This window comes from Mustela nivalis, assembly GCF_964662115.1.
Source record: "Mustela nivalis genome assembly, chromosome: 3".
Lineage (NCBI taxonomy): Eukaryota > Metazoa > Chordata > Mammalia > Carnivora > Mustelidae > Mustela > Mustela nivalis.
In genome coordinates this window covers 43,112,359-43,400,716 of record NC_139022.1, presented here as the reverse complement: position 1 = coordinate 43,400,716, position 288,358 = coordinate 43,112,359, and the positions used below count along the sequence as shown (strand labels likewise).

Genomic DNA, 288,358 nt, shown 5'->3' with positions numbered 1-288,358 from the left:
ACCCAGTAAATGTGTGGAGATGGGAAGGAGTACATAGTGTGGGTCATGGACAATGATGACCTGGGCTTCCCCGGAATGGGTGACTTCTGAACACTGGACTGGCATGAAAGGTAGCATGTAGACGCGAACCAGTGACACTTGACCAATCATATAGGACACCGTGTGGCTTTCTGCCAAAGATGTATTGCAAATTGAATCTCTGTTGAAATACGTGTTCTGATAATTCAGTCTCCTTCCCAGATGTCTTATCAAGCAGACTTGGGAACTGTCAGTTGCATACTCTCTGTTTGGAGGAGGTGGAGGAGCTCAAGCCCGTCGAGCACACTAACTTGCCACCAGAGGAGGCATGGCTCTTAACCCTAGCAGGATCGCTGCCACGGGGATCACATTCATGTTCATTTTCCTTTCCCAGGACTTAATTGCAAGTCACAGATGACTTCCATGACTTTACCTTTGGCTTTTTGTAGGTATTCGTAGATGACAGTGGGCAGAGCTGCTGGTGCTAACAAGCAGCTTCTCTCAAAGGTCTGGGTCTGTCCACTGCTACTGTTCTTTCTGTCACTGCTGTCATCACAGCCAAGGTGCCAGCAATCAGTGCTGGCCAAGGCTTGTTCCTCTGCCTGGAGATTCTTTCGAGAGGGGTCTTGGGGTCTTAGAAGCAAGGATTCCAGAAAAAGTCTCACTCCTTATACTATTTCTTAAAAACCAAGAGGGTTTTGCTCCTGGGTAGTATGGAGAACACATCCAAGATGGCGCCATGTCGCCGCAGTCAAATCACACCCTTCTGGCAAATGTCTTCATTGTCCAATTACTCTGAATCTTTTTCCAAATTGAAATGAAGGCAGAACGTTAAAGATGCCTAATGACAAGGGTTCATTTCACTTCGAATGGAAACAGCAGATACACTGCTAGCCAGGATTCTCCTGGCCACTGAGAGCATGCGCTCTCTGGCTCCTTTGCAACCTCTGCTCTTGCTCTGCCTCAGGCTACAGCAGGTGTTTTTAGGATGCTGTGGGAAAGGTGGACTCCAGACTATATTTGGAAAACCTATTACCACCAGTCTAGATCTCAAAAACAAAAATAACAAAAAGTCAATAAGGAAGGGAGCTCTTGGGAGAGGGCAACATACCTACAGGGTACTGTTATTTTAAAGTGTTGGCCTCTGTGTCGTCCAGCTCCTATCTATCCTGTCCCTAGCTCACTTGGCTCCTACCACAAGCCAAAGTGTCAGCCAGCCTGGGTGTCAGCCATCATTACTCCCTGGGTGTCAGTCATCTTGGCTTAGTTGAGTTCCAGACCTGATGTCGTCCCTCTTGCCATGTGCTGGTGACTGAAATGTCCTTTTTCCTTCCTGCCCCAGCCCCAACTCCTCATGTGTAAGTAACTCAGTTTCACACTTATGTGCCATTATTTCCTTAGTGAAGCCTTCCCTGAACCCCCAGTTCAGGTAAAGTTTCCCAGTTATAAACTCCTGTAGGACCATTTACGTCTTGTTCAGAGCACTTGCCTCATTTGAAACTTATTTTAAATTTACTTGTGTTTTCTCATCCGGTTAATATGATCCAGAAGGGCAGAGCTGCCCTTTTTCCCTTAACGGTTGTACCCTCAATACCTGGCACGTAGCAGCTTCTCAATAAACACATGACAGAATGAGTAAATGGACACATGCATGAATGATTTCATGGATTTTTTCTGAGAAAGATCATGAAATACTCACTATGATTAGACCTTCTAGATACTACTCCTTTATACTTGCCACAACCAATTACCAATGCCCAAAAAAATAGGAAGGCTACCTGGATTTGTTCTGGAAAACTGAGTTTTGCTTTTTTGCTCAGGATGTATTATAGAAATTCTTCTGGGATGAGGTTTATAAAATGCCTTCTTGAGACATTCTTGGAACAACAGTGAGAGAGGGCTTCTGGCCTCTGGGAACTATGCATTTAGCTGCTGACAATGGACACTTTCCTTTACTCCTTACCCCCACCCTCCATCTAAATTTTATAATATTGAAAGATGCAATCCAACATTTAAATGCCAAGCAACGGAAGTTATGGAAAGCACTCGATGGATAAATTCCATCAACTAATGGAATTAAATGTCTTAATTAAGTGGATTTTCAGAGTGTGAGGGAAAACACCCTTGCCTGTGCATTTAGGATACACTCAGACAACTCAAGGGGATTTACACATGGGAGATGATCCAAGGAAGATTCAAGCTGATAGCGCACAACTCCACGTATCTCAAATGAACACAGAATATTCTTGCAACCTTCATGTAAGACTTCTGCAGACCAAAAAAAAAAAAAACAAAAAAAAAGGACTCCTTCCTCTGCATCTCCCTTTTTTAGTATTCAAGAGCCTCTTTGAAGAGCTCTATCCATGAGTAGTCAAAGCAATTTCAGCCCTGGCACGGTCTCGCTGAGCCATGTGGCCTACTCTAACGCATCATTGCCACTGTCAGGGACTCTGAGAAATGAGCCTCCTGAAACCTAGATCTCCCCTTGCCTGAATAATTTGGCAGTACTAGTCCCAGGGTGCCCCAAAGCTGGTATGGTTCCCTCGGTCTTCCATGCTGGCACATAAGCACTTGGGACTTCAAGAAAACTCTTCCAATCATTAGCTGCTCTGGGAAAATGAATAAAAAAACTGGGTCAGAATCTCCTTAAAGGCAGTAGGAGTAGGGGCATAGAGGTTAAGTTCAAAATTTTGAGCTTGGCTTTGACTAAATGCTCATCTCCAATGTAGCCTTGGCACCCTTATACGACCAACTCAACGCTCTGCCTTGGTCAGGCGCGCGTACTGTAGGTAAGCTGCTATCTTCTTTCTTCTTTTGTTCTCTCTGGCTACTATTCATTCCTTGCACAAGCAAGTGCTTATGCTAATAGCAAGATATAACCCAACCTTAAAAAGGGTGCAGTGATCAGTATCCATCATCTTTCCAAGTGCCTTGTCACTACATCAATTAATACAATTGAGCAAAAAATGTCACGGCCGGGTGGAAAAACCTTTTCACAGCCTTTCAGGGGGAAGTTTACTTCCAGCTTTTTCCCCTTGCATTAGTTCCTGTCATCTACAAAACAACAGAACCCAGTGGTGTCAATTATATTTGATTGACTGAGTAAAGCACACACACAAATAAGCGAAAACAATGGACACAAAAATCTATATATGACTCCCCTTGTCAGAGAGAATGCTTGTCTTCTCCATTTTCATGCGGCACGGTGTCCTGCTGCTCCTGGCTTAAATGTTTCCTTCAGCCCCCAAACTATCACCAATTAAGTTAGCAGGGTCTTCAAAGGTGTCAAACGACTCCCTAGGCAATCGGCTCTAACTGCTGTTCAATAAATGAGGTCTAATTTATCAGTTTAACTTCACTTCTAAAAACCTAATGCTTCACAGTGCTGGGCGCCATCCACCTACGGGCTCTGCCACCACCAGCCGTGTGGGCAGAAGTTATGGCGCGTCTCCTCACGACGGCACGTTTCGTTGGGTGCGTATTTTTCCCCCTTTTCCTAAGGTCACTGTGCCCTCTCCAACTTTGCACCTTTTTACACACACCACTTTATACACATGCACATGCAAAATCCCCACGGGCCAACATAAAACCCCGACTCTGGTTTATCTTTGGTGGCAGCACATTTAATAATGGGTGAGGAGAAACAGAGCCCTTTTTTTTATGCTATGCCTTTGTGTTGTCGCTACTTGGAGAGATGCACATTTTTAAAGACTCCAGGAGGTTAACTTTGGCAGCAGAACAGGAAATTAATGCAAAGGCTCTTGTTCTTAAATAAACTGAACAGGTATAGATGTGGCAAAAGGACTATGTAAGTAGAAAATCTTATCAATAAATGGGCCAGAAATTTTAATTAAATGCTCATGAGTGAAAATCATTCAAAACCATCAATGAGACCAAAAAAAAAAAAAAAAAAAGCCGTAATTTAAAGCTCAAACATACTAACCACATTAGAATGGCTCATTATTAATTTATCTCAGTATCAAAGACAATGAGCAAGACAGATTAATGTACATTTCTTGATGGATATGGAAAGAGACTTAAACAGAGACTTTAAGGTTATATACTCAACTGAGCCTGGGTGGCTCAGTTGGTTAAGTGTCTGCCTTCAGCTCAGGTCATGACCCCAGAGTCCTGGGATCGAGTCCCGCATCGGGCTCCCTGCTCCATGGGGAGTCTGCTCCCTCTGACCTTCTCCCCTCTCATGCTCTCTCTCACTGTCTCTCTCTCAAATAAATAAATAAAATCTTAAAAAAAAAAAGGTTATATACTTAACCTTATATGGGTACATGTATATATCCATCTTTATAGAGGGCAGTGTGTGTGTATCTACCTTTATATAGGTGTATGTGTATATATCCTTACATATGTGCATGTGTGTGTGCATATATATATCTTTACATACTTGCATACATTCCTTACATAGATCCTTATATAGTGGTGCATGTATATCCTTATATAGGTGGGTACCTATATATGTTATTATATAGGTGCATATATATCCTTAAATGTGTGCATATATCCTATATACGTGTGTATGTATGTCCTTATATGTATATCTTTATATACCTATGTGTATATACATATATCTATATAAATCTTTTTAAGAATATGGGTTTATTTGTGGAGTAAAGCTATATAAAAAATTGGGGCTGGGGTCAACAGGCAGTACCATGTATTATATTGGGGAAGTATGACTGAGTATACAGCAACTGCGGAGATGCTTTCATTTTAATGGGAAGACATGGTATTTGCAAATATTCGTAAATCTGCAGCTCTATCCCAGGGAAGGGGTAACTGGAATTTGGATAAAAATGACATTTTTAAGCAAATTTATATCATTCTGGAGTCTTGGCATTTTTCCATGATCCAAAAGTATTTCTTAAAGACACCACCCATGGTATACACGGCGGGGGGGGGGGCAAATTTTTATAATTAATAGGCTTTCTTTGCCTCATCTGTGAGCACATTAATTTTTCCTCGAATCTACCTGAGGAATCCATCTGCCTAGAAGAAGATTAAGATTTGGCTACAAAAAGAAAGCCAGTAGAGGCAATATATTCTTCATCTCCCGACATGCACAAGATTTTCTAACAGGAAGAATAACTATATCAACCAGTTTGGGCTGGTAGTTTGTAGATTTTTTTGTTTGTTTCTCCTTTAGCATATCAGCAACCAGGAGGTTCCAGCTCACAGAGTTCTCCCATGGCATAGACCAGATTCCTACCTCCCAGGACTTTATGGCAGTATACACAGAAGACAAGGAAGAGCTCCTCTCTCTCCATCCCCCTTCCTCTTTCTCTTGCCCCTTCTTCACTCCTGGTTAGAGAAATGGTCAAAGCAAGGAAATTGGAGAAGATAGCAAGCAAACACTTGGAGCAGGACAGGGGGCAGTGTGGGAGATAAGAATAAAACAGCGACAGAAGATTAGGCTGGAAGGGGCAGCATGGTGCACTGAAGGTCCTTAGCCGTCCCACATTTAGTTTCCTCAAGCCATCCTCACCTTCCAATGGCAGTCCCATGCCAGTCCCAGGCCTGACATACAGAGGTCTCTGGCAGCTCCAGCCTATGAAGATTCCCATCCCCACTTACCACCTCCAGCGCCTCATGCTGCTCTAGTCAACATCACATAGCATGGGGCTTGGCTGCTGGTCATTTGCTTTACCTATGGTAGACCCGAATCTCTAGCTAGCTTGTTGAGTTACTGACGAACACAGTTTGGTTTGACTCTAGACTCTGCCCCATGTTAGCTGGGAAATGGTAAACCTGGTTCCTCACCTCAACATTGGGGTACTACTCCTCCCATAGTGATGTTTTGAGAATCAGGGGAATCAATTTATGTAATAGACTTACCCAGGAACTGATACTTTTCCCTGCTCAGAAATATTTGATGGCCTCTCATCAACTCAGAGGAAAAGAAGTCCAAAAACAAACATGCAAGATCTGGTCCCTGCCTACCACTCCAGCACCATCTGCCTGCTTCTCCTCACAAATCTGAACTCCAAGCATATTTAGTGTCCCATAGGTCTGTGAATATGACGTGCTTATGTTATGCTTCCATTTCTTTATTGTCCTATTTCCTCTGTCTAGAAAATCCTTTAAGAAAATCCTCTATGCCAGGTGCTTGGGTGGCTCAGTCAGTTAAGCGTCTGCCTCTGGTGATCCCACCATTCTGGGATTGAGTCCTACATTGAACCCTGCATCGGGCTCTCTCCTCAGCAGAGAGCCCACATCTCCCTCTCCCTCTGCTCATGCACGTGTGTGTGCTCTCTCTCTCTCAAAAAAAAAAAAAAAAATCTTAAGGAAGGGAAAATCCTCTATGAAATTGCAGCCTTCCCAAGAGAGAAGAGACTCTCCTTGTTGGGAGCACGCCTGTAGTCCCTTAATTCTTCATAGAACTCAATCACATTACAATTAGTTTCATGCCTTGTTCGGGTAGGTAGTAATCTCTTCGAGGGCAGAGATAGTATCTTCCTCATCTCTCTTCTACTGAGGACACTATATCTGGCACATAGATTTTCATTAAATGTTTGAGAAATGGTCCTTCCCCACAGCTAGAGTAACCAGAGCATAGCAAGTTCTCAGTAAGTATTTGATGGACAGGCAGGTAATCCTTTTTATTAAACTTGTAACTGAGCTCTGTAATCAAGAGGGACGTAACTGGAACTTTTTTTTTTTTTTAATCAGACACTTATCAGCTCAAATTTCAATTTCTTAGTATTTACCCTCTATCAGTATTTCAAATATTTCAAGGATGTGTACTTTACCTCTCCATAGATCAAATAGCAATATTTGAATAAATTCTTATCGGAGACTGTTAATGAACCAAATAGGTTATTCCTTTGGAATTGTGATGGCATGTCAACATTAATAATATTTTGGTTGGTGCCAGTTTTCTGCATCCTCTGTGTAAGGATAAACTGACTATTGGTTGGCATTGGACTATGAACGGCTAAGCACAAGGACACAGCTGTTACCCATTATTACACCTGTATCCAGGGACTTGAGATCATATCTTCCGTTTCATGAAAGGGAGTGCAGCTAACAGATCGAATCTTAAGCAAATGGCTGTCCTCAGAAATGTTCTGCACATTTAATAGCATGTTCCTGCTACAAGGTCAGTAAAACCCAGCTAGAGATGATCCTGTTGGAAACAGGCTAGAGGAGGACCATGTTGACATTAGAAATTTTTGTGGGCAAACAGTAGGGTGTAAGGGAACAGTTAAGCTTTAAGGTCAAGCCTCCATTCTTCCTATGGTAGAAGAAATGGGCAGGCCCAAGGTTGGAGGGATTTAGAACTGCAGAGATGGTCAGGCAAAGACGCTAGCCCAGAGGAGCATGGTTTGGGCTTGACTTACAAAAAGTGACTGGGTGCCTATCAGAGATAAAGCAGAGCTTCCCCAACTTTAATGTGCCTGCAAATACCGTGCAGATCTTGTTAAAACATAGCCTGTGATTCAGTACTGGATGAGGCCTGAGAACGTGTACCTCTAACAGGGACCCTAAAATGCAGATGATGTCAATGTTCTTTCAAGCGACAAGATAATAAAACCCCCACTGTGGCTTGGGAAAAGCGGATTTACCCAATCTGCCTTAATTCAAAAGGCAAAGCGAGGATCAAAAAGTCAGAAGAACCGCTAAGAATCCTCAAAGACTCTCATGGCGGTTCTCCACTTGTTCAGGGAACTGGAATCTTCTTCTTTTTTTATTTTTTATTTTTTTCATGGCTAGAGAAGGGGGTGGCCAAGGAGAGAACTAGCAGCAGGTTCTTTCTGGTTTAGTTACCAGTAGGATGTGCTATATAAGGAGCTTTAACAAAATAACAGATTCTCCTAGAACAGGAATCAAAATATGTGGGGAGAATATGCATACTTATACAGCCTCATGGGCAACTCTGACCATCAGGAAGCCCTACCTAAGTAGGGACATCTGGAGGTGATGCCTTGTTCCCCATGCTGGGAAAGAAGGGTCGGGGCAAAGGAGTAAAGGGCAGCCTGGTGTTGTCGTACTTCTAAATTCAACTTGTGCCTACTACCATTTAACGCCTGCAAATAATTATTGCAACGCTTGGTTTTTATTGGATTTTAAGACTGAGTAGCGCCTGTTTGTTTCCATTAGTTGTTGTTTAACCTAAGTGTCAGCATGTGCATACTATAACTTCACCCAGATCTTATTTGGAGCTCTAGCCAAATGCCACTGGAAGCTTCTCATTTACAGCTTTGGGGAAGATGCTGCAAACTTAGAACTTACCACACATCAGGACTCTTTAAGGAGGAAACAATGGATCCAAAGACGTCTGCGCAGAATACATCGAGTGTGTGGTTTGTTTCTTATCTGTGATTCCCAGGGAGTCTGGAGGCTGATTTCCTGGGTCATAATTGAAGCCTAATTGAATTAAAAAAAAAAAAAAAAAAAGCCCATCACTCTGTGGAGCAGCTCATGCGAATCGAGGCTAAGTTGGGATCCAGGAGGCATTTTCTCAGGGCTTCTCCTTATGAAGCCATTACTCAATTTTTCACATTAAAAGACATCCCCTAGACAGTCTCAGCTGAGACAGGAGAAGACGAAGAAAAATGACACCACATTTCTCGAAGAAAACAAAACCCAATTCCAAATGCTGCCCATCAGCTCAAGCCATTCATCTTCTCTGCACTTTCCTGTCATCCGACTTTATTGCCATCGAAAATCCACCAGGCAGGGATATACCTCTTGAGTGATCTGGCCAGCACTGGTGATCCAACTGCTGACCAGTGATTCTAGGCACTCAGCCTCTTAATGAAACCGAAGAGGAGGGAAGATCCAAAGAACCGGCAAATTAGGAGAAAGGTCACCAGGTGCTTATTGAAGCAAACAGGAAGAGTAGGTGGAGCAGGAAAAAGAAGAGAAGTTGAGTTGCTCAAAGATGGAAATATTTACATTTCTATGCCAAGATGCCATGTGTTTTGGGTATGACATTTTACTGCGTGGGTTGCAAGTCAGCTGAAAACTCAGACCAAAAGAACGTACAAAACCCTTACTTGTCAATCCAATAAATTGAAGGGAATGTCTACTCTGCGCCTCATCTTTAAAATGAGAACTCTGAGGGTAGTCTCAAGGATGAAGCCAGGGGTGGAGAGCACTTAGCATGGTGCCTGGCTCAGAGTAGAACAGCTAGGATCGAAGCCATTCGGAGGGACTGCTTCGATGCACACAAATAATGAGCAGAGATGAATTTAAATGGCAAACTTTCTCAGTATTAGAAAGTTTAATTATGCACAATTCAGATATATTCATCCATTTTTAGGATCTAGGAGGCTAAACTGTAAACGTGTAGACAAGTATTCTCAATTCGTATTTTGAGCACAAGTTATTTTGTGGAGTTCTGGCTCCAAATGCCTTGTGTCCTCTCATATCAATACCCTGTGCATTACACAGGTTAGTAAACTAAGACGAAATACATAGTGGGATACAAGCAGATAAAGAGGTATGTGTGAGAGGACCGGGGACCATTAAGAAGGGGCGTCTTATTCAAGTATTTCTTAGAAGAGAGAAAACTTAAGCTGAGTAAAGTCTTGACAGGAAGATCAAAAACAAAAAAAACTTACAGGCTGAAGAATCAGAATATGGAAAATTCAGAAACATAAAAATGCATGATGCATTCCAAGGAGCAAAGTAATTGAGCATGGCCAGGGAGAGGCTGCCTGTGGATAATACTGGAGAAGGTGGGCGGCAGTGAAATCGTGCCACGGCGGGATTTCTGAACCAAGCCATGGTGCTTGCTGCCTTTACGTCTCGGGAAGGACCCTGTCAGCTTTCTATTTCAGTAATAGTATCACCTGGTCGCATAGAGGCGGCTGATAGCAGTCTCCAGGATGAGAACTGAGTCATGTATCTGTGAACTGCCGTCCATTTGTATTGTGGCTTAACAGAATATAATCAGAGGGAGTGCTTCTACATTGATTCTTTAGCAATGTAGTCGAAGACTTCCACATCATCTGTGAGAATTCAGCTGGAGACAAAGACATAGCGTCTGGGTGGGAGATGGCAGAAAGTCACACCCTATAGACTCTTTTCTCTGAGATGCAGGTGGGGCGGTCGTTTGTTAGTGAGGCAGGTGGAGTTTGGGTTCTAATTTCAGGATTTAAAAGCTGGATTAGGTCAGTGAATTAATCACACCTGGAAAATTATACCATCCACGGTAACAGAATTATGGAGGATTTCAGTGCCCATTATCATCAGGGTTATTCTTGGGTCCTCTGAGGACAGCCTGAACCCTAACACCTTTAGCGGGACCCTTAGAATTCCCTAATCCTGAAGTGGAATACACAACACTAAACATGCCTAGGGCCAGCTTTAGCAATAAGCTGATCATTTGAAATCACTGATATTGACAGACGTTAACTTCAAAACTTGCAGCTCTGGGCACCTGGAGTGGGCTCCGTAGGTTAAACAGCTGCCTTCGGCTCAGGTCATGATGTCAGGGTCCTGGGATGGAGCCCCGCATCGGGCTCCCTGCTCAGCCAGGAGTCTGCTTCTCCCTCTCCCTCTGCCCTTCCCCTTGTGCGTGCTTATGCACATACACATTCTCTCTCAACTAAATCTTTTTTTTTTTTTTTTTTTTTTTTTTTTTTATCTGACAGAGATCACAAGTAGGCAGAGAGGCAAGCAGAGAGAGAGAGGAGGAAGCAGGCTCCCTGCAGAGCAGAGAGCCCGATGTGGGGCTCGATCCCAGGACCCTGGGATCATGACCTGAGCCGAAGGCAGAGGCTTAACCCACTGAGTCACCCAGGTGCCCCTCAACTAAATCTTTTAAAAACCTGGCAGTTTTATATGGTTCTATCTAATCGTGTTGTATACCTATCAAGGGCCTCAATATTTTGAAAAATGATTGGAGGCAAATTCACGCTGAGAGGTAGCGGCAGCCCCTCTCGTCAGCTTGGAGAGCTGGGAGTTTCTGTCCAAGGCCCCTATTCTGAGACGGGAGGAGATGTGTCCACTGACACATTTTCTCCTGCACTAGATGCTCATCAGATTCTTCTGAGCTCTTTGCAGCTAAGCTTCAACTTATGGAATTCCACGTTCACCTCCATATCGTCCAGTTTTAGCAAGAATCCTGCTACGTCAAGGTAGGTAGAATCTCATGCCTTTGATACCTGATCACCTTGGTTATTGGACAAGGTTTCTCATTCCCCAACATGCCCCCCGTGGATGGGTGATCAACCTCGCCTACCTTCAGCATGAATCCTGTTTGGTCAATTTCATCAGAATCTCTTCTTTCCTCTTCTGTTTCCTTAATGCTTTCCCACCTGCTGACCCCCATCCTGTTCCTTGACTATAAAGTCTCACTTTTCCTTGTTGTATTTGGAGTTGAGCCCAATCTTTCTACCCTACTGCAAGACCACATTGCAGTAATCCCAAAATCCATCCTGATAATCTCTCTATATAGTCTGCATTCCTGCTCTTTAATGAGTATCACGAATATTCTTCAACACTGGTAATCACAGAGAAAAGCAACCCAGCCCAGCCAGCAGCAGCTGCCAATCCCACAATCCCCTGTGAGAATGACATGCTCTGGGTTAACTGCTTTCTGCTGTTGACTCTTACTGACCCTCCTCCATGTGGGATGCAGAACCAGCCAGGGTTCATGGTCCCCCTGCCTGCCCTCAGCTGGACCCTCTCAGGCTTGGGTGCCAAGCATGAATTTCTGTTAAAGTTGGGACCAAATGCATTCTGCCTCTTATCTCTCTTCCACAACTGACTACATGCCTCTCAGGTCATCTTTTGTCTTCCCAGACTCTCAACATCTCACGTTTCTGCCCTTCCCTCCATGTACCCACATCCCTCCCCTCCCCTCTCTCCCAGACCCTTCCAGGGAGCTGTGGGGAACTCCCTTTCAGACGAGTCATCTTGCAAGTGGAGAGACAAGTCAGGACACCTTAGAGACAAGGCCAGGATACCTTAGTTTGAAACAACCTTACTGTGGCTGTAGATCCAAGCTGGGTTTCCCAGTTCAGCTTGATTAGAAATTTTTCTGATATTTGAGGTCTATTTCTCCTAAGATTTCATTCTTAAGTAATCTCTACACCTAATCTGGGGCTCAAACTCAATACCCCGAGATCAAGAGTCACACGCTCTACCAAGTGAGCCAGCTGGGATCCCCTGAGGTCTATTTCTGAGTCTGGTTCCTCTGGTAGAAGAAGAGCTAAACCTAGTACCTCCATGACACCAACACAAAGGGTCAGCCCACTGGGCATGGCCTCACCTCCTGCCATGTTCTGTCCTAAAATCCCCTGACTTCCCTTCTTGCTCTGTTTCAAGTCCATGGTACATCATTCTCTTAATTCTCAGTTAAGGAAAGATTGAATCTAGGAATTCTATTTCTCCCTCATTTGAGAAAGAGAAAAATGGCAGACAGACAATCAGAGACATACATGGGAGCTGAAAAGTCCCTGCTTTCTTCTAGAGCATCCCAGTTTTAGATATTATTCTCCATCTTCACATCATCTCCTAGACAATAGGTGGTTTCACAATTTCCTGAGGTTAAACACCAGGCGCTGCAGCCAAGCCCGACTTTCTCCCTTCTCAATGGTCTCTCCACTTCCAAACAGTTTGTGGCTAAGGTAGGGATCACCTTCCAGAATGATGAGAAAAGTAGGAGCGCAACTTAAATTGGTTTTGGGCCCAAAGGTCTCAACATCTAGAGATCCTAACTAAACTTCTCTGTGGTTGAAAATTGTGTTCATTGCAAATAACTGCCAAGACATATCAACTTTTCAAATGACAAATTCTAGGAAGACTATGGATTGGTCACAGGGAGTGGATCTGCCCATATTCTGTCCAAAGACATTTCTCTAATGTTATCACAAGGCCAGGATACCTTAAATAGATCCCTTCTACTATTAGTGAAGTATGAAAGAAAGGATTTGCTAGTGGATTAACACTCCTTCCCTAGTTCATGCTTTGTTAGCTCCATAAAAGACTGGGGGCTCTGCTGGGCACAATGCCACATTGAAACCTGCAAATGGAAAGTGGGTCATTTCGTAGTCTGTGTCCCTTCTCTGTCTTCCTTCCAATCTACTGCTGGTCCTGGTACAGAATTTAGATCACTAGAAATCTTATCTGTGGCAGACAACACTAGCTGTTTATAAAAATTCATGCTCTTCTTCCCAACTATAATACCTTTAACAGGCTCTTTGGGAGTTGGGCATGGCCATGTGCTTGAGTGGTAGACAAATGAAAGGAAATGCTGTGTTGTTTCTGGGCCAGGGCTTTCTAAGAAAGCCTGTGTTTCCTCTAGTCTTTGCCCCCTTTCACTGGCTTGATGGGCTGGATGAACTGATGGCAAGGCCATAGCGGTAGGCAAGGCCAAAGAAGGAACTCCCTGGGACACTGTGTGCAGAACTCCTGCATCCAGAAGCACCAGCCTGGATCTTTCCATGAGCAAAAGATACACCTCTGTTCTACTTGTCCCTGTACACGTTCGTCTCTGTGGCCTAGCTTACTCGACCTCATTCCATATTTTCACCACATTCACTTAACTCCTTATAAAGGTTTTAAAGGCCTCTTGTATTTATTCAAGCATATGTTCTCCAGCTTGAAATCAAACACTGGCCCATCTGCATAAGACTTTTCAAGACTCCAGCTCTGGCCATGTCAGTGCTGCCATTTGTGGGCCTCATGCTAGAGTCTGTATGACTGTGCTCATAGTGAAAGCTCAGATTTCACTCTCTGCTTATAGTCCTTGTTTCAAAGGTGTTCACTTACTCCTGAGTCAGTGTTGCTGAACCCTGTTTAGGTTTGTAGTCAACCCGTCCTAAAAGGGAAGACATTTGCTTGACCATGGTGCCTAGTATCTCTTAGGAATATGGCCTCCTCAGCCCAAAGATCAGTGTATGTAAAGCCCTAATTTTTGTCCACTGCCTAATTATCATCTATTATTTCTATCTGACCTGGTGAAATCTGGGGGTTGTAAAGAGAAGGCTGTGAAACCTGAATCAGGGTCTCTTGTATTTAACTCAAAAGGGCATGGAAACTTTTTGCCACATCTTCATGATAACATTAGACCTTTTTGCTTAGAACACTTGCTAGGCTAGTGGATATGTTTCTAACAACAATGAGATCTACAAAGCCCTTGGGAGCTTACATGATTTTACTTAATCTTCACAACAACCCTGGGAGATAGTTGGGGTGGTCTTATGGTTCTGGGATTCCATTTGAAGAAACCAAGGTGTTGAGAAAATGTGCTTTAGGAACTCCGACCATCACACAGGTGGTCCCTGTCCAGTGTCCTTTTTACGATCAAGCGATTCCCCACCTCCAAGGGCACCATTCACATTTCTGTCCTGTGGCCTTGTTTTCCCTGAGATGGGGTGTTGGTACGAGCTGACTTCCAAGGTTCCTTCAGCTAACATCTTTTATGACCCCATTCTGTTCCCTGCTTTCACAGAAAGAAGCTTCGAGGTACCCATGATACCCAAGGCCTGGAGTTTTTCTCTTTGCAAATTCTGTCTTCACAGTGTTGAAAAGTCTTCAAGTTTTATTTCCCAAAGAGTCCCTTCTCATTTCTCTTCTCTCAACATTGATTGCATGCCCTTAAATACATTATGTTTGAAGCTGTGATTTGGCCCTGCAATCAAGCCAGGAACGAAGTTAATCTCAGCCCATTACACTACTAATGCTTATCTTCACCTCAGGATGTTTTCCAAAGTACTTAGAAGTCATTACGCCTTATAGGACCTAGCGGTTTGCTAAGTTGCCACTGTTTAAAATTAGTGTGACCATATAATTTATTACCTTCACTGGGATACTTTTAGTAGGAAAGGAGGCTTTATTAATAATTACACTAGGACAGGTGGCATTGATTGGGACTACCTCAGTCAAATGGGCATGTACCTGAAAAGTTTCTGGAAAGTACCGGAAAAGGTATCCTTTGGTGGGGAGAGGGCTATGCTCTGGACTTACAGTCTAACGCAGGCACAACTATACCCCACCCCCAGCTTATTTTCTACTTTAACACCCAATGCATTTTTTCTTGGGGTGCCTGGGTGGCTCAGTGGTTTAAAGCCTTGCCTTCAGCTCAGGTCATGATCTTAGGGTCCTGGGATTGAGCCCAGCATCGGGCTCTCTGCTTAGTGAGGAGCCTGCTTCCCCCTCTCTCTCTGCCTGCCTCTCTGCCTACTTGTGATCTCTGTCACGTAAGTAAATAAAATCTTAAAAAAAAACAAAGAACACATTTATTTACGTACTTTTAAAGTATCTGAATTCCTCATTCCACTTTTTTGTTCTGTAAGGCAGGATCTGACATCAAATACAACATTCAACACGCAGTAGATTCTGAATAAATGCTTGCTGGATGAAGGAATAAGTAAGCCTGCCACTCAGAGGCATCTGATGATTCAACAAGATCCTCAAATAAGCAAGGTTTTTGCAAAGGAAACCAAAAGCCAGAGACTGGGCTAGAATTCAGATCTAAACAGAGTTGCTTTGTTTTTGTGCTCTCTGGGGGTCAATCCCACCCTTTCCCTGGCTGATGGCATAGGGATAGATTTTGTGCTGGGAAACATTTAAATTTAATGGCATTCAAAAATGTATTAGTAGTGAATGAAAAGGTGTAGTGAAGGTTATTTCCCCCCCCCCTCACATGAAATGGAGCCAAAGAGTGGTTTTCTGGTTGCTCTGGGAGCCCACAGTGGGGCAGAACTTTGGGTCCAGAACAAAGGCTTCAGGGGCCATTCAGGAGCTCATCATTGGCAACAAAATTCTACTAGGTCATTAAATTGGTAATGTTTTAGAGAACTGACTCATGCGAATCAGACTCCGAAAAGAGCAATGAAATGGGCTGGAATGCCAGTCTTTAACTTTTACAAAGAAGACTGGGCCAAGCATCCCAGAAGACTCGTGTCTACTGGTCGGCATAATCTCCCCTGTGGAGCAATGTGAATTCATGCCCAAAGGCTGCTTGGGAATCTAGACGCCAGGTAGGGGGTTTCATGATCTTAATGCTGTTGGAATTGAACTTGGAGAGTGTGGAGTGCTCAGGTTCTTTAGGGATGTAAATAATGTCAGGGCTGAGAGTCACATTAAAGAACTCTGCTCTTTCGAGATTCCCCTTTCTCTATAGAACTGGATAAGCCTGAATGATTATAATTTTAATGGGTGGTATGAAATTGTTTGTCATAATGCACACCATAAACTAGGAGATTTTTATGATTTTAAGTGGGATAAGAAATTAGAAAGCAAGAAAGAAATTAGAAATAAGGGATTCAAGAAGGAAAAAGAAGAGGAGAGGGAAATAACCTGATATTTGCATAGAAAATAGAGTCTGCAAAGTCCTGCATGCTTGATGGAGGAAGATTGTAAATCTGAGCTTGAAATTTCCAGTAGCCAGGATGGAGAAAAAAATGGATCAATTCTTTCTCTCCAGGTTCCATTTATCATCTTCTCATGCCTGACATGTTAGCAAATAACTGGGTGATTAAGTTATATCCTGGTTTCAAAGACTAGATTGGATGGGAAGACTACCTAGTTTTTCCTGGTATAGATTTACGTATCATCTCATTGGGATGATAGTTCTAATATGGATGACCTATGGTATCAAACATAGGTGTTTGTTTCTTAAGCTTATTTCCAAACCCTGTAGGGTATGTCCTACTTGGGAACAGAGAGCTGTGTACTGGTTCCCATATACCACTGAATAATAATCACGAAGACATGGCGTATTTAAAACATGGTGATCAACCAGGTTTTCTAATATGTAGTGAAGGTTATTTTTAGAGCATCTGGGTATGCTAATATGTAAATCACAGGTTTTTTTCTTTTAAAGAAAGCAACACTTTTATCCCCCTGACACATATGGTCTACTATAATTGAGGCAATACCTTGACTCATTCCCCTTTTTGGCATGGCAAGGAAATGAAATTCCTTCCATAATTAGCCAATATCTTACTTTCCTTCTTATAACATCATATGGACCACAATATAGTCTATTTTGCTCTAGACTAGTGATTCTTAACTGGCCCCTCCTCTGTTCTCCAGCATCTTCCAGCCAGATGAAAGTCACTGCTGGGATGCTGGGCCCATGACATAGTCCTCAAGTCACAACCTCATTGGAAATGCCACAGAGAACATTATTTGAGCAAAGATTCAAATTGTTCATTATGAAGTCACTTTAACTTAGCCATGAACTGGAATGTGGTCATGATTTTGTTTTAGTGACCTTGTTGTTAGAGCCATATTTATTTTATTATGATCTAAACTATGTTGGAAAAGAGAATTACCAATAATTTGCATTATCCAAACTTCAAGATACTGAGTTTTATAGTTGTATGTACATACACACACACACACAAAGAACACAAGAAAAGTCCAGCAGTAGAGAACTCTATGGCATGAACATATTTTAAAAACATCAAAATAGGGGCGCCTGGGTGGCTCAGTGGGTTAAGCTGCTGCCTTCGGCTCAGGTCATGATCTCAGAGTCCTGGGATCGAGTCCCGCATCGGGCTCTCTGCTCAGCAGGGAGCCTGCTTCCCTCTCTCTCTCTCTGCCTGCCTCTCCATCTACTTGTGATTTCTCTCTGTCAAATAAATAAATAAAATCTTAAAAAAAAACACATCAAAATAAGTCATGTAGAAGGTGACATATTGCTAACTACCCTAGGCAAGGAAAGATAAGAGTCTTCATGGTGCTTAGGGATTGCATTCAATTAAGCATCCAATAATTCCATCCCTCATTGGAGATAATCAGTGTCTAGAAACTAGATTGATAGATGTTTCTAAAATTTTGGCTATGATTATACAGAAGAAGTTATACTGGAATTAGAGAAAAATCATAAAGAAGTTATTTAGTAAAACATTCACAACATATAAAGATACTTCTTTCCTCATACCTCACTCCAAGATTAGGTCTTACTTATTTATCAGAATTTTTTTTTTTTTAAATTCTAAAACATACCCTACTGGAATCAAAATGTAAAAACATCTTATTTACAAAAAATACAACAAACTCATGGGCCAAAATAGATTTTTACAAGTTTAATATCCCGATTTAGCAAATGATAATACTACAGCTTGGAAAGGATAGAACTTGAAATTCAAATCTTTGAACCCTATACTCTGAACTGTTATATGGCTATAATAAGTACAAGAGTGTGTATGTGTGTGTGGGGGGGTGTAGGTGTGTTTTCCTAGAACTGGGGTCTTTGTCAGATTCTCACAAGGTTTGTAACTTTCAGAAGATTAAGATTTATTATTTTACAAGCTAATTTGGACCTTTGTATATAGCCCCAGGGTTGATAGCATAAGATAAGAGCAGGACAAATATAATTAGAGGGTTAGCTTACTAGTAACAGAGATATACGCATGTTGTATAAAAAAGAAACCCCAGTGCAGACTTAGAAAATAAGACTTAACAGAAAGTCCTTGGTTATAATTTCATTAAGCCCAAACAGGAAATTAGTGAGTTAGAATTAGCTGTAGAACTTCCTAGATTCAGAGAAAAGAACTGTAGGGTTTCTTATACTCTGGAATGTTTCAGTTCATGACAGTGTTCTGCATTACTCTTGTTGAGACTGGGATTTGCAAAACTTTTAGAGCATCTGGGTAGATATTGGGAAAATCAGAACCTCAGAAACCTGACAACTTATTATGTGGTTCAGAGTCTCGTTTCAAAGTGTTTGGAACTCAAAAGTCTGCACATATTTATTGGCCTCTAATTTATGTACCACAGAGTAGGACTAACATTTTCAGATGCATCTCTGTAAGTGAAAAGTTGCAGTGGCTACTGTGTTTGGCAGGAGCAGCATTTTGCCTTGCTGATGCAATAAGCAAGAAGAATTTGGTGACATAGGAATTAGGCCTGAAGTATCTTTGATTTTTAGACTCATATCCCCATCGTAGATGTAAGTGGGATTAATTAGATAAGAACTAAGCATGATTTAGGCATGAGGCACTGGGATACTAATTCCATGATGAGATGAGACCAAGTTGAGACTAGAATTCCATGTGTTGGCCTTTGTATAGGTTCCTTGCCCTCAAGGTTGCCATGTTTATGCTCATAGATACAAGGGGCTCCAAAGAGATTGATATATTACCATTCATGGTAAAGAAAAGCATTGGGTCATCTGCTGGCTGATTATATGGGATCAAGACCTCCACACAGCAATTTGTGGGCCCCTCTGATACTGTATTAATGCCAATCAGTTTTTACAACTGAGACTTCTCTTTCTAGTTCATAGGAATCTGCGAATTTTACCTTGCTTCCCCTGCTGGGCTTCCCTTTGTAGGGAGTGAAAAGTAGAACTTCTAGGAGAATAAGAAAAGCCAAGATCTGCCATGGAAAATTGACTTAAAGAAAAGAGAAGGTAGGGGGAAACCATCACCTGTATACACCTGTATGCATATGTGTTACCTGTGTGTGAATTGTATTGGCTATATAATATATAAACATAGAATTTATTAAATATTGATTTTTCATTAAAAGGGAAGTCAACATTTAGTTTTAGTTTTTCTGAATTCTTCATTGTATATATTTTTTAAATTAAGATTTTACTTTTTAAGTAATCTCTACACCCACCGTGAAGTTCAAACTCAAAGTATCAAGTATCACACATTCTGCCCACTGAGACAACTAGGCACTCTTTCATCATACAGTTTCAATTCCAGCACTTCTGAAGAATTTCTTTGTTCATTATGTATCATAAAGGTAACACTGAAAATGGTATTTAGCAAAATGTGTGCTTTAATCAAACTCATTGTATTATTCAATATATTAACAAGCATATGTAAGAGCTCCACATATACAGAGCAATAAACCAAAAAAAAAAAAAAAAAGTTTTATCTTCAAAATTTTAAACAAACATCACTTCCTTTTGCTTCTGGCTGGAGTCACACATGCCCCAGATGGAAATCATCCTGTTTGTTACACAGCCACAGGGCAGGCCACAAACAGCTATACAAAGAAAAAGATGCTATTTGTAAAGAAATAGGCTTTGTGTTACATTATGAATTGTACATGGGCTACAAAATTTTATGTGATTTTTTTTTTTTAAGGCTCTGTAGTGAAAGAAGGAAAAGAAGACACACTGAGTTTGTGTCCCTTATATACTGTAGATTTATGGAGTAAAATTAGTGAGGAGGCAGTGAAATCATCATGCGTGCTAAGGGGTCTGTTAAAGCTTAGATAACCAAACTCACTTTCCTGTTAGAAGCACATCAAAACAACTACAATTTTCTACAAAAATGAGTAATGCAATAATATCATTTAATGCCTCAGTGGATAACAAGAGGTCTGAATTTAAGGTTATTCTCTATAGTAGATAGATCACCTCCTTCTAAAAAAGCAAAACAGGGGCACCTGGGTGGCTCAGTGGGTTAAAGCCTTTGCTTTCGGCTCGGGTCATGATCCCAGGGTCCTGGGATCGAGCCCTGCACCGGGCTCTCTGCTCAGTGGGGAGCCTGCTTCCCCCTCTCTCTATGCCTGCCTCTCTGCCTGCCTCTCTGCCTACTTGTGATCTCTGTTTGTCAAGTAAATAAATAAAATAAAAATAAAAAATAAAAAAGCAGAACACACAGGAAAGTTTATCATCCTTCTCAGCACACAGACTACCTAAAGACTGAATTCAAGGTCCTTTTGGTGACAAAATACAGAATATGCTTAGATGTAACTTAAACAGGACCTTCCTCCCACCTGGCTGATGATCTTTGATCTTTCTGCTTTTATGGTGACTGCTTTATAAATAGTCACTAACCCTTGGTCTTACATTTACAAAATTGGTTAATGACTAGCCCAGTGCTTTACATTGTTAAAATACTTGAGTCTTCCAAAGTTGCTCATTAAATATGGCAAAGACTTGGGGCTATGGGGTTTCGCAAACAGTTTTAACCCCAGAGAAGTCAAAACACCTGGGCTTACAGGGCACCTGGGTGGCTCAGTGGGTTAAGCTGCTGCCTTCGGCTTAGGTCATGATCTCGGGGTCCCGGGATCGAGTCCCGGGATCGAGTCCCGGGATCGAGTCCCGCATCGGGCTCTCTACTCAGCAGGGAGCCTGCTTCCTCCTCTCTCTCTCTCTCTGCCTGCCTCTGCCTACTTGTGATCTCTCTCTGTCAAAAAAATAAATAAAATTAAAAAAAAAAAAAGACACCTGGGCTTACAATTTTTGTTTTTTACACTCTCTGTCTTAGAGGAACCCCACAGAGTACATCCTCAGGTGATGCTGGCATTTGTGGTAAAAATCTGCCCTCATAACTCTGGCTGACCTCATGGAAGCCCAGAACCAACAGAACAGCTGTTACAAAGGAGTTACACTAGTTTCCTTTTGCTTCTGTGACAAATTACAACTTTGGCAGCTTACAGCGACACAAACTTATTATTTTACAATTCTGGGAGGCTGAAGTCTAAAATGGGTTTCGCTTGGCTAAAAACAAGGTGTAGACAGGGTAGCTATGGCTTCTGAAAGCTCTAGGGAAGGAGGTGTGCCTGCTGCCTTTTCAGTCTTGTAGGAGCTTCCTAATTTCCTGGCTTAGAGGCTCTATAGCTATGTCTTATCCTCAAAGCTAGAAGCCCAGCATCTTTATATCTCTGACTTGTACTGCCTTACCTCTCTCTCATTTTTAAGGACCCATGAGATTACATAGAGCCCACCTGGGAAATCCAGGATAATCTTTCCATCTCAAGACCCTTAATTTAACCATATCTATAAAATCCCTATTTTTTCAAATCTTATTTTAAAACCTCAGAGAAGTTTCATACTTCTTTGAGATTTTTTTTTTTTAGCTTTCAGACATTATTGCTATTGTTTATATGGCAAATGTGATTATTTTTTAAATTGCATTTTCTAAAGGATTATCACTGAATTATAGGAAAGCTATTGCTTTTTTTTTTTTTTTTTGGTATATTATTTCAATATCTAGCCATTTGGATAAACTCTGTAGGTTCTAGATGTTAAATATATTTTCTTAGTCATTTTAGAGAGCCAAAGAATTTCTCTGAATGATGAGAATTTTATCATTAACAACATTTTTTTTATTGTGCTAAGTACAGATAACATGAGATCTACCCTCTTAATTTTTTAAGCCTACGGTACAGTACTGTTAACTATGAAGCATGATATTGTACAGGATATCTCTAGAATTTATTCTTCTTGTATAACTGAAACTGTATCTCTCGAGTAACAATTCTCCAATTCCCCCTTCCCTCAGCTCTTAGAAACCACTGTTCTACTTTCTGCTTTTATGAGTTTGACTATTTCAGAAACCTCATAGAAGCAGAATCATATAGTATTTACCTTTCTGTGACTAGCTTATTCCATTTAGCATAATATGCTCAAGGTTCATCCGTGTCACCACATTTAGTAAGACATTACTTTTTTTCATAGCTGAATAATATTCCATTATATGTATACAACACATTTTCTTTATCCATTATCAGACATTTCCGGGGGGGGGGGGTTCCACATCTTGGCTATTGTGAATTATGTTGCAATGAACATGGGAGTGTGTAGTCCTCTGAGATTCTGATTTTGGTTCTTGTGGATAAATACCCCAAAGTGGGCTGCTGGATCTTATGGTCATTCACTTCTAATTTTTTGAAGAGCCTCCCTGCTGCAGCAGCTGACATTCCCATCAATGGTGGACACAGATTCTAATTTCTCCAAATCTTTGTCAACAATTATCTTTGTCTATTTGTTAATGGCCACTTTCATAGGTATGAGATCATGTTTCACTGTGCTTTTGATTTGCATTTCACTGAAGATTCGTGATGTTGAGCAATTTTTTTTCCCTATATACTTGTTGGACATTTGTATGTCTTCTTTTGAGACATGCCTGTTTAAGTCCTTTGCCCATTTTTCATTTGGGTTTTTTGGGCTTTGTTGTTCTTATTGTTGTTATTGTTACTGAGTTGTAGGAGATACTTATATATTTTGGATATTAATCTCTTACCAGATTCATGGTTTGCAAATATCTCCGACCCCAAGAGTTGTCTTCTTATTCTGTTGATGGTTTCCTATGCAGAGCAGAAGATTTTTAGTCTGATGGAGTCCCACTTGTCTGTTTTTGCTTTTGTCGCAGGCTGTTTGGAATAGGATCTCTCTCCCCCTGGAGCATATTCCTCTCTCCATCCCTTACATTTGTGATGACTTCCTCCAGGCCCTTCTGCTAGAAATAGGTGGTGACATCGAAACTATCAAAGATGCCGTCATCATCCAGCAACTTCTGTGTCTTGGATGAGGTCTTTGTCCTCCTACCTGCTCAGCTACAGCTCTGGACAAGGTACTTCAGCATCTCTTTCCAGCTTCCTTTGCTTCTTCAGAGGAGTTCCATGATGCCCCCTGGTTTTCAGGAATAAGCCCAGCTTGGACCCATGGAAAACTGGTAGTTTCCAGTACCTCACCAGAGCTGAACTTCTAGCCATCTCTGTCTGATTTTTGATTTGTACACCAGAAGGTCTGCTGTGTTTCTGGCCTATGGAGTTATAAATACTGTTTTTGAATCTAGCTGGTGTTAATTTTTTTTTTCTCTTTGTTTTATCTATCCAATGGAGCCGAGAGGTTACATTAAGGTATGACTTTCCTCTCTGCTTCTCTTGGTCAGAGATGGTGCTTCCGGATGCCTCGATGGCTCTCCTGCACATTCTGGATGTTTAGAGGTCCTTGTTTTTTGTTTTCAGAGGAAGACAGGCTCTTATTCTGAATGACTGACTCATTACCACTATTTCTAAATGTACTTCTTTCCACTGTGCTGGGATCTTGCTCTATCAATTACCCTCTGATCTTTGAACTCTTTCTGCGACCTTCCTTTCTGAATGAAAACATGCTAAGGCTTCCTTTTAATAAGAATTAACAAACAACACAAAACAAACAAGAACTATTCTTTTCATTTACTCTGCTACTCCCCTGAAAGATAATGGCTCTTTATTTTCCTTTAGTGTTAAAACATTTTGGAAAAAAGAACATTACACATGAGTTAAGTCTCAGGTTTCCTTCCCATCTCATCATGCTGCTTGCAATCTGGCTTCTGTTTTTACTACTGAAAGCAAATGGCCCCCTCAAAAGTCATTAATAAATCCTTATAGACCAAATGTAGTGGATGTTTTTCAGTTTCCTTCTTTCTCACCTTCCCTGTAGCATACCAGGTTGCTGGCTACTCCTCATGGCTTTTAACTCTTCCCTATTTTATGTGTCTTCCCTCATATTTTGCCTAATCCTTAGTGAATTTCCCCCTTGGCATCTCTGTTTGCTCCCATTTTCACCCTCTTAACAGATGATCTAAAAAATTTCTTGGTAAGCAAGCAGTGCTTCGTATCTTTTTAGAGGAAGTGAGTTGTCTTAGAAAAAGTTCTGGAATTAGAAAGATCCTACTTCTCTGCCATCAAACGATGTTCTTACTGTAAAACATGGATAAGAACACATGTTGGTGGGTTGTTGTCACAATTAAATGAGATACTATGTAAAGTGTTTAGCATATGACACTCACTGGATTGGAGCTCAAAATGTTAGTTTCTTTTTCTCGCCTTCCTTATACAAAGAGGCAGACTTTAAATTGCGTAAGCTCAAAATGTCCAATCCCATATTGTCTACACCCCGTCTCTATCTAGTATTTCCTACTCTCTGTTAGACATCTAAGCTATGCTCCCCAATAATGCTTCAAGCTCAGTATTCCTAGGTGAATTTATCATCCTCCCCCAAATCTTTGTCTTTACCTGAAGTTATGTTTCTGGTAACCAAGGCAGCCTTCTTCTGGTGTGTGATTTGACTTGGCCCCATTGTGTAATTTGGTCCTTAATACCCATAATATATTGTGTACCCAATTATTATTTTTACTTCTGGAAATCATCATCCTCGTTTAGAGCTTTATAGCCCTTTTCAAGGCTACTGCAATAGATTCCTGTCTACTTCATTTCAAGCCCTGTTGCTAGATGCATCTTCTTAAAGCATTGCTTAATGTAAAAATCTCCCTAATGTAAAAATCTTCAGATGTTCCCTATTCTCTCCTAAATAAATCTGAGAAGTCCTTTTAGGTTGGCATTCATGGCTCTTGACAAGTGTGGCCCAACATTGCTTTCAGAGCTAATATTCTCCAATGTCTCACTCAGGGGTTATGTATCCAATTTGCATGTGTGTGTGTGTGTGTGTGTGTGTGTGTGTGTGTGTGTGCACATGTGCTTTGTTTTTAAGCACTGGTCCCACTTTTCCAAAGCTAAATCATAATAAAAGGACCCCACCCCAAATATGAGCTGGTTAAGCTAGGTAGGGATCTTGCTTCAGTCTCAACCGATTTTACCCACATGCTCTTGGTGGCTCCCTGGAGTGACGAACCCTTTGAGTCCTGCCGTAGCCAGTGTACCCCTTCATTTGCCAGAAATGTCTCAAGCTTTTTATCCCCTGATCCATTAATCCAACTATTGCTTTTGCCTTCAAAGAGCTGCTGAAATCATACCCATCGTATGCAACTCATCTGAGCTGTGGAATTTCCCCCAATTATTTTAGTCCAGTGAGATCTTCACCTCTTGACTCCAGCATCCTCTTAATATCCAGCCTAAGAACTTTAGATTCTGCTTCATACTACAGTCATTTATGTTTACATCTGACTTTCTATTGTAGATTGTAATTTCCCTGGGGATAAGTTTTATTCATTTAAAAAGATTTTTTTATAAAGTGAGAGCGTGAGCAGGGTTGGGGGGAGAGGGGTAGAGGAAAAGTGAGAGAGAATCCCAAGCAGTCTCCTTGTCGGTGCTGAGCCCCGTGTGGGGCTCAGTCTCACAACCCCATGACCATGACCTAAGCCAAAATCAAGAGTCCAACAGTCAACTGACTAATTCCTCCAGGTGCCCTACGTAAGTTTAAAATTTTAAAACTCCTTTGATTATCCCTTGCATTCAAAATGGTTTGATGGAGAGGACACTTGAATGAAATATTTGTATAATAAGTTTGTATGTATTGCTTACAGCTTAGAAATTCCTTGAAACTCTAACAATTTACATCTAATAATTAATCATATGTCTAATAATTTAATTTCATATGATTGCTGGAAATATACATGTATGTATATACACACATATATGTATATATACACATGGATATAAAAAGTGTTTGAATAATATCATAAAATATATAAAAATTTCAGAAGAAATTATTCATTTATAACAGGATTCATAATTAGACTTATCTTTAAAAGAAAAAGTTTCACCTGAAAAAATAAGGAATAAAACCCAAAGCAATAGCCTACTACTTCCATAGGTTAATCACTGGCTCCATTTTTGTTCAAGAGCCAGTTGGATCATGCCCCCAAGCGCCTGTAGGAGGTGCTTTTGGTTTGGCGAGTCAGCAGCACTGGGTTCTATATTCAGAGGTCACAGTTGCTCCTAATTATGAAGAGTGTTGATATTTCCTAAGAAGTTCCAGGCAGTTTATGGTATTCTGAGTCTATGTGGTCGCAAAGCCTTCGTCAGAGAAAAAAGCTTAAAGGCTTCTTAACTGCTATTTGAAAAATCACTTTCAGTAATATGTTTAATTACATCTCTACCTTAAGAATTAAATTTTGCTCTTTTTTAAAAAAATGCAATCAATGTTGTACTGCTTTTTCACGCACAACCCATAGTTATTTTAGTATCGTGTAATACAAATAACTTGGCTTGCCACCAAAAAATATCGTTTTGAGGAACCCGAGGTGCTCATCTTTGATTTTCTCATTTTCCCTCCCAATACATAAATGAAAATGAGTTCAAAGTGGCTGCCTGAATTCCCAAAGTCTCTCAGAAAAAAATGAAATCTTCTTTTCCCAGACCACAGTGTGGTGAAATAAATTAGTATAATGATTTATGTTTACTGTTTTAGTCAATTCTGATAGAGATTATAGAGACAAAATGACAAACTGCCTTAGTGGTAAACTTAAATCATGTCACCCAATCTTTAGTTTTTCCTTACCCTAATTGCTCCTCCTGTTCATTTATCTTCCCAGACAATCTTTGGAAGAAATACTAGTTCAATCAGTGCGAGTGCAAACCACTCGAGATAAAAAAGTTTAGTCTAATTTGTCTCACTGCATTGTAATGCCTCTACTAAACAAATCTTGGTTTGAAGGAGACTAAAGAAATCTGAATAATTATGGTGCAAAACGCTCTCTCTTTGCATTTCTAAAGATACCATTTATATACCGGTAGTCTCTCTCCTCTTCCCTCCATACTTCATTTCCCTGTGTCTTTGAAAACACTGACAATTCCCAAATTAGAACCCAGAATTGCGTGCAATATTTTTACTCAGGTGGTTCAGGACCTGTTCAATATAAAATAAAAGGTATAGACTTTTTAAAGGAAAATATCCCTCTGTATTCTACCCACGCTGTAGAAGAATATGTTGAGAAGTGACTTTTAGAGAGAGAGTAAAGAGATTTGTGTTGAAAATGGAGATAAAACCACTAGCTATATAGAAAGGCTTGGAGGCATGTAATCTCTCAGGTGATGAGAACAGGGTTAAGAGTTTCTGTCCTTTGTTTCACCAGCAAAACTTTATTATGGGCGTACTTTGTGCCCCAAACGGCTAGGTAATCCAGAGAAATTGGTTTGTATCAAGTCTCTTTGTGTTTCTGTTGAGGAATTTTTGTTGAAGAGAATGTCATCTACTTCTTAGAAAACCTATCAAACCAGGGCGATTATGATTAAAGTCTTTCAATTTTTTTTCTCCCAACATAGGACAAATCTGACTTCTCTGACTTCTCTGTGGATCCATCAGAGAGAAGATTCAAAATCTGAGCTGTTAAGGCACAATCTGAGCTTGTGCCTTTGTCAACAAGAGTGGGGTAGAACTGTGCAGCAGACCCCGAAGCCCTCTGTCACTCTTGCCTGCTTGAGAAGGAGAAAGACCACTGAAGCCCTTGGTGGTCTGTGGAATCACAGTGTTCACTTGAATGCCCACCACACAAGTGTCTGATATGACATCTCCCGAGTCTCAGATGAGGGTGCCTTTCCAGGCCATGGCTCAGCAGTATCCCTCAGACCCATGAGATGGATTTTCATGCTTATCAGGAAGCGTTAGATTGAAGTGGTTTTAGAAACCATCTCTAAAATGACAGACATGAATATAATGGAGACACTGTGATCTAGAAAAGGTAAGGGATTTTCTTAATATCATATGGGAAAAAAGGTGGAGAGTTTGGATGGGACTAAAATGTTAAAGCAGACTTGACTCTTTGCTGGTTAGAAGAGTCACTTCTATGCCAACGTACTTGGACTTGGGCATCTAAAAAGCCTGCTTTGAGTCTTCTCTTTTAGAAGAGTGGCAGAGTGACTGATTAAACCCTGTGCACAGATCACCATGCTAGGAGCTTTGCAGAGAACACAGAAGACCACTGCCTGACTGCAAGAAGCTCACACGCTGGTGGATGAGATGGGTGGCCAAATGACCTTCTGGAGTGCAAAGCTGAATCAGTCAACAGCATAACACAAGTTATTCGTAGTTCCAGAAATACCGAGAGAAGATACTACTCGGATATAAAACTCCTCTTTATTAGTGGATCTTGACTGTGAAGAGGGAAGAAAAAGAACAGTGTCTATATATGTGGACAACACAGCTGGGTCGAGGTGTTGCAGTTCAAGTGACAGTCAAGTTACCCATGTGTGGTCCTTTTCCAAACTCAAGAGAGAAAATAATGTGCGATGTGTACAGACGAGAAACAAAGAGACCCATAGTTTTCTTGTACTTTATAATTCCAGTGGCCAGTTTAATATACAAGAAATAGTGTTACCATATTTCTCTTCTGCAGGACATTGTTACGAGGAGAGGCATGTACCTGGCAGCCCAGCGGTTATGGAGGGGCTCACATTGATCATGCACTACTGGGTTGCCACACGTGGTCACGGGCACTTTGATGTATTTTATCTCATGTCCTCATCACAGCAGTCCTATAAATCATGGTGACTATCTCCATTTTAGAGATGAGAAAATTGGATTTTAGAGAGGGTAAGTAATGTGCCCAAGATCCCATAGGTAACAAATAGCAGAGCCAGAATGTTAATGAGATCCGAAGACCCTGGTATCCATGCTCTTCCTGATCCCACTGCTAAAGCTTGACACTTTGGAGAACGGAAGAGAAAATGAAGGATTTCAATCCCAGGGTAAGAAGACTTTTCACAAAAGAGGAGAACATTTGGGCAATCAGAGGCCAGAAGAAAGAAGGGACCAAGGAGCAGTGTGGCCTCGGAGGCACATACGTGATGACTGACCCTGCTCCTGTCTTTTTCTTTCTCTGCCAAGACCCTCTATGCTCCCTGAGAATAACGAGAACCGAGGTGGACTGCAACTCTTTCCTTCGGAAGCCCCAGCAGGAGGGAAGAGTGGGTAGGTTTGAGTTAGAAACCACATTTGTGTGCAAGCCGAGGGCTCCGGCGGTAAACATACCATGCAGTCATGCTGGATTGCAAGGAGAAAGGGAGAGAGGAGTGTGGAATCTCTACACGGAGGTAATGCATGTTCCTGATGCCCTTGTTAAAAGAGGGCAATTACGCGTGTTTGCGACTTCGGTAACAAAGTATTTCTATTATAGAAAAACAGTTTCAATATTTAATAGGAGTCGTTGGCCTTCACAGGAAACCCCATCAACAACAACAAAAAGAACAAAGCAACACAAAATCACGAACAAGGAAAGGATCTTAGAGCAAAGTATTTGGTATCAGACAATAGTCATGAAATATTTTGGGGAACCCTCTCTGTTTAAATGTGAAATATTTTTTGTAATTAAGAAATTAAAGAGAAAGATAAGAATAAGAGAATCTTGACTTCTGTATGAGTGAGGACATAACTCACGCCAAGCCTTTGAATTCTTATCACTTTTCCCATGATCCTCATTTATCATGGTCATCTAAGTGCTTATCAGGCCTGCAAGAGGTAAGACATCAAAAAGCACAAGCAATCTCGAGCCCTTGAAGAAACCATGATACTGGGCACGACCCTTCAAAAGGCATCCTCATCTAACACAAGTATGTCAACTCTTTCGCATAGCAAGAGGTTATAATGCTGAAGATTAAAGACTCAATGTTACCAGAAAAACAGGAGAAACTACAATGAAAAAAAAAAAGAAGAATGAGATAAATTTCCTCTTTTTTTTTTTTTTTTTTTTTGAGCTCTTTTCATGATTGTTCTCTGCAATTTGCTTTATACAGAATTGCTTGGCAACAGTTTTTGGAAGGCAAAAGCTTAAGGGAAAAATGGTATTGTTAAAAACATAAAGAATTATTTACTTGTGTCATTTTATCCAGGATCTTACAGCCTATTTGCCTGGCTGCGATGCTAAACTTCAAAGACACCAGAATGAGAAGGGACCAGGGAACTGGCTAGGAGAAAAGGAATGGATGTAGGATTCAACATGGTGTCACTGGACATGTCGTAATAAGATTTTACAGCCTTCAACCAGTCCTGCCATCACAGAAACCAAGAGGGTAAGTACCTGGGATTCTCAGCTTTCATTTTAGGGAGCACCTACCTGAGGCTATCTGTGCATAATACAGATGGACAGTGAATAAACAGTCATTGAGCACATTTGACCACATTTGAGCTGTTGCAACCAAGGGAATGTTCAGGGGCATCCCTCAGGAAGTACAATGGGGTCCACAGATTTATCTCTAGCTTTCGCTCCAAGCAGAGATTATAAAATCTTTGCACCTTCCACTGACCTATGAAGGAACTCTCACCCTGCAGTGAGAGATGGTGGGCACAGTCGTACCCACAGGAACGCGGCAGTTTGGCCTTTGCAGAACACATGGGAAGGAAACTTAGCCTTCTATGGATAAGCCCTGTAGGAGCTGAGGCTATGTCTCCACCAAGTGCACAAGCAAGATAAATAGTACGAAACAATAGGCAGGAAGACAAAACCCTGGATGCAAAGGCAGATCTGGACTGAAAGAGAATGACCCAGAATTATCCACTAGTCATATTAAGCAAAGGTCCCTTGGCAGGCTTTTTAGTGCAGAGGAATAGGACTCTGATATCAGCATCTCTCTCTCTCTCTTTCTTAGAGCATGAGGTTTACAACTAAGACCTGAGAACCCCAAACTTTCTTGGGTGGGACCAGGAACATTTAAAATTGCTTGAAAAATTTGTGAAGGGGCATAAATGTGCATTTCCGCCCCCCCCCCTCAGGAACTGATTATCAGATATGTACACAACGTTTTCATACTTACTGTATACACAGGTATATGCATCGCTCTGATGCATGGTGGATGTGTCCTAACTCAGTAAATCATTCTCAATACATCTTTCTATTGTCTTGGTTTTTTTGTTTTGTTTTGTTTTGTTTTAATTTATTTGACACACAGAGAGATCACAAGTAAGCAGAGCAGCAGGCAGAGAGAGAAGGGGAAGCAGGCTCCCCACTGAGTGATGAGAGAGCCCAATGTGGGGCTTGATCCCAGGACCCTGAGATCATGACCTGAGCCGAGGGCAGAGGCTGAACCCACTGAACCACCCAGGTACCCCCTATTGTCTTAGTTTTCACAGTCTTTCATTCAAAGACTCTTCTAAGTTTTTCCACATTGCTACATGAAGCGGTGCAGATGCTATCTTGTTATGGACACCAGTGGTTTGATTCTGAGTGTTTACAAAGCCAAATAAATAGCTACCTTCCTGAATTGACCAGATGAGGTTTAGTTCCATCTGGACATGAATGATTCCAAACAAAGGTTGCAAACTCAGATGTCTACAGGGGCCAGATGCTTATAGAAGGTCAAGCCATGAGATGATAAAATGCAGTGAAAATTCACCCTTTCTCTTGGGAGACACTGGGAAACCAGGAGCATACATCAGAGGGACCACAACTCAGTTCTGGTGAACAGTTATCATAACGGATCATATGTTCAATATATTGCCAGACCTTCCAGATTTCTAAGAAGGTCTAGAGATCTCATTTTTCACAAAAATGATAGTTACATCAAGAATATCCATACAAATCACTATTAAGATATACAGATCTTTACTTGATGCAAGACTGAGCTATAAATCTTAGTTTTAGGTAACATGGATTAAGTGCCCTAAAGTCTTATCAAAGGTATCTTTAAGATTGATGAAACTCAAAGTATTTCAATGTGAAATGCTAACATGTAAGAGTAGGGAGACAGTTGGAAGCTCATTCCTCTCTGAAGACATAGTTGATCGTATTTTCTGCATGTACAGAGTGTCACTAGGAAGAAGCCCAAGAATGAATGTTCTTCAGGTGTTATGGGGAGATGTGACCTTGATGTGTGTTGTCTGCAGTGGATGTAAGTTGCATTGTCACTAATTCTGAAGAGTGGTGGATATTTGAGAAAGGAAATGTTAATGCATACAATTAGAGAAATGAGGTAGCAAAGTTTAGGCAACACAATGGGCAATGGAAGTTTATGGAGCCCAAGCTGCGGGTCCCTTCCTTCCCTCCTGAGATAAGAAGAGCTGGTCACGAGTCAGAGCAGCAGTGGCCAGGCATCAAGGGCTCGTGATCTGGTGGAGAAGAAAGCCTGGGCTACTTGTTTCAGCAAGACAGGCCTCTACTGAACAGAAGGGTTGAGTTTCTAGTTTTCCCTGGGATACTTACCAGATATACTGGGAGACCAGATATACTGGGAGACTCAGATATACCAAACCTGATTCAGCCATACCCATGAGACACTGACTGATTCTCACAAGCCCAGTAGTTAATGGACAATGTTGGACGAGAGCCCTAAGGGATCACATGAGGTCCACGTTCAGCTCTTGCAAGAAATTCAATGCTTACCAAAAGGGCTGATTTCACACTTAGCTAACTTGTAATCTCTTCGTTTTAGTTCCAGCCATGAGAGTCAAAAGGTGCCTAGTGTGTTCTAAAAGGCTTCTCTTTGGAGAGGGGAAATAGGGCATTATTTTGTATGCATTAGATCTCTATTCTTCATATATACATATATAAATAAATAAATAATATATATTATTTATTATTATAATATATATTTATAGTATATATAATTTCTTTATATTTATTAATTTATATATATACATACAGTTGACACACAATGTTACATTACAATGTTTCCGGTGTACAACTTATGAAGTTCCAGGTGTACAACAGTGATTCAACAACTCTACATGTTATAATTTATTTACTCCATAACTAGAAGCCTGTACCTCCCACTCTTCTTCACCTATCCCCCCCGCCATCCACCTCCCCTCTGACAAGTATCAGTTTGTTCTTTCTATTTATGGTCTGTTTTCACTTTTTTTGGTTTATTTTTTGGATTCCACATATAAGTGAAATCATATGCTATTAATCTTTCTCTGACCTATTTCACGTAGCACAATACCCTCTAGGTCCATCCATGGTTCTGCAAATGACAGTTTTGTTCTTTTTTATAACTGAATAATATTCCATCACCCCCCCCCCCACACACACACACATACCTCACATCCTTATCAATGGAAGCTTGGGTGGCTTTCATATCTTGACTATGGTAAATAATGTTATGGTAAACCCAAGGGTGCTGGTATCTTTTTGGATTAGTATTTTCATTTTCTTTACAGAAACGCCCAGTAGTAGAATTACTGGGTCATATGGTATTTCTATTTTTAATTTCTTGAAGCACCTCTGTACTGTTTTCCACAGTGGCTGCACATCCCCAACAACAGCACATCAGGGATCCTTTCTGTCCACATCCTCGATTAGGCCTCTATTCTTAAGGACACTCCCAGGTGTCCATTGTGAGGGCCAGGCCTAAGAGAAGGATACTCTTTACGATTACTATGGACTCCTATGAAATAATCAAATGCAACTATTTGAAAAGATATTTAAAAGCTCAGCATCAATTTTAACTGCTCTTTTATTAAAGATTTTATTTATTTAATTTGAGAGAAAGAGAGAGAGAAACCGAGGGAGAGCATGCAGTGGGCGGGAAGAGGGAGAAGCAAGCTTCCTGCTGAGCCCGTTGTGAGGCTCAATCCTATGGTCCTAGGATCATGACCTGAGCCAAAGGCAGATGCTTAACCAACTGAGCCACTTAGGCATCCCAATTTTAGCAGCTTTATAAGCAAAACTAGGCTGGAAAATATGCCATTAGTTTATTCTCTATATAATTTAGCTGTTATCACTTCAAACTTCAATGTGAGTTTCAAGTTTTCACACATTTCTTTCTGCCCTATTGAGATGTGAGAGCCAGACAAAATCTTTCTCATAGTTAGGTTCATACTCTTTTACCCCCAATGGCTTTTTGCCTAAAATTTGTAACTTCTTAGGAATCTCAAGTTAGTAGAAAAAGTAAGATAATTTATTTTGTGGCCCTTTAACAGGGAAATGGTTTAGAATGTTTCTTTCTTTCTTTTTTTTTTTTTTAAGATTTTGTTTATTTATTTGATAGAGAGAGATCACAAGTTAGGCAGAGAGGCAGGCAGAGAGAGAGAGGAGGAAGCAGGCTCCCTGCTGAGCAGAGAACCCGATGCGGGGCTTGATCCCAGGACCCTGGGATCATGACCTGAACCGAAGGCAGAGGCTTTAACCCACTGAGCCATCCAGGTACCCCTGGAATGTTTATCTCTTATCAGCCTAAAATTAAGAGAGTTTCTTCATCTTGTCTTGTTATTTAAGGGAACCATTCTTTAGAAAAATTAAAATGTTATGGGGTGTCTAATATTGGTTAAAATCTGACTCGTAATTTCAGCTCAGCTCTAGATTTCAGCTCAGGGCTCCGCGTTTAGCATTCTCTCTTTCTCTCCCTCAAATACATGAATCCATAAATAAAATCTTTAAAAAAAGAAAATTAAGAATTTTAGATCTCCAAAAGTACCATATATCCAGATTAACACAGAACACTTCTTTGAACTCTGGAATACAAAGACCATTATTCATGATATGGAAATTGACCAATTCTAAGAAAATTTTAAATGAAAAAAATCTATATGTAGAAAGAAAAAGTAAACCATTAAAAATTTGCTTATTATTATTAGTCTTAAACTTTCTACAAAAATTGGAGAACTAATCTGACTTTTAGAGTGACTTTTGCGTGGGTGGATGTATGAAATTCTGGAAAGAAGACCTGCTGTGTGAAAGAAAAGTCTAAAGGAAGAGTCTTAGGCATATAGAAGAAGAGTTAAAAGCATGGAAGTCAGAAATCAAGTTGTCTGATTCTAATCCCAGCTCCACCCCTTAGCCTCTGTAAAATGGGAAAAAAATTATAGTACCATCTCATAGGGGTTCTGGGGAGGGGATTAAATAAGATAATACCTGCAAAATACTTAGAACCATGCCTGGCACGTGGTAAGAATTCTTTTTCCCTTTTTTTTTTTTTAAACCTTTACCATTCCAACAAGTGTGTAAAGTGTTACCTTTTTGTGCTTCCAATTTGCATTTTCCTGATTAATCATGTTGAGTGGGTTTCCATGACCTTTATTGCTACCCGTATATTTTCTCTGGTGAATTGGCTATTGCAACACTTTGTCCATTTTTCAATCCAGTGGAGGTATTAAATCTTCTCCCTTCACCATGGCCTATGGGAAGAATAGTCACCCTGCACTGGCAGGGCAGTATCAAGAGATAGGGTAAACACAAAACGTTCGCAGAGTGACTCAGGGTTGCCTCGTCACCGGCCACTAACAGCAATGATGTACAAGATTGCAGAGAAATTGGTGAATTGAATCTTTGTGCTCTTAGGATTTGCTGTTGACTTGTCACTAGAGAAGCTTCTAGAAAAATTTGGTTATGGTGCTGGTATCTGGTCACAAAGATAGTATCCAGTTTGGGGTCTCAGGTGAGAGAAGTGACCTCCAGCCTTACAGACAAGGAGACAGCTCCTTTGACCTCCAGTAGTGTCAGATCTTGGTCACTCTGATTGTCTTTTTGATTATCACAGACCCCAGTTATTCAATCGGAACACTAATGCATGTGTTGTTCTGAAGGTATTTTGTAAACATGCTTCAAGTTGACTGTGAGAGAGTCTCCTAGTTAATCTGGGCGGGCCTGATTCAATCAACTGAAAGATCTCTGAAGGAGAGCCGAGGCTGTCCTGAAACAGAAGAAACTCCCCCTTAGGGTCAGCTGGTGTCAGAGAGTTACCCTTTCTGAGGACCTGCCCTATGGATTTTCATCTTGCCTGGTTAACCTTGACAATTACATAAACCAACTCCTTATAGTAAGTGTCTCTTTCTCTTTTTAAAGATGTTTATTTATTTCCTTATCTGAGAGCGAAAGCGTGAGAGCAAGAGCCCAAGAACGGGGAGCAGCAGGCAGAGGGAGAGGTAGAAGCAGGCTCCCCGCTGCGCAGGGAGCCGGATGCAGGACTCGATCTCACCACGCTGAGATCACAACCTGAGCTGAAATCAAGAGTTGGAGGCTCAGCTGATAGAGCCACCCAGTTGCCCCCTTCTACTGCTTTCCTTTGCTGGTCTGAAACCTATACAATGCATCCACATTCTCTTAGTGATCACTATTATTTTATATCCATATTTATTTGTAATTTTAATAATAAATAAACAAAGTTATTCCATAACTCTTCCAAAAATGCCATAAAGCTTAGCAGGTTTAAGTCAAACAACCCCAAACTAAATACTGTTTCTTTTAGAACTTTAGTTTCACTCTTCTTATATATTCTAAAATTTATTTTGGCTAATTTTTATAGTATAGTATATAATACAGTCATTCTTTTTTTGACCATTCTGTCATGTTAGATGCAAGAGAGTATATGAACCTAAGATGCCAATTTGACCTTGAATTTACTTTTATTTTTTATTATAAATTTTCAACATTTGGTATGATCTTAGCAAATTAAAATCTTCAAGAGATATCTTAAACTGTTTAACCTAGAGATACTCTAAAATTTCACAAAACACAACAAAAACATGAGGAAACGAAACTGTAAGAGTCATTCATTACCTTTTTTATGGGGTCTCTTGTCTCTTTCCATGAATTTCTAGAATCTTGTGCCATCAAATAAGAAAAGAATAATAAGGCATCCACACATGCCTTTAAAATATCTGGAAGCAAGAGGTTAACCTCTAGTGGTATTAGATAAAAATTTAATATAACTTACATACAGAGTTATGGATTATGCAGTGCAAGAGAGCATTTAAGATTCCAAAAAAAAAAAAAAGCCCTAAACTTTTTTTTAGACCTACAAAATTGCTCCTTAATTAAGAGTCAAATTTTTACACTCCTACTAATTAAACCAATGTTGTTATTGAGAAAGATTGTGGCTCTCGATCCCATTGATTCACACAAAGTAATAGCCATTATTACACTGAATCCAAGCCTTCTGGGAAAGCAGAACACAAACACTGAACTTAAATAAGATTCAGAGTTGTTCTAAAAATGCTGTAAGTCAATATTTAATCAATCAGAACAAATGTGTTTTTGTATAAAAATTTAAACACGCAAAATGAACACCTTGAGACACTTTTGGAATACATAAAAGCAAAGAATTTCCAAGTAAACACAGTCTTCGCTTATGAGTAAAGCCCTCCGTTGTTGTGGGCCACAGAATAGCAGCACAGTATAGACAAAGCGTGATAGGGCCATAGATCACAGTAATAACATTTGCAATAAACAATAACAGAACAAAGCAGACATCTATAAGAATCCCACAAGGAATTTACGTTATCCATAATTTTTCTTTACATTTGAGAAACTATGGCAGGAAAGGCCATTACATTCAATGGCACCAATTAATTTCTGCAACTTTTAATGACATCTTTCTGAGTAAAAACCTCACATAATGCCCCGGGCACATGATTGATAGCAGCTTATGTTTGATTTGTACTGGATTCCTGATTTTTTTTAGTATTTTTAAAGAGTCCCTCTGCAGCCAATCAAGCAATCAACATGAAATACTTAGATTCTCTCTTGAAAAGTACAAGAAAAAAGAAAAGACAATGTGGTTTCTTTCCTGGGCCAACAGCTGACTGGTGATGTTATTTAAGTAGTTTTGTGGATGATGGATCATAGAGAATTTTATTCCGACGGAAAATGATAGTCAAAGAAAACCATTTAATGGTTGCTCCATTCAGAGTATCAGAGTATATAACACTACTCTTACATATGGGTTTATAATATAATTCCTCTTTATTGAACTTCCTAAACTTGAGCACAAAGTGCTTCTTTATATCCTAGAAAATATCCAGAGTTTGTAATATCGATGAAAGGATTTAAACTGAACAAATAGGACCATGCAATAACTCACATATATTTTTAGTGGATCCAATCACAGGAAATGAATCCTCGATGGGCACGGGGTTTAGAGGGAGCCTCTTTTTATTAACCATAAAAGCTCCAGTCAAAATTTGGTTGTGTGGTTTTCAAAGAAAACTCACAGCCTAAGATAGCATGTCCATTGGTGGTGTGCTGGTTAAGTGCAAGGTTCCTACCCTCAAGGTAGGTACTACAGAGAAGGGTCTTCTGAATGGAAAACAGAGAAACCTAGAGACAGGCGACAGTGTGTGTGTGGGAGTGACACTCTAAAAAGGAAAAATGGCCCCATGGAGACCAAATTCTGCTCAGAGCCATTTATCCGTGATGACCATGAGGAGAATATGGAGGGTTTAGGAGGGACAGACCATGAATTCATTCCATAAATATTCATTGTCTACTTTAGTCTGATTACTGAGACAAGTTTAGAAGGCCCCCAGGTGGATGGTAGAGTTGAGATTATCAGCTCATTCCCAAATCCTATGTTAACACATACTTTAATACGTCATGGAAATAAACAAGAATAAACAAGAATTAAAGAATAAAAGAAAATAAACAAGAATAACCAAGACATTGGATTTCAAGACTTAGTGGATTAAAATGAAATTTACTAAAACAATTTCCTATTAATTGGTGGTTTAGATATTAATCTAATTTTAATCATAGATTAAATTTGATCAATCAGATTTTAATTGTATCAAAAGATCATAGTTCTTATTCAAGGGCTCTAGTTAACTGATAGCAGACTATGTTCAAAGTGAAAGAAGAATGCCTAAGGTAGTCAGGGAGTGAAATGCACCAGGCTTTAAATTCTTACAACTTTCCTATGATTTTCTATGGTTCCCAGTATGTTCTTTAACTAAAAATTCTAGATAACCCAGAAATCACCCACACTCCATAACCGTTGCTGAGAAATGGGGTTTTGGATGACAGAGAGAGAGGAAAGATGGTAAAATTCCAATTTTACACTATTATCAATATTGTCATAAAACAGTTCTGTGGTTTTATGCTGGAACATGCCATGGGCTACTTCTGATGTGTGCCTTACGTGATCTCTCTTTCAAACCACAGAAAGCTACATATAGTAGAATAATTTCTTTTAAATGAAAGGACTCATCCAATTTTACTCTCTACATTGCTTTGACCTATAAGATTCCTGCCTCTTTACTTCTCAAATGCTATCCCTGTAGATAACTACCAAAGATAATCCTATATTAAGGGCGGGGTCCCAAAACGGGAAGTGACCTCAGAGGTAACAAACTAAAATATCCCCATTTTACAAATCCAGACATTGAAGCTTTAAAAGTACCTGCCCGAGACCACCAACATAAGTGGCAAGGCCAGGACAGAACCTTAGTGTTCACACTCCTAGTAAAATGCAGTAGCACACCCTGATCACTGTTTATAACATAAAAATCAGGGTAGACAACACATTGGACATTGTACTGTGTTCCTCAAAACACTCTGCAAGGCTTGTCAGAGACTGAAATATTGTTTTCCTCCCCTCTCAAGGAGACACAAACTTAACTTGCCCAGAAAGATCAAGGTCACACTTAAAATTATTCCCCTAAGTATAAATACAAGTATTCAGAATAGTCAATATTGGTCAGTGTCCTTCCCCTTAGCAGAGACAGAGTTACGTGTTGCCATGTACCTGTCCTCCCTATGAAGCAAAGTGTGCCCAGTGTATTGGAAAAGTCTATTTCTTATCCTACTAAAGGAAGTAGGAGAAATGGGAAAGGAGCATGGAGAAAACCAATAAGAAAAGCAGCAATGTGGGGAAATAGGACAGGGTAAAGCGAGATATCCAGCTTAGCCCGGGACCACCACTTCACACTCATTAGGGTGGTGATTATAAAATAAGACAGTGGGCTGGTTGGTTGGCTCTATTGGAACAGAGCATGGAGCTCTTGATTTTGGGTTTGTAACTTTGAGCCCCACTTCGGTGAAGAGATTATATAAGAATAAAATATTTTTAAAAAATGCATTCAAAAATAGACAAAATAAGGTAAAACAGGAAATTACAAGAATGGTGAGGATGCTGGGAAACTGGATCGCTTGTGCACTTCAGTAGGAGTACAGAATGGTATAGCGTCTGTGGAAAACTTGATGGTGATTCTCAGAAGTACACAGAGAACTGTGATATGGTCCAGCAATTATGCTTCTCACTATATACCCCAAAGAAGTGGAAGAAGGGACTTGAACAGACATTTGTACACCTGTTCTCACAGTAGCATTATTCACCATAGGCAAAACATAGGGGCAACCCAAATGTCCGTTGATGGATGAATGGATAAAACAAACATGACACATACAGGAAATAGAATATTATTCAGCCTTAAAAAGAAGGAAATTCTTGGGGCATCCAAGTGGCTTATTTGGATGAATATCCCACTATTTTAGCTCAAGTTATGATCACAGGGTCGTGAGAGGGAACCCTGTGTTGGGCTCCATGCTCAGCTGGGAGTCTGCTCGAGATTCCCTCTCACCCTCTGCCCCTTCCCCCTGCACCAACCCTGCCAGGGCTCACACACCCTCTCTCTCTTTTTCTCAAATAAATAAATTTTTAATAGAAAAGAGGAAAGAAGTACAGGGGAAATTTGTGAAAAATGTAAATGACCCTCATACTTCATATCCACTTCAAAAAAATCTCTCTGAAATAATATTCACTATTTTCATCAAAGGCAATTCTTTTCATTTCCAATAGAAGCAACTGTTTTCCAATGATAAGTGGTTATTGAAATAAGTGATGATTCCACTTTCTTTCCCCATCTTCAGCATTTAGAGGCAGGTAAACAAGTGCATTCTTTTTAGCTTAGAAAAGGTATCAAGGATTTCCAAAGTATATATTCTAAGGAGCCAAAATATTTTGTTCCTTGTGCAGCACAATAATCGCTTTATTTGTATTCGAAAAAAACAGTCAAGTCTTTGCTTTTGCAATACTCTTTCTGATCGATCCAAAGGCATCAGAAATGAAATATTTGTTCTTTCTATCCCTTTACAGTTAGTTTTTCTTTAATTACAGGAAACTTTCATTATAAACATGCTCCGTGTTATCAGGAAGCATCGGCTCTTGGTTACTTAGCTTGGCAGCCAAGTTTATTTTAGTCTTTATAGCTGCTACCTTGCAAGGACATTCCAACTTCTCCCACATCCTTTTAGAGCTTGGGTAAGTGTCCAAACTGCAAAGGATCAGTATTTATTCAAAGACAGAGTAGCTTCCCATGAGCACAGATAATATGAAGCAACTAATTTAAGGTATTTAAAGTGGTACTCATTTTTGTTTTGGCAAAATACGTGGACGAATGTGTGCTTAATCATGACCGCGAGAATGTCAGGTTATCATTATTCCTCTAGACTTTAGGAAGCTGTTACTTTGTGCTAGATCATGTATGATGTTGTGATGCAAATGGCCAACACATATGGTTCTCGCTCCCCAGAAACCTACCATTTGTCAGAGGCACTCTATGGATTGACCTTGGGTTAACTTTTTACAGAATTTTGTAGTTGGAATTGTTCAAGAGCAGTTTTGTCCCCTCAATACTGCCAGAAAATGCATCCTTTTGAATGTATCTTCATCTCTTGTAGGGTGAGGATTGCATCACACAACTTAGCATCTACGGTAACATGACTTTAGGATTCCATTGCTGTCAAGAACATAATTTTACTATTTCAAGAGTCTCTTGTCTAAGTAAATAACTGGATTGTTTGTTACAGAAATTTCCCAAAAAGTTCCATCAATTCTTCAACTTTTATAAAGACATCACCTGGAAGTTCCCAGTCCCAAGACTCCTTAAGCTTTTGCTTCAAAATGTTTGTCATTCCTAGCACTCTCAAACTATGATACAATAATCCTTACCTGGTCCTACTCAAGTCCTGGCTTTGAAAAACCAGCCTTGAACCCAGATTTCAAAATTCCAAGGAACTAGAACTTGCCCTTCCCTAAAGTCTATGGTATTTACAGCAGCCAAAACATGAGACAGTGACATCTATCAATGGAAGAATGGAGAAACAAAGTGTGGTATATCCATATAATGAAATACTATTCAGCCATTAAAAAAAATCAGAGTACTGATACATGCTGTAGTGTGCAGAAACCTCAGAAAGATTACACTCAGTGAAAAAAGCCAGACACAACAGGTCTGTATGGTTGTATGGTTCCATTTATATGAACTATCTACATTAGGTGAATCTATAGATAAACCAGGCAGGCAAGTGGTTGCCAGGGATTTGGGGTTGTGGTAAGGGAACCGGTAGCAACTGCTCACCATTAAGGGATTTCCTATGGTGGTGATGCACATATTTTAGAACTAGATAAATGTGATGGTTGCACAGTATTGCAAATTTATGAAATGCTACATAACTGCACACTTAAAAATGGCTGACTTTGTTACATGAATTTCACCTCAAGTAATACAATTTTTTAAATCTATGGAGTCATGTTCTTTCTTAGTTTGATAAGGAACAAACTGTCTTGTACTATTAACAGGTTGTTCTACTGATATTTGGGGAACCAGCATTTGACAGGTGTAATTTAAACCAGAGCCTTGTTTGGGTTTTGAAAATAGATCACAATCCCTTTGGTTGGGGCTATCAATGACTTTCAAAGATGGAATTCAGTTTCCCTTGAGTTAATTCCCCTGTGAGTAAATGGTCCCCCTTTTGCCAGCGTGTTTAATTCTTTTATGTCTCATCTTCTTACACTTCAGTGATCTTTCAGATGTCACTCATTTCAAGGCACTCTGACTTGTAAATTCTAACCCCGTTTGGTTTCTCTGGCATAGTTATTCATTATGACGTTTCAATCCTTAAAAATCTGTAGTATTTGTGTATGTATACATATATGTATACACACACACACACACACACACACACACACACAATTTTTGGTTTGTTTTTGCTTGCTTGCAACCTTCGAAAAAACTATGATTTTTTTTAAAAAGTCCAATTTTTAAGTTGAAAGCACAGAGACTCTCAAGACATCTTAGAGTAAGAGATCTGCATTCAGCTGAATGTGAACAGGACTCAAATGGCAGCTGCTGGGCTCGCGAGGCTCTGTTCCTCTGAATGCAAATGTGAAAGGTGTGAGTGTGTAGGAAATAGTCCCCGTTCCTGTCTTACCTGTCCAGGTTTTTTCTTTTTGTTGTTGTTGTTTGTCTATTTGATATGCTTCTCCTGACTCTTAATCCATTTTTTTCTTCCTGATGACTTCTCAATTTAATCAAAGTGTAACATAGCCAGAAAGCAGTTATCAGCATGAGGATGGGCTTGACTGTTTTGCTGTCCATTTTTTCCCACTCTGCAGAATATACTCCCCTCTAAACATGTTCTAAGTCATGGATAATTCATATAAGCGTGTGTCTTCTTTGTTCAAAGACAACTGTTTCATCCTAAAGCCCCAAATCACTAGATTTATCTTCGACAATTACTGGGCTTTGATCACCCTGGAATTGGTGGTGTCACGCGGTATGTAACTGTCCTTTTCCAGGGCACTTCCCTTATCAGGATACATGTCTGTTGATTTGTGGGAAGCTGGCTGTTTTTCGTTCCTGACAAACTCCAGTGATTAAAATGTAGTGCTTGCTCTTGTTCCCCTGATAAAGGTGACAGCTGCGAAGTTTCCAGTGCCGGTGGATGGCGTCCATGCAGATTGCTTTTTAATGAAAGCAATATATTATCTTACCTAGAGACCCCGAAGCCTTACCTTGTTAATGTATTCTGGCTTGGCACCACATTTATCTATAAATTAGTTGTATTAAACACACTCCTTACTATTTATCCAGCCTTTAAAGAGTTTTTCTAGTGGGAAGATATTGCCCCCTTTCTTCACCTCAACTATTGTTATGCCCAGTGACAACCCCACCCATATTTTTTAAATAGAGTCTGGAATAAAACATTCCCAAGAGGGAAAAGATAGGATTACCACCATACTCAACAACTTGGTAATCCTTCTGCACACTTAGCCATAAAAATTAAAAAGAAAATGGAATTCATTAGAGAACCAGTCTTGTAGGTGAGTCTCCTAAAAATGTGCAGCAATTCTGAAATCAAAGCCCACTAAATACATCAAAAGGATGAAGTCCATTTAAAATTGAGATTGTTGACTAGGATATAATCAATTCAATGTCAATAAGAACAGAATAAAAAAATAACATTGAGACTGCAGACCTTCAAAGGTTGAGATCATAGGAACTCTCCTATCCATATGGAGAAAAAGCAAAAGAAAACCCTGGCACATGTTAAAAGACAAATAATCCTCCAACATACAACTCTTTGTCATCATCAGAGCTCACAGGGGGTATATATAACAGCGTCAGGTCTACTTCGAGTGGTCACAAATCTACGGGAGGCGAATGGCATCTATTGTCCTTTGGATGAGGACTCCACAGTGAGGTGCAAACTCCATGCTGTGGCTTTGGAAATAGTTACAACACCCAGGCCCTGTAATGACCCATGAACTGAAACTGGAAACAAACAACTATTTTGCTGAACGTGTCCTCTCTGACCTAAACCCAATATTAAACTTTTTACAGAACTATAAATCAAATCCATTAAAAACAAAAAAACCCAGTGAACCAGTCTGAACTAAATCCAAACCTACATATTTTCTAAAACAACTGAACTGTAACAAAACTAAAACATCAAAATATTCTCCAACCTGAATCGATATTTCATTTGGTTCAAGTCTCGGAACTATATTTTCTATTTCAAGACAGGATTATTGTTAACTGTTAACCAGCACTTTCAAGAGGAAATAGAGAAGGGGAGTTAAGGCCATACTTAGCACTGATACTGAATAAGTCTGTAGTAAGATGTGTGAGAAACCTCCATTTTATGAATTATTGGGTTAAATACACAATCATTTAAGGAGAAGCCCAGAAAATAATTGCTGAGAAGAAGCCAATGCAATAATCAAATTTTTGAACAATAGAGAAGATATGGAGGAATCAATACAGATCCCTCTTAGAAGGCGGTCAATTCAATGGGGGAGTGAACGGATTCCATGGTGTGGTAGAGGAATCCAAACAAGAATTTACATATTAAGTGCCGCTGACATCAACTTATATTTTAGATTACAGGGAATTATTTTCATTCTTGTTAGAATTTTCCCTATTGACTACTTTTGTTGATTATGAACTGCAGAGAAATAAATAGTGAATGGAAAACAGTTTTAGAATAACCTTTGGTCTGTATGAATAAGAGACTACAAAATTCAAAAGTGAAGTATTTGAGCTTGTAAGGTATTCTAGACAAGTAAAAATACGGATGATTTTCAAAACAAATCTTTGTTTCAGAAAAAATTCTCCAACATCCAAACTTGCATAAATTGTCCTTTTGTGGTATACAAACATGAATGTCCCTAGAAATAAACAGAATGTACTTTCACATTATATTTAACTAGGCTTTGACACATACATACATAAGTATGTGTGTGCGCGCACACACACACACACACACATATTTATCTAGAAAAGTCAAGCTTTTTGTGAATAGAATATCATCAGGAAAATAATCACAGGACAGAGAGCCTGTGCACCAATGATTTTTCCAAGTAAAAGGAAAGCAGGGTCCCCGGTAAGTGTACTAACATATTCAAATTATCTACCACTTAGGGCTGCGGTGAAAAGCTAGAAGGCCGACATCTGCTCAAAATACTCATAAAATATCAAGATGATTCTCTGGAATCATAAGAGAAATCATCTCATTAGAGAAATTTCTGGAAATTTCTCTTCAAGAAATAATCATGAATATGAGAGTTACTCACAAGGATTATCTACAATCACTATGCCATTGAAACTATTAACTAATCACCAAACCCATTTCCTTATTTTCCAAGGCACATGGCTAATGCACATTTCCCAGCCTCCCCTGTAGTCAGAGGTGACCACCTGATTAAGTCCTATCCAATGGAATGTGAACAGAAGTGATATGTGATGTGTGTCACTTCCGGTGTCACTGGGGATTGCTTGAGCTCTTTCTCCTTCCATGTCGACCTTGAAAGCCACATGTTAAGGATGGTGGAGACTTAATAAGGGAGGATACTCATGCCTGAATCATTATCTGAAGGTGATCAGAAACACTGTTTTGGACTGTATGTGAACAAAAAATAAGCAATCAATCAATAAATAAGTGTGAAATCTACAGAGATTTCAGGAGTTTATCTGGAAAAGGATCACCTTAATATACATCTTTTTTAGTAATAGCAAATAATTGGAGACAACCTAAATACCTAACAAAGTTGTAGTGACTATTTTATTTGGTTAACATTGATCATTTTCATTTTCTTCCTTGAATGGTTCTGAATAATCTTCACTTTCTATAACTTATATATAAAACACTTATAATTAATACATAAAATTTATAATATTGATATTATAAAAATCAAATTAAAGGTATGTAGTGATGGTATATGGTACTGAGAGTATCCATAGTGGTAGTTTTAATAGAAGAAGAACATATTTTTATGCTCATAATATGTTGTAAGTAGTTGGGAAAAAGAAAAGAAATTCTTTTTATTTTTTCTCACAGTTTGATTGCATTAAATGGAGAATTTGTGATTTTAAGTGGAAAAATGTTATTGGTTGACTCCTGCATATATATTGTTAAAAGTCTGGGTGTGTGTGTGTGTGTGATATCTAATAGAAATCAAATCAAGATTTGACCAAGCAAATGACCCCGGGATAAATGGAGTCTTAGTATTCCTAAAAATCATATTGAATGGAAGCCTAACTGCTGCGAAACATGTAAGGAATCATTTATGATTAGGTGACTAATACAAGAATAGAAGAGCATATTGAATTTTCTGTTATATTCACTAACTTTTATTTGAGGTATCGATTATGTTCTTACTATCCCTTTTTGTGACTGTCATTATCTATATTACATAATCAGCTTTAACTCATTACTTTTATTAAATCCAGGTGCACGTTGTCCTTTACTCACATAGTATGTGCTATCTTTAAAAAAAAATTTTTTTTTAAATATTTTATGCATTTATTTGAGAGAGAGAAAGAGAGAATGAGCGTGAGCGGGGCAAAGTGGCAGGTGAAAAGAGGCAGAGGGAGAAGCGAACTTCCTGCTGAGCAGGGAGCCTGATGTGGAGCTCAGTCGCAGGACCCTGAGATCATAACCCGAGGGGAAGGCAGACAGTTAACCAACTGAGCCACTCAGGTGTCCCGGTTTTGTATCATTTTCACGTGAGCTGTTCTGTCTCTTCCATCCAAATCCAAGTGAACCAAGCTCACCTGTGACAATCCTTCCATTGCTTCTACCCTCATCCTGATTCTATCCATTGAAAAGCCAGGAACCGAGCTGACCCATTTAGAACCTCTCTCACAAGGCAATTAAGTGTTCAGCCTGAGCCGCCAAGATAGGGTTTTCATTGGCAAGTGGAATGAGAGAGAAAGAGGGCAGACACTATCACTTCATAGATCACTGTCCATCCTATCACAAAAAAGGACAGACCTACATTCTCAAGAGCCATAACTGTGCTTCAAGGCATCTAGTTTTTTTTTTTTTTTTTTAAGATTTTATATATTTGACACACAGAGAGTGAGAGCACACAATAGGGGAGCAGTAGGCAGAGGGAGATGGAGAAGCAGCTCCTCACTGAGCAGGGAGCCTAACGAGGGGCTCAATCCCAGGACCCTGGAATCATGATCTGAACTGAAGGCATACACTTAAACAAATCTAACACCCAGGTGCCTCTAGAATGCGCTATCTTAATTGGCTGGTACATAGCCAGTTTAACCAGAATATCCATGTCTTCTTTGCACTGATAAACCAACATTCAGATTGAAGTTCATTTCATATAGAATGCATGTAGTTAAGAGGGTATCTTCTAATACTTCTGCATATTTCCAGAACTAACAGTTGAGCCATATGCTTATTGAGGGCTGTTGGGTCTAAGATTTGACTTTTACTCTACTTATAAGCTAATAAATCAGGCTGTTATTATTTCAAGGATGCTGGCAGAAGACAAAAGACTCTTGGGTCAGAGACAAAGCACTTTATTATTCACGGTGTAGTTAGCAACAGGAACATCAGCATATTTGCAGGAGTTTCCCTTACTTCCAAGCGTCACCAGGACAATATGATAGACTACACACACAGACGGTTTGTGTTAAGGCCAAGAAGCATTAAGAGCTGGGGAATCTACCTGTCTTATAGCAAGCAGTAAGCAAACCTCCTCTGTGTCTGGGAAGAGATGTAAACTCATCTCCCAGTGTTGCTGCAGAAACAACCCTGAGCAATGATCTGAATGGAAGAGCAGTCAGAGTCTTTTGGTCTTTGCAAAGCAGTTTTTAAAAATTGCCCTGGGGGCACCTGGATGGCTCAGTGGGTTAAGCCACTGCCTTCGGCTCAGGTCATGATCCCAGGGTCCTGGGATTGAGTCCCGCATCGGGCTCTCTGCTCAGCAGGGAGCCTGCTTCCTCCTCTCTCTCTCTCTCTGCCTGCCTCTCTGCCTACTTGTGATCTCTGTCTGTCAAATAAATAAATAAAATCTTAAAAAAAAAATAAAATAAATAAAAATAAAAAAAAATAAAAATTGCCCTGAAATATAGTGTAAGGGAGATAATTATGAAATACTAGTAAATACCACATCCAAATCTAGCTGCCTCTTAAGCTAAGATGACATCACAAATTTTAAAAGCTCTCACTGCATTTTAAAAGAAACTGGAAATAGAATTCACAGATCATGCATTCTGGTGTGTGAAGTGAAGTCCACAAAGAACTGTAATTAGTATAGACATACTCAAAGTAATGGCATTAAATGGAGAGACTGGCAAATAAATGCACATTTATGCCTTAAGTTAAAAATATATTTAAGAAAGGTATGTATAAGCATAACTTGGATATACTATAAGTTCAGTTCCAGATGATTCTAATAAAGTGAACACTGCAATAAAGCAAGTCAAAGACATTTTTTTTGGTTTCCCAGGGCATAGAAAAGCCGTGTTTACACCTGAGTTTATGAAGTGTACAGTAGCATTATGTCTTAAAAAACAATGTAAGTACCTTAATTGAGAAATACTTTAGGGACGCCTGGGTGGCTCAGTTGGTTAAGCGGCTGCCTTCAGTTCAGGTCATGATCCCAGCATCCTGGGATCGAGTCCCACATTGGGCTCCTTGCTGAGCAAGGAGCCTGCTTCTCCCTCTGCCTCTGCCTGCCTCTCTGTCTGCCTGCGCTCACTCTCTCTGACAAATAAATGGATAAAAAGAAAAACACTTTATTGCTAAAAAGAGCTCTCCTCTGTGCGTTTAGTGAATTGTAATCGTTGATCACAGATCACCAAAACAAATACAAGAATCATAAAAAGATTCGAAACATTGTGACAATTACCAAAATGTGGCACGAGACTCAACGGAACCAAATACTGTTGGAAAAAATGGCTCTGGTCGACCTACATGACACGGAGTCATCACAAACCTTCAATCTGTAAAAAACCAAGTGTCTGTGAAGCACAATCAAGTGAAACGCAGTAAAACAAAGTACGCCCACCCAACTATTTTTGACTCAGTCACTTGCTTTAACCTACCTTCTCAATTAGTTATAGTTCCAGCTATTCTACCGCTCTTCCTTTCCAAGAGTTGTTTATTATCAAATGATACCTACTGATGGCCTCCGGCCTCACTAGTGGTAAAGAACTAGACTCTCCCTGGGTGTTTCCAAGAATGTGTCTAAGCGAAGAGTATGATAGTTACACAATGCCCCAAACCCAAAGCCACAATATTCACTTTTCGAAGCGATTTCCTTTTGGAAAACACTTTTCCTCTCTCAGAAAACACGCATCTTTCAGGTTGTGGCAAGTGACGGCAAACCTAACTCCCTTAAAAACTTGTTTCCAGTTTATGAATCACTCACGAGAAGACATTTGTTGATAACCAGACAACTTCCATACGGAAGATCCAATGCAAATTAAAAGGGGAAAAGGGTCTTACCAGCTACGCTCTGTATCCTCATGCAATTATTTATGAGATGTTTTTCCAGAACTTTTTATTTTGGCTGAGCTGCTGTTTTTCCCATGGACAGATGATATCAAGGTTCACACCTATCTTGCATGGGGCTTGAAGCCTAGGACTGAGAAAAGGAGTGTGGAGGGACACATGCAAAAATCTCCAAGCCATAGCCATCAGTATTATTGCATTTTATGAGCACCTCAAGTACGGCAAAGGGGATTTTTATTTTATAAGCCTAGAGGTCTCCTAATGGGGCCGTAGGCCCATAAACGCAGTGACCCATTCACACTAATCACGTTCAGAGCTTTTAAAACTTAATCTAGTGTACTACCGTGAAGTGACTGGCAAATAGCTTACTCTCAATGCTTACGGAAAACAAACTGTTGAAAATGTTGCCACCCAATCTAGGTTTGACAAATTACGGCTATGACTTGTGTTTATGTGATATTAAGAGATACTAGGACAGAACAGAGTTTTCTTCATGAGAAACAAGTTTTGACCATGACCTTGTCCAACAATTACAGAGTTCTGTACAACATATTCAAGTAGATCCCTGGAAACCCTGAGGAGCCCATTTATCCTGTGCATCTGTAACCCCAGTTCTTGCTTTCTGAACGGCTAACCTGCTGGGATGCTTCCTTTCTTCACCCCTGTTTTGGGCTCCGTCCCTGTTGCACCCAGATAAGGTGACTGACAAAAATGACCTCCTGATGCAAGAGAGGCGAATAATTTCCAGATTTAGATTACTAGGGAAAAGAAGGAGATTATCAAAGATCTAAATAATGCAACTGATGGCAACACATCCTAGTAAATCATGCAAACCCAGCTAAATTAGATAGCACTGTCCATATACAATTACACTGTTTGGCTCCCACGACAGCCTTTAAATGTGACATGTTATTTGACATGTTTGCAATTAGAGCTGAGAAAAAAAAAATCAATTTTTTTCTATTCCACTTAAAATAAAAAATGTACTGTTTTCCAATGAAATGCACCTTTTTTAAATTCAAGACAGACAAAAAAAGTAATACCAGAACAAACATATCACAGCTGCATTATGAAGATAGACATTTAAAGTCCAATTTTATTAGATTTTATGAAAGGGCAGAACCTAGAAGTAATTACCAGCATGTTGTATTTACTTTCACATCATTATCCTTATTCACTTGGCCCCTAGACTGGAACAGGCATTGAGGCAGACAGTAACTGGCAGTCCTGGGTGAGCTTCTGAAAAGTCTATGGGAACTGTGTCTTCTAACAACTCAAACAGGGGCATTTTCCTCCTTCCATCAGCCCCTTTGAGACCCGCTAGTGGACCAGAGAAATCTGCCCTTTCTCCCTCCACCTTCTGCTTTCCCTCAAGGTTGGTATCAAACCACTTCGAATAATCCATACATGTTGGATAAGGATATTCAAAGGTGAGATTCTTAACTGAATGAAATGTTTCCAATTTCTTGTTATTCTTCCTTCTCCTTGCCCCTTACTGCTTCTTGTATCCTCTGAAGATCTAGAATTAACATTTGATATTTTTTCTCTTTCTGGGAGACATTTTTGACCTTCAACATACTTTGCCCCATCATTAAGTATCAGATAGGGGGTATAGCTCAGTGGTAGAGCATTTGACTGCATTAAGTATCAGATAAGCAATAATAGTAACAACAATAGGAGAAATAATAGTAACAATAAACTAACATTATTTGTGTAGTTTCCATGCACCAGTCACTGTTGTAAGTGAGTTATAGGAACTATCTCAGCTGATCTTTACAGCGACCCTATAGTTGTTATTACCATCATCAAGAAATATATCTGCCATTATCAATAGATTAAGGGATCCCAGGAATCATTCTGAAGTAAATCATTATAATTCTTGTTAGTTACTTGAACACAAATAGGGGGCTAATGATATTTACATAAACTCTGAGACGAATTTTGGGTCAAACAAATCAAGCATTGTGGTAGGCAGAATAATGCCCTGCTCCGAGATATCCACATCCTAATTCTCAAAACCACTGAAGTTTACCTTATAGGTCAGAAAAGATGCTGCAGGTGTGATTAAAGTAAGACTCTTGAGATAGGAAGGTTATCCTGGATTACAAGAGCCCTGTGAGAGCTGGTGGGACTGTCGGAATAGGAGAGAATGGTTTTGAAAATGGAGGAAGGGGCCATAAGGTAAGGATGCAGGTAACCTAGAAGCTGGAAAAGGCAAAGGAACAGATTCTCCTCTATAGCCTCTGAAAGAAACATGACCTGTTAACACCCTGATCTTAGCCCAGGAAAACTCATTTGGAATGGTGACTGCAGGAAGAGTAAGATAATAAATGTGTTTCTTTCAGTGACTAAATCTATTATCAGTCTTTCTGGCCAGTACCCCACTTTAAATACTATCTACATTTATGTAGATAATGTGGATTCTGTAGGTAGTGTGGACAGCCCCCATTCTAAGTCCTAGCGTTAGCCCATCTGGCATGACCGAAAACCCCAGGCAAACCAAGATACTCCTAATAGACATGGCACTCACGAGAGCCCAGAAATTTCCCCTGAGAACTTGAGGGCAAAGAACACACCTTTTCTTCGGGCAAGGCTAAATTCCTTATAACACACACCCCAAGCTGTGGTTAAAGCATGAGTGGGATTGTTCCCTTTGGAGCAAAAGAAAGGGAAAATGGGCATCTAAGACATAGAAAGCAGCATGAATACAGGTACAAATGTTTGTGGCATTTCTAAAAAATACCATGGACTGGGTGGCTTAAATAATTTTTTTCCTCACATTTCCGGAACCTGGGACATTCAAGCTCAAGGTGCTGGCAAATTCAATTCTCGATGAGGGCCGTTCTCCTGGCTTAAAGACAGCCACCTTTTTGCTCTGCTCTCACATGGTGGAGAAAAAGAGCTCCGTGTCTCTTCCTCCTCCTATGAGGGCACTAAGTCTTTCATGGGGCCCCACCTCAGCTAAACCTAATTACCTCCCAAGGGCCCCACCCCCACCCCATAGTACCACCACACTGGGGGGTAGGGCTTCCACACACGGATTTGGGGAGGGACACAAACTTTCAGACTGTAACACTCAGCATTTTCTTCTATTTAGTTGAGAACGGCCCAAGGGGGTCTTCCCACATGAAGGCACACCATTATCTGTTATTCGCCTTTAACAAGCTTGTTTCTATTCGAAGGGTAATTTGAAGGTTTCTTTCCCTCTCTCTTTCTTCCTTTCTTCCTCTCACTCCCCCTCCCTCCTTCCTTGCTTTTTATTTATTTTAGAGAGGGAGAGTGTGTGTGGTGAGGCGGGGTAGGCAAAGGGAGAGAGAGAATTCTAAGCACACTCCTCACTTGCAGAGCCCCAGGCAGGACTGGATCCCACAACCCTGAGATCATGACGTGAGCTGAAATCAGGAGTCCAGCGCTTAACCAACTGAGCCACCCAGCGGGCCCAAAGGTATCTTTTAATTGACAAAATTATCCTACATGCTTCCTGGGGTAAGGAAGGAATACAGGATTTCAATGCCTAAGAATATGACTTGCCTATCTTTGTGTGATCTTGTGTATATATTCTTTTTAATTTTAACCTGTTAAATGGGAAGAATAATTAATTTTTTTTGAGTCTTTGGAAGATCAAGGAATACTGAGATAGTTATATGCCATCGTACATGCAATGTTTCATTTACAGGACACAAAACACTGCTTTCATTTTCTGGGAGCTTTGTGGCCCTGCAAGATGTGTTTAAAGACTCGTCCATTAGAAAGCACTACTCCCTGAGGAGCCTCTGGGGAAACAAAAAATAGGAAAACCTGGGCCCTATATTCTCAGGGACCTCAAGATCTAGTTAAGGAGATAAGTTACATGGGCACAAAGATGACCCCTGAAATAAGTTGCTAGACCTAGCAGGTAAAAATAGAAGATTTTCAGTTAAATGTGAATTTCTGATAATGAAAAATTTTCTTGAGATAGGTGTATTATAAATGCTGCCTGGGACATACTTGAAAACTCCTTACTAGTCATCTGAAATTCAAATTTCATGCTGTATCCCATAGTTTACTTGGCAATCCCCCTCATCAGCCAAATGTGCAAATGAACTCTCCTGAGAATCAAAGGAGGCTCCGTAGGCTCCCCAGGAAGCAAACTGAGGCAGAGCTGGGAGCACAAAGGTTTCAGGCCCACCGAGGTCTGTGAAGGGACACTCAAGAAGTAAGGCTGGACGGGGAAGCCAACAGACAGTGATGCGGACCTGGCCAAGAATCCTCACCAGGAGCTCTGTATGGAGTGTCCATTAGAGGAGTCCACAGTGGTTAGAAACAGCGAGGCTTTTTGCACCAATGAGTTTCTCATTCTCTTCTCATCTCCCTCTGCGGTGGGAGATGCTCCAAATTCTAGAACGAACATACCACTGCCACCCAACAATGGAGGACCGGTTAAATCCTCTACCTTTGCACATAGCCATTCTACGGTTTCATTCAAAACAGTCACAGAAAATGTTTACCCAAAAATGGGTTAAAACTCAGGTTATGTAATAGGACATAAAGTATGATCTCATTTTGTTAAAGTGTGCATTGGGGTTCACATTTATACACACATAGGCGTGTGCACACACACCCACCCACCCACCCATGGGAGGGAGATGGAAAGAGGAGAGAGAAAGAGAGAGAGAGAAGACGAGAGAGAAACTGATAGGACATGCAGTAAAATATTAACGACAATTACCTCTGAGTGGTGGGACGATGGGAGATGTTCACTGTGCTTGTAGGTGTTAATATTTTCTAAAATTTGTATAATGAGTTAGTGTTATTTTTGCCTTATGGAGGCCAAGTCATTATGCTTTTTGTTTTGTTTTGTTTTCCCCAAAGCCACTAAAACACTTGTTGGTCTTTCCTTCCCTTCTTGCAAGAATTAAATATTTTTTCTACACATCATATTTAAAGCATCGTTGGAAGTTGCCATAGGAAATGATGTCACCCCTTACTTCTTTCTACTGGAGAGAGTGATCTAAGAAGTTTCCCGGGATTCTCCTTTCTAGAACCCTCTATGCCATCAGTGACACCAAACACTACTGATAAGTGCTAGTGGTCATGGGGGAAAGGATTTTTGTTTTTTCCCTCCTACAGAGGAGGGGGAGAAGCAGCAGCTTCCCATACTACCTTCCTCTGTCTTCTTTTTACATTTCACCTCTTCTTCCTTCTGGGGAACAAAGACACCACTTTACTATTAAAATACCTTGTGCTCATCAAGAAAGCTTTTGGATTAAAGAGCTGGATGTGGAGCTGAAGAGGTTTGGCAATTTTTAAAAAATATTTTATGTATTTATTTGACAGACAGAGATCAGAAGTAGGCAGAGAGGCAGACAGAGAAGGCAAGGCGGGGGAAGCAGGCTCCCCACTGAGCAGAGAGCCTGATGCAGGGCTCGATCTTAGGACCCTGAGATCATGACCTGAGCCGAAGGCAGAGGCTTAACCCACTGAGCCACCCAGGTGCCCCAGGTTATGACAATTTTATTTATTGGGGATGTGGGATGGCTGGTTCACAAAATACCAACACTTTTACATTTGCCTTAAAACTACGCTGGTCTTCTTGGTCTGTATAAACTACTGCCTTCAGCAACATTACAGGAAGGAATTATTAAATACTCTTGAGAAGAAAGAGGTCTTATTGACTTTGGATGTTTGGAGTTACTTCTTTGATACTGTCAATCCTATGACTTTTTTTTTTTTCCTCTCAGTTTAGGCACAAGACGTAAGATAAGACCGTGCAAAGAAAGAAGGAAGGAAATGTTTAATTCATTCATGAAGGATATTTTCACTGGAGAGATCAGTAAAAGAAAAACTGAAGATCTTTTAAAAGCCAAAAAAAAAAAAAAAAAAAATCTCCTTGTCTCCTTTTTTCCCTGGGGAAGAGGGGCTAAGTCTTCCTAGGGATCCAAAGAGAAAGTTCTCAATCTACCTACTCCTGATTCTCTACTCTAACCAGTGTTGGTTGAGTAGATTGGAGGAGACCCTGAGAAGGCTTTCTACCAGAGGGAATTACTTGTCTGAGCCTTGGAGGGCAAGGAGGAGGGGGACAGACAAAGGAAAGCATAAGGGACAAGTGTGCAGAAAGGCCCTGATGCAGTGCAGAAGTCCTCAGTGAATTTGGGGAACTGGAAATGGGTTGATACAGCAGGAGGGAAAAGACAGGTTTGCCGGAATGATCGCCGTAAATGCAGAGGTAGAGGGGGGGGCGGATGTCAATGGCCTGACAGCAAATTAAGGCACTGGGGAGCCAGTGAAGGGTTTCCAACAAAAGGCTGCCTTAATCCAATTTGAATTATAGAAAGTGACCCTGAGAGCAGTTCAGGGAATGGGTCTGAGGCTGGGGGGGCGGGGAGCGGGGGCAGAACAAGGAGACACAGGAGCCTAACTTGATGGCCTGAACTGAGGCTGTGGGCATAAAAAGAGATGTGTCCCAGACACATGTAGAAGGCAAAATTGGAAAGACTGGATCATAATTAAGTGGGCTGGGACTAGGGTTCTATGCGATGGGGTGTGGTCCTGAATGCTGGATTGATTCCCAAGGTTCTGGCTCAAATGACTGAGGGATAATGGCGTTGGTCACTAAGGTAAAGGATAAAGGGAAAGCAGATTTGGATGGCAGGGAAGATGATGATTTGGCTTTTGGAAACTCTGAGTTTGTAGTATGTGGTAGATTGTGTTTCCCAGAGATGATCCCAACCTTATCTTTCTTTCACATGCTCTTGCTAAAATGTTACAATGTGACTTTGGTATGCCCACCACCAAGAGATAGAGGCCTATGTTCCTTCTCCCTGCCCTGCTGCCCTCCATACCTTGGTGGGACTTGGTGACTGCCATGACAAATATAGAATATGATAGAGTTGATGCCAGGTGACTTATAAGGCTGTATCATAAAAATTGCACATATGTCTACTTGGCCCTCTCGGGAGGCTTACTCTCAGAACGCAGCTGCCATACTGTGAGGAAGTCCAAACTAGCACAAGGTAGAGACACCCCACGGAGAGGCCATGTGCAGGCTTTCCTGCAAACAGCCCCACTGAGGTTCTAAGCAACAGGTATATCAATGATCACACACGTGAGTGAAGGTATATCCAGATGATTTTAGGTCCAAATGATCAAGTTGTCTGAGCCCTGAATGACCCCAGTTGACTGAGTTGGCACATCACAGATCAGTCATCCCTCTTGCATCCCCTTTGAATTCCTGGCCCAAAGAATCTGTGAGCACAGTATCATGGTTGTTCAATACCACTCCATTTGGGGGTGGTTTGCTACATGGCAATAGTTATGGGGAATTGGAGACACGGGAGATATTGAGAAGAAAATGTCCGGTGCGGATCTGGCTGTGTGTCCTGGAGCTCCCAGTGTAGGTCGAGGCTGGAAAGGCTGAACTGGCCATCACAGGCACAAAGACTATAACTGAAAATACAGATGCAGGTGACCTCCCAAAAAGTGCCATAAGTAAGAAGACAAGAAGGGACGATCTGGAACCTGAGAATGGACTTACAGTTGAGGAGTGTGTCCTGGAGCTTCCTGGTTCATGGCCATAGGTGTAGTCCAGAGTCAGAGTGCTACTGCCACCCTCCAGGGGACAGGGACCCCTGGCAACCTCATAGAGCCACCTCAGCACAGAGGTGATGACAGGTAGGGGACTGTGGAGGCCACTCTCCTCCACAGCCCACACCTGTTGCCACTGCTGGGGGAAAAGAATAATGCTCACTTTCCAAATCCAACACAATGCCTCTCACTGTGTCCAAGAGCACAGGTTTTATCCAAAACCCCAATGCAAAGGAACAGAAAAAAAATGTATCCCAGGCTACTCCTGGTTGAGAGCCTACAAGGGAGGTGAGCTCATGACCTGAGATGAAGGCAGATGCTTAATGGAATGAACCACCCAGGCGCCCCGAGACCCCACTTCTGAAGCCAAGCCAGGCAGTGAAATGGAGCAGCAAGATGGCAGTGGATTTGGGAGTCCAATGATCTTGAGTTCGAATCCCCATTTGGTCACATACCACATTTCCCCAGGCTTCTGTGTCCTCTACTGTCCAACACAGAGGAAAAGGCAAACACTGCAGTGTAGTTGGGAGAACAGAGAGCAGTACGTGTTGGGGGCTGAGCACAGAATGGAACCCAGAGGCAAGTAACCCTTACAATGTTACTTGTAAGGAAGCAAGTGAGTTGTGAGGCAATCCAGCATTGGGCAGGTCCCTGTCCATACTGCGGGGGAGGGTTCCATCCACTTAAGGGATGAAAAGCAATGCACCCGTGAAGCAGAAACTTCCTGAATGGCGTTTTGTCAGATTTTATTCAAGAGCCCTTGGTTTAACACTGCTTCTTCAGAGATATTTAGATAAAAGATGGCCTATATCCCCTTAGAGAATTAGTTTCAACACATACTTTGAAAGGTGGAAGAAAGTGGCCCAAACAAAAATGTATCCCATAAATTGCCGAGAGATCATTTAAAGCAGGGGTTGCGGGATGGGTACCAAACTGGCAAGGTTCAGAGCTAACCCCAACCCCTCCGCACAACGTAAGGCTGTTCTGATCCTAGGTAGGGCTCCTTAGCCCCCTACAGCTTGTGAATGCTCGTCTGTCTCTGATTCCACCTGCTGTATTTATTTCCAGTTGCTAAGTGAGAGTCCAAAAGATGTTACAGTCAAAATACGGCATGTACAATCTAAGAATGCTTAGCATTGTGTAGTGGCAAGATCGCAGCTGGCTTTTGATCCAGGTGACGTTCCTTCTGAGCTGGGTCGCCATAGCCCCATTCCAAACCTCTCTGGGCCTCAGTGGTCCTTATGTAGTAGCAAAAATGGACTCACGCCCTTGCAGGATGGCTGTGAGGATGAAATGAAATCAGTTTGATGACAGCTGCCATTTATTGACATGTACGTGCCAGGCCTTGTGCCTAAGTGTTTTTTTTTTTTTTTTAAGATTTTATTTATTTATTTGACAGATCACAAGTAGGCAGAGAGCAGGGAGAGAGAGAGAGAGAGAATCAGTCTCCCCAAAGAGCAGAGCGCCCAATGCAGGGCTCAATCCTAGGACCCTGAGATCATGACCTGAGCTGAAGGCAGAAGCCTAACCCTTGAGCCACCCAGGTGCCTGTGCTTTATATATATCTACTTCATTTACTCCCCAGGGTGAGCCCAGGAGGCTTGGTTATCACTAGCCTGGAGATAAGGAACCTGAAGTTTAAGGAGATTAAGTAACACAGACGCAAAAATGCTGCCGAGGCAGGATTTGACCCCTGCTGATGGAAGGGCCCAGCATGGGGTCTGGCATTCAGGAAGTCCTCAGGAAAAGGAAAATGGTATTTTTTACTGGTCCAGTGCACTCCCTCATTTGACAGACCCCAAACTGATTCAGAGAGACTTACCAAGAGTGTAGGTAGGGCTAGGGTTATCTTCTGATTAAAATCCAGTGCTTTTTAGGTTTCCCTAAAGCCGTCCTTCCCCATATCAAATCCCATTTTAGGAAGACTGTAAAGTGAAACTTGGAAGGGCAGAGATCAAAGGAAACATGTGCATGCCAACAGCGCTCTCTGCTGGCCTTTCAGGGAACAGCATGGGGACCCACTGGCTGTTGACTAGTAAAAGATTTATTTATGTACCATAACCTTACATCTCAGGGGACTACGTTGTCCTCCCTGCCTTTTTAAATTTAAATTTAAGTTTTTTTATTTTTACATGAACCCGTGTGTCTTTAAGTCTTTTATTTTTCCTAGAAATTCATCCTTGGCCTTTGAAAACTTGTGATTCTGCCCAGAAGGGGCGTGACCCAGGCTTAGGGAGTTCTGTGATTTTCCTCTATGATTCTAGCATGTTCTCACCAACTTCCAGCTGCCCCTTACTGATCACTACTTTTGTGATTACTCTAACCAATGCCGTTAGTTTCGGGTGTGCTGGTGAACGACAGAGTAACAAAAGCATGAACTATGGAAAGATAGGTTTATGGTGGAAGGTTTCTCTCCTCTCAATGCTGCAAAAATCACGTGGGAGAACCAACCTGCTCCCACAACCCTGTATTTGACTCCAGCTTTGGGTCTGCGCTTCTCTGTCCACCAAACTAAAAAATGTTTAGGTATATATTCTGTAATGAAAAAAAAAAAAAAAAAACCAGAATCTTTCAGCATCTAATTCGGGAGATGAAACAGATGGCTTTCAATGACCACTATTTATTCAGTTACTAGTATTTGGAGCAAATGCTGGTGTTTCTAAATGATGAACACATTGACAGCCAAATCCCTGCTCTCACTGAGAGTTTAAGGGGACATAGTAAGTTATTTGCACTGCATGGTGCCTGCCACTCAGAAAGCAATTAATACAGAATGGCTAGGACAAACAAAACGAAACAAAACAAAACCATTATGTTCCCAAAGCCAGCACAAACTCTCTAATCTCCTCAATTCCTTCTAGAGATTGGGCACTGGCAGGCTCTTGGAATGGGAATCTGATTGCTGGGTACTCCATTCCCCGGACCAGTCTCCTGCCTCATCAGCCGGCTGCTCCTGGCATTGGAAACAGTTATTTTCTTCCTTCCTTCCTTCCTCCATTCCTTCATTTAAGTAGGCTCCATGACCAGTGTGGAGATGAATACAGGGTTGAATTCATGGCCCTGAGATGGAGACCTGAACGGAGATCAAGAGTCAGATGCTTAACAACGGACCAAACCGCTGAGGTGCCCCACAAACCTATTTTCTTCCCCTTCAATCCTCCTGTAATTACCCAGAGTTTGCTTTTTGGTCCTTTATTTTCAAGTTAAACATAATTCACCCAAACTTCTTGATAGTTCTCTTCCAGAAAAGAGAGAGAAGATGGGGTTGCAGGGAGGAAAGGAACTCCATTATAGCGCTGACAGAACCTGCTGATACTGGCCTGGATGTCGGTCCTTGTCTTATGCAGGAGGCATTTTCACCAGTGGGGGCCTGGCCAAGTCCCACTGACAAGTCCCACTGACGTATACAACGTGACAAGAGTTTCTGTTACTACCTCAAGGCTGACTGTGTAAGCATTTCACTGAAAGGGGTCATTTGGCAAAGAGCACAGACTAAGACAGTCCTGGGCTCACAGCCACATCCGTCACTCGGTCACTGGGCAGTCTTGGGTGATTTAACTTGAGTTCTTCAACTCTCAATTATTGGTAATGGCAACAGGATCCCTGTCAGCAGCTCTTGCGAGGGTTATAGGAGAAAATGGACGGAGCTGCAGGGCACTGTGTGTGGCAAAAAGTAAGCTTTCAATACTTGGTGATTCAGTAAAAGTTGGCTGAGTTCCTATTGTGCCATCTAGCTGGGGAAGACAGATGTTCAATTTAAGATAATCTGGAATGCTGTTCTGTGAAGAAAAATAAAGCAGCAGAAGGGCTAGACAGTGACTAGGGTGCTTTTTGACGGAGGAAAAGCTTTTTGTTATTTTTTGTTTGTTGTTTGTTTTTTTTTTTTTTTTTTTTTTTTTTTTGAAAGGGAAGGCTTCCCTGGGAAAATGGCATTGGGGAAGAGACATTAAGTGAACTACGAGACCCGAGCCGTGGGGATGATGACCCCAGGAGTAGTGTTCCAAGAAGACCAGTAAGCACCAGGCTCTGAAGCAGGGGTGCACTTGGACTTGGAACAGCAGCAGGCGAGCCTGCTGTCCCCTGTGGGGGGACAAGCTGGAGGAGTACGAGAGGTGGCGGGTAGTCAGCTTCTAGGTGGCAGGTGGGACCTGCAAAGTTACAGGAAGGACCAGTCAATGAGCAGGGATGGTGTTTGGGCCAAAGATCCAGAAGAAGCCACCACAGTTTTCTTTTTTCTTGGCTGCTTCACATTTGGCCATTTTTGCCCTGGGCTTAGTCAAAGGTGGATATCTGTGTATCCAGTCCCAACCTGGAAAATCATTCTCCTTCATGACCATTTTTTGACCTCTCCTTGATTGTGGAGAGTGTGAAGACTCATGAGACCTGGAGCTCGTGGTGTCTGGGTCAGAGAATTTTCTCCATCCTGGGATCCATTCTGTCTTCTTGATTCAGTTCCGGCATTAAGATCATTGTTAATATCAAATGCTTCCTAACAGTAGCTTATTTTATTGGTGGCTCAGGAAGGTTTTAGAATTACATGTTTGAAAAATCCACTGATAAGCATTGAGCAAATTAACCCCGGGTGGTTTGCTCATCCCACAGACATGAAGGTCGCATTTGCTTTTCCCAGGAACAAAAACCCAAAGCTATTGATTGCTTCTTTCCTTCAGGGCACAGAAGTAAATATTTTATTTCCCAACTTGAGAAATATTGCAAGGCAGAGAGTCATCCTGAAAACATAAATCTGTCTATCAAGAATGTGTTTAGTGATACAAAACAGACTCTTGAACTTACAAGAATCAATTTTTATCAGAAATGCATCTTGTTTTGAAGGATATTTAAGTTGAGCCCCTAGGTATGTGGGGCGTGTGTATAAGCATATACATATGCCTACACACACACACACACACACACACACACACACAGCATAACAAATTATGCTGAACCTTATTGACTTGAAACAACAAATCTATCTCGTATAATTGGAGGTCCAGGCATCCAGGCACAGAACATCTGGGTGGCCCCAGCTCATGGTCTCTTACTAAGCAGTAACCAAGCTGTTGGCTGAGGCTTTAGCTATCTTGAGGTTTGACTGGGGAGGGATCAGCTTCCAAACTCATGTACACTCGTGTATATAGCTTCAGTCTGTGGTACACAGCCTCCAAGATGGGTTCCCTGTTACCCGCCCCCCCACCCTGGAATTCTTGCCCTTGTGTGAATTACTCCCTCTTTAGTGTGGGCTGGCCCTTGTGACTTGATGCCAACAAATGGAAAAGTGAGGAGACGTCACTTCTGAGATTAGTATGCTGAAGGACTCTAGCTTTGGTCTCGTGCGCCCTCTACTCTTGAACTTGTTCCCTCTGAGGGAAGCTGGCTGCCATGTTGGTACACACACGTGCATAACAAATTATGCTGAAGTTTATTGACTTGAAACAACAAATCTATCTTGTGTATTTGGAGGTCATGCCATGTTGTGAGCTGCCCTGTGGAGAAGTCCATTTGGTAAGGGACCAGTGTCTTTAACTAGTAGCTAGTGAGGCGCTAAAGCCCTCCCAGGGAGTGTGGAAGCCGATCCATCCCCCATTAAGCCTCAAGATGGCTAAAGCCTCAGCCAACAGCTTGATCTCAGTCTACTAACAAACCATGAACCAGAGACCCCCAGAGGAGCTATGCCTAGATTGAAGACCCACAGAATCTGTAAGATAATGTTTATTGTTTTAAGTCATGAAGCTTTGGGAGAAGTTGTTATTGAGTGACAAGAGAACGGACAGGTAGCTCACACAGAAATTTTTTTTTCTTCTGGCTTTTTCGTGACATCCTGGTTCAAACAAATACTTGAGAAGTATGCTGCTTACTAAGAGCACTAGGTCTGTGTTCTGAATCCAGAAATCTCAGTCAAAAGACTAAGAGTCAAGGAGCTTTTACTACAGAGACCGAAAAGCACGTAAACAGTCAAAGCATTTTATGCCAAACTAGTAGAACAAACACTTTAAAATTCTTTCCATTATTATTAACTCTTCTGAAATACATTAAGACATAATTGAGGAGTGCATTTATTTCAACATGGATTGATCTATCACTTGATCTATCCACTTGGGGGCAGGTGCACAGGGTACAAGATGACACAGCCCCGCCTCCCGTAGCTTGCAGCCAATTTCATAGTTGCCATACCAGATAATCTCCAGTGTTACCACTACCACGTAACAGGCTCCGAGATAGTTCCTGATGTCCTCTAAGAAGTCTATCATTTGGACTAAAACTTGATCAGTTCTGGCACTGGTATTTGCTCTTATAAAAAGCCAGACCAGCAGAGTAAGAAACCACGACTTGGGTCTAGATTATGGATCAGGGGCAAAATAAGGACTGATGTACCATCTCTTTCATTTACCTGGAAAATTCCATCAGAAGTGAAGTAGTTATAAATATTGTTTAAGATTCCAGAGCTAAGTAGTTACGTGGGGCTAAACAGAATGGTTTACTGATGAACAGCTGGACGTAAGACAAAAAATATCCCCAGAAACATTGAGATGGCAGCAAACCAAATAGCTCTGTTTATAGGGGAAAAGGGCCTCAAATAAACACATAAATAAACCTAAAAGAAGAAGCACTGACATAATCATGAGCACTTCTCACATTAAGAGACCTGGAATGCCGCAAATTATATTTACTTCGCTAAATGTGAATGAAATATCGATAAGCCTTATTTAAAGAGTCAGGAAGGAATGAGACTAGAGTAAAACTGGATGCGTTGGCCAGAGTGTCTTTAAAACTTGCTTTCTGAATCATTAAAATCATTTGGAAATCCAGTGACCTAATAACTACGGAAGACCAAAGCTCATAAGTATTTGTTTATCTCTAGTTTCAGCTCCTACTCTGTGATGTATGTACACATACAGGGACTAGTCTCACCATCGAGGATTTGCTCCCAAAGAGAACTCCATCCCTTTCCTGGAGTGTTTACAGCTCTCCATGTGTCCTTCTTCCTCTCCAAACCATGAACGCTCTAAAAGGGCTCTAATTCATTTCTTTAATCCCCAGGTGGCCCCATCGGTGGCCCATAGTAGATGATCAAATCATGGCAGTTGAATCAACGACAAAGTGAAGAAGTTGAAGGAGAACTTAATGGTAGCCTTCATATCCTAATTCTTCACAAGATGACAATCTCACCAGATCTTTACTTCCCCCACAAAGGACCACCATCCACAATGTGAACTGAAGGGGGCTCCCCTGTGCATGAACTCTCAATTTGTGGCCATCACCCTGAATCTCGGATTGCTTTTTCTACACTGTCTCCTTTACCCACTTCTTGTATTTTTTCTGTGCTGGGGTGGAGTTTCCAACAGAGCATTGCCATGACATGATGAGCAGAGACAGAGACAGAGACAGAGGCTTCCCATCCATCCACCACTTGTGGGGGGAGGGGTCAGTGGCTACCCGGAATCATTGTTATCTTTTTGCATGACTTGAGAAAAATCAATCAGAGCCCAATAAACTCAAGAAATAAATACTGATTTAACTTCTCTTATTCAACTTAGTGTGTTCAGAAGATTTTAATTGGTAAAGAACTTTTGTAATACTGTCTTGAGCAGGACATCTTGCCTAAGACAAAAAATGATTCACCATGGGATAATTTACAAGGGAGGGCCTACAAATATCAATGGAGTTGTGGACACATGAGCACTTTCTCAACTTTGGCTCAAAGCACAACCCCATGGCCATGCCTACAGAAATTTTACTACCTTTCCATCCAAAGTCTTAAGGCATACCTTCTGTTTCTTACATGACCTCTGAAGGAGGAAGCCACCAGCTTACAAACTGGAAATCTAAACCACCATAGCTGCTTTCTTAATCTGGGGCAGAGATGGCAAATAAATGTCTCACTCATGGCACATCAGTCATGAAGCTCACTTCTGTTAGGTTTGGGCAGAACTCAGACTCATTTTCAATACAGCTAAGTACAGCTATACCATTTGGTGACATGTCAGAAAATAAGTACTTCCCATCCCCAAGGACACAGGGCCAATGCTAGTTGTGACCATGGAGAGACTGTTCTATAGCTATCTTAGCAATGGGGACCTGCAGATTTGTAGGCAATACTCAGGGAGCTTATCAACTGACCAAGCTCCTGTAGCAGGTGGAACGAAGGCCGAGTGTAGCTTGAATATGGGACGTGTAACCTGAAGTTCTTCAAGAGTATTGAGTGGCTTCTCTTTTCACCTCGATATTGCATTCCGTGTGCTTATAAAGGAGAACACCTGGGAAAGACAGAGCTAAAATCTCAATATTTCTCTTGATTATACATTACCCTTCTCTAACCTCTTGGTCCAGTTATGGTTAGACAACCATTACTCTTCCTCGAAACTCCTTGCTGTCTCATGTACTCCCGACTTATATACACCCCACTCTTAACCGGTGCTACCTTCTCAGCTATGGATCTGCGGAAGTGTTTTCATCATGAAACTTTTTTTTTTTTTTAAAGGTTTATTATTTGTTTATTTGTGAGAGAGAGTGTGGGAGGGGGAGGGAGAGAGGAAGAGGGAGAGAATCTCAAGTAGGACTCTGAGATCATGACCTGAGCCAAAATCAAGAGTCAGAAGCTTAACCCACCGAGCCACCCAGGCGCCCCCATCATGAAGCCTCTCATAATAAGCTTTAGACTCCTACTGAATATATCCCCCAAATATGAAGGCTTAAAATCAAGAAGTAACATGTGAATCAAGAAATACTTTTGGAAATAGTTGAAAATGTACTCAGAGACCTAGTAGTTTTATAGGAGAGATCATATCAAATATGTATTTGAAAAGCCATTCCAGAGCAAAAGAAAAATGGAGAGCTTCTCACCTCATTCTATGAGGTAAGACAAAGTTCCTGCTACCAAAACGAAGACAGCAAAACATGCAAGCAAGCAAACAAGCAAAAATGGGAAAACCAAAACCAACCGTAGATGAGACTGCTTCCTGGTCTACTTGGAGGACTGTGGGGAGGGAAAGGAAACCAGAGCCTGGATGTCATCTCTGACCAACAAGGACAATGAGTTTCTGTTTTATTTATTTATTTTTAAAATTTTATTTATTTGAGAGTGAGGGAGAGCGCAAGAGTGAGCACACGCATGGGGGGAGGGGCAGAGGGAGGGGGCGAAAGAGACTCCCCACTGAGCAGGGAGCCCTATGTGGGGTTCGATCCCAGGACTCTGAAGATCATGACCTGAGCAAAAGGCAGATGCTTGACTGACTGAGCCGCCCAGGCACCCCAATGAGTTACAGTTTAAATGGGGGGCATTGTCTCTGTCAGAAAAGTGATTCAGTTGCTAATACAGAAGACCCCTTCTCCCCAAGAGGAATGAACTCAAGACACCAAATAAATATTTTATATAGCAAGACCTGCATTTATTTCCACTAAGACCAAGTTTTACTTCAGGCTAAGGAGGACTTGTCAAGTTGACCACCAGAAGGTCACATTAGATTTGTGGGTGAGCAGCAAGAACATTAAGCAGGAGGAATCAGGGGCCCTGGTTGGAGTCCTAACTATATCCCTTACTAGCTCTCAGAGCTTTGGGGGGTCATCTGATGGTTGGGATCTCATCTGTTTATCTGTTAGCAGGAGCTGACTCTCATGGAATACTGAGGATCGAAGAAGATAATAGGAAAGGACCTGAGAATTTATAATATACTATTAAAGAGGACTGTCTGGGGAGGGGAAACTTCAAAAGACAGAGATAAAATATACTCTGATTCCATTATTTATTAAGCCACTCATTAGCTTATGGCCTTGGCATGTTATTTAACCCATCCGGGATTCAGTTTCCTCATCAGCAAATAAGGCTATTGTAAGGATTAAGTTAATGCTTTTTATTTATTTTTTTAAAAGTATTCCTTTTAAAAAATATATTTTATTTATTTATTTGAGAGAGAGAGAGAGCTAGGGGGGAGAAGAGCACAGGGAGAGGGAGAAGCAGACTCCCTGCTAAGTGCAGAGCCTGAAGTGGGATTTGATCTCACGACCCTGATCGCTTCTCGGCCTTTTGGCTAAGATCAAGTGTGATCTCACGACCCTGAGATCTTGACCTGAGCTGAAATCAAGAGTCAGACGCTTAACTGACTGAGCCACCGAGGTGCCCCAAGTTGGTGCTTTTTACAGTGCTTAGAAATATAAGTATTTATTAAATATTTGTTAAGTAAAATAAAAATCAGATTCAATGAGGTATTCCAAAAGTTGTTTCCCATAAAACAGTAGCTTATATGATAAACAATGAAACAAGATTTTATACACATTATAGCTCATCATTTTTGACGATTTTGACCCAGATTGTGGCAGTCATTTTAATTTTGGTGTAGTCCCTTACCCTTGCATTTGGTGATAAATGGCTCGCAAAAGCCTGTCTTGCAAAGCCATCCACCCAGCAATGTGGTCGCAGGTCACAAACCACTGGCATAAGGCTTGGATTATAAGATGGACTGCAGAAATTTGGCCTTTATTCTATTCCTGAATATTCATTTGTGCCAAATTTCCAGTGATCTAGGAGTATGCTGTGGGATTTGTGTGTTCTTACGTTGATCAGATAAGATGACAAAGCTTTAGGATTCCTATGTGCTCGAGCTCTTTTGAAATTCACTGTAGCTTCTGCGGTACACCAGGAAGAAGAGGCCTGAAATCCTTCAGTGTCAACCAAACATCTCCCTTCACTTTGAACCTGAAGCCATCTCGCTGAACCACTGCCAAAGCGGTTGTCCTCAACCACCCCTTGGCCTTCAACTTCTCCCATCTTACAATTGTTGCTTTCTCATTCAAGAATTTTCCCATCTCCCAGAATAAAGGCACACATTCTGAAATTGTAATTTTTTGATCACACATTCTGGTTACTGCAGAAATGAAGAATGCACACAGATACATGGTCATGGGCAACTTGAAACGTACCTCAAGATGGTACCAGATGTATCGGTAAGCAGTTGGGAGTTTCACATGGCGAAATTACCATCAGCCAAATCATGCTTATAGGAAATTATTTTGAGCCATATTTAATAATTGTAAATACAGGGGTCTTCACTGGAGACAGTCACTGAAACTTTTCCTTCAGTGTTTTAATCCTGTTCCATCAAGGTGGACCAAACCAGAGTGAAGAATGTGGTCACTCTGATGTCCTTCAAACAGCAGCCATCTACCAAGAAGAGGCTTAGTGCACTGTAGGCTGTCTTTAAGAACGTGGAGGTGCTGGCTGCTAAATGGGTAGTAGGGGAAGTGATCTCATTCCTTTGGCAGGAGCTTTCTAGATCCAAGGTTAACACCTGACCCAACCTGGGCTAGACTCTGTTGGGGGAAAATGGAACTGGGACTCCCGGAACTGGGACTCAGTGGCAGTCAGGACACTGAGTTCAGAGGTCATACTGGGTTGTCTGGGCAGCCCTTTTTCTACCTATACAGAGGAAAAGACAAAACCAATCCACGGAAAAGACGCAAACAGATGGGCAGGGAGAAGGAGACAGGTCTTCTGGCAAGACAGTGAAGAGCATGGGGAGACTGAGGTTGCTTTGGTCCCTCACTGCTCTTCTGCCCTTATTCCTAGGTCTTGCAGAAGGCTGAGATGCTTTCTGCCCTTATGATCTATGAAATATTCTTAAGTCCTTCCAGGAACACGTCTTTTCTCCCCTTTGGCCTATGTTAAGTGGGTTTGTTATTTTCGCCAAATAATCCCTGACTAGGTCAAGCGGGTAGGCAGAACCCAGTGAGGGGAGGAACCAGGGGACCCACTACTGGGTTTCCTGGGTCCTGTTCTCCAAACCTGTCCTCTCAGATGGGCTACCTGGTGGTGTGGCAGAATCGGCCTTCTTTGTAGGTGTGGGTTCTGTACTGAGGAAAGGTAATCGTAGATTTGTCATTAATCAGTAACTACCTAGAGAACATCTTTCTCATGCCCACACACTCCAGAGGCACCAGAGAAGTCTAGATTAATAATGTCAAGTTTCCCCTCTTTTTAGCTCGGTGTTAGGGGACTAAATGTCTTCTTCAATCAGGTCTGCTGTGAATCAAGATAAAATTGTATTTTAACTCCTTCAGTTTTAAAAAATACTCTCCCTTCCCATGGTGTGGCACATATTCTAAGGAGAAGCCTGAAGAAAGTTTAAAATCCAGAAAGTAGACGTCGGTTCTTTAAAAAGTGAGACCAGATGGTATCAATGTAGCTTCTGGATCTGTTCCTTACACGGAATATTCTGGTATTTATGAATCTAACTTCCAGTTTTCAGGCAAACAGTCCTACAGATGAATCCCAATCGAACTCTCCTTTGCCTTGGCGTGTCCATTTTCTTCCTTCAAAAAAAAAAAAAAAAAAAAAATCTGTATCTAGTGTTCCTCTTGCATCTCTGTCAAGAACCCCAGGATCTGACTGTGGAAACTCCAGGGCACCAGGGTCTTGATGGCTCGGGCTGCAGGTGCTGATGCTCGGGGCACAGGGTGGAGGTGGTTCCCCCCACCCCACCCCGGAGCCTCCTTGGGCGCCAAGCTCCTACAGCTGCTCCCTACTGGTTAGAAGCACACCAGGCAAGGGGAGGGTAGACCAGGAAGAGGAAGGGGTGGAGGAAGGGAAAACAGCCACAGTAGAGGAAGAAATGGAACCAAAACACAGAATTCCAGCCCTGGCAGGTCTCCTCCAGCTTCTCTGCACTTGGCCACATGTGGCTAAAGCAGGCAGGCCTGCTGATGTCACGAGCTCTGTCTCCCTCTTGTGACCACTCTTAACCATCTCCTGCCTGCGACAGCTTCTCTAACCATCCCTGCTTTTTTAGAAGCTGGAGCTTGCATGGATTAAAAAATGCTCACTCTTTCCCTCCCGAGACTCGAATGGGAGCTTGGGTTGGGGTGCTGGGTAATGGCGGTGGGGGCGGCGCAGGGGGCAGCTCTGCCACCTGCTAGGAAGCATGGGGCCCATCCCGGAAGCTCTCTACATCTCTTTCCTCATCTGTCGAGTCAGGGTGTGAGCTGCAGGACCCAGAGGCTACAGGGATAACTGAGCAAGACACCCCCATCAGCACTTGCACAGCACCCAGCAGAGGAAGCACACATTGCTCTGACTCTGGGAACCCTGAAACTGGGATGGACGAAGACACACTTGTCTTTGGGAAGCATGGCTTTTCCAGCAAGCCAGAAGCATTTGCAAAGGAGGCATTAGCTATGGTGGTGGGGGCAGGGGTTTTATGTATTAGGAGCCTGTTTCCTTATGGAAATTCCCAGCATTTTCAAATTACATTATAGGTGGTAAAAAAACACATGAAAAACGTCTAAAAAACCCCCAGATCCTGGTCACCAGAAGAATTTAGAAATTTCTGTCTCAGAGCCTGACTCGTGGGGGGTCAAATCCTGATCCCACCACTTTTTAGCCTGTTTGACTTTGGGCAAGCGATTTGGCTTTTCTGAGCCTTAACTTCTTCCTCCCTAAAATGGGAGTAAGATTGCGCCCCACCCCCCACAGTGTTCTTGGGAGGGTTCACTGAGACCATCCGCAGGAAGCATCTAGGATATGTTTGTGCAGAGGAAGCCCCCAACATATGGTACATATTATCAACTTCAGTGCAAGCTGAGCTTTTCACTCTCCAAGGAAGACTGAACCCAGCCTCGAGGGGGAAAGCTTGCTAACTATACAGTAATTTGGGAAGCAATGGATTTAGCAGGAAGGAAGCCTGCATTTCTTCCCCCTCCCCCCCCAAAAAAAGGTGGTATTCAGAATTAATTGCTTGGAGAGCTTGAAAAAATGTCTGAACTTGGGTTCCACCCTCTGAGGTTCTGATGAAACTGGTCTAGGGTGTGGCCTGCCAGTGAGATTTATAAACACTCCCCAGATGATGAAAATATGCACTCAAGGTTGGGAACTCACTACCTTAAAAGTACCTTTTCATATACCTGCATGATGTTAGGTTGTTTTAAAAAATGTTTTATTAATAGAACACTTTTTTTTTCACCTTTATGCAAAATCAGCTATGGTGTACAAGCTAAAAAGCAATTTTACTTTAAAGAATTTGTTTATTTATTTATTTATTTATTTATTTATTTATTTATTTATTGGGGGGCAAGTTGGGGAGGGAGAAGGACAAGCAAACTTTGCACTGAGGGTAGAGCCCAGGTGCTGGGCTCCATCTCAGGACTCTGAGATCATGACCTGAGCTGAAATCAAGGGTTGGACGCTCAACCGACAGAGACACCCAGGTGCCCCTAAAAAACAATTTTTAAGAACAGAGTATTTTTGAAATGAGGTCGGCTTGACTGGCTGTTAAGGATCAGGTGAAACAATGGGAACAGACACAAAAGTCACACCAAGTGTTTTTGGATATTGTGAGGCTCTTTAGGAACGTAAACGTGTCCCTGTTCTCTCTGAAGTCCCCCTCACTGACACAGAGGGCTGAAGTCCACTGCCGTCCCTCAGGGAGCTTAAACTGGGGTCAGTTGTACGCACATGCGCACATGTGAACTTCGGTCAACACCCAACACCGAGGGACACTGTAAACGGAAGGCCTGGGTTGGGGATCAATGGGAAGAAGGTGCCTTTACGTCTGCAGCACAGGACTGAGAGTTCTACATGCTCCAGCCCCAGAGCCACTCTGAGAAGAGCTTAGGGTCAGGCAGCAGCCACCAGCCAGCCCTCAGGGATGAGCGTCTCAGGGGAGTGGCATTTTAGGGTGGCAGGAAAAGTACAGCTTTCCACCTGAGCGCGTGCAGCCGTGTGGAAAGAAACCCACCCTGGGGGGCAGAGGGACACATAACTAGTGAGTCTGGGGGTTGCAATGAGCGGTCGAATGAATTCCAGTTTTGCCAATTACTCTGTGACCCCAGTGTGCTGCTTCACCTCACAAGGCCTCAGTTTTCCCCTCCGTAAAATGGCAACAATTAGAGCACTCACCTCACAAAGGTGTTGGATGGGGGGAGTCATCCACATGATGTGCTTTGAGTGGTATTTAGGACATGCTGAGGGACATATTAAGTGTTAGTATTTTTATGATTTCTATTTCAGCTCTGAAGAAACATTTCTTAAGTCTTCCAAATGGAAATCTAATGAAAACACAGGTGACTGCCATGGGAGGGGGGTGTACCAAAAAAAAAGTGTTTTTAGTTTATGTTTGTGGAGAATTTTTATACCCCTGCTACAAGGACCCTTCCTTAGGGTTGGCAAGAAGACATGTCAGGAGGGCAGCACAGCTGGAACCCAGCTAGGAAGAGAAGGCCGGTCAGGCCAGAGGCAGCTGCTGTCCTCTGAAGTGACAGCCAGGGATGGGAAAACACAGGCAGAGCTGCAAACTTTTCACCTCAGGCAGAACTTCATGTGCTGAAGGAGAATAGCCCAGCTACTCTGGGAAGCAGGGATAGGAATTTGTTTCCACGCTTTGTCGTAGGGGTGACTGAAAATGACTGTCTCTGTTGGAAGTCTTGTAGCCCCTTTCCCACAAAGGTGGGCGTCAGTTACTGACCAGATGGTTGCCAGCTGTTCCCTGAAGCATGAGGCCTATTAAATCTGGAGGCAGAGAGACTCCTCACACTATACTGTCCTTGGGGGCCATTGTGCCCCACCAAAGTTCCAGAGCAACTGCAGAGGTCTTGGGAACTGTGTGAATGTGAGATGGGTTGCAACCCACAAGGAGAATCCCGGGCCCTCATCCTTGGTGGTGACAAACCCACAGACTCTAAGACTTTTCTCAGGTTCCTCTGAAGCGAGTGGGCAGGTCCCCAGTGATCACCAGAGTTCAACAGGCCAGTCAGGTTTTAATCAAAGATGTTGGAGTGACCAATTCCGTACCTACTTAAGCAGTGATTTAAGGGTTAACGAATTCTCCCAAATAGCTACAGTCCAGAGAAGAGTCTAGAAAAGGTGTAAGTCAGATTCAAAAGGTAGCATGATAAAAGAAAAAAACTCTGTGAGGGTCTCTGTGAATGAGGCCCTCATGTAAAGTTTTCTCAGAGAAGGTTTTTCAAGAGGACTCAGAGTTTTTCAAATTAATTAACATTTTACATTCAGCATCCCATGAGTTTCACATCTGCCACTGATTTTCTGACTAATTAGTAAAGCTGTTGGTAGAGGGACTGTTAGATGTTTGCACAGTACAAATTAGGGCATAATTACAAGGCAGGGTGTATGTTAATGAGAAGCAAGGCTGATAAACCAGTGTTTACACCAACGGAAGAGTCTTCCTTCTTGTGGTTCTTTGAGCTCATTTCTGATAGAATCCTGTCTGAGTATAGGTACAAATCCCTTTTGATAGTTAGGTGGGAGTTGTTTGGAACCATATGACTTTCAGAGGAGGACCTGCCCTCAAAATCCCATGGACGATATTGCATTTGTACACTACGTGTTCCCAGATGGTATCTGGTGAGACCTAAGACTTCTTATATTCCTGCCTAGTAGTTACTTTGGAATGTTTCTAGATCTGCATCTTAAAGAGTCTCTTCTCTTTGCGGAGCTCCAGCTTAGCAGGGGCCAAAGAGGTCCCGGTTCTCATGGAGAGCCAAGGAAGGCCAAGCTAACTGTTCCATGGCCCCAGCCTTCTTTCTGCCATTACTGCTCTGCCACTTTGTCTTCACAGTCTTACTCCTGCACTAAAGACAGACTGCTGATTCAAGTCAGAAAAAATAAGGAGCATAAGCCATTCTGCTAATACACAGTAGTTTGACATAGGTGGTAACAGGTGAAATGTAAAGCATTTCACCCGCGCACAAGTAGCTGTCTTACTGAAGAAATAAAACATATGCTGAGAGTCAACCCCAGATAGGATATGAGTGGTTGTCCAAATGAGGCCTCTATGAAGGTTTCTGAGGCCAGAACCTCAGCCTCAGAGGACAGCAGTGGCCCTGGTAAGAACCTTCACCCCACGAATCATGGAGAACTCTTATGGGATCCCTGCTATTCTGTGGTTCCATAGAAGGAAATGTTTTAGAAGGAAACTGCCAAGGCAGAGCCTGTCAAAGGTCATGACTTGGTCCCAGATGATAACACCATGTTGCTGATACAAGCTATTTTCTCCTCTTGGGGAATCCCTGTCCACTGTCAGCTAGACCCTCTTACAGCCATCTGTAACCCCTATAGACATGTCCTGATTCGCTCAGCCTGAGCGCCTTCCCTGTAGCTTCACGGCTTTGGCCATACTCACAGCCAGGATCTTTGATCCAACACCAGTGCGCACGGTCTCAGCAACCACCCTAGGCTACTTACTCACGTCCAGCGGGTCTGCACCAAGTTCGCCTACACCTGGCCAAGCCCTGGGGCTGAGCTGCACATTCAAAGTCCACAGAGGCCCGAGAAGTCCCCCACAGGACTGGAGAGACACTGGCCAGCCAGAAGGCATCTACTCTTTCTACGAAAATAGCTGTCCCTTGGCTTGAGCTGCACAGGAACGTGGACTGAGCATTACCCAATGCTTCTGATCCCTCAAGAGAATGGAGAACACTGCATTTGTACAAGAAAATTGGCCAGTTTTGGAAATGTGAACATATTCAAAACTTTATAAAACTACAAGTCAAACAAAGTAACACACACACACAAAACTCCTACTGCGTTCATTGTACACGTGGCCTCAATAGAATCTGCCTTAGGCTGATGATCTCAGTCTCAGCAAATATCAACAGAAAGTGCCAGCAGAATCCAGAGGTTGGGGATTTACGCAGAAGCTGCAAGAATCATGGAAGACCATGAGAAGGACGGTGACAATTCTGTCATTTTGTACTAAAGATACGGTCTTTGGCACCCTGTTTATTATTCCTTTCTCCCGTTCTAAAGCACCTTTTCCCCTAAATCATGAAATATTTTTAATTTCAAAAATATTCTGTCAATACAGTGCCAGATTAAGTCTCTGTGTCCCTAGAAAGCTGTTCCTGGCAGTTCATGTATCTACTTTATGACATAATATGTTAGGACATAAATAAATCAATCCTTCAGGCAAAATGCAATTTTTACAACTCAGGAGTTTTAACACACAGCATTTAAAGAATCTAGTCGAGTTACATTCTACTTAAAGAACACCTACTCTCTAAAGACATATTTGTAGCCGAATGTTGCCTTCAGGAACTGGAAATACCTCATTTTCACCAAGAGACTGTGTATGAAGTAAGACTTTGCTGACATTTGAAAGACAGTTGTGAAATATTCCTTTTAATATGCCAGTCAAGTGCTCCTTTTGTGGTAACAAGCATCTTTTTCTGCTGTCACGTTTTTAAGAGAGAGAATTGCTTTTAAATTTTATACTGGTCACCTGTTAAAGGGATTTATTTTCCCTGGTCCATTTCTTATATTCTTTCTCATTAAAAAAATTAATTTAATACAAAGCAAAAATCCATTCCCTTTTGTGCACGGTTTTGTGGGTTTTATCAAACACAGATGTTGTGGTATCTCTGGTGCCTGGTTTTGACCCTGGAAATCCAATATAGAGACACTCTTAAACCCAGATTCATCAGTGGCTTCATTTTACTCTTTTGTGCTCAGGGAACTGTTTTAGCTTCTATTACATACCAGGCACTGGGAGTACAAAGGAGCAAAGACATGGCCCCAGCTCTCAAGGAGCTTTCCATTCTGTAGACCAGCCAGGCATGTGAAAGTGACAACACACCATGATGACTACTTCAAAGGACATGTGCCCAGATATGACCCCCCACTTGTTCATTTCACTAATGTAATCAGATGAAGCCATGAGGACCAGATTCTCTGCTGCTGAGGGTGACAGTAGATGATGGAGCAGGGAGCAAGCTCACAGGCCAGCCAGGAGCCTCTAGAGGGGGATGTTCTGCTGGAGAATGACAAGAGCCCTGGGCCCTGCACAAAGCCCCATCTTGCCCTGGGAGCGGAGGGGAAGGGTGCCAAGCAAGACGTGAGACTCTTCTGAAACTCCCTAGGCAATTTTTCCAACATGGCCCAATTCTAGAAAGGGATGAATAAATCTTCATGGAAAGGTATAGAAGTTGCAGAGAGGATTGATTTATGACTGGTTAATGGTGAAGAAAATGCGAGACAGAGCATCTACATTCAACTACAACCCAAGAAAGTTTCTTTTTTTCATGTTCCAAGCAGGCATAGAAAAATGGTAGCCTTGCTGACAAATCCCCTGATCCCTGCATTGGCGGCCCTGGGAATACCATTTATTAGTAGATGGAGGACAGAGAATGGGCCTGGGTATCCAGCTGCCTTGCCTGGCTCCCCAAGTCCTCCAGCTCCAGGAGGTCAGAGTCTGGGCCATGGTAAAGCAGACATTGGCAGGGCTCACTCTCAGACAGCCATGGTGCCTAGGTAAGCTGGCCTAATGGGCTGCCTTGGTTACTCTATCAATCTCAAGGCAAGAAGACCATGTCAGGAGGCAGCCACAGTTGTGGTTCTCTGGACTGGAATGCTTGGTTTTGACCAGATCCATTGGCTCATCTTCTGTATCATCCACCATGGCTGGCTGGTGTTCATCAGCCAACAAAGGGGACAGTTCATTTAAATGATGGGCAATTTGTAAGTTCTTTTCCCTGCTTACTTCTTCTGTCTCCATTACCAATGAGTGGAAATGTCCACCTCAAGGCAGTGTCCTCCCTTCATCCTCTTTGGCTCTCACCCACAGCCTCACAGTCCCATCTGCATTTCTCTGTGTATTCAGATGCCAAGCAAAAAGTCAGTCTTAGAATCAGGGAGATAAGGATTTCTCAGCCTCAGGACTACTAACATTTGGGGCTGGATAAACCTTGTGACAGGGGCTGTCCTGTGCATGGGAGGATATCTAGCACCATCCCTCTGCCCAGGAAATTCCATGAGCTATGTCAACCAAATACATCTCCAGCCATTACCAAACATTCCCTAGGAGGCAAAAGTGCTCCTTGTTGAGAAACGCCAAGAGAGGGCCTGGGCTCTACGTGGTTCTGTTGCTTATGGTTACTTAGCTTCTCTGAGTCCCAATATCCTTGTCCATAAAATATTTCCTATGGTCATTATAAGACTTAGAAAAATGTACAGTTGGTTAATTCCAGTGTGGTAGGTCTTCAAAGGGCAACCATTATTACCGTGTCAGGACTCTGTGAATTTTCCTAGACAATTTTTGTTGTTATAGTAATGTCAGATTTGTGGTGACCAAAGATTTTCAAGAAGTAGAACTGACAGAAACGTCCTTGGCTCTGTCTCTGGCCACGTAAGGAAGCTTGGCTTGGATTGCATCACCTAAAAGTATAGTTTGGGGTCTCTCTCCGGGAAAGCTGGTGTTTTCAACATTCCTATAGAATGGGATCAGCAGCCCCATGAGCTTAGGGATTTTGGCCTTCTTACTGCCCATTTTGGGGTTTGAACAGACCCTTTCACTTCTCATTATGAGCGTGTAGGTCACTGATGGTTTCTGAAGCCAAGGTTTGAATCCCCAGCCTTTGGGATTCAGGGCTTAGACCTGATCCAAACTGATTTAGTAGTAGAGTTTTTAAAGAGTTTATAAAGAGGGAACTAGTTCTTGGAAATTTATAATTCTGAGAAAATGGCCTTTTTAGGATTGCTGATCAGGGTTTATGGAATGTTCCCTCTCTTCCTCTACCACCCCAACACATACATTCTTGGAAATGTGATCTTTTTGTATAATTACATAGAAAAGCATTCTTCAAGAAATTAATCATCTTCTCTAAGTTGATTTTAAGACTACAGAAGGGGAAGAGCATATAAAGAGGACATTTATTTTGCAGTTTATCAAAGTGTGAAGTATCATGTCAGTCCTCCAATATCCTCTCCCCCTTCCTCCCTCTTTTCCTTCTTCCTTCCTTGTTTCCATAAAAATCTTTTGTTTTAGGGCCAGCCATGCATTGATGATATTTACAGACCCAAGACATAGTAACTGAACTGAAGAAGAATGGAAAAATTCTTTTTTTAGTTCTACTGGAATGAGAGGTCAAACTCAAGTAGACTCTAGTACACAGATTGTGGTCAATTATTCTTACTATTTTGGATGAATAAGGGTCTTGGGAACTTAGGATCCAAGGAGCAGTAAGATAGTATCTACACCCAAGAATTAGAGAATCTAATTGGGAGACATTAGATGATAGAATTGTTGAGAGGATTATATTAGAAAATCAACCGAAAAGAGATGAGACCAATCTTACAGAATAAGGAGTCAATAAATTTTAGGAGAAAGAGAAGTGGAAGGCAAGAGTGAGGGAGGGAAGGTGGAAAGGAGGGACGAAGAAAGGGAGTCTGCTTCTCCCTCTCCCTCTGTGCTCTCTCTCAAGCAAATAAATAAAATCTTTTTTAAAAAAATGACTCTACCTTCAGTAGGAAAACCTATTTAAAAAATGATAAAGATAATTCCATGAGGACCGTATCAAATCTTTCATGGTTTGAAAAATCCCAGTTATATCTCTCAACATGTATCTTGCCATTCAAATTGGGTTAGTCCTCATATTCCTTTCAGGGATGGCTCATCCTGTTCTCCAAGGAAGTGAGGGAGGAACTGAGGGAGAGGGAGGGAGGAAGGGAGGGAAGATCTTATAAAAGAGCATATATTAAATGACACATGAGGGGCACAGATAGTTCTTTAGGAATTTAGAGAAGATTCCAGGCCATGGGCTACTCTGAGAAAACTCCTGAATCATGTGGCGAGGCATAGGTCATGTCAAATAGTCAAACAAAACCAGAGCCAACAACAAAATTTCTAAGAGATAAACACTTCTCAAGCAACAATCTACAAAATATGAATTCTTCTGAATTGCTAGACTTTCCTGAGTTTCTTGAAGTAGCAAGGTAATGTAAGACCCTAAAAACCACTGCCTCTTGGTGTCTTAAACCATGTATCCTTACAACATAAGCCTAAGATCTGCCTGTGTCATTGGTGCTCTGTGCCTGACGGAGACACCAAGGCATGCCCAGAAAAGGGGCTCAGCTGCCCTCCTCATAGAAGGGAAGACAGAGAGGCACTCCTTGTTTACCTCCTCTAAGCTGGGGCTTCCATGAGGACCCTATCAAATCTTTCCTTTCTCTCCATGCAGGGTTGTAAGTTCTTGAACTAGCAGCTATATAAGTAGCAATTTCTTAGATGAGTCCTAACTTCACCTCTTTTGGATGCTCATATTCATATCTGAATCCCTTGATATTCCAGGTCCCATATGAGGAAAAACATCTCCAACTCTAAGTCTTCCATTTACCTATTGGCCGGCACTGTTGGATCTTGTCCAAATACGTTTTCAGGATGAAGTGGGATCAAATATTCTTTTCCATTTAGGGCAAGAGAGGGGAAGGCATTTCTAGATCTCATCACATTTGAGAAAATAAGATGATAGTGAAGCTGGACCTGGAAATATGAGGCCCTATGGAAAGTATATCATTTGGTATCCCTTCAGATGGATACAGGCTTTGTGTATCTGTTTAATCTTTATGTAACAGGGGTGAGGAGATACTGGTTTTTTGTTAATAAGAGCCGTACCTCTCTTTCTTAGTGTTCCATTAAGACTTGATTACATGTGAAGTACACAAAATTACTTCTTTTCCTTTTTTTACTTATTCCTAACAGTCTAGGAATTTTCCCATTCTGAACTAATTTCTTGGGAAGCATATTAAATTATCTAAGCTTCAGATAAAAAAAAATTAATCACTTATTCTCAGGGAGCAGCACTCTTGGGCAGCGGTACTGGGCAGGCAGACCTTCAGGAGGAGGGGCTTTGAAAGTTCACTTGAGAAGCTGTCTACTTTGTGGAAAAAACAGGACCTATTTATATTTTACTAGTGTGAACTGCAATCTGGATAGCGACCCATGTTAAGGCGTGCCAGTTTTACTAGTTCATTATGCCCAGTTGGCCCGCCACGGGACACCCACCTCTCTGCTTACTTGTGATCTCTCTCTGTCAAATAAATAAATAAATCTTTAAAAAAAAAAAAGTTACCTTTGGTCCAGTAGGGGCAGGACAAATCGTACCTTTGCCCTTGGACCTTGAGAGCTTGTTTGGAGGTTCTAGCAGGGGAGCGCAGCTACTCGTATACCCTTGACCGAAGAACGGTCCTCTCCTCTATCGGGGAAGGTCGTCCTCTTCGACCGAGCGCGCAGCTTCGGGAGGGACGCACATGGAGCGGTGAGGGAGGAAGGGGACACCCGCCTAGACAGCTAGATCAGCCGAATCAACCCTGGCGATCAATGGGGTGACAGATGTCACAGCCAGATCGCCCTCACATCCACCTTTGCCCTTGGAAAACCACTTGTGATCCCTCTGTTGCCTTCCAGACCCTACACCTGCACATGATCTGTCCTCTTTTTTCTCTGACGTCACCTCCTATCTGCCTCGTTCACTCTCTGGCTCTAGGGAGGATCTTGCTGTTTCTTCAGAGTTTTTTTTTTTTTTTTTTTTTTTTTAAGATTTTATTTATTTATTTGACAGGCAGAGATTACAAGAGGCAGGCAGAGAGAGAGAAGGAGGAAGCAGGCTCCCTGCTGAGCAGAGAGCCCGATGTGGGGCTCGATCCCAGGACCCTGGGATCATGACCTGAGCCGAAGGCAGAGGCTTTAACCCACTGAGCCACCCAGGCGCCCCTCTTCAGAGTTTTTTGGGGCCTGGAATACTGGTCCCAGATTTCCATGGGGTTCATTCTCTTACTTCACCTATGTGTCTATTCAAGTGTCACCAAAATGGGGAGGTTTTTCCTATCCCCTCCTTCTAAGCACACTGCCAGCCTCTCAATCATGATCCTCTAATTTTCTTTTATCATCAGTTTCTGATGTGACAGCACATGTATATTTAGTTTTGTTGACTGTTTTATCCACTAGAATACGAACTCACCTAGGGCAGGATGTTCATCTGTATGACTGTATGCCTAGGACCTATCTCTAGAGTCCAAAGCAGATGAACTGAGGAACAGAGCAAGGAATTAAGATAAGGAATATGGCACGCAGTTACCTAAAGGACTTACAGCCCCACATTAAGGGCAATTCAGAGCCACCAGTTAGAAGGGAAAACAAGGGGCATGGAGGTATTTGAGGGCAAGTCTCAGGCTCCATAGTAGGGGGGGATAGCAATCTATATTTTTGCATAAATAACTAAATGCCTCAAATTACGAGTTGGGATTACAAAATTTCCAGTATCCTCTCTAGTTCTAAAATTGTATGGGTCTATAAAATCCTACAAGCGTCATCAATTTGGTCAAGCCTACATTCTGCATTCCAACCCACCCCTTCCTTTCTGAGTCCACTTTTCACCCCAGTTATTGGGCTCTAGCTATTGAGTTTCCTTGTGCTGCCATTTGCCTTCTAAATCATTCCTCTCCTTGACCACTCTACTGCTCCGCACAGAGATTTGTCTTGTTGCCTTGTCATCCCTTGGGGATTCCTAGAAGATCCTAAACTAGGGGGAATTCTGTCAAGAGCCGACGGACAAGACAGAATGTTTAGCAAAGGGGTAGGCTTGTCCCTTTTTTCTTTTCCACTGGAAAGAATAAGAAAAACATAATAAGGAGTCAGAGTGTTTCAATAGTGGAAACTAGGAGAAATCACGGAAGGTGTGCTCTGTACTTTCCAAAGCGCCCTGTTGGCAAGCGTGTAGAGAAGTTGGAGAGTGAAGAGCTGTCACCAGGGCCCCAGGCAAAGCTGCAGAGAAGGTCAAGCCTACATTCTGCATTCCAACCCACCCCTTCCTTTCTGAGTCCACTTTTCACCCCAGTTATTGGGCTCTAGCTATTGAGTTTCCTTGTGCTGCCATTTGCCTTCTAAATCATTCCTCTCCTTGACCACTCTACTGCTCCGCACAGAGATTTGTCTTGTTGCCTTGTCATCCAGCTAGAGTTCCCATCTCCTGGGTGCTGATAGCAGCCCAAATGATGAAAAACACTTCTAGAACAGTGACCACGAGGCCCACAGAACATCTACAGTTTGAAACAAGTGGTCCAGTGTCGTCTTCTTACATGTTCTTCTAGGACCTGAAATGGAGGGATAAAAACTGTAGTCTCAGACATGTTTTTCTGTGTACACACATACGCACCTGCGTGCACACCACCCTCCCCGCCCAACTCACACACACCCTATTTCTCTGTCAGGTTACCCTGGAGGCTAGGAGACAGCAAACAAAACCTCTCTTTGGTAGAAATCCCAAGTGTGCAGCCTCATGCATGCTTATCTCAATACCCATGGGTTTGTAGGTACAATCTTTGAGACTTTTCTAATCAGACCAGACTAGCAAATAAAGGTTTTCAGACAAAGCAATTTTCTAACCGGGGTCTTATGGCACAGACTGCAGAAAAACGTCCTCTGATTTAACACAACAGTTGAATAGTAAGACTCCCTTAGGGTCACCTTGACATGGAGCCAGAGCAGAGACCCTCATTTTCACTGCGCCATTAAAGGATTTTATCCTTAATCCAGGATCTCAGGGGTAAGTGTGAGTTCCCAATGTCCTGACAAGCAGCTGCTGATGATTCCTGCGCCCATGTAAGTGCCTACCCTGGAGAGTTTTGGGGTTACTGAGGGGTGAGGATCCTATGAAAACACTGAGCTGTTAATTTGTCTTGGAGCCCTCATAATTTGCTGTATAAATGATCAGAATGACATAATTTTGTCCCCTAAGATGGTGAAGTTTGAGAGGGGCTGTTATTAAAAAGTGAGGCCAATGTCCAGTAGGGCCAGCCCGGACACAAGCGGGAAGTAAGTTTATGCGGAGCCTGCAACAGCAACTCAAATCTAGTGCAACTGGGAGCATGAGCAGTGAACATGGGACAGCACTGTATCATTTGTCTTGGATTTAAAGTAGACCTATCGTCAGACTTTGCAGGAATAGGACCCAGGAACCTGCATTTTTTTAATGGATACCGGTGACTGTGAGGCCCAGCTAGCCTTACCGGAGATCACTTCCTCTAGGGGAGTAGACAAGGGCTGGAGGATGTATGTGCTGATCCCTAGAAAATAGGGGAAATCTCTCCAGGAGGTCTGCAAGTGGCAGACTGCCAGATGCAAGAGGTCTTGATCAGCTGTGGGGCAGGAGTGGGACAGTCTTAAGTGGATTTTTTTCTTTTTTAAGATTTTATGTATTTATTTGAGAGAGAGAGCACAAGCAGAGGAGTGGGGCAGAGGGAGAGGGAGAGAAAGAATCTCAAGCAGACCCCGGGCTGAAAGGAGAGTCTGATGTGAGGCTTGATCACAGGACCCTGGGATCATGACCTGAGCCACAGGCAGATGCTTAACTGACTAAGCCACTCAGACATTGCTATATTTTGAAATCAATATGGAATTTCTGAAAATCTAAACTCCTTTCAGACATTTCATTGGGATTGTATAGAAACAACAGGCCAATTTGGGACAACAGATATGTTAGCAATATTGAATTTTTATATCTGTGAACAAAGTTTTTTCCTGTGTTTTTAGGTCTTCAATTTCTCTCAGCAATGTTTTGTAGTTTTCAGTGTAAAAGTCTTACATGCATTTGTTCAATTTTTTCTAAGTAGTATCTTGTTCTTGATGCTATTATAAAATATTTTCAAAATTTTACTTTGCAATTATTCACTGCTAAGACATAGAAATGCAATTTATTTTTGTGTTTTGACCTTGCATACTAAGACCGTGCAAAATTCACTGATTTAAGCTTGAAATCAGGCAACATGATGCCCCAAGCTTTATTTTTCTTTTTCAACATTTCCTTAGCAATTCAGGGTCTCTTCTGGTTCCATACACATTTTAGGATTGTTTGCTCCAGCACTTTGAAAAATGCTGAGGGAATTTCGATCGGGATGGCACTGAAAGTATAGATTGCTCTAGGTGGTACAGACATTTTAACGATGTTTATTCTTCTGATCCAGGAACTTGGAATGCTCTTCCATCTTTTTGTGACTTCTTCAGTTTCTTTCATGAGTGTTCTATAGTTCCTCAAGTACAGATCCTTTACCTCTTTGGTTAGGTTTATTCCCATGTATCTTATGATTCTTGGTGCTATAGTAAATGGAATCAACTCTCCTTTTCTGAATCAATTTCCCTTTCTGTATTTTCATTGTTAGTGTATAAGAAAGAAACTGATTTCTGCACATTGAGTTTGTATCCTGACATATTACTGAATTGCTGTATGAGTTCTAGTAGTTTGGGATGGAATCTTTGGGTTTTCCATATAAAGTATCATGTCATCTGTGAAGAAACAGAGTTTGACTTCTTCTTTGCCAATCTGAACACCTTTTATTTCTCTTTGTTGTCTGATTGCTGTTGCTAGGACTTCTAATACTATGTTGAACAAGAGTGGTGAGAGTGGGCATCCTTGTCATGTTTCTGATCTCAAAGGAAAGGTGGTCAGCTTTTCCCCATTGAGGATGATATTCACTGTGGGTTTTTCATAGATAGATTTTATGAAGTTGAGTAATGTTCCCACTACCCGTATACTCTGAAGACTTTTAATCAGGAACGGATGCTGTATTTTGTCAAATGCTTTTTCTGCATCAGTTGAGAGGACCATGTGGTTCTTCTCTCTTCTCCTGTTGATTTGTTCTATCATGACTTATTTGAGAATGTTGAACCACCCTTGCATCCCAGGGATAAATCCCACCGGTCATGGCGGATAATCTTTTTAATGTACTATTGGATCCTATTAGCTAGGATCTTATTGAGAATCTTGGCATCCATATTCATCAGGGATATTAGTCTGAAATTTTCCTTTTTGATGGGGTCTTTGGGTTTGGGGATAAGGGTAATTCTGGCTTTACTACAAAGCTGTGATCACCAAGACAGCATAGTACTGGCACAAAAACAGACACACAGACCAGTGGAACAGAGAGTCCAGATATGGACCCTCAACTCTATGGTCAAATAATCTTTGACAAAATAGGAAAAAATATCCAATGGAAAAACGACAGTCTCTTCAATAAATGGTGCTGGGAAAACTGGACAGCTATGTATAGAAGAATGAAACTCGACCATTCTATTAAACCATACACAAAGATAAACTCAAAATGGAAGACCTCAATGTGAGGCAGGAAACTATCAAAATCCTAGAGGAGAAAATAGGTAGTAACCTCTTCGACATCAGCCACAGCAACTTCTTTCAAGACATGTCTCCAATAGCAAAGGAAATAAAAGCAAAAATAAACTACTGGGACTTCATCAAGAAAACAGCTTCTGCACAGCAAAGGAAACAGTCCACAAAACAAAGAGGCAACCCACAGAATTGGAGAACATATTTGCAAATGACACTATAGACAAAGGGCTGATATCCAAGATTTATAAAGAATTCCTCAAACTCAACACCCAAAATACAGATAATCACATCAAAAAATGGGCAGAAGATATGAACAGACAATCCTCCAAAGAAGACATACAAATGGCTAATAGACACATGAAAAAATGTTCATCATCATTAGCCATCAGGAAAATTCAAATCAAAACCTCACTGAGATATGACCTTGCACCAGTTAGAATGGCCAAAATTAACAGGACAGGATACAAGTGTTGGAGAGGATGTGGGGAAAGGGGAACCCTCTTCCACTGTTCGTTGGGAATGCAATTTGGTGCAGCCACTTTGGAAAACAGTGTGGAGATTCCTTAAGAAATTAAAAATAGAGCTTCCCTATGACCCTGCAATTGCACTACTGGATATTTACCCCAAAGATACAGATGTAGGGAAAAGAAGGGACATCTGTACCCCAATGTTCATAGCTGCAATGGCCACAATCACCAAACTGTGGAAAGAGCCAAGATGCCCTTCAACAGACAAATTGATAAATAAGATATGGTCCATATATACAATGGAGTATTATGCCTCCATCAGAAAGGATGAATACCCAACTTTTGTATCAACATGGATGGGACTGGAGGAGATTATGCTGAGTGAAGAAAGTCAAGCAGAGAAAGTCAATTATCATGTGGTTTCACTTACTTGTGGAGCATAACAAGTAGAATAACACGAAAGACATGGGGAGATGGAGCGGAGAAGTAAGTTGGGGGAAATCAGAGGGGGAAACAAACCATGAGAAAATGTGAACTCTTAGAAACAAACTGAGGGTTTTGGAGAGGAGGAGGTGAGGGGTTGGGTGAACCTAGTGGTGGGTATTATGGAAGGCTCGTATTGCATGGAGCACTGGGTGTGGTGCATAAACAATGAATCTCAGAACACTGTAAAAATTAAATAAAATTAATTTTTAAAAATTCACTGATTAATTCTAGTAGGTTACTTTGTAGATTCTTTAGGATTTTCTTTGTAAATCATCATGTCATCTCTGAATAATGACAACTTTATTCTTTTCCAAGTTGCAGGCACTTTATTGCTCTTGCTTGCATTAATACACTGGCCAGGAATTCCATTACAATTTAAATTATAGCGATTAGATGGCACATCCTTGCTTTATTCCTCATCTTAATCTCAAGGAAAACCATAAAAATTTTTGCCATTATGTAGAATGTACACTTTTCTAACATGCTTATCTGGTTAAAAATGTTTCTTTTTGTCCTGATGGTTAAAAGTTTTACTCACAAATGGATATTAAGTTTTGTCAAATGCTTCTACTGTATCTGTTAACATAATCATATGCTTTTCTATTTTATTGTCTTATTGTGGTATATCCTATTGAAAGATTTTAAAATTATAAAAAACAACCTTGTGGCCCTGAAATAAACCCCACTTGGTAAGTATGTATTATTCTCTGTAGTGCCAACTTCAGTTTGCTAAATTTTTATTAAAGATTTTTGGCTTCTATTTTCACAAGGAATATTTATCTACAGTTTTTTCTTTTTATGTATTTATCTGGTTTTAAAACCAGGGAAGTAAAATAAATTAGGAAATATTCTCTCCACCTTGATTTTCTGAGTTTCTATGAAATCAGCATCATTTCTGAAATGTGTGATAGAGTTAACCAGTGAAGCTATTTTTATCTGAAGTTTACCTAAAGTTTTAAAAAAATCATTAGTTCAGTTTATATGTTAGATATAGGATTCTATGATATAAATATGGTTATTCAGATTTTCTGTTTCTTATTGTGTCAATTTTGGCAATTTATGTCTTTCAAGAAATGTGTTCATTTTTTGTAAAGTTGTCAAATTTATTGTCAAAGAATTCTTCACAGTATTCTATTATCATTTTAATTGGCCATAGGATCTATAGTGAAAATGACTATTTCATTGCTAATATAGATTTTTAAAAAAATTTTTTCTTGATCAGCCTGGCATTTACCAATTTTACAAATCTTTTCCAATATCTAGATTTTCCCTCCCATAGATTTTTCTCTATGGTTTATTTTTTTTTTCATTGATTTATGGTCTTTTTTAAAATTTCAAATACATTTTTATTGATATAATTATATTTGTATTTTTTATTTTTAAAATATTTATTAGATTTCTGTTCTTATTCATTATTTTACTCCTTCTATTTACCTCGGGTTTAAATGCTTCTCTTTTTATAGCTTCTTAATGTGGAAACTTATATAAATGATTTTAAACTTCTTTTCTAATATAAGCATTAAAATCTAAACGTTTGTCACTTGGCATTGTTGCTGCTGCATTCCACAGATGCTGATATACCGTGTTTTCACTGTTTTTCTTTTCTTTTCTTTTTAAAGATTTTATTTATTTGAGAGTGAGCCAGCACAAGCAGTTGGAGTGGCAGGCAGAAGGAGAAGCAGGCTCCCCACTGCACAGGGAGCCCAATGCAGGGTTCGGTCCCAGGACCCTGAGATCATGACCTGAGCTGACGGCAGACACTTAACCAACTGAGCCACCCAGACACCCCTCACTTTAAAAGGTAAAAATAAAGCTTTTTTTCTCATTCCCTTTGTAGTTTCTTCTTTAAACAGAATATACACACACAAACATATAAGAATAAAAAGAAATGGCATTATATTCTATCTGTAACCTGCTTTCAGACTTAACAGTAAATCAAGAACACCTTTCTGATCATTTTCTGCAATATCATTTTTCATGCAATTTAGTACATTACAGATCTTTGTACAAAATTTATTTAAACTAGGCCTCTATTTTTGGATAACTTAGTTGTTCCCATTTTTTGCAGTTACATATTGTTGTGATAAATATCCTCATATAGTAGCTTTTGTGTAACTAAGAGATTTTTTCATTGTATAGTTTTCTAAAAGTGGCATTGATATATATGGGGATCCACTTTCAAGGCACTTTCCCATTTTGATACTGACTTCTTGGACCTGAGCCTGTATTTTTTGCATGGTTCATTTTTTCCTACAGAGTTGATGTGGTCTGTGGGCTGCATCAGCCCTCAGGCACAGCAATTTGGCATTCACAAAGGTGAAAAATAGTCAACTGCCAACATCCAAGATTGCAGGGGAAAGGTCTTATATCCAGCATCTGGATTTTCAGGTTCTCCTGGTTAAGTGGGAATCTGGCAACACTAAACCAACATTCCTACATGATAAGACTTAGTGGGAAAGGAGTAATTACTTTAGATAGGGCAGTCTCTTTCCATGTTGTCATAGTTCTTAGTCTGTACCTCTTGATTAGGACATGGCTTGACTCTTAGAGGATTTGGGTTCATCACCCCTGATCTGGTAGGACAGAACCTACGAGAAAGCTCACACCAGTCATATGCAGGCAAACCCTGGCTTACCAAACCATGTGACCTTTCCCAGTGCACATGACACCTCCTTGCACTTCATTCTCTAAGAAATTCTAGAGCTCCACCTGGTAACCTATCAGATTTGTCCTTCCGAAACAAAAATCTGTTCTTCGGAGTTAGAGAACAGAGATCGTCTTCTCTGTGCTTTAATACACATGAGTTTTTCTAGGCAAACATTATCTCTAATACTATGCAAATGTAATGTAGCCACATCACGGCTCTCAGATTTTCTGGGTCTTGGTTTACTGAAGATACAGCCCTCCCCTACCAGCAGTTTTTAACTCATGGCAGTTATGTTAGGATCAAATTTTGAATGTGGCATGATTGCCGTCTTTTCCCCTCCCCTAGCCAGCCAAAGAGAATTCTCTAATTACCAGATCAATCTCCCGATTATTTTTCTTCCTACAAAGAGGAATTTTTTTTTTTTTCTGCTACAGGAGAGGTAAAGTTCATATGCATGCTGAAGTGATACAGAAAATAGTGAGGACAGACAGAAAGAGGAGAATGATGTGTTGAGAACAATTTTGGGGAATTGTGAATGGAAGGGCTCTGCACTGGCACCAATGTGAGGGAGACAGGAAGAAGAAGAAAAGAGATTTGAATACATATGGTCTTTGAATCTGGATTCCCTTTATGGTTCCCAGGGAACCTAAAGAAGGGGTTTGAGTTATTGAAATTACTTTTGGTTGTAGGAAGCTGTTTTCTTGACTGCAGTTCTGTTTGGAGACCAAACTGTCTCTGGCCCGGGTTTATAAGGTTACACAGGCTTGTGGATACATATTCCTTGTTCATATCCTTCTTACATTGTGCTATGGTTATATTAATTTGCTCTTTGTGAGACACCAAGTACCGGACACCTGTTTAAACAGATTTAAGATTGTTCCTTCTGGCTGGAAGTTTTGTTGTGTACCCTCTTCAAAAAAAAAAAAAAAAGTCCAAAACAGAGACAACTGAGACATAGATTTCTGTTCTCCTTTTCTGTTTAGATTTCTGATTCTACAGTTTTCCTGAGGTGGGGAGTCCACATTAAAGGTCATAATGCTTCTGGCTCTAGGGTTGGATTTCTTAAACACATCCTCAGGTCAGCTGGAGGGCTAGAGTTTATTACTTTTTAAAAACCAAACCCCTGCCAAGTGAAAGGAGAGAAGGGCATGTTTAGATTAAAGTGCTTGATGTTCAAATTCTGTCGTTTGTTGACATTTTATTGCTCAATGCAGTTTTTTCCTATCCTTCAGGGCATTTTGCTTAATGGTTTCCCAGGAACACTGTGATGAGGCTTCAAAGCAAACCCTAGGTTTTAGCAACAATGCTCTTATTCCAGTTTATGTGAGTCACATGTCCAAAGCCTTGTACACATCTCAAATTTTTCCCATAAACACTCATGCCCAGAAAATATGGGAAACCATGTTAACAAGCCATACTCGATGTCACACACTAATATGCAAACAAACCAGGTTAATTCCAGCGTAATAGATTTTTGTGTCACTGGGAGGCAGAGGGGTATACCTACACTAGATGCTAGCTCTCCTAATGTCCTTCAACAGGATCTGTCACCAAGGGTCTGATAGAGCTGGCTGTTGGGTACAAATCTCAGTAGGAATTGGCTAGGTAGCTGTGATGCCTTCAACATTCAATTATTACAAACACACCAACAAAATGATGTACAACCCCAAGAAGTCTGTCCTTCATGATTATTTATTGCCTGGGTCAAGAGGAATATGAGCCATGTATTACCTTTAAAGTGGTTCTCATCTGACTGACCCCTATATATGCTAGCAAAACATGGCTTCCTGAGGGGATATATTTTAGTACTTTTATGGTTGAAAAATGAACTGCTGATGCTTAGACCTGGCACTTAAAGTGGTGTCTAATTTCTCTCTTCCAATGATCTCCTTCTGGAGCTGATTCTTTCTCCCTCTTTCTCTGTTTGCACTGTATTGGGTGCCTGTCATGGCCAACCAGGTCAGTCTGAATGGGAGCTTTTCTCAGAAGGCAGCCCCACTCAAATGAGTAGAAAGAAGGAGAAGAAGAGATGACTGCCATTCACTTAACTCTGTAAAGTTCCCTAGAGGTATGGTGAGCTCTCTTTCTCTGTACAGTTAAGAAACATAGTGACCCTTCTCACAAGTGCTGGCAGGTGGCCGACCTCTCAGGTCTCTCCTCAGAGTACCATGCTTTTCCTTTCCAGGTGTTTAGTACTAAAAAGCAGAGGAAATGGTGCTCTTACCTTCCAATAAGAAGATTTAATCACAGGTCATGTTGGCAGAGCCACTTCTGTGGTGATGGTTTCTACGGGTACAATCTTCCAGGAACGAACATCAGCCAGACCTGCAACGTTTAAGGAGACTGTGGGGTTTGAACTTGTGTTTTGGAAAATGCTAGTCCATGTCTGAAACTTCATCTGACAGGACTTTCTGCACTATGCATTGTGCAAGAGAAGACATTTGCAGCCCTGGTTTTTAATTTGCTTCTCTTTTGTGGGCAGAGAGACGGACCTCAATGTTATTTTAACTTTGTTTGCTCCGGGCAAGGAGATTTATTTAATTAGGTAGCCAATCCAGAAATTCTGTTGCTGCACATTTTGTGTCATACAGGCTGTGGTGTGTCTGGAAAACAGAAGGGGCATGGGAGAGGAAGCTCAGCCTTTGAAACTTGTCTAGAAGGAGGCTGAAGGATATTCAAATAAAGTATTTTTAAGGGTTCACTGGGCCGAGATGAATTCTAGCAAAATGGCGCTAGAAATCAGAGGTGTGATTTTTCTTAATTGTCATGATGTCAGTGTGGGAAGAAAGCAATGGTTCAGAATTCCCTTGGAAAGTTGCTTTTGTAGATGCAAGCAGAAAGAAGGGCTTTCCATCCTCTCCTGACCACTCTGAAACTTAAGGATAAATGGCTTCTGTTGGAGACTTATCGTGACAATCCAGCAAGGGTTGGGAATATGACATCACAGGATTTTTTTCACAGACGTGTGTGCAAATCCAGATAAACCTGGAAGTCTGCAGCCAGGATGCCAGGCATCTGTTGAGATAAGGAACAAACAGAATGGAGCTTTTCTCCTTGCAGTCTCTATAATTCTCCTCCTCACCAGGTTCTCACGCTCATGCTGTGTGAGGAACTCAGACTCATCAACTCTCAAAATAAGACGCCACCTGGGGCACCTGCCAGACTGACATCAGGGAGAAACAGAGGCTCAAGGTCGCCAGGAGAATGTCATAGGAATTAGGATGCCTGGGTTCAATCACACTTTTCAGTTGTTAGTGTTCAGAGCTGGTACCTAAATAAAGGACGGTGTCACATACCTCTGATTGGCCCCCGCCTGCCTGGGCAAGTTAGAGCTGGTCTGCCTCCCACACCAGGGTCCACAAGGTACCCAGGGATAGGTGAGCACTTTTGAAAAGCATCTAAGGGGTAAGCATATGCTATTCCTGGAAATCCACTGATGGTGGATCAAAGATCATCTTGAGAATAAAGGCTGTATCTATTCACTTCTAAAAAACAAAACAAAACAAAAAACAGCTGAGACTCTATATATCTTGCATGTGGGTTGGGAGAGGCAGCCTCCATCAGTAACATAAGGACCAGCAACTCTGCAAGTCTACCAAATATTTACTCCCTGTACCTGCAGTTTACTGCCTGTAGCAAGTTTATGAAAATTTTAAATATGTTTATGTTTAAAAATACATGTCTTTCAATAGAGGTGAATGCAAGGGAAATAAATCCTATAGAGATAAGTAATTTTAGTAATTTGCTTATGTGTTCTTGGTGCTAATTAACCTACATAGGGAGACAGATGATGTGAAGGAGAAACTGGAGGTGAGGGAAGGGAGTGTGAGTTAGTCACCTGTGAAAACAAGATTAGATTTTTTTAAAAGAGTTTATTTATTTATTTATTTCAGAGAAGGAGAGAGAGAGAGAGAGAGAGAGTGTGTGTGTGTGTGTGTGTGTGTGATCGTGCGAGTGAGCAGGGGGAGAAGCAGAGACTGAAGGGGAGGGAGAATCTTAAGCAAACTCCATGCCCATAACTCAGAGCTTGATCTTAGGACCACACGATCATGACCTGAGCTGAAATCACGAGTCAGACACTGAACCAACTGAGCCACCCAGGTGCCTCTGAAAAACAAGATTCTTTGAGCAACGAGCAATAGAAGTGAAAAGAACCACCAAAAATCACTGGGGAGAGGAGCTTTATGTAAAACAAAAGTTCTCTTCCCCTCTCATAAACTCTAATTTTCTTCAAACTCAGATATCACGCTCTACCTGTGTAGTAGGATGAGTTTTCCTCCATCATATACCACCTCTCTCTGCCCCACTGGCCCCACTCTTTCTCCCACCTAGCCAAGACCTTGTCCTTCTGTCTGGATCTTATGGGGCCTAAAGAACAGAATATGGCTTTTTGTGATGTAACTCAAGTTATGGAAGGAAATCAGGACGTAAGTTACGGGCAACATCCATAGTAGCACCATTCATCTTTGCTATGGGAAGACCTGTTGCCCTACCTACCTCCAACTGTAAGGTCCTAGGCCCCATCCTCACCTCCCCTTGCCTAGTGGGGCAAAGAGAGGAAGATAGCCCATGCTGAGTGCTGCAGCCAAGAGGAAACTGAACTTGGGATGGAGTACAAGGCGAAGTAAAAGGAGGAAGACATAGGAGGAAGGTCAAGGAGTTTGTCCCTTAAGGTCATCTGAGAAGCAGCCACCAAAATGGGATTAGATGTGCAAGAGGTTCCTTGAGGAACATGACTATCTGAAAAATAAAGGGGGAGGGTAAACCTTCAGACTGGGGTGCAGGGCTGACACAGGGGAAGGAAAGAGGGAAGGGCAGAGGGGAATCATACAGGAACTCTCAGAATATGCCATATTGTGGAGAAAATGGTGCCAAGATAAAGGGGTGTCCCAGGCCACCACCATCCCTTAGAAGAGTCCCCCAGCTAATACCCCTGCTGTGTTCATTGTCCAAGAAAACCTGGGGAGAAGTGTGGCCCTGGGGTGAGCACCACAATGAAGTGGGAGGTGCGTCCCATAGAATCTTCTCCTGAAGACAGCTCAGCAAGACTAACTTCACAGCCACAAGGAGGGACCCATGGTGCCGACACAGGCAAGGTCATGGTGAAGGTTCTAAGGGTCTAGGACCATGGCCCTGCATCTGGGCTAGAGCAAGAAGACAAGTGGGATTATACAGAGGACTCACTTCTCAATCTCTGCTCACTTGTTTATGGGTGAGAAAACCCTGCTTGGTCAAGTTCAGGGCAGACTGAACATTATACGAGATTCTCAGAGTTGGACCAGTCCAACTACTACCAATTGTAGGCTACCAGTCCTGTGGATACGTGATGTTGTGTGCAGATCTGGGAGGCTCCTTTTTATAATAGCATTACCTGGGGACTGGGGTAGCCAACCGCTGTACCTGAGTTCATATGTCTGCCTTTATTAAATGCAGACCTTACAGGACACCTGCCTGGCCTCAGCCAAAGTCAAAGGGATTCCTCCCTCCTCTCAACAACACTGTCTCCTAAGCCCCCACCCCCATATTATATCTGTCTTGCACTTTACATATGTGCCTCTATGACTTGTCCCATCCTTGAAAGATAACGCACAATTTGAAGCTAACTATTGTCTTATACTTTGAATCAGTATTCTCTTGCATACATAGTTGTTTTGGGTTTTCACATCAGGTAAATAACGGGAATGAGCAGTCAGTGGGGTAAGTGGGGGAAAAAAAACCCAAAGAAACATATGTATTTCAGCCTATTTACTTTTCAGGATTAGCAGTCACTTATAATAGAAGACTCAGATGTATTTCAACCAAGAAAAAGAATCAATATATGCAATGTTGTCAATTTTTATGATGCTATCTGTCATATATTTTTATTTAAAAAAACAAAGTATGAGGAAATAAGGACAAAGAAAGAAGGTGAAGTTGGCCTGGGTACAGCTACAAAAAAATGAAGCTAAGGATTGCTACTGAGATTGAATACAAACCTTACTCTTGACCTTTTCCTGGCAGGCAAGACAAAAAGGAAAACACAAGTTATATAAGGTTCTTATTAGCTAGTAAAAAGAAGCATGCCAGCTTTTCTGTACAAGCAGATTATTTTTCCCCCCTAGCACTAACTTTAAGAATTTCTTTTATGGTCCCTTATAAAGCCATTGACTTTTAAAATATAAAAGTTATATTTATAAAAATATAAAATATACGATGGTTTCAATTTTATAAAAAAAAAACCAACCTTAAAAAATAATAGAAACTTCTTTTTTCTGTATGGTCATTTCTTATATTGATTTTTGATAAATGTCATAGTTCAGAGATGGCATTTCTTTGGGGATTTAGGATGGAGTTCAGCCTCCAGCAGGGAAATGAAGTTGAAGGATGATGTCTGGGCCTGTACCCTGTAGAAGGGACCCTGGGAATGGTGGGATCCAGTTTGTAATGCCCACGGGCTAAGTAGCAATATGAGATTATTAGCAAACAAATGAAGTTGTATTAAAAGAGAATATTTTATCAAGATCAGAAGCTTTTGCACAGCAAAGGAAACAGTTAACAAAATCAAAAGACAACTGACAGAATGGGAGAAGATATTTGCAAACAACCTATCAGATAAAGGGCTAGTGGCCAAAATCTATAAAGAACTTATCAAACTCAACACCCAAAGAACAAAGAATCCAATCAAGAAATGGGCAGAAGACATGAACAGACATTTCTGCAAAGAAGACAAACAGATGGCCAACAGACACATGAAAAAGTGCTCCATATCACTCAGCATCAGGGAAGTACAAATAAAAACCACAATGAGATACCACCTCACACCAGTCAGAATGGCTAAAATCAACAAGTCAGGAAATGACAGATGCTGGCGAGGATCCTGAGAAAGGGGAACCCTCCTACACTGTTGGTGGGAATGCAAGTTGGTGCAACCACTCTGGAAAACAGCATGGAGGTTCCTCAAAATGCTGAAAATAGAACTACCCTATGACCCAGCAATTGCACTACTAGGTATTTACCCTCAAGATACAAATGTAGTGATCCGAAGGGGCACGTGCACCCGAATGTTTATAGCAGCAATGTCCACAATAGCCAAACTATGGAAAGAACCTAGATGTCCATCAACAGATGAATGGATCAAGAAGATGTGGCATATATACACAATGGAATACTATACAGCCATCAAAAGAAATGAAATCTTGCCATTTGCGACAACATGGATGGAACTAGAGCGTATCATGCTTAGCGAAATAAGTCAAGCAGAGAAAGACAACTATCATATGATCTCCCTGATATGAGGAAGTGGTGATGCAATGTGGGGAGTTAGGGGGGTAGGAGAAGAAACTAGATGGGATCGGGAGGGAGACAAACCATAAGTGACTCTTAATCTCACAAAACAAACTGAGGGTTGCTGGAAAGATGGGGGTTGGGAGAAGGGTGGTGGGGTTATGGACATTGAGGAGGGTATGTGCTATGGTGAGTGCTGTGAAGTGTGTAAACCTGGTGATTCATATACCTGTACCCCTAGGGATAAAAATATATGTTTATAAAATTTTTTTTAAAAATGTAAAAAAAAAAAAAAGAGAGAGAGAATATAACCTTGGCTGTATTCTTTTTTAATTTGGCCCAACAGCTGGGTCCCAACAGTTAGATCTCAATTTGACACTGGGCCTTTATCGTAATAAATTCCATACACGTGCAATGATCTAAAATTGACCCTGCTAAGACCCAAACAAGCGTTCCCAAGGAAAAATCCTCTGGTTTACCCATCCACTGAAGCACGAGACACAATGAAAGGAGCTGCTATTGTATTCTGAGATTCCCCGACACGGACCTAGGCTAATGTGCTCTCAAAGCTCCCCGGGGAGACAAATCTGACTGGAGATTAGAGTGTAGGAAGGTTACTAACAGATGGCTCCCGGGGTCAGTTCCTGAGGAAGACAAGAGGAGGGGAGCGGAGCAGAAGGGAGGCAGAGGAGGGGCGCAAGACAAAGTGGAGGAGGAAGTGAAGTGAAAGCCAGCAGGGACACTGGGCCGGGGGTGCCTTTCTGGAGGTGCCTCTCGTTGGGGGAGGGGCTGGGACCCTCGACCCCACCACTCACTGGATCCAAGCTGTCCTTCTGAGGCGATGTCCTCAGGAGTATTCCCTGAGGAAGCTACCACGTCAGGGCCCTGGGCCAGCCGCCGCCAATGAGGGGGGCTATGTCCCAGACTTTTGAAGGTGGTCCCTCACAACAGATCGGGGATTTTTCTAGGCCCCATGTCCCGAACTAGCAGAACACACTTTACTCCTGAAGCATGACTAAAATAATCTCCCAGACCTCCCGGTCTTTGTGACATGCGGCTTTATTCCCAGAGCCTGGATGGATGCGCTTTCTTCTGTAGGATGAGCCCCCCTGCCCCGTTCGGTTTTCTCTTCGGCCGCTCCAATCCGAGGGCGGCTACAACAAGGGACCTTATCTGACTCACTTCCGGAATTTGGAGGGACGGTCCATAAGCCTGCGCAGCGGCTCATGAGCTGGGTTCTTTCTCTTCTCTTCGAGTCCCTTTGTGGTAGGTCACTTCCGGGTTTCTGGCTGCAGGAGTCACTGCTGTGTCCCAGAGCGGAAAGCACGCGCAGCAAACCAGGAAGGCCAGGCACGCTTCCTCCTCCCTAACACTTCCGGAAGCGCTGTAAGAGCGCTACCGGCTTCCCATTGGCCAGAGCCGAGTCACGTGACTGTACCTAGTTTCCGGGACTCTTAGGAAAGTCTTTTTATCTGAGGACATTTAGCTGGCTGCACTTAATTGGGAACAAAGAGAGAAAGGCTGTTGACTGATAAGACAACCAGCACGGCCGGGCACGAGTCATAGAAATGAAATCCTTCCTCCCTTGCTCCTCATGGGCTGAAGGACGGCATGAAACAGACGCCATAGAAAGAAAACAAATACAGTTATAAAATATTCATGCGACTAGGGGCGCAGCATCATAACAGAGAGCTCTGCTTTCCAGATTTCTCCTGTTGAACTCAGACTCTCCACATTTCATCAAGAGCAATATGCATTCATTACCCCAGATTTATGCTTGCCTTTCTGCCCCTTGGGACAGAGCTGTGCACGTGGTAGTCATTCGCGGTGTGTGTGTTCGTGTGTGTCTGTGTGGGTGTGTTGTGTAAACAAAGGAGCGTCTTTGGCGTACAATATAGCACTGCACTGTGTCCTCACGTCATAAAATCATGAAGTCGTGTGTCCTGGTGGCATATATGGGAAGCCCTGCAGTGGTGGTTGAGGAGTGGTTCTGGGATGGGTTTCAGTCTTTGCTTGGCTGTGCTTTTGTCTTCCTTTTGCCCCTGCCAGATGGGTAGCTTTCCGATGATTTGATTTCATACAACAGACTTTAGAGAACTTTGAAAACAATGGAAAAGCGACCCCCAGTATGGTTTAAAAAGTGCAATGGCCCAATCCTTTCTTGAAAAATTATGATTTCTTCTACCCCTCCCATCCAGAAAAGAAGCCTCAGTTTCTATAATTATATGATTTTGAACTTTCTGCATATGAAATTCTAGTATGGAGTAGGATTTCCATATATACACATTAAACTTATGGATACTGCTTAGCGAAACAGAAGAATGTGACACTGCCAGTGGTATTTCCTGAAAACACCTAATACCCTCTTTATATTTAGACCTAGGTGCAGGGGCTCATCATTCTTCCCCTTTCTTTGAGGAAGGGTTTTTTTCTGTCAAACTGTCTTCTCAAACATTATTCTGATAGACGGTTCACAGCCTCACAAAATTAGAAATAGGGCCCACGGTGAATGTCACATGATTCTGAGTTTCTGATATGCTCCCAGCTGATGCCCATACTAATGTTCTCTGGCCACACCTTCATGATTGGAATTGTGGGGAAAGTTTTTACAAATACTTCTCTCTGGGTTCTACCCAGAGAGTTAGATTTATTATAGGTTTGGTGTGGGCATCAGGTTTTTAAATTTTTTTTTAGCAGGGAGGGAAGGCAAAGGAAGAGGGAAAATCCCAATCAGACTCTGCACTGAACACAGAGCCCAACGTGGGGCTTGACCCCGTGACCAGGAGATCACGCCTGAGCTGAAATTGAGAGTCAGATGCTTAACTGACAGAGCCACCCAGATGTCCCTGGACATCAGTTTTTTAAAAGCTACCCCAGATGATTCTAATGTATAGCAATATTTGAGAACCATAAGCTCTGAACCAATTACTTTTCCCCATGTGTCCATGTGTCCCTTACATATCCTTGTGCGCCCCCACCATGGTTAATACCAACTTCTGGGGGGTTTTATTCCAAGACAGTGCCTAGCATGGGGCCCCATTCTTGGTATGGGCTCAATCAGAGTCTGATGACCACATCAGCATATAGAAAGATGCCGTTCTATTCACATGCTGTGGCAAGAAGGAAGAGAGAATTTACTTTGCATTGTAAATATGGGTTCAGCACACTTCATACTCACTGCAGTTCCTTTGCCAGGCTTCTTCCAAGGAAAGCCCATAAAAGGGGTTTTCCAGATCTTGGGAACCTAGGCAGACAAAGGGGGAAAATGGAGAGCAGAGATGTCAGCAGAGGAAAGAGAGGAAGGGAAGGAAGGACAGAGAGAAAAAGAGGAGGAGGGAGAAGCGATGGAAGAAGAATGGGGAAGAAAGAAGAAGAAACTAAGATGGATATAAGGGTAGCAGAAGTTGAAAAACACTAACAAAAATTGCTGATAGATACTTACTAATCACCATCTCTGAGAGACATCAGAGGTTCTTGTGGAGCTCAAAGAATGTAGGATCTCATTAGGAGACAGGAATCAGGCACTCAAAAAGTTACACTGAACTATGCAATGGAGAATAAAGGGAAATAAAACTGGAGATAACATGGGACTTATAGAGAGACCCATCAACAAATGAGAGTTCCAAGGCAATAGATAGCATGAACTCCATTTTCATGTGGGGAAATGGTATTAACTCCGTTGCTATGGATTCCTTATTCTTACTTGGCTTTATTAGCTTAACTCAGATTATGTACATAGGTGGCTCCTGGAGAGATAACATTTAACCCATTCCATTATCAGGGGGTCTTTTGGGGTATTATTTAAATATTTTGTAGTTATTTCCTCAAGCCTATACCATCCAGTATGTTGCCTGCAAATATTCTGAGAAAAAAATTAATTTCAATATTTACTTGAAGATAGATACCTTTGAGAGTCCTCATCCCACTCCTAACCCCACGATGCCCATCTAGAAGTTTCTTCTTAGAGTTGAGGTCATGGTACTAATGTTTTATGAGACTACGGAATGGGCATTCAATCCATTCAAAGTGGTGAAGGTTTGGTATCTTGTTATCTTTTCTAAGAAACGTTCTTAATTTGATGGGTTGAACTTCGGCAAAATGAGTCCCTTTAGTGACATAAAAGCAGCCAGTCTTTAAAAGACGCTGACAGATGCTGAGAGAGTTTTTTACAGTGGGGCTGAGTTTCCAGCTCTGCTGCATGTAATTAGGCAGGCAGATAGAGCTTCACTCATTTTACTAGCCCAGTGGGAGGGAGAGGGGGCGGGGGGCCCCAAAGTTCCGCTAACTTCAAGGAAACACTCTCTCTTTCTTTAACATGTGTGTCTCCATTTCTGTGAAGAAATAAGTCTGTGTTTCATTTTATAAATTCTGCACACAACTGAGCTTGTGGTAAGGAACACATCATTTCTATTTATTTCAAGCAAGCGTAATTTATCCATTTCATAAAGAACTTGGATGGTAAAGATGGTATACATGTGTGATTTAAGGATCAGCATTTTTAGTGTGCTAACAACATCAATAAACACAGAATGCATTATGTCGGCAGTTTGGCTCATCTGAATCTACTTGATTTTCCTATTTTGCCTTTTTTTTTAATTTAATCTTTGGTCTTCAGGGTTTAATACTCTGGTGTCTGAAGTGCTTGTGTCCATAAACAATTGAATTGCCAGTTTTCTTGGTCAAGGTAGCATCTCTTGTTTTCAAACTCTTGGTTTTCTCTGCTACATTTAATTGGGAACTCTGTGTCTGGCTCATAAAAGTCTCTACAGAATGTTCCCCCCTTCAACTTTTAAGTTTAAAAACCCAGTCTGTCTAAGAACAAAGCTGGGGCTTCTGGGGAACAGAAAGAGAATTCTCTGGGTCCCTTTCCCTTGCAAGCCCCATTCTAGAATGAAATCCAAAACTTGGCTCATGTGTACCAAGCAGAAATCACGAGAATCTTCACATGTGCTGGCCATATATTCTATATTAGAATTGCAAACCTAGGACCCCACAATAAAATGTGAAGAAGCAGAGAGGATCCCTGAGGCCAAGGGGCCAAAATCAGAATAGGGACTCTCATTTGAGGAAAAAAAACACATGAGCAACTCAGAGCTATGAAGGACACTAGGCTATAATGACAAGAACTCAGAGGACCCAAGCAACGACAGAACTATTTGGTTGAATTCCTAGACATGTTGCTCTGTAGGTCGGAAGGAACTCACCTCCTAGATGTGCATGCAGGCCAGTCTTGCCCTTTTCCAGGTTGATTGAGGATGCAGTGTTTCTTCCCCAAGACCCATCCAGAAGTAGAGCCAACACAACTCAGGATCCCTGTGTACTAGTCCAGTGGGAATAATGAGCAAAGCTGGGCCAGAGCCAAGTCTGCTGTTTACAAGTTGTATTACTTTGGACGTAGGACTGAAAGCTTTCTGAACTTTAATTTGCTAAGCTATAAATTGGTTGTAGGAATATAACTATGTAAGTGTGACTGGTACCTAAAAGGTCCTTCTTCTATACCTCATTGCATCTTGTCAAGCCCAAGTTTGTCAGGCCAGGTTTGTTACCCATATATCTAAGATTACCTCCTAACTTAGTACCTTGGCTTCTTGTGTCAACCAAGATACAGAATGGCCCATATCTGATGGCTGGAACACTGCTCGTAACTGTAAATAACATATAGGGCTCCCTGCTACTGGGAAGCACACACTCAACTTCCAGACTAAAATTTGACAGGCCTCTTATGGGCCATGCCAACACTTTGAAAATAAAACTCTTGAAGTTGCAGCAGAAATATATTTTTACATGATAGGACGAAACCATCTGGAACTTACTGCTTACATGGACTGAAAGAGCTGTATCAACAATAGGGTTGTTATAAACTCAGGCTCCACACTGTCTCCTAAAGGGATTAGACAGGTCTCATAATGTGTTCTAGACAGAAAAAGTGACCCAAGCAGGGGCTGAATCCTTAGCTGTCATTAGTATTTTCCCATGTCAACGCTGGGATTTGAGAAGACAGAAGGAATTGACTTACTTTATATACTTGTCTGATCCTTTAGTACTTAATGAAAACTAGAATGTTTTATTTCACCCCTATGGGAAAATAGCTAAAACAGGCAGTTTGTTCCTGAAATAAAATATCAGCAATCAAAATACTCTCAAGGTCCCTTAGAAAGCAGAACATCACAGGCTTATTACAAAATAGGTGCCCCAAGCTTCTAGGTGCTGTTAACATTGTTTTATTTCCTTTATACAAAAAGTAGAAATGACAGGAAAAAAAAAAAAAAACGCCCTTGACAGAAAACAATACCACTGACCTGGTCTCACTGAGGAGCTGAGCCCAAACTGCCCATTTTACTAGGAAAGTTCAGTCAACATTAGCAAACACTCATGCAACTGATGAAAGACAAGATGGGGCCAGTGGCTTGGTGGATGTGCCAATCCAATCTTAAAAAACATACATTGGCCCAATCATGCTTTTAAATGGCATCTCTTGAGAAACAAGTTATATATACAAATATCACCCCAAAATGTGTATTATATAGTCTACCACTATAAATTTAAGGCATCCTGATATTGTTCTTCTGCTGGTGAGGCATTTTTCTCATGATTCTATTTCCACAGTGGATAGTCCAGAAATTTCCAATAGTGTCCAAAGGGCAGCAATGAGAGAGAAGAAAAAAGCGATTTACAAGAAGAGTTCTTTTGACTCTGGCTCAGCATTGTGCTTTATGCTGTAGGATTTCTTCATTTTTCTATTGATGTCATTATGCCTAAGCAGAAGAAAAACCATAAAGGCCAGAATTAGATAAAACTATGGTCAAGTTACAAGACAACACCACTAAAACAACTTACCAAAAATGGAAATTATCCTCATACAAACCACACTGAAGAACACTTTATTCTACTAGGCAAATTATTCTTTTCATATAAACCACTCTTTAAACAATAAAAAACTACAGTCATGTAATAACACACACTTGGCAAACACTTTTTAATTTGGTTCTGGAAGTTATTTCTCAATCATCCTGACTGGAATCCAGGCAAGATTCTAGTCAAGTGAATTTTATAAAATTCATGTCAAAGTCACGTCAAATCAAATAGTAAGTATAGTAATGCTGGTTGAGTGGAAATGAGATGTTTATATTTTATTGACATGGATTCATTGGTGACATCTTTAATGTCCAATAAGCTTGAGTCCTAATTATTCAAAGAAGATGCTTATTTGGTGGTGTGATTACGGCTGGAAGACAATGAGTAGGAAAGTCTAGGGAAAAAAGAAAAAAAGACCAGGAAAAAGTAATGCTGTTCTTCACCCCCACCCCACCCCACCCCCCATATTTGATACCTAGTAAGCCTATGGAAAGAAGTACAAGCTTAAGCCTTGAACAGTCATGCTTTGTAAGTGAATTTCCCTCTAGGTGGACACATTTGTTCACATTCTGGGTATAAAAATCTTCTGAGAGGAGTCACCTTCTGAAGGTGGGTGAGTCTACATATTAATAAATTCCTTCTTGTTGCTACATTAGACAAAAACAAAGTGTTTCCAGTAATGCTACTTGCTAACACGAGGACATATTTGGATGGGGAGCTTCAAGTGGAGTGTTATGGCCTCAAAATCATGCTTGCTTGCAAAGACTGTGTAGACTATTTTCAGTGTTCCAGGAAGTATTTGATCCTCATCAACACCTGAAAGTTCTAATTCTTACTTTATTTATTCCTCTGAATAGAAATTTATTAATTTTTTAAAAAGATTTTACTTTTAAGTAATCTCTACACCCAACGTGGGGCTCGAGCTTACAACCCTGAGATTAAGAGTTGCAAGCTTTACTGACCAAGCCAGCCAAGTGCCCTGAGTAGAACTTTAGAGATTGTCTATGGGCAATAAAGGGAAGAAAGGGAAAGAAAAACTTGATTGGTAAAAAGATGCTCTAAGGACTTCCAATTAAACATGGTGGATTAAACACACACATTCATCACCCCATTCTCACAAAACAACACTAAAAAAGGAAAGTAAAGAAATAAGAAAGGAATAAACCTAAACAAATAAGGGAAGTGAGAGGGGATGATAATACACAAAATACCAACACTATTTCAGAAACAGGAAGGTCGAAGGGCCTGTGGAGCTGATTCAGCTGAGCAGAAGATGCAGAAATCTAAGCCCATGGGCAGGGAACCCAGCAAACTGATCTATGCTGCAAGATGCAGAAACCAAAAGCACCATGTATTTCTGGAAGTGACAGTGGGTGCTGAATGGGTGCTAAAAATGGGAAGATTATTGGGAAAAAATTTTTTAAAAGATTTTATTTATTTGACACAGAGAGAGATCACAAGCAGGCACAGAGAGAGAGGGAGAAGCAGGTTCCCCACTGAGCAGAGAGCCTGATGTGGGGCTCGATCCCAGGACCTGGAGATCATGACCTGAGCCAAAGGCAGAGGCTCAACCCACTGAGCCACCCAGGTACCCCAGATTATTGGAAAAATTTTTGGAAGTAGCAAGTCAGATCCCAGATTATCTCTCTGACCCAGTGTAGCTGGGTAACTGTTTCTTTCCCACTGTGAAAAAGACTGGAGGTTACAATTTGCAAGGTGCGAACCAGACAGAATTCAGCTAAAGGGGGCAGAACCCATGAGATTAAATGAAAGTCTCCCTAAGTGAGAATATGATTCTCAACCCATCTCCTATTAGTCTGACTCATGAATTTTTGGCACTCAGGCTAGGGGCACTAGCAGGAGACTGGAGTTTCCTTAACTTGAGAAATGAACTGGCCAAGAGAACAGACTTACAAATACTAGTAGGGACTTTCCCAACAGAAGAGCCTAGTCCTCACCAGTTGATGTGAAGCAACACTGACCAGTCAACAAGCCTCACCCATTAAGTCAGAACCTCCACTCAGCTTTAGTGAATATAAATGAGTCAGAGATCATTAGATATTTGAGGAAAGTGCTACTATGAAAGACAGAACCAAAATCAACAGAAACGGAAGTCAAAGTGACTAGAGATAACATACGGAGCCAATGAGAGCTTTAAAATCTTTAACAAGGAAAGAAACACTGGGAAAATGTCTGTAATTCATACCATAAAGGGTTAGTCTTTCTAATATGCAATATAGAAAGAGCTGCTATAAGTCAAAAAGAAGAAGGCCGAAATCTCAATAAAATGAAGGATTAAAAATAGTACCTTCATACAGTAAAATCATATCAATGTAAATACCTTTTACTGCAAATACTTACTGCAATACTTTTTACTGCAAAAAGGAGGAAAAGAAAAAAACATATACATTTATATTTGTCTGTAAAATTCACATGTATAATGCTACAATAAGGAAACAAAGAGAAAACCAACAAGGTACTTTTAGAAATTAACACTATTATAGCAAAAATAAAAAATTAGAAGGTTGGAAGGTACAGGTTAGTTCTTTCCTAAAAAAAATAAAAAAGCAAAAGTTCTTTCCTAAAAGAATGACAAAAGACAAAAGTATGGATAAAGATAGAAAACTAGTTAGCAAATCTGAGGATCGATTCAGTGTGCCCAACATTACAATCGTATGATTTCCAGAAAGAGTGAACAGAGAAATTGCAATGGACAAAAATTTCAAAGAAATTGTACAAAAAAATTTCCCAGAACTGAAACATATAGGCTTCCAGACTGAAAAGGCCTGCTGCGTGCCCACATGTCAGGAATGTTAATGGCATCATGACAAAGCATCAATAAATCAAAATACTGGGGATAAAGAGAAAATCACAATAGCTTCCAAGGGATTTGCAATTTGAGAGGAATGGAACTTTGCAACAGGCACACTGGAAGCAAGAGGAAAATGAAATGTGTTAGAGATTCTGAGGAGAAGTGTTTCCTACCTAGAATTCTATACCCAGCCAAATACATCTAACCCAGTATGAGGGCAAATTGAAGATGTTTTCAGACAGGCAAGGTCTCAACAAATTTAGCACCCATTCACCTCCCAAAGAAGGGAAGATGTGTTTACCAAAACATGAGCATAAACCCAAAATGGTAAAAGACGGATTCAGGAAACAGGGCTCTACACAGGAGAGAAGCAGAAGCAATTCCCAGAATAATGTATTGGGGGGCGGGGAACACCAGGAAGACAGCTGTACAGCACTGCTAGATAACAGCAGTCCAGACTGGGGCAGGGGGACAGAGGTTGTCTCCACCAACAGACAAAATGAGAGACACCTAATCTGCCTGAATGTGCTAAAGGGAGGTTTCTGTCTCCCACAAAGTATTTAGAAAGGAATTGTAAACTGAGAAGTCAAAATTATTTTCTGCCCCCCAAATGTAAGGTTATAATTATAATTAGAAAGAAAACACATTATGGCATACTCCTTGGACCTATGTGATTAATATTTATACAGCCATACTAATAAACAACACCAAATATTGACTTAACCCCAAAGAGAGATACAACTGTATTATTAATGGTGGGATGAGGAAGGATGGGTGTGTGTGTGTGTGTGTTTGTGTGTGTTTGGGGGTAGGGGGCAGTGTTAGGTGCTAAAATAGAGCTAGATAAGTTTGGTTATTTGTGGAGAATATAGATTCTTTGAATCCTGGCTCCATAATTCATTATCATCATTACTATACAAGCTAGGGTAAGATCATAATCTCTCTGTGCCTTGGCTTCCAATATGCAAAATTTGATAATAATAGTACCTAATACACTAGGTCATTATGAAGGTTAAAACAGTTATGATGCGTGTGGTGCCTGGAATATTCTTTCGTACCTGTAATTGCTTTATAAGTGTGAGCTATCATTTTATTCTATAGAATTATAGTAGAATGAACAGAGAGAATATCTAAAGTTAAATATCTGAGTGAGCACGTGACTTAACAAGGCAGAATACTAGAAAATACTTGTGAAAGAAAACAAAGTGATTGATTCAGAGGAGTGGGATTACAGAACAGGGTAGATTGGGCAGAGGAGAGCAAATTTTTGTTAGAACGCTAGCATTACTGTCTGTCTTTTTCTGTCTTTCTCTCTCTCTATATATGAATGTGTGTGTGTGTGTATAGATATATGTATATATATATGAACCTATAGCAGCTCAACAAAAACGTAAATGAAAAATCAATAAAAGCTAAAAAGAAGCGTTAGTTTGTAATTTAAGGATGATCTCATCATTTAGACACTACCAGAGTATTTCTACTTTAATATGAGGGGTGTCATGATCAAGAACATTAAAAAAGAACACTTTCTGCAGGACACAACCCAGCATGATAAGAGCCGAGTGTGTATTTGAGACATTTATTTGAATAATATCAGGATAATTCAGGCCTCCCCGAATCCTTCAATTTCCCCCCTAGTCCTGAATTACCAGTATTCAAAGGAACAGAATTGTTTGGGTAATTCTGGCATGAATTATTCAGATAATTAGCTGTTCCTTGATTTCATTTTTGGATATGAAATCACATTCTCAGTGACCAAAATTGGGAAGAAGAAAAGGCTTAAATTTAAATAACAGTTTTGCAAGTAATCTAACTTGCTGATTCATCTAGGCACGGATTCCACATTTCCATAACCCATCGTGACCAGATAGCAATTTACTTAGAGGATTAGTCTAAAAGGGTCTGCGGGTATGCATTACTCTTCCACTGATACCCCAAACAGGGAGACTTTGTTACTTTTGTGATCTCCTTCAGAACTACACTGAGAGCAAATCTCTAAATCCCATCTACTAAAAAATGGGATTCCAGCTAAAGAAGAAACAACTTGCCCTCCAAGTACCCACACGAAAAACTCACTGTAGGCAGGTGGGCCTATAATCGAAGGGCCTAGATATTAGATGGAGGACACCATCTTTCCTTGGGATGACAGGCTCAGTCCTTTTTATTTTGTTTCTGCTTTTACCTCTTCTTTCTTTTCTCTCTCTACTCTTTCTCACCAAATATTTATGAAGTCTCTAGCATGGGCCAGGCACCAAGCTGGACACTGGGGTTACAAATGGGGGATTGTGGGGAGGCTGTCAAGGGTCCCCACCCTCATGAAGCTCCTATGCGTTTCCTGGAGTTTACTGTGTTTTAGCTGTATAGTCTTTTAATTCTTCCTGGGTTCTGATCTCTTTTAGGAAGGCAGCATGTCTCATACTGGCACAATGAAATGCCGGGCTTAGAGGGAAAGACGGTGGTGCCGTTGAGTGCACTGGCAAACCAGGGATGTGGCATTTGGGAAGGTAATGCATCCGCTCGATTCTCAGCGTGGGAAGGAAAATCCCACATGACTGTGGTTGGAGCAGAGATGCTTGGTGAAGGTACTGGAAGTTGTCTGGGTAAAGTCTCTAGCTGGTACTTTAAACCTCAAATGACTTGCTGCTGCTTGGAAACTCCAGCCTTCCTCTGAGCTTATAGACAGGACCTTCTCTTTTAATGTTCGGAGAAACCCCCGTGGTAACAGAGATGGTGTCTATAGGACACTAACAGGACGGTTTCCTCTGTGACATTTCATGGTTCACCCCAGGACCGTGGAGCGGAGGGAGGAAAAGAAGATGGAGGTGGGAGAAGGGAGTCATTTGTTCAATTCTGTGATTGCATTCAAACCAGGATTCACATGCTGAAAGAACGCGTTTCTGGGGGGATGGTTTTGGTTTTGAAGGTCTTCTCTCTGGACCCTCCTACTTGTTCCTGGCTGTTGCACATGTTCATTTCCTGCCTTCCAAGGGCAGTGCTTGAAGACTGAACCTGGGATTTCAATTGCAATAGCTTTTTTCTGTGTCTCAGCTCCTCATATTTGGAGACTAAACTGTAATTGTCTTTCTGTGGCAGAACATGCTTTCTCCTTTTCCCGGTGGATATACGGCATGTATGAAGAAAAACTCCATTTGTGAATCAGGTTCTGGTCAACCTTGGGAACTCTAGTGGCTGTTATTAAGGGCTTGCGAAGTTGTGCTGAGACACTGGGAGGGTCTGATCATTTTAACTATTCCCCACAACAAGAGTATTTCCCTCCACACACAAGATTCTGCTGTGCGACAGCCAAGGGTAATGCAAAACCATGGCCCATGCAAAGGAGAACCTGCTCTTGGGGAAATGTTCAAGACTGGGTTTTCCTCTCTCCTCTAAGTCATAGGGACAAAGCTCTAGTACAAAATATGGGTTTTTTTCCTGTGAAACTAGAATGAACCCTAAAGAGGCAGAGGTGAGGGTGGGAGGGATAAGAGTTGTACAGGGAACACACCGAAGCTGGGGACACATGGGGAAAAAAGGAGGGGAAGGAGACCAAGTGGGTTCTAGGAGGTTCGGGAGTAGAGGAAGTCACCTCAGGGAACTGATATCAGTTCCTGCTGATGGGCTGGCTCTAGGCCCCAGAGCTAGTATTTTAAAAATGAATATCCACTTCAGATCATGGCTTAGAAGTCGAAATTATAATTTTTGAGCAATAATGCCATTGTCTGTAATCACTAAATTCCCTTTTTGTATTAGCCCTTGAACCAACTTTTCTAAACTGTTACATTGAGAAGACTCTGTCTGCTCCTGGGGAGGTTTCTCTAGAACTAAGTCCTGGAAGTATCACACAGCCGTGACCAAGAAATAAGAGACACATCCTTTCAAGAATTCTTAAAAAGCATATGGATTAAAAATAGATACTTTAAGCTAAAAAAATTAAAGACAAGATTAGAATGTGGTTATTTTCTTATATCCAGAGAAATGACAGCAAGGATGCCTTTGTTCAGCAAGATCAGGGGCTAATATTTTTGGTGCCAACTGGATTTTCCCATCATGAGTCTGGAAATGCTCATCAGTGGGGCTGAGGGCACTCACTGTACTTGGGAGACAGCTCTCAGCCAGGGCCTCACCTCTACTTTTCCAATGATTTCCCCATCTTTGCTCACTTTTTTTGTTCAGCATGGTATCCTGACAGTAAGGACATAATGTGTGTTGTGTGCAAGCACTTGCATCTGTGTGTGTGTTGGAGGGGGTGGCACCCTCAACTCTGACCTCTTACTGGGCCTCACAGATGACCACTGCCATACCTCACGTCACATCAGGCCAAATATATGACTCTTGTTGAGGGGTTATTGAACAACCTTGACATCTACGCAAAATATCGGATACTGTAGCTCTTGGCTCTGGATGGATCATTTCCCCAGGTGGCTGATTCCTTGGCAGTAAAACCCACACTCATAATGTTTATCACTTCCTGTCTTCTGAAGCAGTCTGCGCTGGTGTTGGCAGGAGGACAAGGGTTTCAGGCCACAGTGGCACTGTGGTCACGGAGGGCGTGGCTAGGGGTCGCCAGGAGGCTGATGTCCTCTGTCTCTTGGTAGCTGGATGCAAAGCTCATGCCACATGTCCCAGGTCTCACTTAGACTTAAACTCTGGGAAATGAATGTCTTATTGGCGTTTTAAGACAAGTAATTGCAAACATCCCCTTGGGGTTGTGATAATTCAAAACCAACTCGTCCTTGATAGGAAAAAGTAAAGATAAATCTGTTTGTTATAAACAAAGTCATCATCGTCTGTGGAAACACTCTGGGAAAGCTGTCCAGAGTAATGGAGTTGGATCTAATTTTAAAGGGCATTGAAAAGAAATTTAGATTCTGGGCTATCAAGCTGTGACCAATGTAGGAAAATAAATAGCAAACAGAACCCCCACCCAGAGGTGATGTTCTTTCAAATGTGTTTATTGCTCCTATCTTCCCCTTACCAGGAAAAAATAAACATTACTTAGGAACTAAAATGTGACTCTAGTGTATGCCTGCAACTAGGTGCTAGGGCCCCACTCTTTCTCCTGTGCTCATAGGGATAGGGCTATTTGATGGCATTAATTTTTGGAACCAACTCCAACCCAACGACTGCCATTGGTTTCCACAGTTACATAAGCCTGGAGAATCTCCATTACCCAAGAGGAGATGTTTAGTCTTCAAGCAAATTCTCGGGCCAGGATTTGAAGGCATCACTGAGGGAGGAACACGTGGGTTCCTTTCTACAATGTAACTTTCTGTGGGACGTTCCTTCAGTGGGTCCCGTGGACAATATGAAGCAAGTGCTACAGTCAGTTAGGTGTTTTTCATGCCCACGATCTCATGCTAGTGTTAATTTCTCAGAGGAATCTTCATTTCCACTATAGCTATCCACCCTTATTTTGTCTAAAGAGTGACCTTGGCCCCATTCTCTCTGCCTCTGTGTCATTTATGGGGGAATCCGAGAAGCCTCCCCTCTCCAGGGTGAGCCAACAAGGGACTTTTCTCTTTCTGTGGAACACACGAGAACCATGATAAAGTAGAGGTTAATTTATAAAGGAGGGAGGGGAAGGGGTCAGGATGCTTACTTAAATACACTGAATATTTTTATTTTCGGATTTCTGCTTATCACTGAACTCAAATTCTGTTAATATGAAAATCCAGTGACTCTGAGGCGCAAAACTGAGCCGTTAGAAGTACTGTTCCCTAAACTGAGTAGGAAAGGTTTAACCTAGAGTTAGATAGCTCTGTAGCCCCAAAGCCTCACTTGGTGCTCTGACTTTTGTAATTCTATTACAGAAGGTTGTTCAGCTTTGTTCCATGGCTTATAAAAAGACAGGATGAAATATTTCTGGCAGGACAGTCTACCGTGATACTAACTGTCTTGTTTCTAGGTATTGTAGGAACCTTCGAGAGATGAGAGATGTTCTCCTTCTCCCTCCCCCAAGAGTTTGTCAAGTCTTTGTGCTGCCTTTCCTGAGGGTATTGCTGGTGATTTCTGTTTAAGGACAAGAACAGAATCTTCCAGGTACCAGAAGACACACCTGACCTCACCTAGGACTAAGAAGGGCATGGCGGTGGGGAGGTGGGTTGAGAGAAAGAGAAGGTGCCTAATACCAATGTCTGGGAAGGGAATGGACATTTTTTTTTCCCCCTTTCTATTTCCTTCCTACCCCAAGCCCTGGGTTCACAAAACTGGTTGAGATTCCCTGCCCCAGGGTGGCCGGAAGCAGCCCAAACTCTGGCACTGTGTGAGCCTGACCCAAGCTGAATATTGGTGAACAGTAAATACCTAAGCTCCAAGATGCTTCCTTCAATGTACTGAATTAATGAGTCCCCTAGGGGCACTCCCAGAAATGCCAGAGATTTACTTCTCCTTTGGGCTGACCAGAGACCTGGAGCAGATTAAACTTGATTTAAAGGGTCAAAAACAACAACGAAAAAAAGAGTGACATTTCTTGTGCCTTAGTATTCTGAACTAAAATTTATAAATTTATACTTACAATACACACACTCCGATTTGGGTGTGTTTGTCATTCTATAGAAACATGCACATTCATAAAAACGCTGCAGAGGATTTTGGAAGGGTGCTGCAAGGCGTGCCGGGTTTTTCTTTTAACTTAATCATATCAAAGCAAGATTGAATGATTTAAAAGTGATAACCTCCCTTAACATGAATTTGGGGGTTTCTTCTGACAGAAGCCAGTCACCCCGTGCACCAAGTGCAGAAAGTCGCCCTCCACGACTCTCCTTTCACTGCTCCCTTTTCCTGCTTTGTTTGGGAGTGGGAGTTGTGCACATTCCCCGGGAGGTGGGGGGGAAGGGAGGAAAGAAAGTCCGGATGCAGAAGGACTTTGCCCAGTGAAGCGCCCAAGCCTCCGGGGACCTGTGAAGATGAATCTTTTCTGTACACAGTCCATGCATTTTGAAGCGTAAATATTTTGTTTGGAAAAGCCCCGTGGTTTGTCTGGTGGGCACACCCAGACGGGCTGACGGCAGGGCACCGGGGTTCTGAGCGTTATGCGAGAGCAGTTTCAGAATGGCAGGGCCTTGCTTCTCCCAAGCACAGTGATGAAAGGAGCTTTCAGTCTAGCATCAGCAATGAAATAAAACCTCAGCCCTCCTTCACAGCTCCGATTCTGATCAGAGATCGACTCCGTCCACCCGTGACAGGAAATTTAATTTCTATACTTACTGGGTACTTGAATCCATTAAAACAAAGACTGAAAGCCAAAGTCAACCGGGAGACTCAGCATGTTTGTAAGGTGAGTAGCTTCCTCTGCCCTCTGCGGCTGGAATGAAACCCCGCCACAATCGGGCCCTTGGTCCCTTTCTAAAGCCCCATTATAAGACTGGCTGCTTCTGTTGAGGGTTTGTGTTGCGGGGGAAGGAGTTATTTTCTTTGTCGGTATCAGTTCCTGCTAAGGGTGCTCAGGGACCGTGGTTTCAAAGGTCACGCTGCTGGAAGCCAAGGCATGGCCCCAGTGCGCGACGGACCCGCGAGCTAGCACCACGTACCGTGCGCGGTTACGCTGAGGCTCTTCGGTCAGCGTGTTAGAAGAAAGGGTGATGCAGCTGCCGTACATCTCCTGGAGAGGTGCAATTAAACATCATCTGAAACATGCAACAGAGCTCGGCACATGCACATGTCCCAAACAACAGGAGGCATGCAGGAGGCAGATTAGTGGACAGAAGCTTTGTTCACACGTTCAGGAGCACAGGGAGCTGTTGAGGTCATCCGTTCCCTCCCGGTGACAGAACCCATTAGGTGACATGGGAAAGTCTAATGTGAGCAAGGTAAGGCTGGCCAAGTGAAACCCAAAGGGGCTAGGGATTGGAGCACGTGGGCGGCGGGTGGGGGGACTTTTCTAGATGAAATGCATACAACACGGAAGTCCCTTAGGACAAAGACAATTCACGTTGGAATTCAATGTGTAGTTAAAATGGGCGTTCAATTAATGAGAGTGATATTAACAGAAACTCGATTTCAGAATTGCAAAAAGAATCTGGACAGGTCTTAAACCTCAGCGTCAGGAGGTTTCTCCTTATGGCTCATAATCAATTATCCAAGTTGGAACTCTCTAGATTGGAGGGATATTTGGAGTCCTTCCATTCCTTAGAGGTTCACCTTCTGGGATGCCATACCATTTTTGGGGGGATGGCACCGCATGCACAGAGCACAGAGCAACATTTATCGCTAATAAAAATGTTCCTAGCTCTTCACTGGTTTTTAAAGTGCATGCCTTTCTAGGAAATACAATTACAAAACGTAGTTCATGGCATACTCGGCCATGCCTCAGGTACTGAGTGCTTTAGATGGCTCCGGCATTATCCTGATCAACGCTCAGGGGGGTTTGTGTATTCATGTTAAAGGTCATCCCAGAGTTGAGCAGTTAAGTCTTTAGAAATAGAATATCTCTTTACATGCTCTTCCACTGGGTTTGACTAGCGAGTCAGATAAGCAGAGCAAACGCTTCCCGAGGAAGACCAAGTGCCAAGGAAGGGCCTGATTTCACACCACCTGGTGGTCTGATCATGTAGAAATGCCTCCCAGGTTAGGACTCCTAACACTCAGGGGTCACACTATTTTGGGCAACTGGAGGATCAGCATATCATGTCCTGTGGTGTATTTGATCTTTCTCTCTTAGAGCATTTTCTAAAGGAAGAGCCAAGGGCCTAGACTCTAATATGCCATATCTCATTAGAAAATACATGGATGTGGCTTTCCGTGCATCTCTTGGGAATTTTTCTGGGGATTCCCTCATGGTGGCAAGGGTCACCCATCTTAGCATGAGGAACAGCATAGTGAATTCAAAGGCAAAAAAGAGAATAGAACTCACCGCCTTATTCTTTCCTTTGCTAGCAGAGTTCACGGGATTTCCCTTGGCATCTGTTGTCTTCCTGCCAAGTGAGGTTAAGGGCAGCGTGGACGTCTTCAGCTGGTTGGCTGCCTGGTAGTTATTATTATTGTTCTGGTTGCCGCTGAGTGTCTCCATGATAGACCGGAAGGTTCCAAAAGGCCTTTTCAGTTGGTCCCCCGATTCACTACTCATGGAGGCCCTCTGGAGGGTCCTGCCTTTATCTCTCTCCTTTTCTCCATTTAGCTCCAGGCTACTTTGTTCCATCTGTACCACAGGCTCCTCAAAGGTAACTCTGAGTTTCAAGTTCTGGGAGGTCCGGCGCTTGGAAGATGGAGACTTGAGGGCACTCTTGGGGCTCATGGCCATTTTCTGGGCAACAGTGCTGTCAGGGCTAGGGTGAGTCGGGTCTCCAGATGGCTGGCTTGGGGGAGTGGTCCCTGAGCCGGGACATTGGGATTCCAAGTCAGGTTCGCTGCTCTCTGAGGTGGGGGATGGGCTATGGCCATCCAGAGATTTGGAGGCCTTGATGCCAAAAGGAAACCTACGTCCTGATGTCAAGGTGTGTTTCTTTATCATCAGGTGTAAGCTTTCTGCGCTGTCCACACTCTCCATACCTCCCACGATGGGCTGCGGCCGGGGCCTGTCGGCCTTCCTTACAGGTGTGCTCTTGGGGTCCTCAGAGGTATTGGAATCGGTGTCGGACTCACTCAGGGACCGCTGCATCAGCTGCCTCAGCCGAGCTAACTTCAGTTCCCTCTTCTCCACAGGGATCTTCTTGGAGTTTCTAGAGGAAGCCTGGGAATCTTGGAATTCCAAGGACAGCTTTTCCTGGGTGCAGACGCTCTCTGAGATATCCTTTCCCAGTAACTGGCGTAGGATTTTGTCAGAATCTTCGTCTTTTGCTTTGACCCTGGCCCGGCTGGATGCTGACAGGCTTCCGAGAACCTGAATCCCCTCTTGGACTCCAGGTTTGCTTTTGGCTACAGACTCATCATCTGCATCTGGAGATTTCCACTGGGACCTTCTGGAAGCCGGGGAGGATGGTGAACTGAAAGATGATGAAGAACATATGAGGGGATTTCCTCTCACTGATTTCCTTCACTGCCATGAATGACTTACAACAAATCAATAGGACTGGAATAAGGATAATCCCTTAAGGTCCACACAAACCAATCTCCAGAGTGGCAACTACGACCAGAGTATAGTAGTGCCTCATACCTAATGCCATGATGATATATTTATCTACTGCTCTACTGTTTATACATCCATTTGGCACTAATTTCCTCCATTGTTCTCATCTTCAACAACCTTACGAACCTACATATTCATGTTCCCATTTTAAAAGATGAAGAAATAGAGTCTGGAAGAGTACGTGACTTGCTTATAATCAGGGAATGAAGAAATGTCACAGCCAGAGATGAACCCAGGTTTTCTGACTTTAGATCCAGAGCTTTTTTCCCCTGTAAGCTGTCAATTTTATTCCTCTTTATAAAAATAAAATATTGTTGTCTTCTTTAAAGATATCTTTTCTAAAAGTCCAAAAGAAGGCTCAGAGATTAAAGATAACTAAGCACACTAACCACCCATGTTCCTAGTATTACCTGGGTGAAGAAAGGAGTGACTCTGATTTCTGGGCTTCTAGAAGTTGCTGGAGCTGGTTTTGCAATGTGACGCGTTCCATTGTCTGTCTAGGAAAAACAAATGGAGCCGTGTGAGCTCTTGATACATGGCCACTACTATAAATGAGTACTTATAAACTTTTTCGTGATTATTTGCAATAAATTGCAACAAATCCCGAAGCCTCACACATGTGCGTATTTTTCACTTTGCAGTGTAGGTATTTTCCTAAGGATACTATCAAGTACCCAAAAGGAGGCTTTTTATTCAAATTAGAAAAAACTGGAAGTAACCTAAATGCTCATCAACAAGACTAAGTGAATAATTTAGTTATTTCCATAAGGGCAACTACTAAAATTGAGAATATATTTCAGTATCTATGACATAGAAAATGTTTCCCTAATATATGTGTATATATAAAGTACACACACACACAAAGTATAAAAGTATGTACATAAAGTAAAAAAGAAAGTTACAAAATACTGTCGTGTAATACCATTTTTAAGAAATCTCTCTATATAACATATATAAATATATTACTTATAATGTATATGCTTATATATATTATTTACTCTTTCTGAATTGTTTAAATCTTTAAAGTAATTGAATTAATTTAGTGATCAGAAAAGAGCAAAATAAAACAACACAACTATTTCCATATTGGTATTTTCCTACATGAAGAGAAACATGATATGGCAACATGCATTTTATTCTGGAAATAAGAGCATATGAATGAGAACGTGTTTTAAATTTAGGAAAATCAGTTAAAAGCCATAGGTTACAGAAACTGCAATCTGTTTAGAAAGCATACTACTTGAGAACTTGAGAAAAATAAACCCAACTGATTCTGACTCCCAAAGAAGAGCACTATTTACTAAACTCTAGTGTTAGTGTGGTGACCTCCCCACTCCCTGTGAGATGTCTATTACATTCTAATCCCTAGAAGGTGGGACTATGTTACCTTTTGTGGTAAAAGGGAATTAGCGTTGAGACAGAATCAAGATTATTTATAGGCTGACAGGTAAACAGGGAGATTATCCTGGACTATTATTAAGGGTTATCTAATCTAGTCACGAATCTTTAACAGCAAGGAGGAGGTAGAAGATGAGGTCAGAGCCACTCAAAGTGTAAAGACTTGATCTGTGGTTGCTGGCTCTGACCATGAAGGAAGGGGTCATGAGTCAAGGAATGCAGTGGCCTCTAGGGACTGGCAATGACCCTTTGCTGCCAGCCAGCAAAAAAGGGGACCTCGGTCCTACAATCACAAGGAACTGATTCTGCAACCAGACCCATCCTAGAGCCTCCAGAAAGGAATGTGGCCTGTGGACACCTCGATTTTAATCTGGAGACCCATTCTGGTCTTTGGATCTGTAGAGCTGTAAGATGATTTGTGTTGTTTTAAGCCATTAGGTGTATTGTGATTTGTTATGGGAACAGAAAACTAATACAATTAGCATAAAACATGGTAGTCCCTCTCATGAACCAGAACATGGAACTAAATGAATGAGCTGCAAGTGTTTTATGTGGGTTTTTTGTTTTTGTTTTTGAGAAAGAAAGAGTTCAAGCACATACACACAAGCAGGTGAGGTGGGGTAAGGGCAGAGGGAGAGAGAATCTTAAGCAGGTTCCGTGCCCAGTGAAAGCCCAAAAATGGGCTTGATGTCATGACTCTGAAATTATAACCTGAGCCTAAACCAAGAGTTGGACACCACTGAGCCACCCAGGTTCCCCGAGTTCTAAGTGTTCTTAAAATGACTGCTTGACCTTAGATCCAAGCTTGAGAAAGCCCAGTGCTCTCCTTGCCAAGTGTCACTGCACATATTCAACAGCCATTGGCCACCTAAATCTAATTCTGTGAGATCAGACTGGGATGACACCCTTCCAACTCCCCAAGCATCCTGTTTTTCAGACATGGTTAGTCTTAGTCCTAACATTTCATCCCTAAGATAAGAAACATCTATCATTTCAATTTGCCTCATTCATTCTGTGACTCACCTACTTTTCCCTAAAGGTCAGATAATAAATATTTTAGGCTTGTGAGTCATACAGTCTGTGTCAAAACTACTCAACTCTGCTTTTCTAGCATGAGATCAACACTACACAGTAAGTAAATGAATGTGTGTGTGGCTGGGTTCCAATAAAACTTTACTTACAAAAACAGACAGTGGGCTGGATTTGGCCCGTAGTCTACAGTTGGTTAACCCTTAGTCTAAAGAAAGAAAAAAAAACCAAAAGTACCTAAGAACATTCTACTTTCCCCACTTTGCAAGCTGGTATTGCAAGTCAAGTTTTTTAAGAACAATAGCAAGGGGCTAAAGTGGACGGAGCAAGATTATGGTCTACTCTTAGAGGATTTGTTAGGTGTCAAAGTGAATTATGGTATAGTTAAGAAAACTATTTGGGGGCGATTGGGTTGACTGATGGTTGAAATTCCAGGTATGAATGGTAAAAAAAAAAAAGAGGACTCTACTCTCTAGATTCTAAAGAAGCCCTCAGCAAGGACTGCCCAGTTTTAAATACATAATCATGTGAAATATTAATATATAAAAGTTTATGAAACATGAGAACATATATGGACATATGCTATGCTGGGACCATTGTGAACCAAGCCACAGCAGCTGGGAAGTTAAAATGGCAGAAATCTATTGTCTCACAGTTCTAGAGGCTGCAAATCTGAGTCCGAGGGTTTGGCAGTGCTGGTGTCCTTTGAGGGCTGAGATGGAGGCTGTTCCCTGATTCTCTTCTTGTTTCTGATGGTTTGCTGGAGATCTTTGGCTTGTAGATTCATCACTGACAACTGACCTCATGCTCACATGGTGTTCTCCCTGTGTGTGTCTGCCTCCATAGCTAAATTCCTCCCCCTTTTTTTCAAAGATTGATTGATTGATTGATTGATTTGAGAGAGAGTGAGAGAGATCACAGAGTGAGAGGGAGAGGGACAAGCAGACTTGCCGCTGAGCGGAGAGCCTGACATGGGGCTCAATCCTAGAACCCTGAGATCATGATTTGAGTCAAAGGCAGATGCTTCAGTGATTCAGCACCCCCATGCATCCCTAAATTTCCCCTTTGCATGACAATGCCAGTGATACTGGATTTGGGCACACCCTCATGACCTCATTTTAACTTGACTCCTTCTGTAAAGACCCCATCTCCGAATAAGCGGATATTCTGAGGTACGAGGGATTAGAACTCTACCCTATTTTTTCAGGGTCAGGGGGGATGGCATAATTCAACCTGTAATATCTAGGCTTGTACATCAGGATTTCTAACAGAGCTGAAGGTTGTCACTTTTTAAATAGCAATTACATTTATTCACTGCAAAGAGTTAGTAAAGATATTCTGGTAGGAAAAGGCACTCCGGACCATCTCCAACTCAGAATTTTGGACTGGAAAAACTCATGGTTCTCATCCCTCCTCCTGCACTTTTTGGCGCTGATGGGGGTGGGGGAGCCCTGGAGCCTAAAAAGCACAGGCTACGGTGGCCATACTCAGTGGACTTCACTGTTAACTTCTAGTTCTGCCCATCTCACTGAGGCATACAGTAAGTAAAAGACCGGGGTCTGCAGCCTAACCTCTCATATTTTATCTTGTCACTGGCCTAACCGTAACTGTCTGTAGCATTCAGCCTCGGAGACAACGGAAGAGCTGTTATCTATTAGCGTACATGTGCATTTTATTCTGGGCCCATCAACAGAGAGGACAGCCAAGACCCTGACCTTGAAGAGTTCACCAGTAAAGAGTTATAGCTCATGAACAGCTCACAGATTCCACGATACAGGGCTGAGGAGAATGTTTTGAGATCTTTCCTCTGAGTATGAATCTTAGGGGAAAAGAAACAAAACCATTCTATTGGACTGTTGTAAAGTTCCTCTGAATGGATATGTCCATACACTTCCCAGTGGGGAGGGATGTTTCTACAACATTTCTGGAAGGGTATTAGGCAATATCTATGCACAGTTTAAATACAGATGCCCTGTGTTTTAGCAATTCGCGTTCTAGGAACTTAACCTTAGAACTACTTACACATGCACGTAAAAATATATGTACGAGTATGATTGCTATGGAAAGGCAACTTACTGAGTTGTGAGTTTGTATCTGCCCTTCAGTTGCTCTAAGTCCTTGGAGCTCATTTAATGCACCTGTGCAACGGGGCAGAGGACACTTGGAGGGAATCCCTTTAATATTTAATTTAATAATATTTAATTTTAATATTTTATTTAATATTTAATATTTAATTAATTTTTAATTTTTAAACCTTATTTGTATCTAGTAAAATCCTAACCAGCTCATTAAAGTGCATATTCTAGTAGGGGAAGGGTCGGGGTGGGGACAGAGACTTGGCCTCTGGGGCAAGAGGGCGGAAGTAGACAGAGGAAAGTTTGTCCCAGCTTAGAGAAGAGCCAGAGGGTGTAGGGACTTGTCATACTGCTGCATGATCAGAGAAGGCCCCCCACCATCACAGGTCTCTTTTCAAGAGGAAAAAGAGTATTTTTACTTTTGTTTTTAAATTTTTAAAGATTCTGTTTATTTACTCGAGAGAGAGAGAGAGCATGAGAGAGATCATGAGCAGGGGAGAGGGGTAGAGGGAGAAGCGGACTCCTGGGATCATGACCTGAGCTGAAGGCAGACACTTAACTGACTGAGCCACCCAGGTGCCCAATAAAGAATATATTTTAAAATAATTTAAAACACTCACTATTTTGCCTCTAAAGTCTAATTTTTGGGGTGTATTCTCATAATCTGTCTACATGACTTGGAATACCGACTGGCATCGCTGGTGAATCCCTCCTCCTCATTGCAACTGTACTTTGGCTGGTATGTTTGCCAAGGGCTGACCTTAGAGCTCCCAGAAGGTGTCAGCTCCTTGATTCTTTGGACTCCTAGTGACCTGCCTGATGGCTTCTCCTCTGCCCCCCTGTCGTCAGGCGTATCATGACAACCTCCCAGAAATGCTCCCTGACCTCTCTGTAGGCAACAGCTACCAGTTTGATAATCTCATCAAGAACAGAACGGACTCCATCGAGACCAAGACAGAACATCACGCTGACCAAATGCTATTTTACATCCCGAGGACTCATGAATCATGAATTTACTGGTGATGGTTGTTGGATGATTTCCCCCAATATACATTTTTCATTAGAAAACCTGGGAAACTGGCCCATGTCTTTTTTTTTTCCCCCCCTTTCTCTCAGGCTTCTTATGATTTCCTAGAATGTAAAGGACAGAAGTTTGGGGAGGATGCATGTGTGTGCTTAAGTCATGGGGCCATGAGCTGTGCACATGGAGAGAGACTGTCTCATTCAACTCAGAGTCCACACACATGCAACAGACCTACTAATTGCAGCCAGCCTGGGAGGAGCTGGCTGTGAGGGGCAGAGCCGTCTCACTCCCCACTCACAGAGTGTGCTCAGCACTTTCTTCTTGGGGGACCAGCCTATTCCCATTGCATGGATGCTGCCTGGCAGGACTTGGGATGAAAGAGGAAGACAAGTCAGGCAGAAGGCTAGGGATTCTCTAGACAACTGGCATGAGGGCAGCTCACCAGGGCAGCAGGCTCAAATTCAAACCTTAGCCCGGTGAGGACCAGCCCACTCAGTTCACAGGGAAAGGATGGGCCACTTACTCCTTCAGCTGTTTGGTTAGCTTCACCACCTGAGACGCCAGCGACATGCAGGTCTCCACCACCACCAGGTATCGGGAGCACAGCGTGTGCCCATGGCGCTCGGCGCTCTGGGACGGCTTTTCCCCTGCGTGGTTCTGCATGGTGACATTTGCTCCATATTCAACCAATGTCTGTGGGAACATGCAGAGGCATGGGATTGTTAGGAGACCTCCCCAGCAACCTTTTGTACGTACGGATGGGAAGAGAAAGGTGAGTGGAACATTTCCAGCCAGTCCAATACCAGTTACCAGAACCCATGGCAGGGTGTGGAAGGGGGCAAATGGTATCACCGCATACAGAAGAAAGCCTCTGGGGAGCTTGTAGGAGTTGGTATCAGATACCTGCCTCAGAGCCCACACACATGCAACAGACCCCACACACATGCAACAGACCCCGTCCTACCAATGGCACCCAGCCTGGGGGGAGCTGGCTGTGAGGGGCAGAGCCGGCTGCTGTCCTGAGAGGGCTGTCTCCCCAGCAGGCAGTGGCTAGGTAGGCTGATTTGTCCCTTTCAGTGGGTGGGCCCATAAAGTTGGGGACAGCTGTGAGAAGACAGTGGGATGGATTTTGTTTACCTGTTCCTATTTGCTCGGAAAGCTTATGTAGTCTGTCGCTGAGCCCACCCCGCCAGAAATAAAAAAAGAACTGAAGAGAAATGACCTGTAGGGGCTGTGGGGGGAGGAGCCTGCACTCCCACCGTCTGTCTGGCAAGGATATGACCCAGGAATTGAGGAGACATCGTAGAAGGGGGCTTGGGGTGAGCTTGCTATCACCCAACTACGGAAGGAGAGGGCTCTCCAGCAGCAAGAGTAGTGGGTGTGACAGGTGGAGGGGACTGTGTGGGAGGAGGAGGATGTGAAGCCAGGGTGAGAGTTCCCAGGTCAGGTATCAGAGGGGAGGCTCCAGAGAGCTCCCTAAAGACCTCACCCATTATCACACCAGCAGAGAGTCAGCACAGAAGCCTACCACAGAGGACATTAGTGGCCCACCACAGTGAGCCAGAGAAGCCATGACAGCTTTCACAGACAGTGCCATGACCTTTGCCAGGTAAGCAAAGAGGCAGGTAACTTTTCTCCCCACCCTCCTCCTTGTTTCCAACACTGTGCCCAGCAGAGGGAAGGGAAATGGGGCTCAGGTGAGGTGTACCAAGCCAGTCATGCCTCCGTCCTCAGGCTGTGTCCTTTGAACCCTGAGTCTAGTCTGGGTTGGAGAGGAGAACACTTTGATTCCGAAGTAACACCGAGATTTTAAACTGGTTTAGAGTAAATGTTAAGTCATAAGCAAGCAGAAAGCTATGGAATCTGGCCAAGGCATCGTTAAAAGAAGAGAGACTTAATGGACCATGGTTGACATCATTAATTTAAAAAAAATCAAAATTCTTTTCTAGTTATACTGTGGTGACATGAGATGCCACAAAAAGCTGTTATATTATTAATCAGCTACCACAATCTAACAAATCCTTTGACACTATCAAGATGAGACCGACCTCTGGGTTTATATTAGTAAAAGGTACTGTTGCTCCCAAAATTAACACTTGAGATCTTTAAATTCCTAGATTTTGCTCAAACTCAGAAGTCACAAGGGGCTTCATCTCCTTCTGGTTTACAGCCACTCACCATGAAAGTCCAAGTTACTCCTTATGGGAGTGGCACTGCGGATCACTTCAGCCCAGAGCTCCCAGGGCCTCCCCAGAATGTCTCTGTCAACACTCACTCCCTTGACTCTGGCCTCTGCCATCTTCCTCCCAGAGTTTCCTAGACTCGGTCTCTGCCTCCCCTCAAAAGGGCCCTTGGTCACCTCCTGTTCTGCCCTCAGTCTCTCCGTGTCTGTCCTTTTTTTAAAAAATCTCACACCCAGCGGATAGACCCGCTTCCAAGATCATCCAAGTTTCCACAGGCACCGTATCGACTGCCAAAAACATCATTTGTGTTAAGTGGAGAGATGAATGGACCGAAAGCACAGACAGCCTCTCTTCGCATATAAAAGGAAAATAACCGAAATCTCAAACAGAATTAGTGCTATCAGCTGGTTTTCTTTGGCTTTCAGTCACTTATTAGCTGATTAAAAAAAAAAAAAAAGAGTTTAAGACTATTAAATATTAGAGTGTTTTGTTAAATGGAAAAAAATTGAAGTTTTCGGTTATGTTCAATTATTTTTCCTCCACAAAAAGTCACGCTACTTCTTTCATCTTTTGTAGATCCTGGTAACAATTTAAATTTCTCTTTTCTGTCGGCCCTGAGTTCTCATCACTGCTTTTACAACATCGTGCCTTAAATGAAAAGATGCACACGTTGCCAGCATTAGTGGGGAAATTTCCAGAAACGTGGAATATTTCCTATCAACTTCGTTCTCCAAAGGGCAGACGCTCTAGGGAGCGTTCTGCTATTACCTCTGCTTTTTGCTTTTATTAGTCTCTTGCCTTCCATGCCTGCAGCTTTTCCAGATCCTCTCCAGTCTCTTCTACCTTTCTAAGCAACCGGTTCTCACTGCCCGATTTTCTTTTTTGGATACAATCTACTTTGCACATAGTAGGACATCAGTAAACCCCTGTTAAATCAGCACGCTGCGTTGCAATAAAAGAAATACCATATAATAAGGCAACAAGAGATGCTATTTTCTTAGAGTTGCTGTATACACATAGCTTATTCTGAACTGCATGAAATCCATGAGATAAATCAAATTCCAGGCCAAATCTAAACAAACTTCATTTCTGATGTATATAGCCTTTCCTTCCCTCACACGGTCACACTCCTCTTGCTCCTCCTCCTTCTCGTTGGTCACCTTCCCTCTTTGCTCTGTCACTCAGGGCCTTAACATTTTTTGAAGTCAAGGGATCTACCTGGTTTTTATAGTCACACGTGCCTCAAACTCCTGAGGACCCTCAATGGGCTTTCAGCCACATGCTATTACGATGGCAGCACTGGATTTGGCTCGGCTTCGTGCACCAAAGCAGCCCCTGGCAGGCAGGGGCTGAACCTCCTCCACCCTTCCGTGGCTCCCCATCCCTACCCTCTTGCACACACAGACTATGGTAACACCTGTGAGGCAAGTAGGCATAACGGGGGAGGCCACCTGAGGCTGTTGGGTGGAGAGGCTGGCCACCCTGCCTAGCCTGCCCATGGAATGAGGGGAGCAATGGTAATATCTGAGGCCTTCCTGTTTTTAGTTCTGGGGCTTTCTGAAGGCATTCGAGAAGCTCCACCCTACCCCACAGAAAGGGGGAAATCATAGCCCTCCATCTCCAATCTCTTTTGACATACTGCAACACTCAACAGGAAACCCATAGGGCTCTTTAGGTTAATGTTTCTGTGAGTTTCTGGAAAAATGAACCTATCAGTGTAATTCCTTATGATCTACTACAACAGAAAAAGCTGACTTAATCCACACATGTCTTCCAGTAAACAAATATTTCTGTGTTTTAGTTTCATGACTTGATAAACTCATTTGTCTCCTCAAAGCAACCGGCCCATGTACCTGGATGCACCCAAGGAAGCCATGCTGGGAGGCTACGTGGACGGCGCTGTTACCATCTTGGTCCACTTCATCCAGGGAGATGCCCTGTTCTTGCATAAACTGAAGAAGCCAAAGAAGAATTTTTTCCTGCAAACACAAAGACAGTGGCAATTAATGGACTATCATGCAGCAGGTCTGAAATAAACTCAGAGGAAAACAAAACTCTGACGTGGGAAGCTTGCATAGAACCAGGTTTATCTTAATAGCAGAAAATACCATTCCTCCTGAACTGAAAATCCATGCATCTCTCTGACTCAAAGTCCATGAAGGAGGAAAGCCCAGAGAATTTTAAGAGTGGGAAGTTCTGTCAGAACTGGTCTTGGTTTACTTAGTTATTCTTTAGATGTACAGTTGGTTTGTAGAACATTTGAGTACTTGTTCCAAGTGACACGGCTAGACAGGTGGAAAGCGGGAATCTAAGTCTTTCAAGGCCAAGGCAATTTTTGCTCCTTTGTTGTCCTGTCTTTAGGGTCCAGGAATATTATTATAAAACTTCAGGCATAAGAGAACCAGCTTCTCCTTTGAAGTTGATGATGCTTCAACCATGCCTTGGTGATCCTAGACCTCCTGCAGTCAATAGGCTGACAGAGCTTAAGTGACTAACTATGAGATAACCCCACCAAGAGAAAACCTGGACCCTCCTGACTTCTCTGACCAGATGTTGGTGGGGTTTGAAAGGTAAAGTGTTCCCTTATTCCCTGCCAAATGGAGGGCATCCGATGATCTGAACGCAACCTTTCAAGAGCAAAGACATAGTGTGCTCAGCGTGTTTTCAAAATCCGTTTGCGTTCTACCCACTGTGTATTTTGTGGTATTTTCATGTTATGTTTGGCCTCAGGAGAAAGCAGGGGGATGGGATTTCACTGTTTTAAAATAGATGAATTAAGTATAATGTTAAAAAAACACGAGAGTGGTAAAAACAACAGCATGAAGTTCAGTGAGTGGAATTTGACATTTAAAAAGATGATCGTGTGTTTGAAATAGCCTTGAACCTCTCCTTTGCCTTGTAAAGGTTTTTTTCTTTTTTTCCAGTTACTTGCTTGGACTGGTCATGAACTTTTATACTTTTCTGGATTAGATTTGCCTTCACCTTCTGAACATGCCAACTAATCTGCTTAAGGAATGTTGGATAAAAACAGCCAACTCCTTTCATGGTTCGCCCTTTGTGGGGGGAGCCAGGCACTGTTTACAAAGGAGGCGTTGGCAACATCAGGGACAGAACGAACATTCGCACCACACTCTTTCAAGGGGAGTGAGGAGGGAGTAAGACCCCCCAAAGAACAAGAAGGGTAACATGCAGTCAATGCCTATTACCTACCAAGAAGGCACCCAGGGAACACAGGGTGAGTGCAAAAGCAGACCCTGCAGAACATGAAACCCTCAAAGTCCCTGAAGAATGAGGTGGGGCAAAGCCTGGAGGCCTGGGACTGGGACTCTGGATCAGGGTATGCTGATGTGCTTGTCCTCTTCTTCGGAGGCAAACCTGGGAAAGTTGGGGCTGATATTTGGACCAGAGTGGGTGGTGATGTATCCTATGTTCAAGGCAGACAACTTTCTTTTGGTTTCCTAATTGGGAAGGGGAAAATGGTATGACTTTGACTTGGAACCAGATGATTCTACCATGGGATCTTAACTCCTTAAAAGATCTGGGTGAGTGGATGTTTCTTTGGATGAAAAACACAACCTATTGGTTTGAAGCCGATGGAGAAGATCTGGAAACAGCAAGAGGGTGGGTTGCCGTGACCCAACGGGTGACAAGGACAGCCCTGCCATCTCAGTGGGTCGTTTTCAAGCCTGTGGTGACTTGGCTTGCTCTCTGATATTAATCATGGAATCCTAAAATTGCAGAGTAGGGGTGACTTGAGGGAATTATCCAATTCAAACACCCCTGTTTTACAAATCAGAAAGCCAAAGAAGACAAGTATGTGTTCTCTGATGTCCTAGCTAGAAATATTCCATATGTAACTGCTTGCAGGCATATTTTTACCTTTTTCAGACTCAATTCATATCATAGTGAATAAGGCTGTTTCACCTGAAAAGAAAATGACCTTTACTATTATTCACAGTGTGTTGACTTCTAGTCACAAGGTTGTAGAAAATAGAATACTACATTTTGTAAGACTAGGAATTTTCTCTTTGTCAACATATGGAGAAGAATCTAGAGACCCAGACTTTGCAGGGGCTTGAAAATCTGGGCAAATAGGCCAAGGTCTGTGTGAGGCCAAGAGCTGCTTTGGCTTGCGACAGTCCTCCAAGTCAGGTTCAGTCCGGATTGCTCAATAACCTGCCTTCTTTTCTTCTGAAGGCATGAAAAGCTCTTCTGGTAATTAAGGATCTTACCCAACTCATTATGCAACACTTATATAAAGGAAGAACTGTTATTCTACTGTTCCATACAGGCACGTCTTTGCTGAGCCCCTCATAATCAGTTTTGCGTTCCGTAGCGGGCAATTTAATAAGAGAAGTAATCAGCCTGTTCACTGATAAACCTCACAGAAACCAAAGATCTAGAATTCCTGGGTTCTGGTAAGAGCATATGTAGCATCCACTCTCAGATAAATGAGGCTTTCTGCTCTGATTCTGGAGAACGTGCCAGCAGAAATCGACGGTCCTATAATTCAGACAGCGACTTATTTGAGAACTACCTAGAAAGGAGAACAAACAGAACTATCTTCTCCAACTAGGAAGGGCCTTATGAATGCATATATGTATTATATATATTATATGTATTGTATATATTATATATATATTATATATATAATATATATATAATATATATAATATATTATATATATTATATGTATTGTATATATTATATATATAATACATATATGCATATATATATAATACATATATGCAGTGAGGTCTACCTCTCTCCTTAGACATCCAGCACTCTCTTCCTGGGCTTGTGTGTGCACGCACGTGTGTACATCAGGAAGATGCTCAGTGGACAATGTAATTCCTGACTTTCATCTTCCCTTACGTGTTGCTTTCAGAGAACATCTGATGCAGTCACGTGGCGGGAGAAGCCCTTCTGTGTTAGCTCTGTTTAACAGAATGCCTCTCCAGCTTATCATTCTACCCATCGACCCATACACTCACTGATACCTTCAGTGTTCCTCTCTTGACTATAAACTTCCCTCATGTCCTGGTTTCCTCTTCCGGGGGATATTCTGCTCTTTGGGGAACCTGCTTTATTGGTGTTATTTTGTGTGTTCTTAAAGGCATTGCAGTTTGTTTAATGAGACAATTAATATGGGAAAATGAGATTTTCTGGATAAAGTCTAATAAAAACGTAACAGAAAAGGGGGCCCGAGGTTTATTACTGGCATCAATAGTCTCTACAGTTTTCGTTACAACCGTTAAGTCCTAAAGGAGGCAGCTTTTTCTAAAATCGTATATCATAAAATCCAATACACCATCAATGATATGATTCGGTCTGGTTTTTTAGATGGCAAAGTATAGAAAAGTGGCCAGCCATAATTTCATGATGTCCTTTATTATAAGATAAAGGTAGACTCCAGAGATAGTAAAATATGAAGAAAAAAAAGTATATCAAAGTATTTCTTAAATTGGTTAAGGCCTAAATATTTTTTGCCAAATTTCCCTTACGCTTTACTTATGGTGAAGTAAGTAAATTCAACAATCCTGATATCAATAAAAATGGGAAATTGGGAGACATCCAATAATCCTAAAAACCAATATTTATATCTACTACGTGCCAGTAAGGGCAATGTTTCATGTGGTTTTTTTCCACTTAGTCCCCAGAGCTGCCCAGTGAAGAAGGTTCTTTTATCTCCATGTTAGAGATGAGGAAAGTGAGGTGCAGAAAGAGCTTTTCTTCTTTAAAAAAAAAAATAAAAATAGAGGGTATGTGCTTTGGTGAGTGCTGTGAAGTGTGTAAACCTGACGATTCACAGACCTGTACCCCTGGGGATAAAAATATATGTTCATAAAAAATAAAAAATTAAAAAAAATAAAAATAAATGTCTCCAAAGGCCACTGAGCTAATAAGTGGTAGGGTTAGGATTTGAACCCAGACACAGAGCTCCTGTTCTCCATGTCTCCACTTGCTCTCTACTGAATGTGAATGTCCACAACCTGTTGCTCACTGACCTGTGACCCCTGATTCCATGACAGACACACTCAAAGGGTCCCAGGAAGCACGGTTAACAGCCCATCAGTTGGTGGGTTCGCGGAGCTCAGGGCCACTTAAGCTGTTTCAAAGAGCTGACCTTGAAGAGCAGATGGATGCCCAGGCTAATCAAAGATTTTTCTATTTTGCTTTCATCTGCAATCACAGCATTGTCTGAATTGTTTATTTGTTTCCCCCCCATGACGGTGAAATAGTGAAGTTAACAAAATATTATCCTTTTGAATCGTGAAAAAAGAGTAACACATGGCCTGTGGAAATATCCCTCTTGCTAGCCTGCCTATCACTGTTCATGACTATTTGTAGGAACTGCTGACACTCTTCTTTATTCAGAAAGTGTCCAACCTCTCCCCCCACCTCTCTTTCTCTTTTTTTTTGGATCTGTATTAGAGCAAACATTTAAAATGGGACAATGCACACAGTGTAGGCAAAGGTGTTGTCGGTATATGCCAAATGCTACCACGGAGTTGCTTCTGTAGCAGGTTCTCCATATCAAAAGTCACAGGGCAGACTCAGGAGCACAACGATCCCCAGGTTTGACACTGCAAATAATAACAGAGCCCACTGAACCAATGTCCAGCGTGGAACTGGCCGAAGCGCCCCCATTCCCCCCTCGAGCAGCTGAGGAGACAGCCTTGCAGGAAGCGGGGACCAGCCCACTGGAACTTTCGTGTTGAAAGCAAACAGCCCCAGTCACACGGCTGGTGACTCTGACTCGAGACACTTCTGTTCCCATTGTTTCGCCAGCAACGTCTCTCTCAAGGGACAGCAAAGCGGGCGGACTGGCGGACATCCCTGCTTTTTCCCCCGAGTGCCCCCCACAGCTCTCGCCTTGGCGCTCCCTGTGGCGAGCTCTGCTTTGGACACTCAGGCCATGAAGTAATTGCACCCTCTGAGACTTGACGTGTCACGATGAGGAAAATCAATTCGTATCACCCGAAGATCCATCGCTCCAGGAGACCACTAAAAACTGCTGGCTGCCCTGTGGTACTAGAGTGTTTAAGGTAATTTTTACAAGAAAGAGGACACAAATTGGGAGTCAACGAGAGCCTGCTCTTTAAGAATCCATATGAGGGGCAGAGGGCAAAGAAAGTAAACTGAGAGAGGAATTTTGCTCGGCACTATCCTTTCCAGAGGTATTTACTCAAGAAACAAAACCAGGATACACTCGACTGCCTGCCTGACAGAGGAAAAACTTGCATGTGCTGAATCCATTAGAAAACCGTTCGCTAACAGTCTTCCTTGTGAAAATATTAGCCTTGTCCCGGTTCCAAGTTCAGCATCTCGACAGGTTATCTGTTACATAAGTGCCTGCAGTGGCCGCAGGATGGCCGGACGGAAGAGAATTCACAGCTCTGAAGGGCTTCTACGCTTTCCACTTGGGTAGGACTGCTCTCCTAAGGGTGCCGCTGGGCTGGGCTGTTCGCTGCTGGCCTCGAGGTCACGCACAACTCTTATCAGCTTGAAATAACGACCTGGAGCCTGATAACTTGCATGAGGCAAATGTCTGACATGGCTCTTCTACTGGGTCACCCACTTTCGGCTTTGCCTCAAGTCCCTTCTAGCAAGCCACGCCGTCACCCAACAGGTTCCAGAAAGGGCACTTGCTCTGGTTCTGTCCCAAGAGCTTCACAATTATGAGAAACCCACCCTGAGAGCTGACCAGAGAAACTGGCACGCATCAAGGAGCATTTCCTGAGACAAAGAAGGTGGGGGGCCCAACTATTTATACTTAGGGTCTCAGAAAGGCAATGTAATCCTCTCCTGCCTCTTTGGCGAGCTCTACCAAAAGAGCAGGTAGCCTTTCCACTGGTATCGAAAATTCCGTGTGAGGCTTTAGATAAACAAAATGAACTCAGGAACATGAAGTGATTATTCAGACAGTCCACGAATAAAGAACGTTCTGTTATTTAGACTGCAAATGACTTATGAAAATTATCAGTGATGACATTCTTCTGGTCATTCGAAAATTCTAGTCTCCTCTTTGCCAGTATAAGCAAAAAAAAAAAAAAAGGCATCCCTCACAAATGCTTATTAACTGTTATGGTTGTTGGTAGAAAATCATGGCTGGGGCTCATGAGGACAGTACACAGAGAAAAACGGAGTGATTCTTTCAAAATTGTTTGACAAATTTTAAATGTTCTTCATGCCTCTTTCTTCATCTCATAAATTTAGTACCAGATATTCCCTTCTTCGATTGAGCTGTGTGTCACAGTGTGTTGTTAGCTAAAATTGTAAAAAAAAAAAAAAAAAAGCCTTCCTCGGCTAGATCGATGACGCTGTAAACAGGTTATACAAATTACCGACACAGGTGGGCACAAGACAGGCTTCAGCTGAGATGTAATCTTTGCTTACCAGGCCTTGGAACATGTGCAAGTCACTTCAATTTCTTTCTTACTCTCATCTAAAGAACAGGTAAAAACAGTAGGCTCCAACAGGTTTTTTTTTTTTTTTTTTTTTTTTGAAAGAGATCACAAGTGGGCAGAGAGGCAGACAGAGAGATGTTGGGAAGCAGGCTCCCCGCCAAGCAGAAAGCCCGATGTGGGGCTTGATCTCAGGATCCCAGGATCATGACCCGAGCTGAAGGCAGAGGCTTTAACCCACTGAGCCACCCAGGTGCCCCACCAACAGGGTTTTTTTAAGGGAGAAGTCAGATAATGTACACAAAATCCAATGGCCTGGTGCCTGGCCCATACAGGAAATATTATATATTAATAAATATTATTATACATATAATTATACATATCAATGTACATATATTTATATTATATATTAATGTGTATATTATTATACATGTTATATATGTTTACATATGAAGTTACATGGCAGAGAATAAGCCATCACCTGGTTGTAACTGGACCTCCACTAAAGAAGAGACTGTAGTAATACTCTCCAAGGGTATTTTTTGAACTTGAGATTGTCATGCTCGAAAAAGTATAATCTCTTGTTGACAATACCACAATTTACTGCCACTGGGAAAGGTTATGAAGCCAAAGGGGATACGGTTATATGCATGAGAAGCAATTTTCTTTGCCACAAACAAATATGATTAAATCTATTTTAATCCAGTGCTGACTTTATTTATTTATTTATTTTTTAGACTGAGATTGGCATTTTGTAGTGCCAACTTAAAAAAATATGTATAATTGGGGCGCCTGGGTGGCTCAGTGGGTTAGGCCTCTGCCTTCGGCTCAGGTCATGATCCCCGGGGTCCTGGGATCGAGCCCCACGTCGGGGTCTCTGCTCAGCAGGGAGCCTGCTTCCCTTCCTCTCTCTCTGCCTGCCTCTCTGCCTACTTGTGGTCTCTATCAAATAAATAAATAAAAATCTTTAAAAAAAATGTATAATTTATACTTTTCCTTCTCAAAGGAAGTTACTTTTACTTTTTCTTTTTTTTTTTTTTTTAACTCCATACCCTGGACTGTGATCTGTGTACCTCTATTACTCACCCTGGGATTTCCTAGTGTAGGAACTGGTTGTAACTGAGACTCATCTAGTTAGTGTGTTTGTTCAATAGAGAGAGACTTCCTTAATCAACATCTTACTGAAGATTTTCCTTTTACTATTGGGTAAAGAAACTTTACCATTTTCCCTGCTGATAAAAGACAACTATCATATGATCTCCCTGGTATGAGGAAGTGGTGATGCAACATGGGGGCTTAAGGGGGTAGGAGAAGAATAAATGAAACAAGAAGGGATTGGGAGGGAGACAAACCATAAGTGACTCTTAATGTCACAAAACAAACTGAGGGTTGCTGGGGGGAGGGGGGGTTGGGAGAAGGGGGTGGGGTTATGGACATTGGGGAGGGTATGTGCTTTGGTGAGTGCTGTGAAGTGTGTAAACCTGGCAATTCACAGACCTGTACCCCTGGGGATAAAAATATATTATATGTTTATAAAAAAATTAAAAAATTAAAAATTAAAAAAAAGTTAAATGCATTTATTGTAGGAAACTTGTAAAATCCTGAAAAATACAACAAAGAAGACAAGAGCCATTTCTAATTCCACCCCTAGTAATAACTACGATAAATATGATGGGACATAGTTTTTTGGGGGTTTTGGTTTTTTCAAGTCTTATTACCTATTTCTCTTCTTCTCTCTCTCCAGAATTCGAAGTTTGTACCAAATTATGTGAATGGTTTTGTATCAGACAGTTTAGTATCAGTTTAGTATCCCCATGTTTTCCCATAAAATTCCATAATAGGTATGTAGCTTTGTTATTTATCCATTACATTATTGGGAAATATTTAGGTTGTTTAAAACATGTTTTTCATTGAAAAATATTACAAGGAAATGATGGCTTATAAACCTGATCATTAAAAATTCTTCCTACCTGGCCAAAGCAACCCGCATAATGAATAAGGCTTGGGAAATCCTTCGAACAACTCAGCTCTGCAATGGCTTCTGTTTCACTCACCATCCAACGGACACACTCCAGCTGACCATTCTACATTGGAAAAAAGAAGGAAAGAAAGAAATTCAAGGTCACTGAAGTTTGATAAATACCTCATAGATGGTAACTTTGCCAAGGGAAGAAATCACGTGAATTTGGGTTCTCGTATTTGGCTTCATTTATTTGCAGTCTATCAAACTGGTCTGTGCTTTTCTATTTTATCTCTGGTCTGTGCTTTTGGCTCAAAATCCGATGGGGAATTTTTACTGAAATGCATCTTCATAACTCTAATCAGCTAGTTTAAAATGACTTTATTGAGGCATAACTTGCATGCTATAAAATATACTCCACTCTTTTAAAGCATATACTTTGAAGAATTTTGACAAATATATATTCTCTTAAATCTGCTCCTCCAATCAAGATAGAGAACATTCCCATTCCCCCCCTTTCCCCAAATCTTTAGGACACTTCTAGTCTTTGCCCTAGGCAACCAGTGATAGGATTTCCATCACAACAGGAGAGAGTACATAGTCTTCTGTGTCTCACTTGTGTCACCCAGCATTCATGCCTCTGAGATTCATCCAAGCTTCTTCTTGTATGAAAGGTTTGTTCTTTTTTTTTTTTTAATTGCTGGTAAGTATTCCCTTGTATGAATATACCAACATTTGTTTATTCATTTGCTCTTAGAATAGGTTTTTACCTTTCATAATTTGAAAGGTTAGGACTCCAAAATCAAAAAAGAGAAAATAACTTTATTATATTGGCTCAAATGCTATGCTATGTTCACAAAAATCTTTGGTGACTCTATGCCAATACTGGCTTTTTCCTCCTGTGCTGAGATCCCACATTGTACAAACCAGGAAGGCAGCTGTGAAATGTATAACCTAGTCATTAGGACAATGGATTTAAATCCTGAATTCACTACTTAAATTTAAGGCCTTAAATAAGTTGCTTCCCCTCCCTGACACTCAGTTTTCTCATCTGTGAAATGGCAGGAATAGTATTAACTGCTTCATAAAGTAACTGTGAGCAGCAGATGAGACAAAACCTATGAGATAACTCAGCACACAACACTGTTACCTTTTACTAGTGGCACACTCTCCCAGATCCTCCCTACCACACACGAGACATTCAGCTGCCTTCCTGGTTTGCCCACGGTGGGACCTTAGCCCAGAAGAAAAGAGCTACTGTGCCATGGAGTCAGGGAAGCTTATTCTAGATACAAGATATAGCAGGTAATTTACTCATTTTTCATCTATACCTATTTGGATAGTGGAATTTCAAGCAGTCAACTCTCAACCATTCACAGGCAGACACTATTCTTCCACTAGGGGAATCTAGCAAGATCAAATGGGTGGTGAATAGCTTCCAGGTGCTGCCTCAGATCTATCTCCTCCCTCCTTTGCACTCCTTGCTGCCAGGGGAGGTTGGTCTGTATGGGTTGGCTCCCTTGCCTGCTTGAATTTTTAAATTTCTTTTCTTCTGCTTGCTTTGAATATAGTTTGTTATTCTTTTTCAAGTTTCTTAAGGTAGAGGGTTAAGCTACTCACTTCAGAGCTTTCTTTTTTAAAAAAAGATTTATCTATTTATATGTGAGGAAGAGAGTACACAAGTAGGGGGGAGAGGGAGTAGGAGAGGGGAAAGCGGACTCCTTGCTGAGCAGGGAGCCTGACAGGGCGGGGTCGGGGGAGGCTCTACCTCAGAATCCCGGGATCATGATCTGAGCTGGAGGCAGATACTTAACCCATTGAGCCACCCAGGCATCCCTGCTTTTCTTTTTTTAAATACTGGCATTTATGACTATAAAATTTCTCTCTCAGCATTGTTTTAGCTATATCCTTAAATGATAATATATTCCATTTTCTTTCATCTCCAAATATTTTCCAGTTTCCTTTGTAATTTCTTCTTTGATAAATGATTATTTTGGGGTGTGATAATTCCAGAGACTTCTGAGTATTCCTAATTTCCTTCTGTTACTGATTCCTAATTGCATTTCATTATGGTTAAAGGATATACTTTGTATGATTTCATTCTTTTCATATTTATTGAGACCTGTTCTGTGGCCCAACATATGGTCTATTCTGGAGAATGTTCCATCTGTATTAGGGGAGAATATGTATTCTGTTTTTGTTGGGTAGAATGTTCTGTCAGGTATCTGTTAGTTCTAGTTATTCAAAAAGGTAATGTTTAAATAATAAATGTATTAAATAATAATATGCTACTATAAAGGCAGAAGGAAATAGATTGCTACCATGGTTTTGAACACAACATTGCTTGCCATAAACAGAAAGATCAAGAAAACAAAAAAATATATATATCATTAAATTCAAACAGGAGATTTTTGCTGCTGAAGTCTCTGAAACTGGGGTCACTCGCGGGGGTTAAAAAGGAAGACAGTAGGTTATGTCTTTGAAGCTATTTTCTCACCAGACCATTGTGTTATCTTTGAGCTTAATCAGAGGACTGAATGAGAAGTAAAAAGGAAACTAAGGTTATTTCATTACAAGTCTGCTTAGCTCCTAAAACAATGAATTGTTTTGGCCCCATTTTAGAAACACACCATATAGAAATCTTTCTTTCCAGTTATTTTGCTTAACTGTTCCCAAAGGGCACTCAGTAATGCCCTGAACTACCACAGGATCTAGTGTTGGGTTCCCCAGAAAACTCTAAATAAATTCTGCATCTAACTGGTAAGAATTTATTATGTTCCATTTAAGAAGTTTAAGAGGAGGGGATAGGTGTTCTAAAGCCTTCAAAGCCCCTTTTCTCAGGTAATCTTTTTATTTGATATCCTATCTCTGACTCTGCTTTCTGTCAGTCTAGTCACATGATCTCAGCGACTTCTGCTCTTTTGAACCAAGTTTGTTGTCTTTAGTGAGAGCAGGGCTCTCAGAACTATGCTTAATGAGGTGAAACACCATCAGTTGGTCACTGGTGTTCAAAACAATTCCTAAAACACAAGAATGATGACTTCTTAGAACTCCCTCAACTTCTCTGATGTCTATCAAATGACACTGAATGGACTGAAGCAGGATTTGTGTCAAGTCAGATTCCCAAAGGGGATAGCACTTACTATGAAACATTTGTATTGATTCTTTTGTAAATTCTAGATTAAATCAAGAAATAGAAGAAGAGTTCCATTTCTCATATCATCGTCCATGAAATATCTGAGACCCCAAATCCATAAGAGCTTTTGAATCTCATGGGTTTGATATGCGTTCTTCATTAAAACAGAAAAATAAAACACTGCATTTCAAGGTTACATGCTGGTTACATGACAACAGTATGTTGACTGGAGGAGTTTAAGAATAAATTACCAATATCGGTACTGTAGAAGGAGTTTATAGCCTGGATTGGCCTAATGACCATGAGTTTCTTAGATACTGTCCTACTCTGAGAATTCTTAATCCATGAAGACAAGCACTAGGGTATATAAATGAAGAAAAAAACTTTTTCATCCGGGTATATAAATGAAGAAAAAACTTTTTCATCCAGCTGTATAGCTATGATATACTCCATAATCTAACAACAGTTAGGAAAGCTCATGAGTACTGTATTTTATAAACACTAAAAGAGCAAGGCAAATGTCAACATTTATTGAAATTGCAAGAATATTTTATTCAACACCAACTCACATCCATTGATGACCAGATCCAACCCCTGTCTTCCCACAGGACTCTGATATCGGACTAGAACCAAATTTGCCATCATGCACTTGAATTACTAGTAACTTACCTGCCCTATCTATCTGGCTATCAGCTTCTGAGGAAAAGGGACTAAGTCCCATTCATATTGTATTGTCACCACCTAACACAGTACCTGGTGGACATGGTACACATTGTTGAACTCATCTATCCTGCACCTTGACTTCCCATCTCATTTCTCTTTCTTCATGATGGCTGCTTGCAGTTCAGCTCCTAATACGACATAGCGACATTCACTAAAGGAAAGCAGTATCTACCAGGGTCTTCGACCTCTTATTTTATCAAAGATACACCATTTTCTATACTATCTTGGAAATAATACGTTATCATTGAATACAATTACATAAAGCAGAAAGAAACTTTTCATACCTAAAACTTCACTGAATGGTGGGGCACCTGGGTGGCTCAGTTGGTTAAGTGTCTGCCTTCACCTCAGGTCATGATCTCTGGGTCCTGGGATCAAGTCCTGCTTTGGGTTCCCTGCTCATCGGGGAGTTTGCTTCTCCCTCTTCCCTGATCTTCTTCCACTTATGCTCTCTCTCTCTCAAATAAATAAATAAAATCTTTTAAAAAAGTGGAGTGAGGGGTGCCTGGGTGGCTCAGTAGGTTAAGCCTCTGCCTTTGGCTCAGGTCATGATCCCAGCGTCCTGGGATCGAGACCCACATCGGGCTCTTTGCTCAGTGCACAGCCTGCTTCCCTTCCTCTCTCTCTGCCTGCCTCTCTGTCTACTTGTGATCTCTGTCAAATAAATTAAAAAAGCTTTAAAAAATAAAAAAAAGTGCAGTGAATGGTAAATAAATTAAAGATGCAAAAATTCAGATTTGCATAAAAGATATAGCAAGGGTAGGACAGCACTCACTTGTATTTCAAATGTAGCATGTTCTTTAGTGAATATGCAAGTGCATTTCTTTAACTAGTGAGTTCTCCTAGTAAACTTCAAAATTTCTAAAAATGATTCTTTTAGAGGACATGGCTATTATGTAAAGCAGAGCACATATGCAGAAGCACCAGATGTATTGTATTTCCCGGAACTTCACTTCTGGCTTCTTCATAAATAGGACTGAATTCTACACTTAGGGGCCAAAGATCTTAAAAAAAGGGTAGTTTAATAGCTAACCTTCTAGTGATGTGTTATGGTTTACAGAGGCACTCACTGCAGTGAGCTATAAAAGACCATGTTTCCCTGACTCCCAATTTCTAATTTTTTAACTCTATCCCAGTCGACATGACACTCAGAACTTGGCTCTGACGTTCTAAACAACTCTTTGTACCGAAGGCATTTACACTTCAGACGTGATCTGTTAGAACCCTGCTTTATTATCTGAAATACTCTTGAGACTAACCATTCCTTAAAATACACTTTTCCTCATTTGTCTTGCTCATTATACTCACATTAGGAAAAAATGAAACAGTCTCAGACAAATCCAGGTGTGGTTAAAAATTTAAATCGCAGTCGTCATGAATAACAAAAGCTCTGAGAACCACAAGAGATCATTTTCGTTCCTCTCTATTAGCTGATGTGAAGCTTACCCTCGTTGCACCATAAACTGGAATGTAGTTTCCAAAGCTCAAAGAGTTAGTAATGGAAATGATTATTCTCTTAAATGTAGTATATGCTCATTTGCCATTTGCCTGGTACCTAATGCTACTCTCTCTCCATACTCAGCTCTTCAGCTAAACTCACTAGGAACTTTCAAAAAACAGAAATCCACCTTCTAGCTGTGCCGGGCCCAACCGCCAACCCATCATCACCTTGATGGCCAGGCCTGCTGGAGTCAGCTTCACTGCATTTCGCTCACTGAGGCAGTCTTCTCCCATCAAAGAGGTGAGGTGCTGCAGACACTCGGCGTGTCCCTGCGACGCGGCCACATGTAAGAGATTATTGCCATTTTCGTCGTGAATTTTGTCTAGGTTGTCGGCAGCGAGGTGTGGCTGTTGGGACGGTAAGATTAGACCACTTGAGTCAAGAATCAGAATGAGATGCTGTGGGGGTTTTGCTGTGGACACTGGGAACAAGAGCTGAGTTTCCAGGAGGTCTCGTGGCCATCCTGGGGATCTGAGAAGTCAAAAATTCCCTACGATTAATGCTAATGACTTTCCATTACTTTTTTTGCTATCCTATCCTTTGGAACCCAAGTCCTCAAGGGACTTACCTTCATGGGAGACATGGCGACAGGGCTTGGTCAGCGAGCTCACAGAGGGGCCAAGATGGCTTTCTAAACAACTCCAATGACATTTATGGTAATTGGCACGTTCCCTCTCTGTCTCCTCCACTCGACTGCTAAGTGCTGACAGCCAGACTGTGTTGTATCCTCTGTTGTAGGTTTGTTGAATGAAGGAACTACTTCTCTCCACCATCTGGTCTGCCTCAAATGACGGAGAACTGGCTTTGATCACAAGCTATCTGACAGCTGCCACAACTAGAGCTACCACGGGATTTCTTTCCAGACAATTGAACCCCAAACAAACTCCTGGGGCACCTGGAGGCTATACCTGGCCGTTAGTGTTCTCGCCTCTAGTGAAGCTTACTTCTCTGTGTATGACATGGTTGAGAGGGACTGTTGGAAGAGTCGAGAGGTGTTGTCATCAGGGAAACATGAAAACGTGGAATGGGCAGAAGAAAAGAATGAACCAGAGAGAAAAAGAGAGGAAGAGCCAGGAGAAATGGAAAAAGCTATTTTCAGGAGAAAAATAAAATCTTACTTTTGGGGGGGGGGGAGTGTTCAAGCCTATCAGCATATGACAACAGTCGGATTTGTGACAAGAGACCAGGCACATGGTACTTATCTCTGCACAGCTTTACCCTAAGTGGAATCACACTGCCAAGATGTGATGATTTTCTCGAGTGAGATTTTAATTAACATCATAGTATCAGCCCAGGCTTGCTACTGTTTGATCCAAGTCTGGAAGCCAGAAAAGAACAATGCAGGCAGATGGGGTGTGATTTCAGTTGAGCTTTCTCTGAGCCGGAGCAGAACAGACTTTTCTTACATCACATTAACTCTGTGACTCGAGTCTTTGAAAAAGCTTCTTCAGGCTCCCTGGACTCGCAGCACTGGAACTGAGTAAAAACTCCATAGAGGTCAGAGGGCAACTAAGCTCTAGGGGAAGCTTCTATCTGCAAATGCTTTCAAATTTCCTGGTCCAAGTCTTCTGAATAATGATCAGGATAAAACAGAAGACGCTCTGTCCATGTCATGTGGCAAGCCCACCATCAGCAAGGAACTGACGTCCCCACAAGTAACTGAGTGACAGCACGGGGACCCGTTCGAACACGGGAAAGAAGGACATTAAGATTCATGTGAAAGCAAGGGCTGAACTTTGTTTTGTTTTTGTTTAGATTATGGGTCCTATTCCTGTCAGATTCATGCACAGTTAAAGTGGAATAACATTCCTTCTCCAGCCGTTGGTTTCCCCCCTGTATTAATCTCCTACCTTTGCATTTTAAAATTCAGAAGGCACATCCCCTAACTCAAGCTATGAGTAAAGATGAAGCCAGAAAGGAACAAACGCTCACCAATGAAACCAAAGCCAATGAAACCAGTCTTCAGAAGATGGACTTAGATCACACTTACCAGGAGAGAGATCTGTCCTTCCTTAACAATGTTCAAGATGCTTTTCGCTTTTTTCAGATGCTCACTCCTTTCTTCTGGGCCCTGGGAGCTGGTCCAGTTCCCACTCCCGATGGGCTCTTCTAGTTTGGGCTCCGTGGCTGCGGACTGCAGATGGAAGGCCCCGAGCTGACAGTCTGGCACTGCCTTCTCGCGTTTTCGACCCGGAGCATCATTAAAGGTCTTGTTGAGGAAGTCCTTATTCTGGTTCTCGGGCTCGTAGGCGGAGCCACACTTCACCAGTGCAGTTGAGTTCTCAGACTCTTCAGCAGAGAGCTTTTGCTGGTCGCGGGCGACAGACGACGTTTTTCTCAGCTGAGGGCTTTTCACAGGTGAAAGAACACAGAACGGGGTCGTGTTGGCTGGAGAACTCTCAGCACTGCCGGGAGAGCAGGCTTTGCCAGAAAGGCCATTGATGGTGGTGCACAAACCCAAAATTCTCTTCTCTGGAGTCACCTTGGTGTAAGAGGCAAGCTGTTGACTGGATTTAATGTAAGGCACATCCAGAATCTCATCCATGTCAAGGTCATAGTGCTCCAGTTCCCCCAGCAAGGTGCTGGGCTCGGTGCTCTTACTTTGGGGACCGCTGTCTCCATCTCCAGGGCTGAGCTCTTCGGGTTGGGGACCTGGGTCGGAATCACCCCCTTTCTGGTACTCCACCTTCTGGTTCTTCTGGTCATCGCTTTCATTGTTCTCCAGAGTCTCTGGCTGGTGCTTTAGCGGGGAAACTCGCTTCACGGGACGGAACTTACTGTACACGTCGGCGATTCCCGTGGGTTTCTGTGTGTTTGTAATGAGGGCCGACACGCTGCAATTCCAGCCGGAGCTCGAAACTGTTTAGAAATACATACAAGAGGAGAGTATTACATTGAAATGCCAAAGGTATCTTGGCCATGAAGGCAGGCATAGTCCACTCACGTTACGTTCAAAGAAAGCCTTTGCCTGAGGGGACAACCTCGAAAGAACGTGTACGGTAAACCAAACAGTTCATGCTGACTTCTGGAAAACAGTGAGTGATAAAAGTTATGGCCTATTGGCTCAAAATTAATGAAAATACTAATCATGGAAAAAGCAGACTGCTGAAACAAACAAGCAAACCAACCAATCAAGATTTTTAGACTCATTCCCTGGATGTGTATACCTCTTTGGAATGATTAGGATACTCTTCATGACCTTGGAAAACAGAAATGAGAGGTTGGATCCTCTGTGTTAAATGAACTTCCAAAGTAGTTTGGGGAGAGAAGGGATGTGCACACACACACACACATACACACACACTCATACACACATGCATACATACATATATGTATATCCCTAAAGTTTAAGAAGTCCCACATAGAAAAGGGGTAAATTACTTAATATTGGGCAAACTGAAACTGTGACCCATTGGATGACTGTCCCCCACAGATGGTTATCCCAGAGAACCACCATTCAGGGGCATTTCCCAGTGCTCTCTAGAAAATGACACAGCAACGTCATGTATTAACACTTCACAACAGAACATGCTGTGAGATTCAAGGGTGTCCTCCAATGTTGGCAAAGCTGGGAACAACCAGGAGGAGGAGCTGCAAAGGGAGAGAAGGGAGGCCGAGATGGGCACGTTAGTGAGCATTTTTCTTTCTTCTCATTTATCTGCAAAGCTTCGATTAAGATGGTCTGGTTTGCCTTTGAGAGAGCGTCTGGTAGACACAGAGTGTGTGTGAAACAATGCATCTGGAAGTTAAAGAGAACACCATCTCTCTGGGTTAGCCTAATGGAAGATAACCCTGTGCCTTCTGGCACAGGAACAATAGTCTCCTCCCTCATGATGATTCTGCTTCCTCTCTGGGACACTCCCTTGACTAGACCACTGACCCAGCTCCCTTGAAAACTTGGGAGACCTCTGATTTATAGCCTCCTCCCCTTACACTTACATTTACACCATCCCCCTTTTACAGTGGAGGGGAGGTTTTAGCACATGCCCTCCAACTAGGGGCCTCCCATCTCGTTCTCCTTTTTCTGGAACAACAACAGGTAGGAAGTATTTAATCCCAAAGCATGGTCTTGTGTCCATTCTTTGCTACTGGACACAACCAAAGAAAGAAAGAGAGAGGTGGGGTGAATTCAGGCCTGTAACTTCTAGGACAGTCCCTGGCTACCACAGTTCTGGGGTGAAAGTGGCGTTAAAGTTATTAAAAGTTCCCCAAATTTAGATCACTGGTCAGTCTTGTTCCTATTGGGAAGTGTTCTAAAAGGATTCAGAGAAAGTTCTGGAAGCAAGCTAAGGAGGTGAAAGGAACTATTCTGAGCCAGAATACTATGTAACTGTGGGTGGATGGGGTCTTACCTCCAAACAGACCATAATTTGGCATGGGGTTTTCCAGAGGGTCTGCACTAAATGGTCTAGTTCCAAGACCGTTAAAATCTATGAAGAGGATCCTATAAGCTGTGGAGGGAGGCCTGGATTCTGTCCAGTAAGGAACAGGTATTAACAAGGAATGCTCCAAAATGGAAGAAAGGTATCTGGATGCTGCTGAGCTGCCGCTTCTCTTCCCTTTCGTTGGCTCTGGTTCTAAGCTGTACACAGTACTTGGCACAAATTAACAAATGCTAGTATTTGAATTTGAATCTCACTTTGTGCAACGCATTAAATCTCCTTGTAAATGCCCGAAGCGCATCATTCTGAGGGATTTACAGCTTAATATCACAGGGGACAAAAGTCCTGTTAATAAACTCAGAGGAGTGATAATCACCAATGAGAGCTGGGCTTTCTAAAGTTATTTATGAAATGTAAATATGCAAAGGCAAAGACTAATTCCAGTTGGTCCATTATAAATTTAAAAGGTTTCCTATCCTTTATAGGTCTATTTTTCCCCCAAAATGTGAAGCTATGAAAAATTGTCTGCCAGAAATTTCTGCCAAGCTTTCCTCTCTTCCTTTCAAGAACACATGGTTACTTATTTCAAACAGCAGAGAGATAGCGGATGTAAAGTTTATAATGTGTAAATATGCCTTTAATTTTATCCATCAGTTTTTCTGAAATGCTTAAAATACAGTGGCCAACATATGTGTGTGTGTTTATGTGTGTGTGTGTGTGTATTTATACACATATATACTCCTTGACATTTCAGAGATACATAATTATTATTAGGGATGGTATTTGCTAATATTTTGCCAATTACCTTGATTCCTTTGGAACTTCTTGAAAACGTGCGTCTCAGGAGGTAATAAACAATTTTTAAAGTCACATAATTTAGTGGACCAATACAACGAGTGCATTGTACCAATCTATTTAGGTATTGTATAAGGTCGTGGGTTCAAAGGGCTACTCTTTCATGTTGGCTTTATTTACATGTGAAATTTTTTCCAAGTGATACAGGGAAATGGATACCATATGTTTCCCAGCTGTTTTGTACTGACAGGAGCCATTAAGAATGCTCTATGGAAATCAATTCTGTCTGAGTCTTATGAAAACACTTCTTTCCACAGATGGGTCTAGAGACTGAAGAAGAAGCATCAATGTTAGGCTTATTGTCCTTCCTTTTCTTCAAACCTGATTCTTTTGTAAGCTCAGAGTGAAATCTACACTTTCTAGTCTGTGTCCTGTTGATCAGGAACAAAAAATTCCCAGTTACATGAAACTGATTGTTCAAGAGGGTCTGATGAGAATGTTCCAATTCGTTACTACATATACTCATCTGAGAAGGAAGGGCAAGTTTATGCTATACATAAGACAAAACTTGAGATTATTTCTCCTGAGCTGGGAAAATGAGCATTTTAACTACAACATAGGAAAAGGGGCTTCTAATGACTGACAAGGTTTTAATTTCCAATTTTATGAGGCTACCCCGAATTTCATTTATATTGTTGTTCTGCACCAACACCATCATCAATTTCTAAAAACACATGAAGACAAAGTTCAGATTATGCTTACTAAGGAAATTTTGAGGCTAAATTTTTTTCTGGAAATCATGAATAAAGGCCTCATATGTTAAGCTTTAAATCCCTGAAAATTTTATCCATTCTCTTATTAGATCTTTACAAGCTCTATGAGAACAGGGTCTGTGTCTAATTTATCTCTCTACCCCTAAAAGCACTCAGTAAATTGCTTTATAGAAAGAGGTTCTTAATGAGTTTTTGGTTGCATGGATTCATTTCTAACATCTTATGAAAGTAAATATGTCTAGTATACCTTGAACTTGTCTACCTGCTTATGTTACAAATTTTCTGAAATGGTCATTAAGTAAATTCAAGTGTTTCTGAGGCCAATTAATAGGCCACTGGGGTCTCTTCCAGACTCGCTGGCATTGGGACTGTCTCTAAGTTCCAGCAGGGTGGTTTCCAGTGGCCTGCTTGCTGACCTTCCCCTCTCTGCTGTATCCTCAGTGAACATCTGATGTGAGCCTAGGATGGGTGCATATTTGTCACAGGCAGCACATTCCAAAGCAAGGAATCTTAACACTCTCATCCCTTATTTGCTCCCTCCCTCCTCGCCACTCACCAAGTACACATACTCTACTACTATCTCTTCTTTGTAAACGTGGCCTGGGTCATGTGACCACAGTCACATGAGACCACATGAGACCACAGTCTCCCAAACAATCCTGCTGGGGAGCATCACTGGCCCTTCTCTTTCCTTGACCTGCATCGCTCATTCCCTCCGGGCACCAACTCCTGCTGTGGCCAGATCACAGATTTTTCTCAAATCTGGTCCCTCTTTTTCATCCTGTTATGCTGACTGGACCATACGGGAATCCTTGCACATCCTCTACAAAGTTCTAGCTTACTTCTCTGGTCTCCTTTTCTAGTCCTGAATCATCACTCTCCATGTAGGTCTGATTTTGCCACTTCTTAGCTCTGAATCCTCAGGTAGCCCAGTACGGCCTAAGACATGTCCCCCTACGTAGCATGCATATCCCTGCAGTATCAAACATGGTACACAAAAACCATGCTGAACACTCTTGACTTAAAGAATCACGTGTTGTTCAACTCTCTTTCCTCCCCCTTATTCATTCGAGGAGTCTCAGTTTAGTGCTACAGTGAATTTAACTCCTCTCCCAAACCTACCATCTCCCTTTAAAATAATGAAACTATAAGCCTCAGGCTCAGAGACTTTGAGAAGCAAAGAGTTAACAGGAATGTTTTATTTTAATCACATTCGTTTTAATGGTGACCTTGAATTGACTGCAAGTGATCTTGGTTTTATTTATTTATTTATTTATTTATTTAAGATTTTATTTATTTCAGAGAGAGAGCACGCACACAAGTGGGGTAAGGGGAAGAGGGAGAAGCAGACTCCCCATTGTGCAGGGAGTCCAACCTGGGGCCCAATCCCAGCACTCCAGGATCATGACCTGAGCCGAAGGCAGACGCTTAACTGACTGAACCACCCAGGCACCCGTGACGTTGATTTTCTATTTACAATACTGGTGTTCTAGCTACTTGAAAACAGGTTACGTTTCAAAATAAGACATTTGAGGAAAATGTTAAACAAATAACAGTACAAGTAGTTTACAAGGAGAGCAAAAATAACATATGGCATCTTTGGATATAACACATATTGTGGAAATAATACTTAAATTACTAAGGTTTGGGAAACTGTCACTCAGGATAGTAACTAAATTCCTCAACATAAGATGTGTATTTTTCGGAGGAGTCAAGATGGCAGAGAAGTAGCAGGCTGAGATGACATCAGGTAGCAGGAGATCAGCTAGATAGCTTATCTAACCATTGTGAACACCTACAAATCCAATGGGGAACTAAAGAGAAGAGCAACAATTCTAGAAACAGAAAACCAATCACTTTCTGAAAGGTAGGACCTGTGGAGAAGTGAATCCAAAGCGCCGGGAAGATAGACTGCAGGGGGAGGGGCCTGCTCCCGGCAAGCAGTGGAGCAACAGAGCACAAAATCAGGACTTTTAAAAGTCTGCTCCACGGAGAAACATTGCTCCAGAGGCTAAACTGGGGGGAAGCCCATGTGGGGTCACCCTAATCCCAGGTCCCGCGGGGTCACAGAAGGACCTGGGTGTCTGAGTGTCGCAGAGCTCACAGGTATTAGAGTGGGGAAGCCGGCTACAGCAACAAAGCCGAGGAGTGAGCTCTCAGCTCAGGGTTACCTTGAACTGGTCACAGGCTGGGTGAGTTCGGAGCGTGGCCGAAGGCCACGGAGGCGGAAGCGACCAGGCGCTTTTCTCCAAGTGCGAGCGATTGAGCGCTTTCCTCCAAGCGTGACCAGAGGCCAGGGAGACGGGGGCAGTTGGGCACTTTTCTCTGAGGGCGCACTGAGGAGTGGAACCCTGAGGTCTTGGCTCCTTCGGGCCAGAGATTGGGAGGCCTCCATCTTCATTCCTGTCCTCAGGAACTCTACGGAAAGTGCTCAGGGAGCAAAAGTTCCTGAAAGCAAACCCTAGCGGATTACTTAGCCCGGCCCCTGGTAAGGGTGGTGCTATTCTGCCTGGGGCAAAGACCCTTGAGAATCACTACAACAGGCCCCTCCCACAGAAGATCAACAAGAAACCCAGCCAAGACCAAGTTCACTCACCAAGGAGAACAGCGGAATTCCAGAGGAGAAGAAAGCAAATCTTATTGGGACAAAATGGCAAGGTGGAAAAACTCACCAGAAAAAAAAGAACAAGAGGCAGTACCGAAGGCTGGGGACCTAATAAATACAGACATTGGTAATAGGGCAGATCTAGAGTTCAGAATGATGATTCTCAAGGTTCTAGCCAGGTTCAAAAAAGGCATAGAAGATATTAGAGAAACCCTCTCCGGAGAGATAAAAGCCCTTTCTGGAGAAATAAAAGAACTAAAATCTAACCAAGTTAAATAAAAAAAGCTATCAATGAGGTACAATAAAAAATGGAAGCTATTACTGCTAGGATAAATGAGGCACAGGAAAGAATTAGTGACATAGAAGACCAAATGACCGAGAATAAAGAAGCTGAGCACAAGAGAGACAAACAAATACTGGACCACGAGGAGAGAATTCGAGAAATAAATGACACCATAAGACGACACAACATTAGAATAATTGGGATTCCAGAAGAAGAAGAAGAGAGAGGGGAGCAGAAGGTATATTGTGGAGAATTATTGTAGAGAATTTCCCTAATATGGCAAAGGGAACAAACATCAAAATCCAGGAGATGCTAAGAATGCCCCTCAAAATCAATAAAAATAGGTCCACACTTCATCACCTGATAGTAAAACTTACAAGTCTTAGTGACAAAGAGAAAATTCTGAAAGCAGCCCGGGAAAAGAAGTCTGTAACATACAAGGGTAAAAACATTAGATTGGCAGTGAACCTATCCACAGAGACCTGTCAGGCCAGAAAGAACTGGCATGATATATTCATAGCACTAAACGAGAAAAACATGCAGCCAAGAATACTATATCCAGCTAGGCTATCATTGAAAATAGAAGGAGAGATAAAGAGCTTCCAGGACAAACAAAAACAAAGTATTTGCAAACACCAAACCTGCTCTACAGGAAATATTGAAAGGGGTCCTCTAAGCAAAGAAGGACCCTAAAAGTAGTAGATCAGAAAGAAACAGAGACAATATATAGTAACAGTCACCTTACAGGCAATACAATGGCACTAAATTCATATCTCTCAGCAGTTACCCTGAATGGAAATGGGCTAAATGCCCCAATCAAAAGACACAGGGTATCAGAATGGATAAAAAAAAACAAAACCCATCAATATGTTGCCTACAAGAAACTCATTTTAGACCCGAAGACACCTCCAGATTTAAAGTGAGGGGGTGGAAATCAATGTACCATGCTAATGGACATCAGAAGAAAGCAGTGGTGGCAATCCTTAAATCAGATCAATTATATTTTAAGCCAAAGACTATAATAAGAGATGAGGAAGGACACTATATCATACTCAAAGAGTCTGTCCAACAAGAAGACCTAACAATTTTAAATATCTATGCCCCTAACATGGAAGCAGCCAACTATATAATCCAATTAATAACAAAATCAAAGAAATACATCGACAATAATACAATAATAGTAGGGGACTTTAACACTCCCCTCACTGAAATGGACTGATCATCTAAGCAAAAGATCAATAAGGAAATAAAGGCCTTAAATGACACACTGGACCAGATGGACATCACAGATATATTCAGAACATTCCATCCCAAAGCAATAGAATTTACATTCTTTTCTAGTGCACATGGAACATTCTCCAGAATAGACCTCATCCTAGGTCATAAATCAGGTCTCAACCAGTATCAAAAGATTGGGATCATTATTTTCAGACCACAATGCTCTGAGGCAAGAACTCAATCACAAGAGGAAATTTGGAAAGAACCCAAATACATGGAGACTAAACAGCATCCTTCTAAAAAATGAATGTGTCAACCAGGAAATTAAAGAAGAATTGAAAAAATTCATGGAAACAAATGATAATGAAAACACAATGGTTCAAAATCTGTGGGACACAACAAAAGCAGTCCTGAGAGGAAAATATATAGTGGTACAAACCTTTCTCAAGAAACAAGAAAGGTCTCAAATACACAACCTAACCCTACACCTAAAGGAGCTGGAGAAAGAACAACAAAGAAAGCCTAAACACAGAAGAAGAGAAATCATAAAGATCAGAGCAGAAATCAATGAAATAGAAACTAAAAAAACAATAGAACAAATCAATGAAACTAGGAGCTGGTTCTCTGAAAGAATTAATAAGATTGACAAACCCCTGGCCAGACTTATCAAAAAGAAGAGAGAAAGGACCCAAATAAATAAAATCATGAATGAAAAAGGAGAGATCACAACCAACACCAAAGAAATAAAAACAATTATAAGAACAGACTATGATCAACTCTACACCAACAAATTTGACAATCTGGAAGAAATGGATACACTTCCAGAGACATATAAACTACCACAACTGAGCCAGGAAGAAATAGAAAACCTGAACAGACCCACAACCAGTAAGGAGATTGAAACAGTCATCAAAAATCTCTAAACAAACAAAAGTCCAGCACCAGATGGCTTCCCAGGGGAATTCTACCAATCATTTAAAGAAGAATTAATTCCTATTCTCCTGAAACTGTTCCAAAAATAGAAATGGAAGGAAAACTTCCAAACTCATTCAATGAGGCCAGCATCACCTTGATCCCAAAACCAGACAAGGATCCCATCAAAAAAGAGAATTACAGACCAATATCCTTGATGAACACAGATACGAAAATTCCGACCAAAATACTGGCCAATAGGATCCACAGTACATTAAAAGGATTACTCACCACGACCAAGTAGGATTTATTCCAGGGCTGCAAGGTTGGTTCAACATCCGCAAATCAATCAATGTGGTACAATACATTAATAAAAGAAAGAAGAACCATATGATACTCTCTGTAGATGCTAAAAAAGCATTTGACAAAGTATAGCATCCCTTCCTGATTAAAACTCTTCAAAGTGTAAAGATAGAGGGCACATACCTCAATATGATCAAAGCCATCTATGAAAAACCCCCTGAAAATATCATTCTCAATGGAGACAAACTGAAAGCTTTTCCGCTAAGGTCAGGAACACGGCAAGGATGTCCGTTATCACCACTGCTGTTCAACATAGTACTAGAAGTCCTAGCCTCAGCAATCAGACATCAAATAGAAATTAAAGGCATCCAAATCGGCAAAGAAGAAGTCAAATTATCACTCTTTGCAGATGATATGATACTATATGTGGAAAACCCAAAAGGCTCCACTCCAAAACTGCTAGAACTTGTACAGGAATTCAGTAAAGTGTCAGGATATAAAGTCAATGCACAGAAATCAGTTGCATTTCTCTATACTAACAATAAGACAGAAGAAAAAGAAATTAAGGAGTCAGTCCCATTTACAATTGCACCCCAAACCATAAGATACCTAAGAATACACCTAACCAAAGAGGCTAAGAATCTATACTCAGAAAACTATAAAGTACTCATGAAAGAAATTGAGGAAGACACAAAGAAATGGAAAAATATTCCATGCTCATGAATTGGAAGAACAAATATTGTGAAAATGTCTATTCTACCTAAAGCAATCTACACATTTAATGAAATACCTATCAAAATCCCATCCAATTTTTTCAAAGAAATAGAACAAACAATCCTAAAATTTATCTGGAACCAGAAAAGACCTTGAATAGCCAAAGGAATACTGAAAAAGAAAGCCAAAGTTGGTGGCATCACAATTCCAGACTTCAAGCTCTATTAAAAAGCTATCATCAAGACAGTATGGTACTGGCACAAAAACAGACACATAGATCAATGGAACAGAATAGAGAGCCCAGAAATAGACCCTCAACTCTATGGTCAACTAACCTTCGACAAAGCAGGAAGAAATGTCCAATGGAAAAAAGACAGCCTCTTCAACAAATGGTGCTGGGAAAATTGGACAGCCACATGCAGAAAAATGAAATTAGACTATTTCCTTACACCACACACGAAAATAGACTCAAAATGGACAAAGGACCTCAATGTGAGAAAGGAATCCATCAAAATCCTTGAGGAAAACACAGGCAGCAACCTCTTTGACCTCAACAGCAGCAACTTCTTCCTAGGAACATCGCCAAAGACAACAGAAGCAAGGGCAAAAATGAACTATTGGGATTTCATCAAGATCAAAAGCTTTTGCACAGCAAAAGAAACAGTTAACAAAACCAAAAGACAACTGACAGAATGGGAGAAGATATTTGCAAGCGACATATAAGATAAAGGGTTAGTATCCAAAATCTATAAAGAGCTTATGAAACTCAACACCCAAAGAACAAATAATCCAATCAAGAAATGGGCAGAGGACATGAACAGACATTTGGGCAAAGAAGACATCCAGATGGCCAACAGACACATGAAAAAATGCTCCATATCAGTCAGCATCAGGGAAATACAAATCAAGACCACAATGAGATACCACCTCACACCAGTCAGAATGGCTAAAATTAACAAGTCAGGAAATGACACCATTTGTGGTTCAACCACTCTGGAAAACAACATGGAGGTTCCTCAGAAAGTTGAAAATAGAGCTACGCTATGACCCAGCGGTTGCACTACTGGGTATATATCCTAAAGATACAAACGTGGTGCTCTGAAGGGGCATGTGCACCCGAATGTTTATAGCAGCAATGTCCACAACAGCCAAACTATGGAAAGAACCTAGATGTCCATCAACAGATGAATGGATAAAGAAGATGTGGTATATATACACAGTGGAATACTATGTAGCCATCAAAAGGAATGAAATCTTGCCATTTGCGACGAAGTGGATGGAACTAGAGGGTATCATGCTTAACGAAATAAGTCAATTGGAGAGACAACTATCATATGATCTCCCTGAAATGAGGAAGTGGAGATGCAATTTGGGGGGGCTGGGGGGTAGGAAAAGAAGAAATGAAAGAAGGTGGGATTGGGAGGGAGACAAACCATAAAAGACTCAATCTCAAAAAACAGATGAGGGTTGCTGGGGGGAGGTGGTACGAGAGAAGGTGGTGGGGATATGGACATTGGGGAGGGTATGTGCTATGATGAGTGCTGTGCAATGTGTAAACCTGGCCATTCACAGACCTATACCCCTGGGGATAAAAATACATTATATGTTTATTTTAAAAAATAAATTAATTAATAAAAAAAAGATGCAGATTTTTCTTTTTACAGGCATACCTCAGAGATCTTGCAGGTTCAATTCCAAACCGCTGTGATAAGTGGAAAATCTCAATAAAGCAAGTCAAATGAATCTTCTGACATCCCAGGATGTATAAAAGTTATGTCCATGTTATTAAGTGTGTAATTGCATCAGATCCAAAAAACAACATACATACCTTAGCTAAAAATATTGTATTACTGAAAAATACTAACCATCATCTGACCTTTTAGCAAGTCATCTTTTGGCCGATGGAGGGTCTTGCCTTGATGCAGATGGTTGCTGACCCATCACGGTGGTGGGTGCTGGGGTGGCCTTGGCAATTTCTTAAATACAACGATGACATTTGCTATATCAATAGATTCACTAACAATTCCTTGGTAGCATGTGATGTTGTTTGATAGCATTTACCCAACAGTTGAATTTCTTTCAAGTTTGGACACAGTCCTCTCAAACCCTGCCACTGTTGCAGCAACCAAGTTTATGTCCTGTTCTAAATCCTCTGTTGTCCTTTCATCAATCTTCACAGCACCTTCCTCAGGAGTAGATTCATCTTTGCACATCCATAAGAAGCCACTTATCATCCATTCAAGTTTTATCATGAGATGGCAGCAATTCAATCGCATCTTCAGGCTCTACTTCTAAGTCTAGTTCTCTTCTATTTCCACCACATCTGTAATGACTTCCTCCACTGAAGTCTTGAACCCTTCAAGCTCATCCATGAGAAGTGGAATCAACCTCTTCCAAACTTCTGTGAATGTTGGTATTTGTATCTCTTCTCATGAATTACAGATATGCTTTATTTATCTAGAATGTGACTCCTTTCCACAAGGCTTTCAACTTACTTCGCCAAGAACCATCAGAGCAATCACTATCCATGGCAGCTCTAGCCTTCCAAAATGTGTTTCTTTAACAATAAGACTTGAAAGTCAATATGACTCCTTGATCCATGGGTTGCCGAATGAATGTTGTGTTAGCAGGCATGAAAACAACATTGTCATTGTCCATCTCCACCAAAGCTCTTGGGTGACCAGGTATATGGTCAATGAGCAGTGATACTTTGAAAGAAAAATTTTTTTTTCCCTGACTGGTAGAACTTAACTTAAAATATTCAGTAAACCATGTTGTAAACAGATGTGCTGTCCTGTGGGTGTTGTTGTTGCATTCTTAGGGCACAGGCAGAGAACATTTAGCAAAATTCTTAAGGGCCCTAGGATCTTCAGAATGGCAAATGAGCACTGGCTTCAACTTAAAGTTTCGAGCTACATGAGCTCTTAACAGGAGAGTCACCTGTCCCTTGAAGCCAGAACCTGATTTCTTCTCCCTAGCTATAAAAGTCCAAGACAGCACCTTCTTCTGACAGAGGGCTGTTTCATCTACACTGAAAATCTGTTGTCTGGTGGAGCCACCTTCATGAATGGTCTTAGCTAGATCTTCTGGAGAACTTGCTGTAGCTTCTACATCAGCATAAGCTGCTTCCCCCTTCCCCACTTTCTGTTAACAAAAACAGCTTCTTTCCTTAAGTTTCAAAAACCAACATCTACTAGCTTCCAACTTTTCTTCTGCAACTTCCTCACCTCTCTCGCCTCCACAGAATTGAAGAAAGTTAAGAGCCTGCTCTCCATGAGGCTTTGGCTCAAGGCAACGTTGTGGCTGCTTTGATCTTCTAATGGGACTACTAAACTAAGACTCTCTCCATATCAGCAGTAAGGCTGTTCTGCTTTCTTATCATTTGTGTGTTCACTGGAGCAGCGCTTTTAATTTCCTTTAAAAATTTTTCTTTTGCCTTCACAACCTGACTGTTGGGTGCAAGAGACCTAGCTTTCAGCCTGTCCTAGCTTTGAATCATGCCTTTCTCGCTAAATGTAATCCTTTCTAGCTTTTAACCTGAAGTAGAGATGTGCAACTCTTCTTTCACTTAAAGCCTGCGAGGTCCTTATAGAATCACTGACTGGCCTAATTTCAATACTGGGGAGACTCAGGGAACAGAGAGGCCCGAGAAGAGGGAGATGGGAAAACGGCTGGTGGTGGAGTAGTCAGTACGCACACAGCCTTTATCGATTAAATTTGCCATCTGATATGGGTGTGGTTCATGAGCTCCAAAACAATTAAAAGAGTAGCAGCAAAGATCATGGGTCATCAATCAACCTCATGCACATAGTAAGAATGAAAAAAATTTAAAAATTGTGAGAATGACCAAAATGAGACAGAGACATGAAGTGAGCAAATGCTCTTGGGAAAATGGCGCAGAGAGACTTGTTTGACCGCATTGCCACAAACCTTCAATTTGTAAAAAAGAAAATAAATCAATAAAAATGCAATATTTGAAAGGCATGAGGAAAATGAAGCGCAATAAGAAGGAGATATGCCTGTGTTTATTTTCTAATTTATCTTCTCATTGAAGCACCCATCATCCCACATTACTAATTTCTCCCTGCACCCTCCATTGCTAAACTCCCCATTTCTAGACACACCATGTTCTTCCTTCAACACTCCTGCCTTTGGGCAAGATCCCCGTCTTCCAACAATGCCCTGACTGCTTTCTCTGCACGAGATGAGGCTCATCTGAGGAGATTCCCCTCGGGGTGACTGACTCTCCCAGGAAACCCTTACTCCCTGCTTCTCAGTGCCCTGAGATATACTTGCCCATACCAAGAGTTAGATATTTATGAAGCTCTTTTGCAACTCTTCACACCAGCATCTGTCTCACCGTCTATCTTGAGAGTTCCTCTAAGGCAAAGACTGCTCATGAACCTCCTTATGTTTCCAATCAGCCATCTGTCTGGCCTAGCTAGCATCTCACAGATACGGGGGCCCAGTGGCTTATCTTCTAATGAATGAATGAATAAAGGGAGGAGGGTGGAAGGAAAGGAAGAAAAGAATACTCTAAAGATGCAAAGTACAGTCCACAGATTCGAGCTGTCTTGTAACAATGAGTCACCCTTGCCACATTAGGGGCACATCGTGTTGAACATTTCAAAGGCAGAGTTAGCAACGTATTGAAGACAGTCAGACATTTCGAAGATGTGCTGCATATGGAAATATTTTCATATGTTTCCTACAATAGGTTCCAGGCCTTGATTTCTTCATGTGTAAAATAAAAGGGTTAGACTATATGATTGCTAAGACCTGATCCATCTCTAAATTTCTATGACTATATGGAATGTCTACAAATAACAGGGCTCTTTCTTCTAAGTGACTCACTATGAAACACTATAATTCTTCTGGATCCATGTCTTTCAACAGATCCTTACAAATTTATAATTATGAGGCTAAGCTGATTGCTGACACAGAACAACTCGTTGGCTCTTGGGACTGATAAATTAGTATTTTCTTAGGAAGATAATGTACAGTTTGCTATTCCATCGGTGGATCCAATTTTCAAGAACGAACGTCAATGCTGGCTCCCCAGATGCCTATTTATTTTACTTCTAAATATGGAGTTATGTGTCCCTATTAGAAAATTAGCTTTAGACATCAAGAAGAGAAAGAAAAGGGGTATGTCTTTAGGATAAAATAATGTTTCCCTACATTTTACTGTCAAAGCTAAATGAATTCTATTTTCCAAGAGAAACAAAATGGTCAGTTTTACTTGTAATTGCCTCAAAATGTACATTAACCACACACGCCACATCTATAGTTGCCAAAGTCCAGGCACCTTCAAGGACATACCTGTTAAGTTCTCCAACATTCCATCTGCTTCTATTTTTACACCGAAGAGAAGGACATTATGAAAGACTGGAAGTCGGGGCCCCTGGGTGGCTCAGTGGGTTAAAGCCTCTGCCTTCGGCTCAGGTCATAATCCCAGGGTCCTGGGATAGAGCCCCACATCGGGCTCTCTGCTCAGCAGAGAGCCTGCTTCCTCCTCTCTCTCCCTCTCTCTCTCTCTGTCTACTTGTGATCTCTGTCTCCTTGTGATCTCTATCTGTCAAATAAATTAATAAAATCTTAAAAAAAAAAAAAAGACTGGGAGTGTCAGCATTAGTCACGAGTTTCCTTAAACCACTGTAAACTTAAATCTGCAGTGGGCTCACTTCTTGCAAACACCTCAGGCTCTGGAAGGAATGGTGACAGGTGACTCATACCACCTCATGACTATAGGAAGAAGAGTGTGGATGACCTGCTGGGCACTCTTCTGGTCCAACCTGGGAGACTAGACTGTAACCTGATCCAAAACAAAGGGTTGCGTTAACTCTGGATTTGGAGAATTGTGTAGGACCATGATGTTTCTTCTGTGTAAAGAAAGCCTGTTTCTGGAACTTTCCCACGTTATTGCTGGTTCCTCTCTTTCACTGATGCCATGAACCCTTTATTGGGGGTATTATATGTCTGAAGGGGGAAAACAGAGCTCTTTCTTTCTCATTATAAAAATAGCAACCAATGATCTATTCACATTAAGACATTAAATTCTATCGGGAAGGAAATGCTGGTTTGGCTCTCAAGTTCTGACTTTAAGTGGTTGTTGGTATCAAGCAGCTGCTGAAAGTGTCAGATTCATGTTTCATTACTTCCAGCTCTGCCCAAAAGTGTCCAGACTTGCTCATCTTTGTGCCCTATCCGTACCCATTTCTTCGTTCTGTGAAAACTCCAAATCATCCTCAAGCCCTTACACCACACTAGACAGAAAAGATACTTCACCAAAGAGGCACATTCTCTCATGAAATCAGACTCAATATTTTGACAACTTTAAACCTCTGAGCTTCGAAAGCACAGTTTACACAGAAGAGCAGTTGACGGGTCTGAAGAAAGTCCATGGCTTCAGTCATTCTGTCATCTAAAAAGTATTGCTGACCTTCACTTTGCCATTAACCAAACCCCTTGAGTGCATTAAGCCTTGTATTCACTCCAGGCCCCGGTTCCAGGCCCCTGTTCCAGGCTCCTTCTTTTCTTTCTCTCCCTGCTGTGCTGAACCATAGGGAGAGACACAGAGGATGAGGGACTGAGAAGAGGCTCATCAAACTAAGCACTGAAACAGGGGACAGCTTGCTCTGGGCGCTATCTGCGAAGTGTTAGAGGAAGCTCCGCGGGCCTTCTGGAAAGCGCAGACACACACTTACCAGTTGTAACTGAAGGTGGCGATGTTTTACAGGGTTGATCTACAGCCAAGGACAAAGAACACCAAGTTACTGGTCTTCCAGAAGGGAGAGAAGGGGAGGGGATGGAGGACGTTTGGAGGTGGGGAAATCCCTCCTCTCTAGCCTCGACTCCACATCTCTCTATTCTCCATCTCCAACCGCTGACTCCCCCAGTGCCCGAGGATTTGACTTCTAAATACAGAGCTAGGTATTTCCATTAGAAATAGAGCTTCAGACCCAAGAAAAAGAAAGAGAAGAGGGGTTATGTCTTCAGGGTAGGAGCACAGTGTTCTCTCCTGTTTTCTGGCTAAAAGTAAAATGAATTCTGTTTTCCATGAGAAGCAAAGTGGTAAGTCTGTGAAACATGGTCTCCTTTTTGAGAGGAAAGCAGTGTAAGGTCTGAAGGGGAGGAGAAAGAGGAGTAAGGCCTCGAGCTGGCTGTGGCTTTCTCTTCTCTTGACAGCCCTCCTGGGGTCTGTACACAAGAGCTCCCACCTGGACCCCAGGTTTTAGTTAGGAGGCCTCTGAGAGAAAGAGCAGGTACAGTCAAACAAATGCAGAGTGCAGACAGAGGCTTTTCCTGGGGTAAATGAGTGGCAGAGTTCCTTTCTTCAGTCTCCTGAGGCAGCTCGGTGTACACTTCGCAAGCACTACCATAAACAATGAAAAAAAAAAAACCCTCCGTGTATTTTACGAATTTCTCAAAAATGATATTCTTTAATTGGAATGTTCCTAAAATTTCCTCCATCTAGCATTTTTTTTATTATGTTATGTTAGTCATCATTAGTTTTTGATGCAGTGCTCCGTGATTCATTGCTTGTGTGTAATATTTTGAAATTGCTAATACCATGTATTTGTGTAAGGCTTTCTAAGTTTCTGAGTACAAGGCCAAGGGTTCGGTTTCGTTAGAGGTTTAGGCAACAACTCTGCAGGATGGATGAACAGTTCTTCCTTATTCTCACTTGAAATAAATGAGAACTCTGGGAATTTTAAGTATGATGTCGCAAATCGCAAAGCATGCCTGCGGACTCTTCCACCAACACCAAGGTTCCCTGACTCCAGCCTTCTTTCCAAAACAGAGCATAATGGCCTTATCAAAACTACAATTATTCCTTAAACACGCAGTTAATATTTTCTTTTTAAGATTTTATTCATTTGAGAGAGAGAGAGAGAAAGTGTGCAAGCACAAGTGGGGGAGGGGAGAGGGAGAGTCTGACTCCCCGCTGAGCAGGGAAGCTGATGTGGGGTTTGATCCCAGAGCCCCGGGATCATGACCTGAGGCGAAGGCAGATGCTTTCCAACTGAGTCACCTATATTTTCTCTATTTGGGTCACATATAGGTAATGGAATCTAAGAAACCAGTGGTAAAACCTGATTGAGCTCATTTACGATTCCTGAGGCCCTAAATCCCAAAGCCTGCTCCCTGCCTTGGTTTTGGTAAGCACTTAACTGAGAAGCTTCTGGATGGGAGCAGAGTTAGGAAAACGGTTATTCCTTAACAATTTTTCTTGGAAACAGTAGAGTGGAAGAATTTGCCTACGTTGTTTATCGTTAATGGCATTAGCCTAAATTTAGGGTCATCTTATCACTGAGAATTTGTTCTTTCAGGTGTCAATTCTTTCAACTGGTGAAATGTGGCAATCTCGCATGTAAGCAAGATAAGAATATAACAAAGCTCGTTCAGAGGCGCTGAATTAACAGAATGCCAAAATACTCTTATATAGTCCATTTATTCAACACCTATTAGCATACGGTTCTGGGGGTGCAGAGGGGAATGAAATAGACATAATCCCTGTCCTCATGAGGGAACCAGATAGTAAAGCAAGCATATAGATGAATGAGGAATCACAAAATGCAGAGCACTTTGCAGGGTCCTAGAAGAGAGCAGCTGAGAAGTCTCATCACGGAGGTGACATTTAAGCTGAGATCAGGAAGAAGACAACTACGTGAAGATCTGAGGGAAAACACAAGAGATGAGATCATTTTGTGGAGATCTGGATAGAAGGAAGCACACTTTTGAATGCCTATAGCAGAAAAAAGTCTGGCAGGTTCTATAGTTCTTACCTCTAGAGCACAGTGAGGCTGTGGAGAGGAAGCTGTCAAAGACGTGGCTGGGGAAAGTTGTCACAGGCCAACTCATTTGGGGGTTTCCTGGCCACAAGGAAGAATTTTAACAGAAATGGGGTGTCTGGGGGAATTTCACGCAGAAGTGAAAGGATCCACTTAGCATTTTAAAATATACCCTTCTGGCCACTCTGTGGGAAACAGGGTGTGCGAGGGTTGGTGGTGAAGAAATGGGTGGGACTGGTTCATGCCATTAACCCCAATGAAACATACAGGTGGCCGGTCCTAGCCAGTGGCTGAGAAGACGGAGAAAAGAGGGCAGATGGGCATATATTTTGAGCACAGATCACTCAGGAGCTGGTGATAGGCTGAAGGGGAATGTGAGGGAGAGGGACTGCAGTCGCGGAGTGCGTGTATCAGTAAACTGAATGCCCAGGACTGAGGGGGCATCGAAGGAGGAACAAGTCAGGGAACGAGATTCAGGGATCCTCTTTAGAATTCCATGAGACATCCGACATAAACACGCAGCTGGCACGTAAGGAGGTGACTAGAAGCCCAGACAAGCAGCAGCAGCAGCGTGTAAGTGATGCGTGTCACTTACAGCGTGTAAGGTCGGACAGTGGAGCCGTGCCCCACCCACAGAGACTCGGAGACCAAGAAGAGAGAGGGCCCTATTGAATCCAGAAGCCCCACTTGGGTATTTAAAGTCCAAGTAAAGGAGGAGCAGGACTCACAAAGGACATAAGGAGATGTCAGAGCGTTGGGAGAAAAATGAGGAGACAGGTGGTATCACAAAGCCAAGAGAGGAGAATGCTTCCAGAAAGGAGTGGCCAGAGTCTCAAATGATGCAAGGGGGCCGAGAGAGAGGAGAGTCTCTGTGTCGGCAGATGTGGCACCGCGGAAGTTGTGGCCTTCGCTAGGGAGGTGGAAGGTCATTTGGAGCTACTTCAAGTGAAGGAGGGGGAGGGCAGTGATGGGGGTTCCCCTACCTCTTTATAGCGGGTTGGCTGTATTGGAAGGGGGTAGAGGGGGTGGGGAAAGGAAGGAACAGGGAACAAGGATGGGAGTCACCAGAGGAGGTACAGTTTGATTGCTTTTGTTTGTTTGTTTGTTTGTTTGTTTGTTTTTTAAGAGAGAGAGTGAGGGCACCTGGGTGGTTCAGTGGGTTAAAGCCTCTGCCTTTGGCTCAGGTCGTGGTCCCAGGGTCCTGGGACCAAGCCCTGCATTGGGCTCTCTGTTCGGCGGGGAGCCTGCTTCCTCCTCTCTCTGTTTCTGCCTGCCTCTCTGCCTGCTTGTGATCTCTGTCTGTTAAATAAATAAATGAAATCTTTAAAAAAAAAGAGAGAGAGAGTGAATCAACACAGGGAGGGGTGGAAGGTTGGGCGGGAGGGGCAGAGGGAGAAGAAGGGAAAGAATCTTAAGCCGGCTCCACACTCCGTGCAGAGCCCTATGTGGGGTTTGAACTCATGACCCTGAGATCACGACCAGAGCTGAAATCAAGAGTCCGATGCTTCACTGAGCCACCCCGGCTCTCCCTGTTTGTTTGCTTTTTAAGACAAGAGATGATCAGAGAGTGCTTGTTTGATGAGGGTAATGACCCCATAGAGAGAAAGATACCCATGGTATAAAAGAGGAAACCTGAAGGATCAAGGTATCATGTCAAATGAAAAGAAGGAAACAATCAGCTGGCTCATATCTCAGTTATGATAAATTATGATACAAAAGTCAAAAGAGGGAGGCATTCTTTTGCCTTTTCACACCTTCATTTGCCCATCCATCCCTCAGATCTATACAAGGCTCCAGCGTCAGGGGCCGGGGATTCCATAATAAACAAGAGGTTACACTTAGTCTACTAGAGAAAACTGGTATCGAGCTAACATCATATTGCTAATAATTCTTTGAAACACAGACATTAATAGTTAATAATTCTTTAAAATGCAGAGCTAGGAAATCATAAAAGCTGGGAGAACAGTGCTAAATTCATCTAGGCTCAAACTGTCCCCAGTGGGAGCCACTAGACACCTGTGGCTATTAAGCAGTTAAAATGTGGCTGGCTGGTGGTCCACGTTCAAATAACAGTTTTGATGTGTTGGGTTAAATTAAAGATATTAAATTAATCTCACTCGTTCATAGTTTTTAAATGTGGTTCTTAGGGGGAAAAAAACTCAATTAGGTCAGTGGCTCACATTATATTTCTGTTGGAACATGGGGGGTCTAGGGAGTCTGATAAAGGGGCCTGAGGAGGTGAAGTGAGAGGTGGAAGAAGGGAATGTCATGGGAAAAACACAGCACACTGGAAGACCTGAAGAAGGTTCCCTGATGCGGCAGGCAGACAGTGGGAGGAGAGGGGCATGTGAAGAAGCTTGCTGAACCAGGAGATCATCACGTAGGGCCCTGAAGACCACAGGAAAGAGTTTCCCATTGTATGTCTTGAGAACCACCCTGGGGAACTACTGCTTGGTTTTGAGCGCGGAGCGACACTCCTCATGGACACCAGATGAGCACCAGGGTGTCCCAAGTCAGTGCTCCTCAATCTTGAATATGCACCGTTCACTTGGAGAGCTTGTTACAGAATGCAGATTCTGCTCCGAAAGGTCCGAGAGTCTGTCTTCCCGACAAGCTGCCAGGTGCTGGTGATGGTGCTAGCTCTGGCCCTGAGACACACTGTGAGGTGCTCCCCGAAGGGTCTGGACTTTTGCAGTTGACTCTTGACACTTTCCAAGGATCTTTGAACTATGAGATTCTAGAATTGCTTCTCTTTTATTCCTTTTTTTTTTTTCTTTTTTAAGGCTTTATTTATTTGATAGAGAGAGCCCAAGTAGGCAGAGCAGCAGGCAGAAGGAGAGGGAGAAGCAGGCTCTCCACTGAGCAGGGAGCCCAATGCAGGACTTGATCCCTGGACTCTGGGATCATGACCTGAGCTGAAGGCAGAGGCTTAACCGATGGAACCACCCAGACACCCCTAGAGTTTTTCTATGACTTAAGTTTCTTTTAGGACTTTTATTTTTTTTAAGGTAAGAGTTAGGGCAAAGGAGGTATGTGGACAAAGAGGGCTCATTTATTTTTAAGATTTTATTTGTCAGAGAGAGAAATTGTGCGCAAGCAGGGGGAGCAGAAGACTCCCCACTGAACAGTGCAGGGTTCAATCCCAAGACTGTGATCATGACCAGAACCAAAGGCAGACGCTTAAACAACTGAGCCATCCATGCATCCAAAGAGGGCTCATTTTTAATGGGAATATGGGGGTGCATTTAATTTTGGGAGACGGAGGAAAAAGGATAGATTTCCAGCAAGAAGTGGGATGCTCTGGAGCTCTGAAACGAGTATCACCAGCCCCCCACCCTTAACACACACACGCACTCTTGCCTTGGATTGGGAAGATGAGAGTGGGAAACCACTCTCTCTTATGACAGGAATGAACTCTGGAGTCCACGCAAGGTACAAGGCACTTTGGTTCTGTATCACTTCTTCCCTGTTCCTTAGCTTCAAGTCTTTGCCTTCCTACCTTAATGATTATCTTGTATCTCCCTGCTTCAGAATTTTTATACTTCTTTCCTGCAGAGACTCTTGAAGTCACTTCTACCAAGATTTCTTTATCAATTTTGAGGGTGCAAAACAGGTTTCTCAGAACCCAACAAAAATAAACTAAATAGGGGGAAAGGAGACTAGGTCCCCTTCCCCTAAGTTTCCTCTCCCTTTCATATTGTCTCATTTCTTTCTTAATTCCACAATGCTAGTAAGGTTTTAGAATACCAGGGAGTGTTGGTGCTCATGGGTCTGGCTAAGGAAAGATAGGAAATGTGCAGATGGAGAGAGAGGAAGGGCCAAGTGTGGGATGTACTGAAGCTCTGCTCCTTCGAGCCCCTTTCATTGCTAAACACGACCAAAGTTTCACTTTTAACTTTTCTATCGTCCCCGGCTCATGTTTTGCCCCACACTGACTTACACTCTTTCTCTCGGGAACATAAGCTAAATGTTAATGGATTAAAGCAGAGGTGGTCTCTCCCTCTGGACCAATGGGGCACGTGTAATTTCCCAGGTATGTTCTGGGCTTCATGCGACACGATGTCCGCGCACCTTGGGTAGCAGCTGATAAAAAGCAGCAGATAACCCTTTCCCGGCATGAGGACTGCAACCATGACAATGCTAGAAAGAAACAGAGTCACATTTATTTGTGGTGGCAGCATGAGCTGGAGTTTTTGATTTTCATTTTTTATAATGGATTGTTATCACCTGGATAAGTAAGATTTTGCTAAAGAGAGAGAAAAATAAGTGTTTTGCTTGGTAACATTCTCATCTAGAGGTTTTGCTGTATGTGCGTTGTTGCTGTGGTTAGAGAAACTGAGATTTTCGTCATGGGTGTTCAATTCTTCGCAGTCCGGGTTTGACGCGTTCGTTTTTTGTTGTTGCTGTTGTTTGTTTTTTTAATTGAGATCTTAGAAAATGTGTTTCCCTATTCTTTGGAGTCCATTTGACAATACATCACGTGAGCTGGAGTCACAAGCAGGCTTCTCGTTTAAACTGCCCCACCGATGTCCGCTTGCAAGCTTTTAGCATTAAACCTTAATAAAATCGAAAATAGGGGGTTTACATATTTAGCATCATCAGCTATGTTACAGAAGGGTCAAGGGGATAAATTTCACGTCAATTTACTATTTTTGGTGCTGGCTGAAATCCTTGAACATCTTGGAGAAACCACATATTTTCAAGGGTTCAGAGTTTGTCACAAAATCTGCACTCTGAGGGGCTAAAAATAGAGCCAATCTGCAACGCTTTTACATCGACAACCAAAATGCATTTTACCAGATAGATATCAGATACTAAGTTTAAAAAAGAATGGCTCTCCTTTTCTCCCTGTCACGCAAATTATGGTCCATATTATGTGGGTATTAAAATTCTTCTCAAACCCATCCCGGGGCCATTTATTGCTGTTCTATAACTGAGTTTTCTCTCCTCAGTGTGTCTTGTTCTTGGAGGCAGACCTGCATTAGTATTTATCTGCTTTCCTTCATGAGAAAATATCCAATGGGCTTAGCAGATACGTATTTCGAAAGAATCACAAGACCCTTAAAGCACTGTGAATTGAAACGAATGTGTATTTGAATGTCCAATTAATTAAAGAAAAGTTGAAGTCAATGAAACTGAATATGTCTGATTTGAAGACCATATGTTGGCCTATTTTAGCCCTTATTTGGCAAAGACCGTAGGGCAGAGTTAACACTCCCTGCCTTGCTCTGGCCCCTTCTCCTACTACAGCAGCAGGGATTAAGCAGAGAATACGTGCAAATGTTCCACAAATCACTTCCTTGGAGAGGTGCAAGTTTTTCACACATAACTTCCTTGCTGCTAATCCTTGGTTCACACTAGTAGCCACACGTGGCTCCTCGGGCGACAGTTATTCAGTTGGTTCAACTCCATAGGGCTCTGGAATCAACACAGCTGGTTTAGAAGACTTGCCAGCTCCAGAACAGTGGAAAAATTATTGATCTTCTAGAAGTCTTGGTTTCCTCATTAATAAATTGGGGATACTCATGGTCCTCCCTCAGAGAATTATTCTGAGGACAAAGAAGCTGTATATAGAGGACCAGAAGAACACCTAAGAGAAAACCAGGAAGTCTCAAGACAGGCCAAGTTTATTCTCAAGGGTCCAGTCTCTACCTCTTCGCCTCCCTCTTGCCTTGTTGTCTCTGCAATACCTTCACCGTCTTTTCAAAATTTCTCTCACAAAAATGTGAAGTTCGGTCTTAGTATCATGGGTATAGGACAGTTTTAACTATAGCTTCTGTCAGAGGAAAGTGCAGATTTCACTAGGGGTCAAAGTCTTCAGGTAGAGGAAGGACACCTCTAGGGCACACTCGTGTGCATGGGACAGTTAATGGAGGAGAATAGAATGCTGCCCCAGGCTTCTGACAACACTGCCATTTGCCTTTCTCAGATCCCACCATGGCATGGCCCAGGGTCTAGGGATGAAGGGGGGTGAACTCTGGGCTGGATGTTTCACAGAGGGGCTTCCAAGGCCACCAATAGGCTCCTCTGACATTCCTGCTCATCTCAGGACACTTGAGAAACAGGCCAGGCATGAGCACTGTCTCTGGAGCATACTTGGGAAGGCAAGGCATATAGGTGGGGAGTCCTGGAGGCTGAAGAGCAGGGTTGACAGGTTCTCCTCATACCACGTGGGGAGCAACCACTAGGTTCAGTTCTGAGGGATCCACTCTAAAGAGGGTGCTGGTGATTTGCAGTCATCCACCAGAGAGCAAGAAGGAAGAACAGGATAGACTTAAAACCACAGAAGGAAATTTTAACCTGGAGAAGACAAGACCAAGGGCAACCGCCATCTTTAAACACTTAGTGGCACCTTGTCGAGGAGGAGTTGCTGTTCTCCATGGATCCAAGAACAACGAGGAACGAGGGATGGTAATTTGAGGGACACTGATTTTGACTGAACGAAGATACTAGCATTCATGGACGAGTTGCCTCATGAGACCGTGAACTCTCTGTCACCGGAGCTGTGACGTATAAGCAGGATAATAAGGATCTTCGTTGAAGATCCAAAGGATTATGGACTAAGTGATTACTATTATTATTTTTTGCCTTTAAAAAAAACTTTTTATTTGGAAATAATTTTTTCATTTGTAAATAAATTTATGAAAATGTTAAAATATATAACTGGCACAAAAAACACCTGTATATATTTTAACCTTATTCATCAGTTTTCAGCATTTTATCCATTTGCTTTATTACTTGTACTTTCACATGCTCTCTCTCTCTCTCTCTTGCTCTCTTTAATTAGATGATTTTGGGGTCCCTTCTTCCGTTCAGAGTTATGATTCTACATACTGAGGCTTTTTTCCAAGTAATATTTTAGAAAATCTGACATCCTGCTGGTGGTGCTTCTCATAGCACTTAGCATAAAACCCACGTCTGCACACACGATCATTGGGGCCATACAGAGTCCGACCCTGACCATCTCCCAGCTCTCATCTTCATTTTGAGCACCCTGTCACAGACTGGTTTTCTTTTCCTTCCTCATACATGTTAAGCTCATTCCTGGCTCTGGGTCTTTGCACTTTCTAGTTCCTCTGTCTTCAATGATCTTCGCTTGTTATCAACTGGCTGGGTCCTACTAACGCTCCCAAGACCCCCACAAGTGCCCCCCTCCAACTCCTACAAGTTACTCTATCATGTGGCTTCGAGTCACCTCTTCATTTCACTGGGTGAAATGATCTGGTTTACGTATTCGTTTGCTTGTCTTTTGTTCGTCACTCCCTAGAATGTAAATGTCACAAGACAGGGACCTTGTTGGTGTCTTATTTGTTACTACATCCTGAGTGCCTTTGACAGCAAAATATTCAGTTATCGGCTGAATGAATAAATAAAAGAACAAACTGGCCTGAGAACATCTGATCAAGGGCTTGTTAATGCAAGGATGGACGGTAGCATTTGACAACCTACACAAAATAGAAATTGCTTAACAAACTTGAGAACGGTAAAGAGCCTTCATCTGATGGCATATATTCTAAGCAACAGCAATTTGGGGAATGTTTCCCCAGCAGATGCCCTTGTCCCAAGAGAAGGTGTGGACTCTTCTCAGAGGCCAGCGGGCCTTCTGCTGCCACCTGTTTGAAAAGATTACCGTGAAGATGGAAATTGGCAAGCCCTCCCAGAGCAAGCTCCTCCTGGTGGTGGACACAGGAAAACTAGAGGGGTAAAAAGGGTTTTTCTAGAGCTCAATGCTCTTGGAATGAATCAAGAATGGCTCAATTCTTTCAGAAACTAGCTGTGAAAAATCTTTACTATGTTGAGATTTCTTTTAAGGGAGCTACAGATAATCTACAGTGCTACTATGGAGAGATGGATTTTTCTATGTGTTCTTTTTCTAGGATCACTCTGGCTCCGTTAGAAAGTGGTCTGACAGCCTCCAAATTAGGTGTACATGTGATTCCACTGAAGGTATATGTGTGATTCCATTAAGAGGCCTGAGTCTTGCCCATAGACATCAATTTCCTGTCAGGTGTAATTATTGCCAATGACCTTGAGCACTGGGTCTTTGCTCTGGTTGAAGTTTAAAGGCTTCTGAACTTGAAACTGCTGTCCTTCTCAACCAGAGAAGAAATGTCCGATTTCATATTGTGCGAGCAGTAAGAAATCACATGACCTGGAGAAATGGGATGGACCCGTCCCCAGGAAAAATTATTTTTGAAAACTTGGGTTAATTCACTTACCTCGGTAAGCAAGAATAGCTACTGAACAGAGAAGGGAAAATCACCGCTTAATCAATAAGGGAAAATGCTGATTTTTAAAGTTTTAAAAGGATAATCTCCTAAAGTTAAATGAATGTCACTAAGTCAAGCTATCTCAGGGTACTTATGTGTAAGGATAGAGAACCCACTCCAGGACGGACGTGCTGCAGTGCGAATCCCAGCTCGGCAATTTAACTGCTGTGTGACTTTAGGCAAGATATTTGACTTCTCTGTGCTGTGCCTCCATTTGCCCACCTATAACATAAACATCTTAAGTACTCAGCTCTTGAGCATTTTTTGGATTAACTGAGTTAACGTGCTTGAAGGGCTTACAACAGAACCTCCCGCACTGAGCACGATACTAGTGGTTGCTACTATTTCTTCTCTCTTACTCCCACCTTTCAAAGAAGAAAATCCTGCATCTACAAAGTAACTTCAGATGCATCACCGAATCTCATCCTAATGGTGCCTGGTAACATTGGCAGAACAAGCTTCTTCTTTATTTTGTAGACGATCACTCTCAAGCTCTAGGTTGTATAGCTGATAACTGACTGAACCCTAACTTGAACCCACATCACTGCCCCCAGTCAAGGATCCAACTTGGAACCTGGGGACGCCTTGTCAGGAGGCAAGCCCCTGGAGCCTCGAGGCCAAAGCCTCAGTTTCACCTGACAGAAACTTGAGTGTGTTTGTAATTTAAAAAACAAAAACCGAGCCCCCTCCCCAAAACTGAAGGTGAATGAAAACTTTTATGAGAACTTAGAACTATCCTCTGTGTTTCTGACGCAAACACTGAAGCATTACTCTCACTCACAAAAACAGAAATAAACAAACCTTGGAAGACTGATTATTTGCCCCATCTCATCTAAGCAAAATGTCAAAGGTGAATGAGCAGTTGAAGAGACAAGTAACTGAGCTTTGTGCAAGTCCTTTCAGTGAGAATGGCCTAGAACTCTAGTAGCTGCCCAGGCAAGGGCCATCTATTTATTTTGAAACATGATACACATGATCGGACGATGATCTTGAGGCTTCCACAGCCCATGGTTCTCAGGATTCGAGCTACCATCAGAGGAGATCCAGCTTCGGCACGATTAATGGCAATGCCTTACAGTAATTACTCCGAAAAACAATAAACATCCTTTCATCATTTAATGCCATGGTATCGTGCCCATCGACATCCTTTTTAATTTTCATTTTTGCCCAACACAAAGAGAAAAGGAGAGAGACTTAATTTGATTTACAGAGGGGGGAAAAACAACCCTGAATGTCCTTTATTAATTTATTTCTTTTTGCCGGGGTGGGGGCGTCTGCAAGGAGAAAAGGTCAACCAGCTGGTTTTCATCTATATGCCATAATTCTCTGTTTAGTTTACACTATTAAACTCCCAAGCTTTGCTTTAATCTTAACTGTTCCAGTATGCCTCCTTGCAGATCCTATCATGTCGCATCCCTGATAGGGTTTCAGACCCTGACGAAGCCCCATCCCCCAAGCTGGTCCTGGCCATATGGGTAGTGAATGCGTCCAACATCTTTTTCGTTGGCGCCTGCATCATTATATTTTGTCACCAATGGTTTCTCGGGTTTTCAGTAAATTGCTGCGTATACTGCGGTTTGGAGCTGTCGAGATGACGGCCCCTGTTGAGCCATATACAGCCGTGTCCTCATTAGGGCCTCCCTGTCCCGTTAGCCTTTGGAGGATGACCTGACATCTGTTTGCAGAGGGCATGTGTGTAGAGGGGAGGAAGCGAGAGGCTGTAAAAGACAGACAGAAGGCAGGAGCAACGAGTGTGAGGGGGAAACAGCTCCCCGGAGTCCTCCGCTCTCTGAGTCAGGGGCAGGGGAGGGCTGGGGAGTGAGCCATACCTGATCTGTCTTCGCTCTGCGAGTCACATCTTCGGCACAGTTCCGGGATGGTCTTCAGTGACGTGACTGAGTACTGAATGGGAAGCCAGAGGACAAAGGGAAGAAAACAGCATTTTAAAACGAGAACGTGACATTCACTCAAATTGGCCAGAAAAGGCAAAACACAAGAAGTGATACTTGAGTCCAACACGTATATATGCAGAAAGTCTGTCTAATTTTATCTGAAATGGGCTGCCTGGGGACCTGGCAGCAGCCCTGGCTCCACCTAGAAGCATCGAAACAGATGCACATTAAAAAAGGCTCCGAGGCACCCCCCCTTCCACACGCAAGGTGTGGCCAAGCAGACATTCTCTCTCCTGTTACATCTGCTACTGGTGGAGGATGGAAGGCATTTTTGGCCCCGAGAGGCTCCAGGTGTCCAGAATATGTGCATGTTGAGTCCGGGTGTGAAGGGCCAAGGGGAGAAGTCCCCAGCTTCCGGCAGCGCCCAGGGCTGCCAGGAGCTTTACCCGTGCCCACACTGGCTGGACTACACAAACCTCACGTTGTCACCTGCCAGAGATGTCACTGGGTGGCATCTGTGAGCTCCATGGGAAATCCCGGGGGAAATGTTATGAGAAGCAAGAGGACCATGGTTCTGTGTCTGCAAGCTAATCTGTTTCATGTACAGATTAATCCAAACTGAAAAAAAAAAAAAAAAAAACCCACCTCCCAGCATCAACCCAATACCAACTCAGGGACCAGCTCTCAGGATAACAAATTACAACACGAGGGGGCATAAAATCAGACGAGCCAAAACAAATGTAAAATCAATAGCTATGATTTATGGGCACTACGTCTGACGCCACTCCATCTTTCTGCAGAGCAGGATGTTTTAAAACAAAATAGATAGGATGAGCTATTTCTTTAACCAAAGGACTGTCTTCAATCACACATTAATTCCTAAACGACAGCTCCCTAAAAATATCTTGCTCTATACCTTTGGGAACAATGTTCTTATGGCAATAGAGAATGTATTATAAATTACTTAGACTGCTGCAAAATTTGGGGGGCTTGAAAACAAATCTTTAATCTGAAAGAAAAATGATCACAGGAAACTCATTAAGATTATTCTAGCATTACAAGTGAGGAATGTATAATTAGGGCACATCTGTCAATAAGAAGGTACTTTAGTTAGCTTGATGTAGACAGATGAAGCCAAGTGTTTATATCGAGGACCACCCCCCCCTCAATGCTTTCTCCACGATGATGTCAGGACAGCAAGACGGGGTGGGGGAGGCAATGGCAGCTACTGCCAGTTTGCCAATCGCCTGTCACAAACAAATTAAATTTCCAGTTCTTCCAAGTGAAAAATGAAATCTCAAATGACTAATTAGAGAAATTACTTTTACCTGTCTGATGCAATGATATCCTGTTTATGGTGCCCGTTCCTGTGAGACTACAGGGACTTCAGTCAATCTACCACATACTCAGGAGGAGAGAGGGCTGTCTCTTAAACCAAAAATAAACTTCAAGCATTTCCCCCCTTCCGCAGTTTGCTCTTTGGGGGCTGGGGTTAACACAGGTACACAAGGCATTTTTCTTGTTACTAATAAGGTACCTTATGTTCCTGGCCAAGTACGAGCTCTCTAAGGAATCTGGTAGCTTCTTGAGACCAGCTGGTACAGGTTAAATAATTACACAGTTTATAATTCAATTAAAATGAGGCCTTGTGTTTCAGCTGCCATGTGCCCCAGGGAAGCCCCCCTTGGCAAAGTCTCGCCCCCTCTCCTTCTGGTTTGCTCTGTTTTTCTTCCAAGGTGAAATGTTTGAAAGGGGGAATTTGGATCGTGGAAGGGGGAAAAGGGGAAGATGGATCATGTTGAAATACAGTTAATGATAAATGCAGTAAGGTCGTTCCCTGAGCTTAATGATATGTATTTGATTAAATCGGGTTTGTTGTTTTCTGCATTTTCAGGCACGTGCATCCTAACTGCTACCTCTCACCTCAAAGTCTGGCATGTCAGAATCTCTGAGTTATTAGCTGTACCTTCAGCTCTTCCTGTGTGACCTCAAAGGCCTGTAGCGTGCAGTAACTCTTAATGTAATGAGGTTTAAATTGGAGCAGTGCAGGCGGCCTGGCTGGTGTGGGGACAGAGCTATAGGCAGAGAAGGAGTCTCACTGAACCCCACCCACTGCCTCAACCCCTATCCCACGTGGCAGTTTTGCCTCTCCACCCCTGGCATGCAGAAAGTCACGTCTGTGAAGGCAGACATCTTAATTCATTGGGAATAATGACCTTGAAGAAAAAGTCATAGGCTGCTCCTGGTAATGAAAATTACAAGTACAGCAATTTGAGAAAAGGACGATGTATTGGCCAGAAAATCAAAGTTCTGGATAACTGTCAGGGTATTTGGAATGTCAAATTCAGCAAAGACTCCAACCTACACTGTGAACAAATCCACCACCCTTTAAAAAAGGCACAAGGAAAACATCCGTTTGTGTATTTGTTTCAGTAAGCACACACACTGCACTTTGGATAGAAGATAAAGCCTGACAGAATGCTGTATGGTTAGGTCATGATGGGGAGAGTAGCAGAGGAAACACACAATTCACAAAACCAACATGTAAAAACATTTTCATATGTGCACATTCGGGAATAAGCAAATGACCCAGGAAGTCTCCCTTACACAAGCACATTGTATTACCATCTGGGAGCTGAAAGGGAGGGCTTCCCAGGCCCTCATCCCAGTGCAAAGGACAGATGGCCTTTTATTAGGAGCTGCCTAATCGCCAAACCACCTCATTCCCCGGACAACGGCCAACTACTCCCTGGGCAACAACTACTGTCATTTTGGCCCTACCAGAACCAAAGCTCAATGTGTCTTCCCTGTCCCTTGCCCCCAACCCATGCCTTTGTATTCTGTTCCCTTGATAGCTATTATCCTTGGATGATAAGAGAGGGAGGGCTTGCAGATGGTTGAGAAACAACACATTTCCTGACTTTATGTTGCTCTGATTTATTAAAAAAAAAAAAAAAAAATCTTCCAGAGGTTATTCCCATAGAAACAGCCTTTGTGAACCACAATTCATTTGCATGCCTCTATCATGTCTCCAGAAAATCCTCTGCTTCTTCAATGACCCTGTGCCTTCAACGTTTAGTTCCGCCTTCTGTACCTTTACTCCAAAGTCCTCTTTGACTGCAAAGCCTTCTGGTGGCCAGGCAAAAGCCTTGGCTCTGTAAGGAGAGCTGGTGTTCTTTCTGCATGAAACCCTAGCTAACTGCTTCAGCACTGAAAGCCTCCACTCCTGTCTTTGGTGAAATACTGCCTTGCCTTGTGCTCTGTTGTTTCCTAGGTGTTAGTGCTGGCTCCCCCAAGTGCCCAAGGGAAAGGATGGGGTCTTTGACTTGCAGGTATGCAAGGAACAGTGTCTTATTAACTATTTGAAATATCAAGACAAGCACATGTCTGATTAATCCCTGGGCACAATATTATAGATGTTCAAAGAAGCTCTCTCATCTTTAGGTGCTAAGTGGGAATTTCCTCCAGGCTTCCGTACTTGCCCTAGAATTAATTAGCTTTCTAAAATGCAGATTTGACTAAGCTGCTTCTCTGTTTCAGATGGGTTACAGGGCAAAGCCTTAGCAGGGCACATAAAGGCCTGCATGAGCTCAGGTTTATCTCTTCCCATTATCCACTTCTCTTTGGATGATGGCCAAGTGAAATTTCTTATGGATCCCCTATCCACTGTTCTATCTGTTTATACCTTTATGCATGCTATTCTGTCCACCTGGAATGCCACGGCAGCCATTCCATTTAGGTAAACTCTTTTCAGTTCTTCAAGCTCTACTTAAGAATCACACCTTCATCACCTACAAAATCTTCTCCCACCCTTCCAGGTGGAAGTACTTCCAGCTTTCAAAGTGTGATGTCTGGACCAGTGGCATCCACGTCATCTAGGAACTTGTTAAGAATTCACATTCTTGGGCCCCGTCCTTGAAACTCTGAGGACAGAACCCAGCAACTGGTATTTTTACAAGCCAACCAGGTGATTCTGTTGAATGCTAACGTCCAAGAAGAACTGCTCTCTGTACGGATTTTAGGCACTTGTCCATTACAGATTCTATCACAGGGCATTTTGCCTACACGTTCCCATCATTGTTTTCTCTGCTTTCTGAGGGTGTGGACAATATTTTATTTGCCAAAGATACTAGACACTTATTTAACTGAATAAAAAGAATTCCCCTATGTAACCATGACTTTAGTGGCAAAAATAAAAATAATATTTACAGCAATTAATACTTATATGGCACTGGTCTTCCTAGAAAGGCACGTTATTACAAGTCTAGAGATGCAATCGTGGTATAGCTAAAAGAAAAGAATGCACTTCTAATAGATTAACAGCATTGTTACTAGATGATGCCTTAGTCTTTTATATGAAGAAAATGGATTTGGAGCCAGAAGATCTAGATTCAAGCCCCTGTTCTGATATTTATTAACTGGAATTCTGGACAAATCATTTCGTATCTCTGGGGCTCACTTTTTTTTTTTTTTGAAGATTTTATTTATTTATTTGACAGAGAAAGAGAGAGAGAGAGACAGTGAGAGAGGGAACACAAGCTGAGGGAGAGGAGGAGGGAGAAGCAGACTCTCTGCTGAGTAGGGAGCCCCATGGAAGGCTCAATCCCAGAACCCCAAGATCATGACTTGAGTTGACGGCAGAAGCTTAAAGACTGAACCACGCAGGCGCCCCTCTGGGGCTCATTTTTTTTTTTTTTTTTTTAACAGATAGAACACAGGTGATCACGTAAGATAATGCAAGTGAAGCCAGTTTGCAAGCAGTAAAATGATGCTGAATGTTTTTGTCTCTTCCCCCGACCTGTTCTCCATGTGTGTACACAGTCCTTCTTCCCTCCCTGCCTTCATTCCCCTCCTGATTTTAAGCTCAGAAGATCAAGATGTGGGAACTAAAGAGATCGGAAGAGGGGGCTGAGCTAGGATTGGAAAAGAGGAGAGCCCAGCCTCTCCCTGCATGTTCTTTGGCTTCCCTATGGTCTTTCCTCCACCAAGAGAGTCCACGGCCAAGGGCTGACACTGAAACTTAGCTTCACAAACTATAGAGTCGATGTGACGCAAGACAGTCCTACACGTCCCAGCCTGCGCCAGTCACTTCTGTCACTCTGCCATGCAAAACAGTTTGAACATGCATGGGATTTGTAAAAACAGTGCGTGGTTTCTACACCAAACCGTGAGGATCTCTGACCACCCTAGATATTGCTCACGACTGAAAAGCTTTGGCCCTGACTCCGGAAAGCTGGAGCCAGTTGGGTGAACAAGCAGACATTACTCAAACAGTAATGAGCCACAGAGAATAAAAGAACGAAAATCCCCAGCACCTTTTGAAGTTAGAGACTTTTTAAACAACTAGGGTCTCATTAAGTTTCCAAAAGAAACAATTAAGCCAGCCGCCCAAACAACTATCCTGAAATTCATGCTTTCTCACAAAGCTTTCCAGAAGGGAGGCAGGCATCTCGACAGGCATACAAGGAAATGGCCGCCACGTGTACATACAAGGCTGGCGGCGGAAGCAGGCACACCCTGGAGTGAGATTTTCAGACACACGGTATTTTTCTGCAGTTTGGGCCTCCTCTCCAGTAGTCTGCCCTTCCTGACGTCACATCCTCCCCACAGAGGGTGCTGAGGATGTGGCAGTGAGCCCTCCTCTTCACCACTAGCCCTCCACTTGTGTTCAGGTCTCTTCCTCTCCCGTCCCTTCAGAACTCTGGCTCTGCCATCATCCCTCTTCTCTCCTTCTCTTCAGCCACCCTCTTCACCTTGGCTCTTGCCTCTGATCCTAAAAAACAAACAAGCGCTCTCACCCCCTCAAGATATGCTGCCTCCCCCGGTGGCCATGGGCTTCCTTGCTCTTGTGTTCACCGCCATCTTTTCTGAGAGAATTGCTATGATTCTTTTCTCTCCTTCCTCATCTCTTGCATTTACTCCTCTAGCCACCACAACATGGATCCACTCCACCATCCCAAAGCCCCCACTCTTATTATAGCCACCGATAGGTCTTCACCAGAAAAGCCAACCATTTTCTTTATAATATATGGCCTATTTCCCACTATTGGTCACTTGCTTCTTTAAATTCTTCAGATCCCTCTCTCCCTTTGAGGTCCCCTTAGTATTCATCCTATATTCATGAAACTGTTTTCTAGTCTCCTTTGTAGAAGCCTCTTCTCCATACGATGTGGGACATACTTCTGCACAGTTCTGTCCTTGGGACTATTCTTCTTTCCACATTCCGTATTTCACAGGTACAGATGCCCACAGTTCCAGCCACTGCGTCTACGGGGGGGGGGGGGGGGGATACTGGTGATCTACATTTTCATGTATTTATCCCAGGCTGCTTTATATACATTTTTTTCTACCATTTAGTTTCCATTAAAGAAAAATATTATAACTAATCTTATTTTCAAATGCATTTTTGTTCTGGTTCCTTATTTTTATTCCAATGAGAGGATTTTTTAAAAAATTAATAATAATCTAATTCTTTTACACTAAAGACATCTTTTGCAGCTTGGGAAAACTCAGTAGCTGTTTTGACCATTTGAAGAGTATACCACACATAGGATTATAATGCTAACATGTGGTCAGGCAAAAGATGAAGGTCTACACTGGCAACTCAAAGATGAAGGTCTCACTACGGCACTCAAAGATGCCCTTCTGCTAGGAGTGGTGGTCATGGATGAGAAGAGACCTGGATGGACCCAGCCAACCAGAGGTGACCAATGTGCTCTGGAGAAGTCATTTCAACAGAAGTTACCTACATGGAATCTAGAACTAGACTGCCCATGTTATATTCTGGCTTCACCACTTTCTACCTACCTAACGGTAATTCCTTAACTCCTATCAGTTTCTTCATCTGTAAAACAGGGTAACCATGGTACTTCCATCAGAGCCTAGCTGTGAAGCTTATGAGCTAATCATATAAAATATAGGTAATACTTTCTGATGTGTAGGAAGTGTTCAGTAAATGCTAGCTATTAATATGATTTACATTAAAATAAGCATTTAAGAAGTGAAGCCAAAGCAATGGCAACTACTGAGGCAAGCATTAAAATTACAAAGGAATTACAAAAGAAATTTATGTTGTGGTGCACGTGGCTGGCTATAATCCCTGTTCAGCTTCAATGATGGTCTAGTTTTAATTGCGAGCCAATAACCAATCATCCCAGAAATATAAAGATGGTCAAGATTGGAGCTTGAAATTGTAATTCAATCTGACCTTCTATGAAGTTAGCCTGACATTTCATAAGAGGCTCAATTATTCTGATGGGTTTCCATAAGTCCTGAGAACATAGATCAAGCCCATGTTGTTCACCCAAGCCCAGAACCGCTCTTGGCACACTGGTAATGTCTAATACGTGTTGTTGAATAGATTAGCACAGAATCTAGTTGTACATAAGAGGTACATCATGTAAATAATCTGCACCGAGTCTAACACATGCTATAACTAGCAGGCAAGATAAGATCTTTTAGGGCTATCTGCAGAGAAAGGGAAGAGCAAAAAAAATCTGGCAATCGCTCATTCTTGGAAATCATGCTCTACGGCCACTCTCCACCTTCTCAGGAAGAGGTATTGAGTCCAGGACATGGAGGCTGGGGGGCCCAGGTTCTGTTCTTGGCCTCTTAAAGTACCCATGGGATAGGAATATATAATTCATCTTGTCTGGATTAGATTATTCCTAATTCCTTTCCTGGCAGGTGTTCAGAAAAACAAGAGAACAGAGACAACATATGATAGCTGAACAAGACATGAGGCTTTCAATAACGGGGGCCACAGAAGGGAGGAGTGAAGGGTAATGAAGACTCGAACACAGGACATTTGCAAAAGAATGTGGGAACACTCAACAAAACTAGATCATATTAAGAAGCACTAAGAAAAGTTTTACTGGGGATGAGAACAGTTGAGTGCTGGGAAGGGCAGGGCTGATGGACGGGACAGTGAAGCAAGGCGCAAAGGCAGCCCGAGGCCACGTGAGAGTGTCTTGGTCACTTTCTAGGAAGCACACAGGGAAGTATGATAGGCTCATGCTCACGCAAACCTCTTGCTAGACAGGAGGGGCAAGCCAGGTTCTTTCTACCTTAATTAACTGCACATTCTTTTTCACTCCTAAAATCAGGGCAAAAGCTGTACTCTTGACTCACTCAACTCTCTGCCTGAGTCCACTTGATAAGCTCCGTGTGCCTTTCCTTGGGGCCTCCTACTGCTATAAAATGGCTTTGCAGAAATGTGATGAAATCTTGGGAGGTGTCAGTGGACTGCGTTGAGTAAAAAGTGGTGCATGCAAGCCAGAGGGTAGCTGGCATTTTAGTGCAAGGATGGAAAAATGTGAAAACCCATTGAAAGGAGATTTATTTGCCGTAAGAAGTTACTTTCCTACCAGCCACTTTAGGAAAATGCATCCACATAATTCCCTGCCGTTACTCTGGGTTAGTTTAAAGGGGATAGTGAAGTGCCAAGGACATTTGCTTGTCTTGATCTCATGTGACCTACACAAAAAATAGGTTGTCAGAACACGTCATCTTTCACCAAAGTTGTAGTCACGGTCGTACAAAAAGGTGGCAAAAATTCCCGAGTAGAGGAACAGAATATACCCTCCCTTCTGTCTGTGTGTATGCATGCATGTGTGTGTGTCTATGTGTATGTATGTGTATTTGTGCATATGCACATGTAGGTATGCATATCGGTATGTGTGTACACATGTGTATTATATAAGTACGTAGGTATGGATTTTTATACATACAAATATCAAATTTCGTATTTTCTCCATAAAACCCAGGGCAATATGTAGCTGATTATTACCATTTTAGAGATGGGAAAGCCCAAGGGCAAAAATATTAAGAGATCTGCCTATGTTTGCTTCAGCTCGTTTTATATTTTATTTAGAATACATACCAACTCCATTACTTCCAAAGAGAGATTTGCAATCACATCAGTACCAAATGTGGAAAGTGAAGGCATCGTACAGACTGGTCCAGGATCCCTGGACAGTCAGAAGGGGAAGAGTAACGTGTCACAAGAGTTCTGTATTTAAATCCTGACCCTGCCACTTATGTACCTATACCCTTGTGAAAGCCAGATGATCTTCCCAAGGCTCAATTTTTTTCATCTGCCAAATGGGATTCCAATAGGAGCCAATGTAAGGCTTCAACCAAGATACTGGACCCACAGCATGGGGCACTGTGTGTGGTAGAATCCATGTCTAAGCTAGTGGTGAGGTCCCTCTAGAGATGCACAGTTCAGCCTCTGTTTTGTTCAGTCCTGTGTCTATTACTATTTTTGGGGAAAGCAAAATGGCTCTTCTTATTCAAATACACCTAAGCCTACTAGGAACTAATATTCTGGCATATTTTTCATTTTCTAAGAGAGAGGTCTGCCTTCCACAGGAGTAAAGAAAGAAATCTGCAAACCCATTTGCAGAGACAGAAAAGCCCTGCTTTGAACTGTGGTGTTTCTGCATGTCGTCATCTCCCTCCCCAACCTGCAGGGATGGGGCAATGTTCGCTCCTTGGAGATGGCAGGGTTACAAGAATGAGCAGTTCAAACCCTGCAGTTTGTAAAGGATGAATGTTATTTGGGGGCCTGGGAAACTTCAAAATAATGTGATTGCCTTCTGGGTTTTGTCTCATTAGGTAAATGCAAAAAAGTTCTAGTTGCTGTTTTGAACCAATGTACAGCCTGGGTCTTAATTAAAACAAGGACCAGGCTCATGACCGGTGGGGGTGGGGGGATCATGAGATAGAAAGCATGGATGGACTACGTCATAGGGCCACAGCTAGAAAATAAGACAGGCAGTTGCAAACTTGGGCATCTTTTGGGTGAACATCTTTTCAAAATATACTGGGCATTTCCCTCCCTACTCTTGCCACTCAACCAGAGAAGAGACGTTAAGGGCTGTGAGAGATGGAGTTTATGGCATCCTAAAAGTGAAGGCATGCTTATGGGACTGACCAGGTTCTTTTTATGCCAGTGGATTTTTTTTTTTTTAAGATTTTATTTATTTATTTGACAGACAGAAATCACAAGTAGGCAGAGAGGCAGGCAGAGAGAGAGAGAGGAGGAAGCAGGCTCCCCGCTGAGCAGGCTCCCCGCTGAGCTCCCCGCATGGGGCTCTATCCCAGGACCCCAGGACCATGACCCGAGCCAAAGGCAGAGGCTTTAACCCCCTGAGCCACCCAGGCGCCCCGATGCCAGTGGATTAACAAGTTGAACACATCTTCATTTTTAAATGTCAGCCTCTGAATAGCTTCCGTTTGACTCCTAAAGCAGTTGTAACATTTACTGCTGTTGGTTTACCTGAAGAGGATGAGGATAATCATTTCAACATTAAAGAGGTCACCACTGCTTTCCCTCAGAAGCGGTTATCTAAGAACAACACGATTCTGGCACATTTAAGGAACTGACTCGGATCCAATGAAATTATTATAAAATAATCTGCCATGTTCTAGAGGTTGCTATATTAGAACTTCTTTCATTTCATGGGGTCTAAAAAAAACAACAACAACAAAAAACAGATGGCTTGCGCTCAGTACTACTGACATGTTAGGTCAGGGAATTCTTTGTTGTAGGGAACACAGGGAAATTTCCTGTGAATTTTAGGTCGTTCAGAAGCATCCTTGGTGTCCACCCACTAGATGCCAGTGGGATCCCTCCCCAACCAGGACAACCAAAAATGGCTCCAGGCATTGCCAAATGATCCCCTGGGGTGTAGGTAAAAGGACCACTGGACCATTGGACCACTAGACTAAAGGACCAATGCACCCGACAAGGACCATTGCAGTAGACTATATTCACCAAGAGAGTCAGTCAAGTATTGTGCCCAGAGCAGGTATTCCAGAGACAGAGTGCCCTCAATGAGCTGGGTGGCCCTGGACAAGATGGGTGACACCTCCACGCTTTGGTTTTCTCTTCCATAAAACAAAGGTTATGATGAATTCTTGCCTCACAGGATTGTTGTAAGGATTAAACAAGATAATGCGTCTGCCCATGTGAACACTCGGGAAATGTGAGCCATTACTGTTTCAACTATTCTACGCAAGCCATTACTGTTTCAACCATTCTAAGCACTGCCATTTTTTTTTCCCTTCTGGTTTCAGTGTAAAGGCAGGTTAAAGAGCCAAACAATAGAAACCTATTTAAAGGGGTAGGAGAAGGCCTGAGTGCAGCAACATAGTTACAGATGGGCGATCTTTATTTATGTTTCCGAGTGGTCAAGTTGTAGAAGCTCAACTCTTACACAATCCTGTATCCCTGATTTGCTCAACAGTGACAACTATTGCCTAACGTGCTTTATTATCTTTCAAGTAGAGATCCCTAATTCATCAAAATTATAGGCTGCTGCCAGACGATCTTCTGTAAATACAAACGCTCTATTGTATTAAAAAACAAACAAACAAAAAAAAAACCAAAACAGTCCTGACCTGATGCCTGGTTTTTTCCCTTGAGTTCTTTCTTAACTATTGGTCATATAAATATTATTGTTACTAATCACTGAAATAATCACACCAGCTACTTTAAGAGCAACTTACCGTGTGCCAAGCTAAATGCTCCATTATCAGGTCACCCAGCACCCAAAACAGCCTTAAAAGTTAGGTGGGTATCTTGGAGAGGCGAAGTTACTGTGTTCCCCGTCAGCGAAGAGCAGCAAGACTGGGCCCTAATGCCACCTTCCAAAGCCTATGCTCTTACATAGCAGCTTCATTGTCAACGCGGAGAGCAACCCTCAGTTCTTCATTATAATGCATTTCTCTCCTGCTAAGATGGTTTCCACACTCCCTCCACCTCCCTGCGTGATTCTTTCCTTGCTTCTCTCCATTCAGCTCAAATACCTTGAGGTGAGTGTTGTGAAAGAACCATGCTCTGAACACTTTTAAGCGTAGTAAGTTATTGAGAGAGAGAGAGAGAGCAAGAGACAGGAGGGTGCCTGGGTGGCTCAGCGGGTTAAAGCCTCTGCCTTCGGCTCAGGTCATGATCTCAGGGTCCTGGGATTGAGCCCCCGGCTCTCTGCTCAGCGGGGAGCCTGCTGCCCCCCCACCTGCCTCTCTGCCTGCTTGTGATCTCTCTCTGTTAAATAAGTAAATAAAATATTAAAAAAAAGAGAGAGAGAGAGAGAAACAGGAACAAACCGTGGAAAGGAAGAAACTCACTTCACGTCGGTCTTGACAAGGATTAACAAAGATTGTCTGGAAGCTAGGATAGGGAGAGACTGAATTCACATGCCCCCGGTACACAAGGACTCATCCAAGGTTGTACAAAGCAGGTCATTCATCAAACTCGCCCTAGTAATCCAGTTCTTGCATATGATATGCAAATTTTACTTCAAAGTGAATGGCGAAGTAGAAAAATGACCCCTTGCCAGAAGTGTGTGAAAACAGCTTATCTTTTTGAGACCATTTTCTAGCAGGGACCCAAAGCTCCAAGCCCTGAGAGAGTGATGAAAAGTGGGGTCAGCAACTGTGACCATGGAGGCGCTGGGAAGAAAGGTTAGAAGGCTAGCTCAGAAACAGCAACCTTCGGTTCACACACTCGGGAGAGCCCAGTTCGGCTCAGGGCTGAGAAGCCAACATGGCTGCCGGTTGGCTCTGTGACAGAACTGACTGTGTGGCCCGGGGTAAGCCACAATCAGCTCTATGCAGGCTATGTAAGGATGACCCCTGAGAACCACCTGAGGGAAGCTGGAGGCAGCAGGAAGTTGGCGGCTTTTGCGAGAACAAGGAAGCTCTTCAGCCCGCACAGCTTGACAGGCTTAAGCGGCGCCCTCAGAGGGCAGCCTGTCCAGTCCTTATCAAGGCATGACGCTTTCTCAGTATTCCCCACAAAGTATCCAACCTGTGCTTTGACACCCACAGGGACTGAGAGGATTCCTCTTACTGCTCATCAGTTAATAATTTGGCCATCCTTGTGTCCTTGTGAATGCCAGAGAATGCCGGCTGAGGCAAAGCCAGTCATATAAAGGGAATTATCCCTGAAGGGTTATAGTCATGCACTATACACAGGCACTTTATACATTGCTCAGTGAATATTTTGACAAGGAAACAGATTAGGAAGGGAAGAGGAGGATCAGTGAGGTCAAACCCCTTCCCCACCACACATCCCGTCAAATGAGATTCACTTCTCGGTCTAGGAGACCCTGAAACCACACTTTGTCTGTCACACGGGATTTCTGCTGTCAACTGTTAAATGCGATTGGGAGAGTTTCGGATCTACAGATAAGGCAGCCCACGGAGGTGAAGGCAGAATCCCATTAAGCGTCACTTGCAAGAAGGGCTACTTACGGATATATCGTCACTGAAGTCAATCTCATCCAAGTCAAGGTATTCAGGCGCTTCCATTATTCCTCTATGCACATTTTGAGTCAAGTCAAATATTTATAAAAAGCCCTGGGGAAGACAGAGGCAAAAAAGAAAGGCAAAAGGGTTAGCTGTTTTATAACCCGAACTCCCATCTGTATAGAAACAAACAAGAATGAGAAGAGTCACTGGGTGCTAGGGCTGCCTTGGAGCACAGGTCTGCTCTCCGGATGGCCCAGCCTGGCTCAGCTCAGCTCCTCAGGCTCCCCAGGGAGCACCCAAGGGCCTTTGCTTCACCTCACTTCATCTGTGCTTGCGTATTTTTGCCAGGACAGTAACTCAGGTCAGCCGCTTCCCCAGACACCAATATTAGGACTGACCTAGCCGGCACCTAGCACTTACCACACCCTGGGTAAAAGCAGGGTTTTGGGGATGGGGAGCAAACCTCAACATTGTAGGATAGTCACCATATCCCAATGTCTACTGCAGGCATATCCTTGGAAGCTGTGTATGAAGCAGTAAATCCTGGCCCCCCACAGAAATAACCCAAGTATAAGACAGAGACCAACTAACCAACAGTAATGGCTACTTCAGACATTGTAGGATGATGTCCAGTTCACCCCCTGCCCCCCCCCCCCCCCCCCCCGCCCAACAGGATCCAGGCATAAATGTAAACCCCAGGGTTTCCCCCTGGCTCTGGGCTTCTGTCAGTGCTGCCTGACTGTGCCACAGTGACCTGACACAGGCAGGCGTCAGAATGTCCTCCGTCAGCACTTGCCTCTGGGCTGCCTATGGCAATCCTTTAAATCTGTCAAGGAAGATACATCACCTCCCAGTTCGCTTTCCCATCACTTATCATCATCACCATTGGCGGTGGCAGTGTCACCTAGAGATGTCAAGAACAGAAATATAGATCTCCGGGCGGTGCCTGAGTGCACAGCGTCTCCTGCAGCGCCGACTCTGAGAGCGAATGAGATTCCCTTTCCTGTAACTTGTCTTTCTTATTACAGAAACCGTCTTCTGTATTCAGACTTGAGCCTCTGAAATAATATATTCTCTCCTCTTTCCATTCTCTAATCAAGGGGGTATTTTGATGAGACTGAGAAATAAGACGACTAAGGAATGCATTATTGGAAAGTGAAAATAAATCTAAGCTGGTGAAAATGGGTTTAACTAATGATGAAAATGGGTTTAAGGAATATAAGATCAAGAGTGTAAAAACGACTCCTTTTGGAGGCATTGCATTGCTTTCTCATTTTGAGATTTTTTTTTTTTTTTTTAGCTATACAAATCGCTTGATTACAATAAATGGGGAGAAAAAATCACTTGCTATCCATACCTCAAAATCATCAGGTGATTTAATTTCCAGTGTTTCCTTCTCTTCCCACATGTATATACCATTTTTACATTTTTTAACCTTTTTTTTTTTTAAAGATTCTATTTATTTATTTGACAGACAGAGATCACAAGCAGGCAGAGAGAGAGGAGAAAACAGTCTCCCTGCTGAGCAGAGAGCCCAATGTGGGGTCCAATCCCAGGACGCTGGGATCATGACCCAAGCTGAAGGCAGAGGCTTTAACCCACTGAGCCACCCAGGCGCCCCGTTTACATATTTTTAATTATAGTGCATACAGAGTTGATCCAAGAAAGGGTTAGGAGGCTACTACCATGTTCAAATGAGATTATTCATGTAGAATAAATACTAAAAGTTCTTCTGAGTGGCTCAGTCGGCTGAGTGTCCAACTCTTGATTTCAGCTCAGGTCATGATACCAGGATTGTGAGATCAAGCCCTGCATAGACTTCCACACTGGGCTTGGAGACTGCTTAAGATTCTCTTTCTGCCCTTCCCTTCCCCCACTTCCCCTTTTAAAAAAAAAAAAACAAAATCAATTTATATTTGTTATATATATAGTATTATATATCAAGTTTACATATTATACATTAAATTGTTATTAGCATTATATGAATAATTATATAATAATTATATTAGTTATACTAATCATTAATGTTAAATAATAAATACGGATACATGTTATATATTTATATATCTATTACTGTATTTATTCTGTATTTATAAGAAGACATTCTTTTTTTTAAAAGATTTTATTTATTTACTTGACAGAGAGAGAAAGAGAGATCACAAGTAGGCAGAGAGGCAGGCAGAAGGAGAGAGAGGAGGAAGCAGGCTACCTGCTGAGCAGAGATCCCAATGCGGGGCTTGATCCCAGGACCCTAAGATCATGACCTGAGCCAAAGGCAGAGGCTTTAACCCACTGAGCCACCCAGGCACCCCTAAGAAGAGGTTCTTAAGCAAACTGCTTGGAACAAAATTATATCACTTTTCCTCTAATCCTCACAAAGTTTTTTCAGAGAAAAATAATGCACACTCATATTTGCAAATTATACAAAATGACTTTCTATTCCATGCTGGTGGATTCTGAGACAATCCAGACCATTTGGATTCTAGCTCATCAGCAGACAGACTTCCTCCGAATCTAGTTTCTTTTCACTACATCTGCACTGCAGGTTGAATGGTTCACCTACATATTCTATTCCCATGGTCTTGGTGAACACAAGATGACTGTGGGTGTCAGGATGAAGTGCAGACAAAAGGACTATCAGCAGAAACATGGATTCATGGGAGATGAAGCAGGAAATCATGTTTCAAGACTGGGGGTCAAGTGCATCTTTATTTTTTTTTTTAAGATTTTATTTATTTGTTAGAGAGAGAGAGCGAGCACAGGCAGACAGAATGGCAGGCAGAGGCAGAGGGAGAAGCAGGCTCACCGCCGAGCAAGAAGCCCGATGTGGGACTCGATCCCAGGACACTGGGATCATGACCTGAGCCGAAGGCAGCCACCTAACCATGTGAGCCGCCCAGGCGTCCCTCGAGCGCATCTTTAAACATAAGGACATACAGACTAAATATAAAATGCACATGAACATGTCTTGTCAAAGCAAATTCACAAGGAATCATCAAGCCCCTGTTTGAGGTGTTCTGGCAACACATTCAGCAGTATCCACTCTAGAGCAGCCATTCTAATGGGACATAGCCAGTGGATAATATAGAGCATGACATTAAAGTAGACTATCTTCATGGTTAGACTTGGAGATGGTAATGAGATTTCTTATTCCATAAGCCAGAACCCAAGAGTTACAAGAGTTCCAGCTCATGACGGGAAGAGCTGGGTCACTGCCCATATTTATCTCAGTGGGCTGGGTGGTCCAGTCTCAGACAAAGGGAGCCAAGGCATCCAGAACCCTCCTCTCCTCCTAACAGAATTCTACATACGTCCATCTCCTTAAGATGCCTTATTCTCTCTACCACCCAATTCCTCTTGTCTGGTTTCAGAGCGTCTCTCTTTCAAGAGAGAAGCACTTTGAAAGTGCTACATCCTTGGTTATAAAGTGCAGAAATCTCCGTGGTTCACCAACCCAGCCACATTCCTGATATCCATTGCTCCTTTTCAGTAGAGAGTGAGACCACAGGTGTCCCAGTGGGCATTACATTACCTCCACATCTGCCCTTCTGTGGGGCACGTGGCATGCATGGGGACTCCTGAGGAATGAGGGATGAGATGGGAAGATGAAGTCAGCTTAGAGCAGTGGCTGAAAATCATCCAACATGATAAGGGAACTGGGCCGGGCGGCCGGTGGTTTTCTCATCCTGCTCTAGTGACACCGTCTCGTGCACCCCCGCACGCCAGCCCACAGTGGAAACCAGCCGGTCCCCTTTCCCAACCACATGGTCTAAGGGAATACACAGCTACAGAGGGCACACACCGGAGGCCTGTGAGTGGAGTCTGGCCCACAGATGTGATGTGTCTGGCCCTTAACAGTGTTTTTTAAAAAACGGGATGAGTTGCCAATTTGTAGACCTTGGGTGATTTCACATAAAATTCTGGATTTCTGGCTTTGCTTTAAAAATATCTGAGGCTCTGGCCAACACTGATCCGCATTCCCCATGACAACAGTTGGCTGGAGCTAAGCTGCCTCATAGACAAGCATGTGCTCCCCAGTTCACCAGCTTCCCTTCTTCAGCTCCCCTCACTGAGGACCCCTGCCTGGCCTTGAGGGCATGTGAGTGTTTGATCCGTCAGAGGAATTCAGCATTAAACAATAATTCCCATCACCCACCCCCTTCTGGTATGGGTACCTCCTGCCAAATACTGTTTACTTCATTTGTATTCCAAGATCATATTCGTATTCTAAGATTGTTTTAAATTCTCATGCCACAACAGCAACAAGAAAACGTCTTACACACAAATTACCAGCTTGTTACAATTTGTGCTTTCACAAAGCCTCCATTTTCTCGCCTAGGACTAGAAAAAGAAAACCTTCACACACGTCATCAAATGTCGCAAGGTGGGGATTTGGTTTCCTTCACTGTACAGTTGGAGGAAGGAAGGGTTCTTGCTTTGTTGTGATTGCTGCTATAGACTGATGTGGTGCTACTTCGCTGTTGCAACCAGAGGGAAGGGCACAAGCTGTGTCAAGTGCAAGCCCAAAAGAAAACCAAGGCCATCCACCATCTGGCCACAGTAGCAGCTTGGACACAAGAGAGCTAACTTTACACAGGGCCAACAAGAACAGGTTTACACATAGGTGAAAAATACTTTTAGATGAGATTTTTATTGCTGTGCATCGTAGTTGGCCTTAGACCCCTTTGAGATCTCAAAACCCAGTCATTTATAAATTTGCACCGTACCCAGCTTCCATCGGCCCTGACCCTACGAGCTATAGTCACTTGCCCCAGGTTCTCTAAGGTCCCAAAGGCTTTCTTTTGTATTACTTCCCCCCTTCACCCCAATATACCTCTTACAGGATCTGTCTACCTTAGCTACTGTTGACTGACTGAAATCATTCCATTTTAAGCTCAGCTAGGCCTTTCCTTTCTCATCATGGAGGTCAGCCATTTTAAATTTGTTATTCACTTAGGTAGGTAGGTTCTGTGTTGAATATTTTTTTTAAGGGTGGAAAGAGATGAAGATGAAAGCTAGTGGGAGAGTAGAAAAAGGTAAAGAAAATATTTCCCAATGGTTAAGTGCTCCAATTTCAGTAGGAAAAATCTATAGGAAGGAAAATATTAGAGTGTGGGGACATAGGACTAGGTGGCTGGGACCTGTATGCTGTCCAGAAGCTGTTGGTGACACATTACCCCTTCCTTTTGTTGTGCCCGAGGTATTGGGAGAAACTCCACCTGAGCTCCAAGCGGATGCCCAGTCAGAGGAGATAGACAACTTAATGAGCACCAACTCTCCACAAAGTCTGTAGGATTTTTTTTTCTACTCTCATGGAATTTTGATAAACTGCCAAAAACAGAAGTCTCTCCAGTGGCTATTAAAGTGTACAGAAGGGGCTCATGGCCCTAATGGGTCTATCAACACCATGTCACCTTCTCATAAGAGACCTCAGTGATGGCCCCACTGCTTCCTCTGAGGGAAGATTCAGTAGGGGAAAGAGCTCAAAGTAAGGAGAAGTCCAAATGGATTAAAGAAAAAAGGAAGCAAGCAATTTAAAAAAATAGCCTTCCCCTGTTCTAGTATTATGCTGCTCTTCAGGTGATATTTTTTATTTTTTTGTTGTGACTTGAAAATGCAGTCTAAAAGTCATTCCAAATGAAGACTTCCAAAAATCTGTTGGCTAATGGCATCATCAAGTGGAAAAAGCTTGAAAGCCCACAAAATTTCTGTGAGAAGCTACACTCACATAAGGTACACATTCTGGTGTGCTTGGCTCATAAAAGGCTCATGGATTTGTGACTACAGTCACACATTACCTCAGTTGCTCTACTGAAGTTCTTCTTAAAATGAATTGCCTCACTCCCTTTTATAGGGAGTCAGCACGGACTCACTCTGAAGGCTCATGTTACACAGATCTCTCCTTTGCTGCCAAAGTCACTATTGCTCCGTTTACCAGTCGACTACGAAGGCCTGGTGATTAAACCGAAGTTGGGCTTGTCAAAATAAATGAGCAGAGGACTCAAAGTGATGAGGTAATCTCTATCGATGTGCATTACAGTTTCTTTCTTTGCTCTGTAATTCACTGGTACTTGGGAAAACACAGCAGCTTACAGCCCTGCGTGCATGCGCACACGCACACATGTACACACACACACACACACACAACACAAAGAGCCAAATCTGTACTGGGATACATGTTCGGTTTGCAAGCTTACACACAGATACTGGACTTACTTTCTTTAGTATAACAAGAGCTTCCCCCCTCCCCCCCAAAAATCACCAACTAAGTACTGGAAAGCATGGGTGGAAAAAAGTGAAATATATGAAATGTCGTCCCCATTTGGCTCAGTAGCTTGGCTGGCAAGGAAGCAACTCATTCCAAATGTTGGATTCGGTTTCTTTTACTCTTTGATTCAGCAGTGGCCAGAAACACGGCAGTCGCTAAATGCCTGGTCCTGAAGCAGAAAAATGATAGAGGCAAGACATTTCTACTGGCAAGAGGCAACTGAAGGGGAGCCAAGAAGTACACACACAGGGTAAGGCGGAAAGCACAAGCTCTGGAGATTTCATCTCCATCTTCATGTAAGGACTCTCTCTGCGTGTACATTCTCCACACGGGTGTGGGGCGTACGATACAAGGGGACAGAGATAAGAACACAAGCCATTACAGTAAAATGTGGTTCTCACCATGAGAAATGAACCCACAGAAGCCTGAGACACCCAACCCAGACCTTGGAGGCGAGGCAGCCTGTCGGGGGCAGGTAAGGTCTAAGCTGAACGCTGAGGGACAAGGGTGTGAGTGGTGAGGGCAGCTGGAGGGCTGGAGGAGGCGTCCCAGGCAGTGGTGGCAGCATGGGCAAAGGCTGGAAATGCTCAAGCAGCACTTTCAGATAGGCAGATCACATTGATTCCATACCTACTGCTGTTTTTGCTCCCAAGAAGGAGTCTTGGAGGGTGCAGGCCAGAGTGGTAAGCGAGGGTGGTCGGGGGATTATTTCCAAAACCAGAGTGTAAACACAGCACATTTTCTTGGAATATCACATTTTCCAGCTTGGTTGGAGAAAACACAAGTAAATGTTTGCTATCAAACAAGAGACGACATATTGACCCTGCTCCAGCTCCCAGGGAACGGGTGTCGCTCTTCCTGTGTGACTGTCCACAGGAATGGTAGTAAGGCAAAGCTCTATACTGGGGTCTGGGTCTGGTGCCCGATCTGGAACAAACTTTTATACCCAGGGTCCAGGTGTTTCTACATACCCACTCCCGTTTATGTTTCACAAAGGCTCTGAAAATCTTTATAGTTTCTTCAGAATTTCTTTGGTGGAGATAAAGAAATTGAGGCTCAGAGAGGTTCTCTAATTGCCTCACAGACACACAGCCAGGGTTTTTGATGTTAAGTTTGCTTTTCTCCCTTATTCCAGCTTGCCCCAAACTGTAGGGGTCAAAGTAATACTTTGCCTGTATCAGACATTTGACTTTTTTCAAGTCACCTTTAATTTTTTTTATCTGACTTTATTTATTACAACTCTGTGAAGAGGTAGAGTGTGTGTATCACGAATTGTAGTCATTTCCTTTCTGTTTCACAGATGGGAAACACACGAATGTTTTGGCCCAAATTAAGTACCACTAAGTAGGAGAAAAGAAGCTCAGACAAGCCATTTCCCACTAATTCTGGGACTCTACTGGTTTGCCCTCTGGATCGTTCTGAAACATGCGTATGCCTTTGAACCATCTGGGTCAGAATTCCATAGACATCCCTAATTCTTCATTGTATCACTTTGGGGGCTTACAAACTGTAATGCCAAGAAAACAACCTTTTTGACTCGCCAGCAGAATCTCAACAGAAAAAGAGTATATGGATCTTTGCGCACCTAACATTTGTTACCCAAAGAGGTCCCTGAACTGCTCCATAAAACAATATGTTCCACAGCGTTTTGGTTTAATATTTTGACTTCAACTTCAAAGAAAACAATGATAAATGTCTTTTCTGATGTCTTATTAAAAAGGCAAGTAACTGCTGGGTCATTGGATAAAGAAGATGTGGTATATATACACAGTGGAATACTATGCAGCCATCAAAAGATATGAAATCTTGCCATTTGCGACAATGTGGATGGAACTAGAGCGTATCATGCTTAGTGAAATAAGTCAAGCGGAGAAAGACAACTATCATATGATCTCCCTGGTATGAGGAAGTGGTGATGCAACATGGGGGCTTAAGGGGATAGGAGAAGAATAAATGAAACTAGAAGGGATTGGGAGGGAGACAAACCATAAATGACTCTTAATCTCACAAAACAAACTGAGGGTTGCTGGGGGGAGGGGGTTTGGGAGAAGGGGGGTGGGGTTATGGACATTGGGGAGGGTATGTGCTTTGGTGAGTGCTGTGAAGTGTGTAAACCTGGCGATTCACAGACCTATACCCCTGGGGATAAAAATATATTATATGTTTATAAAAAATTAAAAAGTTTAAAAAAAAAGGCAAGTAACACAGCCCTCTGTTGGAAAACCTCATTCTGGAGATCAGCACTGCTCTGACAAATCCCTACAAAGGTTGGCCTTTTGGTAGTTTAGAGCTCTTGCTTATAGTTTAAAATTCTTGCAAATGATTTGCAGGTCACTTCATTATTTCTAAAATCTAAACGCTGACCATGAACCAACTTCCAAAGGTTTTAGAGCTTGAAAAGACTTCAGTGGTTAAGCCTAGAGAACGAGGTACTTTTAAATTATGGTGTGTGTGTGTGTGTGTGTGTGTGAGAGAGAGAGAGAGAGAGAGAGAGATTTTAAATAAATTTATTATTTGAAAATCTTTTTGGAAAGAGGAAGAAAAAGAACCATACTTAGAGGAGCTTCACAAGACAAGAGAATGTATAACAGAAAAGAGTAGAGACACACCCGTAAACGAAAATATTATACTGTGTTTGGTTCTGGATGTCCCTTCTTATGAAGGTCAGAGGCAAACTGTTATGTACCAAGACAGAATAAGGAAGTCAGGACAGCTGGGGTTTGGAAAGCTGTCTCATGTGGCACAGCCAAAGAAGCATCTAAGGTGGAGAAGAGAATCTCCTCTCCCTCTATGACCACAAAGAGCCACCATGTAAAGGCAAGATTTAATCCCAAGGGTTGATTTTAGAGAAGTTTTGGGGACACCAATCTCAGCAGACTTCCTCCTAATGGTAACTGGAATGGGCTTAATGGAGCAGGCTGCTTTATGAGATCACAACCACGCCAGCAAGAAATTGTTCATCTAGAAGTTTGGAGGGATCCTTCGAGGGTGAAAGATGGGACTCCCATATTTGTAAGGAGGAAGAGACAGCCTCCTAATACAAAGATTCTATGTGGTGTGAGATGGTAGTGGGAACACCCTTAAAAGCGGGGCAGGACCTCAGGACAGTCTTGACCCATCTGGACCTCTCACCTCAGTGCTGCCATGACAATCTCTGTCAAACTTCCCTCGACCTGTCTCATCTACCACCCGGATCCCACAAGGAATGTGAAGGAAATATGGAGATTGAGAGACAGCAAGAGAATTAAAGAGAATTAATTTTTAAAAGAGAACTGTGATGTTCATTCAGTGAGAATATGATTTACTCTCTGTTGTAGATAAAAACTTACCAATTCTACAAGGACAAACCTATAACCTAATGAGGCCCAAACAAAAGAAATTATCCAGGAAGAAAAAGGAAACATTTCTAGCACGGGGAAGTTGAGCCTGGACGTTAGCCAGTCGTGTCTTCCACCGGCTTCTGGAAAGGAAATATGGAATAGTTTTGGAACTGGATCCCTTGCTCTGTTATGTATAGGAAACTATCCAAATCCAAGTTCCAAATTTTTGGCGCACCTGAAGCGGTCATGCTTTACTTCTGATTTTGCAAAGATTGTTTGATTTCTACAGTGGATTTGCTTGGCAATTATTATTGAGGGTGGATGGAACACAGATGACAATCTCGATTCCTTTTTAGGCGGAAGTAGACATAACAGCAATATGCACGAAGAGTGTTCAAGACTCTATCAGGAGTCGGCCATCTTGGCTGAGTTCTCCTCCCTCCCAGCGTTTGTAAAGATTGAACTCCTGAGCAGCCTTAAACCAGTGTTCTCCAAGTTCAGTCCACAGGAGAATCCCCTGTGGAAATTTATTAAACCCCCAAGGGTTTCTGATTCAATAGGCTTGGGTGGGGGCCTGGGAATTTTCATTTCTCACAAGTTCCCGGGTGATGCTGATTCTGCTGGTCCCAGAACCGCACTTGAGAGCTGCTACCTAAGATCGATAGCTCATCCCAGCCCCAGCTACATCTGCACTTAATTAAAAGATGGTGACCTCTTCCCCACATCCTCCATGTCCACAGCTGTTAACTTCATTATACAGGATCCATGCCTAGTGCCCTTCTAATTAAACTGCCTCCATGGACTCCACTGAGCATTTCCCATGAAGACCACCCAGAAAACTAGAAGACCTTAAGTCTCTGTGTGTGTGTGTGTGTGTGTGTGTGTGTGTGTGTGTGTGTGTGTCTGTTTTAATTCCCAGTGCTATACAAGGGACAGACGCCCGCCTACAAAACCCTACAGAATTTAGGCCTTGGTTACTTTAAAATTTCTTTTCTCCATAGCACTTCATGGCAACAAAAATGTTCTCAGTTTCTCCTGTTAATGAGATCCAGGTTTATAATTTTAGATGCAGCCTTTACAGAGCAAGAATCTCAATACAGGGATATCCAGTCACAAGAACTACAGTATAATAAACCCCATGTCTACTAATAAAGAAGGAAAATGAAAAAAAAATATATAAGCATCTAATGAGAATTAGCATAAATTCCAATGCTTATAACAACATGTACACATCGTAAGATATCTAAAATACTCCCTGAATCTGAAGAAGTCCAAATGGCTATACTGGCTCCCTGTAAAAAATAAAATCCTGGCCATGTTTTTTTTTTTTTTTTAAGATTTTATTTATTTATTTATTTGAGAGAGAGAGAAAGAAAAGCTAAGCAGGGAGGAGGGGTACAGGGAGAGGGAGAACCAGCCCCCCTGCCCCGCACTGAGCAGGGAGCCTGAAGCGGGGCTCAACCCCAGGACCCTGGGTTCATGACCTGAGCCAAAGGCAGATGCTCAACCTACTGAACCACCCAGGCATCCCAATGGCCATGTATTTTTAATTAATTGTGGTTATAAAATACTTATTTTTATTGAATCCAAATCCAGAAATCAGATTACTATGGAGATCTCATCAATTCCTCCAATTAAAATGTACTGACTTAATAACCAAAAGAGGAAATAAACTCTCTGTAAAGTGAGTGACTCTTTTTTTTCTGAAGAAGAGGATAGTCTAATTTGTAGGTAATTAAGCAAGCTTAGCTCAGTAACCAAATATTTGCACATCGATGCATACACTCACAGGATGATTAAGCAAGCACTAATTCTTTGATCCAATGCTTTCATCTACTCCTAATTTACTGAAGACTCTTAAAGGAAAATGAATGCAATCTGGTTCCCACTTAGATGAGGTACTATGACTAATAGTACAAAAATTGAACACTGCATACTTCATGAATGATTTTCAACACGTGGCAAAGCATGTTAAGAAAAACATAGGATGGAAACACAAGATTAGTATCAAGTACCGATAACAATTCAGCGAGGAAGTATCAGCCTTAACTTCAACGATACCCTGTTTTCGAAAGCAATACCTGGCCGAGGGTAAATACTTATTATTTGTTACATAGAGTTTATTTCCAGACTGTGACCCTTGGTCGCTCACTTTGGAATTTCTACATTCAAAACCTCAGTCTTGTCCCCAATGACAAATGTCCTAATGACTGTTCTTTAGCTTTTAAAAACTTCGTGTTCATGTTACCTTCTTGCCATTTCCCCCGGAGCTCTGCTTTCAGAGAGGAGGGGGTCTTCGAGCCCCTTTGCAAAAACTGTCTAGTGATGATGGCTAGGGAAGCCTCAGCTGCACCTTCCCAGGCCAGGGCCCATTTCCCAGGGATGAAAAGCAAGTTCTTGAAAATGATGGTTACCAGAGCGGAGTGAGTGGGAGGTGATGGTTGAAACAGATGATGGGGATTAAGGAGCACACTTGTTGTGATGAGCGCAGGGTGATGTATGGACCTGCTGGACCACGCTATCATACACCTGAAACTAATAGAACACTGTATGTTACCTATACTGGAATTAACAAAAAACATAATTAAAAAAAAATAAAAAAGAAACTGAGTTCTTTGCCACTAAGCATAGGGAGAAAGAATAACCTCTCCAGGTGGAGGTGTGGGTCTTTCCTCTCTGGGACCACAGAAGGATACGAACTTCATTCTGTAGTGCACCAACATGAGCAGGAAAGGACTCAGAGCTGAGAAGCCTGAAGAGAGAGCTGTGAGAACAGCTGGAAAAAAGACACAGGCTGCCAAGTCTTTTAAGAAATAGACTAAGATAAAGTGAGAAATCCAAAGTGGAGTGATCAGCCACATTAATAAAATACTGAACTTGGCCCCTCTAAGGATTTCAACTTCTGAATCATCATCTCCCATCCAGATGTCGCCATATGTCATTTTCTTTCTTTCCAAAAGGAGAACAGACATCCAGAAACAGACAAAGACTAAGGTGGCTAAAGGAAGAATATCAATCAGAGCTAAAAATATTTTCCCATAGTAAAACTCTACCTGCCGGTTTCCATAGTCAATTAGACAATCCACGTAAATCCTATTAGGAGACAAGGGGTCTGTATCATTTCCTGCACTGTGGTGCTCTGATTTTCTAGCATACAGTAAAACCGGGAGGTACGCTGCCAACCCAGCCCCCGCAAGGGCACACAGCACCTTCCAAGAACGTTTCGGATGATCGGGGTTGGGTGCCTCACTCAAGGGGTGGACAGCGTGGTAAAGCTTCCGGTGGTAGAATAAGGCAAAGTGCAACACGAACCAGATGGCCAGCAAGGTTGTCAGGGAAGCTGTGAAGTGCACTACTTTGCAGCCTGCAGAATCCAACATGAAACCGGAAGAATAAATTATTTTCAGGACATTCACCACCAAGTTTTTCAGGAGGTGGACAAACACAAGGCTGAAAATCAGGAGGAAGGACGTCTGTAAACGCCCGGTGGTACACTTCCTTGTGGAATAAAATAAACACACGTTTCCAACCACACTCACGAGGATTAGGAGGGCGCAAGCAACGATCTCAAGCACGTCGGCAGATGGCTTCATGGTCAATGACCAACTGGTTATCATGGATATCTTCTCTTAAGTCATTAGGTGTTTGGAAAACGTCTTAGCGAGGAGACCTGGGCTTTTTAATCCACTAGGCTGGCAAAGCCTGTTGGTGGCAGAATATCAACTCTGATCATCCTAACAGTTGTGAGGTGTCTGTGATAGCGTCCCACTGGCTCCAGCGATGATGGGCGGCGGAAAACAGAACAGCTTTCCAAGGGGAGTCTGTTTTATCATCTCCGGGGACTTAACTGCGATGAGAAAGTTCCAGGTGTCCTCACTTAATTAAAGATTCTTGGAAATCTATTTATAGCTACCATAATGCAATTTCCTAGATAGCACGTGGTATAGTTTTTGACAACCATAGGGGAGAAAATGACATTAAACTTGGGATTGCAAAGGAAAGGTGGCCAGTGGTTGAATTGACTGTCTGCTCATGGAGAAAAAAAAAAAAAAATCAAAGAAATGAGGTATCTGAATAATAAGGTTTCCGAATAACAAAATGACCAATGACCAATGATGGTAACAAGGCAGCTTCGTGAGGTATGGCGGTTTTCTAGTACCTCTACCATTTTTACAAAGCAGGAATACTATGATCTACCCCGAAGATCTCATGGCATTGTTGACATAATGAAGGAGATGTTAGGGAATATTCTCAATTACAGTAGGGAGGGTAATAAAAAAGGGAAGGAAGGAAGGGAGGGAGAAGAGAAAGGAGGGCGGAAGAGAGGACATGAGGAGGACACTTCCATAAACATGGGCATTATGTCCATGACCGAATTTCCCAACGATTGCTTAAAGAAACATTCTGATCGCTGGGAAGTGATTAAGTGGACCTGTCCACTTCCCCATCCCCCAGTGCACAGAAGTCTGCAAAAGACTTCTGTCCTAGGAATGTCTGGAGTGTAAAAGAGCAAGGGCGGAAGAATAGCGCTGGAACACGTCGCTCAAGAAATCAGCCATTAGTTCATTCCTGGATGAATTCTGTTGGCTAAGTATGTAATAATGCTCTGTGCTGGGGACAAACGACTTTCCCTCCACTTCTACATTCTGCTGCCAAGCAGCCCATTCCATACGGTCCCAGCTCATGCTTCAGTCTGCCTCAGTGGTTTATGGGGCCCAGCCTGCCCTCACTTGAGCAACCACACACAACCAGCTTCATGCTGGGAGTTTGAAATTGGGTACGCTGCGAGTACTGACACCACATAAATGATCAAATGCTTTCGATGAGGGGACAGGATTGTATACTCCCTGTATCTCTACTAGACTAGAACAACGCTGGCCTGAGCAAAAAATCCAGATCTGGGAGATAAGAGATGGGCAGATTATCTATCTAAGGATTAGATCGGTATTTGGTACTCACCAAATGCCTTCAGTAGGGATATGTGTAAAAGGTTTATGGCAGCGTGCAGGTGAGAAAGCTTCCAGAGGCTGAGTGGGAAGAGAGTGGTGTTTGGGGAGCTGACCCTTCCTATTAACCCCCTTATCCCTAATTGGTTCCTAAGACAGATAGAGCCACCTCAGAATCCTCACACTACATTTTTCCTCCCTGAAACATATCCATTAACTCAGCATTATTTACACTCCGTCAAACAGCGCCCCTTAGTTTCTTATGATGTTAGTAATAACAACACTGGTAAAAATAACAGTAATGACACAATCACAAGGCTCACATCCACTAATATTTCTCTGACACCAATTTGAGCCAGACACCATGTTGGTGTGTTCCTTTATAAATTGAATCTTATTTAAAACCTAAAATTCTTGTTTTACTGAGTAAATAGAGGAGCAGTCTAGAAAGTAAATTGCTCAAAGCTACTGAGTAATGGAGACAGGAATCAACGCCACATATGAAAGATTCCCAAAGCCCTGGCTCTCAGTCACTATCTCCACACGTGCTGTCAGACTATGGATTCTCTGTGGACTATTCTCTATCTTCCCCAAAGGCTTTACCATAGACATTCCCACCATGGAACGCCTCTAAGCAAATCCTTTAGAGAAGAGTCTCCTCAGGTTTATAATATAAGTCATGCAGATTTTTAGAGGCAATGGTTTTCCCTCCTCCAAGGCTACACATTTCAGGAACTTAGACTTCCAGATCCATAAAGATCTTGAAATATTCTGTACACTGGTCCCTGCTGCCTGACTGGAACAGAGAAAGTCTCTCTCCAGCACTAGTGAGCCACCCCCCACCACCCCCCACCGTACTCCTGATTTGTGTTTAAAGAGGCACAATGACCACCTGGGATGAATTTGGAGAGCAAGGAAGAACTGCCCTAAACAGACAAAATATAGTCATGAGACCATAATCATAATTCAAGATTTGATCTGGGGATAATACACTAAGAAACTGTCTATGTGACGCCATTTCTCAAATATGCCCAAATAGTAACAATTGATGGCCAATAACACTGACTTTTCAGAGCTGAGGGCTCAGGATAAAAAAATGTTTTATAAACCCCCACAGTCCCCCAAAATAAAGGCTTACATAAACATTTTTTGGTTTTCAAAGGATTAGCAAACATGCAATACATTCCTTTGCTTTAGAGCAAAAGTGTAAAACGTACCATTTTTTTCTCCCCTTCAGGGCTATTTCCATACTAGAAAACAGCATTCATTAAAATATAAGGGGAGTAGGGGCGCCTGGGTGGCTCAGTGGGTTAAAGCCTCTCTGCCTTCGGCTCAGGTCATGATCCCAGCATCCTGGTATTGAGCCCTGCACCGGGCTCTCTGCTCAGCAGGGAGCCTGCTTCCTTCTCTCTCTCTGCCTGCCTACTTGTGATCTGTCCAAAAAAGGGGGGGGGGTAGTAAACATTTTGGTGAATATTGTCTAGATGGATGGATAGTACTCTTCTTACCGATGGCACAGAAGGGCTGAAGAGATGCCTTCCTAAGAAATCACATGGCTGAGAATGTCCACTGCCCCTGTCCCTGCCTTTGAGAGGCAAAAAATGGTCTAGTCATGTGTAATATGTTGTTTATATATATATATATGTAATATAACAGAATATATATGAATATATATGTAATATATGTAAGACAACAGAATATATATACTGTATTACATATACATACACACATTAAATATGTTAGGTCATTTGTCCTAAGATATATTTTACAGGTAATTATTAATTATGCATAAATAATGCATCATACAAGATAAACTGGTCACAAGGACAAGAATAAGACATTCAGAGAAAGGGACTCTCGTGGGCATGGCTATTTTTTTTTTTTTTTTCATTCTCCAGTTCATAAAAAAGGAAAGGGGAGCTGGGACAAGTGAAGCGCTTGCTGAAACTGGCAACAACAGGTGGATACGTTCCAGACCTCTTGCTTCCAACAGCTCTTTCCAAAAGGGAAGCAAGGGGGAAAAAATGCCTGAATTGTGAGGCAGTGGTGCTAAGAAGCCCGGGGGCCAAGTCCAGGGAGGCCCAATGGCTGCAGCAAGGAGCTCCTGACTGCGCAAAGCCCATTTCACAGAGGCAGCATGGGGCCAGTGCAGTGCAGAGCTGGGGAGGGCCGGCTGCAAACCCGCATATTCCACCTGGGGAGGTAATGGTCACGTGTGCATTTCAAGGAGGGAAGGGAAAAAAAAAGGTCTTCCTTTGGAAATGCATCACTGCTTCTGCCAATTCAGCCTCACTGAGGTCACTGGAGAACTGAGGAGTTCAAAGGTTCTCCACGGCTTCCATTTACTTTGGCGTTAGATTTAACAGGAAAAGAAAGAAGGGGGGAAATTTATATGGCCCAGGCTGTTTTCCAAATCACAAACTGCTCGAGTTAAGCTCCCAATCACATGTGGAGCGGTTCAGATGTCAATGCTTTCCGTGTGGCTTAGGGCAATCTAGGTTTCCTCAAACACACATATGCAGTTCTAATATTAAAGACTGGGATTCAAAAGTCTCAAAGTACTTTGGGTTTCCCTTGATTAGAGACTGCTGTTACTTTAGGCGATGTTGGTTCGGAGGAGGAAAAAAAAAAAAAAAAAGAATACACACGGCCTTCAATTGGACGTTAGGTTCTCACAGTAGCGCTAAGATAAACAAACTTCGCAGGCTGAGGGAAGGGCATTTATTCCTTTAAATTGAGTATGTAATATAAATAAATGTCTTCTAAGACGAGATGCCTGAAACTTGATTCTAAGTCTGAATCTATACAAGAGCACTAATTTATTTCAATGAAGATCCGTAGAGCGCATATGGGGAAAGGCACGCCTTCTGAAAAGCCGGGGCTGGTCTAACCAAGCAGCATAATTCACTAAGTCACAGAAAGCTGCTGCTTGAAATTGTCTGATTTGTCCACTGGCCAAGAGCAAATTGATATTTGCATTTTTATATAGAGCAAAATGGAGAGGATTACCAAATCTTTTGCCTTGTAATCGATGGCTGCCTGAAGTTCTGTTCAATTCTCTATAAGGCAGTGATTTCGTGACCAGCCCGGTAGGACTAAAACCCCCTAGCTCCAAATTAGAAGTGAATGGAATGGAACTTCAGGCTGGTTGGGGTCAGAGCAATTAAATGGTAATTGCCTTTTAGAAACATTAATGTTGCTAATTATATTAGTGCGCTAAGTGCTGGGAAATGTGGGTAAGAGCTCTAGGCCACTGGGGCGGGGAAAGGCAGAGAAGATTGATTAAGGCTGGCACTGAGCTGGGTCCTTCACACACAAGTTTTCTCCTGAAATCCTCCCCATAACCTACAAGGTATTATTAGCTTCAATAATCCCGAGTAACCTGTCCCAGCTGGTTCCGGATGAGACATCCCCAAATCAGGAATCCCCTAACGGCAGTGTGGCTCCACAGAGCACTGGGTGGGCAGGGCCTTGAGACAGAACAGGGAGAAATACTGGATTTAAAGGCTCAAAGAAATTTGGGAGCAGGGAAAGAGGAGAGAATCTGAGAACTAGGCCTTGATGAAAAGTCCACAAGTGTAAGGCCCCCAGTGGCACCGTTCCTTGCTGTATGTGGATCGGAAGAGCCCAGGGTTGAAAGGCTCTGTGGGCTGAATCTGGGGAAGGCATGACATGAGAACACAGTAGCCTGGTTGTCGGTGGACAAGCTACCAAAGTAAGAAGGGACCAGCTTTCCGGGACATCGGGGAGTTGCTCTGCCCCTCAGTGCCAGAGGTGCCAGAGGAGAGGACCCCTGGCTGTCTGGGGTGGAAAGGCCTAGTCAACCAGAGAGTAGTGTGGAGTGGGGCTGTATCTATCTGACACTCTTCAGGCCAGGCTATGAGAATGCCTGGCTTCAGTCATGAATGGATCGTGAAAGCTTTGTGGAGGCATAGCTGCTCTGAGTCTCAGGCTCCCAGTGAGGAGTTTCCAAGACACAACGAAATATATCTAGCCGTGTGTGTGTGTGTGTGTAAGTGTACAAATGCATACAAATGCATACAGCTAGGTTTGTATGCATGTGTACATTTTTGTTGACTCCCAGCTCTGGGGCGATCACAGGGTCAGTGAGATTATGAACCTAGTCCAAAGGTGCTCTACAACCACGGGTGTTCTGAGTATTTATGTCCTAAAATCATACAGTCATGAAGGTGCCTTCAGCTTGTAAGTGGAAGGGGCTACATGGGTTCCTGGCTGAAGGCTGGACTTCTGGATGCACAGTTTTCGCAACATAGGGCTAAGTTCCTCGGCAAGCAGTTGCAGAAAATTCCCCTGACCTTCTCCAGGCCCGACTCCAGCCCTAAGACCCTGAGTCTCTGTCTCTACTAAGTTCTTTAAAGATAAAGCCCATCTCTGATTGTATGGCACCTGACCACACACCTCCTCACGTCCCACCAACACTACACATAAGATGCATCCTGGCTCTGGATTCCACCCCATCTTTTCCCTCCTCTTGTCCAAACTTCTCAAAAGAGGCATCTACTTTCACACTTGCCACTTTCCCATGTTCTTTGACTTAACTCCCCATGTTTGAGTTTCTACTGCTTTTTTTTTTCCCCACTAAAAATGCCTTAGAACAAGATCAGCTCCTAAATACTAAATCCAATATCCCATGGACCTGTCTGACATTCTTTCTATTTTTCCACCACAGCTCCAATATTCTGCTCCCTGTGTGTCCAAAGTCTTGGTCCACATCCCACTTAATGACTGACCCCTACACATACAGCCAGCCACCTGCTCTTTGATATCACTCCTTGGCTTTCCCACAAGTCTCCGACTCAAACAACCTGACTTGGGATACCATCCTCCTTTGCTCAGCTAGGGTTAGAGACTTGCACTGGAAGGCACAGTCATCCTAACTTGAAGATGGTAACAGACCTTCTTTGTTTGTCCTTTCAGCCCAAGGAGTGGTGGTGGTTTCTCTGCCTTTACTGATCTCAGGACAGCTCTATCTTGCATAGTTTGGAATTTCAGCTCTTCCAGCAATGAAGTAACCAAAGCCCTGTTTTGGAATATCTATAGTAGTTTCTCTTTGTTGTTGTTGACCAGTTCACTGTGTTTAGCTTTTAAACAAACATACTTTGAAAGACTTTCGTTGGGAGTGACTTGGGAAGTAACTCCTAAGAAGTGTCCAAGTCTGTACCTGACATCAAGTTCAGAGTACCTCCCTGCCTTTTCCTCTGTGCAAAATTCCTGAGCAAATTACATTCAGCACGTATAGTAACTCAATACTATTATCTGCTCATGTATCTGTCTCCTTCATGATAAGATCCTTTGTCTTGTCCACCATAAGCCACAGTGCTCAGCACATACTGTGGCATATGGAAGGCACTCAAGAATTTATTGGATGAGTAAAAAGTCCACTGAATGAAGCAGTGAAACCAAACAGGGTTATTTTTGTAAGAAGCTAACTTTAGTTTAGCCACAGAAGGCACACAAAATTTTCTGTACCAGCATTAAGGAAAGTCTTACCACAAAACAAATCATAGTTTAATATAGTTAAAATAAATATAGGGCATAATTGCATTTTGGGGAAGGGCATGTATGATAAAATCAAAGTCATTATTCCAAAAAACTTAGGGTTCATGGTTTGAAATAGTTTACAGAGAGAATTGGAGAAAGTAAGAAAAAGATGGAGATTTGACAATAGTGAACTTACCAAAAAAGGCTGACCAGACAAGGGTCAGGGGAGGGCAACAAAGCAGGCAGGAATCAGAGGGGGGGGAAAGCCACCAGTAAGAATGACCAGTTCTTCTGAGAATCATTTTAAGTTCAAACTCTAGTCTCATTCAAATGTTTTACGTTACCTCTTTTTACTACTATTCTCTTTTGTGTTTCCTTTCCTTGGTGAATACCACCGAAGACTATTATTTTTAAAATTACTGAATAGAAAGAAACTTCCTCAAGTTCATAGTATTTACAAAACTTTGCATCAAGCAACAATATCCTTCCTCACCACTACTTTTCAACATTGTTCTGCAAGTCTTACCTAATGCAACTAGATGAGGGAAATAAAAATTTATAGAGATTGGAAAGAAAGAAAATTGTGTCCATTTAGGAAATCTGAAAGAATTGACAGAAAACTCCTAGAATAAGCAGTTGCGGCAGGGCTGCAGGATTAGGATGTAAGGCTAATATGTTACATATGTACCAGCAACGAACAAGTGGAATTTGAAATTAAAAAGACAGTATTACTTACATTAACACCCCTAAAATGAAATACTTAGATATAAATCTAATGAAGTATGGGGTGCCTGGGTGGCTTGGTTACTTAAGTGGCTGCCTTCAGCTCAGGTCATGATCCTAGGATCCTGGTATCGAGTCCCACATCAAGCTCCCTGATCAGTGGGGAGTCTGCTTCTCCCTCTTTTTCTGCCCCCACCCTGCTTGTGCTCTCTTGCTTGCTCACTGTCTCAAATAAATAAAATTTTAAAAAGTATTTAAAATCTAATAAAGTATGTACAATATCCAAGGAAGACTACAAAATACTAATGAACAAAATTAAAGAACTAGATAAATGGACAGATAGTCCATATTTATGGATAGGAAGACTCAATTTTGTCAAGATGTCAGTTCCTCCCAACTTGATCTATAGATTCTATGCAACTACAAAGAAGACTCCAAGAAGTTGTTTTGTGGGTACTAATGAGCTAGTTCTAAAATCTATATGGAAAGGCAAAAGACCCAGAACAGCCAACACAATACTGAAAGAGAGGAAGGAACAAAGTTGGAGGACTGACATTACCTGACTTGAAGACTTATTATTAAACCATAGTAATCATGATAGCGTGGTACTGGCAAAGAGAATATACAGATCAACAGAACAGACTAGTTAGCCCAGAAATAGGTCCACATGAATACAGTTAATTAATCTTTGACAAAGAAGAAAGGCAATACAATGAATCAAAGGTAGTCTTCTCAACAACCAGTGCTGGAGCAACTGGATATCCACATGCAAAAAACCTAATCTATGGAGAAACCTTATCCTTCATAAAAACTAATTCAAGATGGGGCGCCTGGGTGGTTCAGTGAGTTAAGCCTCTGCCTTCAGTTCAGGTCATGATCTCAGGGTCCTGGGATCGAGTCCCGCATCGGGCTCTCTGCTCAGCAGGGAGCCTGCTTCCTCCTCTCTCTCTCTGCCTGCCTCTCTGCCTACTTGTGATCTCTGTCTGTCAAATAAATAAATAAAATCTTTTAAAAAATTAATTCAAGATGGATCACAGTGAATGTAAAATGCAAACCTATGAAACTCTTGGAAGGTAACATAGAGGAAAACCTAGATAACCTTGGGTACGGTGATACTTTTTAGCTAAGACACAAAAGGCACCATCCATAAAAGAGATCACTGATAAACTGGACTTCATTAAAATTAAATACTTCTGTGAAAGGCTGTTCCCAGAGAATGATAAGACAAGCCCCACACTGGAAGAGAATATTTGTGTAAGACATGTCTGAGAAAGCACTGCTGTCCAAAATGCCAAAGCACTCTTGAAACTCAAGAAAACAAAAAGTAAACAACCATTAAAAAATGGACCAAAGATCTTTAAAGACATCTCACCAGAGAAGATATACAGATGGCAAGTAAGCATATGAAAAAATGCCCCATATCATACGGTATCAGTAAAATGACATTCAGATAATGAGATACCTCCACATACCTACATAGAAAGGCCTAAGTCCAGAACACTGATAATACCCAATGCTGGCAAGGATGTAGAGCAACAGGCACTTTCATTCACTGGTGGTGGGAATAAAAAAGGTACAGCCCTACTGGAAGACAGTTTGACAGTATGTTACAAAACTAAGCATATTCTTACCGTGAGATCTAGCAGTTCTACTCCTTGATATTTACCCACAGAAGTGGAAAACAAGGTCCACACAAAAATCTGCTTGGGGATGTTTGTAGCAGCTTTATTCACAATTCCAAAACTTGGAAGGAATGAAGATGTCCTTCAGTAGGTGAATGGATAAATAAGCTAGGGTACATTCACATAATGGAAAATAATTTGCCACTAAAAACAAATGAGCTCTCAAGCCATCAGAGGACATGGAGGAACTTTAAATGCGTATTACTAAATGAAAGAAGCCAATCCAGAAGTCCATATTCTGGCTGATCCTAACCATTTGACATGATGAAAAGGTGGAACTACAAAAAATTCAGTGGTTGCCAGGGGTGTGAGGTACCGGGAGAGGGATGAGTGGCCAGAGCACAGAAGATTTATAAAGGAGTGAAAACAGTCTGTATGATTCTGTAATTGTGGATACATGTCATTATACAACACCAAGAGTGTAAGAGAAAAACCATGAATTTTGGATACTTAGGATGTGTCAACGTAGGTTCAACAGTTGTTAACAAATGTGCCACTCCGGTGGGGGATGTTGGTAATGGGGGAGGCTAGGCATGTATGGTGGCCGGGGGTACACAGGAAATCTCTCTAGATTCCTGCCAATTTTGCTGTGAACCTAAAACTTTTCTAAGAAAATTAAGAAGTACTTAGAAACATAGTGATTGCCTGGCACAATCTTATCAGCTTACAAATTAAGGAAATTACAACTAAAATTGCTTAAGGCCTAGTACAACTTCCTAATGGTGTGTTGGGAGGAGAGAACGTATCTCCTGAGTTGTTCTGCCTGCTGCATATTTTCAATTTATTGAAAATTAAATAAATAACTAATAGTAATACAAATAAATGAAATAAAAACAGTGGGCAAAATGTATTTTTTGACATTAAAGCAACATGACCTAAAGTTGACTGCTACCCATACATACATTTACACCAAAACACCTAATGAAATCATTAGCAAAATATCCATCGAGACAGGGGGTCCCATTCTCCTCACAAGCAGGCATAGGACATGTTGATCCAAACAATACGTTTTGAATACAATTTTCTAGACCATGCATCCAAAGTCTCACATCTACATCAACACCCGAGTAAGAAGTTGAATACAGATATTTTCTTTATTAGATATATTTTACGTAGTGTCTCCTTAGGAAAATGTTCAGCTTCAAACCATTTTAAATTAATCAAGAAACGTTCTTTAACTCCTCATCAGTTCCCAGTACTGTTCTAGGTGTTATGGAAAATCGGGCTTTTGTTTTCTTCCTTCCTTTTCCTTCTGTACCTAAATCATGTTGGGATTCTCAATTTCAATGCCCATGTTTTGTTCTAGTTCTACTTCCGATTTTCCTTTTCCTGGGCCCGACTCTTCCAGGTGAGGTACTTCAAAGGGAGCTAATTTCAACCACTGGGGTCCCAACCAATCTCAGCCACCTTCCACAGGGTCTCAGGAAGAGCTCTGTCACTTCTAGACCAAGACCCTTGCAGGAAGCACTGCCACATGGTAGAGCAGACAAGACAACAGGGGACAAATTGGATTGCTCATATTCTGTGCTAGCAAGTCAGTGAAACTACCAACAGAAACCGTGATACCTAGAAATGCAATGTTTTAAACAGAGATTCCTTCCCTCTTAGACACATCTTTTGTCTGGGTCTCAAACCCTTGTTGAGTTTTTCAAACCCTCTCCCCCCAGGTGCAGCTGGCCATGGCCAGCTGCATGATGTAATTCATTTACATGTGTTTGCTGTATCATTGTTAGGAGAGGGAGGCATCGCCAAGGCCACTGAGTATGGCTCATGCTCTGTTCCGCCTCAGTTGGACCTCTGCTTCTTTCGTCAAACTCTAATTGAGTCCCTGGCTCACGGGCATGTCGCTGAACTTAACAAAGGAAAAACCTGGCTCTCCATCATTACTCTTTCCATTTGCTCCCAAAACACCAGATTCCTGAATTTCCAACACCACCACCCTACAGTGGTGATCCATACTGGTATGTCTTTATACCTCAGTGAGCAACATCCTTATTCATACATCAATACTCTTACATCAATACTCAATACTTACATCAATACTCAACATCCCATACTCTTGCTAGATTTCTACTTCATCACCCAATGTTCACAGGCTTTTAAGGGATTGGGACTCAGTGTCTTTAACAGCTTCTGTTACAGAAGCACACTTGACCTCTGGGGATATTACAAAAGATTCAATGAGATCATGCAGGCCAGGTCGTAAGAATAGTACTCAGTAGATGTTAGTTGTAACTTTTAATTTTTATTCTCAGTATAGATCAACTACATATCTCCAGTGATAAGTAAAATTACTCAGTGCATCAAGGTCGGTGATGATTTGGAAATCAGGACTCTGCAGCTGGAATTCAGAACAGTCACATATTCTTGGCTATTTTTAGTTGTCCCCAAACTGTGTCTATCTTCCAGTAGTAGATTACGAAGGTCATTGAAAAAAAAAATCAATACAGGCTAGTTTTATAGATGGTCAAAGTTGATTGTGCTAATACAGGGCTAAGGAAGCAAGATAGATCCCTTCCCCCTTTTTCTACGTCTGGACTGTCATTAGGAACTGATTATGTGGAAGCAGAAGATCAAATGGTACCGATGGAAAAGCTGTTCTGGAAAACCCAGGGGCCAGCAAGAGCAAACATGTTGAAAAAGATCCTGCTGGGGACCTACAGGTCAGGTATACAGCTCTTCTTCATCAGGGAATGACAATCGTGCCACAAAGGGAGGCCTGGTTATCCAACCTCCCACAGTGTCCAGGGTGTGCAGTGACATAAAAGTCATCATAACATGAAAATAGTCATGAATTGACAGTTTTGAAACACTCCCCCCAGCGCAAGTGTTTCTCCCCTGCTTAGAAGTAGCAAAGCTCTCTATCCATTAAATCAACATCTTCTGAAGTCGATCCTACACTGGCTGTGGGTGGTTTTAAAACACACCCTCCCCCCAACAGTGCAAAACAGACACAGCGTAAGTGGATTGGAAGTAAAACTGCAAAGCTTACAAAGGATGCAGTATTCCTGAAATCAGAAACAAGGATGGTAAGGAATATTTGGAAATATACATCAGGTCACTAGAGAAGCTGCAGCCATGAGTAACTTCAGAAACACGTCAGCAAGGATGGTTTAATAGATGTTTCTCTTTAGAAGAATATCCCACAACAGGTGGTTATGTAAGAGTGCGTGGAAGTGCTTCAGATGTCTCGAGCCCCACCTGTTGAGCAGAATGCCTGGAACCACCTTGGACCCGTACATCTTCTGTCCTCCAGAAACGACATTTCAATTTCTCTCTTTATTGGCCGTCTAATAGATGTTTCACAAGAGAATAAGTTGACTCTCAAATGAGAAAGAGAAGCTGTGGGCCAGTTGGTGAAGCCCAAGAACTAACTCACTCTCTCTCTCTGTTTTTCTCTGTAAAAATGACCATTGTTATATGCGGCAAAGCCAAACACAAAATGATGGATGCCATGTTGTATAAACGCATTGTTGACTTGACTGCCAATTCATTCAAAGTTCTAACCGAAATCTCATTAGTTTTGTTGGTTTGGTTTACTTTTTACTAGGAAGATATGTTCCAGTGTTTAGTGACTTCACTTTAAGGGTCTTTTATTCCACTCCCCGGCTACTCTCAGATATCGAGGAGCTCTGGTACAAATAACTATACTTTTTTTTTTTTTTTCCATGGGAGCATACTTGGAGACCTGACAAAATAAAAGTTAAGTGCTAAGTGAACGCAATCCAAAAACAGAGTTCTCTTCTCCAAGAAGAGTTCCAGCTAATGAATTTCATGAAGCTAAAGAGACAGTCCTGTTTTCTGAGCAATTAATCACATGCTGGGACTTTCACATGCCTGACTTCTAGTGCTCCCAACAACTCGGCCAAGCTGGTGTAAGCATCCCCATTTTAGAGACGGGAAAGCAGACATGGGAGAAGTGACCGTCACTAGCTCACAGAGGAAGTGACTGGAGGGGAAAGGATTACAATCCCCCTGGAATGAGCCCAAAATGATTCCACGTTGGGCTAAGGAGACAACAGATTCGGTGCAGACTGCTGGAGTTGGTGGGAACCACAGGCGCTTGCAGTTCAGTCGCTCATACAACACTATTCGTTACCAGCCGCCAATAAAGAGAGAATTTGAAATGTCGTTTCTGGAGGACAGAAGATGTACGGGTCCAAGGTGGTTCCAGGCATTCTGCTCAACAGGTGGGGCTCGAGACATCTGAAGCACTTCCACGCACTCTTACATAACCACCTGTTGTGGGATATTCTGAGGAGAGAGACTGGCTATGTTACTAAATACTTGCGGCTTGGGGAGCCAGAAGTAATTCTGACATCAAAATGTTAAAATCCAAAAAGGACTTCGAGAAAGTGGTTACACGTGCTCTCTAGAATGATGTTTCCCCTACTTTGGTATGAAAGAGCCCCACTAGAAGTGCAAATAATCAACCCTGTCTGCCAAAAGAGGTTCTTTAAGCTATAGCATGTACCATACGTACTTCAGATCCTTGCAGCATGACATGCCCCTCCTCTTGAGGAGCTGAAGGGAATATACTTTGTGGCCAGTAACGCATGTCAGAGACCAGATCTTTACCTCTAAGCCTACAAATTCAGGATGTTTAGCACTCAGCTTTTAAAGGCATTTTATACTCTACCTTCTCCAATAAAAATGAAATTAATAGGGGTGCCTGGGTGGCTCAGTGGGTTAAGCCGCTGCCTTCGGCTCGGATCATGATCTCAGAGTCCTGGGATCAAGTCCCGCATCGGGCTCTCTGCTCAGCGGAGAGCCTGCTTCCCTCTCTCTCTCTCTGCCTGCCTCTCCATCTACTTGTGATTTCTCTCTGTCAAATAAATAAATAAAATCTTTTTAAAAAAATGAAATTAATACAACGTTCCACCATTTAGCTATTCTATTTCTCTTGTAAGATCTTATTTTTATTTTTAAAGATTTTGTTTATTTACTTGACAGACAGAGATCACAAGTAGGCAGAGAGGCCGGCAGAGAGAGACAGGAGGAAGCAGGCTCCCCACCAAGCAGAGAGCCTGATGCGGGGCTCAATCCCAGGACCCCAGGACCATGACCAGAACCAAAGGCAAAGGCTTTAACCCACTGAGCCACCCAGGCAGCCCTCTCTTGTAAGATCTTATTAAATAGAAGTATTCACTAACTCATTAGTTTTGCTGGAGAAAGGCACAGTAGATCTGGCAAAGTGTTTTAGTTTTATTCAAGATCTCAACGTCTCATGTTGTTACTCAGGGCAATGAAACCTTCGACAAGAATCCTGCTCAAAAATTTAAAAGTTCTGACATTATTATGACAGTTCAAATCTAATAAATTTCTGGTTATCTAGGCTTCAGAACATAATTTAACTAAATTGTTGTGTTCTTAAATAATTTCTCTTAATGTCAAAATGACAAAAATTGTTTTTGAACCCATCCTTATTTGAAAATAATTTTCATTTCTACTACATGGAACTATTTCCTATCTAGACAATTGTATATTAAGATATATTCTTAAAACCTTCTACGAAGTATATTTAAGGGTTCTGGATAAGTTTTAAAACATTAAATTATAAGAAAGTCTTAAAAAGCCAAGAATCGAACTTGTTTTTTTCCTAGATGTGATTTGTTATGAGGAAGACACAAATTCTTAGCCCTGGATTATCTTACTTCTTCTTACATATACGCAGAAGTTTCTCTGAGTTCAAAAGTTCACAGCAACAATTTATAGGGGTCTTAGCTCTGAAGCAAGCCGGGGGGAAGGGGCTGCTCTTAAGCTACACTACCTAGTCTCCCCAGTCCAGCATGATACAGATGGTGGCAAATCCACACCCTGTCAAGATGCTTTCAAAAAGGTAAATTCAGAAAAAATTACACAAATAACCTACAGGTACACACATTCCAGATTTCTAACTTTGAGGAACTGGAGCCCTAGTAAGAGAAAAAAAAATTGTGCATACATCCTGGAGATAAAGGGAGGAAAATGGTTTATTGTGTTGAAAAGAGATGAGGAAAAGTAAGCTTTTCTCCTGGAAATCACTTCTTTATTTGTAGGCTGGAGTCCCCGAAAGTCAAGCTCTAAGGAGACTGGGTAAAACATGATCAGCAGAGGGGTATGAAAAGGGATTCCAGAAGATGGTTAAATACGACCCCTTAAGAAGCACATTTTGATTATTTTAATCCTGAAATTTAAGTCAACTTAGGGGTCTGGAAGGATTGGAGAAATGAAGATCTCTGTCCTTGAAAACTGTAAGGCTCTCTGCCGCCTCTCGCCTCTCTGTTCTTCCTCTCTCCCTCCTTTTTTCCCTCCCTTCCTTCCTTCCCTCTTACCTACTGAGCATCCAGGACAGCACACAGCCATCAGGCATTCAGCAGAAGCAGCCACCTAGGCTTGGTGCCCGTAGGGAACACCTATTTCAATGCAGTGCCAACAAATCTTTCTGTAACGATGGGAATGTTCTTTACCTGCATTTCCTGATGGGGTGACTATGGAGCCTGCGTCAGGAGGCTAGTACAACTGAGAAACTTAATTTTAAATTTTATTTCCATTTCTTACATTTAAACTTAAATGGCCACATGCGGCTGGTGGCCATGCCATATGAGACAGCAGTGTTGCAAAGGATTAATCAGACAATCAACAAGTACATAAGCAGACATAAAATCTTTCTGGGTTTGGATGGGGGCAATTTAAAACAGCAACAACAACAAAACGCAGACTGAGGGTGACTGTGGGAAGGCCGGGCTCTTTTAATTCAGGTGGGTCAAGAAAAGCCTCTTTCTGCATGACAAAGGGCATCTAGCCACAGAAAAATGTGGGGGAAGAGGATTATAAATAGAGGGAATGGAAAGGGCAAAGAGCCTGAGCTGACAGTGACCTTCAAGGAGATACAGCAAGAGACCCTGCAATTGCACTACTGGGTATTTACCCTAAAGATACAGATATAGGGAAAAGAAGGGCCATCTGTACCCCAATGTTCATAGCAGCAATGGCCATGATCACCAAACTGTGGAAAGAACCAAGATGCCCTTCAATAGACCAATGGATAAGGAATATGTCGTCCGTATACACAATGGAGTATTATGCCTCCATCAGAAAGGATAAATACCCAACTTTTGTATCAACATGGACAGGACTGGAGGAGATTATGCTGAGTGAAGTAAGTCAAGCAGAGAGAGTCAATTATCATATGGTTTCGCTTATTTGTGGAGCATAACAAATAGCATGGAGGACATGGGGAGTTAGAGAGGAGAAGGGAGTTGAGGGAAATCAGAGGGGGAGGTGAACCATAAGAGACTGTGGACTCTGAGAAACAAACTGAAGGCTTTGGAGGGGAAGGGGAGGGGAGTGTTGGGTGAGCCTGGTGGTAGGTATTGTGGAAGGCATGTATTGCATGGAGCACTGGGTGTGGTACATAAACAATGAATTCTGGGACACTGAAAAGAAATTAAATTTAATTTAAAAAATAAAAAAAAAAAAGCAGATATAGCAAGAAGGCCAGCATGGAGGACAGGAGGAAGGAGTCTGAGAGGATGGAGCTGGAAAGGCAGGCAGAGGTGTGAGCATGCAGGGCAGGGCCACCCAGCCCACACAAAGGCAAAGGGGTCTGGAGTTTCTTCTGATGTGGACGGAAGCCAAAGATCAGGTTCAAGTGGGAGAGTACCATGCGTTGATTTATGTTCAGAAAGATCAGACATGTGGCTGGCTGAAGACCAGACTGCCAGAGTGGAAGGGTGGACACAGTAACCCCTTCATGTATTACTTCACATATTAAGTAGGAGCCCAGTGGTTCGGTCTCATGCTCCCCTGGCTCATCTGGCACCATGCCAGGGCCAGACCCAGCCTGTGTGGTGAGGGCGGAGCCAACAGTCCTTGGCTTGGTGATGGACATATGTGTCTATATTCTTTTGTCTGTGTTAATGTCCTTTATGTAGAAGATGAAGTATATAGCCACAGGATATGTGGATGTGAGGAAGCAAGGGGAGATGGAAAAAGGAGGAATCCCAAGTTAGCTATAAAGCTTATCCCACTATCACCAAACTCTGAGGAGGGAATGACCTTTGAACCCTGAACAGCAGGAGAAAAATCTTGGATCTTCCAAGATCTAGTCAAACTAGAAAAGTTCTTATTGGTAATGTGAGGAAGCTTGTGCGTGTGTCTGTGTATATGGATAAGATTTTAGGTAAAATATGCCCAATTACTTCAATCTGATCGAAAAGAACTTCTTTAATGTTAGGTATATAAACTGTGTAATGACCTTTTAAAAACAAAGCCAACTGTACAATGTTCTACCGTTGCCAAAATACACTCTGGCATAGTATTAAATATAATCTCTATATATTCAAAAGTGCATAAATGCCACCCACCTTCAAAAGCAGTTATCTGAAACCATAATCAAATGTTATCTAGTAGCAGAGCTGGGGTCCGGACCACTGAAATCTCTCATTATGTGTGTTCTTTTCAGGTGTTGACAAGAGACGGGGCCATTGGTGTGTTATGCACAGAAAAGCCCCTTAGGGGTTTCACAATCACCACATGGAGGCATTTAGCTTAAATTCAACTCTACAGAGAAATGGGGGAAGAAAGCAAAGCAATTGCCCTAGTGTAGGAAATTCCATTCTCTTTTCCCTTCCGTGAGTCTAGGCCTAATAATGAACAAGAGAGTCAAGACAGGAAATTAGCTGTCCCACCCATTGACTTGGTTCCCATGCATTTCATGGTGTGGGGTATCTTACCATGCTGGGTGCCCTTTCTAGGGTAACTTTTTCCTAGAGCATGGGTATACTTCATTGGACACTCAAACAAAGCACTGGGCTTACGGGAAGGTGGATTTCATGGACAATTTAACGGGCATTCAAGGGTCATTTTCACTAGACATAATTTTGGCATCGTGCACTGGGTGTACAACCTAATCACTTTAGAGAAAGGGGGTTCACCGTATACCATGATTGGCACAGACTTGCTTCAACTCTTCTCAGAAGGAAGATCATGAAAGATCGTCTATTACCATCTTGCTTGAATCAATTTGAAAATCCAGCTCTCTCAAGAATTTTTGGAGGAAGTCATCTTTTACATGAAGGACGCTAACACAAACAAGAAAATATAGACATCTTACCTATTAAATGTGTGGCCTCTGAAACACAGCTTTAAATCTAAATTGAATTTGTTATGTGTTTATTTTAATAACCTGTGGCGAATTAACAGGATAGTCTTTGCCTGGAATTTGCTTACCTTTCTAGAAAGGTCTATGGTATGAGGAGAAACTTGTGAACAAAGAACATATGCACCCCCTCACACCACAAATTTTTATTCTACGAAAGATTATATGATCTCAAAACCTAAACATTCTTTTGGAACATAAAACCAGAATTTATATCCTGGCACTTGAAGATTTGGGAGTGATGCCTAAAAAAACAAACATGTTTTCTTTAATTAGTCCTAAAGGAAAAGAAATACAACTGGAAATTAATATTGTTGGTTTAAACCTCAATAGAAAACATGGCTCATAAACCGAAGGAAATCTGAATTTGTCCTAGGCCTTAATCTGAATCAAAAAAGTATAAAAATAAATAAAAGGTCAGTTGATCTACTTTAAAAGGGATGTTTCATTTACTGTTTTTGATTAGTTTGTGTTTTTCTTCATGTTTAAACTCCTACTAGGCTGATCATTGAAAATATCATCTAACCTGAGTCACATAATATTAACATGATTACTTCACCCTATATCTGCTCCAAGACAATCAGCTCAGTCAGGGTAGCTCTCCTTTCTATTGCCTTTGCTGAAGAATTGCATCAATATCCCAGACCAGTTAATTCTTTCCACGGGCTTTAAGCCTCATTGACATGCAGATGATAGTCTGCTCAAATGACAAGCCTGGGAGCCAAGTGATGTGAGAGAGTTTACCCACCCAGAAATAATGGCGACTCCGTGGCCAAGCCCAGAGGCCTGGGCGAGAGTGCTCTTTGCTCCCAGCACCGCCGCTGTAGAAGAGCAGTGTCTTGTAAAGAGTCAACTACTCTTGATTTCTCAAAATAGTGCTTCTCGAACACCATGGAACAGGCAGCATGTAGAAGTGGGAAAGAAATTCTAGCCTGAGCCTTAGGGAAAGGAAGTGTCCCATTTTTCTGAAGTAGGAAAATTAATGTGAGTCAAGAAGAGCAACTCCAATGTCTACTTGGGTGGGCCAGGTCAGGCAATGGAGTCAGCTAGAAACTCTGAATTCTAGACTCTGTGAGGGCAGGGTCTGGCTGTGTCAGTCCGGTTCCCAACTATATCCCAGCATCCTGGCTCACACCTAGGGGTTGGTCCATGTTCTATATACGTATTGAATGCATTAATAAATATTCTCAGCAAGTAGCTATATAATCTGGTTGACTTAAGGTCTCTGGGGAACCTTCTTCCCTCAGTTCTACAATGGGTTCGGTGGGTGACACCAGTGATTTTCCCCCTGGCTCACCCTCACATGACCCCCATTTGAGTCCCGCATACTATCCCTGCTTTAACTACAGCAGCCATTTCTACCCTACCCCCAGGCCCGGCCACCACCTCCAGATTATATGATTGTTAGGATTATTTTAAGTGTTTGATTGTAAAGTAAACAAATTCTAACTGTAAGGATAATGAATCCTCGCAGACTGAAGCTCTCTTCTTGTCCCCTTTCAGTCATTGCTCCTTCTCCCACCCTAGGTAACTGCTCTCCTGAATTCCCACACAATCGGGTGGGTAGCCTTGTTAACTTTACTAAATGGAATCACACAGGTTTGTGGCTTCTTTGCTCAACATACTGTTAGGAAAACTCCTCCACACTGTTGTATGTAACTGTTCATTCATTCCTTCCAGTTCTAAAATTCTAATGATGCTAATTACTAATCCAGTATACAAGAAAAATAACTTCTGAAAACATCCAGGGCAGTACAACAGCAATAAAAAGAGCTCTAAGCAGAGCCGAGGCGATGATTCTTCGTCGACGTGTATTAAAGGACCGCCCATGGAGATGGGCTTCCGTATCCACTAGGAACGAGGTACTGGAATCGGTTGATGATTCTAGAACTGTGCTGGATAACGTTCCCAACAGTCCATGGTTCTAACTGATTGCTCAGTTACAGCCACGGCATATAAGCTGTAGTTAACCATGTTATGAATGCGTAAAGCGGGGTGATTGTGAGTAGCCTATAACTCATTTGCATGAAGATAAGAGCAGGAAGTACGCGTTGCAAGGATGGGCTAAAAACCCTCTTTTCAAGGAACCCAAAGTTGTCTAACGTTCTGTCATCTGCTCGCAGTGATTTTTTTTTTCTTGTCCATTCCCTCTGGGGGCTAAAAAGCTTGATTTTTTTTTCCCCCACAAGATTTAGAGTGGGTAAGAGAAAGCTGTGTAGAGGGAGGAAGGAAGAGGCAGAACACAGAGAATTTACCGAGTAGGGAAACTAGTCTGTATGATACTGTAAAGGTGGATATATGTCATTATATACTTGTACAGACCCATGAACTGTACAATACCAAGAGCAAAGCCTAGTGTAAACTAAATACTTTGGGTAGGAATGATATCGAAATGTATGGTCACCAATTGTACCAAATGTACAACTCTGGTGGGGGGTGTTGATAATGAGGGAGTTAATGCATGTTGGGGGCTAGAAGTATCTGGGAAATCTCTGTACCTTACTCTTGATTTTGCTGTCTGTAACTATTTTAAAAAATAATGTCTATTAAAAATATGGAAAGTGGGGGAATTGACAAATATCCAGAAACTTTCCATGAAAGCATACAAGTCAGAAATATTTATATTAAAAACAATTTATCTATGCAGTTATAACATAGGGAAGGCTGAGAGACTATCCTTGCTATACAGCTCTTCCCATGAACTTTTACAAAGTAACATTTCAAACAGAACTCATTATTTCTAGTACATCCCTTGTACAAGATGAAAGCATGTATCTTTGTGATAGTTTCCATGACTATGAAATTTCAAAGTTAGTTTTAGGTGTAGAAGATATCCTGGCAATTTAGTTACTTTTCTGTATTTAAAATCTGAACTAGGGAAGGCAAAATTCAAAGAGCTCTCAAAGGAAACGTACACCTTTCATTAAGATAAGATCGGGGTGACTTTCTAGTAATATTTGGTTCCTTAATCAAAAGAAATAATTAAAAGTAATCAAACATGATAAATAAAATTAAAAAGAAACTTACCTCTTTCAAAAGTGAGAAATTTGTCTTTTATTTTCCTTAAATGATCAGATACTAATCAAAAGAAAGCACTTCTTAGAGAAAAAACCATTTTTGATATGTAGGAAAAATCACAAAGAAAGTGAAGAATAATCTTTGATTATGTAAATGAGAGTATTACCTAGTAAACCCAGGAAACAAGACATCAGAATTGAGAAAACTTACCTGAAGTTTAAAATGAATCTCTGAATCTTTTCTTTTAGACTTGAATATTGTAAGCAGGATAAATAATATTTATTTTCCAACTTCTGTCTTTTGTTAGAATAAGATTCTATGAGGTCAGATCTTACATCAAAATAATAGTGTATACTGTTTATATTAATGTGCAATGCATTAATGTCAAATAACTAAATTTTTAAAAGCTATCTAAAATTTTAAAGAGGTTAAAATATTTTTTTAAAAACTTCCAAAAACCTCTTTTGTAGTGAGGAGCTATTTTTTCCACCTTAGAGAACCATGAAGAAAGGTTTCTACTCTACTGTACAAGAGACTCTGGCAAATAAAAAAATTGTTGGAATCCCATATATGCAATTAGTCTTTCAGGAAGAAAAGTAGAAAATCAGAGAAGACAGCTTAGCACAAAGAAGTAGATTTTAAACCTATTAAAGAGAGCCCAAAAGAAACTCCAAAGTTTTAAAAGAAACTATTAAATTTTTAAAAAGAAGGCTTGGGGTGCCTGGGTGGCTCAGTGGGTTATGCCTCTGCCTTTGGCTCAGGTCATGTCTCAGGGTCCTGGGATGGAGCCCCGCATTGGGCTCTCTGCTCAGCGGGAGAGCCTGATTCCCTTTTTCTCTCTTGTCTACCTCTCTGCCTCCTTGTGTGCTGTCTCTGTCAAATAAATAAATAAAATCTATTAAAAAAATTTAAAAAGGCTTAATAGAAACATACAGTTTAAAAAAAAAAAACAAACTGTGTAAAGATTTTCATACAAGCAGTGGTATCATCTTTGATGACAAAGTAGAAGTGATACACAAGGACTCATTTTTCTGGGAGGGTTTGGGTGAAATCTGGTAAGAAGAGCAGAGACAAGATAATGAGGGAGTTTCACAGAAAATACAAGATGTACCAATTTAATACGTTTATGAAAACATCACTAACAAACAATGAGCATCCAAGATTTTGAAAATTGCACTTTGCCAATCGTTCGTAAGCCCTGCAGCTTCCAACACGACCATTAGATGAATCAGACGTGGCCTGCCTCCGAGAGGGTATCAGTGGATGAGATCACAATGTCTTGCTTTTGGGGAAACAAGAGGTCACTCCCAGTGACAGACCCTTCTTTCTGAGCAGAGAAATCATCTGGTCTCCTGGTATGCAGCCAACATGCTGTATACAAACTCTTCTGGTTTGAGCTAGGGTTGGCCAAGTTTGCTAAGCAGCCAGCCTTTCTTGATGCAGTGAGTACAAACATCCCAGTTACAGCTAGGTCCAAACACAGACAGAAGGCACTGCATACTGTTGATCGGTGCCGCTTGTTCAGGCCAGTCTGGGTCCTGAGGGCATTCAGTGCAAAACATAAAAAGCTGCTTACCGGTTATGCTAAGTACAAAAACACTACAGAAGAATATGTCTTTTATTGGTTCACACTATTAATTAACCTCTGCATCTATTAGTGGGGGGAAAGAAGATACAAAAAGAATAGAGAAAATACCATAGAACAGAATTTAGGCAGGGTAACGAAACATGCAAAAGGGTAACACTATATATGCAAGAAAACACAAAAGTGAATATGCCAAATCAGTAGGAAAATGTTGGGAGCTATAACACAGAGAGAGTAAAATAAGATCTGGGTTACTCTAAGTGACACACCAGACCCATGGTTAATGTGTCTAACAAGGCTCTTTAGGATTGAAGAACGTAAACAGCTCTCAACACTGTAAGCAAGAACAAATAGTAAATGTCTCCGCTATTACGCGATCTCTGGTGTTCTGGCTTCTGTTAAGCCTCAAGAAATCCTTGGTACCACCCAATCCATTCTCCCTACTTCACTGTGGGAGAGCTCATCTCATACCTTTCCCCTTCATTCCACATTCCCATCTGGGGTCCACCTTTTTTGTCACAGAGTGGTCTGGAAACCTGTCTTCTAACCCCATTGCACGTATTATGTGACCTCCAGGCTCTATGGCACACGTAAGCACAAAAGAAAACTAAAATAACATGCACAAGAGACCTGAGCAGTTAAGATTGGTCAGTGATGATCTGTGAGTCAGAATGTGAACTAAAATAGAGGAAAATGACTTATAAGACCTTCCGAATCATCAACAATGGTTTGAACTAAACTCTAAACCTTATAAACCCTTTGTAAAGCATTATTCTTTAGGCATGAAAGGAATGCACAAATCAAAACTATCAGACACACATAGTGTACAATGAAGAAAATGATAGTATGAAAAAATCATGTCATCCCAATTTTTTTAAAAATCTGGTAGTTGGAATTGAATTAAGAAAGAAATTATCTTCCATATTCAAAGAGAACTTACACGAGTACCTCTGATAGCTCTTTCTTCTAAAACATATAAATCAGCCAACTTATTTAAGTATTTATAAGTCTTTCAGCTGGGATAGACTCCTGGATTTAGAAACTGAAAATCTTTTTTTTTATAAAATATTTTATTTATTTATTTGACAGAGAAAGAGAGAGAGAGAGGAAGAACAAGCAGGGGGAGCAGCAGAGGGAGAGGAAGAAGCAGGCTCTCCATTGTGCAGGGAGTCTGATGTGGGGCTTGACCCCAGAACCCTGGGATCTTGACCTGAGCCAAAGACAGATGCTTAACTGACTGAGCCATCCAGGTGACCCCAGACACTGCCATTCTTAACTTGCTCTAAATGCAGAAATACAACATGACCAAGAAAATGCATCTTGACACGGAGTAATCTTCTATTATATATGACCGCAACTTTGAGAACCTCCCCCCTTCATTACATCCTTCTCTGTCATTTCCTAATGAGGAACTTACCATCTCACTAATATGAGCAAATTGGAAAATCTGTGTAGGGAAGAATGCAATGCAATTGATCTTCGGAGAGAACATTCAGCTGATGGTGGTGGAACGGGCTTTGGACACTGGGAGGTGTTCTACAGGCTGGATGGGAGGGCTGGGATAGGCAGGTGAGCAAGACAGCCACGGGCAGAGACGAGTTCCATCAAAAGCATCAAGGCTGGATGAAGCATCACAGATTTAGGAAACGGATGGTACACTGGTGTGGCTAGAGGAGGTTGCATGATAGGATGGCAGAGGAAAGGGGATGAGAAAGGGTGAGGTGGGAGGAGTCTCCAGAGAGCCTTCCTGAAGGGTCTTCAGTCTCTCAGAAACATGAGTAGGAATGCGATGCTTTCTCCAGAGATAGCAAACATAGGAGAGAAGACACACTAAAGAAATAGCTTACAAAGGTAATAAAGGACCTAAGAAGCTCTCATTACTTCTTCAAATTTGACTTGGAGTTGTAGGGCAAACCTTAGAAGGTTCCAATGTATTAAAAATGTATGAAAGGGGGAAAAGTCCTATCATCCCTTTTCTTTGGTTGTAAAGCTAATTGTTGGGAGTTTTAATACCCCACTGATGTCCTCTTAGGGGTACTCACTGGTATCTCCTGGGACGTTTAAATGTTCTGGGAGTGCATCCAGGCCATTGGGATTTTAAAAGACTCCTCAAGTATTTTTAAAGTGTGACCAGAGTTGAGAACTATGGCGCTAAATTAATATTCTGAGAAGAAACAAAGAAATAATTAGGGTTTTAAAGGCGGTGGTCAGCTAAAGCACATTCTATTCATAATAACTGGTGATTGATAACTCAGAGCCAAGGCTCTATGCAGGAGGTTTTCACTATTAGAAGAAAACTGGTAACAGGAAAAGGTGAAATGCAGTTTTTCAGAGAAATAGTGAAAAAAAATCATGCTGGGTTGTTATCTTAAATTCATTAAAATTACATCATAAGGAATCAGGTTTAATCTGTTATTGTGGCTTTGAATTGGAATCAAGATTGAATCAAGGGTTGATTTTTCGGGACAAAAATTTGCTTTCCTTTTCTTCTTTTTGTGTTAGGCTCCATGTCCAGCATGGAGGCCAACATGGGGCTTGAACCTATGACCCTGAGATCAAGACCTGACCTGAGATCAAGTGTCAGATGCCCAACCAAATGAGCCACCCAGGTGTCCCTAAGATTTTTATTTTCTGAAAAAATTATACAACAGTTCTGCCTAAACTAGAACTGTATGCAAAGAATTCTCAAAAATGTCACTGATATTCCCGAGTTCCTCTTATCCCTTGACTCTGAAATAATTCTCATGTGAAACATCTAACTTGTGTCCTCATCTATTTCAGTTCTCTCATTTAAACTGTTCATTGGTATAACTCTGATGGGTCTTCACTTACCAATGGATTTATGTGCATTGATATCCTCATGCTGTTTTCCAACATTAATTTCTTTAAATTAAAGAATATGTAGAGGGGTGCCTTGTTGCCTCGGTTGATAGAGCATGTGACTCTTGATCTCAGGGTTATAAATTTTAGCCTCACATTGGGTTTAGACATTACTTAATAAAAAATTAAACTTTACCAAAAAATAAATAAATTTGCAATCAATGTGCCTTGTTATATGGATTGTATGGGCAAAGCATTCTCAACACTGCATTTTTTGCTTTTAATTGTTCTAAGTATCTTATAATCAGCCCAAAACTGATGAAAAGAGACATTAAGTTGACATGGTTCTTGAAGGCTATTTTTATAATTAGCTGTTTCTTCAGTGAATATTTTCCTCTTAAGACACCTCACCTTGTAACTGCACTTGAGGACTGAGATGCTGAGGGCTTATCACATCACTCATTCAAGAACATCAAGGTAATGAATAACCATAATTCCCTAGACTAATGTCCCAGAAAGTGAAAGTCGGGTTTATATGTCTTATTTCCTTTAATGAACAAAGATATCTTCATATGAACTAATAACTTTGTAAATAGTGGTTTCCACGTTTCACATTTCTTTTTGCAACATAGAAAATACATGGAAATTTAAAATTTTTCAATTGTATCCCAACAGTTAAAATATTTTGAATGACAGATATTTGTCCCTTGGAATTTGATATAAGGAAGGGACTTCCAGAAACTCAACAAAATGTACGTATAACCAATGATTAATATTTGCAGAACTTTACATATGGAAAATCACTTTTAATTTAAGAGGTAAAAACAAATTAGCTATAATTTGGTTTGCTCATTACACACTTGTTAATATTGAATATGCAAAGGCTGAGAAAAAAGGAGAAATAGGAAGATAAACACTTGTTTTTTATTTTTTGAATAAAAAATGGTATCACAGAGAAAATTAGAACAAATGTTTCCCAAATTCAACTTTTCCCTCCCTTAAAGAACTTCCCAGTTCAATTTCAGGCCAAAAAAGCATATCTTCTTTTCACAATATTCTACAAATAAAATATTCTACAAACAGAACCGCCTGAATGCAGTGCTCATTATTCTAAGGTGCCACTGTGAATGCATTGTTTTAGTTAAAAATGTATTGCATGTCTAGAAATTGAGAACTTAGAAGGGAGACATGGGAAAATTAATATTGATTTTTTTTTCCCAAACTGAGGGTATCTCTACACATACGTGAAAGTACCAAGGACTTCTCCCTTATCTACTAAAGTGGAATGCTGTGGCCATGCTTCCAATACCAGCATGCTTTGCACATATGAGGACACACACACACACACACACGCACACACACACACACACACTATTGTTATCTTCACAGTCTGGCCTTGAGCACAGAAGCCTGTCAAGACACAAAAAAGAAATCATTCCCTCAAGCACTCCTACAACCAGGAAAGAAAGCAGAGCTGGTAAACAGATGTTCTTTGCGGTCAAGATGCTATGATTGCCACTTTATCCCAGCAAGCTTTAAAAAGCATTTCTCACATAGCCCTTCCAGAAAGCTGTAATATATTATGGATGACAATGAATTCATAGTCTATCTTTTCAAATAATTTGTGGGTAAAATGAAGAAAGTTAAAGAACACCCGGCTTCTTGAAGGTTCTGCTGGAGTACTTTTTTTTTTTCTTCCTCTAGCTGCATTAAAACGTTATCTCCAATCTAATGATAAAAATGAGCTCTCTCACATCTGGGAATCATTCCTGGAAAGATTGCCTCAAACTCTGTTCTAATTATTTGGTAATATAATTAATGTTTTTGAAAAAAAAAATCCTACACGATCCATTGACAAGTGCTTTCATTACATCCATTATTCTATCCGTATCATTAGTTTTGCTTACAACCCCACAGTTTAAATACGTCAGTGGTCAATAAAATGATTATTTGTTGTGTGGCTACTAAAAGGTTTTAAAACTGACATCTTGGCTTTATATTACCATGGGCTGGACATGTTGGAAGGAATAGATCACATCAGCCCTACTTTCATTCACCCAAATTCCAATAAGTTATTAGGAAAGAATATGAGAATCCTATTATTCAATGGCAAGAAGGAAAACTTGTATTTAAGTCGCCACTGATTTAGCTGTCTAGGTCATCTCTAATAATTTTAGTTCTTACAGGATACAGTTGTACATACTGGTCAAATTTCCTTCCACTTGAAAAGAGAGAAGAGAGGAAGTTTTGTTTCAGTTGTGGAAAAATCATCAGCTATACGAGACAAGCTCTATTCCCTCATCTCTAACACTGGAATCCTACTTTTAACCTCATTTAGTGATGTTAATGTACTTATAAAATAAAAAGCCACACAGACCCAATCATGGGATAAATGAAATACATTTTTTAGTTTTCAGGAAAAAAGTCTGAGAGGTTGGATTCTAAAGACCTACAAAAATGCTACCAGCCAAATCATATAGTGTACTTCTGTTGGGTCTCCAAAAGTCACAGGAGTATGATTTTCTTGAATCTCTAGCATTTCCAGAAAGGTCTGTGGCTATGGGCTGCCTTGGACAGGCTCCAGCAAGAAAATCATTAGAAGGCAAGCTTTCCTGGAGGGCAGTGCCAGATCATATCCATTTCTGTATCTCCCATATCACCGACGATATCTTGCACTGAGTAGAAACTTAGCAAGTCTGTTGAGTGCACATACTTCTAAAATGTTCTGCTATTGGATAGAATTTAAGAGAATGGCAGCTCTCTATTGTCTCTCTGCTCCCTGTCACCACCACTCATCTTATTATCATTATAAAACTCTACCATGAGAGACTATGGACTCTGAAAAACAATCTGAGGGTTCTGAAGGGGCGGGGGGGTGGGAGGTTGGGGGTACCAGGTGGTGGGTATTAGGGAGAGCACGGATTGCATGGAGCACTGGGTGTGGTGCAAAAACAATGAATATTGTGATGCTGAAAAGAAATAAAAAATTAAAACAAAACAAAAACAAAAAAACTCTACCAAAAAGTCTCGCTCTAGGGGCTGAGCAATGTTATAATCCACGAGGGATAAGCCAGGGTCATATGATACCGTAAGTGGAGGATGGGAATAACATTAGGAGAGGCCAGGCGAGATGGATCTATCGGTAACACATTGTGTGAGACTGGGGGGGCCAACACCTCTCCAAGTCTCAGCAAATAAACAGAGGGCAACAAACAGGTACCCAATCCATAGCCCGAGGGCCGTCCTCCTGGACTCTTGGGGACTTCACTTATATCTCAGGAAGCAGATACTGAGAAGGGACAAAAACAAAACAAATCTAGCATTCTTACTAATTCTATCATCCTTTGTTTGAAAGTGAGAAATGTTAGGTTTTTGAAAGAACTCAAGAGGCATAATTACAAAACCTCTGAGGGCAACAACAATGAATTTGATGTGAACACTTGCTGAAAGATAAATGATCACAGCCCCTTTGTAGAAGATGCTGGTGAATTTTGGCCTCTGCCCAGGGCCAGAGGGGGTCGTTCTTGTTATATAAAATTTCAGTGGTGCTCAGGGCACAGCCTGAAGAGGCTGCTTCTTCACCTTGCCAGGACTCACATCCATAATTTTCAAGGTTAAAACACATTCGTTCGAACCTCCATCTTGCCCAGGATTTTGTGTTTCATCTTTATGATGAAGTGCAGATTTCCTCATAAAGGCAACTATTTTAATTCAAAAGGCTGAGTGTAAGGGTACTTAAAAATAGTTGCAGTTGGTTACACTTAAGGAGCTGAAAAAGTCAGTACAAAACAAAAGTTTTGAAAATATGGAATGAAAATTTCAAACTCTCAGTGGATAAATTATTTGCTTTCAATTCCAAAGTTCTGTTATTAAGTTCAGCGATGACAAAACAAGCATTCAAAGGAATATTCTATTTGTTCTTTTACTTCTTCCAGTGAAACCACCTAACCGCCTTTTTCCTTACTGAAACATTTTCAAAGATTGCTTATATAAGAAATGCTGGTGTTTTCCTAGGATCTTCCTAGGAAGATCATGCATCATCTAGGCTTTCTCTCATTCCCTTACAGCTCAAAGCTTTCTCTTGTCTGAAGCTATTGTTTTCTTGACATGATAAATAGACTCTAGTAAAACTAATTACATCAAATGAAGGAAAAATGCAAGTCTCAATTATAGAATAATTAATTACAAAACCATTAGGTAGAATTGTCATACGTGAAGCCATGCCTCCTCATTAAAAATTCCTCAACAATTTCTTTTAAGCTGTATTTGTGATCTGTAATACCATGACTCTTCACATTTTTGCAGCAAGAGTCTCTAAATAATTGACTCATTGAGCCAATAATTAGTCATGGACTCTAAATTAGGTGCCAGGCATTGAGCTATGCTCTGGGGTTATAGTCCTGAACATAACACACATTTCCGGCTCTTGGTTTACATATAACTTTAGACTGAGAAGGAGGCTAGGAAGATGAGTAGAGTCGGGTGAGGGGGATGGGGACGGTCATCAGAGTTATACTACTTCTCAATGGAGTGGTTATAGAAGGCTTGTCGGTAAGACAACAGCTGGGCAGAGGTGTCTGAAAAGGCAAAACAAATCCATCTTGGCCTTAGATGTTAGGTGTGGTCTCCACCTCAGCTTGCCCATTTAAAGAGTGGGCATTTTGATCCATAACTGTGATTTCCCCTGTGGAGATCCAAAAAACAATGGTTCTCAATCTGGAGCCATTTGGGTCCCTACAGGATGCCAGGCAGGGTCTAAACATTTCTGATTGTCACAACTGGGAGGAAGGTGCTGCTGGCATCCAGTGGGGAGAGGCCAGAGCTGGTCCTCCATGTCCTACAGTGCGGGAGGACAGTCCCACAATGGCAAATGACCCGGTCCAAAACATCAGGAGAACTGAGGCTGAGAAAGAAATCTTATCATCGAGAACAAGGCATGCTTGGCCTCTCCAAAACCCTCACTGCCTGCCTAGGAGAAAACACACAACAGCACAGCATCTGTTCAGAATATTCACACAATATTTACTCGACAATCTCAGTGGTCGAGTAAAGCAAGATATCATTACTTACTAACATTTCACTATGTCAGATAAAATAACTGCTTCCATATAAAAGCCAAAACTCCTGTTCTTTCAAATATCCCATAACTGAACTTTGCGCTAATTTCAACAGTCCCCCCAGTTCAAAGTATTGAATTTTGAAAACTGTGTTCCTACTCTAGTGATAGAAGGGAGGGGACATCAACAAGAACGTGAGAAAATGACTTGTCTGGCAAGAATTTAGGTCTCTAAGCAAATATGTCCCCCTCTACAACTAAGACACGAGCAGAAACTAACACTTGTTTGACTGAGTTTGAGAACTAAGCGCCCAAGTAGCTTTCCGCATTAAAAATTCAGTTTCTATTGTGTAACAGGCAAACCTAGTTGGTATGAACAACTTCTATAATTTTAACTCCTGAACATATTTGCTAATCCTATTTTAAGATGCCATCTGCCATGACATCTCTTACCATTCAAGTATAAACACAAGTGTGAGGAAGGCAAGGAAGAGATTCTATTTTGTTTCTTACTTGAGGCAAATATGGAGATAGAGTTTCACATATCTATTGCAAAAACCACTTGTGAACCATCTCTAAGAACAACGTATCTTAAACATTCTGCCATTGGAAAAAGAGCAAGGCCTGCTGTCATCCTGTTGCCAAGAAAACACGGGACAGAGTAAGGGCACTAACACTGTGGGGTGCATTGACGTATCGGTGAGTGAAGGAGACAGTTGGGAGGACACATGGCGCTATGAAGCACCTGGGCTCTGAGGCCAGGACTGACTCCACTGTAACTGGGGGCAAGTTCCATGACTTCTTTATAAGCCTAGTTGGCTGCCCTGTAAACTGGGGATAGTGGCCCTCCGAGTTTCCCTGAGGACTATCATGAGGATACATGAGACACCATCTGTGAATACTTGCACTCCACTGGGCACTCTGTAGGCTTCAATTACAACTGGCAGTGGCAAGTGGATTGAAATGATCCTGCCTTTTGTTTAGCATCCAAATCCATATCCAACAGTCTGAATCACGGTAAAGGGATGGCAGAGCTCGGCTTGCTGGAAGAGCTGGAAGCCTGTGGTTGTCCTCTCTGTGGATGCTACAGAAACACACAGACGCTGGGAGCAGGGTGTCCCTCTGGGAAGGAACAGGGTTGGGCTGGTTCCATCCCCCAAACCACGCAACTCTCATGTAGGTACTAGCGCAACCAGACAAGAGTGGATCAACCACCGAAGAGTAGAAGAGGAGGAAACGCAAAACAAACAAACAAACAAAAAAATGCTAACTTTGGGTGTTTTACCACTGGCAGCCAAAGCAGCATGAGAACCTGCAGCTGGTGGGCAAACACTGCTAAAACCCCAAAACTTCCCACGCTTCTCCATCCACATTAGTTCGTTCCACTCCCCGAGAGAGAAAAGTGGCTTGGAGACAAAAAACATATTTTATTTAAATTTGCTAGAGAAACTGTCTTCAAGTTAAGGTTTTACTCCTTCAACATTTGATGCTATGACATGATCAAGAAGTGAATTTATGAGAGACAAAGGACTCTAGAAATTCAGGATGGGGTATTGTTGATTTAAGTGCTGGCTACTCCCACCGCACCACCATGTATCTCTTCCTATCCGGGACTTCCAAGATAGAAGGGCTGGGTTTCTAATGGTGGACCCAAGACAATGGTTTCCCACAGGACCTGAAGAGACGAAGATTGTTACTGCTCTTCTGAGAAGGTCTTGAACGCAGTAAAACTTCCGTGACAAGAGACACAGGCAATCCTACTGTTTTCCACATAGAAGAGCAAAGTAAATTGGGAGGATCATTGCACTTGTGAGAGCACAGAGTTCAAGTAGAGTTCACTTAAAACCTGAGACTGGGTTCACTTCCAAAAGATAAAATCTGAGTCTTGACATGGTTCGCCTTTGTAACCCAGTAAACAGATGAAAGGCTTACCAAAGTGGGAAACTGAAGTGCTCCTTTTAGAAAAGGTACCATGAACCCCAACAAGATGAATGCTGCCGTGAATGAGCTTGATTTTTAGATTTCAGACTCTGCACTTCTGATTTTTCTGTATTAGCTAGAATATACCAATGTGTCAAGTAGCCCGATTCATCTAAGTGACCACAGTGCATTACCCTGACAACTGAAAACAACTGAAGTTTCAAAATCTTCGCCGAGGCAGGGGAATTGAGACTGCTCAACCCGTGAGCTCTGTATACTTCTCTTTCAACACTTTAAAAATGTACCCTGTCAGTTTTAAGAGAGACAAGGTGCTGATTATCCTCACTGGTTAGCCAAGACATAAAGTAGAAATTTCTGGCACTAGAGACTGTAACTTTAAATGTATTCATCCTTATGGTAAAGCAGGCTCCTGGGGTTGAAAGGAAGGGAGGGGTGGCGGGCCAAAAATGCATTGAAAAACATTTTTCTTCCATCTTAGACCAAGATCAGTTGATTCAATTTATGAATGCCTAATCTCCAGTTTAAGTTTAAGTTCGAAGGTACTCAAGCTAATTTATGGAAGCTCTCCTGTAAGCAGCCTGAAAATCAGCTTAATAAACAGGCATTACTCACCATCAGCCAGTGCCTAATAAATCTGTCAGGACACAGGTGACGAGAGAGTAAAATTTACTTCAAGATTTCCAAGACATTGTAGGATCATGAGCTTCTTTGAGATAACGAAATGTTAAGTGTTTCTATGCTTTTACAAAGCAGGAGCATTGAAGTTCTGTTTACAGGACAAAGAGTCAATATTGAAGATAGTATGTGCCATGGGCAAAGCTGACTACCCGACATTCTGAGTTACTTTCATGAGTGCTGTAGAGATTTTGAACACCATTCCTTGCTTCGAGATATCGATAGTCCTCACTGTTCTGTTGCCCAGTGATTCTCAGTACTTGCTGAGGAAGGAGAGAACCAATGTTTCCCTAATGAGGGAAGGGAGAGGTCGGTGTGGGAAGAAATCGGAATGTTTCATCAGTCTACTCATTGCCTTTCTCATCCACCATGTCATTCTCACCAGGTGACTTAGTGCAAATGAGGGGGAAACATGATGGACCCCTGGATTCACATATACAAGGAGAAACAGCACTGCAGAGGACTATTTACATTGGGCACTTCAGTATTTAAAATACTCAATTGCATCTTGACCCTTCTTCATCCATCACATGCTGGAGGAGCCCAGCAGAATTCCCATATTCTCCACTGAACCACCAAAATGAAACTCAACACATGGAAAAAATACCTCAGGTGCAACAGGGAAAAGAATCTCCCCAGTTTCCAATTCTAAGTAGGCTTCATACAGTGTCCTTTTCTAAACTGCTTGTAAGGGCAATTTATGAGCTCCTGATGACTCTAACATATTGTGCACTGAGAAAGAAAAAGGTAATCATACTTCGGCTTCTTGTTGGCCTTCCATTTTTTATAGATTATTATATGGTCTTCAAGCTGGGTTGAGTCTGAAATTAATACAATTAACCTCCTGCTCAGTGGCACACATCTATTTTCCATTCCCATTCGTCTTTTCTCTCTGCCACTGAAGACAGACTTGGAAAGGAAAGAAACCCATGTTCAGGGGTCTAACACTCAGGCTAGTTCCCAGACTTCTGTTCTAGAAGCCAGTATCTGTCGCACGTGAAAACAACTTGAGAAATCACAGGAGATCTTTCACAGCCGACAGGCTTGCTTTTCATAAATAGTACTTACGTTTTCTGTAAAAAATGTTATAAAAACATTATCAAGGATATCAGACAGACAAATGATCAGATAAAAAAGGGCCACAAAGGCTTGAATCAAGACAGGAAGTTTCATACTGAGATATAAATGGGAACAGGAAATCTGGTGTACAATTTTGGATCAATCAATAAAAAAAGACAAATATCCCATGTAAAACAGGATTCTACCCCTCCCTTCTTTACTTGGCTGAAGAGTACATAGACATGGCTTAAACTAGAAATATGGAGAGGGTTTTTTTTGTTTGTTTTGGTTTTTTTTTCTTTTTTTAACACTGGAAGAAGAAAATTGAAACCTATCCCAAATTGGTTTTGATTCTATTTTGGAGCTTCTGTTATTTTTCTACTTAAACTATATTGGCATCCCAGGTATGTAATATAGAAGACAACCTGGGACTTCAGACTCCATGACTTATGTGAGAATATGAACACTGGAGATCTTTGGGTCACATGTAGCCCTTATAGTGGTTTGACTGGGCCCACTTGGGTCTTCTAAAAATAAGGCATTTTGCAAAAAGATCCATATTTTTGTCCTCCCTTAAAAATCAGATGTGGAGAAATTGGCCCTACCTTCCCAGGAGATCACAAACCCAGCTGCCTCCTTCAGACCACACCTACATCATTCAGTTTGCCAGTCTACACCATTCCCCGCTGTATGACACCCAGATCCAGGTCTCCAGGCACCCTCCAGACTCTGTACTCACAGGACTTTAGTGTATTTGCCCTTAGAAGAAGCAGGGGGCATGTGAGTCCCTCTATCAACTCTCAGGCTTAGCCCATGAAGAGGTTTTAGGAAATGAGCATTCCCTCGAAGATAGGGGCCAAATGACACACAAAACCTCATTCAAACACTACAGGGATCTAAAATAACATTGTGGGGGCGCCTGGGTGGCTCAGTGGGTTAAGCCGCTGCCTTCGGCTCGGGTCGTGATCTCAGGGTCCTGGGATCGAGTCCCGCGTAGGGCTCTCTGCGCAGCAGGGAGCCTGCTTCCCTCTCTCTCTCTCTGCCTGCCTCTCCATCTACTTGTGATTTCTCTCTGTCAAATAAATAAATAAAATCTTTAAAATAACATTGTGACCCAAAGGTCTTTATTAAATTGTGGCTCATTAGATATTAATTTCCAGAGATTTTATTAGTACTTGATTTCTGACTTCACTGTATGAAACCAGAAAGAGAACCCAAAGACATCTTTAATGTGGTTCTCATTCATAAACCTTTATAAACTGTCAGGGTCAACACAATTTCATGATATGCACGTATAAATATGAAACAGTGTCGCTGCAGTTCCATGACCATTTTCATACCCAGAAGAGTAAAAAACGAATGACAGATCTTTAGCTGATCTTGACGGCTAGTAGCGATAATCAGTGTCCAGACATTTAGATCAATATAAATTGAGAATGCTTATTTTTAAGGGCCTGACCCGACGTTGATAACGCACACACATGCACGTGTATGTGTTCGTGATATATTCAGATCTCTGTATGTTTATATAAAAACACCCTCCTTTCTGCACTTCAAAAAAGCAAACGTACTGTCACCTGTTTTTAATACTAAAATCCCTAATAATTTATAAGGCAGAGTTACACAATATATATGGAACACTGCATCCATCATGGGAAAATATCTGTTCCACCCAGCTGTCCCTGAAATCCTCCATTAAATTAAGATCGCAGCTGAAACCAACGACGTATGAATAAAGTCATCGGTGTCTGAGAAAAGATATAAAGTACTTCACATTGAGATTATTTGTCATTTACTTCATTACCTCAAAGAATGTATGTGACGAAAGAGACTACAGTGACTCTCATTCCCTTTTTTTTTTTTATTAAAGAAGATGAAAAATGATATGAAAATCTGAGAAATGTCTTAAAGTCCTCTTGGATTATCTGACACGAGCAGTACCCTATTAAAGTAAGCGAGGGAACAAGAGAGCCTTGTCTACTTCGATTGTGCTGTCAAACCAACTGGAGGAAGTCGACTGTCACAGAGTAATAGGAGTGTTGCATCATTTGTAACCCGATGCAACTGTGGGGAGCAGTGAACCATACTCTCTCAGAATGCAGAACAGAGTGCAAGAGAACACAGTTCAGGCATCCTAATCAAATGAGAAGCCCACAGGAAGTTATTCTAATTTAAATGAGGTTTTAATTTATTCCAAAAATCACATGCTTCAAATCTATAGGCTTCTATTTTTCCTAGTGGCCACTCTAGGGATTTCTTTCTACTCGTTCCAAAATGTCATCATAAATGAAATGATTATAATGTAGGGTCGTTTAAAGGTTGGTTTGTTTCTGTACACACACCCCCCCCCACACACACACAAACACACACACATATTTTCTCCTCTGCTAATCCTATGCTCTGGAATCAGTACACCCAGTTTCACTTCTGACTCCTGCACGTTTGCATCACGAATTTCCTTTACCTGCTAACTCATCTATTAAGTGCGGGCAGAAGCCATCTTAGAAGTGCCCCTTTTCACACGGTGACCGGTGACTGCCATTGGCTCTACCATCTTCATAGGTGGGGATAAACATACTTGCCTTTTATCTACAGAAGTCATGGCAAGGGTCAAATGCGATAAGCATTCAGTTTAAGTACCAAATTTCTGCGGTTAGGGAGACCAGAAACCTAGATAAGGAAACATCATTAAAACGAGGGTAGAAAATTATCTACTGAAGCAGAAAATCTCTGGCGAAAGTTCAAGGATTAGAACTGACTATAGAGCACAGGACCGAGAAAAAGAACTTTGATTTGGGCAGATCTGATTTAGAGTCATGACTATACTGCTAAGTAGCTGTGTGATCATGGACCTTTCACTTGACCTCTGTGATTCTGTTTCCTTATTGGTAGAATCAGGACAACAGCACCTTGCTCACGGGAGAGTCCCACAGATTCAGAACACTGAGCTTCTGACACAGAGCCCAAGACTAAAAGTGGCTCAGTCTTTTACACGCTCTCACATTCTCTTGATAACCAGTATGTAACTAAAGATAGGGCCTTTTCCCCTTTGCCATGCAAAAGAAGATTTATTCAAATAACAAAATTTCTCTTAGCTTTGCTTTCTTCATAAAATGAGGTTTCTGTGATAACACCATATATAACCTCAATGTCAAGGATAAAATGTAGATACTATTTTTAATTATTTCCAGTATTGTCCTAAAATTTCCAAATTGCCGCAGTTTAGGAGTTGACAGCACGACTGCATGTTACCCAGAGGACTTACTTCCCCGGCTGCTGGAAAGGATGTTGCCCTTAGCTGTCCACTTTCTCTGGGAATTTTCCCTGGCTGGAGTGAGCTACCTTCCAGGGCCAGCCAGGCTCCACTTACTGGCTGGAATGGAGTTACACAGGCCAGGCCTTTTTGTCCCAACTCGATACACTCCCAAGGGCCCTCCTGGCTTCGGAGCTCCTCATGGGCCACTGAGGCCTTTGGCGAGCCTGCATCGGAGCCCAACTACTTCTGCCCACCTCTGCTTCCCTCCCTTCTTTCCACAGGGGTTGATCTCAAGAGAACTCTCTAATCAACTTCCTACACAGACTTTGTTTCCGGGGGACCTGATGTGCAACATTATAGTCCGGAGAAACCATCTGCCAAATCTCAGTGTGCTTTAAAGTTTTCTTCCTTTAAAAAAAAAAAAAATTTAAATTCAATTAGCCAACATATAGTACATCATTAGTTTCAGATGTAGTGTACAAAAATATATCAGGTGCATATCACACCCAGTGCTCATCACATCACATGACCTCCTTAATGCCCATCATCACATCCCTCCTACTGCCCTCCCCTCCAGCAACCCTCAGTTCGTTCCCTAGAGCTAAAAGTCTCTCATGGTTTATCTCCCTCTCTGATGACTTCCCATTCCATTTCCCGCCCCCCTTCACCTATGATCATCTGCACTGTTTCTTATACTTCACATAGGAGTGAAACCATATAATTGTCTTTCTCAGAGTGATTTTACTCGCTCCAGTATCATCCATTTCAATCTAAATGGTAGGTATTCATCTTTTCTGATGGCTGAGTAATAATCCATTGGACATAAATACTACATCTTCTTTATGCACTCATTCGTCAATGGACATCTCAGATCCTTCCACAGTTTGGTGATCATGAACATTGTTGCTATGAACACTGGGGTGCAGGTGCCCCTTCAGATCATTATATTGGTATCTTTGGGGTAAATACCTAGTGCCACAATTTCTAGGTCATAAGACAGCTGTCTTTTTAACTTCCTAAGGAATCTCCATACTGTTTTCCAGGGTGGCTGTTCCAACTTGCATTCCCACCAACAGTGTAGGAGGGTTCCCCTTTCTCCACATCCTCACCAACATTTGTTGTTTCCTATCTTGTGAATGTTAGCCATTCTGACTGGTGTGAGGTGGTATCTCATGGTGACTTTGTATTTCTCTGATGCCAAGTGATGTTGAATGTTTTTTCATGTGTCGGTTGGCTCTTTGTGTGTCTTCTTTGCAGAAGTGTCTGTTCCATGTCTTCTGCCCATTTCTTGACTAAATTATTTGTTCTTTAGGTGTTGAATTCAATAAGTTCTTTATAGATCTTGGATACTAGTCCTTTATCTGTCATTTGCAAATATCTTCTTTCATTCCACAGGTTGACTTTTATTTTTGTTGACTGTTTCCTCTGCCGTGCAGAAGCTTTTTAAGGTCTTGGTGAAGTCCCAATAGTTCATTTTTGCTTTTGTTTCCCTTGCCTTTGGAGGCATGTCTAGCAAGAAGCTGCTAAGGCTGAAGTTGAAGAGGTTGCTGCCTGTGTTCTCCTCTAGGATTTCAACAGATTTCGGCCTCACATTTAGGTCTTTCATCCATTTTGAGTTTATCTTTGTGTGTGGTGTAAGAGAATGGTCCAGTTTCATTCTTCTGCATGTGGCTGTCCAGTTTTCCGAGAACCATTTATTGAAGAGACTGTCCTTTTTCCACTGGATATCCTTTCCTGCTTTGTTGAAGATTAGTTGACCATAGAGCTGAGGGTCTATATCTGGGCTCTCTACTCTGTTTCATTGATTTATGTGTCCATTTTTGTACGAGTACCATACCATCTGGATGATTACAGCTTTGTAATAGAGCTTGAAGTCTATCATCCTTTCTTTTATTAATGCAACGTATCACTTGATTGATTTGCAAATGTTGAACTACTCTTGCAGGCCAGGAATAAATCTTATTGGTCATGGTGAAGAATCCTTTTAATGTACTGTTTGATCCTATTGCCTAGGGTCTTGTTGAGTATTTTGGCACCCATGCTCATCAGGGCTATTGGCCTGTAATTCTTTTTGATGGGGTCTTTGCCTGGTCTTGGCCTCATGGAATGAGTCTGGAAGTTTTCCTTCTGTTTCTATTTTTGAAACAGCTTCAGTAGGATAGATATTACGTCTTCTTTGAAAGTTTGTTAGAATTCCCCTGGGAAGCCATCTGGCCCTGGACCTTTGTGATTTGGAAGGTTTTTGATTACTGCTTCAATTTTGTTACCAGCTATAGGTCTGTTCAGGTTGTCTATTTCTTCCTGTTTCAGTCTTGGTAGTTTATAAGCGTCTAGGAAGACACCCATTTCTTCCAGGTTGTTTAATTTGTTGGCATATAGTTGCTGGTAGTAACTTCTAACAATTGTTTCTATTTCCTTGGTGTTAGTTGTGATTTCTCCTGCTTCATTCATGATTTTATTAATTCGAGTCCTTTCTCTTCTCTTTTCATTAAGTCTGGTCAGAGGTTTACTGGTCTTATTAATTCTAATATTGTTTTGCTTTATGAGATCATTGATTTCTCGAAGCCTCACCTCATGGTTAATTAGTTGTTCTTCTCTCTTTTCCTCAGTTTCCTTCCTTTCCATCACCTTTTCTTCTATGTCACTGACTCTCTCTTCTGACTCCTTTACTCTACCTGTTAGAGCATCCAATTTAGAATGGCTCTCAGTTAAAGCATTTTTTAAAATTTTGGCTTGGTTAGATTTTATTTGTGCTCTGAGAGATTCTCTAGTGTCTTTTACACTTTTTTCAAGCCCAGCTGGTGCTTTTATAATTGTTATCTTGAATTCCAGCTCTGACATTCTACTTATATCCGTATCAATCAGATCTGTGGCAGAGAGAATTACTGCTGGTTCTTTCCTTTCTTGTAAATTCCTCCTTCTAGTCATTTTGCCCAGAAAAGAATGGATGAACTAGAGGACGAAATAAAAAATATCAACCATGACCCAAGCAAAATACACACTAGGCAAATCTGCAGAGGTCAGAAACAAACAAACAAAATGGAATAAAAAGAGAACATAATCTCCCAGGTGGACAAAACAGGGTGCTCCACTTGGTCCTGGGTGTATTTTGGTCTGTTTGTTAGAAGACACTAAAGTCCCAAATTTTAAAGAAAGCAAAGCTTATATACATATGAAATATATATACACACATTATATATATTTATATATATACAAAGTATATATATAAAAATATATATATACACACACACAAATAAAATTGCATAGTGAAAGGAAGCCCAAAATGAAGACTATAGCTATAAAATGCAAATTAAAACTGAAAGTTAAAAAAAAGACTTAAAAACAAAAGTTCATAAAATAAGGAACTATTAAAAAAACTATTTGAAAAGGAAAGAAAGAATAAAAGAAAAGGAAAATTTTAAACTGAAAGACAAAGGAATCATGAGAAAACTCTCAAGTTCACTATTTCCTCCAGCACTGGAGTTTTGCAGTTCTGTGAGCTACTAACATTGCAGTAGGTCCCCACTCATTACCTGTAAGGTATACAATATGCAGGATGTGTTCTGGCTTTTTTTTTTTTTTTTTAATTAGTTACAGAGTAAGCTCTGTCTTGATCAGATCTGGTAGGGAGATATTATCACAGCTTGAGTGCTCAAGGACAGCAGTAGAAAAACTAGGAAGGAAGACATTAAGTTTCAAATGAAACATGAACAGAATTTTGAAGAGCCCATGGCTTTAGAGTAAAGGGTCTCAGTCAGTAAAGAGCTCCTACATCTACTTCATCGAATATCATGGTCAAGAACTTCCACTCTGGCTTAAGGAGGTCCCGAGATCTTCAGGGCTGTATGCAGTACAATGGCCCTTTGCTTGCTTTCACAGTAGCTACTGTGTATTGGCTCTGCAAGGCAGGCGGCAGGGAAACCTAGTGGGAGTCAATAAACAGAGCAGATAGGACTCGAAAAACACCTCACCAACAAATAGCTTCCACAATAATGTGACATTTTTATAGTCACATTTTTAAACCATAACAGCGCTTGAATGGTATCCATTATAGTATTTCAATTTAGTCATTTATCTAAAAATGAGTTTTATCTTGGCTCATAAATAAACAGTGACATTCCAGAAATTTGAAAAGCTCGGCTTCACCTTCTGCTACAAAGCTCATTTTACAATTACAGAAACACATGCCCTTTAGTGCCATGTTGCTTAATCTTTGATTTATGGCTCCTATCTTCGTGCTAACCTCTTTCTGTAAACTACACAGAGTTTGTACAAGCTCAGCTATTTCATTCTTAGTTCTAATCTTAATGGGTTATTTTCTCCCTAGTGGCGATGTCTCTCTACCAAATAGGTCAGGGGGAAAGTATTCACTCTTTCAGTTCACCGTATACTATTTAGTGTCTTACCATGTTCTCAGAGTCTGAAATAGGTAATGAATTTCCCTAGAAGCCTGGGATGGCTCTACCAGAAAGGTTTTCTCTTCTGTCTCGAGCTCCTCTCAAAGCTTGCTTCCATGTGCCTTGTGGCAAAGCCCCAGTGGCTGCCTGCTCTCTCTCCTTTCTGCGCTTCATTTTGACCAGGCTCCCCAAGCCAGTAAGCTAGGGAGAAGAGAATTAAAATGGTGCCTCAGAATGGTTTCTCCTCCAGTGCCATCCTTCTGTCTTTCAGTGGCAGAGACTTGGGTATTGACGGAATCACTCCCAACTTTTCCCACAGTCTCTCCGCAGCTCTAGGTTTTGTCACACACCTTGGGGACCCTGGAGAAGTCTTTTACAGCAGCAGTGCAGTGAATTTGAAGGAAATCTGGGTCTGGTTCAAGGTCCAAGATGATTAAGTGTAGGTTCTTATGTCTCTCTTCACCTGTGTCCAAACATGACATGCTTGGCAGGTATACCTCAGGTGCTCTGGGCTTGTTGTTGATGACTTGCTTCATTACAGATGGATTTTCCTCTCTGTTTTTCCTTATTCCTGTCATTGTTTGTAAGGTGTCAAGAAATGTACTTTTCCTCCATTATTTTTAAATAGAAGTCTTTATAAAAAGGTTTGTAAAAAACACCAGAAGATACTGATGATATGATACCAAATGAAAAGATGCAGGGTACAAAGTAATACATCGAAGAAGACATGTAATTATGCTATCAAATACATGACAGGCTCACACACCAAAATCTGAAATCACTGCCTTAGAGTTGGAGAGTGATTTAAAAGTCTTCCACTGATACTTCATATTTTCCCAGTTTTATGTTTTCATAAACACAAACAAGCATCCTAATGTAGTCAGCAAACAGTATTTACAAAAACACATTTATGTGGCCACATAACCTGCCTAAGGCTCTCTACCAAGCACAGGCTTACAATGGTACATTTATTCATTCAACAAATATTTACTCAATTTTTGCTGTAGGCCAGACACTCTACCATTTTTGGGGAATATAGCAGTGCACCAAGGCAAGTCTTCCACATGTGGGTTTACATTCAGGTGGAGGATGGCAGACGATAGAAAAGCAAATAAACATAGGATAGATTGGGGTAAATATTCAGAGAGAAAAAAATAACACAAGGTAAAGGTACAGAGAATAACAGAAAACTGAGGGAAGATGCTGCACGTATGACTTGAACTATCAAAGAAATCAGGGAAAGCAAAAAAGCAGTCTGAAGGACCTCACTAGGTGAGGGCTACTTCACCTAGTGAGGTGAGGGATTATCATTCATTCATTCATTCATTGTTCTGTTCATTATCTTTAGGCAGTCATTCATTAAAACAACAAATATTTTCAGATTTCCCTGGCTTCTCCCTCTCCCTCTGCCGCTCTTTCTGTCTCTCAAATACACCAATAAAATATTTTTTAAAAACCCATAACGTTAACCACAAATGCAGTAAATGCTCCCTTTCCCACGACTGCTAACAACTAAGTTTGTACCCAGAGGTAAACCCAGACTTCAGTGAGGGGCCACCACACCCCACTGTGCCACAGTGGCACACACTTTTTTCTTCTCGTTTCATTGTTACAACGCCCCAACAGAGGTGCTGACCCTTTAGAGGTCAAGAATTGGACCCGATACCTACAGCTGACATGTCTGAGAAAGAATTCAGACCAGCATCTCTGACTCCGGGACCCACGCTTTTGACCATAACTCTGCCTATAATCCCTAAGCTGGGGATTACTTTGCCCCAAGCTTTGTTTTTTATTGAAAAAATTCTCAATGATATAACAGACTCCCACACCTACCTGAACAATTTCAAACTTAATAATTTTATACATAAAGTTTTAAATATCTGTTTTTAAAAGCCATCCCATAATACTCTTTTACACCATGTCCACTTTGGACTTGGGTTTCCTCTCTGGATGCTGCCGGGCAGCCGGCTTCTGCACCTGCCTCAGAGAGCTGCTGCTCTAGTCCTAATAAGCTTGCTACACCAAGGTTAATAAGATTCTTAAGTTAAATAAAGTTCCACGGTAAATTCTAAGGAACGCGTGCTGGGCTCTCTACCCATCACCTACCCACCCATCCATCCATTCAGCATCTCTGAGAATCACTAAAATAAATTCTCTCCACTTAACTTCTATTGGTTCAACACTAGTAAAGTTCTCTTTTAAATTCTCAGTTGCTAAAATACTACCCCGAGTTGGGGCGCCTGGGTGGCTCAGTGGGTTAAAGCCTCTGCCTCCAGCTCGGGTCATGATCTCAGGGTCCTGGGATGGAGCCGCACATCGGGCTCTCTGCTCAGCAGGGAGCCTGCTTCCTCTCTCTGCCTGCCTCTCTGCCTACTTGTGATCTCTGTCTGTCAAATAATAAATAAAATCTTTTAAAATACTAGCCCGAGTTGACACCCTGTAACAAATCTCTTACCCAGCCTGCACTTTTCTGCCATGTTCCCTTTCAAAACAGACCTTGATGTTGTTTTGCCCCTTTAAAGGATATAATATATGTAAGTAAATTAACCCTTTGCCTGGTCTATAATAAATAAACACTCTTATTTTTCCTACAACTACATGCCAGACATGAAGGTAAGCGCTGGGAATATGGCAGAGATGAGAGAGACATGGAGCTTGGCATTGAGGAGCTGTGAGTCTAGTGGAGACCAAAGGGTAAAAAAAAGTAAATAATCTATCACCACACTGTTGTGGAAACACCTCACTGCAATGTGGGTGGAGGCAGATGTCGAGGGAAATGAGTTCACAAGGCGAGAAGTCTGGGAAGAGAAACAGGACAATTCCTAGGAGACTACTAGAGCAGAAATTATAGTGATCTAAGTCACTGAACAAGTCTGGAGAGGGGTGGGGGATTGGGGGGACCCATGAGGCTGGACAGGTGTGCAGGGCCAATCTTGTGTGTCATGCTAAGGATGACAGGGCTTGTGTGTCATGCTAAGGATTTTTTATTTTATCCACAGGCGATGAAAACCTACTACAAATATACTGGTACAATCACTGACACAATCAAGTTTAGAAAGATCAACTTGGTAATAGTGTGGGAACTAATCAGAAAGGGTAGGGTTGGGTTGAGAGGTTGCTATGGTAATCAAAGGGAGAAAAGGATGACACCTGGAAAAAAGATAGGAGAAATGTGGGTGGAAAACAGTCGATGATGTTGACAATAACTGAACAAACAAGGCAAGGCTTACTGAGTAAGAGCATGCTGGGAGATACTGGGGGGGTGGTTTAAAAGAACAGAGTACTACAGGTAATTTCCTTGAAAGCTGGGGCCATTCACTAAATTAAGAAATGGAAGACGAGCCAAGATTTTGAGAGAAAGGTTGAATTTACTTTGGTAGGTGTAAACTATGAGAGTTAATAAAACCACAATGTACATGATCGGAAGACAAAGAGAATCCCTACCCCGGGGCTAGAGAGAAAAACCTAGAAGTCACCAACGCAGGAGATCATATAAACCTTGAGGGCAGATGACACAGGAATCTATGTAGGATTATTTATGAGTATCACTTACTAAAGAAGAAACATAAGCCCCCTTTTGTCCACAGTAGGAAACAGGTGAAGATTTGGCTCTGGTCATCCCTTTAACATTTTCTCCTGCCTCTCCACACCTCTACCTTACTGGGAAGTCACATCAAAATACTTGGAACTTCACAAGTCTATGAGACCCCATCGCCTTCCCCTAAATTTTCTGCCTGTGAACACTCATTTGGCCTTGAGCTCTAAATCAAAGGTCACTTTGCCTGGGAAGCCCTGAACCACCTGGTTCCCCATCTCAGGTGGTGTTCACAGCTCCTGCCTCCTCCCTAGCACAGAACTTGCTCACACCTCTCCTCTGGACATACAAGTCTTTCTCCTCCACGAGGCAGAAAGTTCATAGAGGGAAAAGACTGCGTCTACAGAAGGAAAGGTATCAAAGCATGTTTACAGAACGACTGCATGAAGTAATGTATCTTCCATCTGTGAACACCAGTTACTTGGCTTTAAAGAACTCATGACTACTTCTGTTTGGCGAGCGGCCACAGAAGGTTCTTGGGTACAGTAACATGATATTTTTGGTACAATCGACTAAGAATTTAATTTTTTTCCCACGTGACTAGTACTCATGTCAACACAACTGATGTGGTGACAACAGTGTAATCATTTAGAATAATGAATGCTGTGAATATACTGGTTCCTCTCGGTGAAAACGCCACTGTACTTAACTCAAAGCAAAAAAATAGGAAAAGACGGAATCCAAGTGCAAGTAATTGGCTGAAATAAAGCAATGGGAAGCTTCGTTAGGATCAACGGAGAGATCATGATGGCACTTTAACATAATTTCTCCTCTAGAAAGGACAGTTTAAAGGCAATAAATATACAGATGATAGATAGAATTAGGAAACTTCCTATTTGCTAAGTGCCCGATCTATAAGAAACATATTCTTCATAATGAAAGAAGGCAGGGAGCCTGCCTAGGTTTGACTTAAACCTGAAAGGATAAAAAGAGATACAAATGTTCAAATGACAATCATTCCTTCCAGAAGCATCAGCAATTCTGGCAAGGGGAGATGTGTTCTCCCTACTCAGCTCCTTGAACAATACGGACAATATATAAATCCTTATTTGGATTGACCTCAAAAGGCCTTTCAAATTGCTACACCTCCCCTGACTCTCCTTAATTGTAAAAATGAGACACTTCTGAAATGCACTCTCTCTAGTTTGAGAACACTCGCACAATTTTTCCAAGCCACTGAAAGATACATCCATCCGGTCTGAAATTTCAACAACTAGGACAAATTTATCATCAAATGTTAAGAAGTCACAGAAAGCTTTATATTCAAGCTGGTCCCTTCTTCTTCAGGGACTCCATTAAGTTTTCATCCTTGACCAACAGTTTCATCAGCATACTATACGTTACAGACAAGAAAACTCGAAATATCACGGTGACCTATTTGATGGGATTCAAGAATGAGAACTCAAAGACAGAAGTCAGAAAAACATGTAGGTGCAAGAAATCTACTACATGAGCATCACAATGCTGGTTTCCTATTCAACTCTGACCATACAGGGGCACATCTACCCCCTGAGAGCCTAGAAGAAATCCAATCCTGACGACCAACTGCCTTACGAAGCTGAAGGTACAGACACATCCATTATTCAGCCCAATTATTATTTCGTGGTCCCAAATAGGGTTTGCTGCATGAAGCAGACCCCATTATCCCAAGCAGTGATGTTTTAAGTGACTTTGGAAGTTGTCACTTTCTTTTTCAGACGTGGTGACTATGTAGCCTGTGCAGTGAAACAAAGTCAGATATCTTTAACTGACTTTTCAGCTCTGCCACGGGAGCACTTGCTGACCTTAGCTCTTGATCTCCTTCTGTTTCGCAGTTCCCATTTTTTAAAAATTTTTATTTTTATTTTTTATTTTTTAAAGATTTTATTTATTTATTTGACAGACAGAGATCACAAGTAGGCAGAGAGGCAGGCAGAGAGAGAGGAGGAAGCAGGCTCCCTGCTGAGCAGAGAGCCCGATGTGGGGCTCAATCCCAAGACCCTGAGATCATGACCCAAGCCGAAGGCAGAGGCTTAACCCTCTGAGCTACCCAGGTGCCCCCACAGTTCCCATTTTTAACTTTTACAACATGATAGTTATTTTCTTCTCACCCTTTTAAGATTTTAACACAATGCAGTGATAATTACTATGACAAACCCATACTCTGTAGAAAACAGAAACAAAAACAAAAACCTAATGATGATAATAATATGAGACCTTGTTGAGTACTTATTATGAGCCCATCGTTGTTTTAAATTCTACCTATATCATGTCATTCTCACAATGACCTCTGAGACAGGTCATCACATGGGTCAGGTTCCCAAGAGCAAACAGGTGACACACACAAATGCAGTTCAAGGGTAGTTTAATAAAGAGATCATGCACAAAGGTGTGGGCAGGGTTTGGAGTAACTCCAAGAGACGTCGCAGTGAGAGAGTGAGTCAAAAGGACAATGGCCACCAGAATAAAGCATCTGCAGGAGGGCAGTTATCAGAATTTAGAAACCAGCCTGATAGAGTTGGCTTCCTGCCAAGAGCCATTGCCTACAGAAGCAAGAGGTAACCTGTTAAGGAGGGGATCCAAGAAGTCAAGAGCTCAAACTCTCTTCCCACCTGCTTGCTCAGGTCCTGATGCTGCCTCCTACTGGCCAGACCCAACCAAAAGCCAGAGAACAAAGGAACCTGCTGATTTAGTTCCAAAATAATAACATACAGAGCAGGTGGAGAAAGAAAGAACATGAACCAGATTACCCACTATTCCCATTTATCCCAAGCATCCAAAAATTACCCTAAATAAGTGAGGTGATCAAAGAGTATCTGTTAGTAAGAGAAGAAATAATGTCAAAACATCAGGAGGTTCAGTAAGTATGTGAAAATGCAGACAGTGTCTTAAGAGAAGGAGCCAAGCCTTGCTCCAAGGTGAAAGTTCAAGCTCTTGGGGCGCCTGGGTGGCTCAGTGGTTCAAGCTCTTAACCAGAATGATCTTTTGCCCACCTCCACCATCTCTACCCCACACCATGTATAAGCATGTTGTCTGGTGTCTGGGGAGACAGAATGACTGTAAATAATTATCGCCCCCAAGAAGCTTGTAATGTGTGCTAGTTTTACCTCATCTGTCCATCTCATTATTGTCAAATCCCCCAATTCCTTTCTTGAAAGAAAAGTCCTATAATAGCATGTCTCTCACCACTTACAATTCCGTCACCAATTCCAACTAGGGGCTGAGCAGTGAAACCTCCCATCACATGGCATTCTGCCCCCTTGTCTGATAGGATCCTGCCTCAGAAGGATGTTCTGAAAATATATGACACAGGTGACATGATGGCATGACAGTATCTTTTGAGAAGACAAGTCCTTAACCTCTATTTACTGCAACAGAGTAAGCCTTAGGTCTTGTAATATTAATACATTTATTTTCAAGACATGCTGAAGGATTCATGCATTCAGCTGGTATATACCGGTCATAGAGTACATACTTGAGGCCGTTTTACTTGCCCAGACTGAGAAAACAATTCTTGCCAGAATCAACAACCGCTTTCTGCAGTGATGAGTCAACAATTACCCAGAGGGAAGTTAAAAGCGTGGACATTACCAACAGAAGTCATGGACACACATGTGGGAGAGCTGTCATGACCCTGGCCCCCCAACCCCCCATGGGCAGCACCAACCTTTACTTCTCCCCACATTGTTCAGAGCTTGGATGCAGGTTTAAACGCTGTAATAAATAAGGGGTGCCTGGGTGGCTCAGTGGGTTAAAGCCTCTTCGGCTCAGGTCATGATCCCAGGGTCCTGGGATTGAGTTCCAAATCAGGCTCTCTGCTCAGCAGGGAACCTACTCCACCCACCCTCCCACCCCCGCCTGCCTCTCTGCCAACTTGTGACGTCTCTGTCAAATAAAAAACAAACAAACAAACAAAAAAACACTGTAATAAATATCCTAACCCTGATGTCGTTCCTAGGGACAATCAAGTATCCTACTATTTTTCCATCTCTTAGGAAGGGCCTCTGGTTTGAAATACCAGCTCCAAAGAAAAGAGGCTGCCTTGAACAGATCAAATAGTCATTCGTCCCTGTGGGTTGTTTTTTGGTTTTGTTTTTTCTCAGTTCTACTTTTGAGCTTGAGGAGGCCACTCTTTGCTGCCTGATCCTATCTGAAATAGCACAGAGAAATCTTTCCTCTTTTCAGGGACAAGGCAAGTGACTCCCTTTCATGCTACGCAAGCTAAAGCTTTGCATTTTTAAAAACTATTGTACAGTGTGTCATGCAGCAAGGTTTGCCAAAGGGAGGGAAAAGAGAACAGAAAGAATAGCAGAGTTGATTTCCTACACGCAGGTTTTAATGATTCTGGAAAACCATCAACCTGTCTCAAATTTCTGCACTAATTTCACAGTTTCCCGCAAATGGCAAGGATGCAAAACCATCAATTAGCCTCATGGTAATTATATTTTAAAGAGCAACTCTTTCTCTTGGTAATTCTAACAAATGGACAAATGCAGTTCCTTAAAAGCCCAAACACTTGATGATGTTTATTTCATCTAAGAACTCACAGTAAAATCACCCTTCCAAAGATCTCCCAAATGTTTACTCAGGTGCACACACCTGTGCTTTCTGCAGCCAACAAAAGCTCTTCCTGTGCAGGATTTCTGCTGCATGACATGCATTTACATATATTATGAGACAGAAAGTGAGAAGAAACCATCGAGTCTTTGCTGGGAGAAGCCCACACCCCTCTACTTACCAAATCAGTCTGTAACTTACAAAGAGCTCTGCTATTTCCTAGCAACATGAGTAAACATTGTGCTATATCCAGCTCCCAAGATTTGTAACCATGTTAATCTGTGAGTACTCAATTTAATTAAAGATTAGACTTTTAAATTGTATTTTTAGTGCACAACAGTACTGCTAAATTATGATGATCAGCAGTTAAGGGTGCTTATGTCTGCAGAACTCGGGGAATGAAAATGAATCATTTATTTCCATCTTGATATGACTGCTCTTCTCTAAGGCGCTCTTCTCCAAGTTCACGGGCCTCGGAGTTCATTGGAATTCGATGGTTAAAACACAGCTTGGAGACTTCATTTATGAAAATTCCTTTAAACCTTTCACCGCTTTGACAGATCCAGTCCAAGCTCAGCGAGCCAATTCAAAAGTAGCTCTCAGCCTTTTTATAGGTTTTCAATTACACCAACACAGCACAGCAGAGCCGTCATGTTGGACCAAGTGTGTTACGGTCACAGAGAGACACGAGTTCTTTGCTGAGAGACGCAGATGAAAGCAGCATTCTCCAAACCACCGCCAACAGATGTAAAGCTTTGTCTGTCTCGAACCATCCTTGACTTATTAAAGAAAGGATCTTCCAATTAAATATGGCTAGCGTTCAGTTTTCTAACATATGATGTCTATGATGTAGGTTATGATTTTTTTTTTAACTTTTTAGAATGTACTTTGCAAAAATACTGGCAAGCTACCTTGTCTCCAAACTGTTCCAAACGGTTTAGCTGAGGAACTGTTCAGTTTCTGAGGTTCATTCATCCCTGCCCCACCCCCTCATAGTGTGTGACAGCAGCACTGACAATTCCCCACGGGCCCTCTGAGATACGAAAACCCCCAAGCAGGCTCATGAGCTTTCCAGGTGGAAACTGGTCATCAACAGTGAAATGAAGGTTATGCCTAATTCTGTTTTCTATTTCAAAGCACTCTTCAATTGGGCCTGAAGTAACTATACTCTTCTCTTAGACAAGAATCTCTTAAAATATTTATAGGACTTCGCAGATCAAACGCAGTATTTTCTTCCATTTTCAAACTTTGCATTTATTTGAATATGTGGTTAGTATGGCTTTATGGGAGTGCCAATCTGTGAGTCTTGGCTGTATGAATTATTTCAAGTGACATTTACCATTACGGGTAAAGTGGACCAATGGGCACATGCCCGTTAGTGGGTTTGAAGCACTCACAAAATTTATAAGCTGTATGTGCAAATGCTAATTTACTCCGGATACCACTCTCCAGTTCTCCCTGGGGAGGCGCGATGACTCCCAAACCACTGGAAACAGAGAAAGATCTCATGAGGATGACTCTTACAGCTCCGTGACACAGCAATTCCTTCCCTGTATATTGAATGTTCTGGATATCAGTTGGCCTTGTTTGTGTTAGTTAGGTCTATCCTATTTATTTGGGTTTGTCGTCGTTGTTGTTATCCTGTTAAATAAGACCAGTGCGCTTTAACAAATGAGGCTGTGTGTAAGTTGTCCTAGTACTCAGTGTTAAGAGTTCATGAAGCCTGAAGCTGAAGGAGACATATAGGAGCTCAGAACAATTCTAGGCTGGGACATGCCTTTTCACTGGTAGAGGCTTCCTGTGCATTCAGTCCTACTCAAATGCAGTTCTGTGGCACTGGACAGAGCCAGGCAGTGACAGGCAAAGAGAGGTCCTGTGAGGCAAGTCCCCATCCCAAAACACACACACACACACACACACACACACACACACACACACCCCAATCCCTGCAGTTCCTGAGGGTAACAACATTTCCTCATCCGTTAATGAATTCCCAATGTACCAGAGGCCAAATGTGGGCCTCCCACACACTGCATTCCTCACTGGGGGAGGAAGATGACAGATGCCTCCCTGACCTCAAGAGCCCACGTTCTAGGGCACAGGCCACCATGTCCAACAGAGACAACACTAGAGGTTCAAGCTGATTGCTAAGGGAGCCCACGCCTCCTCAGAGCCCAAGCCTGGAGTCCACCACGGGAGCCACATGCCACACGCAGCTCCTGCGTAGCACAAGTGGGCCTAGGGTCTGAGTTAAAAATAAAATACATGCCAAATTTCAGAAAACATCGAAAATAAGAACAAAAGCTATCTGGTTAATCTTTTTTTGTATTACACGTGGAAATGCTCATATTGGGGATACATCGGGTTAAGTAACATCCATTGTTAAAATTAATTCCACCTGTTTCCTCTTACTTTTATGTGCTAACTAGAAAATTTGCAATTACCTAAGTGGCTCACATTCATGGATCTATTATTGCTATCTGCCAGTTCTCTGGTCTAAGGAGCCATAAGGCAACACTTGGGGAAAGACCGTGGGAGGCTGGCTCAGGGGCAGCGGGGGCACAGGTGGGCGAGCAGGGAGGAGGAACTGCATAGAAAAGAGCCCCAGGGGCATGTCTCAAGGGCTGCAAAGACGGAGCAGAGGCTGGTACTGTTTGCTTCCCGAGCAGGGCACGCCTGCCAGATTCATGCAGCAGGGAGACCACAACATAAAGGCCAAAGTGACAGTCATCACATCACAAATAAATTAGAAGCAGCCTGTGGTTTACAGGGAGCCGTGCTCTGCTGGGGACCAGACTAACTAGCTAGCCCCGTGTCTCTACCCGGTCTGGCTTGTCATTTGGTCACTCTGCCTGCTCTTCTGCAAAGAGGTGGCTGAGATGCACTGGGGTGCCCGGGTCCCTGTTACTCTATTAAAGTCTCTGGAAATCAGGACTCTTGACATCCCAGGGGACAGAGGAAAGTGCTAGAGAAGGAGACACGTTTGTGCCTCGAGTTGTAAAGCCGCAAAGAGTGGAAACTGGAGTGGAACCAATCCTTTACACTTCCTTTTTCCTACAACACCACACTTTATTTCCTTGTTTGCCTCCTTCCCAGCAAGATATAGACTTGATGGAAATACCATGAGCTCGGGAACCACATCTGTGAGGTCACTCTGGCTCTGAGAGGTGCCCAGCATACAGCGGGCTCAAAATAACTGTCTGGGAAGGCATTCCTATGGAGAATCTGCAGCTAGCTTTGCTGCAGGGGACCTGTGAGGTTAAGGTTGCTGGGTGTGCAAAGTGCACTCAGGAATGAGTGAAGTGCTCACCTAGGCAGGGTTCAGCAGCTGCGATATATGTCTCAGACGCGGGTGTGAGCTGTCCTCATGGGGAAAAGAGGAGAGGCACTGAGACCTGCCCAGCCCTTGTCAGCTCCTGCAGGGGAGACATTCCCAGCAGCTCCCCCAGCAGAAGCAGCCTGTGACCCACTTCCAAAAGGGACGCTGAAGGGTGAGGGGAATCAGTCTAATGGAGGCTTGGAATTTCCGGGGCACCGGTGTCACTCACGCCCAGCATGGTAAGAGGAGCAAGTGAGCACGGAGACGATGCAGGTGTAGTTCTTGCGTTCCATCCCACTCTCACCCTTTGCTGGCTGGGAGGCCATGTTCCTCCCCTACATTTGCTCCAACACCCCTTCCAATGGGGATCAAAATCCGCATCTTAGAGGAGTGCTTTGCTGCTCTGCACTTCTCCCAAAGGACTGGCACTGGGTAAACACTGGAAAAACGGTGACCTGCAGGGGGTGATCAACATAGGACAACGGCTATTATCATCTTTCTTGTAGATTAGAGCTTCGCAACAAGGTTTCTAACCTGGAGTACTCGGAGCCATAGCAAATCCACAAGCAAAAGCTCGTGAGCTCAGTGGTATGGGGGCACATCTATTTCCTCCGAGGAGAGTACCCATAACTGTCATCAGAACCTCAACAGGCTTGGGGCGCCTGGATGACTCAGCCGGTCAAATACCTGCCTTCAGCTCAGATCATGATCTCGGGGTCCCAGAATCGAGACCCGTAACTGGGCTCCTTGCTCATCAGGGAGTCTGCTTCTCCCTCCCTCTCCGCTGCTCCCCCTGCTTGTGCTCTCCTGCCCTCTGTCAAATAAATACATAAAATCTTTAAAAAATTAAAAGCCCTCAACAGCCCCTCAGACATCAGGCAATAGCAGAACCACAAGAATATGACGGGAAATTTCTGAGAGAGATATTCCTCTTCATTTCCACTGTAGTACCAGAGTCCTTACTGCTTTAAATACATCTGTTTCCATAGTCTTTTCAACATATTCAAAGGCCAAGGGAGGCAAGTGGCATGTTTTATTCTTAGGAGGTGGTCCCTTCAGGTAAGAGCAGTAACACCAAAAATCCTAATGGGTGAATTGGAAGAGACCAATCATAGCTTGACTCTCCTCCTCAACTACCCAGAGTGTCTGACAGCTGGGCAAGCACCAGAAGGACCTGAGGGGCAAGCAAGCCTCTCCAACCCTGTAAATCTTAGTTTCCTCCTATGCAGAAAAAGGACGGATCATGATAATACCTCTGTGAGAATTAATAAGAAAATAATTGGAAGTCATCTGTTAAGCACCCAACGCAGAGTAAGTGCCTCATAAATATTAACTATTAAATAACCTCTTTTATGGCGGAGGGGGGTGGGTTGCGGATGGGAAGCATTCCTCATCTGCTCTCTGAGCCATACATTCTAGCTTCGAGACTGACTTTGGGCCACTGATGTTTTTCAGCCTCTTCCTTGAAGTAGCTGTTAGCAACCAAGCAGGCAACAAGCATGCCAAGGAGCTGGGGAAACAGCTGAAAAGTGTCCAAGCAGCAATTTCAAAGAGAACCTGCTTTCGGAGCCAACACTGTGAGACGCAAATTTAAGAGTTGAGTTAAAGGAAATAGAGTGAACTTTGAAAATCACCGAGATGAATGACTCAGTGCAGAGTTTTCACTCATTCCTCTGCAGCTTCTTGACTACCTTTGCTGTGAGGAGCCCCTGGCTAGGTACAGGGGTACACAAAGACCAAAAATCACCATGCAGCTGTCACTATGAGCACTCTGGGAGAGTCAGTCACAGATCCCAGAGTTTGAAACAGGGTTTCAAAGTCAACTATGATGCAGGGCTGGGCAGGACTGAGTGTTCAGCAAAGGCTTCTTGCAAGAGCAATACTTGGGTTGAGTGTGGGAGGAGGGGTGGATGTTCAAGGTCAAGTAAGGGCACGAAAGGGAAAACAGTCCATAGAGACAAAAGCACAGGCCAATACATGAAAATGAGAGAAGATGGAGCATTTGGGGACCGTGGAGTTGCACAGTTCAGCACAGCATGGCGATAACGGAGGCAGCTGGAAGAAGCCTTGCGGAGCACCTCCCTCCTACTCACCCACTTAGGCAGTTACCCGAAATTCAAGTTCACGTCTTTGTTCTTTAGAAAGAGCACTGGGGCCATGGTGGGGAGGACAGAGTTGAAGTGGATAGACTGGATATGGCATTTTCAGAGGAGGGTTGTGCAGGGTGAAACGGAGGCTCTAACTCTAATGGGGAAAGAGTAAGGTGAAGACAGAGCAGGAAGTTGTGGTGACTGACAAGGTAGAGGTCACATTAGGATCATTCCCAGGTTCACGGCTTGGGGGCAGAGTGAGAGGGCAATTCGTCCACCAGGGAAAACAGATGCAAGAGAAGATACCTGCCCCTTTGCTCACATGGTGTCCCTTTTCTCTACTTTTCTGTATTTTCTTGTTAAGAACAACCCCTTTCCTGCTCTCAGCCTGTTGGGTTTAGGAGGGTTTTGCTGATCACCCTCCCTGTGTAGCTCCTGCATTCCCCATCTCCCGCCTCCCCACGCAGACTGCTCCTCCTGTTTCCCTAGGCTCCTGGCCCGGGCACGTTATCAAGGACAAGCCAGGTCACATGTTCCAAACCCCTGGCCACAGTAGCTGGTTCAGTCAAGGGAAAGTGCCCAGTAATTCGAGTTAATCCCAAATTACTCTCTTTTCCTGCAGGGGTTAAGCTTGGAGCTGCTGTTGACCATCTCATCACCACGAAGCAGAGGGGAAATGAGAACTGGATTCTTCCTGAACTTTTCCCATACGGGAGCCAAACATATACCCCTTCCTGCCTAACCAGGTATAAACTGGGCTTCTATGACTTGCGGTCAAGAGCCACCGATAAAGGTAAGAAGTAAAGAAAACCGTGTCTCAAAAAAGGAAAGGCTAGGTCTGTTGCGTGGTGGATTATAAAAACCTCCGTAACTGAGACAATAGTACCTTGAAACATTTGAATCCACCGAAGACATTTAGGGATTTTATAGCAAATGCTACTGTGACTAATGAAAAGTCAAACCAGACTGCTTTAGAAAAGGTTACCGTACCAGATCATGGTACATTCACTCATTAAATTAACATTTATGGAATATCTTCAGGGCTCTTAGACTTGTACAAAAGCAGCAATAAAAGTGGTGTGCTTGGATTTGAGCGGGTCCATCCGCGGCCTTCCATAACGAGCAGCTGTGCGCGCCGCTCAGACTAATTGTGCGACACCAGAGCAGCCAGGTGGTTCTGTCTGGCCCGCAGCTGCGCTTGATGCGGACGAGGCCACCTGAATTTCAGACTGGCCATCAATAAAGCCAGGCTGGTAAAGCTGCACCTTCACTGAGCCCTTAGTTGAAAAAGCGTTGAACGCGTTTTGAATTCCACTCCCCTCTAATAAAACAACCGCCGATTTTTATGGAGGAGCCTGGAGGACACGCGATGTTGGGCCTTCTTTCTTTACTCTCTTTCCATGCAAAGCCCCCGACTCTAACTGTTTCTTATGAATGCACCTGCAGAGCTCTAGGTAAGTAGGCCTGAACTGTCAGCTCCTACCCTGTGTGCTTCTCGAGTTGCTAGGTCCAAATAAATCTGCAAGGGTTCATTACTGCTGGGCATGTGTTGGTTCTGCGCCCCTGGGTCTAGTTTCACTTCTGACAGCAGTACGCCCCTGTCCTCCTACTGAATCCCCACTGGGTGCTGTCTTAGTGGGGCTGTCAGCTAACATGCGCAGCTAAGCAGTGTGCATGCCATTATGCTGGGCCAAAGGTTTTTTTCTCTCTCTCTCTAAGATTTTATTTATTTATTTGAGATAAACAGAGAACGAGGGGAGGGGCAGAGAGAAGAGGAGAAGTAGTCTCCGTGCTGAGGGCAGAGCCCGACCCAGGGCTCCATCTTACAACTCTGAGATCATGATGGGCGCCAAAACCCAGAGTCAGATGCCCAACTGACTGAACCCAGGCATCCCCAAAGGTTTTCTCTTTGCGGGTATGCTAAGTCCATGGGCAGACCTCTGGCTGTGCTTTGCAGTAAAAGAACTCGAGTTCCTACTCCCCCAACCCCACGGTGATTCCCTTTCCATCCCAAAAGTGGCTCTTCTGACTTCCCTTTGACCTCTGAGGTATTCTCAGGTTGCCTCTTGGTTTCTGTTGCTTTACTCTAGAGAAACTCAAGTCTCTACAATTCACTGCAACTTAAGCACTAAGCCACAGCTAAACTTATACATACTCTGCAGTTTATGAAGTCCTTTCACATTCAATTTATCTCTTTTAATCAACCCTTCTGGAACTGAATTTTTCTTCTCCCCCCCAAATAAACCACTTACTGATTTCTCTGTTTCTCACGATGGCACTTAGGCTTTTTTAAAATTTCAGAATGATTTGGACTGGGGGCTTTCAGTCATGCCCTATCATCAGCAGTCACCTAAACCTAAACTATGGGACCCCCACCCAAAGAGAGTTAATCCCACTGTCTTTTCCACTGTCTCTGCCTCCTCCTTTGCCAGAGCTTTCCTCACCTCCCAACGACGGTGGGAGGTGCCACCAGCCTACTGTCTCTGAACCAACCTGACACCCCTGGCAGAAGGTTGTGACTCAAATTTTACTATTGCTGCACTATTCCTCACCTACCCAAGGTTTATAGAACAAAGACTACAAGACAGTGATGTACAGTTCATTTCCTAACCTAAATTCTGGCCTGCCCACTAATCTCTCCTGACTTACAGTAGACTCTTCCTTAGTAGAAAACATAGTCCAAAATGATTGTTCAAACATGCAATAAATTGAGGGGGGGAGGGCTGAAATTTTGTGTGTGTGTGTGTGTGTGTGTGGCTGTCTCTCATTATAAGTGGCATCTTTCTACACTCCTGGAATGCAAGGTGACCTTGTGATTTGATCTGAACCATGGGAGAGCAACAAATAGGATATAAGCAGAGGCTTCACACTTGGCTCTTTTGCTGCTCTTGGTACAGGATTTATTATGTGAAGATGCCCAGTCTCGTTGGCTCAAGAACAGGAGGTACATGCCTTGGTCACCTGTTCATCCAGCTAACAGCATGGTAACTGCCAGATGAAACCGAAGCCATTCCATCATCCTGCCAGCAGCCCACCTACCAGCAGACTGAAGATGCCCGTCAAGTTCAGCAGAAGAACCACCCAACTGAGCTCAGCCCAAACCACGGACCACAGAATCATGAGCTTCAGTAGCTGCTTTAAGCAACTGCATTTTGGGGTCATTGGTTAGGCAGCGACCCCTAACTGATAACACATGTGAACTGATTTGGTCATTTTCTCCCCAGAACTCCTTTCCAATGACTATTCAGCATCTTGGGTGCTCGACCATAAGGTATCTTTTGTGGGTCCTATTTCCTCCCTTCTAAGTGCCGTGTGAAGAGATCGTGCACTTCATATTTTTATATGTCACACATGCATGAAATGAATACACTGCAATTGTTTAGGAATAAATTAGTGCTTGCCCAGAGCCTAGCCATCAGTTTCATCAATTCATAGTCATCATTTCAACATATAACCTGATCACTGACTTTAAAGCTTAAAAGAGAGTGAAGATGCAAACTATAAATGAAATCTGGTTATCTCATCCATGTGAAATGCAAAATCATCCAAAGTGTAAATCCTACAAGTAACCGATTTATTGATTCATTTTCAATAAATTACTCCTTGTAACTAAACCTGATTGTCAATCAAAGGCACCCAAGGAAACAAATACATAAGGGTAAAAGTTTCACAGGAGCAATTGTTAGATTTTCGCCAGGATATTATTGTTCTCCCAAGACACAGATTTCTCCTCTGTGGTTTGCAACTATAACCTGACAGACTGCCAAAAATAAGGGTTCTATTCTAAGAGTGTCACTGATTCTCTTGTTGCTGGTTCAATTAGATTTTTGCATTTAAAAGAGAATTTCCCTTGTGTTTCTTATAATGGTGCACCTGCTCCTTGGGAGATTTCCTCTTCTGACAAGTAATGCCTTAAATCTGGCAAGAAAAACAGCTCCAAGCTTTCTCTGATAATATCAAAGATCATTTGTTTGTATTAGATGTTCGTGTGGGTTTCCCTCCTCTTAAGAGCAGTAAAGTACTACTACAGCTCCTTCCAAAACAAGGGTGCTCACAAAGTTTCTTGGCCTCTGTTCCACATTTCCACAGACACCTGCACCAAGTGCCTGGAATTAGCAAAACTGTGACATAGTATAGAGAGAGATTCATCTACGCTAGTCACTTCCTTTCGGACATCAACACATGGTAAATGTCAAATCAATAAACGCAGCCTCACTTCACATCTACTGTCTTGTAACCTTCCTTCATGAAATTCTTCGGATGGAGAAAATGAAGTTTACATTCAAAGTTATATCCCTTATTTTGTTCTATTTTATTTTTGAGATGTCCAAAAGATCCTTAAGAGAAGTACCACCTTCTTCTTTCTGATTCTAGACCTGGGAACTCCTACATATTTGGCTATGGGTAATCTCCAGTTAGAACTGCCTTTGGGAGAGACTTCCGTGATTGACAGCAAAATGTCACACCTTCTTCAAATAGTTTTAAGAGCCCCTTAAAGTTCCTTCCACTCGGAACCCCGAACCATGCTGAGCCTAAATTAACATTGAGCTGCATGGGGAGTAGCCAATAGACATCTTCTCCCAGATGCGAACACATTAGCATACTGCTTCCCTAGACCTTGTTCTCTCTGCCTTTTAAAATTTCAATATGTACAAATGAAATACAGATTTCAATCCATTCCCAATGGGGATGTCTGCTCCGTAATAAGAGAAATAGGTTTTTGCCTTCTTGCAGATTCAGCAAGGAGAGTGGTGCTTGAAAATTACGTGTTTAGAGTGACACCTTGGAGAACTGACATTCTCTGCACACATGTAATCCTCATAAACCTCCCCAGACAGCCCTTATTTCATTTTGCAAAATGCACCCTGGCCGGACTCCACAGCACGTGGTGTGTGGCGAGACTGTCCTGCCCAGGCTCTCCCTTCCTCTGAGTTCTTCCCTGCCTCCAGGCTCTCTGATGGGCACTTGTCCCTCATAGTGGAGAGAAGTGAGGAGGCTCAGCCACCAGCCAGGGCAAAACCGACACCAAGAGTACTGCTTCCTCAATGAACTTTCCCAAGGAAAGCAAGGTTCCCACAGGAAAAAACAACACGTTCCACCCCCCACACCCCCCCTCCTAGCGGTCCATTGAAAACGAGCAACAATGCTGTTGCCTTTTTGTTTCGTAAAGACTTTCTTCGCTGCAAGCAGTAGCGTGTTCCTCAAAGAATGCTAGTATTTCCTGTGGAAACTGTATGGCTGCCAGGAATGGCTCATAATTTTCCCTTCTTTTCTTTTCGTAAAAAATGAAATAAACAAAACGTGGCATTTGACAATAGCCAAAATACCAGTTCACCTCACTTACCACCTGCAGATGAAAGCCCTCACCACGAGGGAAGGCCAAGAGAGGCACGTTCCCGGCTCAAATCGACGCGGACGAGCCTGCGAAGCAGGACAGCGCCCGGGGCAGCTCTGAGCCCCGGCTGGAGCGGGAGGCAGCCAGGGAGCCCCGGGAATGCGCGTGGGGCTCCCCGGAGCGGCAGCCACCCCAGCCGTCCCCTTCCGCGCTGATTAGTATTGTCATTGGGTACTGTCGCTGTTACTATTACTTGGCCCCTCGTCCTCCGGGCTCTCAGGAGCTGGGGCCCTGCCCATCCCCGCCTCCGACACGAGGTGAGGTGGCAGCGCGGATAACCACCGCACGAAACGCGCAAAGGAAGAGAACAATCCTTTGGCAGCCGAGGCGGGGGCTCTCTCCCCCCTTCCCCAGAGGAAAGCTGCCGCTCGGCAGCCGCCGCCGCTGTTACTATAGAGACCTTCCCCCAAACCCGCTCTGCAGAGGCGCCGCCGCTGCCCGGGCCGCCCGGACTCGCGGCACAAAGGGGGCCCGGGGGCTGTGGGAAGCAGGGGCGACACCCGCCGGGGTCGCCCGGTGCAAACTTGGAAAGGCTCAGCCGCCCGCGCCGCCGCCCCCCGCCTCCCCGCCGCGCCCGCCGGGACCTGGACTCACCGGGGGCGCCCGGCGCGCCGGCGACTCGCGAGCGCAGACCGACTGACGGACGCACGGGTGGACGGCGGCGGCGGGAGCAGGAGCCGCCGCAGCGGGAGCGGGCGGGCAGCGGGCGGGCGGGCGGCAGAGGCGCTGCCGCGGCCCGCTACGTCACAATGCGGCCGGGCCGCCGGCGCCGCTCCCCCGGCCCCCCAACGGGCGCGCGCGGGGCGGGGGCAGCCCCGGGGCGGCCGGGCGCGGAGCCGGCGCGGGGGGACGCGGGGGGACGCGGGGGCGCGGCGCGGCGCGGGCGCACCGCGAGGGACGGGGGCGCGGCCACACCGCCGGGACTGCCTCCGCCCCGCGCGCGCCCCTCGCCCCGGGCCGCGAGTCCCGCTCCGCCGGACTGACGGCCACCCTCCCCGGCCGGCCCGCGCCCCTCCCGCGCTGCCTCCCCGCCGGCTCCGCGGCTCCGGTCCGCGAACCTGCGCTTCCTTCTCCACCTCTCGCCGGTCCACCTCTGCCGCCTCGGCTCCTCGGCAGCTGGGCTGCTACTCTCCTCCCCTCCGACTTTTTGCCCCCGCTCCCCCCTTTCTCCTCCGCCCCCCGCTCGGCGGCCTCTCCCCCTGGAAATGAAATCGCCCCTCACCGGGATCCACGCGTCAGCGGCTGCCCCCTCCTTGGTCCCCAAACCAGTCCGCCGGTCCAGCCTGAACCGGGAAAAGGGACTCGGGGAGGGGAAACGGAAGGTGGGCACAGTCCTGGGACACTGCTGAGCTGGAGGAGCCTTTGGCAGAGGAGGTGGCGCTGGCACGGAGTCCTCGCCCCCTCTCCTCCCTCCTGCTCGCGCCCTCCAGGGCTTCGGCGAGGAGTGGATGGCAAAGGGGGCTTGGCCCGGACTGTCCTTTGCTCCGGCGTGGGTGCTGGACGGAGACCTTGCGCTGAAATAATGGCTTTTTCATTCGACAACTTTGCTGTACCGCAGGCCCTACTGTAAAATTTACTTTGAGCGTTTTTTTCTTGAAGGGAGGCGGAGGTGGGGCGGGGGGCAGATGGATGAGGCATGTGGGCAAGTCAGCCGTTGTGACTGCCTCTTTCCTTCCTTATTTCCTAAATGAAATCAGGGAGAGTGGAAGCATTTATGGTGACATTGGCTCAGGACCATCTCTCTTTTTGCCCTTTGGAAAGCTTTAAATGGTTTTGAAGAAATCCCTTTCCCAGGAGAGATGACTCGGAGAAGTTCACTCAGCAAAGCTATTGAGGGCCACTCTCTTGCTCTAGGGTGTGGCTGCTTGCCGGCTCTTGCCCCAGAGAAAACTGTGAGGAAGCAAGTTCTGGTCCATCATCCTTTTTGTTCCCTTGCCAGTTCCAAGGGAGCTAGAGTGGCGCCAGGATCCTGGGAAACTCAGTACTTATCTGGGTTAATGGCACTGGGGATGTGCAGCATGTGTGAGCCTGTCATTGAAAATACATCATGGATAATATATTTACCACATAGAATAAAGATAATGTATTATATATTAATAGCCCATAATAATGTATTATTACATATGTTAATAATATGTCTTTAATACCTAGCAACCAGAAACGACCTGATTGTTTAAAAAGTGGAGTTTTCTGGAGGACTAGTGTAAAACTGTACACAGTGCCTATGCAGTGCATGGGCTGCTCTGTTGGCAGGAAAGAGGCAAACTGTAGGATTAGGAGGACATGGCCCGCTATCCTGTTCTGGACCTGTCTGGACAAGTACAGTAATTACTTGAGATGAGGACTCCCTTGAAGGCCAGCAGAAGACATTTCACATGCTTCTAATTTGATTTCCTACTGAGAAACTGAATTTCTCTCTCTCCGCTTTTTGACATCATTGGCCAAGAGTGTGTCCTGCAGTGTTGTAATTTGTTTATTGTAATTGATCATATATAAGACTTCAAGTACATGTATAGAAAGTGGCTTCACAATTTTAAGAACATGCATTATCCTTCAGTAGAAAAATATAAAATCAGATGACATCATATGGCACTAAAAATACTTGAAAATATTGGGCTTAATTCATTCACATCTGGTTAAAATAAAAATACTGTTTTTTGTGTTTCCTTTCTTTTTTTTTTTTTTTTTTTTTTGCCTAGTATAAACTCTGAGAAAAGCACATCTTGCTTCCATCCAGTAGATATGAATGGAAATTGGTGTCATCCTTGACATGGTCTGTAGAGAGCTTAGTTCCATTGCCATCCTGTTAAATATTTTGACATCCTGGTTTTGTTTTGTTTTTTTAAATAATCAGATTTTAATGTATCAAAGGAGTAATCTTTTGAATAATAAATGGGCATCTTCTTCCTACTGCACTGAACACCTACCAGCTCTAATAGTGCACCAGGTGTTAAATGGTTCAAGAAGGGGGCTGATTGTGTTGCACATACAGAAAATGGGTTGTCCCAGGGGGAAAAAAAATTATCTGTTGTTGTGTAGCCCAAAGAAAAGCATGCCATAGTGTAAAAGGTCAGTCTCTTAGATGTTGTTTCAGACAGTTTCCCCTGTTTCTTAATAGTTCTTTTCTCATGGTTTATTCTCTTCCTAACATGTTTTTGATTACATGTTTACCATTGTTTTCATGTGATTATTTTTACACTGTGATTTAAACCTACACTTCTATATACTTTCCTGCATAGTCTATGAGTTTGCTTTTGCTTGGATCATTTGTTGGTTTGCTTTTCCTGTGCAATCTGGTGCTAAACTCGAAACCACAAATTGATATACAAAGTGTGGAAGGAGTGAGGTAGTTGGGTTGGAAGAGACCTGTTAGATTTTAAATTGGATGGCAAGAAAACCAGCTTCCTCAGCAAGATGTTGACTTGTTATCAAGTTCATGAACTACTCTGCTTAGTCTGTTGGCTGCTTATTATCAATTACCAACCAGTCTCTGATACTCAGTTTTCTAATCAAGGAGCTGCCTCGGTAGGCTAGGCAGTACTGTGGAATGGCTTAGCAACCGCAGCCACTGGACCATTTACCCCTTTCAAGAATATTCCCCACCATGCCTACCACTGCACCTTTAACAGCAGTTTGCATATTTCTGCTTCATGCCCATTTCTTAAAAAAAAATAAAAATAAAAAGAGCGAGCGAGAGAGTAAGAAAGATCTCTTTATTTGAGAGAGAGAGAGAGAGAGAGAGGTGTGTATGCAGGGGGAGAGGCAGAGGGAGACAAGCACTCTCCCCACTGAGTGGAATACCCCCCCCCCCACACACACACACACATCAGGGCTCCATCCCAGGATCCAGAGATGAGGACCTAAGCCAAAATCAAGAGTCTGACGCTTAACCGACTGAGCCACCCAGGCACCCCTCGTGTCCATTTCTTATCCCCTACTATTCAACTGTCAATTCCCATCAAGATGCCAGGGAGTTCATATTACTCATATTTGGATCTTCAACACTGAGTACATTTTTATACTCAAGAGTTAGCTACTGAGAATAATTAGTACAAAACTCCATTTCACTGTATATCATCTGCCAAAGAGCTGACATCTAATTGTTCATTCAATTATTACAATTAAACATCTGCCTCTATCCTTTTACCCAGTTCCCATAATATATCTTTATTGTGTGACAAACACTGGATAAACCTGCTATAACACTGTCACTGATCAAGCCGAAAACCATTCTCTTTTTTTCCCTATTTTTTAAATGTAGTTTTTCTTTAATAAAACATCTCTGTATTAAAGGCCCAGATTTTTTTATTCTCATGGTACATCTGGGTCAATGAGGGAAGATCTGTTTGAAGTCCTTCCTGACTTCTGGTTGAGAACGATAGTTTGGTTGTGGCAGACTATTATTTTATCCTGGAGTCACGCTTGTTTCATTTGCTTGTACAAATGTATGTAAGTAATTACAAGGTATTTATATTGAGAATCAGACCATACTCTTGCATAAATGTGATTGTATCAGTCAAGATGGGTTAGGTTACCCTGTGGTAACAATCATGCAACAATTCAAAACTTTCATAGATTAATACAAATGTATTTCTTGCTTTCACTAGATGTCAAGTTCAGGTCAGCTACACCTCTGCTTCAGGTCTTTTTGATTTTAAGCCTCAGCCAAATGGAGCAGCTTGCTAACAGCAAGATTGCTCATCACTCCATGAAGGAAAGAGAACTAAGAAGGGTCTTTAGCCAAGAATTAGATGCTGCAGCTTAGAAGCTAGACCTGTCACTGCTGCTCACAGCTCATTGGCGGGAACTAGTCATGTGGCTCCACCACTCAGAGAGCAAGGAGGAGGAGGGTCCTGGCTGGCTCAGTCGGTTAAGCACCTGCCTTCGGCTGGGGTCATGATCCCGGGGTCCAGGGATCCAGCCCCATGTCGGGGACCCTGCTTCTCCCTCTCCCTCTGCCTGCTGCTCCCCCTTCTTCGCTCTCTGTCAAATAAATAAAATCTTAAACAAACAAGAGAACAAGGATGGGCATCGTACAACATACCCAGAGTATTTGCTAATTAATAAGATGGGGAAATGTGAACATTTTACATTTCACCATAGATAAAATAGGAGAAAATTCCCTGTGTATTTTACCTGAAAGCCCTAGAGTTTAAGAAGGGGAATAGATGTCGAACCCAAGTATAAATGCTATAGCAAGTTTTACTTTCTGAAAGTATAAATGCTATAGCAAGTTTTACTTTCTGAAAGAAATTGCCCAAACCACAGTAAAGAAACATGACTGAGAAAAAATGATGAGGAGCTCAGTTTTTGAACAGTTTTGAGTTTCACAGAGAAAGGGATGGTTATAGAACATACTCACTTGGTTCTCCCCACCCCCTTTCTCTGATACACTCCCTGCCCCCTCCTCTTCCACCTGCTCTTTAGACAGTGCTCCTCTCTGCTGTACCCATGTGATTTCCCCTGCTTACACTGAGTGTGATTAGGAATTGGCCACTCCTCACATGACAAGTTTTCTATGGTCATTTCTTCACTTTCTAGTACTTTTTCCCCCTTTAGGATGTCTTTTCTCTCTTAGCTTTTTGCTTCATCTTAGACTTCTAATAAAGTTAGAATTGGAAGGGAGATGAAATTTAAGTACCACAGTTTAGCTGCTTATAATAGAGCAGCTTTAATCAAAGATTTGGTATAGAAGGAAGTTTATGGATTGTTAACCTGATTCAGTGAGATTATCCTGGGATTTCAATTAATCCCATTACTACGCTTTTACCTATTCTTATAGGTCATTGGAAGTTCATTGTTGGTATTTCTATATGGAAACCATTAAATCGTGTGCAAAAACATGGTCAGGTGAAGGAATATCTTGACATATGGTTCTGAGGCAGTCTGGTGCAAAATACAAAAAGATTCTACGGGGGGCAAAGGGGTTTTGGTTTTGTTTTGTTTGTTTGTTTGTTTGTTTGTTTTGTTAATCAACTGATCTGGGGCCACTGTCTTTCCTCTGGGCTCTTCTTCTATAGTGAGTTACTAGCAGAGAACACTGACTTTGTAAAGCTGTTGAAATACCTAGAGGAACTCTGGATCCAAACTCTATTCAGGCAGGCAGTATGTAAGTTTCATGACTGGATTTAACTATACTTACTTAACCCCAAGGGCCAGATTTTTGCAGGTTAGTTCTTTCTTCCATCTGAAGTTGACTTGGACTCACCACTTCCCCTGCTCCCAGGAGAGACTCTTTGCCCACTCTTCTAGGCTTCATCCATAAATCCTCAGTTTTGATTTAAAAGGGGCACCTGGGGGGCTCAGACGCTAAGCGTCTTCAGTGCAGGTCATGATCCCAGGGTCCTGCTTCTCCCTCTCCCATTCCCCTTACCTGTGTTTCCTCTCTCATTGTCTCGCTCTCTCTCTGTCAAATAAACATTTTTTTTTTTTTTTAAAGAAGTGGTACTTCTTTAGCAAACTGCCTAAAGGATGGGTCTCTTTTCCCAGGGATCCTCCTCACATCATTTTTATTAACAGGTCATCTTTTCCCCCTATACTTTTTATGGAAAGCTTTTCCTCTCAGGGTGGCTTGTTGCCTTCAGATCTGTAGGAGCAGACTCCCCCTGGGTTATAGCCCATCTCCTTATCTGTCTACTGACGCCGCCAGTCTGAATCAGGCTGCCATTGACAATGGCGAAATGTGTCTGAGCCTTGTGCTCCCAGAAATCAGCAACGGATGTCCCCACCTTTTTGTGTTCCGGGAAATGGTTTACCCCAAAGAGTCACTTCCCCATATGATTGATAAAACTCATGGTCCACTCTCTCTCCTGACTCCATAAGATTCACAGGTGTTTGGCTCCCTTGTTTACCTGTGACAAGGCCAAGCACAGACTTTTCCTTTTCTGCCTGAAGGTGTTGACAAGACTAGACACAGACCCTCCAACTTCCCTTTCTTTGTCTCATGAATGAATAGCTGAGATTAAACTGTTTGTCCCTCTGAAACTTGCTAGACACAGAAAAAACATTTCCTGTTCAGCTAACTGACCTAGACTTCCCTTGATTGCAAAACAATCTCAACTGAAGTCACCCCACCTGCAACTTGTCTCTCCCTCCCTATAAAAGTCTAACACAAAATCCCACTACAGAAACACTCTGATACTCAGATTTAGGGTGCTCAGGCTATCGTAAGAACCTGAATAAAATCAATCTTACTTGCCTGTGTTTGGCTTTGATACCACCCTTTTCCCCTTTGGATTCTGGTGTCTTTTCATTTTCATGAATAGCTACCGTAGTCACTGCCATGAATTGAGGCCAAGGACCTGTTATTTAACCAGAAGATGGTTATTTTTAAGCAAACTTTTACATCCAACATTTTTGTCTGCAAGGGAAATTCCTAATGCTCTACAACAATAACTGAGCAGTGTTTTAAATCCTTCAAATTGCACACATCTCATTATTCAATTTTTCCACAGGTTTCTTTTTTCTGTTGGTGACTCGAATAGCCCTTCTACATCAGAGCATCCAACTGTATGCTTAGGGATAAATGAAAATGCTGTAAGTTGCCAAACAGTCAGCATACTTGCTTTCATAATATGACATGTGTACATAACAATATCTTAGTTTTTAAGTACTCAGTCTGATTTTCTATGCTCTACCATGGGATTAATCTATTTCCAGAGCTTCCACATTAGTAATTTGCCTACTGGGTTACAGTACTTTCCAACATGGACCAGAAGGAGAGAGAAATAATTTCTAAGACAGGGGCGCAGGATGGGTGCTTTCAACAATTGGAATAGTCCACAGATTAAAGACCTCTTAAGAAAGGGAGGAGGAGGGGCACCTGGGTGGCTCAGTGGGTTAAGCCTCTGCCTTCCGCTCAGGTCGTGGTCCCAGGACCCTGGGATCAAGCCCTGCATCAGGCTCCTTGCTCAGCAGGGAGCCTGTTTCCCTTCCTCTCTCTCTGCCTGCTGCTCTGCCTACTTGTGATCTCTCTCTCTCTGTCAAATGAATAAATAAAATCTTTATTAAAAAGAAGGGGGGGAGGAGAGAGGGCGGAGAAAGAGAGAAGGGATGTTCATTTAAGAATGAAACACCATGACCAGGAGGTCTTTTGAAATTCTGTTATCATGCAGTCTTCGTCCTCAAGGGCACTTGTGGACACTAAGAGATTTCACACGTGTATGTAAACACTGATTAAATCTTGAACTGGAGGTTCTGGTATTTGAAATGAATTTGATTAAATAGTTATACAAAGGAATGCAGGTCAGCAAGCGTGGTTAAATGATCTGAAGAGGAATGCAGGTCAACTTCTGAACACCACACCACGTTCCCGGGGACCTGTCCCAGATGCAGAGTAGGAGCCGGACGAAAACGCATTCCACTGATTACTCACCTACTGTGACCACACTGTGCGTTTAATTACGATTAGTCCTCTGGGCAGTCTCTCTTCCTTATTTTGATAATCATTTCACTATAGTACCTAATCTGTTCTGTGAATGTTACTGTTCTATATATCCGCCTGGACTCAAAGTTCCTGTTGTCTTTATAAGGAATTTACCTTTTATCTTACCTATTCTACCTTGAGACCAAACTCATGCATTTGGAGACGACTGCTTAGGTCTACTGTTGATGCTTATCCCTCTGAAGGGCAACAAAGAGATTTAGATGTCATGGAGACTAAAGCTATAATGGACTGTTTTTTGGCTTTATCTCTCAGTAGCTTCTGGTAGGTTAACAGAACAAAAACTTCTTCCCCTCGGATAAGCCATGCAAAGACATTAGAACTGGTCACCTCTAAGTTGTAGAAGAAAGCCATCAATGAATGGAATGCCATAAGTAATTATAATACCCTCTGTTCCAAACCAGAATAAATCCTATGTCCAAACAGCTTTTGGGAAGAAAAACTGAAAAACGAAGTAAGGTTTTTAGTCTTCTTAGATATGACTCTGTTGTGAGTTTTGCTTCTTTTCCTCTAAATTTATAGCTTCCGGTTCCCAAGTCCTCAGCCTGAGGACCTCTTTAGAAGAAAAGAAGGAGAGAAAAGCTAAATTCATATTGAACTAGATGAAGACAACTGATGGCCAATGAAAAATGTTCCTTGTAAATTATGTGAAATGTTTTAAAGGTGGCTTATGGGAAGAATAGAGAAAGATGTAATTGTGGATAGAATAAATGCTTTTCAGTTCAAAGTCCAGAGCAACCCTGTAATGTAGAGGGTAAGCACACTGCTCTGGGTATTAAACTCTTCGGGTTTAAATCTCAGATTCGTCTCATACCATCCTCAGAGCTGGTTAAGGTGCCTAGGTCCTAGTTTCCACGACTACAAAATGGGATGCTAATAGTGCCTATTTCACCAGATTGTTATGATAATTGATTAAGTCAATATTCCAAGAGCACTTAAAGTTGAACACACTAAGAATATGAATAAGTATTTGTCCAAACAATGAACTCTAGAAAGCCGACAGCACCCACATGAATTCCCTGGCAATATGGGTTCTGAAGCCCAGAGTTATGTCAGCTGGCTGTGAGGGTCACTATTTCTCTACCTGTGTCCTGGCATTAAATAGCATTGGGGCTTTTTGCTCCATAAACAGAAGAGAAGTACATTTTGGATTCCCCTGCAGTATGTGTATGGTTATCCATGACCTTACTTTTATTATAATCACTGAGATGATTATAATAATTGTATATATATAATATATGCCATATATTACATATAATTTATAATATATACATATCAATATATCATATATTAATATGTATAATAATATAATATGTATATTATAAAATATATAATAAGTGATTATTATAATCACTGAGATGACATGAACTGTGGGAAACCTTTCAGTTTGGGTTCAAGTGTCATCACTGGTGCTCTGACAATCGAAGATTTGTAGGAACGTGGATCCTCTAATGTAGTGTTTAACTTTGGATTCTAAATGGCATTTAACATTTTCCCCAGACTTCCCCTGGTGGTTTGATGCACAATGCAGAAACAGATGAAGAGGAAGTGTTTTGAGAAATGAAACAGCTTTAGTCAGAGAAGCATTGTCAGTATCTCTAACTCTGGGGATGATGGTGTGATTTGGATGGGTTTACCATTAATGTGATAGAAACAGTTCTTGGAAAAATACAAAGCAACTTGTTACGCATTTATCCAGCAAAGTAATATATTTGAGCACCTGCTGTGCACTGGGCATTGTGTTAGTAGTTTAGGCTGTACTGGGGTGGATAGAGTCGACACACTAGATTGCCCTTACAGATAGTCAATAAACAAGTATATTTCAGCGTTGCTAAGAGCTTTGAAAGCAGAAAACAAACTATTGTGGCAATAAATAAATAAATAAATAAAAGATCTAGCAGTGCCTGGGTGTCTCAGTTGGTTAAGCATCTGCCTTTGGCTTTGGTCCTGATCTCAGGGTCTTGGGATCAAGTCCTGTATCGGGCTCCTAGCTTGATGGGGAGTCTGCTTCTCCCTCTGCCTTTTCTCCCCTCATGCTCTCTCTCAAATAAATAAAATCTTTTTTTTTTTTAAGATTCGATTTATTTGACAGAGAAAGAGATCACAAGCAGGCAGAGAGTTAGGCAGAGAGAGAGGGGGAAGCAGGCTCCCAGCTGAGCAGAGAGCACAGCTGAGCAGAGAGCTTAACCCACTGAGCCACCCAGATGCCCCATAAAAATCTTAAAAAAAAAAAAAAAAAGGACCTAATATAATACTGGGTGGTCAGAGAAGACCTCTGAGATTTGAAGAATGAGAAGAAGCCAACCCTGCGAACAGTGAGAGGAGAGTCCCAGGCCGAGGAGCCAGCTGGGACTGCTGGGCCCACATCCACCAACCACTAAGAAGCCCAAAGAACATTTAGAGTAGTTCCCAAATAATTAGTGATTTAAGAAGGGTCATATCAATCCACCTCTTGGACTGACACCACACACATACAAAAACAGTCAACAACACCATGAACTGTACACTCAGGAAACACACGTGGACATGCTAACCCATTAAAAGTGCTTGCAAAGCATCTGTGAGAACAGTATCACTGCATGGCTCATCCCCAGAGAGCGAGTCTTCAGAGGAAGTAGAAAGTTCTCGGCATCCCCTGTAGTGTAGAGATCAATCATTGTTACTGAACATGTGCAGCCGAGGTGGAAAGACGATGAATTGTTCCAAAACCTTGGACGATCGAGACTGGAACACAAAGCACTTTCCAGAGCAAGTCGGGTAGCAGGAAATCACACAGGGGATGAAAAGGTCTATGAGGATCATAAATAATGAAGGACATCCATCAAAAAGTGTTTGATATCTGATGTGGAATTTAAGAATTGTGACTTCAAAATTTGGAGTGCTTTTCCACCGCTCGAACTTTCCACATTTTTCTCACATCTGTCATGACCTTGGCAACGGCTTTACTAAGCTAGACTGACTAGGGGAAAAAGAACTTGGAATCTTGATTCAGAATCGAGGAAATGAACATTTTTGAAAAAAATACAATTCTATTGTTCACAGCATCCTGCACTCCCCAGAACTAGGTAGTATTATATAAAAAGCATAACAAGTCCACAGCAAATACTTCAAGCATAGCCTACAGGGTCCCTCTAGGTCCATGTTGTTGTTCAACACAGTAAGCACTAGCCAGAGGTAGTTATAAGCACTTGAGCTAAGGCTAGTCCAAATTGAGGCATGCTGTAAATATAACATACACACCAGATTTCATGGTCTTAGTACAGAAAATCGAATGGAAAAACATCCCACTAATAACTGTATAATGTTTGGATATATTCGATTAAATTGGATTATATATGTGTGTGTGTGTGTGTGTGTGTGTGTGTGTGTGTATGTGTGTGTGTTTGTGTGTGTGTAGTAAATTGGATTAAATAAAATACTGAAATTTAATTTCACCATTGATCTTTTTAAACCCCATACTTCAATGCTTCACCTCACACATTCCGCTTACATTGTATTGCTCTTGGACGGCTCTGTTCTAAGGAACAGACTTCAGCGTACCTTCTCCCTAAGCATCCATCTGAAAGCATTCTGCCAAAATGGATGGCAGTGTTGTTGGAGGGAAAACAAGTGGCTAACCAGCTTTAGGTTTAGGTGGAAGGTAACAGGTGGGTGTGGCAGTTACACGGCATTGGAAAAACGGGTGCGTGGCAGAAAACTCAACAATAAGCATTGGAGGAAATTACTGAGGTGCTCTGAAGATACTTCCAAATAAGGAAACCATGAGTGGAAAAAAAACAGAACAAAATAAAACCAAACACTATTTTATCCTTGTGCCCAGTGACTGAGGGTCCTTCAGATTGTTTTCGTTTTCTTTTTTTTTTAATTTCTTTTTTTCAAGACTATTTGTTTATTTGAGAGAGAGAGAAAGAGAGAGAATGAGCAGGGGGAGGGGCAGAGGGAGAAGCAGACCCCCTGCTAAGGAGGGAGCCTGATGCTGGACAGGATACCAAGACCCTGGGATCATGACCTGAGCCAAAGGCAGACGCTTAACCAACTCAGTCACCCAGGTGCTCCACCTCTGCTTTTTTTTTTTTCAAACAAAGGAACACGCATGATTCTCCAACCTGTAGCCCACTTCCTTTTCCCTCCCTCCAAAGCAACAACTAAGCAAGCAGAAAATAAGCCTTTGCAGTCAGTGAGCTAAGGCAACCTGTGTATATTCTGAAAATTTCATGGCAACAGCCCCACTCCATGTAGACTACACAACAGATGTTGATGGTGCTTAGCATGAGCTAAGGACAGAGGAAAAACCTATCATATCTTCACAGTTGGCTGGAGGAAAAATCTCCCTTGAAAAGATCTGTGTAAATGCACACCATTAGCAGACTAGCTAATATGTCAACCTTCAAAGTGACTAGACTGTACATTCACTGTTTTACTAATCCTCTGGCTTCCCCTGTTTTGAAATGTTTCTAGAAAAATCCATTTTGGAATATTTTGCCCTTGGCTTTAACACTTGGCAGATGAGTTCACTGTCCTCGGCTCTTCCTTGTGTTAGTTATAAAGCTGTTTGTCATCTCTAGTATCTGGAACACCTGCTTTTTTTAAAGGACTCCTGTCTCAGGGAAAAGAACGGAAGTTATTTTTATGCAAAACTCACCAGCTCAAGACTTTTAAAATGCCTCTCTGAAACAAAGTATTTTCTTCTCCCATAATCAAATAGGAAATCTTAAAAATCAGATTTTTTCATTTTACTGGTTTCCTTTTGAGATAAATCACTGGAAGGCAAGTGACAGGACAGTTGGGCAAGACAGAGAAAGAGCCTTTTGCTCGAAATAGGATACACAGGGAAGGGAATCACAGGCAATCATGTCTTCCAATCCAGTGAGACGGTTGTAAAGAACTTACAGAAGAAGCCTAAGGAGGGAAAAGTTCCAAGAATTCATGAAGATCAAGAAGATGAGAGAGGCTCTATTACTTCTTCATATGGAACATGAGACGTTTTAAAATCCCACGTTTAGGGGCGCCTGGGTGGCTCGGTGGGTTAAAGCCTCTGCCTTCGGCTCAGGTCATGATCCCAGGGTCCTGGGATCGAGCCCCACATCAGGCTCTCTGCTTGGCAGGGAGCCTGCTTCCTCCTTTCTCTGCCTGCCTCTCTGCCTACTTGTGATCTCTATTTGTCAAATAAATAAAATCTTTAAAAAAAAATCCCATGTTTAGTGTATATCTGTAGTTTTTGCCTACTTAGCAGACCTTCTCCCTTCTGGCAAGAGCTATTATCTTTTTCTTCTGGGGAAGAAAAGGGGAACTCAGCCTTTCTCAGTTGACAGATTTGTTTATCCCCTGACCTGCCTCCCTCACCGTCAGGATGGGCACATGGCCAAGACTAGCCCATCAGAGACTCTCACTCTCGTGGCCCGAGAGATTGTGCAGAGAGGGGGGATTGGTTGAGTGACTGAGAGAGAGGCATTCTCTCTTGTTCTGTTGGGTTGTTAGTTTTTGTGGAGTGAAAGGAGTCTAAGGAAGTCATGTTGGCCATTTCTGCTCCCCACTGCATCAAGAGCCTAATGGAGAAGGGAGCCAACAGAGAAAAAGGTAGTACTGAGAGAGGTAAAAAGAAAGAAAACATTGATGAAAAAATCTAAGTCCCTGGATTTCTTATCTACATGATCCCTTCTTATCTACATGACCCCAAAGTCTGCTTTCCTTTTTAGCATAAGCTCGTTTAGCTGGGTTTCTGTCACTTTTCATCAAAAGACTTATAACTGGTAGATTATGTTCAAGAGCGAATAAACACTGTAAAAAAGAGAGAGAGAAAGAAAGCAAGAAAGTAACACAGGCCTCCCAAAGTAGAGGAGGAAAGAGGAAAAGTGGAAATGGTTACATAATTTCTCCTTCCTTCTCGCAATGTGTTAGCATAAATTACACACACACACTCTGAAATTCTAAAGAGACTATCAATCTTAATTTACCCACTGGAATTGAACCCAGACTGAATCATCACAATGAAATGGACTATTCTTGGCATACAAGGTGCTCTGCAGGCAAAAGTGCACATTTTTGAAACATATCTCTTAGCTCTTTCCATGTTGCTTTTCTGTTTCACCATTTCCCTCTTCTTAAAGAAAAAAAATGGACGATTAAAAAATCAATCAACTACTATCTGCTCATTTAAAAAAATACACAAGTAGTAAAGAAGTCAACTCATTAGAAAATGAAAATCCAAACCTTACTTTTCAAACCTACCCTTCAAGTGTGTGTTTGAGTGTACTCTTCCAGATCCTTCTCCTTGTGTGTATCCAAAAATATCTTGTTTCCTTTTAACATGAAATCAAATCAAAGTTGACATCTTGTTTCCCCACCTAATTTTTTAACAGTTAAAAGCATCTTCTGGACATCTTTTCATGTAGAATATATAGGTCCACCTCATTTTATGTACTACCTAATATTTCAGTGTATCGATGGACATTCAGTCTATCTAGTTTTTTTTGCTTGCTTTTGCTTTTACTATTAGATCTAGTGATAAAACAAACAACCTTCAATATATTCTTATACTCTTCCTTTTTTCAAATTATGATTTTATTGTTTTATTATTTTTTATTTTATTGTTTTTTAAATTTTTTTTCTTATTTATGTACGGTTTTTGGTTTTTATTTTATTTCTCACTATTTTATTATTATTTATTATTTTATTATTATTTATTATGTTTATTATTGTTACAACAGTTTCCTACTCATGAACTATGAGCTAGTGATCAGAACAAGGGCCAATTAAAATCTTCATCTTACACCCATCCTTGTACGTGCACATACACTGGTCTCACAAAACCGTGAGTCATGGTTTAAAGGGTGACATGAAGAGAAACATGAATATAAATGATCTAGCCCAAGATAGGTGAGGTCTACACCCACAACCATACATGCATTGCTGCCTTCCCTAGGGTTACAGATGTTGGCAGATGACTGACCTCCTGACCTACACATCTGACATTTTTGTTGTTGGCTTCTGTCAATTACCACCCAAGACAGTTAGTGAAACAGCTCTTCACCTTCAGGCAGATGTCTGTTGTCCATTTGTCTCCAGCAAGAGGCTTACGAGCATCTCTAATCCTGGATTGCGTGGGGCTGTTTGAGCCCAGGCAGCGCTGACAATACAGTTGCTACTCTTTAATCAGCCTGGTGGACAGTATCCATTTATTTTACCTTCTGCCTTGAATTCCTTTCCAAGGAAACTTCTGGAGCCTTAAAAATCGTTTAGACCTTTCTTTTTGCTTTTGTGTCATTATTTAAACCTGCAGACAATATCAGCCTTTTTTTTTTTTTTTTTTTTTTTTTTTTGGTGGGGTGGTTAGTTTATGACACTTCAGGTGAATGAAGCCTGAGTCAATGACCTGTGATATTTTCCTCTACCTTCTCCAGACAGGAGAAGTTGAAAAAGTAATCCCTTCTTGGGGTGGTTTATCACCTGGCTTAATTTTCTTTGTGCTGGCATTTTTATGCCTGAAGCCGGGAGGTAAAATGTGCTGACGGATGTGTATGGCTTGTTCTCAGATAACCTGAGTGGTCCAGGATGTGCTGGTACCTGGCCTGGGACCCTGGGGAGGCAGTAGGGCCCACAGTCACTTGTTTTCTTTTCTTCAGTTCTAACCAAAGTAAGAAAATAACATGAGACAATTTTCTAGTGAAATTTCCAATGGTAGCCTGTTATTTGGCCAATGAACACTGGCCAGTAAAAACAGCAAGCCTTGCCTCTTTGCTAACAAGGAAGACGAACTCCCGATGGCAGCTTCCTGTCCAACACTGAAATGTGGAATGGTGCTTGGGACGCAGGTCAACCAGACTTCCAGGCTGTTCTTTTGTTTTCCAATGGCAGTCATCAGTGGGTCATAATTAGCTGCCATTGAGGCAGGGTCCCTTTCTCCCTCAAGGCCAGTACTTGACTGTAAAATTGTGGGGTAGGCAAAGCTTAGGTCGACCACCTCATTTCACTTTTCAACTGCCTTCTCTCTCTCAAAATAGTCCCTCACTTCCCTCGCCTCTGGAAATCCACCATGTTGACCCTGGGCTGCAGTGCCCACAATTTATGCTTAGATCTGGACTGTGTACCACATCCCAGACTCTTCTGTCTCCAATCAACACATGCCACCAAAAGCTACTTGTCTTTTGTCCTACTCCATCTGGGTCCTCATGAGATCTGGAGTAAAGATGATAAAGCTATTTTTTAAAAAAGATTTTATTTATTTATTTGACAGACAGAGATCACAAGTAGGCAGAGAGGCAGGCAGAGAGAGGGGAAGGCAGGCTCCCCGCTGAGCAGATAGCCTAATGCGGGGCTAGATCCTAGGACCCTGAGATCATGACCTGAGCCGAAGGCAGAGGCTTAACCCACTGAGCCACCCAGGTGTCTCACTGATAAAGTCATTTAAGAGAAGGCTGCTAGTGGGTCCATTTCTTGGATTATGTGTTCAGGTAACGGGCGCCTCATAAATCTGGATAGAATCCCCTTTGTGCAAAAGAAATGCCTATTACTGTGAGGCCTGCAGGCACTTCCATGGGGGGAGGTATTCAGTGGTATTCAGTGACAGAGTTGCTTTCAGAAAGTCCTTAAAGTACATTAAGAGGCAGCTCCCTACCACACCGACCTAGCCTGGCCCTCTGCCAGTGCCGTTTTGACAGGAAACTTCATGGAATATCTTAACAGAGCCACAACTCTAACTCAGCAGTCACGACGCTCCTCCCCACAGAAGGCGAAGAGAGCTCTGCCAGGGAACATTCCCCTACATAAGGCAGGCTCTTGACATTGCACGGAGAGGTAGTGAAAGATCGTGTTGTTTCAAATGTGTGGATTTTACTAATGACTTTTCTCACACTTACCTCTCACCGCCGCCGGGGCTAACTGGCCCTCGTCTTTTAGAAGGCACCTGAGTTTCGAGGTGTGCTATCTGCTTCTGTTGAACCTCATGTAAATGTCTACCATCTTGCATTCAGTAAGGGAGCTCGAAACAAACAAAATAATCAACCAACCCAAAAAATACCCACCACATGTGGAGTCAAACTGGGGTGAAGAAGACAGCATTGTTCCAACTGAATAAAACATGCAGCAATGGCTTTTGTTTTTTGTCTTTTCTTTTTTTTTTTTTAAGATTTTATTTATTTTATTTGACAGAGAGAAATCACAAGTAGATGGAGAGGCAGGCAGAGAGAGAGAGAGAGAGAGGGAAGCAGGCTCCCTGCTGAGCAGAGAGCCCGAAGCAGGACTCGATCCCAGGACCCTGAGATCATGACCTGAGCCGAAGGCAGCGGCTTAACCCACTGAGATACCCAGGTGCCCCTGTTTTTTGTCTTTTCAATTCAATCCCGTATTTTCCGATACCTTCAGATGCCCTGTTCCATATCATGATGTTTTTTTTTTTCTTTAAACAGTATGCAGATGGCCTCAGACACTGTGGTTTGACATCACAACTTTTCTATCTTACGGTGCAAGAGCAATACGCATTCAGTAGGAATGGTGGTTTGAATTTTGCTCTTTCCCTGGGCTAGCGATGTACAGCATGATACCCTGTCATGCTGGGCAGCCACCACTCCCATGATACTCGGTCACAAAGGGAGACAACCAACACACCTAGAGCCATTCTGTCACCATGCAATCATTCTTCTTTTCATTTTCAGTATAGTATTCGATCAATCTCATGAAATATCAGCAGTTGGTGATAAAATATGCTTTGTGTGAGACAATTTTGTCCAGCTGTAGGCTACCGTAAGGGTTCTGGGCACATTTCTGGGAGGCTACACTAAGCTACGATTGTAGGTATTAAATGCATATTCGACTCATGGTATTTTCAATTTATGATGGGTTTATTGGGGAGTGATCCCATCACAAGCAAAGGAGGATCTATAGACTCTTTGTAGGATTTCAATCTTATTTTCCAAGCAGCAACTGAAAATGCAGTATGTGCATAAAAAATTAAAAATCACAGAAGTGATTTTTGATTAGGATCCTAGGGAAGAAAATTCAATTCAACTTGGAAAAAGTTGATCTGTTTGTATTTCTTAAATGTAAGTAAAAATTCACTTCATAGGCTGTAGTATTTCCTCCAAAGATACCCTTAAAGTCAATTGATTATTTGCTTGTTAATCCTTCTAGGTCCATTAGGTCCTTTTATAAGGTAGTTTGAAATAGATGACTGATATTCCATTAACAAGGAGAGATTTTCCTGGCTACTTAGCTATTTTGGACATGGTTACATCTAAACACAGAATTTTCTAATTTTTCCATAGGTGAAGGCCTTTGTTCAACTTACATAGGTTTGTACAACATAAAGGAAATTTATAGGCACAGCAATAGTTTTAATATTCAACAATGTAGCTATTTTAAGAATAAAGAATAATTGAAGACTTAGATTTTTAAAAAAACTTACACTGCATTAAGCTCTCCTATACCAGTTATAAAATAAAAATTTATTCGCCTTTCCCTCAATTGAATATGTTCATGTTCAAGATGAGAACAACCCAGTAGGGGAAAACTTCCGCATCACAAGAAATTTAACAAAAATAAGATTGTGGTTATAAATCCCTAATCGGGAGATCTTAATGTTGGGGATAGGACGTTAGGAACCAGCTAATTGGCAATGTAAGAAAGACCTAGGGCAGGAGGGAGATTTTTAAATCAATAGAGTAAACAACTGGCTGTCACTGGACAGATAAGAGAAACTTGTTTCTGAAAGCTGCATTTCCCCGTCGCTCTCGGTCTGCAGAAGGCTGAATTTATAATGTGAAGTGGCAAGTAGGGGATGAATCCAGGGATTTCAGCTTGGGGCTTTGCCATAGTCCTAGGTCTCAGCTCAGGCTTCCCTCCTTTCGCTTCAAGCCATCTGGCAAGGCAATAAAAATACCTGTCATTTTAGTATTTTGAGGCAAAGGCTTAGGAGGAAGGCAGAATTTTTTCAAGAATTTTTTTTCCCCATAGTAAAATACCCTCATGGTCTGGTTCTGTTCAGCTATGAGAGTGGAACCCTTCCTCCTCCCCTCCCCTAGCCTAAAGGGTCGAAAAGGTTTGCTGCCCTGTGATGTAATTACTATTAGAACATTTTCCATAGACTTCTACCTTGCATTAATAGTACATTTGCAAGTCAAAAAAAAAAAAAAAAGATTTTGCTGTTGTTGTTATTTTTGAGCTTTGCAGCTGTTGCATTGCCAGTGCCAGGAACACCAGTGACTCCTGGATGGGCTCTGGGAGATGTCATCCCCGTAGATTCCACAGAGAGCAGTGTCCGCAAGCTCTGCGTAGCAAGGTAGTCCTAGGGCTGTCTAGAATAAATGGCCCGAGAGAATATAAAAGGGGGTAGGCTGTCCCAGAGGCACAGGAATTCAGAGAAAGAGATAAACTGGGAAACAAATCCTTTTGGGAAATCTGTGAAAATAATGGGAAGGGGCACTGAGGGATTGACTGGGTATTGATCCAAGTTATTAGGATATGAAAGAAAAGGGTGGTGCCTGAAGACTTGAGGACGACCCTAGGGCAGACATTTTGAATATGTCTCCATGCATTCCTCCCTGAGAATATGTCTCCTCCCTGTATTTCCTGTCAAAATGGTTCACGGATCTCTGATCCTCAGGGAGCTTATTTCTTAAAAGAGCCAATCCAGGGTAAAGAGACTCAGCCTGTGTGTCTAGAGGAACAGAAATCAAAAGGCGGTATAAGAAGAGTCATGAATGAATCTTGTTTTCCTCAAGCTCATCCTTTTCATTAATCTAAGCATATCTCAAAACCTAGACCAGGTTCTCCCACTCAAAATACCCAAGTCTGCACACTGAACTCTGTACCTTAATTCAAATATGCACATAATGGATTTTAATTAAATATTTACATTCTTAATAAAAGAGAAATCAGGTGGAAAAAATCAGCGTAAGATCATTGGGTTTGGGTTTTACAGAGGAACATGCTTTTCTTCTTTCTTTCCAGTGTAATTTTTCAGAAACAGTCTAGGTTCTTGTTTCATAAAACCACCTGGGCCCTAAAAACAGCATCATCAGAGAAAAAAATCATGGAACCATCCCAGTGAAGATCTTGGTATGAAGCTGACACAAAACATTCTGACCCCTTTTGTCCCACAGGCAGCCCCTCCCTACTTTAGTTAAAAAAAAAAAAAAAAGAAAAGAAAAGAAAAAAAACAAGCCCTTTCTTAAAATCTCAGTTTAGGAGACTGAAATTAAGGTCCTCTGAGCTAATGTGTATCTGACTCAAAATATTTTGCATGTGAAACAGCCAAGTTAGAGAAAAACCCGTTCAGCTGTGGAACCATGTGACACGTATAAAGGGGGCAGTGGGGGGGGTGTTGTTCACGGGGAGCCAAATGAGAAGCAGCTGGGGCTCCAGCATTCCTCCTCATCCCAGACAGTCCAAAACCGGGAACTCAAGTGCCAGCTTGATGTGCACGCTGCAAGAGCTTATCTTTAAATAGTCTTTCTATTAAATTCATCTTTCATCTATTAATAGGAATACCCCCTCCGACTCCAGCCCCCAGCACGCCAGAGGGGCCTCAATCTCAAAGGAAGAGTGAAGGATCCTTACTCTCTTGTGCTTTGATGACGAGACACAAGGAGGGCACAGATCACCATGAAGAAGTGCACACCCACGTAATGTGAAAATACCAGTCTGCCATCTTGGATCACCAGTGAGGCGGTTCAAAAACAAATATCCTTGACGCAGGCAAAGCACCTGGTGAAAGGACTTTACCACGAGCCAAAATAGCTGGAAAATTCTATCAGGTCCCCCACAGTACCAGGTTGTACATGGAAGGCAAAGCGTGCTTTAGGCATAAGCAAAGCCTCTGGGTCCAAGAAATTGTGAAGATCTTTTAGCTATTGTCCCACCTAACTACTAAAAGGCTGTTACTGCAAGATGGATCTGCTGGTTACTCACCTTCTGGGTCATATAGTTTGAATGGTGGTCCAGAGGAGGGTAGAGGACCTGGTGTCAGGTGTTCAAGGTGAAGTTCAAATAAGGAGTGCCTTTGTATCCCTGTTTGCTATAATAGCATCATTGCAGCCTCATGTCAAAGAAAATTCGTCAGGCTTCCTAAAATGCTGTGTCTGGCCTGGTTACCCCTCCAAGGGACTCTGTGTATGTACACAAGAGTCTTAGTCTCTTTGAGTTAGGATGGGCAGACACAAAGAACAACCTGGAAAATTTGCGGTTTACATGGAGCACAACCCATAGAGGAAAATTTGTGCTCATTTGTGTCAGGAGTAGCCACCTTATCATCTACCCCCATTCCCAACTCACAACCAGTACATGGCCATTGTTGCCCTGGGTTGGTCTATATTTCAGAAGAGGCTGGCCACGGAGAAACCACGCCTGCTGGGGGAATAAGGATGGTGTGACCTGACCATCGTGGAAGGTACTTACTCTAGGTTCAGGCCATGCCACTAAGTCTGCTGAGACCTCCGAGTGCCCAGCACAAAAGAGGTTGGAATGGCCCACCTGCTCAGAGGGTAGGCACCTAGATGTTCAAGACCCAACGTGACCTGCAGCAGACCTCTTCCCACTTTCCAAAGGAACTGGGGTCTTATGCACATTCATGAAGGTCTGAGTCACTCTGTGATTCGCAGATATATGCCTTGGAGTGAGGAAGCTGATAATGGCCCGCAGCTGCTGTCACCACCCTCAGATACCCGCTCATTTAGGGGTTACTCTCTGCTCCATCTCCTGGGGAATTCATGTTCTCCTCCACCTGCCAAATGATCTGAGTCCTGACGTTAGCCCACTGATGGATGGCCTGGGTTCCAAGTCTACATGACCAAAACACATTTTGCACAGCCAAGTATTTCCATCACTACAAAAGAAACATATCTGCCAAAAACGACAAATCCACAATTCCAATCGCTAATGCTTGTGAAAGATAAAGATAGTGAACAACCAGTTTTCTTGGATTCCTTGGTCTCCTATGTGAACTTTAACTATTGTTTTTAATTACCTTTCAGTTCCTACTTGGACAACAGGGTAATTACAGATTTTAAGAGAAACCTATGTGCCAGGGTAAGAGTTACTGATCCAGACCCTGAGAACAACTGTCAGGCATCTTCGTGTGGAATGATTTGTCTGATGTGGAACCCTTCATAATCTGGAACCCATGCTTTAAAAGTTTGCACTCAAATAGTTATGCACCTTTTAAAATAATTTTAACTCCAGCTCTGGAGAGAAACACGGGCTTCCTATGTTTCTGCATTAAGTATTATCTACAGAAGAAAACTCTGATCTCATACTCATGATGTAATGTGTATCCGAGGCCAGTTTGTTCAGGTGAGTGAACTAGACCTTCACACAAGAAAGAAAACTCATATGGGCTCTCTTTGCCTGGGATGTGGTATTTGACATGACCACATCATCTTACAAGTGATTGTTTTCTTTGGAGATTCTTCGTGTTGGGACTGATTGCTGGTGAAAATGTACAGCCATGTTTTATTCCGAGCAGTAAGAGTTTAGAAATTTTGTTTATAAGGTTAACATGAAATCTACTCATCAGAGTTGAGGGTAAGCTCCATGGGGCAATGTAGTAATTAAACTTCTCTGTGAAGTTGTGGGTTCTCAGATGGCATGTCTCCCAAGAAGTTCAGTCCTGCAATCTTGTGATTACAAGAGTCGGCTTCAAACGGGGAGGTTTGTGTGCCTGTGTGTGTAAGCAAATGCGACTTAAGCCTCCTATCTACATGGCTGTTTGAAATACAGCTCATCAGGCTAAATTAAAAACAGTCTTTGCTGATCTGAATATTTTCCTTTTTTTGCAATGTGCTGATTGAAACAGGTCTGCCGTATGAATTCATAATATCTCTCTGGAATTAGAAAGTGGGAGGAGCAGGCCAGGGCAAGCGGGGCCTCTGTGTTTATATCTCAAAACTTTGCTTACAGGTTGTTCAGATTATGTCTCCCGTTAGTCAAATTAGAGGTGGGGCATAAGGCAGGCCAACTATTCTAACATTTACAAATTTTTGAGATCAAAATCTGAGGTTTCTAAAATTATCTTTATCAAATTATCAAGAAATTGATAACTTAGTTATGTCTGGGACCTGACCAACCCCTACTCAGACTGCACATAACAGTACAATTATAGGGCTCATCACATTTCATTTTGTTATTTTTATTAAGATGAAAATAACTTTCTAGTTATTGGAAGCAGTTCCCTAGAATTTCAAAAAAATTTAAGACCAATTTTCCAATAGTTCATATGTGATACGATCACCTTCCTTTATGTCTTTTTCTTCCGTACTCCAACGCACACACACACACACGCACACACACACGCAAATACACACACATGCACACGCACGCATGCGTGTACACACACATCCCACATTTGGGGGATGTCCAGCTTCTGGAGGTGTCCAGATTTGGGGAACAGGGAAAAAGAACGTTTAAATTTGTGAGCAGACACTTTACGTGACATGAAGAGTTTACTAAGCATCCAATATGAAAGTGCAAGAATGAGCACCAGAAATGATGTCCCCAATTAATTAACAAAATATGCAAATGAAAAAAATCTCAGCCCCTCCCTTAAACTCTTTAAAGGGTTAATAGTTCATAACATATGCACTTAAATTATCTACTACCTGAACTTCACCTGGTACAAAGAGCCAGAAAAAATAAAATTTTTTACTTCTGGTAGATTCTCACACTTACTTGGTCAGTGATCTACTCCTTGTAATGCCCTCCAATGATGAGCATGCACTTCTCTTTTCCTGGGACACCAGCTCAAAGTTGCCTCATCCTGGTGTGTTGCTCTTCTTAAACCCTAGTCCCCACCCCCCACCCAGAATTCATGCTTATATTTGATTTCCTATCTGACTGCTAAACTTTGTGTCCACTTTCTCTGTCTTTTTTTTTTAAAGATTTTATTTATTTATTTGAGAGAGAGAATGAGAGAGAGAGCATGAGAGGGGGAAAGTCAGAGAAGCAGACTCCCCGTGGAGCAGTGAGCCCAATGTGGGACTCAATCCCAGGACCCTGAGATCATGATCTGAGTGTAAGGCAGTTAGTTGCTTAACCAACTGAGCCACACAGGCGCCCTCCACTTTCTCTTATTTTACCTTTTTTATTTTTTAAGTATTTTATTTATTTATTTGACAGACAGAGATCACATGTAGGCAGAGAGGCAGGCAGAGAGAAAGAGAGGAGGAAGCAGCCTACCTGCTTAAGCAGAGAGGGGCTTGATCCCAGGACCGTGAGATTATGACCTGAGCCAAAGGCAGAGGCTTAATCCACTGAGCCATCCAGGCACCTCTATTATTTTATCTTTTTTCCTGGTGAAAATACTAAAATTCTGTATTCATGTAGGTACTAGAGCTATCTGTGGTTCCTTAATTTCTGTAAATTTTATCTTACAAATAAGGAACTAGGTGCCAGTAAGAAACCCACCAAACGGCTGAAGAAAGTTCACTGCAGGGTAGTCACTGAGCTATCCCTGAGAATCCAAGCAAGTTTCAGTGACCAGTGGCAGAGATGGAATCAAATCTATCCCTTAATCAGGTAGCCTCAGCCTTTTTTGGCAATTCCAGATGGCCTTGACTCTTGCTCTGTTCTAAACCTTCACTCTCTGTTTCAATCTCGCCTCCTTAAAAATTCCACCAGACATCACTCTCTCCATAAAGCCTCCGCCAGTTTCCCTGAGTTGGAAAGACTTGTCTCTTCTGAACCTTGACTGTCCTTCACTTAAATGGCCTGTATCTTAGGGCATTTAAGACTTTCTATTTTATACTCTTGATATTTCTTACCTCTCTACTCTCCTTCAGTGCCCAGCATAATTTAATGCACATGCTTTATTCTCAGGAATTGTTAGTTGAATAAAAGAACATAAAATTAAATAAATTAACAGATAACAGAATACATGAATGGCATGTTATCTGTACTGTCAAGGTCCATATCTGATTGTGTGAAGAACAAACAGGAGCTTGTGGCTACAGCATCCAATCCTAGAGCTTAATTCCGAGACTGTACTCTCTTGTAACGATTTTCTTTGTATGGAAATGATGAGGTTTTCATTTCACATTTTAGAATCACTCCAATTAACAAACAATCCCACGTTAATTATCTTAATGTTAATCAATGTGCCATCATCAAAGAAAAAACCTCATTAATAAGCCTGAGTAGTAATCACAGCAGAAACACTACTGACAGCCATAGTTTGGAGGAGATGAAGATAGAAATGCCACGTTGTTAACATCCCAGACGGAGAATCTGAGATTGTACTCACACCCAATAGACCTGTGGTTTCTCACCCACCACACTGCTTCCATAGGAGATCTGGGGAGGCGAAGCCATATTCCGTTTGCCTTGCAAGATCCCACAAGGAGAATTTCATGTTTATAGTACATGTTATTAATATTATAAGCATTAGTCAATATTTGTAAAACATTTAATAATTCCTCTCAATAGAATTATAATTTGATTTCCAGGTGGTATTTTTTTTTTATATTGATGAAAAATTTATTATATAATTAGAAAATTGGGGGCGGCTTGGTGGCTCAGTGGCAGATGCTCGTTAAGCGTCTGCCTTTGGCTTGGGTCATGATCCCAGGGTTCTGGGATTGAGCCCTCCATCAGGATTCCCTGCTCAGGGGGAAGCCTGCTTCTCCCTCCCCCACTCCCCCTGCTTGTGTTCCCTCTCTCACTGTGTCTCTGTCAAATAAATAAATAAATTCTTAAAAAAAAATTATAAAGTGGGAAAAGATCAGAACTGATTTTTAAAATTAAAGTTTTAATTTGAGATAATTGGCAATTCATATGAAGTCTTTAAGAAATAATTCAGGGAGGGCACCTGAGTGGCTCCATTAAGCGTCTGCCTTTAGCTCAGGTCACGATCCCAGGGTCCTGGGATTGAGTCCCCTCTGCCTCTGCCACTCTCTCTCTCTGTATCTCATAACTAAATAAAATCTTTTAAAAATAAATAAATAAATAAAAGTAAGAGCTTTAAAAAAAAAGAAAGAATTCAGAGAGTCCCATGTACTCGACCCGGTTTCCCTCAATGGTAATATCTTATGAAACTACAGTAAACTATCACAACCAGGTTACTGCTTTTACTACAGGCAAAAAGCCTGTTTTTTGCCCCTTTGCAACCATGTCCACCTACCACTTTGCTTCACAATGGCATCCAGTTATTTCTTTCTATCTCTGTAATTTTATCATATTAAGAATTTGTCTAAATGGAATTACAGTATGTAATCTCTTAGGATTGGCTTTTCACTCTGTAATTCCCCACAGATTCAAACACATTCTCAAAGGGTATGCTTTTTATTGCTGAGTCGTATTCTATGGTATAGACGTACCACAGTTTGTCTAACCATTCACCTGTTGAAGGGCACGTGGATTGTTTCCAGTTCTTGGCTATGATTAAAGCATCCATTAATGTTTCTGTGTCAATGTAAGTTTCCATATCTTTGGGATTGCCCAAAGACAATTGCTAGGTCATAGGTTAATTGCATATGTAGGTGAGCGAGAAGTTGTCAAACTATTTTCCAGAATAGTAGTACCATTTTTCATTCTCACCAGCAATGTATGAGTGACTCAGTTTCTCTGCAATCTTGCCAGCATTTGCTGTTGTTGCTCTTCTTTATTTTAGTAATTCTGATGGGTAGGTAATGATACCTTATGGTGGCTATACTTTGCATTTCCCTAATGGCTGATGTATTTTCCCATGCTTATTTGTCATCTATATCCCCTTTTTGTGAAATACTTCTCCATGTCTTCTGCCCATTTTTAATTGGATCATTTGTGTAACATTGAGTTTTGATGGCTCATTATATGGTCGAGATACTAAGTCCTTTGTCAGATGGGTGCTTTGAAAATATTTCTCCTGGTCTGGAGTTCGTTGAGGTCCAATTTAATAATTTTACATTTTTGGATTGCAGTATTGGTATCAGGTCTCAGAACTCTTCCCTGGAAACACCTGTCACCAGATTTTCTTTTATTAATCTATTGCCATAGATTTTCTCTTATTTTTTTCCTACCTCCTTTCCTTCCTTTATCTTATGGCTGAAACTTCTAGTCCTACATTAAGTAAGAATGGTGAGAATGAATATCCTTGCCTTAAGTCTTTCACTGTTAAGGATGATGGTAGCACTAGGTGTTTTGTAGATGCATTTCATCAAGTTGAAGGAGTTCCCCTCTATTGTTAGTTTGCTGAGGTTTTTTTTTTTTTTTTTATGATCACGTAATGGATTTGTCAAGTGTGCCTTCTACATCAATGGATATAATCATATGATCTTTCCTCTTTAGCCTGTTGATATGGTGAATTACATTGATTGATTTTCAAATGTTGAATCAACCTTGCAGATCTGGAAAAAATCCCACTGGGTCACAGTACATAATTTTATATGATGCTGGATTTGATCTGTTAATATTTTGTTGAGGATTTTTGCAGTTAAGTTCGTGAAAGATACTGCCTTGTAGTTTTCTTTTTCTGTATCATTTTTGTCTGATTTTAATATGAGGGTAGCTTTAGCCTCATAGAGTGAGCTAGGAAATGTTCCCTCCTCTTCTATTTCCCGGAAGGGGTTGTGTAAAATTGGTGTTGATTACTTAAATGTTTGGTAGAATACTCTAGTGAAACCATCTGTGCTTAGAAGTTCCTTTTTCAAGAGCTTTTTAATTACCAACTGATTTTGATGTTTGTAGGACTATTCAGGTTACCTATTTCATCTTGGCTAAGTTTTAGTACCTTGTGATTTTTCAGGTCCATTTCTTCTAAGTTGTCAAGTTTATGAGCATAAAGTGGCTTGTAGTATTCCTTTGTCATGATGTTTGCAGGACCCGTATTGATAGCTCCTGCTTTGTTCCTAATATTGGTGATTTGTGTCTTTTTTCTTTTTATCTTTGTTGGTCTTGCTAGAGATTTATCAATTTTATTGATTTTTTTTCAAAGAACCTGCTTTTTGTTCCATTGATTTTCTCTGTTTTCCTGTTTTCAATTTCATTGATAAATGCTCTGATCTGCATTATTTCTCTCCTTCTGTCTGATGGTAGAAACTCATATTTTTCCATATTTATATTTTACATATTAAAAACTAACGGTTTCTGGGTTGACCTGATAGCCAGTCTATAAATATTATTTTAACAGTGTTAAAAACTGAGTATTCTTTAAATTGGTAACAACGTTTAGTATGTAAGTGTTTATTGTCACAAGTTTAGACAGAAAACAGTTCAGAAAATCAATTCACTAGCATGGAATAAGTTCAAGTCTCACTTCAGTTTCTGTCTGAAAAGATTCTAATATTCCCTCTCAAAGTAAAAAGTCATATTTGAGGACAATTTGCAACATAACTCTCAATCACTGTGCGTAGATATGTTGAGAGCTAGAAAAGTTCTATAAAAGGTCTTTCTTCCAGGGAAGGGCAGGAAAACTGCAGAGTAGAAAATAAACTGGAAAAAAATGAATTACCCACACAGGAAAGAAGGGATATTTTAGCTGAAATATAGCTGGAAAATTTAGGTAGAGTTCTTACAGGAGAGAGGGGAAAAGGCAGAAATGTCTGAGTCAGAGAAAGATCGCTCCCTAAAGAGAAGAGAGCTGCCAAAAAGAGCAGAGGTTTGCAACTGAGCTAAGTTGAGAATAAATGTAGAGAGAAACAAGACCTTTCTTAATATATATATATAATATATAAAATAAATATGTGATTAATATATGTATATGTAATATGCATATAAAATAAATATGGGATAAATATAAATATTAGACATATATATATATATATATATATATATAACATTTAGATTAGAAAGAAGGAAAGGGCAAGAGTAGAAGTAAAAGTACTAGTTAATTAATTTTCAGGACCTTATGAATTTTAGTCACATTTCCTGCCTGCCTTAAGTTTCTAATCTGACCAATTGAGTCTGTTTTATTGGATTGCTTTAAAGTATGTTTCACTTGAAATAGTTGTTCATATGTTAAAGTTTGAATTGCTGAAGAGAGATAATGTTTTTTTAAAACTGCAACTTTTAAATTTATATGAGTCCCGGAGGTTAAGACAATGTGTCTGCCTTAATAATCAGTCCTACCAAGCTATAGTGTATTGAGTTTTCTGTGGGCTACAAATCTGATAAGAAGCTAGATGCTTGTTGTTTATGCCTACTGGAGACCAAGAACAATCAATAGGTAAACCTATGTCATTTTAAAATTTATCTCCTGACATTAGCTTCTCCTAAGAATCTGAAGATGCCCTAACTCTGTTTTGCTTTATCTTCCTCCGCTCTCTTCCTACATGTAAATAAACCTTCATCAGTGTTTTTTCTTCAGAACTTTGCTCTTCTACTCCTAAGTTCTGTGACATGTCAGTCTGGAATGTCTGTCCCTCCCCCATCCCCTCTCAATATCTGTTCAACTCCCATGTGTAATTTTAAATTCAGCTCAGAAGTCACCTCCTCTGGTAAGTTGTTTCTAAGTACTCTTTCCCTCCAGCACTCATTCCATTCCTATATACGTTACTTGTGGTCACACCTATAACAGTGCACTCTGTTCCTCATCTTACACTTGCCTTTCTAACCAGACTTGATGCCTGAGACCGGGTCTTAAGACTCTGGTGTTCCATATTCCTAGCACAAGAAAAACACTGGATAATAGAAGCTCTTGCATGAATGGATACATATACAAGCTAGTGATCGACGGCTATTTAATAACTACTCATTAAAACAGTTTTAAAAATACTCATCATTTTCAGAGAATCCTTCCACTTCTGATGTAATAAAAAAGTAGTTTAAAAGATATTTTTAATAATTCAAGAAGACAAGTCACAGACTGGGAGAAAACATTTGCAAAAGACATACCTTATGAAAGGCTTAC

At 42.1% G+C, this 288,358-nt stretch overlaps 2 protein-coding genes and 1 long non-coding RNA gene across 7 annotated transcripts; all 3 read right to left on the bottom strand.

Moving 5' to 3' along the window:
- Positions 1-81,975: 81,975 nt before the first annotated feature.
- On the bottom strand, positions 81,976-97,760 carry LOC309862375. Its single transcript, XR_014310488.1, has 3 exons — positions 97,599-97,760; positions 91,378-91,478; positions 81,976-82,524 (listed from the first exon to the last, which is right to left on the bottom strand). It is a non-coding gene; the product is annotated as an uncharacterized lncRNA (long non-coding RNA).
- Positions 97,761-102,621: 4,861 nt separating this feature from the next.
- On the bottom strand, positions 102,622-259,675 carry SNCAIP (synuclein alpha interacting protein). 5 transcript variants are annotated; one of them, XM_082724878.1, is made up of 12 exons: positions 259,330-259,675; positions 183,786-183,890; positions 170,463-170,535; positions 141,574-142,442; positions 139,751-139,930; positions 134,234-134,347; positions 125,709-125,834; positions 122,196-122,365; positions 116,557-116,643; positions 114,935-116,003; positions 113,613-113,683; positions 102,622-103,171 (listed from the first exon to the last, which is right to left on the bottom strand). In XM_082724878.1, the coding sequence occupies exons 2-12, from the start codon at positions 183,840-183,842 to the stop codon at positions 103,087-103,089; spliced, it is 2,901 nt and encodes a 966-aa protein (XP_082581004.1). In that variant the 5' UTR covers positions 183,843-183,890; positions 259,330-259,675; the 3' UTR covers positions 102,622-103,086. The 5 variants fall into 5 exon arrangements, with proteins under 5 accessions (XP_082581004.1, XP_082581006.1, XP_082581003.1 ...); XM_082724880.1 differs by lacking the exon at positions 259,330-259,675 and adding an exon at positions 258,702-258,817 and having other exon boundaries at positions 113,613-113,708; XM_082724877.1 differs by lacking the exon at positions 259,330-259,675 and adding an exon at positions 258,702-258,817.
- LOC309860989 (uncharacterized protein) lies at positions 195,992-196,963 on the bottom strand (the record flags this gene model as incomplete). Its single annotated transcript, XM_082723389.1, has 1 exon — positions 195,992-196,963. The coding sequence occupies one exon, from the start codon at positions 196,961-196,963 to the stop codon at positions 195,992-195,994; it is 972 nt and encodes a 323-aa protein (XP_082579515.1).
- Positions 259,676-288,358: the final 28,683 nt, after the last annotated feature.

Excerpts from the sequence above, each read along its gene's own strand:
- SNCAIP (XM_082724878.1), bottom strand. The coding sequence starts at position 183,842 with ATGGAAGCGCCTGAATACCTTGACTTGGATGAGATTGACTTCAGTGAC. Across the intron at positions 125,835-134,233 it reads ATGCGGGTTGCTTTGGCCAG|GAAAAAATTCTTCTTTGGCT; the intron begins GTAGGAAGAATT and ends TTGTGTTTGCAG. Across the intron at positions 122,366-125,708 it reads GCTTCCTTGGGTGCATCCAG|ACATTGGTTGAATATGGAGC; the intron begins GTACATGGGCCG and ends ATGTTCCCACAG.